The 257,415-nt window shown below is 40.8% G+C and overlaps 3 protein-coding genes across 8 annotated transcripts; 1 reads left to right on the forward strand and 2 right to left on the reverse strand.

The window, feature by feature from the left end:
* Positions 1-3,819: 3,819 nt before the first annotated feature.
* Positions 3,820-31,052, reverse strand: CGA (glycoprotein hormones, alpha polypeptide). Its single transcript, XM_056125321.1, has 4 exons — positions 31,007-31,052; positions 6,012-6,118; positions 4,538-4,722; positions 3,820-4,159 (listed from the first exon to the last, which is right to left on the reverse strand). Coding segments are annotated over exons 1-4 (372 nt in total). The 5' UTR covers positions 31,009-31,052; the 3' UTR covers positions 3,820-4,081.
* Positions 31,053-110,253: 79,201 nt separating this feature from the next.
* On the forward strand, positions 110,254-215,600 carry ZNF292 (zinc finger protein 292). 6 transcript variants are annotated; one of them, XM_056124981.1, is made up of 8 exons: positions 110,254-110,442; positions 166,350-166,504; positions 166,702-166,780; positions 168,906-169,041; positions 189,510-189,712; positions 196,831-196,967; positions 200,326-200,467; positions 207,532-215,600. In XM_056124981.1, the coding sequence occupies exons 1-8, from the start codon at positions 110,275-110,277 to the stop codon at positions 214,681-214,683; spliced, it is 8,172 nt and encodes a 2,723-aa protein (XP_055980956.1). In that variant the 5' UTR covers positions 110,254-110,274; the 3' UTR covers positions 214,684-215,600. The 6 variants fall into 6 exon arrangements, with proteins under 6 accessions (XP_055980956.1, XP_055980957.1, XP_055980960.1 ...); XM_056124982.1 differs by having other exon boundaries at positions 110,309-110,442; positions 166,350-166,409; XM_056124983.1 differs by lacking the exons at positions 110,254-110,442; positions 166,350-166,504; positions 166,702-166,780 and adding an exon at positions 167,587-167,629.
* A 17,406-nt stretch (positions 215,601-233,006) lies between these two features.
* Positions 233,007-233,813, reverse strand: GJB7 (gap junction protein beta 7). Its single transcript, XM_056125427.1, has one exon. The coding sequence runs from the start codon at positions 233,811-233,813 to the stop codon at positions 233,007-233,009; it is 807 nt and encodes a 268-aa protein (XP_055981402.1).
* Between the last annotated feature and the right edge of the window lie 23,602 nt (positions 233,814-257,415).

The following is a 257,415-nucleotide window of genomic DNA, read 5'->3' on the forward strand; positions in this document are numbered from 1 at the left end:
GCTTTTCTCTGCACTGTTTTGTGAGCTCAGACATTCTCTTGCCGTTGCCTGTGGCTTGCGCCAAGCCACGTTGGCAAATGAGCTCGAGAGTTTTCGAAGACAGGCATCTTTTTCTGGCTATCTCTCGGCGTTCTTTGCACAATCATGGAGGTGCCGAACCAGTCGATCGTATTCCTCGTCAATGTTGTCAATGATGACATCTTCCCATGTTGCCACAATAGTGCCAAAGAGCTCCCAGTTGATGGTCATTCTGGGAGTTCTCTTCTTTAGCTTTGCAATCCTTCCTCCACACTCTGTGAAGAAGAATTTTGCACGAAGGAGACAGTGGTCTGATCCCATTTGGAATTTGGGGACAACAGCGACATCGGTAAGTCAAGACCATTGATTGAATATGATATGGTTAATTTTGTTGTGGAACCATCCACTGGGAGGCTCCCATGTCTAACATTTAGATTTTGCCTTCTGGAACTGTGAGTTATCATGTATGGTCTTGGTCGACATGATGAACTCAGACAGTTTCTCACCCTGTTCGTTCCATTTTAGGCCATGGGTCCCGATGTGGAGTTCTTCCTCCTCTGCCTGCTCCCAGCAGCCCGGCAGACCTCCACTACCTCCACTACCCAGCCGCCGCCGTGCTTCAGGACACTTTCCGGACACTTGAGCCAAGACTCACGCACAAGTGAAGCCCCACAGAACCAGGGAAGCAGAACTCTGTGACCTTGGACTTCAGGCTCAACGAACCCGGGAGCAGAGATCCTCTGCCTGCTCCCAACAGCCCAGCAGACATCCATTACCTCCACTACCTCCACTACCCAGCCGCCGCCATGCTCTAGGACCCCCAAAATCAATAAATAAAATTAAAATAAAGTATACAGCTGAGCATCTCTTCCTTTAATGGATGAGTGCCCCTCAGACTCTTGCTTTTTAAATATGTTTCATGTAAGGACTGTGAATGGGGCTATCACGGGACAAGAGAGTAGGAACAAGACGTCCCACATGCATCAGGAAGTTACTTTTCAAGTCATCTTTTCTTTTTTACTTTTAGGGAGAGGACTCCCAAGTGGTGGTAAGAGGGCTCAGAGGTCATTTTCAGTGATTCTCGGGCATCTAGGCTGATATATTCAAGGATGTGGTGCTGCTAGAGCCCAGTGGTGTTTGTCAGACCACCAAGGCTACCCCTAATGCTGCCCAGGAGCCTTCAATAACACTCAGACTGGATGCCTATAGTGAACAGGGACCAGAGCCCCTGTACTATATCCTCAGCCCTTAACGTACTTTTTCTCTTTCAACATATTTTCTCCATCCCTTCTCGTAGTTGTTACTGTGATGACAGGAAGTCATACACTTGACCACAATGCTTGCACCCTGATTTGTGATACCCTAGCCATGTTCACACATATTGAGTTGTGGGTGCACGAGACCACACACATTTTTTGTTGTGGTACCTGGGATCACAAATGGCAATGCCACAGGGATTATGCTCAGCCTGTGCAAAGCTGGGGATCGAACTCACGGCCTAACACTTGAAAAGGAAGCACCCTACCACTGAGTCATCCCCACATTTAATCTCATGGTTATGCTTTTCACTTTTTATTCTATAGTCTACCTGGTTTTGTTTTGAAATTCAAGCGACATTGGTCTTGCATAAAGGTGCATGTTTGTTCTGAAACACTAAGGTCCTAGTTGGAAGGCACATTTATTTGCTTGTTATACAAGAACTTCTTAGCAAATATCTATTTGTTTCTATAGTCTCTGCATTCCTACCACCTCTATTCAGCCTATTCATAATGGCCTTCTTCAATTCTGTCACCATCATATTAATTACATCTCGGTATGTATAGTTACACAACATCTCCAAACTAGAATATAACCAAGCCCATCAATCTTCTATAACCAACCCACATCTATCTCTCTTCTACTTCTCTTCTATATTCTATTCAGTTATCTCCTACTCTGTAAAGTTCCAACAAATTAACTATCCTTTCCTTTAACTACCAAAGTTCACACCCTTTTACATTGTGATTCTTTGTTTATGACTTTCCTCCCAACTTCACCATATAGGTGGACTCAATGCAGCTTGTGTCATATTAATCTTGGCTTTTCTAGAACAAGCACCGTGCTTGGCACATGGTCAGGTATGAAGTTGAATATAGCCATGACATTTCACCTGAGTTTTCATCATGGCTAGTTAAACTGATTTAAATTACCACAGTGACATCCCTTTTCTCTCTTATTACTTCTTACATACCCACTGTCAAATCCCACAAGGACAAGGAAACTTCAGTTAGAAGCTTTCCATTTTTTTCAATTATCCAGAACAATTCTTTTGGCCTGACACATAGTGAATTCTCAATAAATATCTGTCAAATGTTTGAGTGATTCAATAATCAACACCTTTGTTCTTCGATTTAAGGTGTATTATACTTTCTCAATTTTGTCATGCAAAGAATACCATTATCTCTGAATCACCACAATTATTCATTTCTTATAGTCATAAAATAGAAGTATAATAAATATGTAGATGAAAAAAATGAAGTAATATCTGCATGTTTATTCCTTAAAGAGAATACAGACTCATTTTAATGTTTCACCCTGGTATTGGTGTGTCTCCCAACCTGACAGAAATTTTCTCCCAACTTCTCTAAACCTGAATTTCACTTAGAAATGAATCTTGAAGAAAAAAAAAGTGATGATGAAAAAACATGTTATTGAACTTCTGTGACTGATGTGACTTTTTTTTTTTCATTAATTTCAGGCTCCTTTAAGAGTAGAACTTTTGGGTGACTTTGATCTATACCATAGCTAACATCATTTACTACACATAAAACCATGGTCCTCAAAGTAAAAACTATCTCTGCTTTTAAGTGAAAATGCTCAAAAAATGTGATTCTGAGCATGAGACTGCTCTGGAACATTTGAAGTGAAAGCACTTAATACTCCACCTCATTTGTAGTAAGTGCACAGTGATACTAAGTTCATCAAAATTCCCATCCACACCTGAATATGAATTATTAAAGTGCCTGGTTCTAACTGGAACTTTGAAGTAATGACCAACTTTAATTAAGGACAATAATGCTCTTTCCTTGGCCACCATTCACTTAGTTACAACATGACTGCCAAAGACTCATAAAGATGCCACCAAGACTTGTTTTTGTTAGACATAAGCCATGTAAGTATAAACTGTAGACTGGAAAGGAGTTTGCCTTTCTCAGACCCTAGGAAATTATTGTCTAATAATTTCAGTTTATATACTTCTTTAGTAAAAGATTTCAGACCAAACATCTCCAATATATGCACAATTACTTGTTCATAAAATAATGGATCAGAAAGATGATGCAAAGTGTTAGTATGCTTGTTTTGTATGCTGAAAGTGTTTGTTTGATCTATGGCAGAGCATGGTTCCCCAAGCACTATAGGGAATAAGCACCGTGCCATGAATAGTTACTGAGCACTACTGGATATGGCGCTAAAACAAAACCATTTTTTAAAAAGCTGCATACCATAGATATATGATTGAAACATACTAATATATCTGTGCTTTTATAAAACTCTTCCAAATGGAAATTTAAAGGAATGATACAACATGGAAACAGAAACCCACACTTTCTTCTTTCATCCCAATGAACTATCTTATATCTAGTTCACTGGCTAAAAGATTCAGAAGTTGTTCTAAAAGGGTCTCTAGAAACTAGATCACTGAGTGCGTGGAACCCCAGTTCATTCACTGGCTCACTCCTTCAATGAGTTCTATGCAAAACAAAAAACAAAAATAAACACCTGAATATTAATGTTTAAGAAAAAAGTAGAATTCACTGATCGTCATGATTGAAAGACTTTATTTCTAGTGGGACCAGGTTTTTAATGATCATGCTTGAAGCTCATACCAAATTTAAAGAATTTGATCATTGATTATATCATTGGAGAAAGAAAAAGACAATTAAGCTGCAGTATATCCTTGAAGCATGTCGGTAGAGGTATGATAAGGGGAAAGGAGGTTTTATGTCTCAAAGCCATAGCACTGAACAAATTAATTTTCCATCTTGGGAAGCTAGCAATCATCAGCAGGCTCTTTGCAGAGTAGTTAGAATTTGTGGTAATAACAGGTACTACAGTGGCATTCCGTGTGGTTCTCCACTTTAGCATTTCCCATTACAGTGGCCTAAAGAGAATAGGGAAAATATTAGACAAGCAAAAATGAAGTTATGAAATAAAATAGTCTGTGGCTAGCTGAACTAAATAGGTGCTTGCTACATTGGCATACTCCCCTTTCAGCTGTTACTTTTACTCTGAAAGAAGGTCAGGCTTGCATTGAGCAGGCATAGGGTACTCTTTTCCATTCTGCCCCTTGTTCCCTGCATGAACTCTGTTCATTCGGAACAAATCAAGCCTATGCCCACAAGTGACAGTGTAATCCCTCCCTCTTGTAACTTCCAAGAAGGTCATTAGACATCTTCTGCATTTAACCCCCTGTCTGTAATTTAAGGACATTGCACTGATTGGATAGTTAGAAAGTTGCAGGGATCCTTTAAGTTCTCACCTTGGTAAATGCTTTAGCCACACAGCACGTAGCTTCTGAGGTGATGTTTTTGGGGACCAACATTGTCTTCTTAGATCTTGCTGGGGTGGGATATGCTCTGGAGAAGCAACAACCCATGCACTGGTAAACTGGAGCACCCAGCTTGGAGAAATATTTGTTTTCCTTTAGTTTGCATTCTGGGCAACCTACCACACACAAAAAGGCCAAGAGCAAATTAATCCAAAAATTATTCAAAAGGAATATATTTCTTTTTATGGAATGGTAAATCTTCTTTTCTTTCTGGGAAATCAAAGGAAATAAATATTGAGAGTTATATGCTAATCTTCACACATGCTATTCTATTTATATTAATTACAGCTATTTTCATAGCAAAATTTTTTTAGATATGCATGGAAAATCCCAATAGTGGCAGTTTCTCTTTAAGCATGCATTCCCTTTTGCAATGCTAATAGTGTGCCTATAGGGAACAGAAAACTTGACAGATGAAACACCATGTTTATCTGAGAGGAGAATTCTGCTCATAGGCAAAATATTTCCCTTTAGAATCTTCTATTGTTTTATCTCATAGCATTACAGACAGAAAGACAAAGAAAAATATTTCCAAATTAAGAAAGCTCGGTAAGTATAGAGGGCCTGATATTAAATCAGCATATGCAATTGGGAATTGGGATTCAAATATTATCACTCTCTGGAGAAAAAACTATAGCCAATAGTTGCTCACAATTTTATAGCAAATGGAATCATATCAGCTCCTGTCTAAGATTTTTCAAACAAATCAGCAAAGCAAATTGACTGCATAGTTTTATTTTTCTCATTAACTGAAGAAAATTCATCTACAAAGACAATACTAAAATGCCTCAAATATTCCAGTTTAAAGGAAACTGAGACAACTAAGTAAGAGTAAATTTCTACTTGTAAACTTCAAATAAAGATTAATAAAAAAATTGATTTCAGATGATATTTTATGGGTTGCTATTCAAATAACATCATGAATTCAAATAACAACATTCAGATGAAATGTAAGATATTTACACTGTGTTTTCTGAATCTAATTTAGGTTTATACTCTCAATGTATAAATGCTTTATTATGTTACATACCTATCTGCAAAAATGTACACTGTCCTCCCATTGTTCATTGATTTGCTCTAGCAGGCAGCAGTAACATCTCCATTGTAAGACTTGTTACTGTTTTTGGCATATTGTCACGGGTAGCTTGCCAGGCTTTGCCGTGGGGGTGGGATACTGCTCAGCTGTGAGCAAGGCAAACACCCTGCCTGCTATGCTATCGCTCTAGCCCTCCAGCCCCCTCGTTCCCCGCAAAAATGTACCTATCTGCAAAAATTTTTAAAGAAGGTATAAATACATTTAATAGAATTATTGAGAGATATATACATACATATATACATACATATATACATATGTGTGTGTGTATGTGTGTGTCTTATTACTGCAAACCCAACATAGGTCACACACCCTGCATTCCAAATTCACCATCGGGGAAGGAATAGAGAATATGTAGAAACACAGTCAATGTAACGAGAATGACAGCTGCATGTTTTCTGTAGTAATCCATGACTTTCCTGCAAAACAGACATGAAGAAAAGAATTACTCTAAGATTGACTCCCCGTCATAAGAATCAGTAATTTTAACATCATTACTAAGTCATTTGTGCCCTGACCCCTCTACCTACAGCTCCCAACATGCTTTAAAGTTGCATAAAAATGCTTTAAATTTATCTTTAGGTAATAGGTAATTAATCGAGTCTTCCCTTTTTCCATATAAATCAATGAAATAAGACTTATTGATAACTGTTATCAAATGATCTTTTTAAAATTTATAAGCCTAATAAGGAGCTTTAGCATTTTATTTGAAAAAAAAATTTTAAACAAACTGGATATCTAAGTATATGAAGTGTTTAAAGGTAGATTGATTGATCAATTGATTGATCAATGGATAGATTGATAGATGACAGACTTGAATGTAAAATTTAAATTTTTTAAAAATTTTTTATTAGTGAATCACCGTGAGGTACAGTTACAGACTTAGAAACTTTCATGCTTGCATTTCAGTCATACAACGATCGAGTACCCACCCCTCCACCAGTGCCCATTTTCCACCACCAATGGTCTCAGCATCCCTCCCACCACCCCCACCTTATCCCCTCCACCCTACCCCACCTCTGTGGCAGGGCATTCCCTTTTGCTCTCTCTCTTTTGGGGTGTTGTGGTTTGCAATAAAGGTACTAAGTGGCCATCATGTTCAGTCTACAGTCTGCTTTGAGCCTGCATCTCCCATCCCGAGCGGGCCATCCTAGCACCATTTACTTGGTGATCCCTTCTCTGCCTGAACTGCCTTTTCCCCCAGCATGTGAGGCCGGCTTCCCTGGCTCTGCACTCAGGAGTTAACTCCTGGCGGTGCTCAGGGGACCATATGGGATGCTGGGAATCAAACCCAGGTGGGCCGTGTGCAAGGCAAATGCCCTACCAGCTGTGCTATCTCTCCAGTCCCTGAATATAAAATTTAATACCTCATCCCACATTCGCAGATTGGATCATAGAAAGAAAACTTTCTCTTCTACTTTTAATCACTGGCGGTAGATGAACTCTAAGATTTATTACAAATGTTAAATACTAGGGCTGGAGCAATAGCACAGCAGTATGGTGTTTACCTTGCACACAGCCGACTTGGCCAATCCAGGTTCAATTCCTCCGCCCCTCTTGGAGAGCCCGGCAAGTTACTGAGAGTATCTTGCCTGCACAGCAAAGCCTGGCAAGCTACCCGTGATGCATATTCGATATGCCAAAAACAGTAACAACAAGTCTCACAATGGAGATGTTACTGAGCCCACTCAAGCAAATCGATGAACAACAGGAGGACAGTGCTACAGTGCTACAGTTAAATATTAGAATTTCACATTGTCATTCCACACAATGTTGCAGGAAAAGATGGTAAAAAATCTTAAAACTTTCTTAAATTCACTTATAGATATAGCTTTATATACTTTAAAGGCTAGAGGTCAGATTTTCCAAGCATTTTGAATGCATAAGGTCAGGCAATCCAAGAACAGGTGAGTTATTAATATCAAGGCATTAACCTAACTGCATCTGAAAGTAGAGAAATGGGGAATTGGATTGTATTCCTCCATGTCTTGGAAAAGTTCACATAGGATAAGCAGTCAAGTTTTTAAACCCCACCTTTTAGCTGAAACTGTTAAGGATTGCCTATGCTCAAATTATCTTTTGGAAATTTAAATTTATCTGTAGGAAATAGGTAATAAATTGAGTCTTCCCTTTTTCCATATAAATCAATGGAATAGAACTCATTGATAACTGTTATCAAATGACCTTTTTAAAATATATTAGCCTATGAAGAAGCTTTAGCTTTTTTATTTGGATATCCAAGAATATATAGAGGGAAAGAGAGTATTTATCATTAAAAACAAAGAGCATACAAAGAATAAATAGCAGCTTTTCAGAACCTCTTTTAGAGGTTTCAGAACAAGAAAGAATAGTTCCCAATTCACTTTATGAGATCTTAATTGCTCTGACACCAAAGTCCAAGATTGTGCAAACAAAGAAAACTAGAGATAAATGCATCTCATGAAATTAGATGCAAATATACTTTTAAAAATTAATATATCTGAGGAAGACCAACAAGCACCTAAAATATGCTTACCATCACTTATTATTACAGAAATCCAAATCAAGATGACATTTCACACCAGTGCGAATGGCACAATGAAAAATACTGGGACCACTGCTGGTGAGAATGTTTCAAACGTTATGGAAAACAGTATAGAGATATCTCAGTAAACTAAGAATTGAGTTGTCACATGACCCAGCAATTCAATTTGTGGATATCTATATCCAGGACACAAAAGCATTCATTCAAAAAGACATATGCACACCATTACTTATTGCAGCACTTAGTACAATAGCTATATGGAACTAACTTTGGTGTCCAAAGATAGATAAGAAGAGGATCATGAAGATTTAGTATACATACTCAGTAGAAAACTACTACACAGCTATAAGGATAATATGAAATGATGTAATTTGTTGCAACATGGATGGAAATGGAAGATAGCATGATAAATGAAGTAAGTCAGAAAAAGGAGGACAAACACAGAATAGTCTCACTTATATGTGGTAGCACTGTAACACTGTCCTCCCATTGTTCATCAATTTGCTCGAGCAGGCACCAGTAACATCTCCCGTGAGACTTGTTGTTACTGTTTTTGGCATATTGAATATGCCACGGGGAACTTGCCAGGCTCTGCTGTGTGGGCTAGATACTCTTGGTAGCTTGTCAGGCTCTCTGAGAGGTACGGAAGAATCGAACCCGGGTCAGCCACATGCAAGGCAAACACCCTACCCGTTGTGCTATCACTCCAGTTAGAAAAATTGGGCAAAGGAATGCATTGTTTGAAAGGAGGGGATGCCTAGATCACCCAAGACCTTAGCGTATAAGAGGAAGAAAGGCAAAGAAGGAAAATCAAGGTGGGTAGAGAGATAGATAGGAAGCAATGGGGAGCAGGGGTCAAGAGGATCTGAATACATAGGTAGAGTAATGGTATGGTATAGCTAAATATCCAAGCCACAGAGTCAACAACACTGAAAACAAAAGATCCAAATTTCAATAATCAGACTTTACAATATGCCTGTCAAGGTGGCAGGCTCAGGATGAGAGGAGAGTGTGGGTAGGAGGGAACATGGTACTCCTGGTGGAGGGAAGAAGGCCCACACTGGTGGTGGAGTTGGTGCTGGAGCGTGAACTTTGTAAATCATGGTACTTTCATTTTTTAAACTTTTTAAATAAAAAAAGAAGGAAAAAAAAGGAAAAGAAAATTGAACCCAAAATGTGTAAGAAGTATGATCAAATGAGAATAATTAATGGTATGCAAGACTGGCTCAGTATTTGAAATTCTTGTAGATTAATTCATTATATCTTTAGGCTAAATGAAAAAAATCATATGATTAAATAAATTAATGAAGAAAAGCTGACAGCACCCAATTCTTTTTCATGGTTAAAAATTCTCAGCAAAGGGGCTGGAGTGATAATACAGAGGGTAGGGAGTTTGTCTTGCACACAGCTGACTTGAGTTCAATTCCCAGCATCCCATATGGTCCCCTGAACACCCCAGGAGTAATTCCTGAGTACAAAACCAGGAGTAATCCCTATGCATTGCTGGGTGTGACCCAAAAACAAAATAAAACAACAACAACAAATTCTCAGCAAAAGAAGAATCCTAAGTATTTCCTCAACCTGATAAAAAATTGCAAAACCTATTTATTGGTAAAAAACCAAATATCTCTCCCTAAGATCAGGAACATGGTTATAAGGTCTACTCTCTCTTCTCTTCCTGAGTATATTACTGGAAAATATCACCAGCTAAATATAAAGAATAAAAACTGTTTAAAGTTAAGAAAGACTATAAATTCAGCCGAAGAGAAGGACAACATGGAGGGCAGGATCCACAGATCCCGAAGGGAAAAAAAAAAAAAACAGGTTCCAAAAAGAGCCGAGATCATCGGGAAGTCCCAGATGGGGTAGGTACCACATCCCGCCTCCCCCAGATGGAATCCCGGTGACCAGAAGCCTCTACAAGCACAGCTCGAGTATGCGGGAACTAGGACTTTTCCTCAAAACCGTGCAGATGCTTACGTGGCTGCGCGACATCTCTCTATATACAGAGTGATCCATGGGAAGTAAACCACCCAACGTTTCTCTCTGAAAATCATAGTTAAGTTTGGAGCATGGCCACAGCCCCAGAAACACAAGGACTTAATGCATAACCCAGCAGCTTGGAGCAGAAAAGTAAACAGGCTATGCGTTAATCCAGGCCATCATGTCTGTCCGGAGGGGAAAGGGTGTTGCCCCATTTGCCCTCTCCTCTATGGAAAGAAAGATGGCGGCCACATGGGAGCCTTGTGGACAGCAGGCATGAGCCGGGGGAATGGGGGCGATTAAAACCTCATGGGAAGGGGGGCGTTCTGGTCCGTCCTTCACACCCTACCGAGGTCACCAGTTGCCCCCCACGAGTGGCTCTCCAGCACGGCCACAGCCCCAGAAGCACAAGGACTTAATGCAGAACCCAGCAGCTTGGAGCAGAAAAGTGAAAGGACTATGCATTAATCCAGGCCATCATGTCTGCCCGGAGGGGAAAGGGTGTTGGTCCCTTCCGCCCTCCTCCCTCTGGAAAGAAAGATGGCGGCCACATGGGAGCATTGTGGACAGCAGGTATGAGCCGGGGGTGTGGGGGCGACTAAAGCCTCATGGGAAGGGGGGCATTCCAGTCCGTCCTTCACGCCCTACCGAGGTCACCAGTTGCCCCCCACGAGCGGCTCTCCAGCACGGCCACGGCCCCAGAAGCACAAGGACTTAATGCAGAACCCGACAGCTTGGAGCAGAAAAGTGAACGGACTATGCGTTAATCCAGGCCATCAGGTCTGTCCGGAGGGGAAAGGGTGTGGCCCCAGTCGCCTTCTCCTCTCTGGAAAGAAAGATGGCGGCTGCATGGGAGCCTTGTGGACAGCAGGTATGAGCCGGGGGAGTGGGGGCGACTAAAACCTCATGGGAAGGGGGGCGTTCCAGTCCGTCCTTCACGCCCTACCCAGGTCACCAGTTGCCCCCCACGAGCGGTTCTACAGCACGGCCACGGCCCCAGAAGCACAAGGACTTAATGCAGAACCCGACAGCTTGGAGCAGAAAAGTGAACGGACTATGCGTTAATCCAGGCCATCAGGTCTGTCCGGAGGGGAAAGGGTGTTGCCCCAGTCGCCTTCTCCTCTCTGGAAAGAAAGATGGCAGCCGCATGGGAGCCTTGTGGACAGCAGGTATGAGCCGGGGGACTGGGGGCGACTAAAACCTCATGGGAAGGGGGACGTTTTGGTCCGCCCTTCACGCCCTACCGAGGCCACCAGTTGCCCCCCACTAGCGGCTCTCCAGCACGGCCACGACTCCAGAGCACAGAAACCAATTTCTTAACTATCTGACTTTCAGTAGAAATACTTCCAGGGTCAATAAGTAAAATAGCAGAAATCCAAAACCAATATTTAATTCTTGAACCCAGCTGTAGAAAGCAAATCACTTCACAATGCTTTTTCAGCATGTCTGATTTGGGGGGGGTGGTAAACTCTAAATAATAGTGGTGAATCTGTTATAGAAACAATGAATCTAATCAAAGCAGATAGAGTGTTAACTAGAATTCATCTGCCCCACAGGGACTGGGAGGGGTGTGGGGTGGGGTTTTATTGGGGTTCTTCATGGTAAAAAATAAGTATTGGTAAAGGGAAATGTGTTTGATATTTGCATGACTGAGACCTAAACCTGAAAGCTTTGTAACCTTTCCCACGGTGATTCAATAAATAAATAAATACATAAATAAATTTAAAAAAGACTATAAAACCCAGAGACTATAAAACCCAGCTCCCGGAAGAGAACAGCGCAGAGTCTCCTGCCCCCATGCCTTGCTATCCCACCGGGGCTGGTTGGAGGGGGGCGGGTTGAGTTTCCCTCCCCACCCCAAGTAGAGCCCTGGCAGCTGAAGACCTCTGGAACCAGCCACAGCCATGCTTAAGACCACTCTCCATACATTCAGACGAGCCTCAAGAATGAAGGAAAGATAGAGGAATCCAGGCATGTGGGACCCAGGGCTGAGATTGCCAAGCCTGCTCAAATCGGGACTGGGCCTCCTCCACCCAGATCCCCCATCTTCCAGGAGCTAGGCGTTACACCCACCAACTGCCCCGGCCCTGTGTTATCCCATCAACAGCCAAGACCCAGAGACTACAGGAAGCATGCAGCTGCATTCCCGGCCATGCGACTTCTTAATATCTAGTTCTTACTACTGGAGAACCCAGCAGGCTACCAAGAGTATCCTGACCCCATGGCAGAGTCTGGCAAACTCCCCGTTGCGTATTCGATATGCCAAAACCCAGTAACAATGATGGGTCTCATTCCCCTGACCCTGATAGAGCCTCGAATGTGGCACTTTCTAAAATCTCAGGCTAGGATGAAGGAGACGTTACTGGTGCCTGCTCGAGGAATCGATGAACAACAGTATGACAATGATACAGTGGTACAGTGAAAGTTAAGAAGATTGAGCGGGCTGATCACGCAAAGCAGCCTGACTGGTTCATGTGTGGATTTCTGTCCCCAAAGGGGGTGATTTTTTGAACTTGGCTGATATGGACACACACAATGAGTAGCAGCTCCAGAGTCTGAGTTGGATGGACCAACCTTCTAGAAGGTTCCCTCACTTCTCCAGGCTGTGGGCCAACTTTGAGGCATAGCACCCACCCCTGAGATATGCTGGTATTCCCGAGTCGCTGGTTGGCCCCTGTGCATGCAGTTGTGCCAACTGCCCCGTGTGGCCCGCCAATGCAGACCCCGGGGGCAGTGGCGGAGACCCCTGGCAGACAGGCCGTGCCCCTCCAGCACCGCACGTAGTGTGACACAGAGTCTGGCATCGCCACAGCCGATCCCACCCCCAGCGGGGCTGTCCACGGTTGGGAGGCCGGACCAGGAAGCTGCTGTCTGGGCCTTTCACCCGCTCTTCCTTTTTCTCTTTAAAAACGCCCAGAAATGCATCGACTTTCTGATCGAGAAGGAGTATCTGGACCGCGTGGATGGCGAGGACACCTATAGTTACTTGGCTTAGCGCTGGCGGAGGCACTGACCGTACCCGTTAGCTCCTGCAGAGACTGGCCTAGCGGGCCCGTGTCTGGCTGTCCAGGCCACCCCGCGCAGCCCTCAGGCCGGCCTGGCCCCTGGGGCTGCATGTGGCAGCATTCCAACCCAGCCACGTGCTCCGGGCCACGGTCTGCGGCGGCTACAAGCCGGGAGCGCGCCAGAGCGGACCCACCCGTAATCTGCTATGAGAAACCGTTTGTATAGAGTGTTTCATTTTTTAATGTGTGAAAATAAAGAAAATTAAAGGATTTCTGTAAAAAAAAAATAAAATAAAGTTAAGAAGATTGAAAAGAAAAAATAAAATTAAGTATGTGGCTTCATTGTGTTTTAGAAAGGTTGGGGAGTGAGGGCTGAAGAGGTAACACAGGGATTGAAACACTTGTCATTCATGAGAATGACTCTGGTTTTATCGCGATTACAACATATGTTACCTCAAGGACTGCCAGGAGTGATCCCAGAGCACAGAGTCAGGAAGAAACCCTGTTGTGGCCCCCAAAACAAAAACCAAACAAACAAGTAACAACTAGGAACCTACATAAAAGAATCTGAAACTAGTGAGTTCAGTAAGACTATATGACACAAAATGAAATGACTACATGACACAATAAACAAAAGTCTATTGCGTCTCTAGTATTAAATTTCTTTCTTTTTATTTTATTTATTTCTGAAGTACTTGGTATCAAACTGAGGGTTTAACACTTGTAAAGCAAATGTTCTACAACTGAGCTACATTCTCAACCCTTAGAAACAAAGTTAAAATAAAATACAATTTAAAATTATTTCTAAGAAAATTAAATATATTGGTATAAATACATCAAAATACATACAGTTTTTATTTATGTTGAAAATCATAAAATGCTGATTGAATAAATCAAAAACTTTAAATAAATCAAGAATTATACAATGTTTATAGATTAAAATACCCAACATAGTTAAGATATCAAAGGTTCTCTCTAAATTGGTCTCTATGTCTAATGAAATGCCTACAAAATCTCAGCACAGCTTTTGTAGACATATAAAAGATTATTATTATTGAAATTCAAAGGATCTAGAATAGCTAAAACAATTTTAGAAACAGAGTGGGAGGAATTACTCTTCCTAGTGTTAAGTTTTATTACATAGCTACAATAATCAAAACAGTGTGATATTGGCAGAGGGATAGATATATAGACAATTGGTACAGAATAAATTACCCAGAAATAGATCTACACAAGTGTGTCCAGCCAGCTTTTGACAAAGATGCCAAACAATTTGACAAAGGAATTCAACCATTTCAACAACACCTGCTAGGGCATTAACAAAGACATAATGTAAGCTTTGTACCTTATATGAAAATTAACTCATCAGAGCAACACTATTCACAGTAGCCAAAACATGGAAACAACCAGAGTGTCCAAGAACAGATGACTTGATAAACCATGGTACATATAAATAATGGAATACTACTCTGCAATAAACAGATGAAACTGTGCAATTGCCTCTACATGGATGAAGCTAAAGGGTGTCATGTGAATGAAGTCAGCCGAAAGGGGAGGGAGATACAGAATGATCTAATACCTGGGATATAAAGAAACATAGTATGTGAATAATAGATGGTCAAAGACAATAAAACCTAATAACTGCTTTATAGAATTGGACTTACCCAGGGAGTTGAATCACCTGAATCAATGGTGGAAGAAAGCATACATTCTGGTGGAAGGTGTGGTATGGAACATTGTATGCACGAAAGCCTATCATTAATAGTATTGTAAATCACAGTGCTTCAAACTGGAAAAAAAACTGAGAATGGATCATAAATGTAAAAATCTAAACCTATAAATTCTCAAGGGAAAAACCTGGAAAAAAAAAACTCAAAACTTGAGACCAAGTGAAAAAAAAATTTTTTTTTTTTTTACTTTTTGGGTCACACCCAGCGATGCTCAGGGGTTATTCCTGGCTCTGTACTCAGGAATTACTCCTGGCAGTGCTTGGGGGACCATATGGGATGCCAGGGATTGAACCCAGGTTGGCCGCGTGCAAGGCAAACACCCTACCCGCTGTGCTATCACTCTGGCCTGTGAAAAAGTTTTTAGGGGCTGGAGCAATAGTAGAGCAGGTTGGCAGGTTGGGCGTCTACCTTGCATGCAACTTCCTCAGGTCCAATCCCCAGCATCCCATATGGTCTCCTGAGCACTGCCAGTAGTAATTCCTGAGTGCAAAGCTAGAAGTAACCCCTGCTGGGTGTGACCCAAAGGAAAAAAAAAGTTTTTAGGATTAACAATAAAAGCATGATTTGTGATAAATTGGGCTTCATTCGGATTATGAAGTAATTGTATTTTAGCAAGATAAAATGCAAGATAGTAATACAAAATATTTGCAAGCCATTTATCTAATGAAGAAGCAGTATCAAGAATAAAGAACTCTTAAATATCAACAGAATAATCCCATTATAAAATGAGTATTTAACTGGATAGAGTGTACAGATCCAAAATAAATACATAAGAAGAAGCCAACCTTAGAGCCAGACAAATAGTTCAAAGGTCTGGAGATGAGCACACACCTTGCATGCAGTAGACCCTGGTATGGATCTGACACCATAGGCCTCCAACCCCAGGCCAATGGATGTGGCCCTGGTGACCCAGAGACCCACAGGCTAAGCACTGTCAGGCCTGGATTGCTGAGCTGAATATCACTGACAGTGACCCCCAGATGCCCTGAGTAGTGGATGGAAGACCCTCAAAATTGTTTTCATATTAATACTCGGGTAATACTTGCTTTTTCCACTGTCTAAAGAAACTTTTAGAGGCTCTATGGCATGGGAGACTGCAACTGCTTAAGGAAAAACAGAGTGTAGTTATGTTCTACACTCTAAACAAAACAGGCATATTTTAAACATTGAAAAAAGGCAAAATAATTTCACACAACTGATAGTGTTTTGGAATTTTTCACTTTTCATAAAAATGTGCTGATTGCCATGGTAGAGGAACAAAGGCTGAGCTGTAGAACAATGGAACAGGGTTGAATATACTGACACCTCCCCCCAAGCATATGATCATCTAATCTTCGATAAGGGGGCAAAAAAAGTGAAGCGGAGCAGGGAAAGCCTCTTTAACAAATTGTGCTGGCAAAACTGGAGGGCTACATGCAAAAAAAGTGGGCTCAGATCTCTGCCTAACGCCATGTACAAAAGTAAGATCAAAATGGATTAAAGACCTCAACATCAGACCAGAATCCATAAGATACATTGAAGACAAAGTTAGCAAACCCTCCGTGACATTGAAGCTAATGGTATCTTCAAAGATGTCATGCCACTGGCCAAGCAAGTGAAGACAGAGATAGACAAATGGGACTATGTTAAACTAAGAAGCTTCTGCACCTCAAAAGAAGCAGTGATCAAAATACAAAGACAGTCTACAGAATGGGAAAGGATATTCGCTGAATACACATTTGACAAGGGGTTGATATCAAGGATATACAAAGTACTGGTTGAACTCCACAAGAAGAAAACATCTAACCCCATCAAAAAATGGGGCAACAAAATGAACAGAAAATTTCTCAAAGAAGAAATTCGACTGGCTAAAAGGCACATGAGAAAATGCTCTACATCATTAAACATCAGGGAGATGCAGATCAAAACAACAATAAGATATCATCTCACACCCACAGAGACTGGCCCACATCCAAAGAACAAAGAACGGTGCTGGCGTGGATGTGGCGAAAAAGGGACCCTCTTCACTGCTGGTGGGAATGTCGACTGGTTCAGCCCTTCTGGAAAACAGTAGGGACGATTCTCAAAAAATTAGAAATTGAGCTCCCATTTGACCCAGCAATACCACTCCTGGGAATATATCCCAGAGAGGCAAAAATGTATAGTTGAAGTGACATCTGCACTTGTTTGTTCATTGCAGCACTCTTTACAATAGCCAGAATCTGGAAAAAACCTGAGTGCCCAAGAACAGATGACTGGTTAAAGAAACTTTGGTACATCTACACAATGGAGTACTATGTAGCTGTTAGAAAAGATGAAGTCATGAAATTTACATACAAGTGGTACTACTTGGAAAGTATCATGTTAAGCAAAATGAGCCAGAAAGAGAGGGATAGACATAGAAAGATTGCATTCACCTGGGGAACATAAAGTAACAAAATAGGAGACTAACACCCAATAGTGGCCGAGATTAGTACCAGGAGGTTTGCTCCATAGCTTGGAGGCCAGCCACACATTCTAGGGGGAAAGGGAGCTCAAATAGAGAAAGGAGCACCAAATAAAGGATGTTGGGAGGATCCTCCCAGGATGGGAGAAGCAAGCTGAAAGTAGACTATAGACCGAATATGATTGCCACTCAATGCCTCTTTTGCAAACCACAACACCCAAAAGGAGAGAGAGAACAAAAGGGAATGCCCTGCCACAGAGGCAGAGTGGGGTGGGGGGGATGGGAGGTGGAAGGGATACTGGGACCCATGTTGGTGGAGGGTGGGCACTGGTGGAGGGATGGGTGTTTGATTATTGTATGATTGAAACCCAAGCACAAAGATTTGTAAGTCTACAACTGTATCTCATGGTGTTTCACTAATAAAAATTTTTTAAAAAATGTGGAATTCCAAAATCGTGTGGCCACTACTGCTGCTGCATGACATCATATATTATTCATAATCAGCAATTGAAAACAAATTGTCTATGGTTGCCTTTTCAGCAGATCTGAGTGTTGGGGTAAAATCCCAAATAATAATGGTGGGTCTGGTGTCGAAATATTGAATGTAATCAAAGTAGAGAGAAAATAATGTGGAAATCATCTGCTCCACAGGTAGGGGGTGGGTGTGGGTATACTGGGGTTTTTGGTGGTGGAAAATGGGCACTGGTGAAGGGACAGATGTTTCATCATTGTATGACTAAAACTTAAACCCGAAAGCTTTGTAACTGCTCTCATGGTGATTCAATAATAAAAAGGAAAAAAAAGTAAAAAAAAAATGTGCTAATTGTGCTAACATGTTAAGGACTTAGCATCATTTTTAAATAAACAAACTTAATATAACTTCTGAATCAGTAAATATTCATACTTGAAAAAATACTCTTCAGTAATTTTCAAGAGTGTAAAAAGATTTTGAGGCCAAAAAGTTTGAGAACTTTTTGTCTCAGTGATCTACAAAACACTAAGGAAATTAACAGAACTGAAACTGTTTTCCTTTTTAAACTAGCATTCTACTTATGCATTGCAGCTCATATATTATAAAAATTCATCATTATGCAGCGAACAATTATACCAGAATTAATTCAGAGAGAAACATTTATAACAAGATTGCAGAATGTGAGAGCACAGAGTCAATGCACATTTTAGAGTTTGCTTTATGATAAAGAACACTGAGAAGCAAAACCAAAGTCATCATTGTTTCAGCTTTCAATAACTGAAATGACTTTGTCTTCATTTTTAAATGAAATGAGATTAACCCAGCAGAAAGGGATTGACCCTCACTTTTGAGGTATTTTTAAAAACACTTTCATAACTCTTTTATCAGCCATTTTCATAAATCTTTCTCTCATCCTAATGATCTCTTAGACATTTCTGCTTTAGAATTAAGAAGACAAAAAAATCATTAAGAATCAAGGCAAGAAAAAAAGATTACATTTGCTGAGATTTATGCTATTTTTCAAAATAGACTTGATTCTTAGTATTCCAAGAGAGAGGTTTACATACATCATGTGTGCTATTGGGTGGGAGGGTGAGCTGGGGGTGGGGAATGGTGGCGTGACCCATACCAGGTTCTGTACTCAAGGATTGACTGCAGCACTGCTGTAGGATCCTGTGGTGCTGGAAACCAGCCTCGTGCTGTCTCCCAAGCCCCAAACATCACATACTCTAAGCATGGCTGCTCATCATAGGCCTCCTGCTGATCTCTGCTTCACAGTTATATGATTCCAAGTAGGTGTTTGTTTTCTCAAACTGGCCTTTAATACCTTCCTTTGCCCCTTTCTCAGCCAACCACCTCCAAGGCTTGTAAGGAGTTGCCCAGATGTCAGTTTCTCTGTGAAGTTTTCACCCATCTCCAAAGTCACACTAATAATTCTCTTCACTGCATCCACCTGTCATTCTGCATATAAGTCATAGATAAATGTGCAGTCTGTTCTGAATCTGTCTTCCCATCCACATGCAAGCTTCTTACAGATAGAAACTGCATCTCTCTTACTTACCTGCATCCTAGCCATGAGCAAACGAAAGGCAATTGTGTGGTTCTAGCTTACAGAACAGGAATAATAAACTCAATCATAATTTGCTAGTGTGAGCCTTCACTCACCCCAAGAAACAAACTAGCTCTTAAATGACAACTTAGAATAAATGTTTAGCAAAACAAAATATTTTCAGATAATAAATTTCCTAGAGGGCCAGAGAGATAGTACAAGGACCAGGGTACATGTATGCCTTGCATACAGCTAGGTCCCCTGAGACCCCCAAGTACTACTAGTGCTTTTACTAAGATAGTCCTCGGCACAGTGGGGTCTGGGCAACATCTCATTCAATGGTGCCAGGATTCAACTGTTGGTAGAGCTCTTGTTGGCTGAGAATTGCTGAAAGTGGTCCCTGGGGCCCATTGAGTACACTTGGGAGATTGCTCGAGTAAAAGTAAAGGCCCTCCCGTTGATCATTGATTTGCTCGAGCGGGCCCAGTAACGTCTCCATTGGAGACTTTGTTGTTACTGTGTCTGGCATATCGAATACTCTCGGTAGCTTGCCGGGCTCTCCAAGAGAGGCGGAGGAATCGAACTCGGGTCGGCCATGTTGGCTGCGTGCAAGGCAGACGCCCTACCAGCTGTGCTATCGCTCCAACCCACTTGGGAGATTATAAATAAATAAATAAATCCCTACTGCTGTGCTATCGCTCCAGCCCAAATAAATAAATAAATAAATAGATTGACTGGAGAGAGGCTATTCTCACTTAGCTATGTGATTTGTAGCTGACTAATATGTGACCACAAGAGTTGAACTTGCCATGAATAGGAACCACTTTATAAAAACTATCAAAACTCAAAAGAAAACATTAGTATTCAAAGCCTACTCAATTGTGTATGTTTAAATTTATATCCAAGTCTATATGTTTAAGAACTTAAATTATTGATACAATATGATTCTATTAGGAAAAGATCATTTTCTTGAAAGTACAAAAGTATATTATTATTGGGCCAGAGAAATAGTACAGTGAGTAAGGTGCTTGCCTTGCACACTGCAGACCCAGGTTAAATCCCTGGCACCACACATGGTCCCCTGAGCACTGACAGGAGTAATCCCTGAGCACAGAGTCAGGAATAGGTCCTGATCATAGCTAGGTGTACTCCCCCCAAAAAACACTGTTATTACCTTTTATTATTACAATTTAACCGTCTTGCATATTATTTATTATAATTATATATAGTCAATATATTTAATGACTAATTAAACAGAGAAGCATTTTATCAGAGTACTTTACAAGCATCTATATGCAACCAACATACACACAAATACATGTTCCATGTACATGTTAAGGACTGCTCCAGTATGGTGAACACCCATACCCACCCCAGATGCCAAAAAGGGTACAAAGATAGAGGAACCACTCTATGATGTGGGCGTGGCAAAGACCTCTCTGTGGAAAGAGTAGAAACTGGAGAGATATACTGGGTCATCCTTAGAAAGTAAAACCCACCAGAGTACTAAGGGGATGCAATGAACAACAAAGGGGCTTCTTTTTTCACCTTCTCTGCTCTATGTCACACACCCAAAAATCTTGATGAAGTAAGGAACCCACGAGAGAAGTCACTCAGTGGTAGGGCATTTGCCTTGCCTATGTGAGGCCCTTGATTTGATCCTAGACTTTAAAAAAAGAAAACCAGCAATCCATAAAAACATCAGAACTGAGAATTCTATAGCCCTGGATTATCTCTCCTACTACTAAAAGACTCAAAGGCAAGTGCATATTTACTATATCATAAACATGAGTCCTTAATGTTTAATAAGCATGTGCATTGAACATAAATATATATGTAGGTATAAGTAAAAGTTTGTCCCAGAGAGATTGCAGATGTTTGGTGATATGAGGCATTCTGCTCTTTATTTGCAAAGATACTGCCGTTTGTTCTCCCTGACTTCCCCAATGCCAGAGATGTGAAGTTTGCAGTTTTTCTAGTGTTAGTTATAGATGGGGTGACTCACCCAGATTTTCCACACAAGGAAGTTCAGCTGACTCATAACACATTTTTGAGATGACTGTCTAGGATTAGAAGTATAAACCTTCGTTAACAAAACAAATGAAAGCTAACTGACTTTTTGAGAGTTTACCCAGGCTTCATCTCATTAGTTCCATCTCACAGAGGAGAGAAAAAGCGACTCCCTTCAGTGAATGACCACTGAGGCAAAGGTACCTTGTAAGGGAGGTCTTTAGTCTCCAGTACGTTGCCTGACATGAGAAAGGAACTTATCATTGTTGGTTAAACAGAAGCTGGACCTATTTGTTTTAGCATTGCATGGGGTCCAGAGAAGAGAGCCACATGTAAGCCTTGATGAGATTTGAAAGTCACAAGAGAAAAAGCAAATGGACTATGTGTTAAACCGCCACCAGCATGCCTGCCCGGAGGGGAAAGGGTGTTGCCCCATTCGCCCAATCCTCTCTGGAAAGAAAGATGGAGCCTTGTGGACAGCAGGTCTGAGCCTGGGGTGGGGGCGGCAGGGACCTCATGGGAAGGGGGGCGTTCCGGTCCGTCCTTCACGCCCGACCGAGGTCACCAGCTGCCCCCCACGAGCGGCTCTCCGGCATGGCCAGGACTCCAGAGCACAGAAACCAATCTCTTAACTATCTAACTTTAAATAGAAATACTTCCAGGGTTAATAAGTAAAATAGCAGAAATCCAAAACCGCGCGGCCGCAACATCATTTTATTCTTAAACCCAGCTGTAGAAAGCAAATCATTTCACAACGCTGTTTCAGCATGTCTGATGGGGGGGGAGGGGGTTGTCGTAAACTCTAAACAATAATGGTGCATCTTCTATCAAAACAATGTATCTAGTCAAAGTAGATAGAGTATTAACTAGAACTCATCTGCCTCACAGGAATTGGGAGGGGTGGGAGGTGGGGTTCTATTGGGGTTCGAGGTTAAATATAAGTATTGGTAAAGGGAAATGTGTTTGATATTTACATGACTGAGACCTAAACCCGAAAGCTCGGTAACTTTTCCCACAGTGATTCAATAAAGAAATAAATTATAAAAAAAAAAAAAAGAAAGAAAGTCACAAGAGAAAGTTTATTTGAGATCCTGTATCTCACTTCCTCCTGCTATCAGGATCTAAGCAGGTTCATCTCTATTTTCAGTCAAAGTGCCTTCCTCTGCCTCCAGTTAGACAAAATCAGAGTCTGGGGCCAGAAGTCAGAAAACTTTACCTTTACTTAGAGAGGCCTTGGACACTAGTTTTCTTTCCTCATGGGCACTAGTTGCAGTAAGGTGCCTCTACCTTCTTCCTGAAGCCTATTTGGAAACCTATGTCTAAGAGTGAACTTCCTATGCTTCTACCTGCAATCTCAGCCATCCTGCAGATTGCACTTCCTCATTCCTCAAGTCTAGAATGACCTTGAGACCTGTGAATGCATTTACCAAAAGTTTTCTCCAAAGGTGGTGACAATAAGGAATGGTTGAGATTTTGGGGTGTGGTTGACAAGAAGAGAGCTGTTAAAATACTCGCACTATTGCCTCAGCGGTCATTCTTTGATGTAGATAATTAATGTTGTCTTAATCCTAGGAAAAGATTGAGTCTTGGACAGGAGTTCAACCTTGTTTTTGCTTGTGGAGTTTTGTGGGGTTTTCTGGGGACATACCTGGTGCTGCTCAGGGCTCACTCCTGGTTCTTTGATCAGAGATCAGTCTTGGTGGGCTCAGGGGACCATATAGGGTGCCAGGGATCAACCCAGTCAACCACATACAAGGCAAGCACCCCACCCACTGTACTAACCCCTTAGACCTCAAGGAGTTCAACATTGGTAAGTGCAAATTTCAAAACCCAAAAGGAACACTTGAAAATTGGGTGACACAAACATGAATGTTTGCTGCTACCCAATCCAGAAACAAAGGCAAGTGCCTACAAAATAGAGATGAACGCGGCCATGAAAGCATGTGTAGATATTGTGACATTTGGTAGGCTGAGAACATTAAAACTGAGACACAAAAAGCTAAATTGAATAAAGAACGTGCACTTTATGGGAAAAGAAACACAACAGTTGTAAAGATATATTTATTTTTTTAGCATTTGTGCAGAAACTTCATGCATTCAGTCATCATTATAAGTTCTCTCACAGGGGGAGATGGCAAATAGTATAAACACGAAGTGGCTCAGAGCTCAAAGCAAATAAATTCAAATGACGTCACACTGTCTGGTGGCGGTATCGGGGGTTAGATTTCTGTTCACTGATAATACTGTCTTGTGGTTCCACAAAACTTGAAAAGGAACAAAATTTTTTTGTTTTATTTTTTACATTTTTTTATTGAATCACTGTGACATGGACCCTAACAAAGCTGAAGGAACAAATTTTTTTCCAAATAAAATGTAGAAAAAGAAAGAGGAAATAAAGAGATAGTTTAGACAGTTACTTTATGTACAAGGGTGCTTAGAAAGAATAGGTAAATGGTTACCTTAAATTATTAATATTAAAAAGAATGAAAAAAGGGCCAGAGCAATAATACTACAGGTAGATTTGCACGTGGCTGACCTCGGTTTAATTCCTAGTATTCCATATGGTTTCCCAAGCCCACCAGAAGTGATCGTTGAGTACAGAGCCAGGAGCTCTGAGCACAGCCAGATGTGGCCCCCAAACACCAAAAAACAAAAAGAAAAAAGAAACGAAAAGAACAGAAAAAGAGAGCAGACAGTACTTGGAAGAAAACTGAAGTACTCATGGAATTATAAAAATGATCCCAATTTCTTTGCAGCCATTTTGTAACAGTTCTATTTTTAGAAGTTTCTTTGACCAAATTTAATAGGCTTATAAAATGCATAATTTCTACTCCAGTTGGTACTAGAAGATAATTTACAGTGTTAACGTAAGTCTGTAATTAAAATATTGGTTATCTTTCCATTACCCAGCTAGATTATTTTAGCACATTGTCATTTTTATAGGATATTAAATAATATGCAATTTTAACAGAATAAACTATATAGCATGAGATATTCTTTTAAATAAGAAATTAAAATGTTAATTGTTTTTAAAATCTCCCATTTTAAAAAATTAAGGTACTATTGGTTCGCATCACTGCATATGTTTTTGAAGTAAAGGTTCTTGCCTCTTCAAATGCCTGGTGTCATTCCACACTCCCCAGCAAAGTACCAATATCCCTCCATCACAATCCACTGGACGTCTCCAGCCTTTCTCCCATCCTGGTCCCACTCTGGTAAATCAGTTCTGCATTAAGTATCCAAAGGCATGTTTTGCCTTTCCTTTTTTAAGCTTTTTATGTTCTATTATGAATAAAATCACCTGGTAAAATACCTAATTTTAAAAATTACTGCTCTTGCTCCTGAAAATAAAATGTTGGATGGTGTAAATTTATCACTCAGAAAAGTAAAACATTCAAAGGACAGACAATTTTTATGTGGACCTTTATAGCAGTAATATCAGAATCTTTCTTGTCACTTTAAAATGTATACATTATATTTTGCAGTGCTTATTCAAGCCATACTCCTGCAATCTTTTTACACAGCAATTATCATTTCCATTTAAAAGCACTAAGTAATAAAATCATATTTAATTTGAGCCAGAAAGATAACTCAAAGGATTAGAGAGCTCATGCCTTACATTCACTAAGCCCAAGTCCATGCTCCCTCAAAAGCACCCCTGGATGTGGCCCTATAGCCCCCAAACCTGCTGGGCCTCCAGCCATTCAACTTCACTGGTCAAGCGCTGAACCATCTGGCTGCACGGCTGGGTTGAATATCCTTAGGAAATATCCCCTAGTCTTTCCAAAAAAGAAATTTAATTTGCCTTGAAGTCTTTCAATAATAGCAAGGACAGGCCAGGATTTTGAATTTCGTTATCATGACACTTTATTTTATTTTGTTTTATTATTTTATTTTATTTTATATGACACTTTTTCCCCCCATCCCTCTTGGAGAGCCTGGCAAGCTATGGAGAGTATTCTGCCCACATGGCAGAGCCTAGCAAGCTCCCCGTGGCGTATTGGATATTCCAAAAACAGTAACAATAACGGGTCGCATTCCCCTGACCCTGAAAGAGCCTCCAACATGGCAGAGTTGGGAAGGACGAGAGGAGAGGCAGTTAAAATCTCAGGGCTGGGACGAATGGAGATATTACTGGCACCTGCTCAAGCAAGTCTATGAACAACAGGATGACACTGCTACAGTGCTACAGTGACACTTTATTTTATAAGAATTTTTTTTCTGTGATAGAAACAGAGCAGAGGAGCAGCCAGGATGAGCCTCCATTCATTACCTCTTAGTATTTATAGACATTGAAGGTTGTAAAAATAATCATAATAATACCATTCAGTCTACATTCCTACTGTGGTATAACTTGCTGCTCCAGCAACAAAAAAATGTGTGTTTATCTTAGCATCACATATGATCCAGGAGGTTCCTATGACTACTTATGCCAAGAGAATGAGAGGCTCATTGCTTCCTGCTGGTGAATCCATGATCCCTTCATGGATCAGACAATGCTTGTTTCTTCTAGAAGTCAGCTTCCATGTAAAGAATATTACTATTCTGAGACTAAGAAGTCAAGTCACATGGAGAATAAGACACTTGAGAATAAGACATCACATCAAGGAAGCAGAAAAGACCAAGAAGTAATGAGTGAAGAAACCATTCTGAGTGACCCAGTTTAGTTGGGCTTCCAGACTGAGTACAAGTGCATGAAAGATTTTTTTTTTGTCGGGGGAGGATGCGTAAAAGAGGGAGGGGATCTTTGGGCACATCCAGGGGTGCTCAGGACTCACTCCTGGCTGTGCTCCGGGATCACACCTACTGGAATTTTGGGACTACATGGGTTGCCGGGAATCAAACCTGAATCAGCCAGCCAGGTGCAGGGCAAAAACTCTACCTGCTGTACTATAGCTCTGGCCCTGAGAAGATCAAGTGTCAAACTGCGCAACCAGAATATTACTCAGTGGTGGAGCATTTGCCTTGCATGTGTGTTGCCCCGGGTTTGATCCCCAGCACCACAAAATGAATAAATTAAATTAAAGCTGTCCAACTGAGCCCAGTACATCTCCTACAAAACTTTGGGAGATAAAAATAATTTAAGATCTATCCACTAAGTTTTTGGGGGGTGGGTGGCTTGATGAAGCAATAGATAACTAGAACAGCCATGTTTGCTCTTGCTCTCTCTCTCTCTCTCTCTCTCTCTCTCTGTCTTCCTCTGTCTCTCTTTTATTCTCTCTCTCTCTCTCTCTCTCTCTCTCTCTCTCTCTCTCATTGTTGTCAGGCATCAGACAGTGCACAGGACTTACTCCTAGCTCTGAGTTAAAGGATCACTCTTGGCAATGCTTGAGGAATCATACGGAACGACAGAGATGGGAACCTGGTTGGCCACATGCAAGGCAAGGGGAGCCCTATCTGCTACACTATCTACCTCTCCCACAACTGCTGTCTCTTGTCACAAACGTTTCTCCTCCCATCTGAGATAAGGGACCCCAATTCTGTCTTCTGATACTTTTATGTTGTGTTTGCTGAATGAATAAATTTAAAATTATGTAACATATTTGGTTAATCTATGAATAAAATATAAATAATTGTGAAATTTTGAGGAGCTAGTATTCATTGTTGCATGCATTATCTGCAACAATATATGGCATTAATAATAATAAAGATAACACACTTTAGAGCCAGAGAGATAGTAGGTAAGGTGCTTCTTTTACATGTGACCAACTGCAATTCAGTCACCACGACCCCTGATCAGAGTCAGGAGTAGCCTCTGAGCACCACCAGATGTGGCCTAATTCACTTACCCCAACATTAAAACAGTGTTTATCATTAATTGAGCACTTATGTATATTAATACTCATGACAACCTTGTGAGATATTATTCTCATGTTGGCAGATTAAAAAACATTTAAAGGTGAAAAATGCACTCACAAAATCTGTCACTGGGCTGACCAGCCAAGATATTTTAAAGTCTCTTTGCCATTTCAAACTCCTAATGCTGAACCATACTTCAGTCTAGTGCCTTCATATATTTATACTTTACAATGAACTTCTTAAGTGATTTTTTTCAGATGGTGTATTCTTAAATAAGATGCTGACATCTTTTTTAGAGCAACATTATGTTTTGCCAGGTTAAATATAACTTACTCATGTAAATTTTTATTTTACATAATTATCTGACTTCACCTTCTACAGAACAGCATGAAGAAAATCATTTCATGGACAAGCGAGTTAGTACAATGGAATCAGAACTTGCCTTGAACGCATCCAACCCAGGATCTTTCCCCTGCTCTGCTTATGGTACCCTGAATTTTGCCAACAGTGATCCTTGAGGTGTTGGGAAGATCCGTCCAGGATGGGAAATGCATGCTGAAAGTAGACTATAGACCGAACATGATTGCCACTCAATTCCTCTTTTGCAAACCACAGCACCCAAGAGGAGAGAGAGAACAAAAGGGAATGCCCTGCCACATAGGCAGGGTGGGATGAGGGAAGGGGGATTGGAGGGATACTGGGATTAGTGGTGGTGGAGAATGGGCACTGGTGGAGGGATGGGTACTCAATCATTGTATAACTGAAACCCAATCACAAAAATTTGTAAGTCTACAACTGTACCTCATGGTGTTTCACTAATAAAATATTAAAAAAAAAAAAAGAACTAATATATTTGGAAAAAAAAAAGAGTGATCCTTAAGTTTAGGACCAGGGGTAAGCCCTGAGCACAGTCAGGTGTGGCCCAAACAGTACCCCCACCCCTTTCTACGCATACACACACACACACACACACACACACACACTCTCACAAACTTTTTTTAAAGGAAGACATTTTATTTGTTTAAGGAGATGTTTTCTAATCGATCTAGTATGAGGATTAGTGTCTGATTGTTGGAAGATAGAAAAAAGATACATTGAGTTTCATTTATGTTTCTCTGATTCTCTTCATACTTACAGAGGAAAACATTATTATTTCCAAGTGAGAAAACTACTGTCACTGTCACTGTCCTCCTGTTGTTCATCGATTTGCTTGAGCGGGCCCAGTAACGTCTCCACTGGAGACTTTGTTGTTACTGTGTTTGGCATATCGAATACGTTATGGGTAGCTTGCCAGGCTTTGCCGTGCGGCAAGATACTCTCGGTACTTGCCGGGCTCTCCGAGAGGGGCGGAGGAATCGAACTCGGGTCGGCCATGTTGGCTGCATGCAAGGCAAATGCCCTATTTAAAAGTTTGCAAAAATCATCGGGACCTGATCTTCACAGTACCCTTCTCCCTATGCTACTCAGCCTTTCTGGAAGAACTTTGTTAATACTTATTCTTTATCATGACTTTGATTCATGTGTTTGTTACAATTGTCTTCTCTAAATTATTTCCTAATACTCCCTTGAGCCACTTACTAATTCTAAATTCCCCTCTCTTTAATACCCCCATGTAAATGATAGGGTATATCTATAATATTTTTCTAAAAAGTTGTCCCTGGAGCATTTCAATAATGTTTCTATAATGTTAGCCTAATAAATCGAGGATTTATCAGTTTGCTTTGTGCAACATTTCAACAGATATTGCTGAAAAGTTACACACCAAAACCAAGATTTGCAAATATTATAAACAGATACCAAATTTTTCTAGGAATCATAATCTGTAAAAATGGAAGTTTATATAATGAAGCATATATTCTCAATGAAAATATCAGTTGGTTACTATATGTTTTCTCTTTGTGTAAAATATTATGCTAATCTACTTTTGAACAAGACATATGTCACCTTTTTTTTTCCCATCACGAAGTTGTTGGGTTTTTTTTATGATTTATTTATTTCTTTTCTTTTCTGGGTCACACCCGGCGATGCACAGGGGCCATTCCTGGCTCTGTACTCAGGAATTACTCCTCATGGTGCTCAGGGGACCATATGGGAAGCTGACATTCGAACCCAGGTCAGCTGCATGCAAGGCAAACACCCTACCCGCTGCGCTATCGCTCCAGCCCCCATATGTCACCTTCTAATTTTGATATTTTTATCTTCCTGAACTTATTTTCAGTTTTTAGGTGAATTGGAATCCCATGTTTAAAAAAAAAAGAAGTGTACAAGAAAACAGAATCTATTCTAGAATACAATCAATTGATTGTATGATATTTTTTCAGATGGCACCCTTTTCAGCAGAAAATACTAAGAAATATGACTCAAAATTAAAAGTAAACTATTATTGTAATGAATTTAAAAGAAAACCTTTAAAAAAGCAAAATAAAATGAAAACTTTTATACAAATCATGATGTCTTAACTTTTTAAAAATACAATTACACAATTCATCTCTGTTTCAATTTACATGGTCAATATTTTGATTGAATTCTTACTAAATAATTATTTTATCTTACTTTGGTATGAAGTCATGTGCTTGAGGACTACTCCCAGCACAGTTTGGTGCTCCAGGGTTGGTCCCAGAAGTTTTCTGGGTAATGTGGTACTAATGGTCAAACCTGGAGCTACTACTTGCAAAGCCAGTGCTCCAATCCTTTCAGTCATAAGTAATTTCCCCAGTCTTAAGACATCTTCAGGGCATAAAAAGACTCTTTTGTTCTCACATAAAATATCTTTGGGAGAGTGTAGTAGGCAGTGTTTAGGGCTACTCCTGCTCTGTGCTCAGAAATCACTTCAAGAACCAAGAGGTGCTAGGAATCAGCCCAGTTCACCAGCGTACAAAGCATGCACTCAGCCCACTGAACTCTCTCTCTGTGCCTCTCTATGTCTGTCTCTGACTCTCTGTCTCCATCTCTGTCTATGTGTGTGTGTGTGTGTGTGTGTCTGTATGTCTGTCTGTCTCTCCACACACACACACTCAAGTCCTTACTTACTTTTGAGTGTTGAAAGGACTTAATCATACAGAATGAAAGTAAAAAAATTATTAAAGGAGGAGAGATCAACAAATAAAGTGAAATCCCCAAGAGGATCAGAGGAGAGAATGGACTGTCGAACTTATGAAACAGAATTTCCTACAAAAATAAAATAGATCTCCTGCATTTTTAAGAAAACCATAAAATATTATTCCATGATTCTTTCTAATTTGTCCTTATCCTGTTCCTCAACACAAATAAGGAGACAAAAGTGCACTGCTATTTTTCAATCCAGATCTCCCAACCAGTTGCCATTTTAACTAGTGCTGAGGCAGATATAATTAAAGTTAGCAAAGGTTTCCCAAAAGACTTATTGTAACAAGCCAATTAGACTTAAACAAATGACTTAGAACTCCAAGTTCTTCAGTAATAGTTGGAGATGAACCACTAATGCTTACTTTAGTAGCAATTTATTGGGGAAAAAAAGAAAATGGGGGATCAGAGATGGCAGAGATGTGGCTCCTTGGTAAAGCACATGTATGAGACCTGGGGTTCAATTCCCTGTATTACAAAAAAAGAAGTAAATAAAATGAAGGAGGGGAGAGAAAAGAAATGAAAGAAAAGGTTCTAATAAAGACGAAAGTAGAAACAGTGCTGTTCAGGAAAGTTTTGTGTTTCTATTCAATTCTGCACTAGAAGATCTAGTTAAAAGATATCAAGAGTCACTTTATCATGGGCCCAGCTTGAAGATACAGTTATGCATCATTTCAAAACTATAATAAAATAATACCAGCAACTTACATAATGCCTACTCAGCCTCAACCTGACCCCTGGAAGTCACTCAAAAGAATACCAGTCAAGCAATATCAAATATTGGTGAGAAAAAATGTAGGTACTGACGGACATTCAACTGAAGACATTTGCTTCCTGGCTTCTGCTAGACAATATTTTAGCCTGAGATCACAAACCACAATTTTACCAACTTCCTCTCAATTTAATCATGAGCGCTGAGAATAGAATGTTTAAATGCCTAATTCTTTTACTAAGATTCATGCAAGCCTTCTTTAATCATCAAATTTTTAGTCCTCACTCTATAAAACCCCCCAAATTATTTCATGCATATTACCTTCAACTGGATTTTTTTTTGCAAGATGTGTTTAGGGCAGCTGATGGTGGATGTGAAGACGATTCTTAGCTTTGTCTTGTGATTTTTCAGTAACTGCAGTTAATAAAGTCCTCACCTGTCTTTTTATACTAGAAGGCTAATAAAAATTGCATGTTCCCACCTGCATCTAAGCCCAGGGATCAACAGTAAATCCCATCCAGTGATTGAATATTACTTTGTAAAATTACCATGACATCAGTTTGATCTTATCTTGTTCTAACCCTTGGATTATTTGTCAGTTTGTGCCAGTTTCAGGCAGTGGCAACCACAAGGTCAGCCTATGAAAGAGAGTACACTGTCATTTTCTAAGTAATTTTATCAGGACTTGCACACAACATCCTGAAAGAGGACACTTTCTTATAAACAAGTCCTATGAGTTTCACATTTAATTAGCTAAGTACCTGATGTTTACTTAAAATGGGAGAAGAGCTGTAAATTTCAGATAATAAATATATTTCCAAGCCCATAGCATTATTCTAATAGGAAATAGAAAAATAAAATGGATGCCTATTTAGATGTTCCATAATTAAATGTGCACATGGGTTTAATAAGGAGTCGAGGAGAAAGTATAAAGTAGTTCTGAAGAGAACTGCTTGGTTTTCAGGATATGTGTCTTTTCTTTTTCTCATTTTATTTTTGTAAAACTCAGTTTTGTTTTGTTTTGTTTTGTTTTGTTAAACAGAAATTGCATGTTACCAGCTATTAGAAACTTAACTCCAAGATTTTGAATACAACGTTTCCCTAATACCTACCCAGTTCGTCAGGCTGTAGCTACGGTCTTTATTCAAAAGATTATGAGTCTTCAACAGTGTCCTATTTCTGTCTACACTAAGGTAAAGGTAAAGGTAAAGGCCCTCCCGTTGATCGTCGATTTGCTCGAGCGGGCCCAGTAACATCTCCATTGGAGACTTTGTTGTTACTGTGTCTGGCATATCGAATACTCTCGGTAGCTTGCCGGGCTCTCCGAGAGGGGCGGAGGAATCGAACTCGGGTTGGCCATGTTGGCCGCTTGTAAGGCGAATGCCCTACCCGCTGTGCTATCGCTCCAGCCCTGACTACACTGATCATTGCCAACTCTCTAAGAACTGGCTTAGAAACAATGGGTCTCTTCAGGGAGACCTTAGAAGATCTACGTAATAAGAATACCAGTCATGCAATATCAAATATTGGTGAGAAATATTTTTTTTCCAAAAATCAGCATTTAATATAAAGAAATTGACCGGGAGCTAGAAAGACCAAGGTAGGGTTTAAGGTATTTCCCTTGCATACTGCCAACCCTGGTTCAATCTCCCTGCACCATATGGTTCCTTGAGCCCTTTTGGAAGAGATCCAAACCACCACATCCACCATCAGCATCCACAGGAAAAAAAAAAAAAGAGAGCGATAGTGACCCAAAGAGCAAAGTTTTTCTGTGATTTATTATACATAATAAGTTGCTTTGTTTCAGTGCTCGTGCCTTCTGATTCCAGTATTACCTTCTTATCATTTCTTCTAATATCTACTACATTCATTTATCTTTTCCTGGTGACATTTGATGTTACCACTTTTTTCTTCTTTCCAGAATTTCTGTCATTGAAAACACAAAATATTATATATTTTCAAAGTCTGTGACTTATTTTGAAAATTGGAAAGCTATATAGTTTGAGAGAAGAAAAGCAATTCAAGTCTTAATGAACAGAATCCTTTCTCACCTCAATTCTATTCAAGCATTTTGCCCTATTTGAATACCTCTCCTCCTTTGATCCTTCTTTCATTTTCATTCTGTATGTTTAAGAAAAAATATATTATTTTTGTGTGGTCATATTAGATGGTTTTCTTTTGGTTTAATATTTAGTAAGGGCTGGAGCGATAGCACAGCAGCAGGGCGTTTGCCTTGCACGCAGCCAACATGGCCGACCCGAGTTCGATTCCTCCGCCCCTCTCGGAGAGCCCGGCAAGCTACCGAGAGTATCTCGCCCACACGGCAGAGCCTGGCAAGCTCCCCGTGACGTATTCGATATGCCAAACACAGTAACAACAAAGTCTCCAATGGAGACGTTACTGGGCCCGCTCGAGCAAATCGATGATCAACGGGAGGGCCTTTACCTTTACTAATATTTAGTAATAGGTTTTACTTTTCTTTCATATGTTTACATATAAATATCAGAACTGTTGGGGGAATTCATATGAATGTTTTCATGCTGCTTTCAAAATTTATAGTGTTTTTGTATTTCATGAAAAACATGATGTGCCAAATTAAATCCATTATACAAAACAGTTGTCATAAGAGTTTTCACACCTATTCTCCTCCCAGCCCCTTGGTCCCCAATTTCCCAATTAAGAATAGTCTTTTTCCGTTTATTTCTGGAGCCCCAGATTGAATCCCTCAGCACTACATGGTCCCCCAAGCACTGCCAGGAGTGACCCCAAGAATTGAGCCAAGTGTAGCCAAAAGCAAAACAACAACAAAATCTGCTTATCTTGCAAGTGCTTACCTTGGTTTGATCCCTGCACAGAGACAGGAATGATTCCTGAGCAGGATTTAGGAGTAAATCCAAAGCATAGCCAGGTGTGGTTCAAAAACAAAAACAAACAAACAAACAAAAAGAAATGAACAGGGTCTGAGAGTCAGTACAGTGGATAATTACTTGCCTCACACGGGGCAGACACCAGTTCTATCCTCACTGCATATTGATGCAGGCAGGATAGGGAAGACCCTTTCCCAAGGCAATGGCTAAAGCCAACCTTGCAGAAAACAAGTAAAAACAGGAACTAAGACCTAACAAGACTCTCACCTATCTATAGCAACAGACCCAGAGAAGCTCCTGCAGAAACAAAGGCCAAGAAAGGAATTTCAAAGAAGACCATCACCACTCCCAAACCCCCTGGTAACCTTCTCAGCAACGAACTTTTACCTAGGTAGAAGCCCCACAACAGGGCAGGCTGGAGAAACCCTATAAAGGCCACCTTAGACAAAGGAAGAAAGCATATTTGTTGCCTGAGCCATGTGCTGCTTGCGCCCTTGTGGCCAAGCACATGCGGTGCCTGAGCTCATGTGTCACCCGTATCACCCCTCTTGAGATGTGGACTTTCATGCTTTCATGTCTAACTCTAGGATGTGTGTCGGAGCTCTCTCTGCCCTTGGAGAAGCCCAGGTTCTCTCTTGAGCACGTTACTCTCCACTCTCTCTTTCCTACTTTCTCTCCCTCCTTCCCTTCAAAGCCTCCAAATAAAAACTGTAATTTTGATGTAGGCAGGTAGACATGGAAAGGTCCTTTGAAATGAAACAAAGTTTCATGGAAGAAGTCTAGGACTGACCCACCTTGTGGATACAGAAAACAAAGACCTGATAAGACCATCTGCAGACCTTGAGGATATAGGACTCTTCCCACTGAAGTTCCTCTTTTTGGACCTCCCTTTTAATTCTATTAATTTTAGTGATTCAGCCCAAAGAAGACCATCACTGCTCCCAACCACCCTGGTATCTTCCTTAGCAATGGACTTTTACCTGGGAAGAAGCTTCACGTGGGGGCAGGCTGGAGAAACCCTATAAAGGCCACCTTGAACAAAGGAAGGGCACACATATGCTGCCCAAGCCCAAGTGTGCTTGCACCCATGTGGCCGAGCACATGTGGTGCCCGAGCATGTGTGTCACCCACATCTCCCCTCTTGAGATGTGTACTTTCATGCTTTCGTGTCTAATGCTAGGATGTGTGTAGGGGTGCTCTCTCCATCCTTGGAGAAGCCTGTGTTCTCTCTCTCTCTCTCTCTCTCTCTCTCTCTCTCTCTCTCTCTCTCTCTCCACACACACACACACACCTTAAAAATCCTCCGAATAAAATCTTTGTTTCGCTGCTTGTCTACTCCTGAAATTCCTTTCTGAGAGGCGAGACAAGAACCCAGTAACCCTGAGTCCCGGGTGGCAGAGGTGGTTGGGGAGAAAGCGACCCGTTTTTCTTCTCCCCACTTCACATAAGTCACCCGTGGGGCCCACCAGCATCAATTTCACTGCTCATCTAGTCCTGAAATTCCTTTCTGAGAGGCCAGAGGAGAACCCAGAAATGTTGGGTCCCAGGTGGCAAAGGTGAATCGGGAGAAAGTGACGGTTTTTCTTCTCCCCACTTCACATGAACAACCCGTGAGGCCCTCTGACATCAATATAACTCCCCGCCCGCCCCCCACACACACACCACCACCAGAAGAGAGACCCACACATAATCACCAGGAGTGATACCCCTGTGCACAATACCAGGAGTAAACCTTGAGAACCACCAGGTGGAGACCAATAACAACAAAAATTTTTAAAAATTAGAGAAATTGAAGAAAACATTGTGCTCATACTTATAGTGTAGAGAAATTTCCTTCTCTCTGTGCTGTATAAATCTTCTTTATACTTTCTTAAATGGGCACATTATAATTTAAAAATTAATTTTCTTTAGAAAAAGAAAATTAAGACTCAGAGACTATAAAAACCAGCTCCCGGAAGAAGAACAGTACAGTCTCCTGCCCCCGCGCCTGACTGTCCTCGCCGCCAGGGGCCCTTGGAGGGGAGCGGGTTGAGCTTTCCTCCCTGCCCCGACCAGGGCTCTGGCAGTCAAAGACCTCCAGGACCAGCCACCACCATGCTGAGACCACTCTCCGCACACATGAAGGTACTGGCAGAGGGACAAAGTCACGTGGGTTCCGGGACCGAGATCTCCAAGCCTACTCGGATTTGGGTCGAGCATCCTCCACCCAGATCCTCCAAATTCCAGTAGGATGGGGTCACACCCACCAACTGGCCCCCTGGCGCCGTGTAATCCCATCAGTGGCCAAGACTTAGAGACTATAAAAACCAGCTCCCGGAACCAGCGGAACCAGTGGCCGCGCGACATCTTATTATGACAACTTATTATCTCATTCCTACTTTGGACAAACTGGCAGGCTACCGAATATAACCTGCCCACATGGCAGAGTCTGGCAAACTCCCTGTGGCGTACCCAATATGCCAAATACCAGTAACAATGATGGGTCTCATTCTGCTAAAGAGCCTTGAATATAATCTCAGGGCTAGGTTGAAGGAGACGTTACTGGGGCCTGCTCGAGGCAATCGACAATTAACAGGATGATTTGTGGTTTTGTGATTTTGTGTGAATTTTCTTTTGCAGTACTAGGAAATGAGTCCAGAACCTTATGCATGTGAGGCAAGCATTTTAACTCTGGGCCATATCTTCAGTCCATAATTTTGATTAACTTGAAAACTTAATTATTTTCATTGTAACTGGTCTAAGCTTTTTTTGTTTTGGTTTGGTTTTTTATTTTCTTTTTTATTTCTGGGTCACACCCAGCAATGCTCAGGGGTTACTCCTGGCGGTGCTCAGGGGGCCATATGGGACACCAGGGATCGAACCTGTGTCTGCCACATGCAAGGCAGACGCCCTCCTATCCACGGTACTATCGCTCTGGCCCCTTGCTTGTTTGTTTGTTTTTTTAATCATGTTTTGGGACCAGAGAGATGGTACAGCGTGCTAGGATACTTGCCTTGCATGTGGTCAACCAGGTTCAATATCTGGCACCCTGTACCCCACCAGGTGTGATCCCTGGTCTCAGAGCCAGGACTATGCCCTGAACACCACCAGATGTGGGCCAAAAAACAAAACAAACAAACCAAAACACCATGCTCTGTTTCATTATCAGGAAAAAAGTTCTATCCCAATCCTGACAGCTCTATTTCATCACCTCTTCTTGGATAACTGGTGGGACAGGCAGGTGAGAGAAATAAACCACTTCTCATTCATTAACAGTTGCTTCCTGGATGTTAAAATTTGGAGACCGTAAGACCAAGAAGGTAGATCTTCTGAAGGCAGGCATGATAGATTAATTAGTCACCCGTCCTAACCACATCTTGAAAGCAGAAAAGGCCACAGAGAGCCTGGGCGAGACAGCCTTGCCTGGCGGTAGGGCAGCAGGGTGAACACACGGGCTCTGTTAAATGCAGGAACTTTTCTAATGAAGTTTTGTCATTTACGCATTGAAAATTTTAAATAACCATCTTTGTAAATGTTTCCTACACGTACTTGATTTGTTTTAATAAACATAATTTGATCTTTCTAATAGCAAGGTATGATTATTCCAAACATTATGCTATAATCAGAGGAACGGCTTGTTTTTTTTAACTAGCTTTTTCAGTAATTTTGATAGATGCATAGAACAGTTTTAAATGTTTCCTGCAATGAGAAGACAATACGCAACAAAGAGTAAATGGACAGGGAATATGGCTCAAAGAAGTGGAGTACATGCTTTGCCTGAGCAAAAAAAAAAAAAAAGTGAAGAGGAATCACTGAATACCCCATAAACAAAAATAGGGGTGGGAAGGATGTTCCCAAACCCAGAGTATCCGTTTTAAGCCATATCTTAATGTCTTTCCTTTGTATGTATATGGAGACATTTCCTTGGGGGCTTACTGCATACAAATAGAAACAATATACATATTAACTATTGCTCTACCTTTTTCTCCTTTTTATTTTATTTTATTTATTTATTTACTTATTTATTTGCTTTTTGGGTCATACCCAGGGATACTCAGGGGTTACTCCTGGCTCTTTACTCAGGAATTACTACTGGGGGTGCTCCAGCCAACACAGGTTGGCTGTGCTTTGGCTCCAGTCTTCTTCCTCCTTTTTAAACCTCACAATGTATCTTGCTAGGCTTTTTCCCCGTATTTAAATATTCCCTATAATCAAACTTTTTAAATTGTACAAAATTATTTAACCAGTCTTCTATCAATCATTAGTTGCATCATTTTAAAACTAGATTATTTGTACTGCTACAGTAATATCCGTGCAACTATATTAGAGCATACACTTTGACGAGTGAAATGCTACATAAAATAATATGAGTATTTTTATATGTATTGCATTTGTTGTGGTGTTCATATGATCCTGCCAATGTTTGGGCGCCACCATCACCTCTCTTAGTGGTGTTGGGGGATTGAATGTTGTGATTCTGGGGTTCAATCCCAGTACCTCACATATGTTAAATGTTGCATGTTTCACTTCCTATAAACTATCATTACCAAGCTATTTGTTAAAAGTCCAGATACCTGGGCCAAGAAGATAGTTCAAAAGACTAAAACACAATACTCAACTCAGAATATCAACTGTTTACAGCGGTAGGGCGTTTGCCTTGCACGCAGCCAACATGGCTGACCCGAGTTTGATTCCTCCGCCCCTCTTGGAGAGCCTGGCAAGCTACTGAGAGTATCTCGTCTGCACGGCAAAGCCTGGCAAGCTACCCATGATGTATTCGATATGCCAAACACAGTAACAACAAAGTCTCCAATGGAGACGTTACTGGGCCCGCTCGAGCAAATCGATGAACAACGGGAGGACAGTGACAGATACAGATTTTTCAGAGTGGAAATATTTTAGGGTTTTTCTTAATTTGTCTTGATTTGGGTCTCAGGAGTTATACTCAGAAATTACTCCTGGCAGTGCTCAGGAAAACTTATGTGATGCCAGGAATTGAACCCTAGTCAGTCACATGCAAAACAAGTGTGCTGCCTGCTGTACTATTTCTCTAGCTCCAGAATACAAATATTAAAAACCTGTATAGAGAAATACTCTTCATTACCCCTCTTGATGAGACCCATCATTGTTACTTGTATTTGGCATATTGAGTACGCCACGGGGAGTTTGCCAGAAAGACTTTTTTAAGTAGGCAGCCCATTTGTTAAAAATCCAGATAGTTTGCCTTGAATATGGCACTTTTTAAAATCTCAGGGCTAGGACAAAGGAGATGTTACTGGTGCCTGCTCAAGGCAATCGACGAACAACAGGATGATCATGATTGTGACCCCTTTTAAAAGATGATGCCATGAGATATGCTTATTTTTGTGAAATAGATGAAAAATACTACCTTGTTTTCATTCCTATGATATTGAACAGGATCAAACATTTTGCAATTTACAGGTTTTTTTCTGTGGGCTGCCTATTTAAAAAAGTCTTTCTCAAGTTGTTTAACTTGGCTTTTGACTCTATCATATATTTAGCATACAGTACTCTTATATAGCCAGACACGTCTTTTACTTATAGGTATGTAAGATTTATGCATTGTCAAGGTGTTAAATATAAGTATTAGTGTTTTATTATAGAAAACATAAAGCTTTGTTTCTTTTCAATTCCGACTTTCCCCCCCTTTTCCCTTTGTTACAGTTGTGATATACTAGGGAGTCATACATCTGTAGGGAACAGGGCAGGATGAGAGAGCAAACACAGCTGTGTAGACACCAAGAATTATGCCAGCAGAACCAGGGTCACACTATGGTCAAGTGGGGCAATGGTAAGGATCAGACCAAAGGCCTCATGCATGGAAGGTGGGCACTCTACTGAGTCACATCCCAGAGTTCACTGTAGATCTATAATTCATTCTTCATTCACTTGGGAATAAGGAGTGAATATTTTGTGAGTAAAGCTTCTTTATAAATTTAAACGTTAAATCAGGGCCAGAAAGATAGTATAGCACTCAAAAAGCTTGCCTTGTGTACAACAGATGTTGGTTTGATTCTCAGCACCACATGCAGTCCCCCAAGCTCCACCAGAGGTCACTCCTGAGCACAGAACCAGGAATAGCCCCAAAGTATCACTTGGTGTGACCTAAAAATAGGAGATAAATAAATAAGCAAAATACTAGAACTATATAGGAAATAATCCATCCTTTTTTTCCCCTTTATTTTATTTTATTTTTTTTAAAGTTGTAGATTTACAATTTTTTGTGCTTTGGTTTCAATTATACAATGATCAGATACCCATCCCTCCACCAGTGCCCATTTTCCACCACCATGGATAATATCCCTCCCACCCCCATCCCCCCATCCCCCCTGTCTCTGTGGCAGGGCAATCCCCTGTGTTCTCTCTCTCCTTTTGGGTGTTGTGGTCTGCAAAAGAGGCATTGAGTGGCAAACATGTTCAGTCCATAGTCTACTTTCGACGTGCATCTCCCCTCCTGGGAGGATCCTCCAAACATCCTTTATTTGGTGCTCCCTTCTCTATCTGAACTGCCCTTTCCTCTAGGATACCCGGCTGGCCTCTAAGTTATGGAGTAATCCTCCTGGTGCTGATCTCAGCTATTCTTGGGTATTAATCTCATACTTTGTTACTTTATATCCCCCAGATGAATGCAATCTTTCTATGTCTATCCCTCTCTTTCTGACTCATTTCGCTTAGCATGATACTTTCCATATTGTACCACTTGTATGTAAATTTCATGACTTCATCTTTTCTAACAGCTACATAGTACTCCATTGTGTAGATGTACCAAAGTTTCTTTAACCAGTCATCTGTTCTTGGGCATTCAGGTTTCTTCCAGTTTCTGGCTATTGTAAAGAGTGCTGCAATGAACAAACAAGTGCAGATGTCACTTCGACTATACATTTTTGCCTCTCTGGGATATATTCCCAGGAGTGGTATTGCTGGGTCAAATGGGAGCTCAATTTCTAATTTTTTGAGAATCGTCCATACTGTTTTCCAGAAGGGCTGAACCAGTGGACATTCCCACCAACAGTGAAGGAGTGAATCCATCCTTTTTATGTTCTTGTCTAATTTGAAATGATACTAAATTCCCAAATATTGGAGGTTAATTTAGGAGCTCCATATCATGTAAAATGTTCAACAAGTGACATTGATACTTATAAATTTGGGAGGATTATCAAATGTTAAATTTAATTATTTAGTGTCTAACTATCAACTGAACCAACGAAAATGAATTATCACAAGGGAATTAGGTTTTCTTAGACAGAAATCATATCATTAACTTGTGAATAATCTGGGAGAAGTATTAGAATTTTCCCTCAGATTTCTCTTTGACTTGTCACACAATTACTGAGACAGAACTCTAATGTCCTAACTTTCATTTTACTCTTTCATGTTGTATAGCCATATTTCGCAAAGTATGTCTGCAAATTTTACACCATATGAAGTATCATTATAAAGCTATTTGTTAAAAAAAAAAATCCAGATTCGTGAGCCAAGACGATAGCTCAAAAGGCCAGAACACAAGCTTTGGGAAGCTCTGAGTTTGATCCCCAGCACTATATGGTGCCTTGAGAACCACCAAAGGTGAACTCCAAAGCAGCAAGTCCAGAATTGCCCCAGAGCACTATGAGGTGAGGCCCCAAACAAAGGGGCCTCACCCAGAACATAACTCAGAGGTAGAGCACCTGCTATGCATATGTGAAGTCCTGGGTTCCCCAGGACTGCAAAGAAATAAAAAACAATATAAAATACAGACTCCTAGGTTCCATCTGGGATCTACTATATCAAAGTGTCTGTCAAGTGTAGCGAAAGATTTACATTTTTACATATAGAAAGACTTTTTGTGCTCATTTTGTGCAGTTAAAGTTGCTTAGCATTGTTTAGTAAGATAGAAATGTGCCCAAGGAACAATGTGGTTTGCTTCATTTCCAGCTGTACCTGTAGCAAAGTAAATTGAAAATGGTCATTATTTGTTCAGTTCTATGAGCTTCCATCCCTCACAAACAGGCCAGCAAAAAAGAATCAACAATAACGATAGCCCAAAGCACTTAACAATTACTCCATAGTCACAGACAAAAAGGAACAGCAGACAATTTTTCAGTTGAGATCAGGTTTTTAATAAGCAGCAGCAAGAAAGGTGACTGACAGTCTGAAGGAACAACCTCAGACGTCATGTCGAACACATGCAGCGGAAACAAAATCTCCCCAGAATTGATGGACAAGGAGCAGGCTGGCTTGACACATGCAAAGAAGCCAAGAATATTTGCTCCTATTTTTGTCAAAATAGCATAGCCTAATCAATAATGCAAACATCCTGTTTCTCCAACTAACAATCTCTGTCACTTGAACTCTAAGAGAAATAAAGAAACTGCTAGTACAATTATGCATACTCTTCTTCTAGTCTGAAATGTCAATAGACTTGGCAAATAAATCTACAAAGAAAGGGAGGAAAATCTCACAGGTGAAAAGTAATTTGTTTAACATTTTCCCATTTCTTTTCTGCTTTGCACATATTCCCTCCCATTTTAATTTCAGAAAGCTTTGGGTAATGGGCTATCAATGAAAGCACGGAAAAAAATGCATTTTGTGCAAGAACCAAAAACGAAGCTCATATATTGATGAGGTAGTTCAGTAAACACTGTCACTGTCCTCCCATTGTTCATTGATTTGCTCGAGCGGGCCCAGTATATAACAGGGGGGATGAGTCCAGAAGGATTTGCTACCCTTATTTTTCAGGAGGCGTTTTAGAAGATATTAGGTGCCACTGGGGTCTGCCTAAAGCCTCTCTATCCCTAGGGACTTGGCTATATTGCCACAAAAGGTGGCATATATATGCTGCATTCAGAAAACACTATTTTCCCCCTCTGTGTGTGTATGTGTGTGTGTATAAATGGCAATGTGCAGCTTGAGAGACAGTGAGGAGCTCCAAGAGATGGAATGAGAGCCTCAGTTCAATAAGGAGATTTCCTTTGGATGGTGCTTTACATCTGGGTAAGGGGAATCCAGGCTTACTTCAAGGAGAGTGCAGCAGTGCTAGTTGTCGTGACCTAACATAATGGAAAATATGTTTCAGCAGAAAGAGGAGCACGTGTCACAAACATGCTCTGATACTCCACCCCCACATTCCCAACCCCCGCCGCCCCACCCCACCCCCCCCACCACCGCCACCCACCAAGCTCTAGCTGAATTGGAAAGTGGAAAGGTTCTGTTCACTCCCAGACCTCACAGGGACTGACTGAGACTCAGCCATTATTCAGACAATGGGTACCTCAACCTTCCACAAAGGTGCCTCCTTACTGTTCTGCAGCCAAGAACTCATTTAACTCATTTGTTCTTTCCTTCCTTCCTTCCTTCCTTCCTTCCTTCCTTCCTTCCTTCCTTCCCTCCCTCCCTCCCTCCCTCCCTCCCTCCTTCCTTCCTTCCTTCCTTCCTTCCTTCTTTCTCTTTTTCTTTCTTTCTTTCTTTCTTTTCTTGTTTTTTTTTCGTGGTAGTTCAGAGGGGTGGGGTGGGGGGGGGCGGTGTTGGACCACACCAGAAAGTGCTCAGGGGTTCCTCCTGGCTCTACACTTAAGAATCACTCCTGGCAAGCTCAAGAAATCATATGGGATGCCAGAAATCAAACCCAGGTCAATAACATGCAAGACAAGCACCCTACCCTCTGTCCTATTGTTCCAGTCCTAAGAACTTATTCTTACCGTGACTTCTCCATACCCAAGCATGTCTTACTCTCACAGGTCCAGGATAATTGCACCAAGTGGGAATCAGGGTCACCTCATCCTTCCCTGTACTGATCAGATTCCATGGGAATGATTTTAACTTTTGACCACTCTGTGAAACGTTTAGTCTGGATTCTAGGGAAAAGGAGGAGAATCAAGAGTAGGAGGGGAAAAAAGAGAGAGAGATGTAAATACATTAAAATTGTTAAAAGGCTAGAATGCCATAGAATAGACTAGGATAGTTGTTTATAGATATGGAAGGAAATATTCATATCTATAGATATTGAATAACAGCATTTAGGAAATCAACACAACACTTTGTATATGGCTTCTTCTCCTCCTCAAAGTAACAGTTTTAAAAATCAATCTGTTTTGAAAATTGTTTATATCCTTTGTGACAGAAACATTCTGGATATGACTCCAAGAATAGAGTTGGAGGTTTTTATTACAACACACTGTCCACTGTCACTGTCCTCTTGTTGTTCATCTATTTGCTCAAGCGGGCGCCAGTAACGTCTCCACTGTGAGACTTCTTGTTACTGTTTTTGGCATATCGAATACATCATGGAGAGCTTGCCAGATTTTGCCGTGCGGGTGGGATAGCTTGCCGGGCTCTCCAAGAGAAGTGGAGGAATCGAACCCAGGTCAGTCGTGTGCAAGGCAAACACCCTACCAGCTGTGCTATCGTTCCAGCCCATTTCAAACACAAAACACATAAAACTCATTTTCTCTTCATACTTTCACCTGAAATCTCTGTTCCAGGCCTGACACCTCTATTGTGCTTTATGCCAGAGTCTTAGCTCAAACTTTTAACTCTCCACTGCTGCATAACCAATTCCCCAAACCTTCGCATCTTAAAACAGCAAACATCTATCTTCTTCCTTGGTTTTTAGGGTCAGAAGTCTGCAAAAGTTTTCACTGAGAAAATCAATATCTCAGAGCTTGGCAGCTAGATGAGGTTGCAGTTCTATCAAGATTCAACTGAGCTGGAGAATCCACTTTTCAGTTCACTTGTGTGTCTATTGGAAACCTGAGTTCTTCACTGACAATTGGGATGAGACAGGGTGGTTCTCTGTGAACCTCTCTGGGGCAGCTCTATATATGTTTGAGGAAAGCTGGGACAAGACAGGAGAACCTGAGGGTATGATGTCACCAGCAGGTCAACCTATATCTGTGGGGTGAGTGCATCAGCAGCCTGATGATGCCTTCAGGCTTCCTGATACCCCAAAATTGCCGCTGTGCCTTTGGTCACACCCCAACAACTTGGGGCCAAGTTTACCAAGAAATTAAATGGTCAAAAGTTAGGTATATGGGAGTCACACCCACAAACCTCCTGAAGATTTCAGCATAACTATACGAGCTCATTTTTTGGCCTTATTTCAGAGACCCATAAATCTCAAAAGAGATCAAAAGCTACAGTTAGTGCCAGCAGTATGGTGCACTGCAAGTGAGCAGGCACACCCTGCAGGGCATATGCCAATAGTTTATTTTTCTGGAAAAGATGGAAACAAGACAGGAGAACCCTGGAACTCTTCTATATTGTTGGTGGAAATGGAAACTTCAGGAAACAGTTTGGTAGCTTCTTGTAATGTTAGATATATATTTACATTACAATCCAGCAAGCTCTCTCCTAGGTATTTATCCAAGAGAAATAAAGGCCTATGTTTATGCAAAGAACCGAATGCAAAAGTTTATAGGAGTGTTAAGCACAATTGCCAAGTCCAGACTGTGAGCTGAGTTTCTGACCAACTGGATACAAATTGGAAGTTCCCTTGAGTCCCACTCTTGGTTCTATTAGCTCACTAGAATGACTCACAGAACACAGAAAACCCATTTATACACCAGATTGCTAGATTAGTACAAAGAATATTAGAGGATACAAATCCACAGCAAGATGAAGAGATACATGAGATTCCAAACAAAGGAACCTCTGTCCTTATGGTTTTTATAGCATTAAAAAGTTTTCTGGTTCCACTCAATACCTATATTGCAAACCACAACACCCAAAAGGAGAGAGTGAGCAAAAGGAAATGCCCTGCCACAGAGGTGGGGTGGGGTGGGGGGGATGGAGCGGGATTGTTGCTGGGTGGGAGGGATACTGGGAACATTGGTGGTAGAGAATGGGCACTGGTGGACAGATGGGTGCTGAATCATTGTATGACTGAAACATAAACACGGAAGTTTGTAAGTCTGTAACAGTACCTCATGGTGATTCATTAAAAAAAATTTTTAAAAAAATAAATCATTCCCCCCGCCCCCCCTCAGAAAAGTTTGAAAAAGTTTGCTAGTGAAAAAAAAAACAGTTTTCTGGTTCCTCAACCTGAATCCTATCTTGGGGGCAGGGGAGGGGAGTGGTTATGGAGGCTTTATTGTACATTACATAGAGTAAATCATTGGGCATTGGTGATTGATTTAATCACCAAATTCTCTGTCTTCATTAAAGGCAAGGGTGGAGAGAACTGAAACAATTTGGGTTCAATCCCTGCACTAAATGGCTCCTTGGTGTTGCCTGGGGCCCCTAAGCAGCTCTAGGGTGGCCCTGGTGAACCCCAGCAGTGTCTGGCCTGGTCAGCACTGCATCCTCCAGCCCTAGTACTGAACTCTGGCCCAGCTGGCTATCACCAGAAATGGTCCCCAAGTCCCTGGATCTCTGTTGAGGAACGCCCCCCCCCCAATCCCATCCCCACACAGGACCATCCCAACCCCATGACCTCTTTAGCATAAAAAAAGATACATTTCCAGGAGTTCTGGGAGGTGAGGGCCAGGAATCAAAGATAGAGATCAAACAACATGAGAAGTATATCTTGTTCATCTGAATAACCAATTAGATATTTTTCTTATAAATGTCAACATCATTATCTGTCCACTGTTATTTGAACACAGCTAATAGAAAAACTATCATAACACTTAAAATATACTGGCATAAGGCCAGAATCTCAATCATTAGCAACCATGTAGTCCAGCGCATCATTGAAAATGCCTTCAAGGTGAGTCCACTCAGATTTGCAGGCTTCCAGTTATCTTGTCAGGTGCCAAGGCAAGAATGGTCTCAGTAATCTATAGCACACTCCTCTCATCATCTGCTGTCAGTAACAGCAAAAAAATTTTTTTTTGCTCTGAACCTCTTTCAAGGTATAAACGTAATATTGAATTTCCCTCAATGCATAACCCATTTTTCCACTCTTTTAATTAGGGCCAGTTACTGTGCTGCTCCAGATTGCTGGCAGCAATGCCGAACTAGCAAATGCTGCCCCTCCGTCCACTCACGTTTATACAGAGTAGGGTTAAAGAGCTACAGAATTAGTGTTTGTCCTAACTACTAGGCAACACAGCAGCTCTCACTGTTAACCTCAACTTTGTCAGGGGGGTGAAATCACAATCTACTCTATCAGAGCCTTATTAATTCTGACATTGAACATTTTAGACATGGAGCTGGGAGAAGGTATAGTGATTGGAACATATATCTAGCATGACCCAACTGTGGTTTAATTCCCAACACCATAAGCACTGATGAGGGCGCCCAGCACCAGGTTTGCCCCAGTGTTCCTGACACTTCAGGGCCTGTGTAGCATCACATCCTCAGACCCTTGTGCTAAACCAACTGCCCAATTGGTCAAGAATCATCAGTGGGACACCCCACACCCCACTGTCGCTAGACATCCTAAGCACCACTTGACAGGCCAAAAGCAAAATTTAGGATCAGTTAGGTATCAGATTTGCTTCTGCCACCCTCTGCTGCATCTCTGGTCCTGGGAACACTGCCTCGGGTAGGAAAAAGGAAATAGAGGTCACGTGGGGGAGTGACTTGCATCAGTATCCTCAGCTGCTGCTTCTTTCTTCTGCTCCAGATCCTGAGAAAAGCAGAGCAATCTGTCCAGTGATGCCACAATCATAGCCCTTTCTCATGTTGAATGTGAACAACACTCATGAGAGCATTTAAGCCCATTTGTACCTTTATCTTTCATTTTAGATTGAAGATGTTTCAACCTTCCATCCCAAATCTCTATTAAGCCATTATTCTGTGGAACATATAAAACATGTTTCAACCTGTACATGATAGTACAGCAGGTGGGGCGTTTTCTTTATATCTGGTCAACCTGGGATCAATCCCCAAGTATTTCATATGGTCCCCGAAGCACCTTCAGGAGTCATTCCTGAGTTCATGGCCAGGAGCAACCCCTGAGCAATGCCAGGTGTGACCCAAAAAATAAAAAAACAAACCAAAAAAAAAGTGTCAATCTGATATGCTATCTTTTGGCACACTTTTGGGCACTATCGGCTGCAGATGTGTCTTTAGTCCAAAGAAGTTTAATTCAGTGGCCCAGATTAGCAGAGCATGCTCTATTCCAGTTTTTGGATATTGCTTTGAGCATTTGCATCTACTACCAGATTTGCAGACTGGTAGAATGAATATTTTCTCAGGACCCAATTGTAGCCTCCCCTGTGCTACTGGCATTGTTCCTATGCAGTCTATTTGCCATTTAGTTGTGGGCTCATCCCCCACAGGAAATTTTCTCCAAAGACATCTGAATCTCTGTCACTTCTCTTGATAGAATAGCCCTTGAGGGTGTTATGCACCTCACTGGGTGTGCAGAGAGATACTATATTAGATTTAGCACATCTCTGCATTGCTGCAGACCCTCTCCTCCAGTAATTTCACAATTCCACATGACCTCAAGGCTGAAGGCTCACTGTGTTCCTCCAATCATATATCAGACTTATAAGAGGTTTATTTGTACGGATACTGACTTCATTGTATCCCTTTAATTCCTGGGATGGCCTCTATAGGATAATACCCCCAAGCAACCGCCCCTTTTAAAGACCCATTTTCTGTTGCCCAGCTACCTGACCAGATAGTCTGGCCATTGGTTATTATCTTTGAGTCTGAAAAAAACATAGATTTTTTTTTAATCACTGTTCAAGTCTTCTAAACTACTAGAGGAAAAAAAACATGGGATTCAACTCCTGAATCACTTTATCATCACCTTCTTTAATTTTCCCCATGTTGGTCTTCATGCAGCAGCTTCCCAAATGGGATGATGTTCGTTCATCTTGAAAAGATCTTACATAAAGATCTCTTCTGTTCATTTGTTCATTTGGCAATTGGTTCTGTCAGTTCCTTAGGTAACTCCAAAGTTGGTAGCACTGTTGCACTGTCCTCCCATTGTTCATCAATTTGCTCGAGTGAGCACCAGTAACGTCTCCATTGTGAGACTTGTTGTTACTGTTTTTGGCATATCTAATGCGCCATGGGGAGCCTGCCAGGCTCTGCCGTGTGAGTGGGATACTCTCGGTAGCTTGCCAGGCTCTCCGAGAGGGACAGAGGAATCGAACCCAGGTCGGCCACATGCAAGGCAAACGTCCTACCCGCTGTGCTATTGCTCCAGCCCAAAGTTAGTACTAGAAGAAAAGAGGCTACAGGTTCATGGATATGGTAGGTGCTTCCTGAGTTATCCTTGTAGGGTGCTCATTTGAAGGTTGAACTATTCAGATATAAACCATTTTCCAATTTACTGTGAAACTTTTCTGAGCACTTCCTCCATTATTCTTTATTAGAGTTTCTCTGACATTAATCAATACAGTAAGAGTATCTCAAGTTCCTTAATCAATACAGTAAGGGTATCGCAGGTTCCCTGATTATTTTATGTCCTTCAGCCATTGTATTGTTTCCATTAATGCCCAATATTAAGCTACCTATTATCTCTCAAAAGTGTGTCATACATGGCAGCTTCTGAAAACCATCTATTGAAAAATCCCAATGGTCACTTCTGGAAGGTGTTCTTAGCCTTTTGCCCCAAGTTCTATTCTGTAAGACTAACAACAGTATCAGACACTTCCACAGTTATGTTTGAGTTTTGATATAAAGGCCTAACAATGTTGAGAGCTAGTGCCTTTATCATTCAGATATGGCCTCCTTCCTTTTAAGTGGTATTTTTAGATGGGATCCAGAAATATTTCCCTCTATGCAATATACATTATCCTAAATCCATATAAACCTTTAATGCTGATGTAGTTAATTAAACGTTAGGGATGAGCAGCAAGAGCAGTTCATTTTAGTTCAATTATGCTATCTACTACTTTTACTATGCTATCTCCAAAGACTCCTGGCCAAAGACTTTTGAATAGAATTGTTAACAGATACAGCGGTCATTCAACTTTATTCTAGTCACTTAATCACTTAATCACTTAACTTCCCGTTAGTCGTCGATTTGCTCGAGCGGGCGCCAGTAACGTCTCCATTTGTCCCTGTCGCGTGCTAGTGTAGCCCAATGGCATCTCTTCGCTCCGGGAACATGGAGGGCCTCAAACCGATCGTTCATGACCTTGACAAAGAAGTCTGACCATCTGGTAGGTGGGCGGCCACGCGGTCTCTTGACATCCCGTGGAATCCAATCAGTAACAGCTCTAGCCCAACGGTCGTCTTTAAATCTCATTACGTGACCAGCCCATCTGATTTTCGACACCTTGGCAAATGAGACAGCGTCCCTGATCCTTGATCGTCGACGGATGTCAGAACTCCGGATTCGTTCTCTCATTTGAGTGAAACGTGATATTCCAAGCATAGCTCTTTCTATTCTTCTTTGGGAGACCTGAATGGCGTTCTCATCTTGTTTGCGTAGGGCCCAGGTCTCTGAGGCATATGTTAATGCAGGAAGAAGAGTGGAATCAAAGAGATGTGCCCGGAGCCGGAGGTTCTTCGTCCTCTTAGCTATTTCTTCGACGTTCTTGAAGGCGTTCCAAGCCGCTCTCTTCCTCCTGCGCAGCTCGGGTGCCAGGTCATTTGTCATGTTGACCTCTTGACCTAGGTACACATAGCTGTTGCATTCGGAGATGGTCGTTCCATTGAGAGCGAATGGGGCTTCAGGAACAAGGCTGTTTCTCATAAACATTGTCTTCATAAGATTCAGCTGTAGTCCTACCTTTCCACACTCACGGTCAAAGTCGGCCAGCATTTGTGCCGCTTGGCTGATGTTTGGTGTTATTAAAACAATGTCATCAGCAAAGCGGAGGTGGTGTAGTTGCCGACCATCTATCTTCACTCCCATTCCTTCCCATTCCAGTCGTCGCATGATGTTCTCGAGGGTGGCACTGAAGAGTTTTGGTGAAATGGTATCACCCTGCCGCACCCCTCTCTTGACATCAACGATCACTTCTTTGTAGAATGGTGAGATCCTGGTAGTGAATCCGCAATACAGCTCACGGAGGATCCTGATGTATTGGGCTTGAATGCCCTGATTGGCTAGGGCTTCAATGACCGCTTCCGTCTCAACAGAATCAAAGGCCTTCTTTAAATCAATGAACGTTAAGCAGAGCGGCATCTTGAACTCCCGAGAAACCTCAATGAGTTTGGTTATCGTGTGGATATGGTCGATGGTGCTGAATCCTTTGCGGAACCCTGCTTGCTCACATGGTTGTCCTTCATCTAGTGTTCTGCCAATCCTATTCAGGATGACTCGAGTGAACAACTTGTAGATGACAGACAATAGGCAGATCGGGCGATAGTTGCCAATGTCATGGATGTCTCCCTTCTTGAACAGTAGTACGGTCCTGCTGGTTTTCCATTGAGATGGAACCTTGCATTCAGACAGGTAGCGAGTGAAGAGCCGAGCCAGTGTATTGATGAGTACTGACGGCAGGTTCTTCAAGTGTTCAGGTCTGACCTTGTCTGGGCCGGGTGCTGTTTGCTTCTTTACTGACGAAATGGCGTGTCGGATTTCGGAAGGGAGAACGTTGGGAACGACATACCCATCCTGTGGAATTTGGTATGTTGGCAAGTGGACATGGCTATCGAAGAGATTTGAGTATTCGATATGCCAAACCAGTAACTACAACTGGTCTCATTCACCTGACCCTGAAGGCTTCACCGACATGGCAGCACTGAGAAGGATGAGAAAGGAGAGGCCGACAAAATCTCAAGGCCGACCTAGGCTGCCACAACGAAGGAAGACAAAAATGATCGTCTGTACTTTCAATGCACGTACGCTAGCATCAGATGCATCCATCGAGGACCTGATGGTACAAGCACGAATGATCAAGTACGACATCATTGGTCTGACCGAGACAAGAAGACACGAATCTCACCATGCCGTTTTCGACACTGGAGAAGAATTGTTCCTCGGAACATGCGATAAAAGAGGTGTTGGAGGCGTCGGTGTCCTTGTCAACACAAACTTAGCCAAGAGCATTGATTCATTTGAATGCCTAACAACCCGAATCGGACGTTTACATTTGAATAGATGTGGCTCACTGCCTGCAGTTTCTATCTTCGTTGTCTACACACCAACATCTCATTATGATGAAAGAGAAATCGAGAAGTTCTACATGGAGCTAGAGAAGTTCTATAAAGAAGACCACACCTTCTACAAGATCATTGTGGGTGATTTTAATGCCAAGATAGGACCGAGAAGATCAGCTGAAGAACTTCACATCGGAACCCATGGCCTAGAATGGAACGAACAGGGTGAGAGACTGTCTGAGTTCATCATGTCGACCAAGACCATTCATGGTAACTCACAGTTCCAGAAGGCAGAATCTAAACGATGGACATGGGAGTCTCCCGGTGGACGATTCCACAACGAAATAGACCACATCATATTCAATCGACGGTTTTGCCTGACTGATGTCGCTGTTGTCCCAAAATTTCGAACGGGATCGGACCACCGTCTCCTTCGTGCAAAATTCTACTTCACAGAGCCGGGAGAAAGGGCTGCAAAGTTCAAAAAGAGAACTCCCAGAATGACCACCAACTGGGAACTCTTTGGTACTATTGCGGCAACATGGGAAGATGCCATTGTTGACAACATTGACGAGGAATACGATCGACTGGTTCAGCACCTCCATGAATGTGCGAGGAACGCCAAGAGAGAGATAGCCACAAAAAGTCGCCTATCTTCGAAAACTCTTGAGCTAATTCGCCAGCGTGGTTTGGCGCATGCCTCAGGCAACCGCAAGCTAACGTCCGAGCTCGCAAAGCAGTGCAGAGATGCGATCAAGGAAGACCTCAAAGAGAGAAGAGCAGAAGTACTGGTAGATGCGGCAGAAGCCGGGAAAAGTATTCGTAAGGCCCGCCTGTCCTTCGCCAACTATAAGACCAAGATGACTGCCCTCCGACGTCCTGATGGATCCATCACATCCTCCAGAACAGCAATGGAGAAGATTATCCATGACTTCTACTCAAATCTCTTATTCTAGTCAGTTCTTTAAATTCTGATATTATCATCATGTTATTTATATATAGTGTATTCTTAGATTTGAGACCTGCATCAAGTCCAAATCTCTTCTGACCAAATTATGACAATATGCTGATAAATTCAGATAACCCTGAGGCACACAGGAAAAGTAACTTAGGATCCTTCTTACATGAAAGCAAACTGAAGTCAACTTTTTTCCAAGATCAAGATAATTAGTTACCAAATCAATCACAGAGTAGCAACCTCCTTTAATCTAAAATGGCTTTTGTATGGTTGAAGCCATGTCTGTAATGAATAAGGTGGTGACTGTCCTTCCGTTGTTCATCGATTTGCTCGAGTGGGCCCAATAACGTCTCCATTGGAGACTTTGTTGTTCCTGTGTTTGGCATATCGAATACATCACGGGTAGCTTGCCAGGCTCTGCCGTGCGGGCGAGATAGTCTCGGTAGCTTGCTGGGCTCTCTGAGAGGGGCGGAGGAATCGAAGTTGGGTCGGCCATGTTGGCTGTATGCAAGGCAAACGCCCTATCGCTGTGCTATCGCTCCAGCCCAAGGTGGTGACTAGCATTTTATATAGGTGTCAAGAGTCTACAGTAAGTCTCTGTGGGAATTAAGAAGACATGACCCTTGAATTAAACTGACCCTTATGGATTCCTCAGAACTACATGGTTCCCTAAGCATTGCCAGGGTATCCCTGGAGACCTCTATATACCACTGTGATGCTCTAGAAACCTGCACCACCAGGTCCAGAGAAGAATCTTATTCTCGGGACCTAGAATTAACTCTCTGGCCTGATTGCACTGTAGCACTGTCCTCCCGTTGTTCATCGATTTGCTCGAGCGGGCCCAGTAACGTCTCCATCGTGAGACTTGTTGTTACTGTGTTTGGCATATCGAATACATCATGGGTAGCTTGCCAGGCTCTGCTGTGCAGGCGAGATACTCTCAAAAGTCTGGCCTGATTGACCAAAGAGAAAAAGAGAAGGGTCCTCAGAACACTTAAACAGCAAATCAGAACAAAAAGACTGAGTCTGAATTGACCCTGACATAGTCATACACTTTCAACATTCAAAACTAAAAGTATAGACCCCAAAGTGGTTACACTAATAATCATTTCAGTAAACATTTCCTTTAGGAAGTTGATGATACTCATTTACAAAAGAAACAGCTGCCTAGTGACCTTATGGGGAGCTGGGCATCAAATTTGGGCCAGCTGTATGCTAGGTTTTTTGTTTTGTTTTGTTTTATTTCTTTTGGGGTCACACCCGGCCATGCACAGGGGTTACTCCTGGCTCTACTCTCCTCCTGGTGGTGCTCAGGGGACCATATGGAATGCTGGGAATCGAACCCAGGTAGGCTGCAAGCAAGGAAAATGCCCTACCCGCTGTGCTATCACTTCAGCCCCCAACCAGCTATATGCTAGGCAAGTGCCCTATTCACTGTGCCCTCTCTCTTCCCAGTTTCCTGCGTACCTTTCCTTCTGGGAAGATATGACTCTGATATGCTCTCTCTTTTCCTCCTTCACGGTCACTGTCACAGTCCTTCCATTGTTCATCCATTGGTTCGAGCGGGCCCAGTAATGTCTCCATAGTGAGACTTGTTGTTACTGTGTTTGGCATATTGAATATGTCACGGGTAGCTTGCCAGGCTCTGCCGTGCAGGCGAGATACTCTCGGTAGCTTACAGGGCTCTCCGAGAGGGGCAGAGGAATTAAACCCAGCTGTAAAGGACTGGCTCTTTACTTATTTAAATCTTTGCATATTTAAATTTTTCTCTTTACATATTTAAATCTTTCTCTTCTACAGTGACTCAGCACTAGTCTGTCCATTGACCCCCAAACATACAAATACACAAGTGTGCACACACACACACACACACACACACAATTTCTCGCTCTCAATAAGATTCCTCAGGTCCTGAGAGACAGTACAGCAAGTAAGGGTCTTGCCATGCATAAGGCCCATCTAGATTTCTTCCTCAGAATTTCGTATTGTTCCCTGAGCACAGAACCAGGAGTAAGCCCTGAGCAAAGCCAGTGTAGCCCAAAAGCCAGTAAATAATTAGTAAGATTCTTAAAGTCATACATTTTTTCCTACTTTAAACTCTGCTGCATGGATTGTTCCACCCATTTGGGGATTCATAGTGGTCATATTAAAATGGTTATATTAAAATGTATTTAGCAAACTTGAAAGCACTTTCTTATTAATCATCTGGTTTGAAGGTTTTTCACCAAATCTATGAACACATTTCTATTTCAGTCATAAGGGAACTAAGACTCAATAAGGCAAAATGGTTAAGGTCACACAGCTAAACAGGAGATGTACAATATTTTTAGAGAAATAAATAAAATTAAAACCAGAATATTGATTTAACAGTTAAGAGGAAAAGGCAGAGTCATTTTTAATGCAGAAGAAACTATTTAAAGTCAGAAAAAGACTATACAAATTCAGAATTTCACTATGCTTATACTTAAACAGACCACACTGTCTGCTTAGCTTTTATGAGACTGGTAAATTAAAGGGCAGAGTTTTATCTAGAAAATTCAAAAGATGAATTTTTTTAAAAGCTTAAACCTGGGAAACTGTACTCTCACCGGGCATATATTTCTGCTTTTTCAACTATTGAATCTGACTGTGTGGGAGAATTAACTATGTATATTTTTAGAGAATAGAAACAATTAAAATTAAATGTAACTCAAAATCCAGTTAGTAGAGCTGGCATTTAAATTGGCTGTTTAATTAGAAAAAATTCTATATGATTAAAGTAGTTCCTTTAAAATGTCTTTCAAAGTACAGCATTTTAATATGCTCCAGTTCTTAGATGAGCCATTAAATTTGATCTTTGTGTTTCCCTGTGGAACGAACTTATTCTGCAGTTGATCTAGCTCCTGGACTAATGTTTTAGAAAGGAACTAATCAGAATAAAAGCGAAAAGTGAATTTTATATGGCAATAAAATATATTAGGCTTTGAAAGATTGTTAGCTTTCTTCAGTGTATAAAGTGCTAGAGAGAGAAATCTTATTCATAATGAGGTCTTAGACCTCTATCTTACATTCCATCTGAGTCATGGAGTGACTATGTTTGAGGGTGTTGTTCAGTCTGAGAACTCTTAAGGTTATGATTTTGACCTAAAACATTTTAAACAAAGGACACTAAAAAAAAAAAACTTCTTATACATAACTATAGAAAAGTCTTTGAGAAAAGATATCTAGTTTAATCCTTTCTTTTCATTGAGAGCTATGCCAAAACCATAACCAAAAGGTAAGAATCAAGTTTGCTTGTTTTTGGTTATGTGGGTGGTTCTGAGGAACCATATGCAGGGCCAGGGGTCAGTCCAGGGTCAGATCCTTGCAAGGCAAGTACCCTGTATTTTCTCTCTCTGGTCTAAGAACACAGTTCTTGTTGTTATTGCTGTTGTTTAACTCTGCATGGCAGTGACCAAATACATAGACACCAAGTATATTTTTCTCTTCCTCTGCACCCGTATGAACATTTCTGAACTCTCTTACATCTAGGGTAAAAGCATAGGATCTATTCTTGTGAGTGAATGTGAGAGGCAGTGCTTCCTGGAAACAGTCAGTAGGAAGGTGTCTTCCACCTTTGCTCTTTCTTTCGTCTGCTGATACTAGTAACACCAGGGTGCATTTGCTGTACCATGCAAATATTGTAGATCCACACTCTAGAAGAACCAGGATCCTGATCCTCACCAAGCTGCATGCAGCAGGCATTTCCACACACTGAGGCACAGGCTCCACCTTCTGTCAATCAAAACTTTAGGAGGCAATTAAAAAGACCACGCTCTTTGCTTTGAGATTAAAGAATCACTAGTCAGGGGCCATAGAGCTAGTACAACAGGTAAAGCATTTGCTTTGCAAGCAGATCCCCAGTTCTCCGGCACCATGTATGGAACCCAGAGACTGCCAGGAATGATCCCTGAGTGCTGAGCCAGAACTAAGTCCTGAGCATTAGTGGGAGCAGCCCAAAACCAAGCAAACAAACAAAATTTCGACTTAGGATACACAATTTAAGACAGAAAACTTTAAGATGGTGCCCAGGGGCCAGAGATCAAGTAGGGTGCTTGCCTTCTAATGCGTCTGACCTGGGTTCTATTCCCACCATTCTGTATGGTCTTCTGAGTACTGCCAGGAGTAATTCCTGAGTATAGAGCTGCGAATACCCCCTGAGCATATCTGGGTATTGCCCAAAACCAAAAGATGGCACCCAAAGGGACAAAATTGGGAGTAGAAGGAGATGGGCAGGGAGGGGAGGTCCAGACCAAGAAAAGAGAAAGATGAAGATAAGAGCTATAGAAAAGAAAATAATGGTATTAACAAACAAATGATTAGGCCATGACAAGGTTCAACTATTTGGGGCTATACATAACTAGTTAGAAATTTTCTAGAAAGGATAAAAAGGTGAATTGATTATGTCCTTCAATGAAAAATCCATAATTACCAGTTCTATCTGGTTGGCTTCACAAATAATTGCTCAGTGATTCTTTATAACAGTTGCTTTCTGTCCACATCAAAGGTATTTGGTTTACCTCAAGGAGATACATAATGAGATTTCTTTGTAGTGGCTCCTTGGTGCTACCTTTTTTAATGGCATCATAGATACCAACTTTTTTTTTTTTAGTTTTTGTTTTCGTTTTTGGAGTCCCACCCATCAATGCTGGGGGGGGGATAGTCCTGGCTCAGTACTCATGGTTGCTCCCAGCAGGGTTCAGGGGCCATGTGGTCCTAAAACCCAACCCAAATCTTCACATATAGCAGGCAATTGTTCTCCCTCACCCCCCCGTCCCATCTCCCACCCAAGACATCAACTTTTTACACAATTTTGTAGCACTTAATAGGTTTATCATAAATATTATTGAGAAATAAATCCCTATTATGATAAATGATAGGGGAATTGACTACTAGACCATAAGCTGCTGGTCTACTCATTAACCTACATTCTCCCCACCGAAATTCCACTATGGCTATAATTCACAATGCAACATATAAATAAGGTGGCTTCATATGCTTGTTCAAGCTGCCTAGAGAGGTCAATGCAACTTAATCACTTTATTTTATTTTTTTTTCATTTTTTATAATTTTATTTATTGAATCACCATGAGAGCAGTTACAAAGCTTTTGGGTCTAAGTCTCGGTCATACAATGAAACACCCGTACCTTCACCAGTGCCGTTCTCCACCCCCAAAAACCCCAGTATACTCCCATCCCACACCCTCCCCCTACCTGTGGGGCAGATGATTTCCACATTACTCTCTCTCTCTACTTTGATCACATTCAATATTTCGACACCAGACCCACCATTATTATTTGAGATTTTACCCCAAAACTCAGATCTGCTGAAAAGGCAACAGTCGACAATTTGTGTTCTATTGCTGGTTATGAATAACATATGGTGTCGCGTGGCTGCAGTAGGGCCATGTGGTTTTGAAATTCTGAAATTTTAACAATTAAATCTGGAGGGATTTTTGCCAAAAACCACTGGGTTTTGAGATCTGCTCCTGAGTCTCTGGGATCATGGCTGTTGAGCAGCTTGATGAGGAGCCAGAGAGGCCGTTTGTGGGCAATGACTTGGAGTCTCGTTGGGGTAGGGAGGACAGGCCCGGCTCCCCCTCATCCCGTGATGCCCAACAAGTTTCATCACTGCGGGCCCTAGCCTGACTGTCCAATGGCCTCTGGATGACGGCCACCGAGCCACCAGAAGGAAACAGGCGGAAGAACAGCACCCTTTCCCTGCTGGGGTGGCCGGGCGACGGTAACCTACTGTGGGGTCCGGACACATTTCTGCCAAAAGTCGCTGGGTTTCGAGATTTGTTTCTGAGTCTCTGGGATCAAGGCCGTTGAGCAGCTTGATGAGGAGCCAGAGAGACCGTTCATGGGCGATGACTTGGGGTCTCGTTGGGGTGGGGAGGACAGGCCTGGCTCCCCCCATCCCGTGAGGCCCAACAAGTTTCATCATTGCGGGCCCAAGCCTGACTGTCCAATGGCCTCTGGAAGATGATGGCCACCACGCTGCCAAGAGGGAGCAGGCGGAGGGACAACACCCTTTCCTCCCTGGGGTGGCCCGGTGACAGAAACATACTGTGGGGTCCGGATGCATTTCTGCCAAAAGCCACTGGGTTTCGAGATTTGTTTCTGAGTCTCTGGGATCATGGCCATTAAGCAGCTTGATCAGGAGCCAGTGAAGCCATTCGTGGGCAATGACTTGGGGTCTCGTTGGGGTGGGGAGGACAAGCCTGGCTCCACCCCCATCCAATGAGGCCCTGTGTGTCTCATCACTGGGGGCCCAAGTGTGACTATCCAGTGGTCTCAGAAGGATGGCGGCCACTGGGCCGCCAGGGGGAACAGGCCAAGGCACGAAACCTATTCCCACCTGGGTTGGCCCAGCACCGGTAGCCTACTGCAGAGACCGGACGCATTTCTACCTAAAGCCACTGGGTTCCGGAGTTTCGTTTCTGAGTCGCTGGGATCATGGCCATTAAGCAGTTCCATCAGGAACCAAAGAGGCCTTGCCTCCAATTATATAGCTGAGCCGGAGGTGGTTTGTGGGTGTGTTTCCCACATACCTAACTTTTGGCTGTTTACTTTCTTGGTAAACTTTACCCCAAGTTTTTGGGTCTGGCCAAAGGCACAGCAGCAATTTTGGGGTATCTGGAAGTCTGAAGGCGCCATGAGGCTGCTGATGCACTAACCTCACAGGTACAGATTGACCTGCTGGCGGCACCATACCCCCACCTTAATCATTTTAGAGGCAAGATAGTTTTCAAACCAGATAAAAATTTAAAGCCCTTCCCCCCCCCATGAAAAAAGTTTATGTGCTCCTATTTATTCTAGTTTTCCCTTCCCCTTATGTTGCTGCCATTGTTATTGTGATGATAGGGGTTGCAGTTAACTTCGCTTATACTTAACAGGAATTTAAGTACTCAAGTACTTTATTTTATCTTATTTTATTTTATTTTTGCTTTTTTGGGGTCACAACTGGCGATGCTCAGGAGTTACTCCTGGCTTTACTCTCAGGAATTGCTCCTGGCAGTGCTCAGGGGACCATATGGGATGTTGGAAATCGAACCCGGGTTGGCCACGTGCAAGGCAAATGCCCTACCCACTGTACTATCATTCCAGTCCCTACCTAAGAAGCTTTTCAATGAACCCCAAGTTAAGATTCCTACTACCAGTAATCAGTGTATTACTGTTAGTATTTGGAATATAGAATAACTCTGAGTATTATTTCTAATCATTTGTATCTTGTCATTCTCAACTCATCTATTGTTTTTCGTCTTTGAATTTTAGAAGTGTTAAAATTTTTGTTTTTTGACATTGATTTCTCTCTCCCATAGCAGAGATGTCAGTATAACAGTCCTAGTGCCAAACATCAATTCTGTCACTATGTTTTTTTGATTTCTATATTGATTGGGTGCAGTCTCCGCATCAGAATCATCTGCCATGCACAGTGCAATTGCTTTTAGAAGCAGAATTTTAAATCCTTCACATGACCCTTGAGATCTTTTCAATTTTGTCCTTGTCAAGCCCCCAACCTCATTTCTCATCACTCCCCTATGAAAACTTTTTGTTCCTGTAATATCTCATTGCTCATACTGCCCTAAACCGACCAGGCTCTTTCATGCTTCTGTGACTTTGCCTGGAATGTCCTTTCCCTTTACTGCTCTCAAATCCCTATTATCCACTAAACCCCAGTTATCAACCCAGCATCATCTTTTTGGTAATCATCTTTGGCCTGTCCACTTCTGCTGAATGAAGTGTCCTTGTGATTGCACCTGTCATTGCCCTTATATACACACCAAGGAGCTGCTGTTCTGACCCCCACATTAAATTGGAAGCTACTTTGGGGTAAAGATGGGGTAAAAATTATTGCGTATTCTCTAAGTAGAATAGCACCTTTCATAGATTCAAGTATGCTTTGGTCTCAAGGAACTCATCTTTCAAAGCAGGCGGTTAGGGACAGAGGAAAAAAAGGACAACCAAATGTAATATATCATGCTTTAAAGACACCAGTTGAAGACTGTTCCTTAACTACAGTAATATAGAAGTTGAGGCAGATTAATTCTTGGAGAGTGGAAGGTAACAGAGAAGAACGAAAAGAAGATAAAGACAATATCTAGAAAGAATTCACTGAAGAAGGAGCTTTTATTTATTTATTTATTTGTTTTGCAGAGGGTATACCTGGCAGTGCTTGGGACCAGATCTACTCCTGACAGAATTCAGTCCAGCCAGTGGGGGACAGTACTGCTTGGTGCCACCAGGATCACACCCAATTGGGTTTTTCCTTTTTTTTTTTTGCCTTTCTTTGTGGCATTTTCCCCGACTTTATTTAGACACCATGGTTTACAAAGTTGTTCATGATGATTTGTTACAGGCATTCAATATTCCAACTCCAATCCCACCACCACTGTCACCTTCCCTCCACTGTTGTCTCCTAAGTTCCTAACCACCCCGCAAGCCTGTCCCCTTAGCAGGTCCACAAAAATTTATTTTATATTCCTTGTTGCCACTAAATTGCTAATGAAATAATAAAAAAAAATACTTCAGCAAAAGAAAATTTGTGAAAATTGTATCTCACCCCAGGAATATTAAGTCCTTTTCTGAGAATTTACTAAGCTGTTGAAAGTTAAGCCTTCTGTGTTAATGTTTTTGTTAGTCAAAAGTAGTAGACTTTGTCACTACGTTCCCATTCAATCTGGTGTGCTCCTGCTAGGATGTCAATGATGTATTGAGTTTGTAGATATACAGCTCCAGAAAATCCAGAATATTTAATCCAGTTATAGCAGCAGCTATTAGGGCATGGGTGTGGCTGCTGGGGTTTTGGTTGAGCAGGAAAGTGGCCCAACCACCTCTCGAGATCATCCTAGAAGTCTTATCTGGGTTAGGGTATCCGAGAAATTTTTTTAGCTAGTTGGTCTCATTTGCAAGTTTCTGGAGCAGAACCAGCAAATGACTTACAAGGTGGCAGTGGGACATGGTGGTGGCTGCCGGGGTTTCCAGATATATAGGGATGTGGGGGAGGTCACCCATACTGATTCTGAGCAGACCTCGAGTTTTTAGTCAAAAAACCCAATGTACCTGAAATTTTCTGCAGGTTAACATCCCTGGGATCACACCCAGTTTCACTAGAGGTAAGGAAAGGCATGTGGTACCTTATATCCTAGGCATGTGCTCTACCCCTTGAGCTGTTTCCTTTGCTTCCAAAAAGAGCTTTGGAGTTATGCTTTGAGTTCAAGTTTTAGAGTGAGAAATAAAGAAAGATTTGTCCAGGATATCCCATTAGGGCTCATAATAGGGACATTTCTACCTTGTGAGTTATAAGCTGACTAGCTGAAGTCTCACACTATTTCTAGACTATGGTCAAGAGACAGCTACTCACTAATCCCATGTCTTTGTCAATTTTATATTCCCAGGGCTTGATCCTGTGTATCTTTCTGGTTTATCTGAATCACTTATCATCCTGACACAGGAATCTGGTTTGTCCTATCTCTCAAATATGGTTTTTATGACTTTGGTTTAGAACAACTAGAGTGACATGGCTTAACTGAATGCCAAGTGCATGGCTGTGTCTTTACTAGTTGCCAATGTATAAAAGTCATCTCAGCATAAGTATAAGGTGTAGATTTCAGGTGATTGATGTAAAGAAACCTTAAGTGGTTAGAGTCTGTCTGGGCCTCACTCCCTCTAGCTTTCAGTTCTCTTCGAGAAGACTTCCTCTTTTTACCTTCTTTTTTTAAAAAGAAAAATTGCTTTTTGGGTCACACCCGGCATTGTACAGGGGTTGCTCCTGGATCTGCACTCAGGAATTACTCCTGGTGGTGCTGCGCGGACCATATGGGATGCTAGGAATCGAACTCAGGTTGTCCGAGTGCAGGCAAACGTCCTACCGGCTGTGCTATCACTCCATCCAGGTACCTTTTTTCTTTTTTTTTTTTAAACTTTTGTTCGTTCACTTGTTTTTTCTTTGTTTTCTCTCTTTTCTCTTTTTTTCCTTTTTTGCTTTTTGGATCATACCCGATGATGCATAGGGGTTACTCCTGGCTCTGCACTCAGGAATTACTCCTGGCAGAGCTCAGGGGACCATATGGAATGCTGGAATCGAAGCCAGGTCAGCCACGTGCAAGACAAATGCCTACCCTCTGTGCTATCACTCCAGCCCCTCCTCTTTTTTTCCTAATGTTGGGAAGAAACCCAGGACCTCAAGGCATGTGCTCTACCATTGAACTATGTCCCCAGCCCTTTCCTTTTTCTTTATGACAGCCTCTTTCATATCTTTAAAAAATATGAATCCTAAGCTTCATGCATCAAAAAATCTGCCACTGTGTTATTTTTCCCAAATTCCATGACAAAAAAAAAAAAAAAAGAAATACAGACGTATCCTGGCCAACAGGTCAGATTCTTACCAGTGGACCAACAGCAATATGCTGGGTAATATCTCCCCACATCCCTTCCCAAAGATAGCAATGTCCCAATCCTCAGAATTTATAACTATCTGCTTATAGGGTGAAAGTGTTTGCGCTTATAAATAAGCTGAGGATGAGAGATGATTCTGGATTTTATGAGGTGGGTCCAATATAAACAGTCGCAAATATTTTTGCAATTATTTACACATAAGAGGAAACTAAGAAAGAGAGTGAAAGAAAGAGTGGGGTGGGGGGGAGGGAGAGAGGAATAAACAGAGAGCTAGAGAAGGATAGAAGCAGAGGAAGCTAAAAATGCGAGGAAATCTATTCTCCCTCCAAGTCTCCAGAAGGAATGGAGGCCTGTGACACCAATTTTATCCCATTGAAATTGATTCTGTTCTCCTGACCTTCTGGACTGTAAAAAATACATTTGTTTTGCTTTAAGCCAGTAAATTTATGGTATTAAGTTACAGCAGCAATAGAAAACTACTGTTATTGAATATAAAACTATGACAATTAAATATGACCAAGGAACCAGCTAAAATGTGCCAAACGTCAGCAATTTAAAACACGTTGATTGGGCTGGAGCAATAGCACAGCAGGCAGGGCATTTGCCTTGTATGCGGCCAACCTGGGTTCTATTCCCAGCATCCCATATGGTCCCCCAAGCATTGCCAGGAGTAATTCCTGAGTGCAGAGCCAGGAGTAACCCCTGTACATTGCCGAGTGTGATCCAAAAAGACGAACAAACAAACAAACAAACAAATAAATAAAACACATTGATTTCCTATAACCAATAACACTCATAAGTAGTATCTGTGTCCAAAGCAACACTACCTGGTCAACAATTAAAGAGTTTTTAAGCTATTGTTGTAGCTTAAAATTAAACAATTACTGTTTTTAGGCTATTATCCTGAAGGGTTTTAACATTTAAAATTTATTTATTTTTTGATTAGCTCTCTGACAAATAGGTAAATAAGATACAAGTATTCTTGCTTTTTCAGGTAATTTTTATATGTATTATAAGTAGAAGCAAATTTTATATAACTGTCACATTCACTGAATGTCTCCAATGTGCCAGATACTGTTGACCCAGAGACTGATAATGGATAAGAAAAATGAATACGTGAACACAATATATACATATATTATCTCTGGCATCTGCGTGTAGTAGAGGAGATAAGTAAACAGAGCATTATAACTTATAGTTACGTTCTGAAGGAAAAGAAACAAAAATTTAAAAACTTATAGGAAACATAGATTTTTTTCCAAATTTTCCAAATTTTTATCACTTCCAATTTCAGAGAAAATAAATTAATCAGACATAAAAGCAAATTAGCCACCTGAAAGTGGCTAATTTCATGCTCTGGAAATTAAATACTTAAATTTCCCTGACATAAGTCCACTTAAAAATTTGGTCATAGAGCTTCTCTTTTATGTTCTTCTATCTTTATTTCATTGCAAATATTCTATGAAGGATTGGCTGTGACTTTCTGTAAGGGCTGCTCTTAAACATTCTGGTGAGACAGTCTTAAGAGAGTATATATTTATTTAAAAGGAGATACTGTCTCTAGAAGCATTGAAGCACTGAATATGGGTGTGCTAAAAGATAACAAATAGGTTTTTTTAAGACTTCAAAAAGCTTTGTATTTCCATCTTGGATAGAGGTACAGATATCATGTTTATTCCCTCCATGCTTTCTCTCAAGTTTAAAATTATATTTGGACTGAGATAGTTATTGTTTCCTCTTTTTTTTCATTCCTTTACATTATTCACCCAGAACTAATTTACACTTGAGATTGGGTGGTAAATATTGAGGTCCAAGAAAAATATCAAGGAATTAGGAAGAGTCCATTTGCTTCTTATTCTCCAATAATTTCTAAAATTCAGCATTGCTGCTTCAAAGCTGAGGTTCTCGCACTTTCTTTCATTTGACTGTCGATTACATACATGCTTCTCTTTCTCAACACACTGACCTAAAGTATGCAGTTTAATAAAGTTTGACAGAGTTTAAAAAGCCACAATTTGGAATAAAATAGCCAGTGGAGATACCAAAAGCAGACAGAGATACCACAAAGAAAGAGAATTATAGACCAATATCCCTGATGAACACAGATGCAAAGATCCTCAACAAACTACTAGCAAATAGAATCCAACTACTCATCAAAAAGATCATACACCATGACCAAGTAGGATTCATCCCAGGGATGCAAGGATGCTTTAACATTCGGAAATCAATCAACATAATCCATCATATCAACAAAAGAAAAGATAAAAAGCATATGATTATATCAATAGATGCAGAGAAAGCATTTGACAAGATCCAGCACCCCTTTATGTTGAAAACCCTAGCCAAAATGGGTATAGAGGGGACCTTCCTCAACATAATTAAAGCCATCTACCACAAGCCTACAGCAAGCATCATCCTCAATGGGGAAAAACTGAGAGCCTTCCCTCTAAGATCAGGGACGAGACAAGGATGCCCACTATCTCCACTGCTGTTCAATATAGTACTGGAAGTACTTGCAATAGCGATTAGGCAAGAAAAAGATATTAAGGGCATTCAGGTAGGAAAGGAAGAAATCAAGCTCTCACTATTCGCAGATGATATGATACTATACTTAGAGAACCCAATAACCTCCACCAAAAAAACTCCTAGAAACTATAGACTCGTATAGTAAAGTTGCAGGCTATAAAATCAATACCCAAAAGTCCATGGCTTTCCTATACGCAAACAGTGAGAGAGAAGAAAGCAACATGACAAAAACAATCCCGTTCACAATTGTGCCCCAGAAAATCAAGTACCTAGGAATCAGCTTAACTAAGGAAGTAAAGGACCTGTACAAAGAAAACTACAAAACGCTACTTCAGGAAATAAACGAGGACAAGAGGAAATGGAAAGATATCCCCTGCTCATGGGTCGGGAGACTTAACATTGTCAAAATGGCAATACTACCGAAAGCATTGTATAAATTCAATGCAATCCCTATAAGGATACCCATGACATTCTTCAAAGAAATGGAGCAAACACTCCTGAAATTTATATGGAACAATAAGCCCCCACGAATAGCTAAAGCAATTCTTGGGGAAAAGAAAATGGGAGGAATCAACCTCCCGAACCTCAAACTGTACTACAAAGCAGTAATAATTAAAACAGCATGGTACTGGAACAAAGGCAGAACTGCAAACCAATGGAACAGGGTTGAATACACTGACATCTCCCCTCAATCATATGATCATCTTATCTTTGATAAAGGTGCAAGTAATGTGAAGTGGAGTAAGGAAAGCCTCTTTAACAAATTGTGCTGGCATCACTGGACGGCTACATGCAAAAAAATGGGCTCAGAACTCTGCCTAACACCATGTACAAAAGTAAGATCAAAATGGATTAAAGACCTCAACATCAGACCAGAAACCATAAGGAACATTGAAGACAAAGTTGGCAAAACCCTCCATGACATTGAAGCTAATGGTATCTTCAAAGATGCCACGCCACTGACCGAGCAAGTGAAAACAGAGATAGATAAATGGGACTATCTTAAACTAAGAAGCTTCTGCACCTCCAAAGAAACAGTGACCAAAATACAAAGACAGTCTACAGAATGGGAAAGGATATTCGCTGAATACACATCTGACAAGGGGTTGATATCCAGGATATACAAAATACTGGTTAAACTCCACAAGAAGAAAACATCCAACCCCATCCAAAAATGGGGCAATGAAATGAACAGAAACTTTCTCAAAGAAGAAATCCGAATGGCAAAAAAGCACATGAGAAAATGCTCTACATCATTAATCATCAGGGAGATGCAGATCAAAACCACAATGAGATACCATCTCACACCTCAGAGATTGGCCCACATTCAAAAGAAAAAAAGCAACCGATGCTGGCGTGGATGTGGCGAGAAAGGGACACTCCTTCACTGTTGGTGGGAATGTCCACTGGTTCAGCCCTTCTGGAAAACAGTATGGACGATTCTCAAAAATTAGAAATTGAGCTCCCATTTGACCCAGCAATACCACTCCTGGGAATATATCCCAGAGAGGCAAAAATGTATAGTCGAAGTGACATCTGCACTTGTTTGTTCATTGCAGCACTCTTTACAATAACCAGAAACTGGAAGAAACCTTAATGCCCAAGAACAGATGACTAGTTAAAGAAACTTTGGTACATCTACACAATGGAGTACTATGTAGCTGTTAGAAAAGATGAAGTCATGAAATTTACATACAAGTGGTACAACATGGAAAGTATCATGCTAAGTGAAATGAGTCAGAAAGAGAGGGATAGACATAGAAAGATTGCATTCATCTGGGGGATATAAAGTAACAAAATATGAGATTAATACCCAAGAATAGCTGAGATCAGCACCAGGAGGATTACTCCATAGCTTAGTGGCCAGCCGGGCATTCTAGAGGAAAGGGCAGCTCAGATAGAGAAGGGAGCACCAAATAAAGGGTGTTTGGAGGATCCTCCCAGGAGGGGAGATGCATGTCGAAAGTAGACTATGAACTGAACATGTTTGCCACTCAATGCCTCTTTTGCAGACCACAACACCCAAAAGGAGAGAGAGAACACAGGGGATTGCCCTGCCGCAGAGGCAGGGGGGGATGGGGGATGGGGGTGGGGGGATATTATCCATGGTGGTGGAAAATGGGCACTGGTGGAGGGATGGGTATCTGATCATTGTATAATTGAAACCCAAGCACAAAAAATTGTAAACCTACAACTGTACCTCATGGTGTTTCACTAAAAAAAAAAAAAAAAAGCCAGTGGCTAGGGATCTGGTTTAGCAGCAGAGCACTTACCTTACATGTGTGAGGTCCAGGATTTGACTCCTAGCACATAAAAAAAAAAGTAACAATAGCATCCACATAAAAACGTAAGCTGCTGTTGGTTTATTAATTCCTATAAATGGTTGAATCTCCTTAATTCTCTTCCCTTTTTCTAAAGGAAAAAATAAACACAACATACACACACACACACACACTCTGGATAACAACAGAAACAGATTTTATCAATTAAATCTGATCCTATAATAAAGGGTAAGTGGCAGGGCCAAGATATTCAAGATACATATTTGTAATTTAAGCTATGTAATCTCAGCTCTTTGTTAATGAAAATATCCTTGTATAATCATGCAATTATAAGTGATTTTGAGGGCTAGAAGCCAGACTAGACAGTTGATAAACATATCATCAACATAATTAGTTCCCATAATAACCCTCAAAAGATAAAATTTTTTCTGCCTGTTTTATAAATGCGTATTTCTATTTTCAAAGACATTTTATATAATATGAAGCAGGGCTGGAGAGATAATAGTACAAGAAGCTGGAGCATGTGCTTTGTTTGCCAGAGACTCAGGGTTCTATCCCCAGGACCATATGGTCCACTGAGCACTGAGAGGGTAAACCCTGGAGCATTGAACCAGTGATAGTTTCTGAACACCACCACTACTGGATGGATCCAAAAACAAGAAAACAAAAACCTTCAAGTATTCTTGCAATGGAAAGTGTGAGGAATAAGTCTGATCTCCAGGGCTAGTGCAAGGGCTAATGCCCTTAGAGCAGTCCCACCTTTTAGAGGGGCCAGTCTAGTGAAATGAAACACTGCAGGGAAAGCAAGTGAGCACAGCAGCAGTAGTGTGAGCATCACACCTATGGCATCACAGGAACTCCCAGAAAGCAAAACACCCAGACGGTGTGCAAGCAAAAGAAATGGGGAGTGACACTGGCAAGCACCACAAACCAACTTCTGAGATTCCAGTCATCACCACAGCAACCAAAGGAAGTCATGTGCTACGAGGCAGTAGAACCTTTATATTCCTTTATATTCCAGCGATAACTTTCCACACTCCAAAACACTCGATCAGTAGGTTTCAGTATTGATTTTATCTGTTGGATATTGACTATTTTGGGAATGGGGGCACCTCCTACCCAGTGGTGCTCAGAAGTTACTCCTGACTCTGTGCTCAGGGATCACTGCTGGAGGGTCTCAGAGGATCACATAGGGTGCCGGGATAGAACCCAGGTTGACCTCATGCAAAGCCTGTACTAACTGTCTGGCCTTGGATATTGAGTTTACAAAAACGTGGCTTTTGGGGGCCACCATACATCCTCGCGGCAACTGACCCAGGTTCTATACTATGCATCCCATATGGTCCCTTTAGCAATGCCAGGAGTGAAGACCTCCAGAACCAGCCACCACCATGCTGAGACCACTCTCCACACGCATGAAGGTACCGGCAGAGGAACAAAGGCATGTGGGTCCCGGGGCTGAGATCTCCAAGACTGCTCGGATCGGGGCTGTGCATCCTTCACCCAGATCCTCCAAATTCCAGTGGGCAGGGGTCACGCCCACCAACTGGCCCCCTGGCGCCGTGTAATCCCGACAATGGCCAAGACTTAGAGACTATAAAACCCAGCTCCTGGAAGAGAACAGCACAGTCTCCTGCCCCTGCGCCTGGCTGTCCTCGCCAGGGCCCCTTGGAGGGGAGCGGGTTGAGTTTCCCTCCCCGCCCCGACCAGGGCTCCAAGAGCCGAAAACCTCCAGAACCAGCCAAAACCATGCTGAGGCCACTCTCCACACGCATGAAGGCAGAGGAACAAAGGTATGCGGGTCCCGGGGCTGAGATCTCCAAGCCTGCTCGGGTCAGGGCTGAGCATCCTCCACCCAGATCCTCCAAATTCCAGTAGGCAGGGGTCACGCCCACCAACTGGCCCTGTGGCGCCGTGTAATCCCATCAACGGCCAAGACTCAGAGACTATGGAACTCAGCTCCCGGAAGCTGACATCTTATTATCTCATTCCTACTTTGACAAACTGGCAGGCTACCAAATGTAACCTGCCCACACAGCAGAGTATGGCAAACCCCCCGTGGTGTACCCAATATGCCAAATACCAGTAACAATGATGGGTCTCATTCTCCTAACCCTGAAAGAGCCTTGAATATGGCACTTTTTAAAAAAATCTCAAGGCTAGGACGAAGGAGATGTTACTGGGGCCTGCTCGAGGCAATTGAGGAACAACAGGGTGGTGGTGATCGTGATCGTGATCGTGATTTCTAAGTGCAGAAACAGGAGTAACCTCTGAGCACCACTGGGTGTGGCTCAGAAATGCACCCCACTCCAAAAAAAAGCAAAACAAAACATATGATTCCTCAAGTATCACTGAAAGCCACATCTAAGCACAGTCAGGAGTAATCCTGAACACTGCAGGGTGTAGCACCCCGCCCCCCAAAAGAATAACAAAAGATTGTCTCAATCTAAAATTATTCAGCTTAAAGCACTGTTCTAAATGTGTGCTAAGGTTTACCTTCATTAACTCTACACATCCAAGCCTGTCACTTTAGATCACAACATTCTTTAATCTCATTTTTCAAATGACAGTCTTCTGCCCTTTTAATTTATTACACTCTTCCATCATTCATATGTGCCCAATCTTCACCAGAAAGAGCAGTCATCCTTTAGAAATAAGCTCTTTTCTGATTTGCACCATTATACTGGCCTAATGTCTTGTGAAGAAATCTATTTTTAAATGTATTAGCTAATACATAGTTAAAATATTAGGAGCCAGAATGCTAGCTCAGGCAGTTACTAAAGCCTTGCATGCAGCAGACCCATGTTGATGGCCTGGACTGCATACAGTTCCCCAAGCACTCTTGTGCCCAAGGCTAGGATTTACCACTGATGTGGCCCCCAAAATAAAGAAATAAACAAACAAAATCAAGAGACCAGGAGATTGCTCAAATGAGCACACGTCTAGAGTACATGTTCAGCATGTTCAAAGTCCTGAGTTTGATTCCTATCACTATGTGGGTCCCCAAACACCACTGAGGAGTTCCTGATGGGCCCCTCTGAGCACTGCCAGGCTCTATCCCCTGTCAGACCTATACCCCTAGGCCTAACATCACCACAACAGATCCCAGGCCTCCTAAGTACCTGTGGGGTCTGCTGTAAAAATTTTTTTTTTTAAAAAGTATTTCTTAATGTGTCTGCTAACTGTTTTCACTAAGGCAAAAGAATATGCAGGACATCTCTCCTTCTTATCTCTTGCTTGTTTATTTGTTTGTTTGTTTGTTTGTTTTGGGGAGGCCACTCTGGCAGTAAGGGATTACTCCTGGCTCTGTTCTCAGGGATTGCTCCTGGCCGTGTTCACGGGGCTATATGGGATGCCGGGGATAGAAACCAGGTCAACTGCATGCAAAGTAAGCACCTACCCACTGTACTATCGCTCAGTCCCTCTCCTTTTATACTCTTATCATCTCAACTTGAGGTCACTTTCCCATGATCTGGATGGATGAGCCCAACATGAAGAAAAGAAAGAAACACTGTCTTCTATGTTGATCATTTATCTCATTCAAATACTCCATGTCTGGTTTTAAGAGCAATTTAAATTTTCTCACATTACTTCCCCAAATAGGGGCTTAGACACCAAGTTTTCTAGGACTAATTCATTATTAAGTATCACCCCACATTAAATTGATTAATAATTTAAAACCCCATAAACCCATTTAGCAGTACTTTATTATCAGTTTTACTTACAATGTTTACCAGGAAATTGATCACTTGATACCCCATTGATCATCGATTTGCTCAAGCGGGTACCAGTAATGTCTCCATTCATCCCTGTTGCATGCTAGCATAGCCCAATGGCATCTGCTCATTCTAGGAACATGAAGAGCTTCAAACTGATAATTCAGGGTCTTGACAAAGAAGTCTGACCATCTCGTAGGTGGGCATCCACGCAATCTTTTGACATCCGGTGGAATCCAGTCTGTAATAGCTCTAGTCCAGCAATCATCTCTAAATCTCATTACTTGTCCAGCCCACCTGATTTTCGATGCCTTGGCAAATGAGACAGCGTCCCTGATTCTTGAGCTTGACGGAGGTTGGAACTCCGGAATCTATCTCTCATTTGAGTGAAGCGTAATACTCTAAGCATAGCTCTTTCAATTCCTCTTTGGGAGACCCGAATAGTGTTCTCATCCTGTTTGCCCTTGCTAAAGATGCCATCATAGACATCTCTGTGCAGGAGGTTGGGGGTGATCTTGGTAGAGTTAGCTCTGTTTTGTGTTTTATTTATGTACTTGTTCATTTATGGGGGAAGACTGCATTACCATCATCAGATTTTTAAAAATATTTTTGGTTCAAACTCAGTCACAGTAAGGCCTCTATCTAAAATATTTCAGTTTCAGGAGGCCTGGTTCAATCCCCAGCACCATGTGGTCCCTTGAATCATTCCCTATCACCAAGCACCAAGTTTAGGTATGGACCCCAAAATAACAAACAGAAAAGTGCTTGTTTGGCCAACTGTTTACATGTTACACTGTTAGACCTTTCCCCCTTAGATTTAATAATCTAAAACACCCAAGGCTTTAAAATTACAATAGTAAATAATACATAAAATAAAGCCTTATTTTGTATGTAAAGGTCAATTAACATAATCTATTTTAAATTTTTCAACCTTTTCTGAGTATATTGTAATGCCTCAAAGTGAGCAAATGAAAGTAACAAGTATTCATTTAATAACTCTTTGTGAAGTATCTTTGGGAAATTTCCCAGAAATGAAAGGACTCTAATGACTGGGTAACAAATACTTTGCAAGTTAGGTGGTTTCTAATTCTGAGCTTTCAACAAAATTGAAGGAACAGCTAATTGAGTTGTCAGTTACAATATTTTTAGCACATTACTTGAAAGAAGTTATAAAAATTGAGCAATATTGCCACAATGAAACTTCTTCTATCATTATTATTACTTATGGGAATAAAGATTTTCGAGAGCAAATATCATTAAAACAAAGGAATACCATAAAATTGATGATGAAAATCCCATCTGCTTCTAGTAAGAAGTAATGATAAACAATGTCATCCATAGATGTGTGTAAAAAGTGACTGATAAGTCACTATATCATAGGATGCTGTAAAAGTAAACCAACAGTAAAGAACTTAAATGATTGTGCTATGAGTGTTGATACATATGAACAATTATTGTTATTATAATTATTACTGTTATCATATTACCCCTGCACTTACATTTAAGTGACAATCTTATGAGTCACATCTCTCTCTACATCCATTTTCAAAACATTTCACATCAATAATTATCAGATTATAATATGTGTATGTTGGTTTTGGTTATTGGTACTGAAACAATTGTAATGATACCTTAAGTAGAAAAAAAATTATTTTCTTTGCTTTTTTGAGCACATCCAGTGGTGCTCAGAGCTTACTCCTGGCTCTACACTCAGAGATCATTCCTGGCAGGGTTCAGTGAACCATATTTGGTGCCAGGGACTGAACCCAGGTCTGCCAAAAAATATTTTTAATATAAAGTCCTGAAATCTTAGATAATAAAAATACTTTTATTTCACTTCTTTAAGAAATTGGTCTTTAGTTTTCGGGTCACACCTGGCAATACTCAGTGGTTACTTCAGGTTCTGCACTCAGGACTTCTTATGCTGCTCAGGGGACCAAATGGGATGTCAGTATATCAGGATGTCAGGCCAACTGCATTCAAGAAAAGTGTCCTACTTAATGTATTATTTCTCTGGTCCCTGTAAGTTCACTTTTTAATATGTTTCTGTAGCAGAGAAGTGTGCTAAAATTATCTAATAATTTTTTTCAGATATTAATATACATCACAGTGTATAAAATTATGCAGGGGAAATTAAGGAGAAATAAGTTAAAGAAGAAAGTTTACAATTTAAAATTTTGTATATTAAAGAAGAGTTAGTGTGTATTTTTTTTTAAAAGCTTATGATAGATACCAGATTGGAACAGCATTTGAGTTCCGTGTGTTATATTTAAAAGAGTAGTGCAACCATTTTATTTTTAAAATTTAAATAGGATGACTGCATTCATTTGTGGGACATAAAAAAGGATAAAACTAATATCCAAGGCCAGGTAAAACGGGCCAGGAGGACTGGTCAATGGTGGATCAGTTGCGTGGTAGATGGAGGGCAGTTAAGATAGAGGAGGGTCCATTATGACAATGTTAGTTGGAAATGATCACTTTGTTTTTTGTTTTTATTTTTTAATTTTTATTAGTGAAACACCATGAGGTACAGTTGTAGACTTACAAATTTTTGTGCTTGGGTTTCAGTTATACAATGATCACTTTGAACAAGAACTGAGTGTTGAAAGCAGGTAAAGGGATATAGATGATAACCCTTCAGCATCTGTATCACAAACCATAAAGCCTAAAATGAGAAAGAGAAAGAGAGAGAGAAGAAGAGAGGTGCCTGCCATAGAGGCAGGCTAGGGTGGGGGGTGGCTTGAAGGGGTGGGAGGGAACCTTGGAACATTGGTGCTGGGAAATTCAACTGGTGGAGGGATGGGTGTTGGAACATTGTATGACTGAAACACAATCACGAACAATCTTAAAATGCTCTATCTCATAGTGATTTGATGAAATAAATAAATAAATTTAGGGTCAGAAATATGACTCAATGGTTAAAAACACGTCTTGCATAAATAAAACCTAGGTCTGCAAAAAAGAACATGAAAACTTGAAAGCACAAAATAACATAGTTTACAGCTACTTAAACTACATAATGAAAAAAATGTAAGGATCAGAGCAATACTAAAGCAGCTAAGATACTCATCTTGCACATGGCCAACGTGGGTTTAATCCCAGGCACCACATCCAAAGAACAAAACAAAAAGGCATTGATTTGGCATAAATATTGTAAAATATGACTATCTAGTCAGATTCATAATCCTGTATCTGCAATTCTTTGAAACAATTATGTTTCAGAATTCCAACATATTTTAAAGATATTAAATTTAGAAAAATAATACTATGTATGTGTCATGTATGTGTATATGTATACTGTATAGAAGGATATTATATATATGATCTCTTTATATGTGTATTTAGATCTCTATATTTCTATTTTTTATCTCTCTATAGATAATCTAGCCCACCGCAGATTTCAGAAAGTAACTCATAATAAAGCACACCAATGTTTCTGAACTCAACCCGCCCTGAGCAGAGCCCCAGCAGCTGACGACCTCCAGAACCAGCCACAACCATGCTGAGGCCACTCTCCACACGCATGAAAGTACCGGCAGAGGAACAAAGGCATGTGGGTCCCGGGGCTGAGATCTCCAAGCCTTCTCGGATAGGGGCTGAGCATCCTCCATCCAGATCCTCCTAATTCCAGTAGGCAGAGATCACACCCACCAACTGGCCCCAGGCGCCGGTAATCCCATCAACGGCCAAGACCCAGAGACTATAAAACTATAAAACTCCCGGAAGCTGACATCTTATTATCTCATTCCTACTTTGGACAAACTGGCAGGCTACCGAATATAACCTGCCCACACGGCAGAGTCTGGCAAACTCCCCGTGGTGTACCCAATATGCCAAATACTAGTAACAATGATGGGTCTCATTCTCCTAACCCTGAAAGAGCCTTGAATATGGCACTTTTTAAAATCTCAGGGCTAGGACGAAGGAGACGTTACTGGTGCCTGCTCAAGGCAATCGACGAACAACAGATTGATCGTGATCATAAAGGTAAGGTAAAGGTAAAGGCCCTCCCGTTGATCATCGATTTGCTCAAGTGGGCCCAGTAACGTCTCCATTGGAGACTTTGTTGTTACTGTGTTTGGCATATTGAATACTCTTGGTAGCTTGCCGGGCTCTCCGAGAGGGGCGGAGGAATCGAACCTGGGTCGGCCATGTTGGCCGCTTGTAAGGCAAACGCCCTACCGCTGTGCTTAAATAAATAAATATCCACACAAAGTTGTCAAGCTGGTACAGCTTGGCCAGACATAAAATGAACAATGAACAAAATTTTTTAGATTTCAGATAAAGAACAGCAGAATTATAAACCTATATTACTTTTTTAATCCAAATCTCAGTTTTCACTAAGAATCATAGATTATGCCAATTTATGCTTTTCCCATAATTGAGTTCAAAGATTCTGGATTGTGCAAAGTACAGGCTTCAGGTGGGTAGATCTGGCATTCCGTGGGGTATGCAACTTTCTTCTGACTGACCTGTATAGAATCCCTGGGAAGTAACTAACTTTGAGGAGCTTAGTTAAGGATGTAAACAATTTTCATTTTTTTTGGAGGGGGGGCCACACCCAGCAACGCTCAATACCTCCTGCTCCCAGCTTGGGGTAGATCTCAGTGTACTGGGAATTCAGTCCTGGCCCCTTAACTTGGACTCTTCTTATCTAGAACTCCTTAATAATGCCCAAAGACTCACTCTTGGCTTTTAGGAGAATCCCTGGCACACCTTTCTTATAAAGGCATCTCACTGTTCTTTATTTTGACGGGAAAGCAGACTGGTTCCAAGGTTTGGATGTTTTTTCACCATTGTTTTTCTAGTTCAAGATTTCTAAGGGCTGGAGAGATAGCACAGCAGGCAGGGTGTTTGCCTTGCACGCGGCCGACCCGGGTTCGATTCCCAGCATCCCATATGGTCCCCTGAGCACCACGAGGAGTAACTCCTGAGTGCAGAGCCAGGAGTAACCCCTGTGCATCGCCAGCTGTGACCCAAAAAAAAAAAAAAAGATTTCTAAAATCTTACTTCCTTAACCTTCCATCAATCCTTTCATCTTTTTTCCTCTGTTTCTGTTTCCTTTTATCTCTCTTTTTGTGTCCTCCTAAGAAAACATTTACCCATTTTAGAAATAAAAACTTTCTGCTTACTAACAGGAGTAAAATTAAATACACACGAATTTCGCATAAAATCAACTTGTGTATAAGAAAGGAGTGCTGACCATCCAGTCGTCAAACCAACTTCCAGCCACTACTTTCATGCAGACAGCCTCTGATAGAGATGCTGCACAGCCACAATAGTTTATGGGATAATGTGACTTTCCCCAAAAGCTGAGACCAATACTGTGTGTTTCTGGTGTTTGAATGACTTAAATGTCTCAAGCAGCTTCTTTTCTATGAACGTTTTCACTTCTAACTCAAGTCATTGACCAATTTGAAATTAGATTGATCTTTCAGCCTGCTCATCCTGAAGGTTTTCTACATCACACTTTTCGAGAAGGCATTGCTACAGACTCAGGCATCAGCTGTGGTAGATGCCTCAGATCCTAAGCATGGGACTCTGTATTTTTATTTATTTATTTGGTTTGCAACTGATCAGCTAGACAGACACATTGAACAAAAATATCCATCTCTGGAAGCTGAAAGATAGTACAGTGAGTAAGGCACTTGCATTGCATGCAGCGGATCTCTGACACCCCATATGGTTTACCAAGCCCTGCCAGGAGTGATCCCTGAGCACAGAGCATTGGCAGGTGTGTCCCTAAAATAAAAATAAAACCAAAAAGATGAAAATCTTCATCTGCCTATGTGGCAATAATTAGAACTATAAGATTACTTTTGCAGAAACTCACAGAAAACTTATGATCTATGCACATGATAAAAACTTGGCCCTGAATGAGAGAGAAAATTCTGGGATCAGGGGTACTTAACTTGTCTCTCCAAGTACACAAGTTTGATCCATTGCACCTCTCCCCACCACCACCACCCCTCCATTGCCAGATAAGGTACTGGTGGCCCCTAGCATCACCGAGCAGCCCTAGGCCAATGAACCACCAGAACAGGTTGGCCAAGAATTATTGTGAGTAGTCCCATGCCCCCAAGCACTACTTGGAAACACCCCCTCATTAAAAAAAATAATGTAGCCCTAACAAAGAAAGAAATGAGCTTCCTAATCCCAGCGATGAGAGAATGGGCATCTCTGTCATTTGTATAGTTTCTGTTCTCTAAATCAGTGTATTTCTCAGCCTTTTCCAGCTTCTCCCCCATGCACACACACAATTCCACAATATGGTATCTGAAAAATTCCACTAAATTGTTGCATTTAATTCTTAACATAAGCAGCAATGCACTTTCCAACTTACTGGTTCTATTAAGGAAATACACTTTTCAGAACAATTTTTGTGTTCTTGACAAGTCTCTCCGGTCCTAGTGAGAGAAATAAAAACAAGGAGCAGTTTTTCTCCCTGAGTCTTTCTGCCTGCTGAAGGAAATCGGCCTCATAGTCTTGCCTCCTGAACTGAGCCTTCAAAAACAGCATTTTCTTGCTCATTACTGAATTAATCTAGTTAAGAGGGAGAGGAATTGTCATGTATTATTAGTTTTTAATTCTTTTGAGTTTCTCTATATCCATGCTTCAATGGTTGGGTTTAGTCTAGAGAGACTGCAGAATTAAAAGGCTTTTCCTTTTGAAGATCAATACAGGATTTTCCTTTATTGACTGTTTTTTGTGGTGTATTTTTTTATTTCCTTTTTGGTGTTTTTGGGGAGCAGAAGCTTCCAACTGGTACTCAGGTAATCCAGGGGTCAGCCTGGTGACACTTAGTCAGCCAGGCAGGGGTGCTTTAGCCTTCAGTGCTCAGACGTCTCCAGGGCTATGATGCTCTGGGGCACATGTGGTACCAGTCACTGAACCAGAGTTGACATGAGCCCTAATTGCTGTTCTAACTCATTGGCCCTGCTTCTTGTGTTTTCAGTATGTTTTATTTATAACCAATATGTCTCCACCTCCCATGGCTACCTACTCCATGACTCTTATTTCATTCCAGCCCTGACATTTTCCTTACTTGGCTCTTTAAAATATTGATTATATATCCTGAAAAATTATTTCTCAAGAGCGAATGCATACATAGCATTCAATAAGTATTTGATTGATTCTTTGATACTCTTTATAAGTAACTCTAATCCATTAAATATTTATATGTTAAGTAGTTTTAATAACTTTCCTTTTTAATTTTATGTTTTTTATTTTAATATAGACAAAAGCTAGAAAATGTTGATGCAATTCAAGACTTGACATTGATTACATAATAAAGCTCCAATATTGAAATCAATAGATATAAGAAAAAATCAATTTTCATGTGAAAACCTTTATATTTGATTATAGGGCTGTTTAGTGCTTGTCTAAGAATTTATTAAGCTATTTATTGATGGTTGAGCCTTCTGTGTTATTGTTTTTGTTTATTAAGTTTAGTTGTTTCCTCTATTACTTTCCCATCTAATTTGGTGTGCTCCTTATTTCAGTTTCCAGTATTGAAGAATCAGCATAGAAAACTGAGCAGTCCAGACTGAGGATCTATGGTCTGGGCCAATGAGTTCACACAGCAGCGGCTGTGGGAGGTGGGTGTGGCTTCTGGGGGGGGGGGGAAACCAAGGTATCTGAATTTATTCGCTGTTTGGCATCTCTGCTGAATATTGCTGAAGCGCTTAGTTGTGGCTGCAGTGGTGGGGTATGGGTATAGTCCCTGGAGCTTTGCATACTGAATATCTGCCCATCTCCTGAGGGCAGAACCCTTGTTTCCATAAATGTTTACTGCTTGCTGTGCATCTCCTGAGAGATTTAGCCAGGAATCAGTAGAGTAGGGCTAGTGGGTGAGTCAAGAACAGTTTTTGAAAAGAGAACAAGTTTTTAAAAAGAGGTAAGTTGTGCACAATTCAGTTTCTTTCCGGAAGTCTCTTTAGTATTAATGTCACCCCAAACATCTCTTCTGACCATTAAACCACCTAGCAGAAAGTAGGACAGAGCCACACCCACTCAAGATTCCCACACTTGTCTGGAGAGACTCCCAACATCTCCCTCTCCAACCATGAGTTTTGTTTGCAGAAGTGCAGACTTTCTTGCAGGGTACCAGTCTCCACATTCTAACTGTTGTTTCTTTCCAAGTTCTCTTCCCCTGCCACCCCAAGATGAGAAAATTAGGTAATGTGTTTGGTTTGGTTTGGTATGGTCGGGAGGAAGGGTACACCTAGAATGCTCAGGAATTACTCCTGGCTCTGTGCTTAAGGATCATGCCTGTTGGTACTCAGGAACCATCTGGGGTGACAGGGAATCAAACCTGGGTCAGCAGCAACAAGTCAAGTGCTTTAACACTACTTTGATATCTGACTCCAAGCATAGTTTGTTTTTAGTTTGCTAGCTGGTAAGGCGTTTGCCTTGCATGTGGCCAACATGGCCAACCCTGGTTCGATTCCTCCGCCCCTCTCGGAGAGCCCCGCAAGCCACTGAGAGTATCTTGCCCACACAGCAAAGCCTGGCAAGCTCCCCAAGACGTATTCAATATGCCAAAAACAGTAACAACAAGTATCACAATTTGTTGTGAGACGTTACCGGTGCCTGCTCGAGCAAATCGATGAACAACAGGAGGACAGTGCTACACTGCTCTTAGGTAGGAATAAAGGGAGTTATGAGCAGAATAGAATCCACTTGACAAATATTCTTTCCAGATTTTCTAGAGATTTGAGTCCTGGAGTTTTGAACTTTAAAAACAATCAAATAGGTGGGCTGGGTTGGGGAAGCGAGGGCTGTGGCTGGTGAAGAGATAGTATAGTGGGCAGAGTTCTTGACTTTCTTGCATTTTGCCAGGGTTTAATTCCCCAAACCATATTTGGTTCCTCAAGCCCCACCAGGAGTTATCCCTCAGTGGAGAGACAGGAGTAAGCCCTGAGTTAGGTGTGGCTCCTACCAAAAAAAAAATGGGTTAAAGAGATAGTACAGGAGCTAATGCACCTTTTAAACAGTCGACCATGGTTAGATCCTGCCATTCATGGTCTTCCAAGCCCTGCTGAGCATAAAGCAATACTTGATCACTTGATCACTTGACATCCCATTAATCATCAATTTGTTCATGTGGACGCCAGTAACGTCTCCATTCATCCCTGTTGCATGCTAATGTAACTCAATGGCATCTGCTTATTCTAGGAACACGAACAGCCTTAAACCGATCATTCAAGGTCTTGATGAAGAAGTCTGCGGAGCCAGAAGTTTTTCATCCTCTTAGCCATTTCTTCGATGCTCTTGAAGGCGTTCCATGCCACTCTTCCTCCTGCACAACTCAGGTGCCAGGTCATTCGTCATGTTGACTTCTCGACCTAGGTACAGATAACTGTTGCATTCGGAGATGTTCATCCCTTTGAGAGGGAATGGAATGTCAGGAACGAGACCGTTTCTCATAAACATTGTCTTTGTGAGATTCAACTGTAGTCCGACCTTTCCACACTCACAGTCGAAGTTGGCCAGCATTTGTGCCACTTGGCTGATGTTTGGTGTTAAAAGAACGATGTCATCAGCAAAGAGGAAGTGGTGTAGTTGCCGACCTTCTATCTTCACTCCCGTTCCTTCCCATTCCAGTCATTGCACAACGTTCTCGAGGGTGGCACTGAAGAGTTTCGGTGAAATGGTATCACCCTGCCACACCCCTCTCTTGACATCAATGATCACCTCCCTATAGAATGGTGAGATCCTGGTAGTGAATGCGCAATATTGAGGATCCTGATATATTGACTTGAATGCCCTGTTTGGCTAGGGTCTTGATGACTGCTTCCATCTCAACAGAATCAAAGGCCTTCTTTAAAACAATGAACGTTAGACAGAGCAGCATTTTTTTTCTTTTTGGGTCACACCGGTGATGCTCAGGGGTTACTCCTGGCTCGTGCCCTCAGGAATTACTCCTGGCGATGCTCAGGGGACCATATGGAATGCTGGGAATTGAACCTGGGTCGGCCATGTCGGCTGCGTGCAAGGCAAAAGCCCTACCCACTGTGCTATAGCTCCACCCCCTGTGCGGCATCTTGAACTCCTGAGAAACCTCAATGAGCTTGGTTATCATGTGGATATGGTCGATTGTGCTAAATCCTTTTCGGAAACTGGCTTGCTCACATGGTTGTCTTTCATCTAGTGTTCTGCCAATCCTATTCAGGATGACTCGAGTGACCAGCTTTTAGACGATAGACAAGAGGCAGATCGGGCAATAGTTGCCAAAGTCGTGGATGTCTCCCTTCTTGTAAAGTAGTACAGTCTTGCTGGTTTTTCACTGGGACAGAACCTTGCATGCAGACAGGTAGCATATGAAGAGCCAAGCCAGTACATTGATGAGTACTGATGGCAGGTTTTTCAGGTGTTTGGGTCTGACCTTGTCTGGGCCGGGTGCTGTTCGTTTCTTTACGAATGAAATGGTGTGTCAGATTTCGGAAGGGAGAACTTTAGGTATGACATATCCATCCTGAAGAATTTGGTATGTGGGCAGGTGGACATGGCTATCAAAGAGATCTGAGTAGAAGTCATGGATAATCTTCTCCATTGCCCTTCTGGAAAATGTGATAGATCGATCAGAACGTCGGAGGGTAGTCATCTTGGTCTTGTAGTTGTCGAAGGACAGGCATGTATTGCAAATGCTTTTCCCATCTTCTGCCGCATCCATCAGCACTGCTGCTCTTCTCTCTTTGAGGTCTTCCTTTATCACTTCTCTGCACTCCTTTGAGAGCTTGGACGTTCACTTGCGGTTGCCTGAGGCTTGCGCCAAGCCACGTTGGCGAATGAGCTCAAGAGTTTTTGAAGACAGTCGTCTTTTTGTGGCTATCTCTTTCTCGGCATTCTTCACACAATAATGGAGGTGCTGAACCAGTCGATCGTATTCCTCATCAATGTTGTCAAGGGCAGCATCTTCCCATGTTGCCACAATAGTGCCAAAGAGCTCCCAGTTGGTGGTCATTCTGAGAGTTCTCTTCTTAAACTTTGCAGCCCTTCCTCCCCGCTCTGTGAAGTAGAATTTTACATGAAGGAGACGGTGTTCCGATCCCATTTGGAATGTTGGGACAACAGCGACATCAGTCAGGCAAGACCGTTGATTGAATATGATGTGGTCACTTTCATCGTGGAACCGTCCACCAGGAGACTCCCATGTCCAACGTTTAAGATTCGCCCTTCTGGAATTGTGAGTTACCATGGATGCTCTTGGTCGACATGATAAACTCAGACAGTCTCTCACTCTGTTCGTTCCATTCTAGGCCATGGGTCCCAATGTGGAGTTCTTTGGCAGATCTTCTTGGTCCTATCTTGGCATTAAAATCATCGACAATAATCTTGTAGAAGGTATGATCTTCTTTATAGAACTTCTCTAGCTCCATGTAGAACTTCTCAATTTCTCCTTCATCATAATTGGATATTGGTGCGTAAACAACAAAGATAGAAACTGCTGGCAGTGAAACACATCTATTCAAGTGTAATCATCCTATTTGGGTTGTTAGGCATTCGAATGAATCAATGTTTATGGCCAAGTTTGTGTTGACAAGGACACTGACACCACTGATGCCTCTTTTGTTGCATGTTTAGAACAGTTCTTCCCCAGCGTCGAAAACGGCGTGATGTGATTGACACCTTCTCATCTCGGTCAGACCAATGATCATACTTGATCTTTTGCGCTTGCACTATCAGGTCCTCGATGGATGCATCCGATGCCAGCATACATGCATTGAAAGTACAGTCATTTTTGTCCTTCTTCGTTTTGGCAGCCTAGGTCGGCCCTGAGATTTTATCAGCCTCTCCTTCCTCATCCTTCTTAACGCTGCCATATTGGTGGCTCTTTCAGGGTCAGGGGAATGAGACCCATTGTATTTTCTGGTTTTGGGATATTGAATACACCACAGATAGCTTGCCAGGCTCTACCACATGGGCGGAACACTCTCGGTAGCTTGCCAGGCTCTCCAAGAGGGATAGAGGCTTTTAGGGTGGCCTTGCAGGTGTTCCCATGGTTCAAACAATATTTCAATGCAATCAAATATGGTGTGGTAATCTTGTATAAGTATTTTATGATGTGTTGCGTTGCGGCCGTGCAGTCCAGAAAGCGTCCTGGAGTGTGTCTGCGGCTGGGTAGTGGAGGTAGTGGAGGTAATGGAGGTCTGCCGGGCTGCTGGGAGCAGGCAGAGGATCTCTGTTCCCAGGTCCTTTGAGCCTGGAGTCCCAGGTCACAGAGTTCTGCTTACCTCGCTCTGTAAAACATAAAGCAATAAGAGCAATGAAACAAAACAAAAATAGAAAGTTGCATCCCTTGTTCATTGATCCTATTGGGGCAGCAATGACTGGGCACCACATCCATGAATATTTGAAACATCATGTGGTACAAAGTAAAAAAAATTGGTTCAGAGTCAGAGCCATAATACAGCAAGTGGAATGTTTGCCTTGAATCAACCCAGGTCCCTCAAGCACCACCAGGAGTGATTCCTGAGTGCAGAAACAGGAATAACCTCTCAGCACTGCCAGGTGCAGCTCAAAAACCAGAAAAAAACAGTTTGGTTCAATATTAAAGGTTCAATCCTAATAATTATTGAAAGAGACACCAAAATAATGCTTTTGAAATAAAGGATATATCAAAGCCTTTGCTCTGGCCAGTTCAGCTGTCTCCCTGGCTCCTACTAAGCTTATCTTAGTCTCAACCACATACTTCCCTTTCTGAACTGGAGTGATAGCACAGTGGGTAGGGCATTTGCCTCGCACTTGGCAGACCTGGGTTCGATCCCTCTGTCCCTCCTGGAGAGCCCGGTAAGCTACCGAGAGTATCCTGCCTACAAGGCAGAGCCTGGCAAGCTCCTCATGGCATATTTGATATGCCAAAAACAGTAACAAGTTGGGATAGACATAGAAAGATTGCATTCATCTGGGGGATATAAAGTAACAAATTATGAGATTAATACCCAAGAATAGCTGAGATCAGCACCAGGAGGATTACTCCATAACTTAGAGGCCAGCCGGGTATCCTAGAGGAAAGGGCAGTTCAGATAGAGAAGGGAGCACCAAATAAAGGATGTTTGGAGGATCCTCCCAGGAGGGGAGATGCATGTCAAAAGTAGACTATGGACTGAACATGTTTGCCACTCAATGCCTCTTTTGCAGACCACAACACCCAAAAGGAGAGAGAGAACACAGGGGATTTCCCTGCCACAGAGACAGGGGGGATGGGGGGATGGGGGTGGGAGGGATATTATCCATGGTGGTGGAAAATGGGCACTGGTGGAGGGATGGGTATCTGATCATTGTATAATTGAAACCAAAGCACAAAAAATTGTAAATCTACAACTTTAAAAAAAATAAAATAAAATAAAGGGGAAAAAAAATAACTTTGAATAAATTTTATGTACAAATTTTAAAAAAAACAAAAAAAAATAAATAAAATAAAGGGAAAACAAACAAACAAACAAAAAAAAACAGTAACAAGTCTCACAATGGAGATGTTACTGGTGCCCAATCGAGCAGATCTATGAATGACGGGAGGACAGTGCTACAGTGCTACTTCCCTTTCTACTCTCAATAATGATTAGCATCATATTCTAATTTAGATGCTTTAATTAAAATCAATAATTTGATCCTTAAACTTTTTCTCATCTTAGTTTCTTTTTGTTGTTGCTTTGTCTTTCTACTTTTCACTGGGAGGCATATTTAGCAGATATTTAGCAGTACTCAGAGGAACGGTGCCTGTGGGTCAGTCCAGGCAGTGCTTGGGACTATGTGGTACCGAGGTATGGAATGCAGGGCTCACGCATGCTATGCCTGTGCTCCAGTCCCTTGAAATATTTCTCTAGCTCCTTGTTTTAGTTTCTTGGGAACACTTGCATAATCAGATAACCAACGCAACTTCCTATTTCATAAGATATTAATTTGGGGCCATAGAGATAGCTCAACGGGCTAGAGCATAAACTTTGCATGCGGGACAGTCAGGCTCATTCCCTGGCACTGTGTGGTCCCTGAGGACCACCAGGAGGGATCTCCTAGCTCCAAGGTAGGAGTAACTCCTGAGCACCACTCAGTATTTCCCAAAAACAATGAAAAAGATAGTTTGGCTTTGCCTTCTTAGAGAAAAAGCATTCTACCTTCAAACTTTCTTTTCAATCTTTCAATTTGTTGTTGTTGTTAAGGTACTGTCATTTACAAAGTTGTTCATAATAGTTTTAAGCATACAACATTCCAACAACAGTCCTATCACTAGTGTCAACTTCCTTCTGCTTCCCCAGATTCCTTCCCAAACTATCAAACTCAGGTCAGCCACATGCAAGGCAAATGCCGCATTCCCACCAATACAGATTGTTCTCAGTTCAGTTGCTTATTTGTTTATTAATGTGTGCCATTCTCACTTGTATTAGATAATATCTAACAGTCAACTTGATCTGAATTTCCCCAATATGCTTGCCTTGCACACAGCTGACCCAGGTTCAATCCCCAGCATCCCAGGGATGAACCCTGAGTATAGAACCAGAAGTAGGCCCTGAGCACAGCTGGTGTGGTCCAAAAACTAGTAAATAAGTAAAGGCCCTCCCGTTGATCGTCGATTTGCTCGAGCGGGCCCAGTAACGTCTCCATTGGAGACTTTGTTGTTACTGTGTCTGGCATATCGAATACTCTCGGTAGCTTGCCGGGCTCTCAGAGAGGGGCGGAGGAATCGAACTCGGGTCGGCCATGTTGGCTGCTTGTAAGGCGAACGCCCTACCCGCTGTGCTATCGCTCCAGCCCAGTAAATAAGTAAATAAAAGGATTTACCTGGAAAATAAGTGATGGTGAGTGCTTTTTCGTGTGCCTATTAGCCATCTATCTGTCTTCTGAGAAAGGTGTGTTCATTTGATCTCCCTATTTTTATAGTGTTTTTTAAAATTTTTTGTTATTGTTGTTGATCTTTGTGAGTTCCTTATGTATGTTGGATATCAAACCTTTATCAAAAACTTTTTTTTGGTAAGAAAAGATAAAATCATGACATTTTCATATAAGTGGATCAACATGGAGAGTATCATGCTAAGGGAAATGAGTCAGAGAGAAAGGGGCAGACATAGAATGACTGCACTCATTTGTGGAATATAAAGCAACAGAATGAGATAAGGGCCAGGAGGATTGTTCCATGGCTTGCAAGCCAGCCTCCCATGCTGAGGGAAAAGGCAGCGGGGTTAGAGAAGGGACCACTAAGTGAATGGTACTTGGAGAGCTTGCTCGGGATGGGAGATGCATGCTGAAAGTAGACTATAGACAAAACATTATGGCCACTTACTACCTGTATTGCAAACCATAACACCCAAAAGGAAAGAAAGAGTAAAAAGGAATGTACCTGCCACAGAGGAGAGATGGGGGGTTGGGGGTTGGGGGATGGCATGAAGGATATTGGGAACAGTAAGTCTGTCACTGTATCTCATGGTGATTCATAAAAAAAAAAAAAAAAAACCTAAAACAAAACAAAACTCTTTGTTGTTGTTTTGGGGTTGTACCTGAAAGCCTGGGCTTATTTGATAGTGCTTTGGGTTTACTCCTGTACCTGCACTTAGAGATCATACCTGACAGGCTTAGGGGACCACATGATGTGCTGGGTATCAAACCATCAAACTTAAGTCAGTCACATACAAGACAAATGCCCTACCTACTGTACTATCAGTAAAGATTTTCTGTGTAAAATTACACAGCATCATAGTAATCTCAAAATATTTTGTTATATTACCAGAGGTAGGGTAGTTGTAGAAGAGAAGAGTTGCAAATTTTTAAATTATAGCTATGGGTAGTAAATAAAATTATGATTATATATTCCTCAAATATTTTGTCAATACTGAAACCTGCATTTATTCTCTTTGTTTGTTTGTTTGTTTGGGGGCCACACCTAGGGGAAGTCAGAGACTTGTTTCTGCATTAGGTGTTACTTCTAATAATGCTCCGGGGATGGTGTGAGAAAAAGGATTGAACCTGGGCCTCCTATACAGAAAGCATGTGCCTCAGTTCGGCATCTTACACATGTTATTAGTTAAAAAAAACAAAAACAAAAGTCTTTGTTTATTTATTTGGGGGGGTTCACACCCAGTGATGCTCAGGGGTTACTCCTGGCTTTGCACTCAGGAATCACTCCTGGCAGTGCTCAGGGGACCCTATGGGATGCTGGGAATCAAACCCAGGTCGGCTGCATGCAAGGCAAACGCCCTACCCGCTGTGCTATCACTCCAGCCCCAAGAAAACAAAAGTCTTTAAAAGAAGCTTCACATATATAATGACAAGAATGAAATCTAAGGTGCAGAGATAAAGACCTGCCTTCAATGTGAGACGCCACAAATTTTATCTTCAGCACCACCCCACTTGCCAAGTGTGGAAAAAGGCCACACTGCCATTCACGATACCCATCTCCACAACAAAGTGTGCAATCAACCTTTAGTGCACCACACCAAATATGTATGTGAGGGGGAGCATGACAACTAAAGCATGCAGGCTTCACTCATCAGAGCAGCAAAGGGAAGGGGGAGCATAAATTCTAATTCAATTTTAGTAAGCGCTGTGTTAGGTCCTTGGGAATTTTGATTGATGATAAACCTATGTATATTACTTGTTAAATGTCTATTGATTTCAGCCTTATGGTAAAATAATTGCTTAGTGAAAAAACAGTAGCTATGAGATAATAAAATGAAAAGCAATAAAACATTTATTCCTGAAACGATTAATGGGAATACAGTGGATGAAATAAATTTTTCTTGTAACATGGTTGACTAGCAATAACAGAAAGGTTGGAAATACTGGGAGAAGAATGTAATATTAACACTGATGATTAAAAAGTCTTGTAACAAACGCCTTAAAAAGCAGATAAATGTACTTTCCTGGAGACCTTTGTATGTAGAAAATTTTCTCTCAAACAAACCCCTGCATTATTTACCATCAATTCATAGAATTATAGCAATAGAGAATTTAACAAGGAAATATTAGCTTCACAAATCTCCCCTGAGATCAATGACTTGCAAATCTGTTCTTTGTCAGGGACACACAGCCTCCATTTTTAACACTGAGATAGCAGTTCCTTACACAGCGATTCTCTTACTTGATTAGGGGCAGAATGTCACCTTCACTGCAAGCAAACCATAGCTTTCACAGCAATCAAATAATCAAAATTTTAATTTACACTTATAAATTGTTAAGTGGATTTTTGTAGAAAAAATTTTTCATAGGATGAACTGTTGTGCAAGCTAAGAATGGGGGGAATTGAAGAGTTCTAGGACAATGTTATGATTTATTTTTAAAAAATAATTATTTAGAGACCAAAAAAATGGCACAAAGGGCTAAAATGCATACATTGAATGCTGAGGCTCCAGATTTTATTTCTAATACCCCGTTGGCCCCTAAAGAAATGTCTGAAGGGACCCCAAGCTTTGGGCTAGGTAGGAGTAGCCCTGAGCATGCCAGGTGTGGTATCCAACCCCCACCCAAAAAGTTTTAAAGTTAAATAAATGACTATATATGGACTCACATTGAAAGAATCCGATGAGTAATTAGAATGTCTGTTATTAATTCCAGACAACACTAGCACAGAACATACAGAGATGATAGAAATGAGCTTTTCCTATGACAGAGCCTCAAACTTTTCTGATGCCAGTCTCCATGTGTGTCTGGAAATTCCTGCATCTGTGGTCCAATATTCCTCAATGTGGGTGTCCATTCCTTGTCACAGCCCATTATCCTCTAACTGACACCGCTTTTGTGGGTTTTGGAAGCCAACAGGTCCCTCCCACTCCCTCCCAAAATTACATGGTTGAATGTTTAGCAAAATTGCAATTCTCACTTATATTAACATAGCAATAGTGCTGGAAGTGATGGGGGTGGGGGGAGGGAACAGCAGCTGAGCCACGCCCAGCAGCAATGTTCAGGGACTAGCTATAGCACAGCGGTAGGGCGTTTGCCTTGCACGCAGCCAACATGGCCGACCCGAGTTCGATTCCTCCGACCCTCTCGGAGAGCCCGGCAAGCTACCGAGAGTATCTCGCCCGCTCGGCAGAGCCTAGCAAGCTCCTCGTGATGTATTCGATATGCCAAACACAGTAACAACAAATTCTCCAATGGAGACGTTACTGGGCCCGCTCGAGCAAATTGATGAATAACGGGAGGGCCTTTACCTTTACCTTTTTACCTTATTTCTGTCTCTGTATTCAGAAGTGACCTCTGGCAGAGCTGGGGGACCACACGCAGTTTAGGGAGTCAGGTGCATGCAAGGCAAGACCTCCACCCCCATATTATCTCTCCTGTCCCTTGTGAAATTATTTGGTAATAAATAAAAGGAAAAGAAAGGAAGGGAGCAAACACTTTGTGTAGGGTGAAACTTAACAATTAGAATAAATACGTGCAGAAATTGGGAATTCGATAAGACTGACCATAGACTGGGGCCCAGAAGGTGGTTCAGTGGGTAAAGTGCTTGCCTGACCATCACAAAGCGATAGTTTCAAACCGCAGTGTCTAATGTCCACATATGTACAGGCAACCCTGGCAGTTCTTTTGTTTGGGATTCCTGGAAAGAAGGGACCTGAAAAGATTGCTCAGTGGCTTTAAAAAAAAATCCTCTTAGGATAAGTGTGATGCCATGAGCTTAAATCCTTTCACTTGTGTAGAAGGGAATCCCAGGAGGGGAAGGTGGAAAAAGAGGTTATCTGTAAGTTGTGTAGATTCACACATCCTTCTGAGTCATTCTGACTTCTCCCTAACAACTCTTAGAAAGCTAGTTTCCCCTTTCTTCCACCTTCTGGTTTATACATTAGAGTGAAAGAGAATTTGTTGGGAGGAGTCAACAAACCACAAGAAGACAAGGTCCTTTTCAAATGTGTAGCTTATGACCTGGCATGTAGCTCTTTGGGGGAGTAGCGGGTCTTGCCTGTCTGACTCCCTAGTTTCAATGTTTGACACCAGAATTAATTAAATAAAACCAAACTTGGCACTTTTGACCAGTTAGTGTCCCTAGACAAAATAAAAAACCTCTTTGTTTCTCGAAGGCTAATGTAATCTTTATATAATATGATACAACTCAAACATATGGTGAACTATAAAATGTTAGAAGCAAAATTGGAGCAAGGCTCCAATTTTTAGTTCACTTCAAGTTTTAGTTCACATCCATACCTACAGAATAGGGTGATTTTTCAGAATTTTAAATGCTTACGACTGAAAACAGTTTTTATGAATAAGAATAAGGTAGATCCTTACCAGATCAATACCTTGTTTGCAAGGGGCCAGATTCTCTTCCTATGTGATTATGGAAATCAGATCACACAGAAAGGCAATCTTCCCACAGCGAGCTTGTGACAGGTGAACTTTCTGATACTGCTAGTGAAATTGAAATTCTAAATGTAACTGTGTCAGGAGAATTTGAAGTGTGGAGTCAGTGGCCCCCCTTGGAAATGAGCTTCAGGAAGCAATAAAACCAAGATATGATCTGAAAGCAGTTCCTCTGTCACCAACACTTTTCTAGCTCAGAAACATGAAGGCTGGACCCCTGTGGAGATGATTCCATAGCAAGTAAGGTCTTATAAGATTCTGAAATGTGCCTGCTCAAATGGAGAAGGCTGGCCCCCTCAAAAGAGGAGAACCTTCCACAGCAACACAGGCAATGATACAATTAGAGATGCTAACCAAAAGTTCAGGGTCTTTTTTTCTGGACAGTGTCTTAGCCTTCAAAATTCTCCAGTCCCGGTCTACATATTCTTTTAGAGCATTTTAATTTAGCAAAGAGAAACTAAGTACAAATAATATTATTGAAAGCTTTGCTTGCTTCTAAGAATATGCCACTGAACAATTGTGGCAATGTTTTCTGTATGAAGAATCACTCATCTGCTTAATGTAGCATCTTTTAACTATAGCAGTTAATAACCTTGGAAAAATTACTGTTATTTTTCCTAACTTCTACCTTAAATATGTCTAGTTTAAAGTAGGTACTTGTTCCTGATAATACTGAAATTAGTCCATGTAAAGATTTTTTTTCCCTTGGTAATTAGGATAGAGGAGGATCCATTATGACAATACTAGTCAGAAATGATCACTCTGGTCAAGAACTGAGTGTTGAAAGCAGATAAAGGGATACACATGATAACCTTTCAACATCTGTATCACACACCATAATGCCTAAAGTGAGAGAGAGAGAGAGAGAGAGAGAGAGAGAGAGAAGAGAAGAGATATGCTTATCATAGAGGCAGGCTGGGGTAGGGGTGACTCTAAGGGGTGGGAGGGAAACTGGGAACAGTGGTACTGAGAAATTATACTGGTAGAGGGATGGATGTTGGAACATTGTATGACTGAAACACAATCATGAACAATTTTGTAGTGCCCTATCTCATGGTGATTAAAAAAAAAAGATTAACTTCCCTTGATGGCATGTTAGCACTTGTAGTTTGCTCTAAGTCACTATCACTATCACTATCACCCCATTGTTCATTGATTTGCTGAAGCGGGCACCAGTAATGTCTCCATTCATCCCTGTCACGTGCTAGTGTAGCCCGATGGCATATTGGGGGCTCTTTCAGGATCAGGGGAATGAGGACCATCATTGTTACTGTTTTTTGCATATTGAGTTCGCCAGGCATAGCTTGCCAGGCTCTGCCATGTGGGCGGGATACTCTCAGTAGCTTGCCGGGCTCTTCGAGAAGGATGGAGGCTTTTGGGGCAGCCTCTAATCACCTCTACAGGTGTTCCCAATCAGGCATATATGTGGGAAGGATACAGGTAGCTTGCCGGGTTCTCTGAGAGTGAGAACTAGACAATAAGAGGTCTAAGTAGAATAGTAAATTATTGCAAAATTAATAACAGTTTTCAATTGGCTTTTAAAATCCTAAAATTTGTTATTTTTCAGTTCTGAAATTCCTATAGAAATCTTGCTTTATTAAAAGCAAGGTTTGAGGAAGCCCACACTTTTTCTGGAGGTTCAAGGAATGACCCTCCACTTTCTTACCTTTTTTTAGTTTCTAGAGGCTGTTACATTCTTTGACTATCTCCCCTTTTCTTCAAAGTCAGCAATGCTCACATCAAACCATTCTGACCTCCATTACTGTGATCAGACTAGATCCGAGAACAGTCACCTTACATTAAAGGCAGGTGAGCAATTGCAATTCCACATGCAACCTTAAATCTTTCTTGCTGTGTGCTCTAGGTTCTGGGGAGTTCTGGGGGAGTTTTACATAGACTTCTATAAGGCAAATAGTTGGTGTTATTCTTCTTACCACTGTATTTCACTGTTAGTTTCATTTATCACATTGTCACAGACTTATATTTGGACTAAACTATACTTTAACATATCTTTGTAGCTTATAACTCTGATATGAACTGGCCTATGCCACCTGCAAATATGCTGAACTCCCAACCTCTGGTATCTGTGCCTGTTGACCTTACTTGGAAATTTGTTCATTAATTTTAAAGATGTAATGGTGTTAAGATAAACTCATTAGAGTTGACCCTAACCCAATTCTAACGGTGTTCTTAAAAGAAGAGGGAAGGGTCCAGAACACTGTCCTCCCGTTGTTCATCGATTTGCTCTAGCGGGCACCAGTAACGTCTCACAACAAATTGTGAGACTTGCTGTTACTGTTTTTTTTTTTGCCATATCAAACATGTTACGGGTAGCCTGCCAGGCTTTGCCATGTGGGCAAGATACTCTCGGTAGCTTGCCGTGATCTCCGAGAGGGGCAGAGAAATCGAACCCAGGTTGGCAGTGTGCAAGGCAAATGCCCTACCAGCTGTGCTATAACTCCAGCCCACTAGAACAATAGTGCTGTGGGTAAAGGTGCATGCTTTGTATGTGGCTAACCTGGGCTCCATTTTTGTCATTCTATATGGTCTCCTGAGCACTTACAGGAGTGGTTTCTGAGTGCAGAACTAGGAATAACCCCTGAGTACCACCTTTTGTGGCCCCCAAACAAGAGAAGAGGAAGAAGGAGGAGGAGGAGGTGGGGGACAGGGAGGAGAAGAACACCATGCTAACATAGATACATAGACAAAGCAGCACATATTGGTGCGTGTAGAATATCATGTAAGAAAGATAAAGAAATCTGAGTGATGCGGTAGGCAAATCAAGACGTGTATATATCTCCACCACTCAGTAGTTAGGAAGACACAAAGGAAGATTCTTCCTTACAGGTTTTATTGTGAGTATCTAGCCTCCAGAAGTGTGAAATGATAAAGTTTTAAGTCTTTCCATTTGTGCTACTTTGTTGCAGCAACACTAGGAAATGGAAACACACTTTCAAGTTTATTTTTCCAGTGAGCCTGTCTGGCTGCTTGATTCTCTGTATGTTCCATCATAGCAATCACTATGATTCTCTGTATGTTCTGTTGTTTTTGTTTTGGCATCACACCTGGCTGTGCTCAGGGCTTGCTTTTGGCTCTGTGCTCAGGGATCACTGCTGGCGGGACTTGGTGATCATGTGCAATATCGGGGATCACACATGGGTGGGTTGCCTGCAAGGCACACACCCTGCCCACCACGCTCCCTCTACAGTCCCACCATCTTTCCTATGCCGGGCTCCAAAGCACATAACTCTTAAACTGGGGCAGAGGAGATGGTGTGGCTTTGCTGTAGAGCACTGCCTTGAACATGTGTGGTTGCAATGGCTTGGACACCACTCTGATTTTCTTTCTAAGATATTTGTAATTGGGATACAGGTTCATTTGATCTATGTATTGAACCAAGTGGATGGAAATAAGGAGACATAAATCTAAGCAATAGATTTGTGTACAAGAGGAGCAGAGAAAATTGCTGTACAGAAAAATGTAGAGCCCGTGTCACACCCAAATTAGAATGTCTGTGGTGTTTTCCATAGTTCTTGCAGTTTACTAATCCAGGACTAACCCAAGCATGTGAGTTAATAATGTCCTTCCATTTTGACTTGATTACAAGCAGAGGTCAGCTATAACTAACACAGTGTTGACTAAAACAGAAAAAATGAAATACAGAGCTAAGACAAACAAGACAAACTAGAACGAAATATCTTCAGGGGACCCAGAGGTAGCTCGCAGGGCTGAAGCTCATGTTGAGCATGTGGGAGCCCCAAGCTCAATCCCTGGTACCACATGACCCCAGAACACAACAGCAAAGTAAACCCCAAGCACACCAGATGTGCACCCCATGAAAGTAAAAAGAAACATCTCAGGGGCTGGAGCAATAGCCAGTAGGGCGTTTGCCTTGCACGCAGCCAACCCGGGTTCGATTCCCAGCATCCCATATGGTCCCCTGAGCACCACCAGGGGTAATTCCTGAGTTCAGAGCCAGTAGTAACCCCTGTGTATCACCGGGTGTGACCCAAAAAGCAATAAATAAATAAATAAATAAATCCATATAAATAAATAAATTTGCTCGAGCGGGCCCAGTAACCTCTCCATTGGAGACTTTGTTGTTACTGTGTTTGGCATGCAATAAAAGAGGAACATGCGATAAAAGAGGTGTTGGAGGCGTCGGTGTCCTTGTCAACACAAACTTGGCCAAGAGCATTGATTCATTCGAATGCCTAACAACCCGAATCGGACGTTTACATTTGAATAGATGTGGCTCACTGCCTGCAGTTTCTATCTTCGCTGTCTACGCACCAACATCTCATTATGATGAAAGAGAAATCGAGAAGTTCTACATGGAGCTAGAGAAGTTCTATAAAGAAGACCACACCTTCTACAAGATCATTGTGGGTGATTTTAATGCCAAGATAGGACCGAGAAGATCAGCTGAAGAACTTCACATCGGGACCCATGGCCTAGAATGGAACGAACAGGGTGAGAGACTGTCTGAGTTCATCATGTCGACCAAGACCATTCATGGTAACTCACAGTTCCAGAAGGCAGAATCTAAACGATGGACATGGGAGTCTCCTGGTGGACGATTCCACAACGAAATAGACCACATCATATTCAATCGACGGTTTTGCCTGACTGATGTCGCTGTTGTCCCAAAATTTCGAATGGGATCGGACCACCGTCTCCTTCGTGCAAAATTCTACTTCACAGAGTGGGGAGAAAGGGCTGCAAAGTTCAAAAAGAGAACTCCCAGAATGACCACCAACTGGGAACTCTTTGGTACTATTGCGGCAACATGGGAAGATGCCATTGTTGACAACATTGACGAGGAATACGATCGACTGGTTCAACACCTCCATGAATGTGCGAGGAACACCAAGAGAGAGATAGCCACAAAAAAATCGCCTGTCTTCGAAAACTCTTGAGCTAATTCGCCAGCGTGGTTTGGCGCATGCCTCAGGCAACCGCAAGCTAACGTCCGAGCTCGCAAAGCAGTGCAGAGATGCGATCAAGGAAGACCTCAAAGAGAGAAGAGCAGAAGTACTGGTAGATGCGGCAGAAGCTGGGAAAAGTATTCGTAACACCCGCCTGTCCTTCGCCAACTACAAGACCAAGATGACTGCCCTCCGACGTCCTGATGGATCCATCACATCCTCCAGAACGGCAATGGAGAAGATTATCCATGACTTCTATTCAAATCTCTTCGATAGCCATGTCCACTTGCCAACATACCAAATTCCACAGGATGGATATGTCGTTCCCAACGTTCTCCCTTCCGAAATCCGACACGCCATTTCGTCAGGACCTAAAACTTGAAAGGAGAGAAATTTTCTGAATAAAAACAACAACAACAACAACAAAGAGTCAGGATGAAAAAGAGAGTGGAAGAGTACCTTGATAAATTCATAGTGAGTGGTCCCTGGGGATGGTACATAGAACTATAGAACAGCTTTGCACATGGGAGACCCAGGTGTGGTCCCTTGGACTTCACAGTTCCCTGAACACTGCTGGGAACTGCCCCCAAGTGCCACAGGATGTGGCCTAGAAATAAGTTAACCCAAAGCATCCATATAGAATTAAAATTCCAGAAAATATTACAGGTGGAGTTACCAACAGGCAGGTAGATTTGGGGTGTTAAAATGCAAAAAACAAAAAACAAAACAAAACAAAAAACAATTAGATCAGAGCTATTGATTCAGGTGTCATGTTTACACAAATGAAAATTTAAGCCATAAAAATAAATTAGATTGCCAAAGTAGATGATATCATGAGAAAGTGAAGGTAGAAACTTAGAAAAACAAAACATTCAGCAACCTCAAGGGTACTAGTGAGATTCAAGTTCTATTATAATAGAATCACTTTGAATCCCCAAAAACAAATCTAATAATTGTTCACTATCAAGAAGCTACTAAGACACACATTTGGATCTTAAGGACCCTAGAAGTCATGTATCACTGTATCACTGTCACTGTCATCTCATTGTTCATTGATTTACTTGAGTGGGCACCAGTAATGTCTCCATTTGTCCCAGCCCTGATATTTTAGCAGCCTCTCCTTACTCGTCTTTCCCAATGCTGCCATATTGGAGGCTCTTTCAGGGCCAGGGGAATGAGAACTGTAATTGCTATTGGTATACCAATATATACTGGTATATATTGTTTTTGGTATATCGCATATGCCACAGGTAGCTTGCCAGGCTCTGCAGTGGGGGTGAGGTACTCTTGGTAGCTTGCCGGACTCTTGGTAGCTTGCCAGGCTCTCCAAGATATATATATATATATATATATATATATATATATATCCTTCTATGATTTGTTGCCTACTGTCATGTATATGTTCTCAAAATATAAAATTAAGAATGATAAGTAGGGGATTGGAGAGATAGCACAGCGTGTAGGGTATTTGCCTTGCACATGGATGACCCAGGTTCAATTCCCAGCATCCCATATGGTCTCTGGAACACCACCAGGAGAAACTCCTGATTGCAGAGCCAGTAGTGGCCCCTGTGCATCACCGGGTGTGAACCAAAAAGCAAATAAATAAATAATAAAAATAAAAGAATGATAAATAAATGTGTCATGAAAAACTTGCTTTTCAACATAATTACACAGAAGATGGCTTTTGGGTTCAGAGAGGGAAGTAAGAAGCTTTAGCTTTAATTCACAAAGTCTTTACTGCAGATTCCAAGCATCCTGCACTATTCCCTAAAATGCACATGTGTTATCCTATAGTTATCTTTACAGATCAAAGGTATTCACTTTTACTATGCTTTGAAGGGAAGCATTTGAGTTACTGTGAAAATTCTCAGTGCAAAAAAAGTTTACAAGATAAACAGTGATCTGTTAGCATTTACAAACAATATTTTGTTTTCCATATAAACAACTCGAGTATATGAGAAATGCAAAAGATTGAATTTGCCATAAAAACGCTATGTCAAAGTTTTATAATCTCAGAGAAGAGGGTAAGGGAGTATTTCTAATAGTTTGTAAAGAGCATTGAGTTAAAAATTATGTTTTGACTTTCATCTTGTAAGCTTGCATGAAGTACATATACTTCATTTTTCAGTCCTGGGTTTATGCAATTGACAGGAAAAGAAAACATAAATTTCTCAAGGTTAGTCCTTTTAGCTTTACTCCCCTGCTGTGTTGTGCCAGTCAGATCTCTATAAGAAATGATTCTTGCTTTCTAAATGATGTACCAAAGCTGCAGTTAAGTGCTTGTAAGTATTACTTTCAACAGTTGGAATTGGGGGCTGGAGCAAAGACTACAGTGAATAGGGTGCTTGCCTTGCCTGGCTTGTGGAATCAATCCTTTTACCCTTTGTCACTAATTCAGAAACAAAACTCTATACCAGAATGCTACTCTATTGGCAGAAATGATAAACAAGAAACAAATTTGAGTTTTATCTTAATGTTCTCTCAACTTGAGAAAACAAGTTACCTTCCTGGGTGTATTTTAACATCTAATTTAACAGACAACTTTAAGCATGGTGTACTACGGGAACTTCATGTTGATATTAAAGAGTTAACAACTATTTACAATTATGTCTAATTTTTTATGTAGGAGTACTACTATTTATTCAGCCACTGATTAGATGATTGAATTGTGCATGAACTCCACCTTACTTTTTAAAATTTTTTTATAATTTTATTTATTGAATCACCATGAGAGCAGTTACAAAGCTTACGGGTCTAAGTCTTGGTCATACAATGAAACACCCACACCTACACCAGTGCCCATTCTCCACCACCAAAAACCCCAGTATATCCCCATCCCACACCCTCCCCCTACCTGTGGGGCAGATGATTTCCACATTACTCTCTTTCTACTTTGATCACATTCAATATTTCGACACCAGACCCACCATTATTATTTGAGATTTTACCCCAACACTCAGATCTGCTGAAAAGGCAACAGTCGACAATTTGTGTTCTATTGCTGGTTATGAATAACATATGATGTCGCGTGGCTGTAGTAGGGCCATGTGATTTTGAAATTCCAAGATTTTAACACTTAAATCTGGAGGGATTTCTGCCAAAAGCCACTGGGTTTCGAGATTTGCTCCTGAGTTTCTGGGATCATGGCCATTGAGCAGCTTGATGAGGAGCCAGAGAGGCCGTTTGTGGGCGATGACTTGGGGTCTCGTTGGACTGGGGAGGACAAGCCCGGCTCCACCCCCATCCTATGAGGCCCAACAAGTTTCATCACTGTTGGCCCAAGCCTGACTGTCCAATGGCCTCTGGAGGATGATGGCCACCAAGCCGCCAAGGGGAAGCAGGTGGAGGGACAGCACCCTTTCCTCCCTCGGGTGGCCCGGCAACAATAATGTACTGTGGGTTCCAGACGCATTTCTGCCAAAAGCCGCTGGGTTTCGAGATTTGTTTCTGAATCATGGCCATTAAGCAGTTCAATCAGGAACCAGAGAGGCCATGCCTCCAATTATATAGCTGAGCCGGAGTTGGTTTGTGGGTGTGTTTCCCACATACCTAACTTTTGGCCGTTTACTTTCTTGGTAAATTTTGCCCCAAGTTTTTGGGATCTGGCCAAAGACACAGCAGCAATTTGGGGGTATCTGAAAGTTTGAAAGTGCCATCAGGCTGCTGATGCACTCGCCTCACAGGTACAGATTGACCTGCTGGCGGCACCATACACCCGTATGTCTAATTTTAATGTATTACTAAATTTAATGTTTTGCAATTTAAAAATTGGGGCTGGATAGCACGGCAGGTAGAGCATTTGCATTGCACACGGTCGACCCGGGTTCAATTCCTCCGCCCCTCTCGGAGAGCCCGGCAAGCTACCGAGAGTATCCCGCCTGCAAGGCAGAGCCTGGCAAGCTGCCCGTGGCATATTCAGTAACAACAAGTCTCACAATGGAGAGTTATTGGTGCCCGCTGGAGCAAATTAACAAACAACAGGAGGGCAGTACTACAGTGCCACAGTGTTACACTTTAAAAATTAATAGAGCAGCAAGTTAGTAAAATAAGTCATTCCTGACAGGGCTTGGAGGAACCCAAGTCCGTCACTTACAAGGCAAAAACACCTGATCTATTCTCCAGCCTCCTGACAAGCATTTCTGGGTCAAATTAAGTTTTTCTGTCTGTGTGGTAACGGCAATGAAGACATGAGCACGGGGAAATTGTGAAGCAATGCTCCTCCTCCTCCTCTCCCTCCTCCTCAACCTTCTCTCTCTGTCTCTCTCTGTCTCTCTGTCTCTCTCTCTCTCTCTCTCACACACACACACACACACACACACACACTTCTTGATTTACAGAAACTTACATCAATTTGGGAGTTGGTTTGGGCCACACCTGGCAGTACTCAGGGGCCATTCTTGACTCTGCATTGAGGAATGACCCCTGGCAGTGCTCAAGAACCACATGAGGTGCAGGGGGTAAGCTGCATGCAAGGCAAAGCCCTACCCACTGCACTACCCCCAAAAGAAAATTACGGTTAAACTGTAACTGAGTCATTGAATGAAGTGTAGACCTAGCAAAAAATTGGAGGAACTTTTTAATGTGTTTGTTTACTGTTCAAGTATCTTTATTTGAATATGAATTATGTTTATCAATTTCACTATATTTTATGTGGCGGTTCTCCCAAGCAAGGAACCCAGGACATACCTGGCCAATGTCCTTGCAGCTATGGCCCTGCAGGCAGTCACCAGGGCAACATGGCCACTGTTCAGGGCCTCCAGAGATACCCCTAGCGATGTTCAGGAGGCCACATGGTGATAGAATCAAACCTGCATATCCTGCATGTGACCAAAGTAGTACACAGAGGACTGCAATACTCCTGGTGATTCTCTGGCATTTTGCCTAGTGGCTCAGTGCTTGGGTCAGAGGATGTGGTGTTGCTCAGGCTTTGTGTTGCTGTGCTGCTGGTACTGGTAATGATAGTGATGCCAATGAAGCTGATGATACAGCTAGGTCTAGTGATGCTGGGGCCTGGAGGTGAGCATGTGGTATTCAGGAGCTGTACTACTCACTCTTCCCCTAATGTTTTAAAAACTGGCTTATGCCATTTAGTAGATGTAGCAAACCTTGTTATTAGGACCAAAGGAGAATAGAATTAGATAACCATAGTTCTAAAAACTCTGAAGTAGTACCTCTATTGCAAACCACGATGCCAGAGAGAGAGAGAGAGAGAGAGAGAGAGAGAGAGAGAGAGAGAAGGAAAGTGTCTGCCATAGAGGCAGAGGCAGGCTGGAAGTGGGGTGAGAGGGAAACTGGGAACATTGGTGGTGGGAAACGTACACTGGTGACAAGACAGGTGTTGGAACATTGTATGACTGAAATACAATCATGAACAACTTTGCAATTGTGTATCTCACAGTGATTCAATTAAAAACAATTTTTAAGGAAATGAAACCTGTCTTTTGAGGATCCAAAAAACAAAATAAAAAAATAAAATAAAATAAAATAAAAACTTTGAAGTGATTGTTAGAAATGAGTCTTGCCTGGGCCATACTTTACTGAAATAGAGGTGACCTCTGAGATGTGGCCTGAGAAAAGCCATGAAAGTCATATTGTCTACATGATCATCACTTACACTAAACTTTAAGAAACTGCACTGGGGCTGGAGTGATAGAACAGCAGATAGGGGACTTGCCTTGCATGCTGTCAATCTGGGTTCAATCCTTGGTATCCCATATGGTCACCTGAGCACTGCCAGGAGTAATTCCTGAGTGCAGAGCCAGGAATAAACCATGATCATCATTGAGTATGATCCCCTTCCTCAAAGACACTCTACATAAAATAATATAAATCCTAAAGAATAATTCTGACTTGGAATCAGAATTATTCTTTAGGATTTACAGTTTTCTCTTTAGATTTCCTGAAATGTAGTAAGAGCTCATGATATGTATCTAGGATCCCTGTGAACCACATCCCTACGTGACAATTGATTTATTTAGTGGAAAAGCTGAAAACATATCTTGTCTTCTTTTGATACTATGTTGATTATCAACAGTAACATTGACCAAGTAGAAGTTCTCCAAATACTTTTATTTTTGTTTTGGGGACATACCTGGTGATACTCAGGGGTTACTCCTGGTTCAGTGCTCAGGAATTACTCTTACTCCTAGAAATGCTCGAAAGACCAATTTAGATGCTGAAGATTGAACTCAGGTCAGCTACATGCAAAGAAAATGCCCTACCTGCTGTACTATCGCTCTGGCCCTCCAAATATTTTTATTTTTAAATTTTATTATTATTATTTTGCTTTTTGGGTCATACCCAGCGATGCACAGGAGTTACTCCTGGCTTTGCACTAAGGAATTACTCCTGGCGGTGCTCAGGAGACCATATGGGATGCTGGGAATCGAACCTGGGTCAGCCATGTGCAAGGCAAATGTACACTATCTGCTGACTATCGCTCCAGTCTCCCAAATACTTATTTTTTTTTTAACTTTTATTAGTGAGACACCCTGAGATACAGTTGTAGACTTACAAATTTTGTGCTTGGGTTTCAATTATACAATGATTAAATACCCATCCCTCCACCAATGCCCATTTCCCACCACCACAGATCCCAGTATCCCTCCTACCCCCATGTCCCCCATCCCACCCTGCCTCTGTGGCAGGGCATTCCCTTTTGTTCTCTCTCTCCTCTTGGGTATTATGGTTTGCAAAAGAGGCATTGAGTGGCAATCATGTTTGGTTTATAGTCTACTTGCAGCATGCGTCTCCCATCCTGGGAGGATCCTCCCAACACCCTTCATTCTCCCAAAAACTTTTAATGCATTGCAAATAAGTGTTTGGAGAGCCTCTGATTTCTACAAAGTTATTTTAAATAATAATGATAGAATATAAACCTATATCTGTGATTTGCAAATATAAACAGAATTGAATTTATTTCAGTGGGCATTGATTACTTTTTATTATCTTGCAATATGTCAAAGACCTTAAGACAATGAATATTTGGCATAATATGACAAAAATCTTGACTCAAGGAGCAACATAAGCTTTATAATATCTATTCATAGACTAATAAAAGGCAAAATGACAGTTTCCAAACAAAAATGCAGGAAGTGGGGCGGGAGCAATATTACAGTGGGTAAGACACGTTTGCCTCGAACGCAACTGACCGGGTTTCAATTCTGGCATCCCATATGGTCCCCCAAGCACTGCCAGGAGTAATTCCTGAGCAGAGAGCAAGGAGTAATCCCTGAGCATCGCTGGGTGTGACCCAAAAAGCAAAAAGCAAAAAAAAAAAAAAAAAAAAGTGCAGGAAGTAGTAAATCAAAACTTGGAGAGCTTTGAAGAGCAGTTAATTTCTCTACAGGAGGGGGAAGGGAAAAAAGCAAATGAGTCAAATCTACTCTAGTGACAGATGCCCTGCAGACTTCTCTAACCAAAGAGGAGTTCTAGTTATAGAGAAACTCAGACGATGAAGATGTGGGGAGAATATCACGTTTTATGCGAGGGATTCAACCCAGTGCCTCACACATGCAAAGCACACAGTTCTGCCCTTGAGCGGACCTCCAAACTCCAGGGTCCTAATTTTTAAAACTGCAGATGCCACAGTAGTTATATCCTCTCTTCATTTTCTTGTTGGTTTTGCATATTTTGAGGTCACACCCACCAGGCTGGTTGCCTATGCTCCAGTACTTATCCTGCTAAGCTCTCTCTCCCGCCTCTGAGCAATTTCTAATAAGGTAAATGAGATAGTGATTAATACCTAGACATTCAGGGCGGGGCGAGGGGCGTGTGTGGAATAATAAAGACTTTTCTCCTTAGTGGAAAGATGCTGTGAGCAAACTCAAAAAATTCTCCATAGAAGCAATGCACACCATATTTATGTTCCTAAGATATTACTTGGTTTTATTTTACCATTATTTTTATCTTGGTAAATTTTAAGTCTTAATAATTGGCAGTCTATTAAAAACATTTTCTTAAACTATTATTAAGCCTCCCTATTTGCACTTGGTTTTTCCTTATAAAAGGGGGAAAAAATCCAAATAGGCAATATAAATATCCTTCCTCATTTAATTATTCATTCATGTAAATATATACATGCTATCTTCTTTCTGGGAGGAATTCAAGGCCCAAAATCCTCTTAAATGCGCCTCCACTGTTTCTGGCGCTTTGGGAATCATTTCAATATATGGGACAGCACCTGGCTTGTGCTTGCAGGATTTTTATCGGCTTCCCCTCGCTCTTCCTCTTAAGGGGAAAAAAATGTCTTCATGGGAGAACTGGGTGTGTTTCTAACCAATTCCAATGGCACTTCAGTGCACGCTCCCTCTTTGTGTCTGTCGGCAGAGCGGTTTTTCCCAGACTCCGGTGGGGTTCTCCGCTGGGCCGACCCCTTGAGACACTCTGGCTCCAGCTCTGAGGTCCCGGGAGGCCGCGCGCTCCCTCGGAGAAGAGGCGCGCACCGCGCCGTGGGACTCGGCAGCCGCGCCGGGCTCCGGCGGGGCGGTCCCCAGTGGCACCCGCGCCCGTTCGGCCCCCAGCGAGTCCCGCACGGGCTCCGGCGACTGGGGGCGCGGCCGGCCACAAACAGCAGGCGGCGGGTCCGCGGGCCTCGGCTGGGCGGCCCGGGGGATCGGGAACCCCCAGCGCGCCCGGGGACGCCGCGGCCTAGGGTTGGGCGCGGGCCGAGCGGGGTCCAGCGCGCGCGGAGGGCAGAGCCGGCCGGGCAGGCCCCAGCCCGGAGCCCGGGAGGGCCTTTCCCGGCGGCCAGGCCCGGGAGGGAGCCGGGAAAGTCCGCCGCTGGCCGCCTTCCGGCTGGCGCCCCAGCCCCGAGCGTCGGTTCTCGGGCCCGGAAGGAAGTGCGGGGCCTCCGCCCGCCTGCAGCTATCCAGCACCCGCCGCCCGCGCCCGAGCTTCGGGCGCGACCTGGCCCCGTCCCTGCCCCCTAGGCCAGGCTTTCCAGAATACTGGAGGAGGGGAAACAAAGCCGCACCAAACGTGCATCCCGCATCGCCCAGAAACTCATGAACCTGCAGGCGGGCCCGGCTGGAGGCCTCGTTTCTCCTTTATTAATTTTTTAAAAGGATTCTTTACTTTTACTTTTTTTTTTATTGAATCACTGTGAGATAGACCCTGACAAAGCTGTTCATGATTAGATTTTAGTCATACAGTATTCCAGCACCCATCTTTCTCCATTAGTGTATATTTCCAACATTTCCAGCACCAGTGTCCCCAGGTTCCCTCCCATCACCTTCTCCTTCCCCGCCCCCCTCTCCCCCCACCTCCCCTGCCCCCATGGCAGGCGCTTTTCTTTTCTCTCTGTCTCAGTCTCTGTCTCTGGGATATTCTCGATTACCTTTCAGTATCAATTTTGCAAACCACAATGCCCAAAAGGAGACACACACACACACACACACACACACACACACACACACACACACACACACAGAGAGAGAGAGAGAGAGAGAGAGAGAGAGAGATCTGTCCTTTAAGGATCTCCTAGCTTTAGGCTTTATGCTTTGCAAGGTGGACCTCTCTCATGTGTCCCAGACTTCCTCTAAAATCTGATCTGTGGGTGTCAGAGTTGATAGTATCCTATTGCCCCACCGCTCCAATTGAGCATGTGCACTCCTGTGCGGGTATTCAGTTCCCCATACAGGCAGTGGAGGCCTTTAGCCTTTGGGTTTATATATTCTCTGCCCTAAGACACAGGTCTCTGAATTCATTCCCCCAGAAAATATCTCTGTAAGTAGTATGTGTGTATAAGGATTCTGATGGACTGAAAATTTGGTATCTGAAGAACAAATGGGGGGCTGGCTTGCACGCGGCTGACCTGGGTTTAATCCTTGGCATCCAATGGTCCCCTGAGCACTACCAGGAGTAATTCCTTAGTGCTGAGCCAGAAGTAACCCCTGAGTATCACTGTTGTGACCCAAAATGCCAGAAAGAGAGAGAGACAGAGAGAGAGAGAGACAGAGAGATACAAATGCACTTGCCTAAAAATAAGGCATGTACTTGTTCCTGCACCTTTCCTATGAATAAACATGAGATTTCTGAGATCTCCAAGAGAGCCAACATGTCCTGGAAGAGTATCACCAATCCTTCTTATTTATTTTGAACCTACATTTCTGGAGAGAGTCAGTGGACTTTCACGTTTGAGCCTTAGTGAGAATACCTGTGTATTTTGAGTAGACTTTCGCTTGCATAATAGAATCTTGTTTGTTGTAGGCTTTGCTGTCACTTAGACAAAACCGCTTGATTCCAGGAGCCTTAGAGTTAGCTCAAAGGGCAAACCACATTGCATGCAGGAGACCAGGGTTAGTTCCCACGGTATGGAGTGGGGGTGGAGGTCTGGGCCGGTTCACCTGTGCTGTGCATAGCCCTAGAGCACCTCAAGGTGTGGTCCCCAAGCCAAAACATCCTGCATGCTTCTTTATTTATTAATTTAATTTAATTTTTTTTGTGTGTCACACCCAGCGATGCATGGGGGTTACTCCTGGCTCTCAGGAATTACTCCTGGCAGTGCAGAGGGACCATATGGGATGCTGGGAATCAAACCCAGGTTGGCCGTGTGCAAGGCAAACGCCCTACCCGCTGTGCTATCGCTCCAGTCTCCCCCCCCCCTTTTTTTTCCTGCATGCTTCTTTAAAGCAGTTTTGTTTAAAGATAAAAAGGATCTGGTTGCCACAAATCTTCTTTAATCCAGTTCTGATTTTCCCAAACAATTGATTATTAAATCCTACCACTTACTCTTAGTTCTTATATTTATTTCCCATAGGCACCATACATTTCTGTACCTATGTAAAGGGGAGTAACCAGAGGAACAGAAAGATGAGGTTCAAAGACACCAAGGACAGGTTAGGAGAGTCAAAGGCAGAATGAGGGATATTTTCAAGACACTAATAGAACTCACAATTCAATTTGTTAATCAAATCTCCTTGATATTAGGTCTCAGGAGGACAGGCCTTGGTAATGACTTAATTTCCAAGCTATTTACTTAATTTATTCACTTTTTTGTTTTGGGGGCCATATCTGTGATACGGTAAGTGATACAATTCTAGGGGTATGCTGGGAACCATTTGGTGCCAGGGACTCCCGCATGCAAAACGTGTGCTTAGCCCTGGGACCTATTTTCCTGGTCTTCAGGTTATTGTTTAAAAATCATATATTGAGGGCCAGTAGGACTGGCCCATGGATGGAAGCTTGTCACAATTTGGGGGAAGGGGCAGAGGGCAGTTAGGACAGAGAAGGGACCACTATGACAATGGTAGTTGGAAATGATCACTCTGGACAAGAATTGAGTGTGAAAAGTAGGGGTTACATTACCTGTACCTTAAACCATAATGACAGAGGGAGAGAGTGATAGAGATAGATAGATTAGACAGATAGATAGATAGAGAGAGAGAGAGAGAGAGGTGTCTGTAAGACAGAGAGAGAGAGGTATCTGTAAATGTAGACTAGAGGGGAGGGGGTTGGAAAGAAGAAAATCGGGGATATTTGTGGTGGGAAATTACACTGGTGAAGGGACAGTTGTTGGAACATTGTATGACTGAAACCCAATCATGAGCAAATTTTAATTGTTTCTTTCATGGTGAATTAATAATTTTTTTAAATTATATTTTGTGAGACTTTTCTAGATATATTTTGCTCACCCCCATTTTGTTCTTCTTTAGATTGTAAGTATAACCCATCATACTTGAAGGGAAAATGCACTTTGCAAATCTTTGATATCTTTATGGTCCGTGGATTTATTGGAATATTTGTTTAATCTTATATTTGTTATATTTTATATTTTTAGTGTTAACTTGAGATAATGTCAATTGTGGAAACTTTACTTGGACCCAAATCACAAGTAAAATCCATTAGCCAGTTGCTCCTTTAACTTTCAGTGAGATTATTATATCCTTACTTCAAATATTTACTCATGGAAGAGGCTAGGGAGTACATTCAAAGACTACAGAACTAGATTTAAGAATGATTTAAGTAAGAACCTATCTTGTTAATACGGAATATTATAATATTGCACATATATATTGCACTGTTAATGATAGTTTTCTTTCCATAAGGGCTTCGGTTGTGTCTTCTTGTCTTATATAATGACATTTTATAAGGAGCGATAGCACAGTGGGTAGGGCGTTTGCCTTGCACACGGCCAACCTGGGTTCAATTCCTCTGTCCCTCTCAAAGAGCCCAGCAAGCTACCCAGAGTATCCCTCCTGCGTAGAGAGCCTGGCAAGCTCCCTGTGGCGTATTTGATATGCCCCAAACAGTAACAATAAATCTCACAATGGAGACGTTACTGGTACTCACTCAAGCAAATGGATGAACAATGGGAGGACAGACAGTGCTTATAAGGACACAGCTACCGATGGGGAATTACAAAACTCTCACTCTGGACAACAAACTAATTAGAATATTTCCTTCTGTTCTTTTGGTCACACCCCAGGTGCTCAGGGGACCATTTAGTGCCTGGGATGGAAGAGGGCTGCCACATTATCCAGCCCTTTGAGCTCTCTCGCTCCCTTAGAACCATATTTTTTTTTTGTCTTTTAGGCCACACCCAGCGATGCTGAGGGAGAGTATGGTACTTCTTGGCTCTACACTTAAGCAGCACGTGGGAGAGGGGTCGACATAGGGGATACCGGGGATTGAACCCCGGTGGAACACTAGCAAAGCAAATGCCTCACCTGCTCTACTTTCTCTTCAGCTCCGCCCTAGAACCATTTCTATCAATGCCAATTAAATTCTATTTAATTATTAATTTCTTTTCTTGGGTGTGTGTGCGGGGGGGGGGGCACATCCGGCTATGCTGGGCCGTGGAGATTGTTACTTCTGCTTCTGCATTCAGGAATTACTCCTTTCAGTGCTCGGGGTACCAGACCGGATGCAGGGGATCAATCCCGGGATACTCGCGTGCAAGGCAAACGCCCTACCCGCTGAACTGACTCCTGCCCCAATACTAGATATCTTTTGAAATTGACTCTACAGACAATAGGAATAATTTTAAATGCTTGTACTTTAATAATTGGAATGTTCAAAAAGATTATGTGCCTCATTAACATCACTGGTTTTGAAATTCTGTCGCCATTCAGTTGTTACGGGAGATAATAAAATTCGCTCCCTCCCCCAACTTTAGGTTTGAGCTCTTGGATTTTGGTGGTGCCTCTTTCTACTGTTTAGTTCAAGTGTCAAGTATACGTTCCAAGTTATAAATAAAATCTGGTTCAGAATGTCATCTAATTGCAGCACCACGAAAAAAAGGGGTATTGATATTTATAATTCCTTTATTTATAATTCCTTTATTTTAGCATCAGCTTCCTATCCTTGGTTGAACATTTTAATGGAATACTTTTTTCTTTTTCATTTTTCCTGACCTACTTTTTCGAGCGCCTTCACAGTATAGTAGCGTGATTTCAGCGATGGTGATAGCGTATGTAAGGGAGTCTTAAATCACGGTGAAAGAGGTGCGTTAGCTATCCCTTATTCCAGATGTGTTCCCGTGGCTTAGAAAGCTTGCTTGTTTCCAAAGCGTTCGCTTTCGTTGTTTTGAAATATTTCAAGCTCTGCCTTTCTCTTGTGCGCTCGCTCTGCGCACTGACAACTTGGACCCTCATGCTGCTCGGATTCCAAACGTTATTTTCTCTTTGTTGCCTCCGCCCCTCGGGCTTCTGGCTCTAGGGTGGAAAAGCCGTTCTCGGGGCTAGCACAGGCAGCGAGTAGAACGGGAAGCGATCGGGTACCGCCGGAGTCCCTACAACGTCCCTCCCGCCCGGGCCGGTGAGCCGTCCAGACCAATCTTGACAGCTCCAGTCCCGTTCTGGGGGCCCTAGGGTGGGTTCACTCGCCCGCCTCTTGGGCCCGTCTTTCAGGTCTTTCAAGGGCAAATGCAACCGCGGCACCCACGGCCTCCGGCGCTCCCCTTCTCCCGCGCTCCTGCTGAGCCGGGGTCCATGGCCTTGGACGACTCGGGGGCTCCAGGGAAGCCGCGCCGGGAGCTGGACGCCCGGGGAGGACGACCCCTCCCGGGCTTTCTCGCCGGTGGCGGCACCCACGTGACCGAGAACCAGGGCCGCGCCGGCCCGCCCCCTTCCCGGCCGCCGAAGCCCGCTTCCCGCCCGGGGTAAGTCCAGCGCGGGGGCGCGCGCCGCCCCGACCCCGCCCTCCTGCCTCCCCGGGCCCGCACCTCCGGGGCTCCCGGGCGCTCCCCGCGCCCCGCCCCCCGCCCCCACCCCCGCGCGTCCGCCGCGGGCCCCTTTGTACGTGCTCGGCGGCGTGCGGGCGCGCGGCACGTGACCGCGCCGAACGTGGCATTGTGTTATCACGTGACCCAGGTGCGTACGCGACGGAGCGGGGTGTGAAGATGGCGGACGAGGAGGCCGAGCGGGAGAGGGTGAGCCGCGGCCGAGGCGGCTGCGTGGCGGAGTTGCAGCGCCTGGGCGAGCGGCTCCAGGAGCTGGAGCGGCAGCTGCGGGAGAGCCGGGTGCCGGCCGTGGAGGCGGCCACGGAGTACTGTCAGCAGCTGTGCCAGGTGAGGGCGCCCCGAGGGTCCCCTCCCCCTTTCCCCGGCGACCGGGGAGGAGAGTCGGACGGGCTCGCGCCCGGCTGCCGCGCGGCGGTGCTCGCGGCTGCCCCGCGCCGTCGGCCGCCGCGTCGCGGAAGGCGCCTTTGTGTGGCGACGGCTGCGGCGGCGGCGGCGGGGCTCTCCGGGCTGGGGGCGGGGGCGGGGGGCGGGAGGGGAGAAGGGAGCTGCGGCCGGGGCGGAGAATCCCCCCTCCCCGGGGCCGTGCCGGACCCCCCCACACTCTCTCCAAAGCCCGAGGCGCCGCGAGCGAAAGCTCTGGGGGCGGGGAGCCTCGGGTCTTAGTCGGCCGCCTCTTATTGTGCCGGGCGGAGGGCGGCGCGCGCCCCCTCGCCGACCCCCGCGCGCTGTCCCCCCCGCGCGCCCCGCGCTGCCAGCCCCGGGCCTCCCTCGGCTCCCCGCCGCCCGGCCCCGCGCGCGCTCTCCGCTGTCTCCGGGCCTTTGTTGCAGGACTTTCGCCGCGGGACTGAAGGGGCCTTTGTTGGTGTTTTTTTTTTTTTTCCGAGGCGCCCCCCTCTTCCCTGCACACTCCTGAGCGCGCGCCCGCGAGGGAGCGCGCTCACGGACCCCCTCCGGTGGGGCGCGGACCGGCTCCCCTGGGCTACCCGCGCCGGCCCGACGCGCCGTTTCCTTCCTCGGCCCAGGGGGCTGTCCTGGTCCGGGAGGGGCAGCTGTCCCTCGGGGGCGGCGGCGTCCCCCCCTCCACCCGGGAGCCCGCTCCTTCCCGGGTCCCCCCCCCCACCCCCTGGCTGAGTCCCGCCTCGGAGCCTGCCCTGTTCGCCGCTCTGGGACCGGCGGCCAGGGCAGGGGACAGACCTCTCCTCCCCATTGTACCCGGACGCGGCTCTCCCCGCCAACTGCGCTGGTACCCCCGCCCCCCCCTTCCGCTCCCACTCCCCCCTGCATTTGGCGTGCGAACGGCGGGCACCTTTAGCCCCCTGGAAATTGGGGGTGTGGTGGGAGTTGAATCCATGTTTGCATGCAAATCTCATCAGATAGCCTTTGAAAGATGTCAAGGGGCTCCTTTGCCGGCGGGCTAGTTAGTGAAAGTAGTGGTTGCCTGGTTTTCTGGAGGAAGACAACATTGTACCCATCACGTTTAGAGTTCACTTGCAAGTGTATCGTCTAGACCAGCTGTTCCGCAAAGATACTCAACCCAAGGATCGATCCTCTTAGTATTTCAGAGCAGGTTATATTTTCACTTCTATTTTGAATAAAAGCATCCGAGTTCTGAATTCTTTTCTTTAAGATCAAGGGTACTTGAGCCCATACAAAAAAAAAAGTCTATTGTTCTATGCACATTATTGTCGTTATTTGACGGTGGTTCATTTTTTTTTAAATTGGAGCCATTATAGGCTGACCATGATCATGGACTTACATAGGCCCGGTGAAACCTACTCACTTAGGTCTTGGTGAATGACCTAATGGCAAAATGAGAGTGATTCTATCATTGTTTTGAATTTTAATTTTCAAGAGTTGTTGAAATTTACCAGTTTCGTTAGCCTGGCAGTCCAGCTCATTCTCTCCCCTGCCCCTTCTTTTAGATATAAAACAAGGCACCTGTGAATAGAGTTCCTTTAATCAGTGACAAATAATAAAATCTAGCTTTGCTGAAAGATGTCTTAAATAATAGTGTCCACTGTGGGGTTAAGGCAGAATATTCTTGACCTACACTATTGGCAGAATTAATTTAGGAAACTGAAATCTCAAGCAAGCTCCATTTTTCTGAAAGTATATAACATAAAGGTATTTTTTAGAAAATATTTTAAATATATGGAACAATTTTTTTGTCATTATGGTTAATTTTCTGATAGCCATATTGTGATTTCTCTTACTATACACAAAATATATTACCCTACATGACATAGCAATACACAATAGGTTTACAAATTTAAATGGAATATTTAATATACAATGAGCTATATTTTATCCCACAGTGATTTAAAAGCATATGAAAGCATTCTCCGTTATTTGAATAGGTCCAGGTATATTTGATGTTTGATCTCCTTGAACATTTCATATGTGTTTGCGAACATATTCTGTGTGTGTGTTTAAATTGATGTTTTACTGATCTTATCAAATGGGAGTTGACTTGAAACAATTGTTCTTTTCAAATTGTGTCTTGATTAGTATTACTATTTTGATAGGTTGAATAAGGCAATAGAATTTATTAAATTTATTGATTTATTTGTTAAATAATTATTTTATTAAAGCAGTCTGAGAACAATGCTAGAAATATAGAGCCAGGCATAATGTCTTATTTTCCAACCTTGAGATTATTATAATTTCATATATTATTATTAAATGAAATATTTACATGATTGAAAAGGCAAATATGAAGAAATATTTGCGAGTGTGCTTCCAAGTTATATGTGTTGATGCTCAGTGTTTGTGTAATCTATGTTTTGTTTTTAAATTTTAGTTTATATTCTGAATTCTTACCTCAGTGAAAGGTCAGGTTAGAGAATATAGTGAAGCACCCCCCCAAAAAATAGAAGTTACATAGATTATAGATTTTTCTCTTCTAAATGAGGTCGGAATTATCCTACCTATTTTGAGAAATTGAAAAGGAATGAAAGACAGGTTCATTTTTCTCTTGATTATTTTATTTTAATTTATTTTTTAATACTGGGATGATTCCTGGAAGCTTGCCCCACTTTTGCTTATTTACATGAACATTTGCTTAAAGCTTAAGTGGGAGGAAGATAAGGTGATAGAGGATGGGCATATGGGGATGCCTGTCAAAAATCTTACATTTAAAAAACCCTTTACATGTTAACTTTAATCTGGGTAGTGTTGTGGATGTTTCTCAATTTTCTTAAAATCATTTTAGAATAAAAATATAGAAATGCCAAAAAGCTGTTTCTTGCATTGATTTATTTTAGATCTCACATTAGCATAAGGAAAATTCACTGTGATTGGAACTCCTTTGACTAGTTACTGTGTTCCTTTGAGCTAGTGTTCTCCCGAGGGTAGGCACCCCTGATTATAGTCTCTGGTTCAAGGATCCTGGCTAGTAATCGAGTGTACCTTGTGCAGATGTGAAATTTTTATTAAATGGTCATTCATGTCTTTTAACGCACATAGCGATAGCACAGCGGTAGGGCGTTTGCCTTACAAGCGGCCAACATGGCCGACCCGAGTTCGATTCCTCCGCCCCTCTCGGAGAGCCCGGCAAGCTACCGAGAGTATTCGATATGCCAGACACAGTAACAACAAAGTCTCCAATGGAGACGTTACTGGGCCCGCTCGAGCAAATCGACGATCAACGGGAGGGCCTTTACCTTTACCTTTACCATGTCTTTTATTTCTGAGATGAATGTAGTAAAATGGAAAGTAATCTGTGGAGTTAAAAGCATTCCAACAGAATCATCCTAAAAGAATTAAAAAGGTTAAAAATGATTTGTTTTGGCATGAGTGATAGTACAGCCTGTTTGCCTTGCATATGACTGACTCGGATTTGATCCCCAGCACCCTCTAATGGTCACCCAGATACCACTAGGAGTGAGTCCTAACTAATTACATAGACAGAGAAGTAAGCACCATAGGGTTTGCCCTCTTCCAAAAGAGAAAAGAAAGATTGATGTTTGTTTAATTTTTGTCTTGATGTTTGTTGACAGCTTTATGTAATGAAGTGCAATGACTTGATAATCCATGAGTTGTGACTGCTAGCAGTCATTTATCTGCTTGTGATTACAACTGTTTTTGTTTCAGGACCACACCCAGCAGTACCCAGGGCTTACTCCTGGTTCAGGGATCACAACTGGTGGTGCGTGGGGGACCATATGGGGGTGCCTGGTATCGAATTTGGGTTTGCCACATGCAAGGCATACACTCGACCCACTGAACTATTGCTCTTGCCCTCATGATTACAAGTGTGTAACATATACTCAATAATTTTGTCTACTTTTCATATTAAGCCATGTTTCCCAAAGTGGGCATTACCCACTGGAATGATGTTGAGACAGGTAGCTTTAGGGAGCAATTGGGGGTCACTACTTGTTCACTTACAGTAGATTTCCAATAGCGCCTCCCCTACCCCAAAAAAAAGGAAGTGGTGGGCCTCCTTTTATAAACTAATGTGGAAACAGCTGAAATGAGCAGAACTTCTTAGCTGGGTGTTATATTTCTCCCACTTGAGGATCTTTCTTTTTGGTCATTTTGGACCAGGGCTTAGTAGTTTAGTCATTACAGTGATTTGGTTTTGATACTGACATGGGCATGATATTGACATGCCCATGGGTTATGAATGCTAATTTTTTTAGTGATCAGGGTAATTCTAGCACATTGAAATTTATCCCTTTAACCAAACAATAGTACCTTTTGAGAAAAACTGGTCAGATAGAAAAACACTACAACAATCTAATCATTTTGGTATGCCTTTTTATGTTAATATAGTGTATGAAGGTATAGTTTATCTAGAGTAAGTAGGGCTGAATGCCTTTAAACTATTTGCTAATTCATACCGACCGAACTTGAGAGTTCAAGGAAATATGTACTTTCTTAGACTGGGCTGAGTGCATGCAGTGCATATGGGATGTCTGGGTTCTTCCTCATGGTAACCCAGTACCTTCAGGAGAAAACCCCAAGCACAGCCAGGTGTGGCCCCAAAGCTAAGAGTTCTGCTTTCTTACCAGAAATCATCAGCAGTTACAGTGGGGACCCGTAATTGGGGTTTCCCTTTCCTTGATTTACTCTTACCCATTATCTGTCAACCATGGTATGAAACTATGTATAATTAGAAATACCGTACAGCTAACATTTTTTTTTGTTGTTGTTTTTGGGTCACACCCAGCAATGCTCAGGGGTTACTCCTGGCTCTGCACTCAGGAATTACTCCTGAGTAATTGGGGGGACCATATGGGATGCCAGGGATTGAACCCGGACCGTCCGAGTGCAAGGCAAACACTGTACCCTCTGTGCTATTGCTCCAGCCCCTACATGGGTAACTTTCATCGTAGAACATTGCTGTATTGTATTACTGTTAAATTCTTACTGTGCTTGATTTATAAATCAAACGTTACCATTAAGGTTTAGTTATGATGCATCATCTCACATCCTGGGATTCTTAAAACGAACCTTAGGAGGAGGGTGGGGACCATGTGGGTGGGGCTACTGTTCACCTTGACTGAGTTTAAAATGCTAGGAAACTCAGCATACTTAATTGTCCTAATTAAAACTGAGGTTTGAGGACTGGGGAGATAGCTCAGGGAGCTGGAGTGCAGGTTTTGCTTGCAGGAGCCCCAGTACTTCTGTGTGTGTGTATATGCTCCCCCCTCACCCCCAGCACTCCTCCCCAAAAGAAAAAAGCAAAAGCAGATATTTGATCTTTTGACATAATTAAAATCCTGTTCTTACCGAAGATAGCATTTAATGCTAATACTAGGTTCAGATGGTGGCAGGACATGGAACATACATGTACTGTACATTCCCTGCTACCATCTAAACCTAGTCTTTTATTAAATCCTATCTTCAATGGCAGGGGATGTAAGATAGAGGAGATTTAATAGAGTGTACATTAATAAGGTAATGAATAACATAAGATTTAAGTATTCAAGACAGATTTAAAATTTAAGTGTCCAAGACAGTTGAAGAGACCTCAAAAGGCAACATATCATTTATAACTAACACATTTGCTATATTTTTTGTTCTCTTTTAATTGAAAATGTAGTAAATTGAATTGGCTTTTAAACATTCAAGCACCAAGCCAACAGGGCACAAGAAAACAGCTTGATCTCCTTACCATCCCAGGAACACTGTTCTTCAAAAATTCGATGAGACCCTACTGTATACTGCATATTAATTTTTCTCCCAACGTGTATCTGGACTTTTCCTTGCTCATATGCTAGAAGTTCCAAATCGTATGCTATAGCTGTTTTTATTTGTTTACTTTTGGTTTGGTGCCTATACCTGTGGGTTCTCAGGGGCCACTACCTGCTCATAAGGAGGGATTTGCTCAAGTGGTGCTTAGGGAAGTCTGTGGGATCAAATGTGTGACTGCTTGCATGGAAAACTTTAAGTTCAATAAGATAACTTTATTTTTCAGTTATGGGCATCAGACCTAGAACCTTAATTTTATTTTTATTTATTTATTTTTTATTTTTTATTATATATTTTTTTTCATTTTTTCATTCGCGGCTGCACCACATTTTATTATCTCATTCCTACTTTGGACAAACTGGCAGGCTACCGAATGTAACCTGCTCACACGGCAGAGTCTGGCAAACTCCCCATGGCATACCCAATATGCCAAATACCAGTAACAATGATGGGTCTCATTCTCCTAAAGAGTCTTGAATATGGCACTTTCTTAAAAATCTCAGGGCTAGGACGAAGGAGACGTTACTGGGGCCTGCTCGAAGCAATCGACAAATAACAGGATGATCGTGATCATTTTTTATAATTTTATTTATTGAATCACCGTGAGAGCAGTTACAAAACTTTTGGGTCTAAGTCTCGGTCATACAATGAAACACCCGTACCTTCACAAGTGCCCAGTCTCCATCCCCAACAACCCCAGTATACCCCCATCCCACACCCTCCCCCTACCTGTGGGACAGATGATTTCCACATTACTCTCTCTCTGCTTTGATCACATTCAGCACTTTTACACCAGACCCACCATTATTATTTGAGATTTTATCCCAACACTCAGATCACAGTAGACAATTTGTTTTCTATTGCTGGTTATGAATAACATATGATGTTGCATGGCTGCAGTAGTGGCTGCGCGATTTTGAAATTCCGAGATTTTAACACTTAAATCTGGAGGGATTTCTGCCAAAACCTGCTGGGTTCCGAGATTTGCTCCTGAATCTCTGGGATCATGGCCGTTAAGCAGCTTGATCAGGAGCCAGAGAGGCCGTTCGTGGGTGATGACTTGGGGTCTTGTTGGGGTGGGGAGGACAGGACCGGCTCCGCCCCCATCCTGTGAGGCCCAACAAGTTTCGACACTGCGGGCCCAAACAAGACTGTCCAGTGGCCTCTGGAGGATGGCAGCCACTGGGCCGCCAGGGGGAACAGGCCAAGGCACAAAACCTATTCCCACCTGGGTTGGCCCAGCATTGGTAACCTACTGCAGGGACCGGACGCATTTCTGCTAAAAGCCGCTGGGTTTCGAGATTTGTTTCTGAGTCTCTGGGATCACGGCCATGAAGCAGTTCAATCAGGAACCAGAGAGGCTATGCCTCCAGTTATATAGCTGAGTCGGAGGTGGTTTGTGGGTGTGTTTCCCACATACCTAACTTTTGGCCGTTTACTTTCTTGGTAAACTTTGCCCCAAGTTTTTGGGGTCTGACCAAAGGCACAGCAGCAATTTTGGGGTATCTGCAAGGCTGAAGGCGCCATCAGGCTGCTGATGCACTTGCCTCATAGGTACAGATTGACCTGCTGGCGGCACCAGACCCCCAGGATCTTAATTTTATATTTAGCAATTTCAATGAAGAGTTCAAAGTAGGAGTAAACACTTTAGGCTTATTAGTAGTCATTATGGAAGAGGTAGGATTTGAACTGGAACTTGGTACTTAGTATTAACTATTAGTGATTCATTGGCACAAGAAAAAAAACTGCTGTGTAAATTATATATATATATTTTGCTTTTTGGGGCACACCTGGCAATGCTCAGGGGTTACTTCTGGCTCTGCACTCAGGGATCACTCCTGGTAGTGCTCAGGGGACCATATGGGATGCAACCCGGTTGGCCGTGTGCAAGGCAAATGCCCTACCCTCTGTGCTATTGCTCCAGCCCCCTGTATATTTAATTTTTAAAATTTTATTTGATCTATTTGATATTGAGATTACAAATCACGAATCACGATCATCCTGTTATTCGTCGATTGCCTCGAGCAGGCCCCAGTAACGTCTCCTTCATCCTAGCCCTGAGATTTTTAAGAAAGTGCTATATTCAAGACTCTTTAGGAGAATGAGACCCATCATTGTTACTGGTATTTGGTATATTGGGTACGCCATGGGGAGTTTGCCAGACTCTGCCGTGTGGGCAGGTTACATTCGGTAGCCTGCCAGTTTGTCCAAAGTAGGAATGAGATAATAAGATGTCATAATAAAATGTATAATAAGATGGTTCTGGGAGCTGGGTTTTATGGTCTCTGAGTCTTGGCCGTTGATGGGATTACACGGCGCCAGGGGGCCAGTTGGTGGGTGTGACCCCCGCCTATTGGAATTCGGAGGATCTCCGTGGAGGATGCTCAGCCCCAATCCGAGTAGGCTTGGAGATCTCAGCCCCGGGCGGGAACCGCTTGCCTTTGTTCCTCTGCCGGCACCTTCAGGTGTGCGGAGAGTGGTCTCAGCATGGTGGTGACTGGTTCCTGGAGGTCTTCAGCTGCCAGAGCCCTGGTTGGGGCAGGGAGGAAAGCTCAACCTGCTCCCCTCCAAGGGGCCCCGGCGAGGACAGCCAGGCGCAGGGACAGGAGACTGCACTGTTCTCTTCCGGGAGCTGGTTTTTATAGTCTCTGAGTCTTGGCCGTTGATGAGATTACACGGCGCCAGATATACACACACACACACACACACACACACACACACACATATATATACATATATGTAATCTCAATATGTAATTTTTTTGATGATCAATAAATATTTATGGGTTTATTAAAATAATATGTTTTTTTGAAAAAACAAACCAAAAAGGCAAAACTATAAGAATTTCTTTTACCTGATTGGCTGGACCAAGGTGGACCAATAAGTGAGTGAATCTACAAATTAAATATGAACTTCAGTTTGATCACAGAGAAAAAGTAATTGTTAAGAACTTTGCAAAAAAGCATCGCCACAGTAGCATTAGCACTTAACAGTGCATCAAAGATTTGATGTCTCCACTATTGTATGAAGTTGTTACTAAACCCGTAAGGTACCAGAGTGTAATCCAGTCATTCAAACAGAAATTACATATGTAATTGAGATTACATATATATGTATATACACATATATCTGGTTTTGGGGCCACACCTGGTAGTGCTCAGGGGGTCTTCTGGCTCTACACTCAGGTATCTCAGGTATTACTCCTGGTGGTGCATGGGAGACCATATTGGATGCCAGTGTTGGACCCCATTGTTGGCTGCGTTGCATGCAAGCACCCTTTCAACCTACTGTCTCTCCAGCCCCCAGAGCTTTAGCATTAATTATAATGACAGCTTTGAAAATGTTTAAAGCTTTTTTTCCTCAAGAACTGGGGGTGGGGAGAGAGAGAGAGAGAGAGAGAGAGAGAGAGAGAGAGAGAGTGTGAGTCTGTGTGTGTGTGTGTGTGTGTGGTAGGACGTGGCAATGATGGGGCATGACTGTCACAGTGCTCAGGAGACTTTGAAGTGCTGGAGCTAGAACCTGGGGCTGCAGCATGTGCCTTAGCCCTTTGAGCTGTCTTGGCCTTGACTTTTCCCCCTTTTTCCCTAATTTTTAAAAATAGAAGCCAGCACAATGTTGCAGGGCCTTGAGCGTTATCCCAGACCCCTACCCGCTGTGCTATTGCACCACTTGAGCTTTATCCCAGGCCCCTTAAAAACTAGACTTTTCTTTTGAATATTAGAGGATGTCGTAAGTTAATTTGTAGGACACTTCAAAAGAAAAGATGACTTGCTTGTTAATTAGTGATAATTACTTTAGGTATTGAGGGAGTAATAAGTCATTTAAATTTTAAAAGTTTAGATAATGCTCAGGGGAAATAACTTTTTAAATGTTCATAATTAGTATGATCGTGTGCTGGAGATATTAAATCTTACTTTTCAGAAGACGCGTATATCAATTTTTTTGAAGAAACTACCAAATTTTGATTGCCTTCTTGATATCTCTTGGTCCTAATTCAAAATGGGGAAGTAGGAAATGTATTCTGTAATTGCCCTTTGGAATATTTTACACATCTAGTCTCAAAGGATACTTTGAAAGTATATATTCTGGGCCAGGGAAATAGCTCAACGGTTGATCTTATGCTTTGCTTTTGGAGACCCAGTTTCAATATCTCATACCACATGGTCCTTGAAGTATCATTCGAGCACTGAACTGGGAGAAGCCTTTGAGCACTTCATGCTGAGCTCCAAACCCTTTTCTCATCCTCCAAAACAAGAAAATACACATGAGCTATATGAATATAGCTTGAGATTCTCTCTAAATTGAGAAATGCTTACAATAACTAAGACACTTGCCTTGCTTGCAGCTGACCGGGGTTCAATCCCTGACATCACATATGGTCCCCAAGCGTCACTGAAAGTGATTCCTGAGCACAGAGCCAGAATTAATCCCAGAGCTCTGCATGGTATGGCCTCAACAACAAAAACAGCATTTTTTATTTAGTAATGTAAGACAAAATCTTTGATTTTTCTTTAGGTATTTGTTCTGTATCAGTTATTACCAGGTAACAAAGTAGTAAAAAATGTGACAACTTTAAAACAGTAGCTGTTTTTATTACTATTTTCAAGTGCTAATATTTAATTCTTCCTGAAAACTTTTGGAACAGATATAGATTATCTAATTTCATCTTACTTTTTCCCCCGAATCACCTTCATGGCAGATATTCTTTGAACTTTTGATTTTCTACTGTTAAGAAGTGACTGTTTCCTTTGCAAAGTGGATCTTTCTCCCTCCCCCTTCATTTGTTTGGGGGCCACATTTGACAGTGCCATGGAGTTACTTCTGACTGCACTCAGGGATTAATCCAGGAGGTGCTTGGGGGACTACCTTGTTTGCCAGGGGTCGATTGTGTGAAAGGGAAATGCCCTATCTGCTTTGCTATCATCTGGCCCAATAAAGTGGGTCTTTTTATTTGTGCACTCAATTCCCTGACTTTCAGAGAATCTTTACACTTCTCTGTGTTTTTATCTCTTTTTCATTATTTTAACGTATAATCCTATTATATATTTTGCTTTGTTGGTTGTCAACAGATTTTTCTTCTCCCCACATGAGAGATTTCTCAAAAGTTTGATCCTTTACACTGCATGATTTCTGCAGCATCATTGTGAATGAGCACTGAGCTGGGATTAGCTCCCCGCACCAAAGGGTGTGGCCCCCAAACCAGAAACAAATTTTCCTTTATTGTTTTGTAATCTTCATTGTTAGACTTCTTGGAAAGGAGCCATGTTGAATATAGATGCTGCCTCTCACTACAGTGGAAGATGTAATACATGGACTGTAGACCCGAAGAGTAATGTAGCAGTTGATCATAGTACTTCATGCGTACTTCATAGTACTTCAAACTGAAAATTCAGTTTTCAGCATTTAAAAAAAAATCATGAACTTTTATGTCTAACTAAGCAAATCGATGAACAACAGGAGGACAGTGCTACAGTGCTACTTAACTCTTTACTGAACTCAATAGTAGACTCATTGTGGTTATAGGCTGATGCAACAGCCTGCTAACCTTGTCATTTTGAAGTGTTTGTGACCCCGTCTTCCTTCAGTTTATACTAATCTTCCTTCACTTTATACTAATCACCTATCTTTGTGACTGCTCCTCAGTTGTCTTTATTTTTATTTGGGGACAACTCCCACTTTCTCCTGACTCTGTGCTAAGGAATACCAACTCCTGGTGTGCTTGGGATACCAATTGCAGTGGTGGGGATCAAACCTGAGTAAGCCTCTTGCAACACAACTAACTGCCTTACCCGTGTATTATCGCTCTGGTCCCCTTAGCTGTCTTTACTGATAGATTTTTTACCTGCTGGAAGTGCACAGGAATTATTAGCTAAAATTAACAATTGAGATAACTAGATTATAATTTCTGAATTTTTGCTGTTTGCATTGTGTCTTTTATTCTTGATTAGTCACATGAGTAGCTGTTAACCATTTTCCATACCTTTTCATCACATCTGAGCTAGAACTCTCATTAGGCAATGTTCATGATACCCTTGTTGATAAATCAAGTCTTACAATCAGAATTTATTCGATCTGACAGCATTGTCTGTCAGCCACTCACTTTGGATGAGATTTCTGGATGTCTTTTCTTCCAAATCTTGCTCTTAGCTCTTCACTCCTATTTCCATCTGTGAATAAGAGCTTCCTCATTGAATGTTTTGGTAGGTACTTCCAATAAATCAGATTAGGTATTGAACCTTATTTCTCCTTTCTACACTTCTTATGCCTCACCTAAAACCCTATAGGTATAGGTGATATTTCTCTCTATCCCCACAAAGTCACTTTTGAAGCTTTGAATCATTCTTAGTTTATCTTTCTCTGACCTCCCGTGTCCAGTCATCAGTCTCTGTCCATTTTATTCCTGTCCTGTCTTCCATATCCTCTTTTGGTCAGATCTGATGTCAGTGTGACTTAGTTTCTTTCCACAGGAAAATCCACCGATTTTGTTCTTTTTCTCCTCATGAAGCTTTCTTTTTGTCTTTCATTCTCTTCTCCAGTTTTAGGTATCATCATTAGACTATTAATTACTGTTTCAAAGCACAGATAGCTGTCTCACTGTTTCAGAGCACAGCTTCCCCCCCCCCCCCCCCCCCCTTTAAAGACTGGGAAAGATGGTACATTGTTGAATTCAGATTCTGGTTTGAACACCACAGGTTCAAATTCCAGCTCCACTATATTCTATTTATGACTTCAGTTTAATTGATGATAGTATCTCATAGAGTTGTGAGGATTAAATAAGACCCTGGATGGAGCTACAAAGATTACAGCAGTAGGGGGAGGAGGAATGTTTGGCGCTTGCCTTGCATGCAGCCAACCCAGGTTCAGTCTCTGGCATTTCATATGGTCCCCTGAATACTGCCAGGAGTAATACCTGAGCCCATCAGGAGTAACTCCTGAGCATTGCCAGGTATACCCCCTACCAGAACAGAGCCAAACCAAATAAGACTTTGACATGGTGCCAATCATAATACTAAGCAAATGTAAAATGCCCATTCCATGAAGAATAAAATTCAAGCTAAGGTTTTCATGAGATGGGTCCTAATCTATAATCTGATTCATTGGCAGTCATATCTCATTTCTTTGTAGCCTTGGGACTTCATAATATGTTCTGATGTGTGTGTGTGTGCGTGTGTGTGTGTGTGTGTAAGTAACTTGCTTAGGAAGACGAGAGGAGAGAAGCGGCAGAATGGTGCTCAAGGGAGAACACCAGATTCTCCAGAGTGGAGATAAGCAAAGATACATTGACACAAGCAGTCAAGATGCAGTTCTTGAAGAGCAAGCCTATAGTCTGTTTTTATAGTTTATCTTCCCTGAGTGTTGTGCTTTTGCTTCAGTTTTCTCTTTTCACTTTTCTTTCTTTTTAGCTTGAATGCCCAGGGCCTATTCCCAGCAGTGCTCAGAGGGGCCATGTGGTTCTGGGGATTGAGCTCCGGTTTTTAACACATGCTAGGCACCCCAGCTCCTGTGTTCCTTCATATAAAACTATTTCTTTGTTTCTGTTTCCTGTATGTTAGAATGTATCGAATGACAACATTTTTGATGAGGCTTTTCTATAATATGTGAATTTAATGATATAGCCCTCTTTTTTTAATTAAACTGTCTATTCTTTATCATAGTTTCTCTGTATTATAATTGTGTGTGTTTGTACTTCTTCTCCCAAATTGGAATCTTTAAAGCAGGGGCCGTGCTTTATTTTACTGAATCTTTAAAATATTTAAATCTTATTGGAATGATTATTTTTTTTTTCTTGAGAAGATGGTTTTAGTTGTTGGGGGCAGAGATGTTTAATTTTCTGTTCTTGGACTGAAGATACAGTCGAATGATTAAGCATATGTGTCAGGTGTGGAATTTTCAAGTTTAATCCCCAGCATTTTATGTCCCTCAGTTGCCAACAGAAGTGACTCCAAGCACTGCACTTAGAGTAGATCCTGAACACTACCAGGTGTAATCTAAGAACTGAAAAAATTTTTTAATAAAATAAAAGTTGTGGTCTGAGAAGACCATTGCTACTGAAACTAAGTTTCTTCTTCCTGACTATCTTAAGCTCCCACTTTTGTTTCATCTCAGTTTTGTTTTTGTTTTTTCAGGCCAGGGAACAAACCCAACAATACTTAGATGACCATGTGATGTTGGCGATTGAACTCCTGGATTGCGTGGCCCTCAAAGTCTTTTGAGCCTTTCCTCTGGCCCCTTGTCCTAGTTCTGACATTGGGAATCTATATTCAGCAGAATCATTGTGTTTTATCAAATATGTATAGTCCTGATAAAGCAAGTCTGGCTATTTTAAGTAACTTCTCATAATAGCTTATGTTAACGCGGCAGCAACTGTTGGGGGCAGGGAGAGGAAAGGCAAGAAATACTGAGAATTGAAATTTATTTAATTGTCAGTTATTTTCTGAAGTAGATAGAATTTCTGTCCCTGTATACATGAGACAGCTGAGGCACAAAGAAGTAAAATGATTTATCAGTCAAATAACTGGAATATTTTTAAGCAAGAAAAAAAAAGCTTACGTTAAGTAAAACTTATCTTTTCTGGTTTTGGGGTCACAGCATTGCCCAGGATTTAGTCTGGTTCAGCACTCAGGGATTACTCCTGGTGGTGCACAGGGGAGACCATGTAGGTGTGAGGAGCTGAACTAAGTCGACTGTCTGCAAGGCCAGCCTTAACTACTATACTATCTCCTAGCCTTACTTAGTAAAACATTTTCTTATATTTTGGTTGGAATATGTAGATGTTACTGAAATTTATTTTCGTGACCAAGGGAAAGATTGAATTCTTTAAAACAAAAGTGCAAGTAGAACACTGAATACACAAATATTTTACTATTGTAGTAGAGTTTGAGTAACAGCCTTATTTAGTAATGTGTTCTTTATTTAGCAGTAGGAATTTCATTCATCTTTAATTTTATTTGGGTAATATGTAGAATTTTTAAACATCAATATATATTTGTACACTATAATGAAAGTTTGTTCAGGAAATTATTTGATCTCCAGATTGTTCCAAGATCTCTTCTTTTGGGGGTGAGGCTGCTCCCAGCTATATTTGGCCAACCTGGCTGGCCGTTAAGTGCTAAGTAACCTGAGCCTTGCTGTGCCGGGGACTGGGAGGCCCATCCCACTAATGCTCTGGGGCGTCCTGAGCCACAGCCCAACTGCCACAACCCAACTCACTTGGGGGTGGAGACTACGTCCAGCAGTGCTTATGGTAGGAACGGTTCTTTATCAGATTGAGGAAAATCATCTGCATTTGTGGCATGCTTGTCTTCTTCAATGAACATTGTCTCTATCAGTGACCTTTATGTATGCTATTTTTAATTTTTTTCACCAGTAAGCTTTTGAATATGAAGCCACATGGTATTTCTAATTATAATCACATGTGTGCCTATATACATGCACATATACCATTTCAGCATATGTATATAATTTTTGTCTAATTGTTAAGTTTGTGTTCAGATAAATTTAATAGAAAAAGGGCCCCTTTCCTCTTTATGTATTTTATCATGAACTCTGAAAACTACTGTTTATGTTGGTTTATAGCTGAAAATTCCTGACGTATATCACTAAATAACTTTTTGATAAGTTTACCCAATTTTTAGAGTATTATATAAGTGACAGTAATAGTCTAATTAGATATATATGGCCCTTTAGTCAAATTTATTGTGACATATTTCCAGTTAATTTTTTTTGTTTATGTTTTTGCCATTTATGAAGATTGCAGAGCACTGAGTGGCATTTATCAGATTTCTCTCTCAGGCCTGTATCAACTTTATATTACTTCTCCGATAATGGAGCTTGATCCGTTAAGTATTTTTCCTTTTCTTGTCAAGCTTTGTCAGTCCAGGTTGCTAAAGGGAATTACTGGAAGGTTCCCTCCCACTCCCCAATTTGCCTCTCTGACAGGCACATTTAATTTGGTTGTTTTACTTTGGGTCTCATGCTTACGTGCTGTTGGCTCCTCTGTGATTTAGTTACATACCTCTATTTGAGAGTCCTGGCCTTTCTGCCAAGTGACACCCCTTTGCGTTGTCATACTTCACTCCCTCCATTTATTTCCTTCCTTTGCCCTTCTCATTTCTGTATTTGAGTTCTTAACGTCTTGTTCAGTGACTGTTGTGGTACTGATTTCTTGGTTGGGCTCTTCTGATGTAGTATGCTAAAAAGAGTTAAGCCACATACTGTTCTTATGTATTAAGAACTGGAGATTAGTTAGTACCTGCACTTTTTCTCTCATGCTCATGGCATTTGGGCCATCTGCTAGTTCATAGAAACTAAATTCAGTTCCGAAAGCAAACCAAAACAAAAAGACCATGATTGGAAATGCAGTTGATTTACTCTGGTGTAATTGTAATGGTTCTTAAAAATCTTTGATTCCCAAAATGATTTAAAGGAGGGAATGGAATTATTTATGTGTGTTTTCATAGTGAAATGATCTATTATACTTCAAGCAATTGGGAAACTAAGAATTTTTCAATCTTGTTAATTAGCAGTATTTGGTAGCTTAGATTCCCATATGGAATTTCTTTTGGAAAAAAATTAGTAATGAACATCTATGTAAATTATTTCTTAAAAATTTTCCACGGGGGGCTGGAGCTATAGCACAGTGGGTAGGGCATTTGCCTTGCACGTGGCCGACCCGGGTTCGATTCCCAGCATCCCATATGGCCCCCTGAGCAACGCCAGGAGTGATTCCTGAGTGCATGAGCCAGGAGGAACCTCTGTGCATCGCCAGGTGTGACCCAAAAAGAAAAAACAAAAAATTTTCTACAGATAGGAAGTTCGGTTAAAAGATGCATTACACTCCTAGAGGTTTGGGACTGATGAGGAGTGGAGTCGCAGAAGTGCTGGTGTGACTAATTTTACCCTCTCATTTGCTGTGATGTTGTTGCAGTCACTAGGGCTCGCACACAGGCCTGCTGTGAAAGGTGCACGTTATTAATTGCCGAGCTTACAGCTTTCTTCAGGTTGTGGTGCTTGCAGACTTAACCGTGGTGCTCGCTGAGGCTGAACTCATATTGTGGGACTTTCCAGGGGCTGCTGGGATCAGTTAATCTACTCCTTAGTTGTGGGGTGTATATACAAACTGTTTGCGGTACTCAGTATACTGCTAGGGGTCTTACACTGTTATGATACTGGGGTCTCAAATGGCAGTGACACCTGTGCGGGGGATCAAGCTTCAGGCATGTAAGACAGGTACTCTGCTACTGAGCTATCTGGAGGTTTTTGTTTTCTTTAAGTTTTGTATCTTTTGTGTGTGTACAAGGGAGCCATCCTGGGACATCACATATGCATATTTGCTGAGCCACAGCTGCTGCCCTCCAGTTTATGTTTTAAGTAAATAAAAAGTAATTATGTTTGCGGAGTAGCCTTTTATTTTTTAAAATGTATTTTTCCCTTAATATGTACATGCCCAGTGTTTTTGTGAAGGGAAAAAAAAAGTCTTTGAAAAAGTAACAAGTAGGACCCACCCCCACCCCCATCCCGCCCCCTGCAGTGGAAAGAATGATACTTTGTTTAAGTTTCAGAAGTAGTGAGAGTGGTAGGGTGAAATGTGCAAGAATCTGAGTTTAATCCTTGTAAAGGAAGTTATGACTCTTTGTAATGGTAAAAGTAATGAGGGGGGAGGAAAGAAGAGATAGCACAGGGAGCAAGGCATTGCCTTGCATGTGTCTGACCCTCAATTTGATCCCTAGGATCACATGGTCCCCCAAACACAGAACCAGGAATAACCTTATAAAAACAGCTGGGTGTGGCCTCGTTGGACCATATCCAGTAATACTTGGGTCTTACTCCTGGCTCTTTGCTTAGGGGTCAACTCCTGGCAGTGCACAGGAGACCATATGCAATGCAGGGGATGGAATTGAGGTCGACCACAGGCAAGGCCAAGTGCCTCAACCATCTATGCTATTACGTGTCACCCCCAATATAAATTTTCTTTAAATGCATTACTTTTTCCTCTGCAAGGTGATCTCTGCTAGAAAATATGAAATTATGAAAGCCATGTGGTCCTGATTTTATTGTTTTTGGGCTACACCTGGCAATGTCCAGGGGTAACTCCTGGTTCTACGCTTAGGAATCACTTCCTGCAGTGCTCGGGGTACCATATGAGATGCTGGGGATCAAATCCCACTAGGCCTCATACAAGGCATGTACCTGCTGTACTATCTTTCCAGTCCCTGTATATCATGATTCTGTCTTACTGTTTTTTTTTTAAGGCCCCTACAATGGCAGTGTGATACCTGGATTAACACTAATGCTTTCAGTTTTGTTGATATACTATTTGTATTCTTTCAGCAGGTCAAGCATACTTTTCTGTTACACTAGTAAAATTTTCAGGCTAATCACAAATACCTTTTTACACTACAGAGTAAACTTTAATGTTATTGTGTAGTCTAATTTTTTTTTTCTTTTTGGGTCACACCCGGCAGTGCACAGGGATTACTCCTGGTTCTACACTCAAGAATTACTCCTGGCGGAGCTCAGGGGGGCCATATGGGATGCAGGGAATCAAACTCGGGTTGACAAATGCCCTACCCACTGTGCTATCGCTCCAGCCCCAGTCTAAGACATTTTTAAATGCCTTTTTACACTCTAAATGTGTACCGTATGTGTACTATATTGTTAGTTTGTATTCGAAGAACAGGTTGCCATGCAGGAAAAAAAGGGTTTTCTAATAGTTTTCTTAGTATTTGGCAGGTCTACTGTCTATGGCTCCCTTCTTCTGGAAGGGAGCATAAAATGAGGCCCCCATAACCATGCCACTGAACTCTGCGCCAGGCTGTTTTCACTTTGGGTGCCCCAGAGGGGGGTGGGTGAAAGCTCTCCTTGCCCCAAGCAGCCCCAGCAGCTGAACACTGCCCAACTGCCATGCTCCAGGCCGCTTTCCACATGCTTGGACTAGGCCTCATGCATGAGTGAACATATTCCTCACACATCATAAGATACTCCCTACCCATTTTCCATAATTGCCACACCATATTTGATGGCGGTCAAACCATAGGCAACAAATCAAAGAGGGAAATATATATATATATATATATATGTATATATACACACATACACCTCTCAGAGAGCCCTGCAAGCTACTGAGAGTATCCCACTCGCATGGCAGAGCCTGGCAAGCTACCCATGGTGTATTTGATATGCCAAAAACAGTAACAGTAATGGGTCTCATTCCCCTGACTCTCAAAGAGCCTCCAATACCAAGATGAGTTAGGAGAGGGTGCTAAAATCTCAGGGCTGGGATGAATGGAGACATTACTGACTCCTGCTAGAGTAAATTGATGAACAATGGGATGACAGTGATACAGTGATACTGTCTAGTTTAGAAATAATTGTTGTAGTGTTTATTCTTATTTTTTTCTTTTGCATTTTTCTTTTTGCTCTTTTTGTTATTTCCAGTTAAGAAGTGTTTGTACATTTGTATTCTCAGTAAGTGTGGGTAAATTCTTCTAGCTGTTTAATATAGCTAGTTGAATCTAGACTAAATTATAATCTAGATTATAATGTGTGTATATAACTAAGGGCTGGAGCGATAGCACAGTGGTAGGGTGTTTGCCTTGCACGCAGCCAACATGGCCGACCCGAGTTCGATTCCTCTGCCCCTCTCGGAGAGCCCCGCAAGCTACCGAGAGTATCTCGCCCGCGTGGCAGAGCCTGGCAAGCTCCCCGTGACGTATTCGATATGCCAAACACAGTAACAAAGTCTCCAATGGAGACGTTACTGGGCCCGCTCAAGCAAATCAATGATCAACGGGAGGGCCTTTACTTTACTATAACTAAGTTGTTAGGCTTTCAGATTAATAATAAAGAATTAATTTGGGAACTCTAATTTGGAATAGCAGGCAGTCTACCTGGTTGCAGCTTTCTGAATCCCTTTTTTAAAATTGCTCTTCTATTTCTGTTAGGAAGCTTCTTTCAGAGTTTGAATTCAGCTTTTTTTCTTTTTTCTTAATTTATATTAGTGAAACACCATGAGGTACAGTTGTAGACTTACAAATCTTTGTGCTTGGGTTTCAATCATACAACAATTAAGTACCCATCCCTCCATCAGTGCACATTTCCCACCACCACGGATCTCAGTATCCCTCCCCCCTCATTCTCCCCCCAACCCACCCTGTCTCTGTGGCAGGGCATTCCCTTTTGTTCTCTCTCTCCCTTTGGGTGCTGTGGTTTGCGAAAGAGGCATTGAGTGGCAATCATGTTCGGTCTATAGTCTACTTTCAGCTTGCTTCTCCCATCCTGGGCTGATCTTCCCAATACCCTTTATTTGGTGCTCCCTTCTCTATCTGAGCTGCCTTTTCCCCTAGCATGTGTGACTGGCCTCCAAGCCATGGAGTAAACCTCCTGGTACTTAGCTATTCTTGGGTGTTAGTCTCCTATTTTGTTACTTTATGTTCCCCAGATGAATGCAATCTTTCTATGTCTATCCCTCTCTTTCTGACTCATTTCGCTTAGCATGATACTTTCCATGTAGTACCGCTTGTATGTAAATTTCATGACTTCCTCTTTTCTAACTGCTACATAGTACTCCATTGTGTAGATGTACCAAAGTTTGTTTAACCAGTCATCTGTTTTTGGGCACTCAGGTTTTTTTCTAGATTCTGGCTATTGTAAACAGTGGAATTCAGCTTTTTTTCTAACCACTGTGATTACTTTAGCAGCAAGCACTTCTAGGGTGAATAAATAGGGAAGGACTTTGGTACATAAGGTTTTTATTATATTTTGTCCCCTCAAGTCTTCCAATTACATGTGAAAAGATAACATACTCTTTACATAAGTGACAATGTACTGAATTTATAGCTAAAATGATAGTTACATTTTTAGGAAAAATCTACATAAAAATAAGTTGTCAGTCCTCTGAGACTTATTACAAAAATAAGTGTTTGTTAATTGTAGATCCAGGTCAATCATGGTAAATACAGTGAACTTTAAGCATCTCTGATTTAAAGGCCTTACCACTTAGTATTTGAAAATATGCATGTCCCTAGCCAGATAAGATAAGTTGGAAAGCTGTTGGATGCACCCTGTTTGCAGATGTGTTTCAATATTTTAGACTTAATGTAGTTTGGTGCACCTTATATAAAAGCTGCTTTTACTTAACAGTTTGTCTTTTCTGCAGATATAACATTAAATGCTCCAGGATTATAATTATAAGCTCCAGGAATATGAAATAAATGATTGACATAGGTAGGGAAAAAAACCTTTGAGGAACAGTAAAGCTCTCACCCTGATTAACCAGTCCTACCTGCCTGAATATTTGGTTCTATGTGGGAATGTTGGCCCACTGTTGTTAGGTCTTGCTTTTTACAAGAACTTAAATCCAGATTCTCATGAATAAGGTCCCAGTTTTGAAATATTTGGAGCTAAAACAAACTGTCGGGGAGGAGGAATCAGACAGTATGTGCCAGGCAAACTTATCTGGGGGATTTATCCTGTGTATTTGGAGCCCACCAGAAACAGAGAAACAATCCCTTCCTGAAGTAAGTTTTTGTTCTGCATGATCCTGTCACCTTTTGTGTGCTTATCTCTTTCATCTGTGTTCCTTGAATTTTTTGAGTTTTCTGAGTTCACCTGGAAAGAGGAATATGCAGTAGTCAGTAATGTGCAATGAAGGAGTTAACAACCCAGGTTGCTTTGGTACTTCTTTAGAAAAGAAAGATCTGTAAAGTCAAGATTGATCTATACATTGTATTAAAAAGTGGTTTCTGTGGGACAGGGGAGAGCAAATTATTTAAAGAAACTGCAGAAAAATTCCTTCAAAGGAGTACTTATATAGCTAGTAAACACCTTTGAAAAGTGTCTTTTGATGAACTTTAGTATTTTTTGATGTTATAAAGCACAGTTTTAGAGACTGGACTCATATCTCTCTACAGGGTTTGATTTACTCAGAGCCATTGAAGTAATTTGCTGTGAAGGGGTCACTGCTGTTAATAAACTTACAGAAATGTCAGTTTTTTGGTAATGGTAGCATTCTTTAAAATCAGAAATAACACTTATTAATGTGATAAGTTTTTCTTAACTTTTCTCTAGTAAATTATAACAGTTGTTTCCAGTTTATTTTCTTTTTAGATGTCTGGGATTGGATTGTGCTCAGGGACTACTGGTACTCTCAGGAGACCATATGCTGTGTCACAATTACAGTCAGGGTTGTGATGACAGCCTCATGCTTGATAACTGTGTAACCTTTAACCATTGTACTATTTCATTGACTCGTATTTTCTTTTTTTTAAGGTATAAAACCAGTATTCTTTAAAAAAATTTTTTTTTAATTAGTGAAACACCATGAGGTACAGTTGTGGACTTACATATTTTTTGTGTTTGGGTTTCAGTTACACAATGATCAAGTACCCATCCCTCCACCAGTGCCCATTCTCCACCATCAATGAACCCAGTAGCCCTCCCACCCTCCAACCCCCTCACCCCTCCCTACCTCTATGGCAGGGCATTCCCTTTTGCTCCCTCTTTCCTTTAGGGTGTTGCGAAACCAATATTCTTAATTAAAAATCCAGGGAGTACAATGGTGTTATCCTTCCCATTCATTGTTTCACTCTACCCCAGAAGTAACTAGCTTAATAATTACATATTTTCTAGCTATTTTCCTGTGTTGCATAAATATATTTCATTTATAATTATGTTTATTTTATTTTTATTTCTTTTTGCTTTTTGGGTCACACCCGGTGATGCACAGGGGTTACTTCTGGCTTATGCACTCAGGAATTACTCCTGGTGATGCTTGGGGGACCATATGGGATGCTGGGAATCGAACCGGGGTCGGCCCTACAAGGCAAAAGCCCTACCCGCTATACTGTTGCTCCGGCCCCTAATTATGTTTAAAGTGTGGGGTCATATATATATTGTTCTGTCACACATTTTTTCACCTATTTTGTCCTAGATAATTTTTTTTAAATTGAATCATCTTGAGGTATAGTACAAAGTTATTCATGATAGAGTCTCAGGTGTACAATGTTCCAACACCCATCCATTTACCAATGTGCATTTCTGGCCACCAACATCCTCAGTTTCCTTCCTTCACCACCCCCTCTCTCCCCATGGCTACCACTTCTATCCCCACAGCCTGCCTCTATGACTGATACTTTTTTCTCTCTCCCTCCTTCCTTCTTTCTCTTCCCTCTCCCCCTCCCCCCTCATTTTCCTTTTAGGCACTGTGAGTTCCAATGCTGAAAGCGTATCATGTATATCACTTTGCCTCCTTTAAGCACTTGGTTTGTGTCCAGAGTGGTCATTTCCAACTGTCATTGTGGTCCCTTTTCTGTCTTAACTGTACCCCTCTCCCCTTTGGTGGCAAGCTTCCTATAATGGACCAATCTTCCCGGTCTTGTTCCTGCTATCTTTGGATATTATTCACATACCATGTTAGTAATGTGGGCTGGAGCGATAGCACAGCGGTAGGGCGTTCGCCTTACAAGCGGCCAACATGGCCGACCCGAGTTCGATTCCTCCGCCCCTCTCGGAGAGCCCGGCAAGCTACCGAGAGTATTGGATATGCCAGACACAGTAACAACAAAGTCTCCAATGGAGACGTTACTGGGCCCGCTCGAGCAAATCGACGATCAACGGGAGGGCCTTTACTTTACTTTATTTTATGTTAGTAATGTATGTGTGTGTGTGTATCCCGCAAATGAGTACAATTATTCTATGAGTGTCCCTCTCCCTTTGGCTGATTACACTCAGCATAATAATCTCCATGGCCTTCTATGTATAAGCAAACTTCATGATCTCATTTTTCCTAACAGCCATGTAGTGTTCCATTTTGTAGATGTACCATACTTTTTTTATCCACTCATCTGTTCTCGGGCACTTGGGTTGTTTCCAGATTATGACTATTGTGAATAGTACTACAATAATGTAGGAGTGCAGATGGCTTTTCTGCATTGTGTTTTTGGGTCACTAGGGCATATTCCCAGGAGTCTTATTTGCTGGGTCATTTGGAAGTTTAATTTCTAGTTCTTTGAAAAATGTCCATGTTGTTTTCCAGAAAGGCCAGACCAATAAGCATTCCCACCAGCAGCTAATGAGAGCCCCTTTCTCTCGGCATCATGCCAGCACTGGTTGTTTTTTGATGTGTGCCAGACTCTGGTATGAGATGATATCTCATTGTTGTTTTGATTTGCATCTCCCTTAGTCATGTAAGTACTTTTTTCATGTGCCTTTTGACCATTTGTATTTTTTGAAGCTAAACTTATCTTTATTATTATTTTTTAATTAATTTATATATTATATCACCGTGAGAAAAGTTACAAAGCCTTCAGGTTTAAGTCTCAGTCATACAATGATCAAACACCCATCCCTTCACCAGTGCTTATTTTCCACCACCAAGAACCCCAATATACCCCCCATCCCACCTCTCCCACTGCCTGTGAGGCAGATGATTTCCGCTTAATGCTCTCTCTACTTTGATTACATTCATTATTTCAACAAAAGATGCACCATTATTATTTGGAAGTTTCCCCCAACAATCAGACCTGCTGAAAAGGCATTGTGAAATAATTTGTTTTCTGTTGCTGGTTATGAAGACCATATGATGTCCCACAGCCACAGTGACTGAGTGACTTTGGGTTTCTGATATTTTACTACTTAAGTCTGGAGGGATTTCTACCAAAAAATGCATAGTTTCGAGATTGGTTTGTGTGCCTCTGAGGCAATGGCTGTGCCGGAGAGCTGCTTGTGGGGGTCAACTCTCAGCCTTGGCTGGGTGGATAGGTCGTGCCGGTTCCGACCCCCATCCCATGAGGCTGCAGTTGCCCCGTCACTGCCGGCTCATACCTGGCTGTCCAGTAAGCTCTGAGGTGGCGGCCACCATGCTGCTGTGGGGCGGGGGTGGGTTGTGCGGAAGAGACAGACACCCTTTGTGGGGGGGAGCACGATGCCATAATTCAATGCAGAATCCATTCACATTTCTGCTGAAAGCTGCTGGGCTCCGAATTAGATCTAATACGTCATGGGTAGCTTGCCAGGCTTTGCCGTATAGGCGAGATATTCTCGGGATATTCTCGATAGCTTGCCAGGTTCTGTAAGAGGGGCAGAGGAATCGAACTCGGGTCGGTCGTGTTGGCTGCATGCAAGGCAAATGCCCTACCAGCTGTGCTATTGCTCCAGCCCCTGTATTTCTTATTTGAGGAAGTTTCTGTTCATCTCTTCTCTCCAATTTTTTATATGGTTGTATGTTTTCCTCTTGTTCTACTAGTACCTTATATATCTTGGATATTATATTAATCTTTTATCAGATGAGTGTCAGGTAAATAGTTTTTCCCATTCTATGGACTTTTTTTTGTATTCTGGTCATTTCCTTTGAAGTGCAGAAGCTTCTTAGTTTAATACAGTCCCATTTGCTTATCTTTGCGTCCACTTGCTTGGTCAGTAGTGTTTCATCCTTAAAGATACCTTTAACTTCAATGTCGTAAGAGTCCTGTCGACATTTTCCTCTATGAACCTTCCAGATTCAGGTCTGATATCAAGGTCTTTAATCCATTTTGATTTGATTTTTGTGCATGGCATTAGAAAAAGATCTGAGTTTATTATTTATTTATTTTGCATGTGTAGTTGACCAGTTTTCTTAGTACCAGTTTTTGAAGAGACTTTCCTTTCTCTGCTTCATACTTTTTGCTCCTTTATCTAAGATTAGTTGATCGTATACCTAAGATTCTGTCTCAGGATATTCAAGTCGATTCCATGAATTTTGTGACCTGTATTTATTCCAGTCCCATGCTGTTTAAGTTACTTTTGCTTTCATTTATAGTTATATGTTTAAAGTGTGGGATCATATACATATTGTTCTGTTATACATTTTTTTCACTTGTTTTATCCTAGATTTACCAATGCTTTACAGTACATTTGAAACTATTGGTTTTAAATAAAGCGTTTCTTAACAGTAGTTCTTATGGGAGTGGGGAGGACCACTCCCCAGGTTATGCGCTGAGGGCCTCAGGGGGACACAGGTGGTGCTAAAGATTCATGCCACGAAGGGCTCACATTTAGGGCCTCACACAAGCCAGCCATGTACTCTACCAGTTGGACATATTCCCAGCTCATATCATGTTTTATTAAACAATGTTTTAATAGTAACTTTTAGGTTGCATCCAGTAATTTGAGTTATGGGAAGTGTCATGATAATTCTTATATCATTATTCCTGAAGGTATGCAGCAATGTTTAGGATTCTTTTGTAGAATAGTAATTTTCTGTGCTGTAGAAATGTAAGATATTTCTATTGTTACCATTTTCAAAAGATTTTACAGGTTTACCCTCTGCATCAGGTTGTTCTTAAAAAACTCTACATCAGGTTGTTCTTGGGCTGGAGCGATAGCACAGTGGGTAGGGTGTTTGCCTTGCACGCAGCCAACATGGCCGACCTGAGTTCGATTCCTCCACCCCTCTCGGAGAGCCTGGCAAGCTACCGAGAGTATCTCGTCCGCGTGGCAAAGCCTGGCAAGCTCCCCGTGACGTATTCGATATGCCAAACACAGTAACAAGTCTCACAATGTTACTGGGCCTGCTCGAGCAAATTGATGAACAACGGGAGGACCGTGACCGTGACCAGATTGTTCTTGAAAACTCCCAATTCTTGCCATTTTGTTTTGTGAAATGGTGCTTCCCTGTTACTTTTAATCTTTATTACTGGTAGCTGAGACACGAGTTTGATAATGTTTTTTTGCTGGAGCGATAGCATAGAGGGTAGGACATTTGCCCTGCACTCAGCCAAACCAGGTTTGATTTCTCCATCCCAGTTACCAAGAGTATCCTGCCCACATGGCAGAGCCTGGCAAGCTCCCTGTGGTTTATTCAATATGTCAAAAACAGTAACAACAAGTCTCACAATGGAGACATTACTGGTGCCCACTAGAGCAAATGGATGAACAATGGGAGGACAGTGCTGCAGTGCTTGTTTTTTGTAGACAAGATGCCAGAGGAAAGTCTCACAGAGGGTATTTTTTCCATTTCTGATTTTGAGTTATGAGAGTGCTACTGTTTAAGTGGTTTTCAGATAATTTATTTTAGGAGTATTTTTTTAAAAACCTCTCATAGTTAATATATTGCAAAATCCCTAAAGACTCTAGAGAAAAGCTGTTAGAAACAAAAGATTTGTACAGTAAAGTTACAGTTTAACAAAATTAACATGCAAAAGTATGTGACTTTCTGATTTGCAAATAATGAAACTTTAAAAAAAAATCCCATTCATAATTGTGCCTCAGAAAATCAAGTACCTAGGAATTGGCTTATCTAAAGAGTGAAAGATGGGGATTGGAGCGAAAGCACAGCAAGTAGGGCATTTGCCTTGCATATGGCCAACTCGGGTTCGATTCCTAGCATCCCATATGGTCCCCCAAGCACTGCCAGGAGTAATTCCTGAGTGCAGAGCCAGGAGTAACCCCTGTGCATCACTGAGTGTGACCCAAAGAGGAAAAAATAAGAGTGAAATACCTATACAAAGGAAGCTATAAAACACTGCTTCAAGAAATGAAAGAGTAAACAAAGAAACGGAAATGCAGCCCCTGCTCTTTGGGAGAACTAACATTGTCAAAAATGACAACTTGTCCCAAAGTATTATTGAGATTCTGGCAAGCTACCGGGAGTATTCGATATGCCAGACACAATAACAACAAAGTCTCCAATGGAGACGTTACTGGGCCCGCTCGAGCAAATCGACGATCAATGGGAGGGCCTTTACCTTTACCTTTACCTTTACCAATGCATTCTCTATAAGGATATCCATAACATTTTTCAAAGAAATGGTTCAAACATTCCTGAAATTTAGATGGAACAATAAACATTACCCCCCTTGACCTTTAACTAAAGAAATACTTAGGAAAAAGATGATGGGAGACATCACGTTCCCCAACTTCAAAACTTTAGTATAAAGTGATAGTAATTAAAACAGTATAGTACAGTAAGGACAGACTTTCACATCAGTGGAATAGAATAAAAACCTAGAAACAGACCTTCAGGTGTGTGGTATGTTAATCTTTGATAAAGGAGTCTCCTGCCTCCACACCTGACTGTCCTCACCTGGGCCCCTTGGAAGAGGGTGGGTTGAGTTTCCCTCCCCACCTGGAGCAGCAGAGCCCCGGCAGCTGAAGACTTCCAGTTCCAGCCACAGCCATGCTTAAGACCACTCTCCACATGTTCGGACGAGCCTCACGCATGAAGGAACCAGGAGAGCAACCCAGGTGTGCAGGACCTGGGGCATAGATCTCTAAGCCTGCTTGTATTGGGACTGGGCCTCCTCCACCCAGATCCCCCATCTTCCAGTATGTGGGCGTTACACCCACCAACTGCCCCTGGCGGTGCCGCACAATCCCATCAATGGCCAAGACCCAGAGATTATAAAACCCAGCCCCCGGAAGCTGACATCTTATTATCTAGTTCTTAATCTGGAGAACCTGGCAGGCTACCAAAAGTATCCTGTCCACATGGCAGAGTCTGGCAAACTCCCCATGACGTATTCAGTATGCCAAAAACCAGTCTCATTCTCCTGACCCTGAAAGAGCCTTGAGTGTGGCACTTTCTAAAATCTCAGGGCTAGGATGAAGGAGACGTTATTGGTGCCTCCTTGAGGAAATCGATGAACAACAGGATGACAGTGATACAGTGAAAGGAGCAAAAACTATGAAGTGGAACAAGGAAAGCCTCTTAAACAAGCAGTGCTGGGAAAACAAGAAGGCCATATGACGGCCTGAAAGGGTCAGACCTCTTTTTCATGCAATGCACAAAAGTCAAATCAAAATGAAGTAAATACTAGACCCAATACTAGACCTGAATCCTTACGTTATATAGAGGAAAACATAGGCAGAACTCTCCTTGAAAAGGAAGGTAGATGCATCTTTAAGGATGAAATGCCACTGACGAGCTAGTAGAAGCAAAGACAAACAAATGCAACTACATTAAACTAAGAAGTTTCTTAAAGGAAGTGTTGGTCAGAATACAAAGTCAGCCCACAGTTTGGGAGAAATTATTTGCCTACCACTCACCTGACATAGAGTTAATATCCAAGTTGTATAAAGCACTGTTAAAACTTTCCAAGAAAAAAAAAATCATACCCTATCAAATAATGGGCAGAACAAATGAATAAGAACTTCTCCAAAGAAGAAATATGGATGGCCCAAAAGCATAGGCAAACATGCTAATGTTCAGGGAAATGCAAATAAAAACAATGAGCTATCGCCTTAAACCACAGAGAACAGCACTAATCAAAGAGAACAACAGTATTAGTAAGGATGTGGAAAAGGGGCCCTTACTGCAGGTGGTAATGCTGACTGGCCCAATCATTATGGAAGACAATATGGACATTCCTCAGAAAACTAGGGATTGAGCTACTATATGACCTAGCAATTTCACTCCTGGAAATATATCCTAAGGGCCCCAAAGCGCAATGCAGAAAAGACATCTGCACTCCTTTGTTCATTATAGCACTACATGCCATAGCCAAAATAAAGTCCACAGATGACTGGATAAAGAAGCAGTGGTTACAGAGTGCTCCTCAGCAGTTAGAAAGGATAAAGTCAGGTAGTTGTTTACAATGGGGATGGATCGAAGAGTATCATGTTGAGTGAAATCAGAGGGAAAGGAGCAGACTCTGAATGATCTCTATCAGATGAGGGATATAAAGTGACTTTGTGGGAGAATATCAAATGCCTATTGGCAATCGAAACAAAGAGCCCAGGAACTGTCTTCAGTAGGAAAATTGGTATTGTACAGGGGTGGGGTCACTTGGGAGAATGAACACTACGACAATGGGGGAAGAGAAAGGTGTCTGCCACCAGAGCAAACTGGGGATGGGAGGGAAACTGGGATGTTAGTGGAGGATAGTGGGCATTGGTGAAGGGATGGGTGTCAGAACAATTTGCGCCTGAAACTGGGTCATATCTTTAGAAGTATTTTGCTTGTTTTCTTGGGGGGGGGGTTTGAGCCACACCAGGCAATGCTCAGGGGTCACTCCTGGCTCCGTGCTCAGGAATTATTCCTCGTGGTGCTCTGGGGCCATATTGGATTTCAGGGATCGAACCCGTTTGGCCATGTGCAAGGGAAACACTTTACCTGCTATACTTTCTCTTCAGCCCCAGTAAATATCTTTGTAACTTTGTAATTCTTGATGATTCAATTACATATAATCACAAAAATATCTTCCAGAAATTAGTATGATTTTGAATCATTGCTCCTACAATTGCTTTTGTTTGGGGGGTATGTGTATGTGTGTGTGTGTATAAAGCTTCTTTGGGGGCTGGAGAGATAGCACAGCGGGTAGGGCGCTTGCCATGCATGCGATGCATGTGCATCGCCAGGTGTGACCAAAAAGCAAAAAAAAAACCTTCTTTGGGAAAATGTATCACGTGATCATTTGACATCTCGTTACTCATCAATTTGCTCAAGTGGGCGGCAGTAACGTCTCCATTCGCCCCGTCGCGTGCTAGTGTAGTCCAATGGCGTCTGCTTGTTCTAGGAACACGAAGCGCCTCAAACCAATTGTTCAGGGTCTTGACAAAGAAGTCTGACCATCTCGTAGGTGGGCGACAATGTGGTCTTTTGACGTCCCGTGGAATCCAGTCGGTAATGACTCTAGTCCAGCAGTCGTCTCCAAATCTCATTACGTGTCCAGCCCATCTGATTTTCAATGCCTTGGCAAATGAGACAGCATCCCTGATTCTTGACCACCAAATTTTGAATTCTTTCTCTCATTTGAGTGAAACGTGATACTCCAAGCATAGCTCTTTTGATTCCTGTTTGGGAGACCGGCATAGCGTTCTCATCCTGTTTTTGTAGGGCCCAGGTCTCTGAGGCGTATGTTAATGCAGGAAGAACAGTGGAATCGACGAGATGTGCCCGGAGCCGGAGATTCTTCGTCCTCTTAGCTATTTCTTCGACCTTGAAGGTGTTTCAAGCTGCTCTCTTCCTCCTGCGCAACTCAGGTGCCAGGTCATCCGTCATGTTGACTTCTCGACCTAGGTACACATAACTGTTGCATTCGGAGATGGTCGTTCAGTTGAGAGTGAATGGAATGTTAGGAACGAAACTGTTTCTCATAAACATTGTCTTGGTGAGATTCAGCTGGAGTCTGACCTTTCCACACTCACAGTTGAAGTCGGCCAGCATTTGTGCCGCTTCGCTGATGTTTGGTGTTATTAGAACAGTGTCATCAGCAAAGCGGAGGTGGTGTAGTTGCCGACCATCTATCTTCAGTCCCATTCCTTCCCATTCCAGTTGTCGCATGACGTTCTTGAGGGTGGCACTGAAGAGTTTTGGTGAAATGGTATCACCCTGCCGAACCCCTCTCTTGACATGGATGATCACTTCTTTGTAGAATGGTGAGATGCTGGTAGTGAATTTGTAATACAGCTCACAGAGGATCCTGATGTATTGAGTTTGAACGCCCTGATTAGCTAGGGCTTTGATGATAGCTTCTGTCTCAACAGAATCAAAGGGGAAGTGTATAGCTAGCTTTTTTGCCCCTTTTTCCCCCACTGTTGGTTTTTAGCAACAGGGTCAGGGATTGAACCCAGTACCTTAAGTGCCCTACTGCTGAGCTACATCCTCTTTTTTTTTTCCTTTTTTTTTTTTTTTTTTTTTTTTTTGGTCACTACCAGCAGTACTTAGGGGTCTGTTCCTGTCTTCTATCATTTTGTGATTATTTCCTTTGCCATACAGAAGACTTTCAGTTTGATATAGTTCCACCTTTTTTGTGGCTATTGTCTTCATTCCATTTCAGGGTGATTTTTGTAAGTAGTGTAAGAGAAAATTTCTGTTTCTTTTCATGTGGCTATCCATTTTCCCCAACACTTTATTAAAGAGACTACCTTTGTGAATATTGTGTTTTTTCCCTCTTGCTGACAATTAGTTGGCTATATGTCCATGTTTATTTCTGGGCTTATTATGTTTCATTAGGGTGTGTGTGTAGTTTTTTTAAGTATGAGAGTGGCATGCTATTTAGATTGCTTTTAGCTTTATCATATAGTTTGCAATTGGAAGCTTAATGCCTTTACTTTGTTCTATACATTGTTTTGGTTATTAGAATTGTTTTTGTGGTTCCATATGAGTTTTAGAATTATGCCTTTCTATAAAAATAGCACTGGATTTTATTAGGACTACATTGAATCTGTAGATTATTTTGAGTTGTATCGATGTTTTAATGGTATTTATTTCAGTTCATTAACATGCACTGTCTTTCCACTTTGTCTATTTTTTTGGTTTGGTTTGGTTTTGATTGTTTAGGGGGCCACAGTTGGTGGTGTTCATGGTTTGCTTCCAGAGTCCCTTGAGTAACCATATAGTGCTAGGAATCAAATTTAGGCCTTCTGCAAAAAAAAAAAAAAAACATGCATTCAGTCTTTTTCAAAAAAATTTTTTTAATTGAATATCCATGAGATAGACTATTGCAAAGCTGTTCGTGATTGTGTTTCAGTCATACAATGATTCAACGCCCATCTCTCCACTGGTATCCACTTCCCACCACCAACGTCCCCCATTTCCCTCCCACCATCACCCCCACCCCACCCTCACCCCCAACCCCAAACCTCCCTCTATGGCTGGCACTTTTCTTCTTTCTCTCTCCCTTTCTTTTTGTGTATTATGGTTTGCAATACAGGTATACTAAGAGGTCATCGTGTTTGTTCAGTGCATTCAGTATTTTTATCAGGACAGTAAGCTGGAATAGCTTTTTTAAGTGGGTGGCAGCTTTGAGGTGAGGACATGATTGCCAGGACTTTCAGAAAGGAGTTGGCTAGAGGTATCCCATCCTGACCTAAAGAAATCCTGGAGATTTCAGTCACAAAACCCACTTACCTGAATTTTCAGCAAATTATAAATCTGTGAGGCCTGTCCTGAGATGGTGGAGTCAGGCCAGGGCCACGGCAGTGATTTTGGATTGTGGGAGCAAGCGGCTGCCAGGGGCTCTTAGGCAAGCACCAGGCTGACCTGCTCCCCTCCAGTTTACCCTATAGTCTGTTCAGCCTCACAGGGATCCGAGATTAACTGCTACTTTTGATCTCTTTTGAGATTTATTTATGGGTCTCTGAAGCAAGGCCCGTAGAAGAGCTTACATGGTGACTCTGGAGTTGGTTCGTAGAAGTGACTGCCAGTGCTTCCAGGAGTATAGGGAAGTGAGGGGAGGTAGTCCCATCCTGACCCAGAGAAAGCCTGGAGGTTTCAGTCACAAAACTCACCTGAATTTTCAGCAGATTATTTCTCCATGAGGTCCATTCTGAAACGATGGAGTCAGACCTGGGGCATGGCGGCATTTTCGGATTGTGGAAGCAAGCAACTGCCTGGGGCTCTGCTTGGGCAGGCACCAGACTGATCCGCCCCCCTCCAGCTTATCCCCATGGAGTGTCCAGCCTTGCAGGGATCCAGGATTAATTATGGCTTTTGATTTCTTCTGAAAGTTATTTATGGGGTCTCTGAAGCAAGACTGCTAAATGAGCTTGTATAGCTGTACTGGAGGAGGTTTGTTGGGGTGGCTCTCACATACATAACTTGGACATTTAATTTCTCAGGAAACTTGGTCCTGAGTTGACGGGGCACAGCAGCAATTATGGGGTATCAGGAAGCCTGAAGGCACTGTCAGGCTGCTGATGCACTTGCCCCATAGCTACGGGTTGCTGGAGGCACCATATCCCGTCCCCCCACCTGTAGTTTGTGTTTTTTTTTTAAGTTTTAAATTAAAAACTTGGTTAAATGATCTGTTGGATCAGTGAGTCTGATATAACTAAGGTAACAGTGTTTTTCTTTCAGTTTTTTATCATCTCAGAGTTATTTGAGCACCTTTTAAGCTAGATGCCCTCCCTTGTTGTTTTCCCTTGTTATGAAATAGATGTCTTTGGAGTAAAGGTAAAGGTAAAGGCCCTCCCGTTGATCGTTGATTTGCTCGAGCGGGCCCAGTAACGTCTTTGGAGTGCTTTAATAAAAATATCATAAAAGGGGTGGCATATAAACAATAGAAATTTCATGCAGTTCTGTAGACTCTGCTGAGGTCTCACTTTCTGGATCCAAGGTCGTGTCATCTTACAGTGCCTTACATGGTGGAAGAGACAAGAAAGGTCTCTTGGGTGCCTTTTACAGTCCCATTCATGGGGGCTCTAGCCTCATGATATATCCACCTCTGAAAGACTATCTCCCAATACCATCATCTAGGGGTTAGTATTTCAACAGAATGAATTTTGAGAGGGTACACATTCATTTCAGTATAGTAGGAATGTCATAGTGTGGCAGTTTGTCCATGATAAACATATCCTGTTGACTCTACCACTGATTGTGGCAAGTTAAGTCAGAAACGAAATCTGTTATTTGGGGTTTTTGTTTCTTTGTTTTGCTTTGTTTTGGCTTTGTGGGTCACACCTAGTGATGCTCAGGGGTTATTCCTGGCTCTGCTCTCAGGAATTAATCCTGGCGGGACTTGGGGGACCATATGAGATATCTGGGATCGAATCTGGATTGGCTGCATGCAAGACAAATAACCTGCCTGTTGCACTATCTGTTATTTGTGAATAGCCTGAATCTGCTTCTCTGAATATGATTATATGCATATATTGGGTTTATAGGTCCTTGATATTATAGTCATTAGGCAATTAGAGATATAGGGATACATTCTGTATAGAAGATTTCCTCACAGGAATTTGAGTCTTTCATGTGATACTTTTATGTTACAATAAAATCATCACTGTGAACTTGAAGCATGTGTTTACCTTTGTTATGACTGCTTGACTGTAAGTGTTACTTTATCAAGGCACAGGTCAGCTGAACATGTTACCATGATTCTTGAATATAGAGATATTGTAGAGACTAAGTTGAAAGTTCAATGAATGGAATCTAAAAACTTATTCTCAAGGTTATATGTTAGACATATCTTAAAAATCTCCACTGCATTAACATAAGTCTCTTAAGAAATTTGAGCTAACTGTGGACATTGTGATCAGCTTAATGTCAAACACTTTTATTAGTCCAAGGTTGAGTCTTTTTTGCCAAGAAACTGATGTCATTGATTCTGAGAAATTAATGGGAAAGAATAGGAAAGTTGGGTTCATTATATTCATTCTACTGAAATGTTGCTACAAAAGTAAGCATTGGTGTTCATGAAATTCTGCAGATTGAGTGTTTGAAGCTTCCAGATTGGAGATTTAGGATTTAAATTTATCAGAAGCTTCGTTTCTGGATGATCACCTCACATTCTAGAATAAGTGAGTGGGTTATATCAATTTCATAATTTATTTTTTTTGAAAATACCAATAAGTTAATGAAATTATAGTAGCAAGCCACTTACCAAGACAGTATACTAAGATATGAAGAAACGAATCTGAACTAGAAAATTGTGGAAGTAAGATTGTCAAATAATTTGAATTTTATTATAAATAAATCACTCTCCTGAGTTCTCACTGTTGAAGGAAAATATGTAAAAGCAGCACTTGGGCCTGGGAATATGTGCTGCCTAGAGGTATGTTTGATCTCAACAATACATTGTCCCTAAATTCCATTGGCAGTAGTAGCCTTGGCCACCTCCCCCAGCACTGCAGGGTGTGACCCCACAACTAACAACAAATAAGCAGCACTCATAAAAGTTAATATTAATATGGTGTTGAACATGCTCAGCCCAGTTGCTGAGGCCCATTCAGGTCTTGGAAGTGATGAAGATCAGTTCTTTAAAGTTAGACTTAACCACAATGACAGTCTTGGTAGTTGGGAATAACCATCTTCCCCAGATCTAGACAGTTCTTTCAAAATGATTTTTTCATCTTATAGCTATAATAATAGGTATTCTTTGTAAATAAGGTTTGCCAATATAGGTGTAATTTGATTTTTGGTGAGATTTTAGTGAATAGAGGTTTTAAATGCTTACATAGCTGTAGTTGTCATTGTTGTCTTTTATGACTGTTTATTGTTTGTTTGCCTTTGAGGGGCATGGCTATACCCTGTGGTGCTCAGGTTTTATGCCTGGCTCCGCCATCTGGAAGTGATGCTGGCAGGTCTCAGGGGACCATGTAGGGTGCTGGGTATTGAACCTGGGATGGTTGTGTGCAAGGCAAGTGCTCTAGGCGCTGTACTATTGCTCCAGTATGCTATTTTATGTTTTAAATCTTTCATTTTGCCCAGGGGAATACCTTGGGCTTAGGACCGCCTGTCAAGCATATGGCACGAATTTAGACTCTGATGCTGTCACATGCACTGAGTGAGTCCTGGCAGCTTTGCTCTGTGAGCCTGGAAACCCTGTAATCCCTTGAACCACATGTGATTTTCGACCGCACCAAAGATGTGTGTAAGCACCCAGACCCGCGAACTTCAATCAAGCACTGCAGTGAAAAACTGTGAGTGCCCATGGACAGGAAGTGTGATGCCTGGTGAGCACGTACATAGTCACTACCATCTCAAGGAGTGCAAACCGTGGTGAGCACCATAGCCAAGTATGCAAGCACTGCAACCTAGTGTGCCAGCCAGTTTATGATCTCCAGTTGTGGTAGCCGCAGTGAAGGGGGTAGTGGGGAGGGGAGAGAAGTTTTTAGTTTTCAAGCTTTTTCACACACACTTAGGTATTTGAGATATAAATTTTATTAGCATATTGATTGTCTTATTGGTGTGTGTGTGTGTGTGTGTGTGTGTGTGTGTGTGTGTGGTTTTTAGGCCACATGTGGTGGGGCTTAGGGCTGACTGTTCTGGGGTTACTCCTTGTGGGACTTACAGACCATATGTGATGCCAGCATCAAATCCAGGTTGACAGTGTTCAAGGCAAGTGTCCTATTTACTGTACTATTTCTAGGGTCTTAGCGGGTCATTTTAGTTTTATGTTATAGTTATCTTGCCTTGCTGATTTCTATATACCAGACTACTAATTTTATTTTATTTTGTTTATTTATTGCTTTTTGGATCACACTCAGCGATGTTCAGTGGTTACTCAGGAATTACTCCTGGTAGCATGCGGGTGACCAAATGGGATGCTGGGGGTCGAAGTGGGGTTAGCTGCATGCAAGGCATCCTACCACTGTTCTGTTGCTCCAGTCCTCGATTACTAAACACACACACACACACACACACACACACACACACATACACACACAAACACACACACACTTAAGTCTTGCTATTTAATTAGAACAGATAATCCCACCCAGTCCTTCAAAATTGACTTGGCCTTTTAAAATCAACTTATCAAGTTACATGAAAATTCTGTGGGGGAATTTTGTTGGCATTGTTTACCTTTATAGACTAAATTTGAATCAAATTGATCAAATTGCCGTATTCAAATTTTGTCCATGCTCGTAGTATTTTCATTAATGCAGGTTTTCTTTGTATGTCTTTAAATGAATTTATGTAACTTTCTGAAAAGATTTTATATTAAATTTATTCATTGGCACTTCATGGATCTTATTAATGACATTAAAACAGTTTTTCTAATCCCCCATGAATAGAATGATTCATTGTATTAGTTCAGTATCCTGCAGCTGCACTAAACTCTCGGCATTGTTTATAGTGATACTCTTTTGATTTTTTTTCCAGTCTTTTTTTACTTTTTATTTTCTTTTATTCTTTCACCTTTACTTTTATTTTCCCTTAGTACTGTTGCTGTGTGATTGATGGCTAGGTGTTGTGGTTGCTTGCATATATGACCTTGGTGCTTGCAGGTGCTCATAGTCCTCTTTTTGTGGTGCTTGCTGTATGTCATACTTCTAGTTGTGGTGTTAATGTCCATTCTGATTGTTCTTGCCAGAGGTTTCTAGGTGCTCTCAGACACATCTGACTGTCCACTACAGATCACTCTGTTGTGCCTCCTGGGACCCTGGTGAGCAGAGGTGCTAGGACTCAATCTCAGCACTTGTGGGTGTTGTTGAGGATAGAACTCATACAATACACGGTAGGCAGTTTTAGTCCATGCCATTCCTACAGTCCTTATTTCTTTCTCTTACTGCTCTGATTAGCTGTAGAGAGAATAGAAACAGTGATAGCAGGTAGGCTTGTTTGTTTTTGAGTCTAAAGGAAAATGATTAACAAAACTCTGAGATTTTTTTGATGGTTTCACTATATCAAGTTGAGGAACATTCTTTCCAGTAATTTCTGCAAGAGCATTTTGTTTTTATTTTGAATTGGTTGCATTTTATTAAGTTCTCTTTGAGGAATTTTTTGTTCGTGTGTGGATTTGGGGGCTACATCTGGCAGTGCTCAGGCTTACTCCTGGCTCTGTGATAAAGTATCACTCCACACTGTGCTCAGGGGACTGTGTATAGTGCCAGGAATCACACCTGTGTTCACAACAAAGGCCAGTGCCTTACCACTAGAAAAACAAGTAAATGGGGTGGGGGGGGGGGGGAACGAAAGAGAGGGATCTATGAAAAGACGCAGTTGTGAAAGTGCTTTGAAGTGTGAGACTGTGACTTGATCACTGGTATTCCTGTTGATGCACCAACTGCCATCCAAGCAAGCTCTGTTGTCTGTGATCTCTGGCACGGCAAGCTATTTCTGGCCACTCCACAGCCAAATGTTTGTTAGCATTGCAATACGGTGCCTGGCCAAAAATCACAATTGAAAAGAAATATAAGCATTGAGACCAGTGTGCGACTCTCAGAATCTCATGTGTGACCCTTGTTAAGTGTGTAAACACTGCAGCCAAGTGTGCGTGTATGAGACTGTCCCAACCCTAGTACAAAATCATTAGGGGGAAAGGAACTTTCTGCCATTGAGCCACATTCCCAGTCAGAGGTTTTTGTTTTATTGATTCTCCTCTCTATTGTATGGTTAGTTTCTTTGTAATGTATTTTTACTATTTTACTTATTTATTTTTGTGCTGGGGCTTGAGCACATTTATTTTTGTACAGGGGTCATGGTGATGGCTTTGCATGCTGCCCATTCTGTTTTTTATCCCAAGGCACCGTAGATGTTCCCCAGTGCACCATCAGGAGTGGCTCCTGAGCACAGATCAGGAATTGCCTCCAGCACTGGAGGGTGTAGCCAAAAGTATTTTTGTACTGTTTGTTCTATATACCCTTTTCCCCATTATTTAACCGCTTAATTCAGTTGCTTTTATAAAGTTCTGCATAAGCCGCAGAAGCTGTTATGATGTAAGAATAAGCATGTTACTTATTCATCTGTAGTCTGGGGACAGTTGCTTAGGCATTTGTTGTTCTTGGCTAGGACCAGGTAGGATCAGGTCTTGGCTAGGACACAGGACCAGGACTGAGATTGTCCTGGTGTTCAGGTTGGTCTGTTAGTGGACTGAGAATGGCTTTGCTCCTCCTGGGAACAAGTCGGCCATGTCTCTTTATATAGATGCATGAGACAGCAAGAACCTTAAATTTAAAGTTGTCCCATCACTTCTACCTGATAATTTTGATCAAAAGTTTCATGGCATAGTGAAAATCTTTTAACTGTTAGGGACAGTACTGTCAAATCTTGAGAAAATATATGACTGCAAAGATGTGAAGAGTCTTATCTCTCACGCTTGCTATTCCCAATGTTTTGCTTTTCCAAGCTTTTAAAGTTCATACGACGAGTATAATAACAACCCATATATCTTTCATAAGATTCACCTGGTGTATTTTTATCTCAGTCTTCTCCCCACTCCCATCATTTAGGAAGCATCATCCCTTGCCCTCTTGATTTTATCTCCTCGAGCATAAGAGACAATCATCATAATGAGGAAATTTAACATTGACAGAATGATCCTAATTCATATATATTCATTTATTTTTCCCAGTAATGTCTTTTGTGGCTATTTAACAGAACCAGCTTTGCTTTATACAACATCTATTTCTTTTTTTTTTCTTTTTTTTTCTTTTTTTTTGTTCACACCCGGTGATGCACAGGGGTTACTCCTGGCTCATGCACTCAGGAATTAACTCATGGCGGTTCTTGGGGGACCATATGGGATGCTGGGAATCGAACCCGGATCGGCCACGTGCAAGGCAAATGCCCTACCCGCTGTGCTATCACTCCAACCCCCAACATGTAGTTCTAATAATCACTTGGTATATTAAATAACACAATAAAAAGGAGTCAAACAACACCAGTTAAACACAGAGACCATCTTATAAGAACTGTATATTTAATATACCCATTTAGTAATGAAATTAATATGGTGCTTTGTCTTGAGATGGATGAGGTTTTCTTGTAGAAGCGGGTATTAGAAATGATACATTTTATAAGTTATTGTAATTTATGTATATAAACATACATGTATATATGTGTGCTGGAGCGATAGCACAGCGGGTAGGGCGCTCGCCTTACAAGCAGCCAACATGGCCGACCCGAGTTCGATTCCTCCGCCCCTCTCGGAGAGCCCGGCAAGCTACCGAGAGTATTCGATATGCCAGACACAGTAACAACAAAGTCTCCAATGGAGACGTTACTGGGCCCGCTCGAGCAAATCGACGATCAACGGGAGGGCCTTTACCTTTACCTTTACATATATATATATATATATATATATATATATATATATATATATGGGCTGGAGCGATAGCACAGTGGTAGGGCGTTTGCCTTGTACACAGCCAACATGGCTGACCCGAGTTCGATTCCTCCGCCCCTCTTGGAGATCCCAGCAAGCTACCGAGAGTATCTCGCCCGCACGGCAAAGCCTGGCAAGCTCCCCGTGACGTATTCGATATGCCAAACACAGTAACAAGTGTCATAATGGAGACGTTGCTGGGCCCGCTTGAGCAAATCGATGAACAACGGGAGGACCGTGACCGATATAGTGAGATATATATATATATATATATATATATATATATATCTTTTTGGGTCACACCTAGTGATGATTCTCAGATTCCTGACTATGTACGCAAGAATTACTCCTGGTGGTGCTAGGGATAGGGGTGGGGGAAGGGCAACATATGGGATTCCAGAGATCCAACCTAGGTCAGCTGTGTGCAAGGCCAATACCCTGCACTCTGTACTATTGTTCTGGCCCCTCCCCTGTATTTTTTTGTGTTTTGTATTTGGGCCACACTTGACTGTGCTCAGGGTTCACTTTCATTTGGTGCTTAGAGATAGCTTCCAGTGGTATTCAGGGGGACTGTGTAGTACCAGGGATTGAAACCAGGGCTCATATTCTTGTATTTCTGCATTCTAGTGTTCAAGTCTTGTGTTCTAGTCTTTTGAGCCATCTTCCCAGCATTCTGCGTTCTTTTCTATGTTCTTTTTTAGTTCATAGATCTAATATGATTTTCTGTGGATTGTAACTAGAGTTTCTTGTAGTCTGATTTTTATTCCCTGTATTCTCTCTGCTCTCTACAGTCGTTTGTTTATGCCTCCACTTCTTTCACCTTAAGGGGACCTGTTTTGATTTGTTTCCGGAGGAAATCCTGTTGTCAGAAATCCTTGGATCTTGTTTCTCGCCTTTCCAGAGAAGTTCAGTTATTGATTCTGGCTATAACTTAGGAAAAGGACATGAGGGAGATGTTTCTGTAGTCAGTATGCAAAATTGACTTAAGAGTATAAAGTGACCATAGAGATAATACAGTGATAGTGTTTGCCTTGCATGCAGCCGACGTGGGTTCGATCCCCAGCATCCCATATGATCCCCTGAGTACTCCCAGGAGTAATTCCTGAGACCCGAGCCAGGAGTAACTCTTGAGCATCACTGGGTATGGCTCCTTCCCCCCAAAATTAAACTTTTCTACAGAATAAGGTTTTGGGGATAGAAAAGTACTTAGCTTCGACCACTTACTAAGGAACTGGGTTGAGGCCATCAGGGAGGTTAAATGCTTTAAAGAGACTTTCAGTCAGTCCTTTCATTCTTTGCCAGCATCTACACCCCATTTCTAGTAGTGCAGGTTCCCAGTAGTGCTTCAGTTTCCAAACTCACTAGTGACCCTGTAAACTTGGTACCTTTATGTAATCTCTGGGGCTAAGGAAAGCCCCAGCAGCTCTTCCTCTTGCTGCCCGGGTTCAGCGGACTTGGGCTACTCGCCCAACCTGGGGAGGCCCATGCCTTGGGCAGATAAAGGAGGAAACAAGGCCACCAGGCTGGTTGATGATCAGTTGCCATTTATTCCATTCTCCCCATGTGCCTTTTCCAGTCTCTCTAAGACCCTCATTCTAGGCCCACGTTGCCCTCATTCCCGTCTCCTCCTGTCTCTCCAGCTTATCTATCTGCCTCCTCTCTCAACCTGGTCTCTCGTCTCTCCATGCACCTGCTCCTGCATTCTTCCCCTATGTTCTTCTCCCTCTGTCCCCCTTGCTAGTCTCTCTCGCGATCCATCCTGCTGCCCTGGTCTCTCTCTCCTCTCTCCTGCTCCTCCACATTGAGGGTAGACACCACACCCTGTCTGGTAGCAAAATCAACATAAGAAAGCCCTTCCTTTGCTCACAGGCAAATACCATTTGAGGTGATTTTCTCCTTTCCTTAGTCCAATAATTAACATATTAATTAACATCTTAATTCTACTTCTTAATATTAGTTATTTTGTATGGACACAGTAAGAGATACATTGGGCTTGTAGGGTGACTTTCCTGACTTTTATATCTTGCCATAAACTCAGACTACAGTGCTTAGGCCAGATTAATCTTTCCGTGTAATCCCATCAGCGGCCAAGACTCAGAGACTATAAAATCCAGATCCCGGACGAGAGCAGTGCAGTCTCTGCCCCCGCGCCTCGGTGTTCCTTCCCGGAGTCCCTTGGAGGGGAGCGGGTTGAGCTTTCCTCCCCGCCCCGGCCAGGGCTACGGCAGCCGGAGACCTCCAGGACCAGCCACCACCATGCTGAGACCACTCTCCGCACACCTGAAGGTACTGGCAGAGGGACAAAGCCACGCGGGTTCCGGGGCCGAGACCTCCAAGCCTACTCGAATTGGAGTCGAGCATCTTCCACCCAGATCCTCCAAATTCCAGTAGGCGGGGGTCACACCCACCACCTGGCCCCCTGGCGCCGTGTAATCCCATCAGCAGCCAAGACTCAGAGACTATAAAATCCAGATCCCGGACGAGAGCAGTGCAGTCTCTGCCCCCGCGCCTCGGTGTTCCTTCCCGGAGTCCCTTGGAGGGGAGCGGGTTGAGCTTTCCTCCCCGCCCCGGCCAGGGCTACGGCAGCCGGAGACCTCCAGGACCAGCCACCACCATGCTGAGACCACTCTCCGCACACCTGAAGGTACTGGCAGAGGGACAAAGCCACGCGGGTTCCGGGGCCGAGACCTCCAAGCCTACTCGAATTGGAGTCGAGCATCTTCCACCCAGATCCTCCAAATTCCAGTAGGCGGGGGTCACACCCACCACCTGGCCCCCTGGCGCCGTGTAATCCCATCAGCAGCCAAGACTCAGAGACTATAAAATCCAGATCCCGGACGAGAGCAGTGCAGTCTCTGCCCCCGCGCCTCGGTGTTCCTTCCCGGAGTCCCTTGGAGGGGAGCGGGTTGAGCTTTCCTCCCCGCCCCGGCCAGGGCTACGGCAGCCGGAGACCTCCAGGACCAGCCACCACCATGCTGAGACCACTCTCCGCACACCTGAAGGTACTGGCAGAGGGACAAAGCCACGCGGGTTCCGGGGCCGAGACCTCCAAGCCTACTCGAATTGGAGTCGAGCATCTTCCACCCAGATCCTCCAAATTCCAGTAGGCGGGGGTCACACCCACCACCTGGCCCCCTGGCGCCGTGTAATCCCATCAGCGGCCAAGACTCAGAGACTATAAAATCCAAATCCCGGAACCGCGCGGCCGCAAATGCGGCCACGCGACATCTTATCAAAACTTTTTTTTATGACATCTTATTATCTCATTCCTACTTTGGACAAACTTGCAGGCTGTCGAATGTAGCCTGCCCACAGGGCAGAGTCTGGCAAACTCCCCGTGGCCTACCAAATATGCCAAATACCAGTAACAATGATGGGTCTCATTCTCCTAAAGAGCCCTGAATATAATCTCAGGGCTTGGATGAAAGAGACGTTACTGGGGCCTGCTCGAGGCAATCGACGATTAACAGGATGATGAAATGAAAAATGAAATGAAAAAACCTAGCAGGGTCCAAATCTAGTTATTATACTTTCAGGATTATGACAGAATTTGTCCTTGACCATGCTCTTAACATATAGGTAAGCATTAGGGCACTTTGGCCAGGCCCATCTCGATGCGAGAATAGCACATAGCTCACAGCTTGCCCTGTGTCCATCCAGTCCCTTGTTGGGACCCTGCTTTTGGGATTCTAGGAAGTAAGGGCAACTGAGGCTTAGGTCAAGAGAACAGATGTCCAGGAGGTGAATTATCACTTGGAGTCAATTAACTCTCAAGTTACAAAAGCATAGCATTAACTGTCTTCCTGCATCTAAAAAGGACATTGCTCAGAATCAACTATGCAAAGGACTTAAGGAGAAGAGAAAAACAGTATTTACAAGTTAACAGCACAAAGAAAGAGGTTACAAATAAGAGGAATAGGAGCACTGTGATGGGAGTAACCCAATAAACCTAAGCTCCCTGTGGCAAGGTGGAAAGGACAAATCGATGTTATCCTACAGTGGAAGTCACTTTTCCTACAGTGCAATTTTTTTATGTGCTTTCCAGCACTTAAAATATTCTTTTCTCTACTACTTTTTCCTAGTTCTAGAAGTTGATGCCATTTAAAGCATTTTCTTCTGTGTGTTGTGTGTGTGTGTGTGTGTGTGTGTGTGTGTGTGTGTGTGTGGCCACACCTGTCAGTGTGCAGGGCTTATAACTCTGGGCTCTGTGCTCAGGGATCACTCCTAGCAGACTTAGGGGACTACATGGGGTACCAAGGACCAAACACAGGTTGACTGTGTGCAAGGCAGACATCCTACCCACTGTACAATTATTACTTCAACCCCTACTTCTCTTTTAGTGAGGTTTGGAGACAGTCAGGTGCAAAGTGCATTATATATCCAATCCACTATTTTTACAAAAATAACGTAAATGAATTTTACCTTGAAATTTTAAAAAAAATCACACTCAACCAGACTCATGGAACCAAAAGGTCAAAAGTGTAGGGACCGGAGCTATAGCACAGCAGGTAGGGCGTTTGCCTTACATGCAGCCAAACAGGGTTCAATCCCTGGCATCCCATATGGTCCCCCAAGCACCACCAGGAGGAATTCCTGAGTGCAAAGCCAGGAATAACCCCTGATCGTTGCTGGGTGTTACCTAAAAAGCAAATAAATAAATAAATGAAGTGTAAGATGTGATTTGTATTTTTGTATAGAGTTTAAATAATTTGTGATACAGCAATTGATTAAATACAGAAGTGGTTGTGATAATCATGGCCTTTTCTAGTACATCAAATACTGACAAACTTAAATTATAAAGCATTGAGACTAGTTCTGATTTGTTTTTTTCCAGTTAAAATTTTACTGTAAATGCTTTACAGTAATTGTTATCTAAAGTCTATCCATAAATATATGATTTAAATTTTTTATTTCTAGCATGGTAAATATCAGGTATACTCCACATAAACAAAAGCTCTGGATTACTCATATTTTAAAAGAATAATGGATCATGTTCAAAACACTTGAGTCTGCTCTAGAGAATGCAAGATATAAATAGTAACTAGAACAGTGTAAAAATAGGCAACACTCCTTTAGTCTTCTTTATGTAGAATAATAGTGTAATTTAATCCTCAACTTCATTATATTTAACACCTTTGTGATTTTATTTCTCTTTTGTTTTCTCTCCTAATAATTCTTAGAGGAACTAAAGGAAGCCTTTGTAAGTTTATCTATACTGTCTTCTTCCCACGTGTATATATGTTCTTGTTTCTACTCATTTAGATAATGAGAAATTGACTTAAGAGCCAAACTACTAGTGTGCATTTCTTTTCCCAAGAGGGTGGGAATTGGTTCTTGGGAAACAGAAAATTATAGATATTACATGGTTCATATATCTCATAGCTCATAAGCAGATATATGGTCCATCTGTGGTATTATCTTTATTGAGAATGGGAGTGGTTAGAAAAAGATACTAAAAGATCTTTTGAAAATGAAAAGGAGATTGAGATTCATGTGAGAGATTCTATTGAAGCATGACTCTTTAACCTTTGGTTTGCTATATGTATTTTCTCCCAACAAGCTTATTTTGTAATAAGCTCTATGGAGACTGATCACAGATGCTTTATTTGGAGTCTTTTAGATCTTAGTTTCTGTTGAATGTAGATGCTGCATAAAATTGGGCACCAGTAAAGGATTTCTGAATGTGTAAGTATTAATTGCAAATCAACTGTGTGATGAGTTTGAGTTGCCTCTGGCAGTTCTCACCTGCATGGTAATTCCGCTGTGAACTGGATCATGAATAGGAATATTCTGAAAAGGTTACTACTCTATATCCCTTGAAGAGGGCAGCAGCATCAGGACTCACCCAATACCCATGCTGCTCTCAGTCGATGGCCTGACTCATCGTTCAACTCCAGCCAATCATTGCCTTGATGCTATCAGGTCCCAGTTAATTTGCGTTTGTTTTTGTTTTTATTTATTTATATTTATTTATTTTTTGCTTTTTGGGTCACACCCAGCGATGCACAGGGGTTACTCCTGGTTCTGCACTCAGGAATTACTCCTGGCATGTGGGATGCTGGGAATCGAGCCCGGGTTGGCCGCGTGCAAGGCAAACACCCTCCCCGCTGTGCTATCACTCCAGCCCCTGTTTTTGTTTTTAATAGGTCTGAAAGCCAATTTTTATGTTTTGCTTATGACTTAAATATTAGAGAGAAATCAGTATTTATCAGGCAGTATGCACACTAATACAAATCTCTACAAGCAACACTCAGAACTGAAGCCCCTACCCCCTGTCATTTCCAAGTATACACTAGGATTTATTCTCTTTGTTAGATGAAATGTATCTCTCAATTCTGCTGTAGGCTTCTTGCTGCATACTGAACACGCACTGAACATCTTACTCCTGCTCAGATAACTTGAAAGACAGGGCCTTTGGACCTATTTTTAACTATTTGCTATGTGGTTCTGCCTAAAACAGAAATGCTTATTCTTCACACTTCAACCTTCTGGTGCTGGTTTCTTGTTTGACAACACTAGATGACACCAACTTTTATGTGACTAGTCTTCAAATTCAAATAAAAAAGTGAATGATTTTTATTTCTACAGAGGTGTAATAGTATTTAAGCTCTCAAACTGAAGTCATACTACTCGGATTTGAAACTTTGCTCTGCCTTTTAATTAACTGTGCTATCATAGGTCTTGTTACATTAACATTTTGTACCTCATTTTGTCTATTTTGAATATAAGCATATTGTAATTTACTGATTGTAGATAGATTTTGTGTGTATACATATATATATATAAAAACTCTCAGAATAGTCCATGACATACAGCACATACCAAATTAAGTACCCTTACAAATTTTATTCGAATTCCTAATTTAATTACTTATTGATGGAAGCAGTCTGATACCTTGAAGGAACTCTTAGGCTTCCCTCACTTATCCTCTGTTACAGTTTTTACCAAAGTGGTTGATACAGTTCTGGAGGGGAAGGGGTGTCCTGGAACTGTTAGAGGCACAGCAGTGGCTGGAGAGGGGACTTTCTGTTTGCTTAAAGGAGGTAGATTTGAGAGGAAGAGTAGTTACTTTTCTAAAGGTGGTGTGTAGAACAGAGAATTATTAGCTCTATACCATTCCCCTACACTTCTTTCTAAACTAGATCACAGTAGCACTCTGTGTGTGTGTGTGTGTGTGTGTGTGTGTGTGTGTATGAGAGAGACAGAGAGAGAGACAGAGAGAGAGAGAGACAGAGGAGAGACAAGAGAAGAGAGTGTCACTTAGCTACACCATCATCCTCCCAAAGTCTTTAACATATATTACTTGTTTGTATTTTTTTTTCTTTTTGGGTCACACCCCGTGATGCACAGGGGTTACTCCTGGCTCTGCACTTAGGAATTACTCCTGGTGGTGCTAGGGGGACTATATGGGAATGCTGGGGATCAAGCCTGGGTCGGCTGTGTGCAAGGCAAATGCCCTGCCCACTGTGCTATCTCTCCAGCCCTATTGTTTGATTTTTTAAAACATAAAAATGCACAGTTACTCATTGTTAAGGAAATGTGGGAATAAAGAAATTGGTGAAAAAACCGAAGAATGAAACTGGCCCTTCCCCTACTTTCCTAATAGAATCGTAATTTCAGTTCCATTTTTGTTTCATGTCTTTCTTTTTTTAATTGGGGAGGATGTTGGGGGTTCACCTAGAGGTTCTTGGGGAGATCATATATGATCTGGAGGTCAATCTATATGCAAGACAAGTGCTTTCTATTCTGTCTCTGGCCCTTCACATTTCTTTTAGAGAAATAGGCCCCGCCACCAATGTTAGAGTTAAGTTCTGATTTAATTAATTAATTTATTTTGTTTTTGTGTCACACCCAAGGGATGCACAGGGGTTACTCCTGACTCTGCACTCAGGAATTACTCCTGGCGGTGCTCAGGGGACCATATGGGATGCTGGGAATCGAACCTGGCTTGGCTTCAAGCAAGGCAAACGCCTTACCCGCTGTGTTAATAGCTCCAGTCCCCTAAGTTCTGACTTTAAAGTCAACCCCGGGTGATATTTGACATGGATGTGCCCCTCAAGAAATTTCATGGTAACTAGATTCTGGGAAAGGTTTCCTTGTACTTATAAGAGATGTGAAGAGATGGTTTTGTCTTCTCTACTGTTATTGCTGAGTATCAGGCTGGGAGTGTTATCTCCAATGCTCTGTACATGGAAGTAGCACTGTAGCACTGTCCTCTCGTTCATCGATTTGCTCTAGCGGGCCCAATAAAGTCTCCATTGTGAGACTTGTTCTTACTGTGTTTGGCATATCGAATATGTCACGGGTACCTTGCCAGGCTTTGCCGTGAGGGCTTGATACTCTCGGCAGCCTGCCAGGCTCTCTGAGAGGGGCGGAGGAATTGAACCCGGGTTGCTTGAGTCGGCTGTGTGCAAGGCAAACGCCCTACCCACTGTGCTATCACCCCAGCCCAAGAACCAGGTCCAATTGCTAATTCTCTGGTTACCCCAGATGGCTACCAAGCTGATGATTAGCCCAACCTTCCACAGTCCCCTAATAAATAAACCTTCTACACTCTCCTGATATCTGGAGATTGGATGTGAGTACTACCTGAGGATGGCAGAGTGAAGGCATAGGCAAATTTTTGAAAACACTGTTAAATTTTCTTTCAGTTAAAATTAACGGATAAAGAATTTATTATTTTTAATCGAATCACCAGGGAGATAAGCCCTTACAAAGCTGTTCATGATTAGGTTTCAGTCATAGGGGGTTCCAACACCCATTCCTCCACTAGTGTACATTTCCTAGCACTAGTGACCCCAGTTTCCTTCCCATCAACCCCCATTTTGGGCTTTGTGGTTTGCAATACCGATACTGAAAGGTTATCAGGTGTATCCCTTTATCTACTTGAAACATTCAGTTTTATTCATCGTGATAATTTCCAGCTACTATTGTTATACTGGTCCCTTCTCTATCTTACCTACCCTCTGCTCCACACACTCTTGCAGTTGATTCTAGCCATTGACCAGTCCTAACCACTGTTTTCCCTGACCATGGATATTTGTTTTCATATATATACACACATATAAACATACACATATGTAATTTTATATACACAAATGAATGCACTTATTGTATATTTATTCCTCTCCTTCTGACTGATTTCATATGATATGATACTCAATAAGTCCATCCATTTATAGGTAGATTTCATGACGTCACATTTTTTTTTTAAATTAGTGAGATCATGAGGTACAGTTGTAGACTTACAAAGTTTTGTGCTTGGGCTTCAATTATACAATGATCAAATACCTATCCCTCCACCAGTGCCCATTTCCCACCACCACGGATCCCAGTGTCCCTCCCACCCCCCTCATGACGTCTTATTATCCTAACAGCTGTGTAGTATTCCATTGTGTAGATGTGCCATAGTTTCATTTTTCATTTGTCTGTTCCTGGGCACCAAGGTTGTTTCCAGATTCTGGCTATTGTGAGTAGTGCTGCAGTGAACATCGGAGTGCAGATGGTGATTTTGCTGTGTGTTTTTGGACCCTCAGGGTATATTCCCAGAAGTGGTATTGCTGGATCATATGGTTGCTCAATTTCTAGTTTTTTGAGTATTGTCCATATTGTTTTCCAAAAGACTGGACCAATAGATATCCCACCGACAATGAAGGTAACTTTCTCCCCACATCTATGCCAGCACTGCTTGTTCTTGTTCTTTTGGTTGTGTGTCTGTCACTGTGGTGAGATGATATCTCATTGTTTTGATTTGCATCTCCCAGATGATTAGTGATGAAGAGCACTTTTTCGTGTACCTTTTGGCCATTTGAATTTAAAGAAGTTATTTAGTACCACTGTGGTCAGCAAATTGTATAAATAATATCACAAGTATGCAGAATAATTTAAAGGATATTAAAAGATACTTTGTATTGATGATGTAGCGCCACAGACTTTCACAGAGGTAGGGCTGCCTGACTTCTGATTATGAATCTCTTTAATATTGTGCATGTCATTGGATTCTTTAATCACTATTCTGTAAAACAAAATTAAATGGTCTTTAAGGTCTCTTCTGTTTACGTTTCAGGAATATAAGTCTGGTTATTTCAGAAGTCCTGCCTGATCGTCCTAATATAGGTTAAGGTAATAGATACAAATAAGTAACTTTTAAAAAATTGTAAAATTTTTTTATTAAGACACTGTGGTTTACTAAGTTGTTCATAGTTGAGGTTTAGGTACGCTATGGTATAGCTTCATCCCACCACCGGTATCAACTTCCTTCCCATCCCTCCAATCCCAGGTAACTTTTAATTGTAAAAAAGTCGGGATGCTTCCAGTTTTATGGCAGTTCTGTTTTTTTTTTTTTCCTCTTTTTGGGTTACACCCGGCAATGCATAGGCTGGCTTTGCACCTCTGCACTCAGGAATTACTCCTGGCAGTGCTCAGGGAACCGTACGGGATGCTGGGAATCAAACCCGGGTTGGTCGCATGCAAGGCAAACGCCCTACCCGCGGTACTATCGTTCCAGCCCTGGTAGTTTTTGACCTAACAAGGGAATTGTTAAAAATATACTTGCTAAATGAATATCAACTTAGTCTTTTACTGATATTTGCTTTTTAATTCACCTTTTAGTTTGTTCCCTATATCTAATCAGTATGATAATTTTAATGGTCTTTCCTTTTTGTATAATTTTATAATCTGAAATTACCTTTTATAGCTTCTTTGTATTATACTATTTCTAGACTATTAAGTAGCCTCGTCTAATTGGTCTTTTAAAAATTTTTTTTACCAAAATTTACTTCTCTTTTGTTACTTGTAAAATGAAATGAAAAAAATTTTTCCTCTAAAATATTTAAAAAATTTTAACCACTGTGATTTCCATGGTTACTGATATGGTTTCATGCATACAGCAGTCCAGCCTCATAGCCTCACTAGAATGTTGGCTTTCCTCCACCATTGTAGGGTTTTCCCAGAAACAACTCCCTTACATTCCATCTCCCTGCCCTAAAATGGTCAGTTCTGTAGACCAGTTGTCAAGTTCTGTTACCCTTGACTATTGTTATTCGCTTATTATGCTATTTTATATTCCACACATGAGTAAGATCATTCTGTGTCTGTTCCTCTGCTGGTTGACTTCACTTATCATGATGTCCCCCTATCCCCCCTCTTTACATCCAGGTACTGGCAAATTGCACAGTTTCGTCTTAATAGCCAAGTAGCATTTCATTGTGTATATGTATCAGAATTCTTTTATCCAGTCATCTGTCATTGGACAGTTTGGCAGTTTCCAGGTTTTGGCTATTGTGAATAGTCCTGCAGTAAACATAGGGGCACCAATGTCTTTGAAAAACAGTTTTGGAGCCTTTGGTATAAGTGCCAAGACGTGGAATTACTACATCATGGTAGCTCAGTTCCCAGTTTTTTTTTGAGAAGTGTTCATATTGTTTTCCCAAGAGGTGGTTCAGTTGATATTCCCACCAGTGGTGGATCAGGTTTCCTTTTTCCCCTTATATGCCAACACTGGTTGTTTTTGTTCTTTGAGATATGTACTAGTCTCATTTGTCTCATTGTTATTTTGATTTGCATTTCTCTTCTGACCAGTGACTTTTATACATATTGGGAGGTCATTTTTTAAAGTGCTATTTGTTCTGATGTTTTGTGACTTACCAGTTATTATTCACTTGGTTACATATTAGAAGTTTAAAAGTTTTCTTTGATGTTAATATTACTGCTTGATATAAATAGTTACTTAATAGCATCCTAAGTAAAATATTTAATTCTATAAAGAGCTTAATATTTTATTTGCAGAACTGACCTGTGTACACATATGACTATATATGACTTTAAGGCTTTTTGGAGAGAATTGCAAGAGAAGAAAGGGAAAAGTCTCTATTTTAATACTGGGAAATTACTGTGATGTATTTTCTATTAAACTAAGGAATTTGAGTCACTAGAATAATTAGTAGGTTAATCTAAATATTTGATCTAATCCTTGTATAAATTGGGCGCATGTTCCAAACTTGAAATTCTGGGACAAACATGATTTTTTTCATAAAGGGGAGTTTTTTTGTTTTTTCTTTTTGAGTCACATCTGGCAATACACAGGGATTACTCCTGGCTCTGTACTCAGGAATTACTCCTGGTGGTGCTCAGGGACCATATGGGATGCTGGGAACCGAACCTGGGTCGGCCACATGCAAGGCAAAAGCCCCACTCCAGCTCCAAGGGGAGGTTTTTTTTTTTTTTTAAATAACTTGTGTAGAAATACAGATGCTAGCTGAAGCAAGAATTGCTTGCTTAGTTGTTATTTTGAAATCCTTAAGATGTGAGTAGGCTATTCTGTGTCCCATTGCCATAAAACACCTGAATCAGCCATGCTGATACTTGGCCCTGTTTTGTTTTAAGACTCAGAATAATATCCTCAGTTTCATTCCTGGATATAGAGGAATAAATTATAAAAGACCCCCTGAATACAGATATTTCCCACTTGCTTGGTAGCTTTATCTAGATTCCTTTACCCTTTTTTCCCCCCCTTAATAGGGGCCTTACTCTTAGTGCTAGGGGCTGGTAGAACCACCAGTCACACACTGCCAGAGAGAGGTGGAGATATGTTGTGCTGATTACTACGTTCAGGACCTCATACGTGCAAGACTTGAGCTCCATCCAACTCATCTCTTTTGTGCTTTCTGATTTCTTTGTTAAGTTCTGTTGAGACATTATCCTTACCATCATCACTGTTATTAGTGCTTTCACCAAATACTATTTTACAATACCACTTCTTCAACAAAGTTATAGTACTGTTTGCTTTGATTTTGACCTACCCTGTCATTGAAATACAGGGCCCAGTCTCACAAGACTGTTCTCACTTAAGATCCGATTTCAGATACCAAGACAATATCCAGGTTGCTGTGGACTAACTTGGAGTGGGTCAAGATCTATGAATATGTCTACTCAGAACACGAGTTAATTAGGTTTAATTTACCAGATTATCTTTTTCTGTTATTTCATCTTCATTCTCTCAGATCACTTACAGTTTCTGCTAGTTAGAAGTTATTAGAGGAAAAGACAGTTTCCTTTTGAATATTTTCTGTTGTGTATCTGATAGTAAAACACAAACCCTACCCCTCCTTCCTTCCTGAAATGTGCAGAGTACCAATTGTGGTAGTCTTATTTGTCATAAAAGCATTTTATTAGTCTTGTTTTTTTTTGTTTTGTTTTGTTTTTGTTTTTATTTGTTGTTTGTCTTTAGGCCACACCCGATGATACTCAGGGGTTCCTCCTGGCTCAGCACTCAGGAATCATTCCTGGCGGTGCTCAGGGGACCATATGGGATGCTGGGAATCCAACCCGGGTCAGGCACATGCAAGGCAAGTGCCTTACCCATTGTACTCTCTCTCTGGTCCTACAGTGTTGTTTTGTTTAGCTCATTGTAGAACCTTTTGTTGTTTTTAGTGACTTAAAGTAGTTGTAGAGTCTTTTCCTGTGGATTGTCTTTTTAACTGCTATTACCACGTTTTTCATCTTTTTTTTTTTAACTGTAGGATTATTTAAAAAGACACAAACATTTCAGATGCCATTGCTTATGCTTAGCCCATGTCCTCTAACACACTTAGTATGTAACTTCATGAAACTTTATTGTTTACCGGGAACATAATACTAACCCATCTGGGACTTCCTGGTCAACTAATCTGATTCCCAAAGGAAGGTAACCTTGCCTGGAAAACCTGCTTTGCTAATGGCACTAATAACTTCTTGTTTCATCCCCTCTGCTTTTATGTTGCTCTTTGGAGCTTCTTCTCTCTACTAGTTGGGATGCTGCTGGAGTCATGAATCATTGTATAGAGCCAGTAAGATCGTAACAATTGCTCAGTTGAATTTTGCCTTTTAAGCAGTATTTAATTTTGGATAAGCAGTATTTTTTCCCTTTCAGTATTTGGTGAATTTGAAATATTTACTTCATTAAGGACTAAGTACTTAAGTATTGTGTTACGATAAGGACTTTATTTAAAAATTACTTTACCTATTAATGTATGTTGAAGATCTTGTGGGTAGTAGTACTCTGTGTGTGTGTGTGTGTGTGTGTGTGTGTTGCATTGTGGGAGTGTTACCAGAGATTGAACACCTGGGTTTTGAATGAAACATGCACTTTACACTGAGCTGCTTCCCTGTCCCTTAAATGATTTTTGGCAACTCTGATTTGCAAAACTGTTAATAATTGTTTCAGGTGTAAACTATTCCATCTTCAGTTCCACCCCTGCCAGCATCAGCGTTCCTTCACCAGGTTTCTTCCCACTTACTTTCAACCTACCCTCCTTATTAGACATATTTTTAGGTTTAATTGTTGTAGTTTGGGTCTTGTCCTTACAGTAGTATTAGGTCGAGTAGTTTACAGATACCCTACCTCTACACTACCATGTCCATTGCCCCCCACTCTGGTTTTCTTCTTCATTGGCATTTTCGTTTCTGTAATCTAGGGCAAGATGTTTGTCCTTTGATGCCTTCATTTACTTACCTAATTATTCAAGGGATAGCATCCAGTATTTGTTGTTCTCCTTCTGATTTACTTAACATGATATCCTCCAGTTCTATCCAATTTGTGTAGTGGATTGCATGATTTTATCATTGTGACTGCATAGTATTTGTGTATGTGTCTGTGTGGTGTTTGCCTCATAACTTTATTTTCCAGGTATCTATTAGACTTGGACAGTTCAGTGCTAAGTGCTGTAGTATTTTCATATATATATATGGACTTTTTTTTTTCCCCCTGTGGCCACACTCAGTGATGCTCAGGGGTTTTCCTGGCTCTGCAATCGGGAACTACTCCTGGCAGTGCTAGGGGAACCAGTTGAGGGGTTTGAACCCGGGTTGGCTGCATGTTAGGCAAATGCCCTACCCGTTGTCCTATTTCCCCAACCCAGGAACATATTGGAATAAATTATTTAATGATAATTATAATGATCATGAAAAATCACCTTCTTGGTAATTTTGTTGTTGTTGTTTGGGGGACCACACTGACAGTGCTCCGGGCTTACTCCTGGCTCTGTGCTCAAGGACCGCTATTGGTGGTACTTGGGGGACCGTATGTGATCCCATGGGATACATACTCAGGTCCTGGTCATCCTGCATGCAAGGCAAACACTTTACCATTGTAGTGTTTCTCATGCACAAAAAGTACATCTTTTTGACAATATGTAATTTATTTATTGTTAGGTATTGAATGTTTTTCCACCTAAATAGAAGATTTAAGTGTTTTTTTAAAAGCCTTTGCTGCATGCCAGTCAAGCATGCCTGGTCAGACACACTTTTTAAGTATTATTGGGGAGATAAGGTGGTGTTTTGGCTAGGAAAGAAAGGCATCAACACACAAAACTAGCTTTCTTAAAATTATGTTATTGTTAAATTAACACTAATATTTTCTCCTACAGAGAACTTTCTGATGCTATGACTATAATATAATACTTTTAATATAAATCAACTTTGTTTTTATGAGTAAAATTGTTATTTTATAAAATATTTCAAGGAGTAAAGAAAAAGTTTATTTATCTGTTGGTTTACATTAAATATTTTTTATTATTCCTTCCAAAACAGACACTCCTTGAGTATGCAGAGAAGTGGAAAACTTCAGAAGATCCCTTACCTTTGTTGGAGGTATACACAGTGGCTATCCAAAGTTATGTTAAAGCCCGGCCTTATCTTACCTCTGAATGTGAAAATGTAGCGTTGGTTCTGGAACGCTTGGCATTGTGAGTAGATTTTTGAGTAAATTAAAAATAGATGTAGCTTATTTTTTCTTTCCTCTTCATAGCATAGATTTTATTGTAATTCAAATTAAAATAGATAAGCTATGCGAAGTTTGCTGATGCTATTAGAATGATTAGCTTTATTTTACCTTGAATTTTAATGTTGATTAATGTGTTTTTATCAATCTTTTGCTTTTTAGAAGCTGTGTTGAACTTTTACTGTGTTTGCCTGTTGAGTTGTCAGATAAACAGTGGGAACAGTTTCAGGCACTGGTACAGGTGAGAATACTTACTATTAGATTTGATAAGGTATATCTTTCATCATATTTTTTAATAATTTGGTTAAACTTTAAAACATCTAAATCATTACAGACCTGCTGTTCTTAGTAATATGGTGGTGTCTTGTATATAGTAGGTACTCAGTGAGTATTTGTGAAATGGGTTTATATTAGAATGAATTTAGGTAGATTGAATATGCATAGTTCTTTAAGCTGAAACAAATTAGGACTTTGCCAAAGAAGTAAGGGGACACAAAAGAAAATGCTACATTTGCATTTAGAAACAACTAAATGCTGAAAATCTGCAGTATATTTTATAAGAATTTTAACATCTCATTTAATCCTTTGTGGTTGTAGATATATCTGTCCCGTATTAAAGGTGAGGAAACTGAGGCTCATACTTAATTCATTTGCCCAAGTTTTACACTTAGTATCACAAAGTAGGTATTTGAACCAGAGTTTCTTTATGCCAAAGTCCATGCTTTTTCTCCTATATCTGAAAACGCATGCTGTTTCTTTTATTATTGTTATTTTAAGTATGTAAGTCCTATAGAATTTAGCACTTAGCTTTCTTTTTAAGAATGTTAACTTTTGTTTCAAGCACTAGATTGTGCTGGATATATTATTTCTTTTAAGTAGATTTTGTTAGTCAAAAGGAATGATCCTAACTAGTTTCAAAAAGTATAGTTGTCTATTTCTCTAGTCAATAGTTCTTAAAACATCTTTTGTCCTTATGTTTTTCTATAGGAGATATATTGAAGAGGGTTAGTCTCAAATAAAGTATAGTTAGAGAAATCAACTTTCCTATTATTAAACATTAAGATCTACATCAAGTGCAAAATTCTTGAAGGTAGGAATCGTAATAGCTTAATATCATAGGATTCCACATGGTGTCGTCTTACACATGATAGATATTTAATAACTGTTTGTTGAAATGAAGATGTCTTGTCCTATTTGTTACATTGCAACTAACTTTTTGATCATGCAGTTGCCTGCTTCAGCATATCAGTAACTTATGTCTTAGTTTTTTTTTCCCCCCCAGCAAACTTTATTTTTAAAGGTAAATCTTTCAGAGTTCTTTACATTATTTGGCATTTAAATTTGTTCTGTTATAGAATTAAGTTGTTGGTATAAAAATATAACAGGTTCCTCATGCTACTTATTTTTTCAATGTAAGAAAAACTTCTAAATTTTCCAGTTTAAAAATATAGCAGTAATTGATGCTTTTTCATAGGGCTAGTAAGAGGGAAAATAACTTTTAAATTCCACTTATGGGAGCTTTCATAAACTTCTTAAAGAAAGTTATTTATAGCACATGAACTAGTTGCGGTGGAAAGATTTATCACTTGAACAGTTTTCTAAAGCACAGAACACAGCGTTAAGAATTTGCATGGCACTCTGCTCTCATTTAGAGCTTTTTCCAGGTTAGTTTATACCTGCTTAATAGTGTTTGCTTCATTCTGTGTGGGTTTTAAGCATTTAGACATTCCTGACTCCACTAGAGGATAATTTCCATAAGTACAAGAACTGGTTGCTTCCTTCCCTAGAAATTTGCCCATAGAAAGTTTCAGTAAAGTCTTTTTAAATTTAATGACTCTTGCTGGTTTTTGGTGTCCCGAAGAATGTCACATGTATGAATACATATATACAACTTGTAATCAAGGTTCAGTGTTAGTTATATAATGAGAAAATTAAAAAGCACACATTTGGTGGTTTTTAATAATAGTTTTCTTTCTTAAAATTTGTGTATTGTCACTTAGTCCCCTATAAAAGGCCTAAGAGACAGTAGTTTTTTGGAAATCCTTTTACTCAGTATTAAAAATGTATAAGAGCTTTAATACTATAGATACTCTTTAACAGTTTCCTTGTGGAGTAACAGCTCATGGTTTAGATTGGGGGGATTATATGGACTTCTTTAAGTACACTGTTGATTTAAAGCTTACAATTTATTTATTTCTTATCTTTGACATCTTTTAAAATTAGAGGTAAAAGAGTTCGGCATTTTGTAATGTGACATGAAAATTTTAAGATAAAATCTTTTCAAAATTTAGTGTATATTTAAAGCTTGATAAGCTTGCTTTTAAAAATCTGTTGTAATTCTTTGGATGTTTATTTAATATTTATAGGTAGCTCATGAAAAGCTGATGGAGAATGGCAGCTGTGAATTGCATTTTTTAGCTACTCTAGCTCAAGAGACTGGGGTGTGGAAAAACCCGGTACTGTGCACTATTCTTTCCCAGGAACCATTGGATAAGGATAAAGGTAAATTTTCTAGAGAGAAAAAGAGAGGGAGAGAGAGAGAGAGAGAGAGGGAGAGCATTATTAGACTAGAAAAAAAAAAGTGCTTTAAAATTGTTTTGATATCATTTGTCTCCAGATATCCCAAAGAAGGACCATTTTGTTCAATTTTATCTGAGTTGTCTGAGGCCCTTCACCTCTATTTTATTTGGGGGACAATATATTAAAAGGATTATATAATTTTTAAGTAATAGGAAAACTAATTTTCCCCAAGCGCTTTACAATAGAGGGAATTCCTCTACACTGTCCTGGCAGATGGCAATCTGTATTATATTTGATAACTTATTTTACAAATGGAGAAGACTAAATAGGATAAGTAATTCTTCAAAATAAAGAAATCAATGCAAAATTAGTATGTTTTCTTAATCAGCTTCTTGCTTAATCAGATTTGGTCCAGCTATGTTAGTATATGAGTTTCGGCAGTGAACATCCCAGTTGAATTTATATTGATGAAATCCCCAGTAGAAAGATATAGCTAAATCACTAGTGTGTGTAACACTGTTCAGAGTTCAAAATTGTATATACCATCAAGACACACAAGTTGGTCTTGGTACTTTTCTTGAGATTATTTAGGAAAGTGCCCAGACTTCAATGTAATCTTTCCCAAGGCATTTAACTAGAGAAGTGAATATGCTTTTGTTGTTTATTTTATTGTTAACTTTTTCTTCATAAGTGATGGTAAACTCTAGATATTTTACAGTGTGGTAGCACGTTGTGAAGAAAGGATTATTAGATCTGTTGTTGCAAATTCTCATACTTTGACCAAAAGCTTCCTAGCCAGTCCCCCCTCCAGTTTATCTTTATGCTACTTATTTCTCTCTCCCTTTTTCACTGAATCTCTATGCTTTTTTGATTGTTAGCTGTTACCTGCCCTGTGTTACTAGTTTCCACAAGTTTTTTAATTAAAAAACTTAATTTTTTATTTTCTTTTTGGGTCACACCCGGAGACTCATAGGGGTTACTCCTGGCTCATGCACTCGGGAATTACTTCTGGCAGTGCTCGGAGTACCATATGGGATGCTGGGAATCGAGCCCAGGTCGGCTGCATGCCAGGCAAACTCCCTACCTGCTGTGCTATTGCTCCAGCCCCTTTTTAAAAAATTTTTTTAACAAATTATTTATTAAAGAGCCATGATTTACAATGTTACTGACAGTTGAACGAGTCCCTCTACCAGTGAAGAGGTTGTTTTTAACCCTTTTCCTTGAGGACAAGTAAATTTTAAGACCTTTGAGAAATGTAGAGTAATACCTCATTATTTAAAATAATAACATTTATAAGTTGAAATTTTGAAATTTTTTTACCTGTAACAGATTTTATTCCCAATAATATATTAATACCATTAAGCTTTATGTTTAGTATAAGTTATACTTTGTAATCTTTCTTGGCTTTTGGATATATTGTTAATATGTTAATATCGGTTACATTGTATAGTTACTGACAATTTAAAAAGTGCTTTTCCATACATGGTTTTACTTAACCTTCACATAAATAAATACTATAAATATTACTATAAACAGGGTAGGGATCTTATATTGCCCCTATTTTGTTCTTATCGTACAAGAAAATGAAGGTTTAGAAAGATTAGTTTTCTATATCACCTTGTGAGTGATAATGTGGCAGGAATTGAAGTGAGATTTTTCAGCCTCTCTCTTTTTTAGGAAACTTTAGTAGGGTACCTCCTGGTGATTCTCAAAGACCAGCGGATTCTTGGTCAATGATGTAAGGTTCAGGGTGAGGACTTGAGATCATCAGGCCACATCTTGGTGATGCTCAGTGACCATAGTGCCTGGGTTCAAATGAGGTCTGCTTCCTATGCTGTTTCTCTGACCCCTCAATTTTTCTCTGTGGCACCTAATTTAATAAAAATTGAATCATACCAAGCATACTAATGACATAAGTCTCTTTTTTCTGTTTTGTTTCTGAAGAGTTTTTGCAGAATTCACACATTATGTTAAAGTATTAAAATTCAGTCTTTATTCCAGAGATCTAAATTCAGTTTGAAAGAAAGTATACCCAATGCCATTACTGTTTGAATATGCTTAGCCTTGTTTTTGTTAGTAAATACCTCTGCCCATCTTTGTGCTGCTGTACTTTTATTTTTTCTAATCTTTAGCTGATATAGTCTCCTCTATAATAGCATATGGGTTGTAGGTTGTCAGACTGTAATAAAGCTCCTGAAGCAATAGGAGAGAAGATACGCAGTTCATTTTACAGGATTAATCATTCCTTGGTTTTCTGTTACTTAAAATGCTGCTTCAATGGTAGGGTATTGTTTGTTTTTAATAAGAATTCCCATGAGCTAGGAATGAATACTTATTTATTCATTTGAAGTAAGTGGATGAATTAACACTTCAGACATACATACTAATTCATTTGCATTTTCAAATTCAGTGGTTCAAAAAATAGAAAACATTTTGGTTTTATATATATATACCTCTGTGTACACACACGTGTACTTATGTATGTTGGTATCACATTCGTTGGTATGTCGGGGTTACTCCTTGTTGTGTCAGGTGTCACTCCTAGCAGTACTCAGGGAACTATACACCACCTTAGATTAAACCAGGGTCAGCCACTCTTGCAGTGCGTGAATTTTTTTTTTTCTTAAAGACATGAAAAACTCAGCTAAACGAAGAAATGCTCTTTGACTTGGTTAAGGCTGAGTAGAATTTTTTTTTTTCTTTTTTGGGTCACACCTGGCGATGCACAGGGGTTACTCCTGGTTCATGCACTCAGGTATTACTCCTGGTGGTGCTCAGGGGACCATATGGGATGCTGGGAATTGAACCTGGGTTGGCCGTGTGCAGGGCAAAAGTCCTACCCACTGTGTTATCACTCCAGCCCTGAGTAGAATTCTTTTGATTTATTTTTTTTTTTGTGCCACTCCTGGCTCTGTGCTCCTGGGATTGCTCCTACCAGTGATCAGGGTACCAAATAGGATGCCAGGGAACGAACCAACTTCTGCCTAGTGCAAGATCTCTACTTGCTGTGCTATTGCTCTAGCCTCACAAATTACTTTTTTTTTTTCTCTTTTTGGATCACACCTGGTGATGCACAGGGGTTACTCATGGCTCATGCACTCAGGAATTATTCCTGGTGGTGCTTCGGGGGCCATATAGGATGCTGGGAATTGAACTGGGGTCAATGGCATGCAAGGCAAACGCCCTACCTGCTGTGCTGTTGCTCCAGCCCCCAGAAATTACTTTTAAATGTTATCTTAGCTCAGGTTTTGGCATCCTCATGAAAAATACATAATTAAAACAGTCAGTGGCTGGCCTTTGAAATATCGTAGGAATTTAATTTTTGCTTATATATTGTACTTTAGTACTTTAGTAATTTCTGGATTGCTTATTATTTTTGCATTATTTTAACTTCTAAAATATCACTGAGAAATGCTTTATTCTTTGAGTCTAGAGTACAGTAATGATGTTCATTATGTTCTTAGAAAACCTTTCCATGAAAATCATTTAAGTTAAATTCTTGGGGTTTTCTTTCTGTCTTGTGCTTCTAGTATAGCTAGCTGTTCATAAAGCTATATCTAAGTATAAATCTATCATATATTAAAAGCACTTGAGATCATCGTATCAGTATTTAGTCTTATTCTGTAGATTCAAAAGACTTCCTGATAATTACATGATTTTTAAATATATCATGATTACAGATATTTTGGTGCATATTGTACAAAGTTCTTTTGGTGGGGAAAATGGGATTTGATTCTTGGCCAGACCTAGGGATTCTTAGGGTACCATGTACTGCAATGGACCGAATCCAAGATTTCTGGATGTAATGCTTCTGTGATATAATAGTTGTTCTTTTTAATGCATTATTCTCAGATATATTGTGTGCCCTAAGTATGGTTTGCTCAGTTTGTTTAAATTTTTCAACTTAATTGGTTAAGACTATTCTGAAGTTAGTATATTACTTATTTTAATAGTTCTCATATTTGCACACCCAGGTTACTATTATATGCAGATTTTTTCTTTGTTCATTTTTGGATTTTGGATTGCACCCAGCTGTGTGCAGTTCTTACTCCTGATCTGTACTCAGTAATTACCCCTCTGACCATGCTCTGAGGGCCATATGGGATGCCTGAAATGAACCCAGGTCACCTGTGGGCAAGGAAGTGCCTTATCTACTATCCTATCAGGGGGCCCAGCTCATGCAAGTTTTAAAAAATAACGACTCATGCTTTATGTTTTGGTACATAAGTTTTACTTTTTTTTTTTTCTGGCCTTTTGGGTCACACCCGGCAATGCATAGGGGTTACTCCTGGTTCTGCACTCAGGAATCACCCCTGGCGTTGCTCAGGGGACCATATGGGATGCTGGGAATCGAACCCGGGTTGGCTGCGTGCAAGGCAAACGCCCTACCCGCTGTGCTATTGCTCCAGCCCTAAGTTTTGCTTTTTTTCTTGTGTTATTTTTCACTGTATTAGATCATTCTGTTAATCAAGTTCCCAGTAGTCTTCTTATTCCTAATTTTGTAGTTCAGCGTTTCTGTTCAGCCCATATTTCCCTCATTAGCAGACCTTAGCATACAAGGCATCCAGGTCCTTGATAATAACCATTTTAAAGATTATATCCAGGAACTTAGCATTCTTTGGGTTGGAGGAATTTGGGCCAAACCTTGTGTTGCTCAAGGCTTATTCTTGGACTTGTGTTAGTGGGGGAGGGGGGTTTAAATCACCATTGACCGCATACAAGTGCCTCTCCAAGTCAGCATCTAGAATTCTCACGAAAGTCTTCCTCCTTGCTCTCAAGCCGTAAATCGGTAGCCTTTGATTATGATTGTTAAATCAAATAAACATCTTTTCCCTTGTCTACGCCACGATTCTCCTATTTGTCTGCAAGGATTTGATGAAAGACCAACAAATATTTGGTTATAATTCTATTAACATTATTTTATATTGTGGCCAGAAAGGTCAAGGGGATAGAGAATAGACTTTGCATATAGGAAGCCTGGGTTTGACCCCAGCATTGCATGGATGACCTTTTAAAACTGAGCCAGCACAGCCGGGTAGGGCATTTGCCTTGCACAGGGCCAACCTAGGTTTGATTCCCAGCATTCCATATGGTCCCCCGAGCACCACCAGGATTGATTCCTGAGTGCAGAGCCAGGAGTAGCCCTTGAGCACTGCCAAGTCAGCGCCCCTCCCCCACCCTTACAAAAGTAGTTTTATGTTGTAGTTTGTTTGATTTGATTTATTATTTTTAACAGAGAACTTTATTTTATTTATTTATTTATTTATTTATTTTTGCTTTTTGGGGTCACACCTGGCAATGCACAGGGGTTACTCCTGGCTCATGCACTCAGGTATTGCTCCTAGCGGTGCTCAGGGAACCATATGGGATGCTGGGAATCGAACCTGGGTCGACTGCGTACAAGGCAAACACCCTACCTGCTGTGCTATTGCTCTAGCCCCGCAAAAAATTTTAATCCAGTGTAATCCTTTTTGCTTATTTTATAATTAATCTATTAATATCTTTTTTCATTATTCGTTGGCTAGTATTGATAATTTGTTACTAGCTTAATTTCACGCTTTATTCAGATTTCTTTAGTTTTTACCTGATGTCCTTTTTTTTTTATTCCAAGATTTCATCTAGATACTATGTTACATTTATTCATATGTCTTCCTAGGGTCCTTTTGACTTTGATAGCTTTTCAGGCTTTCTTTGTGTTTGGTGACCTTGACAGTTGAGGAGTATTCTCAGGTATTTTGTAGAGTGTCCCACAATTGGGATTTGTTTCTTGTTACTGTGATTAAAACAGAAATTATGGGTTTCCTGGAGGAGGACCACAGAGATCAAATACCAGTCATTATTCTGACAGTGGGCTGGAGCGATAGCACAGTGGGTAGGGCGTTCGCCTTGCATGCAGCCAACATGTCCGACCCGAGTTCGATTCCTCTGCCCCTCTCGGAGAGCCCGGCAAGCTACCGAGAGTATCTCGCTTGCACTGCAAACCCTGGCAAGCTACCCGTGACATATTCGATATGCCAAACACAGTAACAACAAAGCCTCACGATGGAGATGTTACTGGGCCCGCTCGAGAAAATCGATGAACAACGGGAGGACAGTGACAGTGATTCTGACAGTCCATAATCTTGACATGGCTTCTCACTGTTGACGTTAACCTTGATTATCAGAGTATGTTTGTCCTCTTTGTCCCTTTTAGTTGCTCGTTCCGCCTCTTTTCCATCCTGTCTTCTTTGAAAAGAAATAACACAGCCCTTCTTTGAAAGGTGGTGAGCTAAGGTCTGCATCCTGGAAGGGCCAGAATCTACATAATTTGTAATTCTACTTCGATTTGTCTTTCTGTGAACTCATTGGTATATTTTGCTTTGGTAATAAACCATGCTGCTTCCTTTTTTTGAGCTCAGTTTTCCAGTTACCGCCACTGAAAAGTCTTTGAGGTAGCTTCTATGTGTTTATTCAGTGTTCTCCCATCATTGTCCACTTTGGACTGCTTCCTTGTTTTGGGGCTATAGAATTCACTCTAGGCTTATCTGAATCTGTTCTATTCCAATTTTGGGATCAACCATTTCTCCAAGGTTTCCTTCGTTCCTTTTATTGGAAATAGTATTAGAAACACAGACCTGGCGAGAGGATGGGCTTGTTTTTTTTTCTTGGCTTTTTTAGGTCAGTCATATCCAATGATGCTCAGGGGTAACTCCTGGCTCCACGCTCAGGAACTACTCCTGGCAGTTCTAGGGGACTCTGGGATGCCAGGAATCGATCTTGGGTCAGTTCCATGCAAGACAAAAGCCCTCCCTGCTGTACTATCACTTGGGCCCCCATGCATGCGCTTATTGTTAATGAGTTATTGTTTACAGGAGGTCTTGGTGGACAAAACAAGAAAATATGTGTTTAATTAAGCTAGTCTAACTAGAAGTTGTCTACAACTCTGTTGTTCTAATATCCTTTCTATCACCCCAATATAATGTCATGTCGTTGGAGTCATAATGTGTGTAGCCTATTTATACAGGTTTGTCTTTCCACTGACCATCCATTTTTCAAATCTATATTGGTATATTTGAATATATAAGTTAAATTTTTGTTGTTGTTATATGCCAAGAGGTGGAATTGCTGTCTCACCTAGAAGTTCTATATATTTTTTTTAATTTTTTTTATTTTTTGCTTTTTGGATCACACCTGGTGATGCACAGGGGTTACTCCTGGCTCTGCACTCAGGAGTTACTCCTGGCGATGCTCAGGGGACTATATGGGATGCTGGGAATCGAACCCGGGTTGGCCACGTGCAAGGCAAACGCCCTACCCGCTGTGCTATCTCTCCAGCCCCGAAGTTCTATATTTTTTGTGCAGTCTCCATACTGTTTTCCACCAGAGGCTGATGAGATAAACAATCCCACCAGTAATAATGTTTCCTTTTTCATTGCACCCTCATCAACACTTGATTGTTTCTAGACTTTTTGATGCAGGCTCATTTAAGTAATGAGATGGTTATCTAATTTTAATTTTGATTTACATTGGGCATCTGTCACCTGTGAGGAAGTGTCTGATATCTCTCATTTTTTTAAGGGGATTGGTTTTGTTGTTGAGTTTTGTAAGTTCTTGAATATTAGCCCTTAATTAATTGTATGTTGTACATATATTTTCTCAAAATCAGCTCAGTTTTTAGGTTTTAGGGTTATACCTGACAGTGTTCAAGGTCTTTGTAGTGCTGGAGACATGAATCAGCATGTGGTTCATGACTGCCATATGCAAGCATCTTACTTCGTTTATTATCTCTAGCCCTGAGTGTCTTTATTTTTGCCATAGTTTCTTTCATATTGCAGAATCTTTAAATAATTTGAGCTAGGCCCATTCATTTATTTTTGCTTTGTTTCCTTTTCCCATATATCAAGTTATTAAAGATACTCTGAAGTTTGTATTTTGGAGAATTCTGCCTGTGTTTTTCTAATGTATTTTATGATAATCTGCCTTAATTTTTAATAGTTACATTTCTTTTTCTGAATAAATGCATGCCGTGGATAGTTAGTTTGAGGCTTCCTCTCAGATACGTATATTTCTATAGGGTTCTGTTTTGAAAAATATATTTGCAGCATTATTTGAAAATTACTTCTTCCTCTCTTTCTATTTGCTGTTTGTTTCACCCCTTTTATCCTAAAACTTATTATCAGAACATAAGAATTCTTCAATTCTTGGGGCCAAAGAAATAATGGTTCAGTGGTAAGACTCTTGCCTTGAACTTGGCCATTCTGGGTTTCCTCCCTGGCACTGTTTATGGTCTCCTGAGCATCACTTTAATGACCCATGAGCATAGTATCAGTAATGTGGTCTAAAAAAAAATGAAGATTTCTTGAGTCTGTGTTGTGTCTGTTAATAAAATAGCAAGTATAAGAAACAAGCCTCCTTCAAGAACTAATTGCTCATCTCTCCCCACTTGACTATTTTTGGTGGTTTTCTTTTTTTTTTTTTTTGAGTCCTATGGATCATCCTGGGATTTGGTGATAATACTATGTTGCATAGATTAGTATTAAGTCTTTGACACTCATGGAGCAGCCTTCCTTCTGAGTTTTTTCTGTGTATGTCATCATCATAAGCTATAAACTCAAAAAACTTGATGTTAGAGATATACTGATTTATTTTGGCATCTTTTCTCTGTTGGGATAACTTACTTTGAATGAGCTGCTAGTTCTTTGAATCTTAAATGCTGCAGTTATTTTTTTTCTCTCTTGAGCTTTTTCTTTTTTCTTTTCCTTTTTGGGTCACACCTAGCAATGCACAGGGTTTACTCCTGGCTCATGTACTCAGGAATTACTCCTGGCGGTGCTCGGGGGACCATATGGAATGCTGGGTATCGAACCCCGGCTGCAAGGCAAACGCCCTACCCACTGTGCTATCACTCCAGCCCCCTCTTGAGCTAAATTTTTAGGATTACTTAATACCCCATAGTCTGTTACAGGTCCTACAGTATTTAATGTGAAAATAATGTATACTTCAGTAATAACAACACTTTTTTTTTTTTTTTTTTTTTGCTTTCTGGGTCACACCTGGCGATGCACAGGGGTTACTCCTGGCTCTACACTCAGGAGTTACTCCTGGCGGTGCTCAGGGGACCATATGGATACTGGGAATCGAACCTGGGTCGGCTGCGTGCAAGGCAAACGCCCTACCCGCTCTGCTATTTCTCCAGCCCCATAACTTAACACTTTTAAAATTGGAAAATTTCCCCCAAATGGGAAAATTTACTAGTTGATTTACCAAATATTAGCATCCATAAAATGCAATATCTTAAAATTTTATCTTGATATTAGATAATTAAAAATTATGCATTATAAGTTTTGGTTTTCTTTGTATGTGGGATACTCTTCTGAGAGAACCATATAGTGCTGGGACTACTGAATGCAAAAGCATGTGCTTTATTGCTTTGAGTTATCATTCTGGCCCCTGGATAATATTTTTTTTAAGGGATTAAAAAAATGGTAGAAGTAATGAGTCTAATAACATACTTTCTTGGTAAATTGGGTGGGATCAGATCTGCTGCATTTGGATAGTAAATGTCCAGTTTGTCCACTCTAATTTGTGTTTTTCACACACATTCTTGTATGTGTTTTATTTTTGTAGAGCAGGGATAGTGAACTTTTTCTTTGCCATGGACCATTTGGATATTATAACATTGTTCATGTGCCATACAGTGCAAGTAGTACAATAAGTACATTATAGACAACAGACATGACCAGCCAACAGGATGCATATTTGTCTATCCAGTTACATACCCAGTTACATAGCAGACCACATGATATTGCAAGCCAAATGTTCCCCATCACCCTCAGAGTTCCATAAAAGGATTGTTACTGACTTTTTTTTTTTCTGTCTTTGGAACATTTGTGATAACCACTAAAAATACAACTAATAATTATGCCTGTGCTTAGGAATAGTTTTTTTATTTACTTTTCTTTACTTTTTGATTTTTTTCACCTGTTTCCCTTTCTCGGTTTTATCTTTAACTGAATCGTTCTGATATTAAAAATAAGAGGCCAGTATGAGAGTACTGAGGTTTTTTTTCATACAGCCAACCAGGTTCAATCTGCCAGTGTGCCCAAAAAACTTTTTTAATGCATAATTGGAGCATTTTAGGTATTTAAAATTTTATTGTTTTTAGTGGTCCACTCTTGATGTTTGCTCAGGAGCCACCAGAGTCATATTTGGCAGTGCCCAGAAGCCGTGAGATGATGGGCATTTAACCTAGAGCATTGCATTCAAGGTTTGTGCTCTTATCAGTTGAGCAGTATTCTTTGCTACTTCAATTTTATTTATTTTTTTATTATCTATTTATTTATTTTATGTAGGAGTCCTGCTACTTATTCGGCCGCTGATTAGGCTGATTGAATTTTGCATGAACTCCACCTTACTTTTTTTTCCCTCATTTTTTATAATTTTATTTATTGAATCACCATGAGAGCAGTTACAAAGCTTTTGGGTTTAAGTCTTGATCAGTTATACAATGAAACACCCGTACCTTCACTAGTGCCCATTCTCCACCACCAAAAACCCCAGTATATCCCCATCCCACACCCTCCTCCTACCAGTGGGGCAGATGATTTCCAAATTACTCTCTATACTTTGATTACATTCAACATTTTGACACCACACCCACCATTATTATTTGGTATTTTACCCCAACACTCAGATCTGCAGAAAAGGCAACAGTAGACACTTTGTTTTCTATTGCTGGTCATGAATAACATATGATTTCACGTGGCTGCAGTAGTGGCTGCGCAATTTTGAAATTCCGTAATTTTAACAATTAAGTCTGGAGGGATTTCTTGCCAAAACCTGCTAGGTTCCGAGATTTGTTCCTGAGTCTCTGGGATCATGGCCATTAAGCAGCTTGATCAGGAGCCAGAGAGGCCATTCGTTGGGACGGGAAGGAAAGGGCCGGCTCCACCCCCATCCCGTTAGGCCCCGCGTGTCTCGTCACTGTGGGCCCAAACCTCACTGTCCAATGGCCTCTGGAAGATGGTGGCCCCCGAGCCACATACAGGGAGTAGGTGGTGGGACAACACCCTTTCCCCTCTACGGTGACCCGGCAACAGTAACCTACTGCGTGGCCCACACGCATTTCTGCCAAAAGCCACTGGGTTTCGAGATTTGTTTCTGAGACTCTGGGATCATGGCTGTTAAGTAGCTTGATCAGGAGCCAGAGAGGCCGTTTGTGGGCGGCGACTCAGGGTCTCGTTGGGGTGGGGAGGAAAGGGCCGGCTCCACCACCATCCTGTGAGGCCCCGTGTGCCTCAGTCACTGAGGGCCCAAACCTGACTGTCCAGAGGCCTCTGGAGGATGACGGCTACCGGGCCGCCAGGGGGAACAGACCAAGGCACAAAATGTATTCCCACCTGGGTTGGCATAGTACCGGTAGCCTACTGCAGGCAGCCTAATGCGTGGCAGACGCATTTCTGCCAAAAGCTGTTGGGTTTCGAGATTTGTTTCTGAGTCTCTGGGCTCATGGTCATTAAGCAGTTTGATCAGGAACCAGAGAGGTCTTGCCTCCAAGTCTGTATCTGAGCCAGAGGTGGTTTGTGGGTGTGTCTCCCACATACCTAACTTTTGGCCCTTTACTTTCTTGGTAAACTTTGCCCCAAGTTTTTGGTGTCTGGCCAGAGGCACAGCAGCAATTTTGGGGTATCTGGAAGGCTGAAGGCACCATCAGGCTGCTGATGCACTTGCCTCATAGGTACAGATTGACCTGCTGGCGGCACCATACCCCCTTTCCGTTCTATTTTAAAAAGTACTAAATTTTATCTCCTTTTATGTGCAACTCTTAGATTCTTTTGGATAAGTTAATCAAATTATGCTAACAGAACCAAACTGTAATAAAGTTATACAAATGTTTACTCTCCTTTTTTAAGTTGATAACATATTTTGTATATGTTGTTATAGTCTTATAGTTAAAAATCTGCTGACTTGAAATTTTTAATTTACAAAAAGATGATTTTAAAACACACTCATTGATATCTTGAAATGTACTAGGAAAGTACATTTTAAAAATTATAATACATGAATAGAGCTATCTGATTTAATTAAATGTAATACTAGTTATTTAATTTTGAAAATTCTGTTTACTACCAGTTTGACAGTCAGACATGATTATAAAGTTTCACAATCCAGAGAGACAAATTAAAAAACAATATAATTTAAGAAATTTTAAAATCTTTAAAAGTTTAATTTCTTCTTTTTTGTTATTTTTTTATCTTTTTTTTTTATTATTATTAATGAAACACCATGAGATACAGTTGTAGATTTACAATTTTTTGTGCTTGGGTTTCGATTATACAATGATCAAATACCCATCCCTCCACCAGTGCCTATTTTCCACCACCATGGATAATACCCCCCCCACCCCCATGCCCCCCATCCCACCCTGCCTCTGTGGCAGGGCAATCCCTTGTGTTCTCTCTCTTCTTTTGGGTGTTGTGGTCTGCAAAAGAGGCATTGAGTGGCAAACATATTCAGTCCATAGTCTACTTTCGACATGCATCTCCCCTCCTGGGAGGATCCTCCAAACACTCTAAAAGTTTAATTTCTTCTTAATAGAACATTTTCTCTCAGAAAAGTGAGGAATAAGCCAACTAACCTACAGCAGTGTTTCTAATTTTCTTATTCTGACTGACATTGCTTAACTTGCCTAGAGAATTTTTAGAAATACCAGTGCAAGAAGCCTACCTCAGATCAGATTTGTACAATCAAGATAGTCATACAACCAAATTTCCACTGAACTAAATTTGAAGTATTGCTTTTTATTTCTAAATTTGGAGGGTTTTTTTTGGGGGGGGGGTCACACCCAGCAGTGCCCACAACTTTTGACTGTGCTAAGGAATCATTCATGGCAGACTTTGAGACCATACACGGCTCAAACCTGGGTCAACTGCGTTTAAGGGAAGAGTCCTATCCACTGTACTATCATTTCAGCCCCCTGAATTTGGAATTTTGGTTGTTTTTAAAACAGTGCTAAATTCATTTTTTAGAATGCATTTGTATTTGGTTAAAAATAAAAACATGAATAATACCCAACGAGAGAGAGAGAGAGAGACAGACAGACAAAAGTGCCTGCCAGAGAGGCATTTGGAGGTGCGGGGGAGAGGGGCTGGTTGGCAGGAGGGATACAGGGTATATTGATGGTGGGAAATGTACATGGTGGAGGGATGATGTTGGAACATTATATGACTGAAATTTAATCATGAAAGCTTTGTAACTCTCATGAAGATTCAAGACTGGAGTGATGGTACATTGGTTGGTGCACTTGTTTTACACATAGTCAACCCATATTTGATCCCCATCAACCCACTTGGTCTCTCAAGTCTGCCAGGAGTGATTTCTGAGTTTAGAGCAAGGTGTAAGCCTTGAGCATTGTTGGGTGTGACCTCCAAAAAACAAAAAGAACCAATAAAGTTGTCAGGAATCACATTGCAAAGAGAGGAAAATTTCTAAATGAGCCCCAAATTCCACTATTTTTTAATAGATAACTAAGTTTATTCTTATCAGAGTAAAGGAAAAAAAAACAATCATACTATAAGAAACTCTAGGCATTGGTCTAGAATTTATATTTGAAATACACAGGCAATGAGAACAATATTCTGATAATATAGTCAATTTGCTGCTATGTTTGTTGTTAATCTTAGACTAATCATTATAACAGCAATGCAAGTAGTATTTGGGATACTTTTTACATGTTATGGCACTAGCCACAGTGCTTCACTTCTTCTCGTCTGGTATTTATTTGTATACCTCGTTTTCCTCCTCTTCTGTAAAGTTATTTATATTGTATGTCTTGGTAATCTCTTTAGGTGAATCAAGGAAACTCTAATCATATTGGCAAGAGTCTTGCGTGTAACATCTAGCATTCTTTTAATGATGATAAGTAGTTTGCAACCAAAATAAGTTTAAGAAGAATTCTTGTTTCCAAAAAAAGATATCATGAGATACAACTTTTATTTGAAATATGGAACAATTCACAAATTTGTGTTTCATTCTTTAAGTCGGGGTTATACTAAGCTATCACCCCAATTTTAGTGTATTTGCTGCCAAAGTGAGCATGTGTATTTGCTTTTCTTTGTCCTCCTCCTCTTCAAGAGAAAATCATTCTTGTGGGTGGACCTCTGAATTACCTTTTTAAACATTGCTGAATTGACATTTGGGAGAGGCTCTCGGCTACCATCTCCTCATCTTCCATTCCCAAATGTTCCAACTTGGTCTTGATAATTTGACTGTTTAGCAATTACCACATCTCTGCATCAGAACTCTGCAACTTAATTGAAGGTCTGTGTTTGGTCTCAAGAAGATTGTGGCCTGTTGGGTTCTCCCTGACACAGCCCCTTGAGCGCTAGAGATTGCTGGGCCTGGTGGAACGCTCCAGGTTCTGTCATCTCTGGGAACTAGTCTGTTGCTGGGGAAACCTGACATTTTCAGAAAATAATATAGATTAAGTGGTCTTGTTATTGCCAGTGGCCAATAGTTTGGGATCTTTGAGTGTTGGCAATATTTAACCTTGCCTCTGCGTTAGAGCCTCAAAGACAGTGTTTTAGCAGCTTTGTCCTAGCTAACAGTCCTCTTTTTCCTCTTCCACCCGTGTACATAGGCACATTCCTTCATCCTTTATTCAACCATTGCTTGTCTTAATAAACTTTGTCATAGGACTGCGAGTCTATGGCCGCTGTGGGTAGCTTTGTCTCAACCATGCTGCGTGCTCAGCTCTAGAAAGCATCTGTTGCCCTAGATCAAGAAAAGTCTTCACATTCCCAGGGTTCTAGTAGCTGCTGGATGGCAACAGTGTACAGCAGCTAATGAGAGCAGGTCCAAGTCAGTAGCAAGAGGAAAAAGACAGAGAATCTGGCCACTAAGGATTTACTTTTGTTTTTAACAATGATTATATTCTGTTGCACATACATACCACATTCCATTTATGGTATGTATGTTCAAGTAGACGTTTGGATTGTTTTCACCTCTTAAATGTTGTGAGGAAACATGTGCTAGTAGAAACCATCTCTTTTGAGACCCTTCTTTCAGTATTTTTGCGTACCTACCCCCAAATGGAGTAACCATACAGTAGTCTATAAGGTGGCATTTGCAGACTTGTTTCATTATAGATTGCAGCATTTTATAGTATCATTAATAGTGCACAAAGTTTCCATTTTCTTCACATCTTCCACTATTTAGATTGTTTTGATAGTAATCATTCTGATGGGTGTGAAAATCTCATTGTGGTTTTGTGTCTAATATTTCATGGTGTTGGCAGTCTTTTCGTATCCCTGTTGCTCACTTGTTTGTCATCTTTGGAAAAATACTGGTTAAGTTCTTTGCCTTCTTTTGTTTTTGTATTTTGGGCCACACCTTACACAACCCAGGACTTGCTTTTGGATTTACACTCAGGAATCATTTCTGATGGACTTGTGGGACCAAATGGGAATCGAACCTGGGTTGGCCACAAGCAAGGCAATTTCTCTACCTGCTGTAGTATCTTTCCTTTTGCCTACTTTTTTTTTTTTTTTGCTTTTTTTGGGGGGGTTGGTGGTCACACCTAGCAGTGCACAGGAGTTACTCCTGGCTCTGTACTCAGGAATTACTCTTGGTAGTGCTCGGGACTATATGGGATGCTGGGAATCGAACCCAGGTCAGCTGCGTGCAAGACAAACGCCCTATCTACTGTGCTATTGCTCCAGCCCTATCGCCTACTGTTTTTAGTAGCCCTTTTTCCTACTTTTAAATAGGATTGTTTGTTGTATAATATTTTATGTTCTGGATATTAATTGCTCATCAAATTATGATTGTAGATATTTTATCCTGTTTTCTAGGTTTTTTTCCTCAGCTTGTTCTGTCCTACAGTACATAAAAGTTAAGTTTGATATAGTTTTTTTTTTAATGGCATTCATTTGGGTATCATATCCAGTGAATTATTCTAATTCCAGTGTCTTGAAGTTTTGCTCTTTTGTTTTCTTCTAGGGTATTTAAAGTTGTGGGTCTTATGTTCATTTTGACATGCATCTTGAATCCATTTTGTGCTTATTTTTTATGTAGTGTAATGTAAAGATTTGTTCTTTTTCATCATTTGTTGAAAGGTTTATCTTTTCCCCTTCCATCTTGGTATTCTTTTTAAAGATCATCTGATCATCTATGTGGTAATTTATTCATTGCCTCATATTGCATTCATCTGTTTGTCTTTATGACAGTTCCACACTATTTTGGTTGCAAAATTGTATAAAATATTTTGAAGTGAATGACTCTGTGATCTTCACTTTGTTCCTTTTTCGAAATTGTTTTGACTATTTCGGTTCTTAGAATCCATATCAGTTTTAGGTTGAATATTTTTTGTCTTTGAAAAACAAAAAAAAGAAAAACCATTGTTGGGGGCTGGGAAGATAGATAGTACAACAGGCACGGTGCTTGCCTTGCAAGTAGCAAACTTAGGTTCTATCCCTAGCACCGCATAAGGTCCTCTGAGCCTCGCCAGGAACGAATCCTGAATGCAGGTTCAGGAGTGAGCCCAGAGCATTGCCGGGTATGGCCCAACAACCACAGAAGGGGGGGATAGATTGCAATTTGATAAGAATTATACGGAATCTGTAGATTTAGTTATATTGAATCTGGGTAATTAGACATTCTAACAATATTAGAGTCTTAAATAATAATATTATTATTAATAATATTATTTTGGCAAATCACTGTTTTAAAAGAGAAATGTTGCAGATTCATGTGGGCCATAATGCAGATTTTGGGCTTTACCCTCTGAAGACAAAAGGAAATAAACTGGAGGAAAACAGGTGTGTGAAGTTACAAAATATTTATATACACAAAACACACTGGATCCTAATGATAATATGATGGGGGCTAAGAAGGGATCCAGAAGACAAGCAAAATATTATAAATTAGTCTGGTACATGATTTGGACTGGGAGGATAGGGGAGAATGGTGTGAGTAGAGATGGAGAATAGTGAATGAGTATTAGATTGAGACAGAAGCGACAGATTTAGGTGGTGGTTTGGATGTATTGATGAGATAAAAGTATTTTTAAAGCCACCTCTCGGGGTTGAGCAAGATAGGTGATGATATGCTTATAAAACAGCTAGTTGGAGACGCTGCTGAGGAAAGCGTATGTTTCTGGGTATGGAAAAATGCACCTAGACAACTAAGTTGATTCTATTTTGGGGAGAAATACATCTAGTCTTCTGTTTGGGTACATAGTAAACTGACAATATTTGTGTAATGACGTAGTACAAAAATTGAGCTTAGATATTGTGTGCTGTTTATTGAAATTTAATTACCTTTAGTGTAGTAAATTCTTACTAGTATTATCAAAGTTGTGTTCTATGTGAAACAAGCTATTGCTTTTGGTTTGGGGTCATATGGGGCAATGTTCAGGAGTTACTCCTGGCTCTGCCCTCAGGAATTACTTCTGGCAGTGTTTTGGGGACCATATGGGATGCCAGGGATCAAACTTGGGTGGACCACAAGTAATGCATGCTATATCTGCTATACTATCTCTCCATCCCCTGAAACAAGTTATTTTTAATTGCAGTAGCTGAATAGTATTCACTTACATTTACATTTGCATTTACCTAGCCCCTTCTATAGGAACAAATGTAGTAGTAAAACCTGCTTTTCCTTTGAAGTCCATAAATACAGAGAAAGTAGGTAAAAGCTACATATAAGTAAAATTAAGATGATTTTTACTTTGAGAGATGGGAATTAGAAAAGCAGTGTAGGGAGTAAAATTTGATATGAACAACTTAAGAATAAGATCATAATCATTTTTTATGTCTGGGAAACACTAAAGCAGTAATCTTAAAATTCAGTATTATAAGGAAAACATTTTCTAGATTAGAAATTGAGAAAGATGCAAAATAATATGAGAAAGGAAAGCAGTGAAAGAAATAGAGGGAGATGAGAGCGAGAGAAGCAAGCTTCAGCAGATTCTAAATTGAGTGTTAGAATGTATGTTAGAACATAATTTACCTTTGATTAATTTGAATCATAAATTACACACACACGCACACTGTTACACACTTTGTGCTCTTTGCTGCTAATAGGCAAAGTTATCAAATGAGAATTATTTTTTCTTGTTCTATTACTGTGTAAAGATGAAAGTCAGAAGATCCCATTATTATGGTTCTCATTCTATTATTAACTGACTTTATGATCCTAAAAAGTCATGCCTTCTGTGAGCCTCAGTTTATTCATCTACCAAATGATGGAGTTAAAGACAGTCTAAAATCTCTCCTGTTCTAATAATCTATGTTCCTTTGAATTTATTTTTACATTAAGAGGAGCGACAGTTTTCTATTCCTGTATTTAAAAGAAAGAACACATCTACATTTTTAAAAATTTAGTGTACATATTCCTATACATTAAGTTAGCACAGAAATTACTTTGCGCATTTTGCTGTCCTAATGTACTTGGAGCGATAGCACAGCATGTGGGGCATTTTTGCCTTGCACGCGGCTGACACGGCAGATCCGAGTTTGATTTCTCCCCCGCTCTTGGAGAGCCCGGCAAGCTACCAAGAGTATCTCGCCCGCATGGCAAAGCCTGGGCAAGCTACCCGTGACGTATTCGATATGCCAAACACAGTAACAAATCTCACAATGTTACTGGGCCCGCTCGAACAAATTGATGAACAGCAGGAGAACAGGGATAGTGAGAGTGACAATGTACTTGTTATCTATAATTTTTGGTATTATTTGAGATTGTCATCATTTTTTTCCCCCCAATGGTTCCACCTTTTGTGTCCTGCCACCACATGTCCTCCTGAGCATGAATGGATACTTCCCTAAAGGTCCGCAAGCACTCCAGTGTGACATGATGGTACAGGACCCCTAGCATTGAATTGCCAGCTGCTTGGCCAAGAATCACTCCAGTGGCCCCTCCTCCCCACCTCCACCACTTGAGAGATTTCCATAATTAATACATATTTTTATTTTGCTGTGTTCTTTCTGAATTCATTGTGTGTGACTTTTAGTGGGAGCAGTTGAAATAATTTCTGGACTGTGGCTATCATAGTTTCTTTTGAGAGAAACTAAAACTTTTTCTGCTTTTTACTTTTAAGTATTTTTATTTGTCTTTATAGGAATTTTGACCATTTTTTAAAAACATTAACTTAAAATCTTCATATATTTACTTGGTAGTGAACTGAACTGTGGACAAGTATTTGCAGTATGATTGTCCTAACAGGATTATGTGATACCAAGGGGAAAAAAAAAACCAAAACCAGAAAGAAAAGGCAGTGCCATGTATCTCAGTAAGATACATACTTAGAAGCACCAGAATGTTTCATAGTTAGTTTTAATCTGTGTTCAGACTTTATACATTTTGTTTAGTTCAAACATACTCTGAGTATAGTTTCTCATTCTACTCTTCAGAAAATGGGTGAAATTAGGATCCATGTGTTGAAATTCTATATGTGCATATAAAATGCTTATATGTACATTTAATGATTAAGATGGTATGATTATCCAACTTCTCCAAGAGTTTTTATAGTGGGATATAATTAGCGATTTAAAAAAAAAGCAATACTAAAAGTAGTAAGGACTATTTAGAGAAGGAAGAACAGCTTGGTTTTTTTCCTAACAGTGATTTATTAGATCTATCCTAATAAGATGATAAAGTTTTTAAATTGCTTTTTTGGTAAGCACTAAGAACTTCAGTGGTTTGACAAGAATAGGAATATATTAAGTTTAAGTGGATCTTAAGCAAATTAGTATCTATATTTTTAGATGACATTACAAACCCACAAAAAATAAATATTTAATTAGCAGACTCTTCCCTTTTTTATTTCTGCAGATGTTTAATTTGTTCTGCAGTTTCAGTTAATGCAAAATGGACTTGATCTTTGTAAAACAAAAAGTATATCATCAGTATTGAATATAATTATTAGTTGAGTATCATATTCTAGAATGGTGGTCTTCAACCTCCAGTCTGCAGGTATACAAAGTTTGAAAACCACTAGTCCACCACCTTGGTTACAACTGCCAGCCCAGACACCTACATGCAGGACAGCTGCCAGTATACACATGTAAAATTTGAAGAGTACTGTTCAATATCCAAATATCTTTTTTGTGGTCGCTCTTTTAAGTTGTAATGCTCTTGCGCTGCAGAATTCTAGGAATGCTAATCCTTGGTATGAAAGGATAATGCTGTGGTGAGGGTCAGGGGAAGAATTTAGTATAATCCTCATAATATCAGCTGTTAGAGTTTAATGCAAAATTATTTTTATCAAGATTAATTCTCTTCTAATGCAAGTTTTAAAAGTAGCAGTAGAATCTTTTACTTATAAGGTTAAATATTTTGTGGTAGCCTGGCAATAATAGAAAATGAAGAAGTTTATTCTGTACTTTCAAAGAAATATTCCTTGTTTAGTGTTTGTATTGCAAATGAATTATTACAAAATGTTAATAATCTGTTATGTCTTGTTTTTAAAGTGAATGAATTTTTAGCTTTTGAGGGTCCCATCTTGTTGGATATGAGAATTAAGCATCTAATCAAAACAAATCAATTAAGTCAAGCAACTGCTCTAGCCAAGCTGTGTTCTGATCATCCTGAGATTGATACAAAAGGTAGTTTTAAGCAAACTTACCTTGTCTGTCTCTGTACATCATCACCAAATGAAAAGTTAATCGAAGAGGTGAGTATGGTGCCTTTGATTAGTAAATACTCTTAAAAGTAAAGAAATTAAAATTTTAACTAGATTAGAATGTTTTTGATTTCACCCTTTCTCTTAATAGAGAACTACTGATACTTTTAAATTTTGGCATAATGACAGAGTTGGTTATAACAGCTTTTTTGGATAGTGACAACTTGGTTGGCAGCAGTTTTCAGATAGAATTGTAAAATAATTTTCCTTTTTATTTTAAATAATTGGATCTTTAAACACTGCTCACTAAATTATGGAAGATATAGTGGCAGTTTACCAATTTAGTATGATTATACATTTCAGTATTAGAACCTTAACTTTAGTTTTTCACTTCAAAGTACGTGCACAAATTTTTAACTGGGTAATTTAATTTTGTAGAGTTCAAGACTTCCTCCAGGCATGCTTTATTTGGTTTTTGATATGTGTATATACATAAAATTCATGGATTTTTTTTCTAAAAATCAAATATTCTAGGGAGATGTCAGAATGATAACATCAAAGTTTTTATTTGCATATTTAATATAAAACTTCCTTTGTGTGAAAAATTTGATTTGTTTTTAACTTCTAGTTTGGTGTAAAGATAAAAGTGTATATATGTATTTATATGCTTTATACTATAGACTTCTGAATGTAGAATCCTCGTCCACATAGAGAATTTGCATTTGGAGAACTCAATTCCAAAATGAAGTTAGGGGACAAGGTAATAGGACATGAGGTAGAACACTTGCCTTACATGCAGCTGACCCAGGTTCAATCCCCATACTGTCTGTGGTCCCCTAAGCCCCACCAGTAGTACAGAGATAGGAGTAAGTCCTGACTACTGCAGGGTCTGGCCTACCCGCTCCCAGAAGGAAATTGATGGCAGGGTAGGAGAATTTAAAGTTGTTTATTGAGGAACAGGAAATAGGATAAGTGTCTTGTATTTTTATATGAATGTTCTTTAACACTGGAGTAGTAGAGAGAGGAGAATGAAGAGATTGTTAAACATTTAAATATATCTTCATGTTGGGAAAAGTTGACATTAAATAGGACAGTGAGCAGTGGGTGCATGTTTTCTTGAGTAGTCAGAGAAAATTGTAAACATTATTAATACTCTGGACCACACAGGGATTACTCCTGGCTCTGCACTCAGGAGTTAACTCCTGGCGTTTCTCAGGGGATCATATGGGATGCTGGGAATCGAACCCAGTTAGGCCGCGTGCAAGGCAAACACCCTACCCACTGTGCTATCTCTCCAGACCCTCAGTAAATTTTTAAAGGAATAAAATTATAACCAGAATCCAGAAGGAAAGCTTCAGACAGCTGTGTACCTGCATGAAGTTAGTTGTTATATGATGTAATGATGTAATGGTGACTTCTCATGAGAATAAAAAGTGAGGAGGAAAGATATTAAGATGTGGACCAAGTTTCAAAGTAATCCTGTTGCTATGGTGGGGACAGAGAGGAGTCTTTGCTGTGGTATTAAACAATTTCTAGACAGACTGTTTCAACATGGAAAATTCTATGATCAATTTGGATATTAGGTAATACGTATTTTTTCTTTTGCTATTATATTGTCATTTTAATTACCATCGGAATAAATTAAAAATTGAAGTTTAGAATTGTTTAAACTAGTTACTTAACAGCACAGGGGTAGAGCATTTTCCTTGCATGCGGCTGACCCGGGTTTGATTCTTCTGTCCTTCTCGGAGAGCCCAGTAAGCTATCGAGAGTATCCTGCCCGCACGGCAGAGCCTGGCAAGTTCCACGTGGCGTATTTGATATGCCAAAAACAGTAACAAGTCTCAGAATGGAGATGTTACTGGTGCCTGCTCGAGCAAATTGATGAACAGCGGGAAGACATGCTACAGTCCTACTTGAGATGTCTTGTAACATCTAGTTGTTTTTTTTTTTTTTACATAAATTTGCTTTATGCTTCTATCTTTTTGGCATCAAAAAAAGCTTTTATTTTCAGTACAGTTCCTGTTCTAAAGTTTGTCTCTTCTTCCATTGTTCTTTAGCAGATTTTTATCAAGTGATCCTTGTGTAGCACTGGCTGGACATGGGTCTTAAGGAAGCCTAACTTCTATTAGGAAGCTATCCAGACATATGGTTATTAAATTAACTTTGAGGCTGAAATTTTGAGTGAAAATTCAAGAGGATTTTGTATTTCCAGATCTCTTGAATAGTCATACTAAACCAAAATTCATTCTTGATTTAATTATCTAGAGTAATAAGCTTAACCTGCTCTGAGAATTCCTCAGGGAAATTCTTGATGAGGACTCTGGAACTCTGATATATGAAATTATTTTTTACCCTTATTAAATAGGTAGAACTAGATATTCCATGTTTCTAATCAGGGCTCAGTTTGACACTACCCATTAAACAAAGCTAGATCTCACAGGGCAGAACAGTTACTGGTTTCTTGTTACAAATTTTTTAAGTGACTAGAGTGATAGTCCAGTAGATAGGGCACTTGCCTTGCACACAGCTAACCCAAGTTAGATCCTCGGCATCACATACAGTCCCCGCGCATTGCCAGGACTAAGTCCTGAGCTGGATGTAGATGTCTCTCCTTGTGTCCCCTGCCGCACCCCCGCCCACACACACCAGAAAATCCCTACTTAGAGATTATTAAATTACATAGTTTTTCATTGTATCATACTAAGTAGGTCAGTTAAGAATGGCTTTCACCAAGGCCTGCCTGAAGTAAGGAAAGGAATTTTCTCAGTGCTTCCTTCCGGAAAGGTATTCTTATTTATTCTCTCCCCTTTTCCCCCTTTGCCCCCCTCCCTCCCTCTCTCCCTCCTTGCCATTCCGCCCTCTTTCCATCCCTGGCTCTCTTTCCTCCCCTTGTCATCACTCTTCTTTCCTTCCTCCCTCCATTCATTTACTTTCATTTAATCTAGATTTGTAAGTATTTGAGATTTTTATTTTTCTTGTCTTTTAAAAACTGTTCTTTAGGGCTGGAGTGATAGTACAGCGGGTAAGGTGTTTGTCTTACATGCGGCTGTTCAGTCCCTGGCATTTCATATGGTCCCCTGAGCATCACTGGGTATGTCCCGAAAAGCAAAATAAATAAAAACAAAATTTTTTAAAAAGAGACCATTCTTTAGAATATAGTGGGGAATTGAGTCTGAGAAAACTGTGTTTTGCATGGAGCTAACTCAGGTTTAATTCCCCATACCACATGAGCACTCGATGAGCGTCTTCAGGTGCAGCCCTGGAGGTCCATGAGAATACAGAACTGCACTGAACCACCGACAATTGCTGGGAATGGCCCCCATGCCTCCTGAGTACTACTTGGGAGACCCATTGAGTCACTAATATATAATATTTTAAATCTACTCTTGCCAAGAGGCAAGAATCAGCCATGGCCTAGATCAGTGGTCCTTTTGAAGAAATTTGTGTTGGAGCGGCCCAGTAAACATAGGATTGACTTGTCCTAGAACCTTTAATGTGTGCTACTAGTAGCAATCACTTAGTTGGCAGGGGAGTGGACCTATGAGAGTTGGTATAGCATCTCAGGGAGGAGTAAACTTTGGCTTGAGTTCATGGTATCAATATCAAAATGAAATTAACAGTCTTTTAGTTCTGATACTCCTTTGTTGCAATAAGCAGTAATATTAAAGGTAGAATTTTTTTTATCTTGTCTCTCTTTGTAACTGTCATTTCCCCATTTGATTCCTCTAGTTGTTAAGTTTATTTTTTGTTTATTTTTTATTATTTTTTTTCTTTTGGAGTCACGCCCAGCAATGCATGGAGGTTCCTCCTGGCTCATCCACTCAGAATTACTCCTGATGGTGCTCAGGGGACCATATGGGATGCTGGGAATTGAACCCTGTTGGCCCTGAGGCAAGGCAAACACCCTACCTGCTGTGCTATTGTGCTATCTCTCTGGCCCTAGTTGTTAAGTTTAAAATTTGATACTAATCTGTTATATTTTTATGCTGGAGCGATAGCACAGCGGGTAGGGCGTTCGCCTTACAAGCGGCCAACATGGCCGACCTGAGTTCGATTCCTCCGCCCCTCTCGGAGAGCCCGGCAAGCTGCCGAGAGTATTCAATATGCCAAACACAGTAACAACAAAGTCTCCAATGGAGACGTTACTGGGCCCGCTCGAGCAAATCGACGATCAACGGGAGGGCCTTTACCCTTTACCTTTATTTTTCACTATGCTTAAACCACATGCTTAAACCATGCCCTGGAGGCTGCTTATTTTCTCTCTCTCATTATGGGTATCATTCCATTTCATTCCTTGTAACTGTAACTTATTTAAGGTGATATAATTCCTAGTGTGTATTAGCTAGAGTAGGATACATTTAAGATGTTGCCTTGACATATATAAGGATAGTTTCTAAAAGTGGAATTGCTAGATTTTAAAGTAGTTGAAATAAACTAGAATCATAAAATTTATACAAACACTATGAAAATTTTTTTCACCTAATACTAAAGATAGTCTTTAAATCTTTGCTATAGTTTGAGAATTAATGAAATAGTTCAGAGATAGGCAGTAGACTAGAGAATATGCTTCTTATGACCCCATTTGAACCTACCACCTACATAGTCCCCTGAGCACTGAGTGACCCTACAAACCCCCTCCTCACAGACAGTTTTGTTTTCCAGTATTTGTGCACGATACAAGAGGAAGGAGACTTTTGGGGTGTTTTTTTTATAAGACCACTAATTGCATTCATGGAGACTATCTGGCAAATAGTAGGTCATTATTTAATGTATTATTTTCAATTTAACTTTACCTTTGAATGGTATTCTAATTCTTAACAGCCGAGAAAAGTTTTATTTTGATAAGTAAACTATTTTTAAAATTTAATGTACAGGCTTTGCTGATACTTTATTTTTTAAATAATAGAGAACTAATATCCATAATATATAAGTTTGTACTGCTTTGGGTTTTTAAAGTAATTTTTGTTCATTAATGACTATATTTTTGTTCATAATTTACCTATATTTTGCTTTTTACAAATTCAGTTCAGCTTTCATTAATTTAAATATGATTGCATTTCCTTTCTTTTTTGTGTTATTTTTAAAGAGGGCCATCTAGAGGCAAAATAGGGAAATGTCAGTAAACCTGTAGAGTTCTATATTGTGGTTAAGTTGCTTTGCACAGAGCTGACTCCAGATTAACCTCTGGCACCACATGTCGTCCCCTCAGTTGTGCCAGGAATGATCCCTGGGAAAAAGTCCAGGAGTTAGGCCTGAATGCCACCAGTCCAAACCTATCTCCACTCTTCAGTACAAGTTTAAAATGTAGCTTAAGTCAGGTAGTATAGTGGGTAGGGCATTTGACTTGAATGTGGCTGACCCAGGTTAAGTCTTTGGCATCCTACTTGGTCCCCCTGAGCCCCACCAGGAGTGGTCCCTGAGTACAAAGTCAGGAATAATCCCTGAGCACTGCTGGGTATAGCTCAAACCAAAATACAAATAAAGTGGGACTTCCTAATTCCTAAACATTTGTAGGACTGATGAGATAATACAGTGGGTAGGGCACTGACCTGGTTTGATATGATTCCCTGAGTGCAGGGCCATGAGAAAGTATGGAGCATCAGTGGGTTTGGCCCTAAAACAGAACAAGCAAGTAAGGTTTAGCTTTAAATATGTGCCTGTCAAGGGTGCAGCCTAGGACATGGGAGGGCTCAAACCAGGAGATGTTCCTTGGTGGAGGGAAGTTAACTCTGGTGGTAGGATTCGTGTTGGAACATTATATGCCTGAAACTGTTTTGAACAACTTTGTAAATGAATCAGTGCCATAAATAAATACATAAATTCTGTACTATTTTATTTAATCTAGTATTCTAGTGTATTTTGTAGACATATATATATTTGATTTGGGAGCACACCCAAGAGTGTTCAGGGGACCTTATGGTTTGCTGGGGACTGAATCCAAGCCAGCTATTTGCAATGCAAATGTTCTACCCGCTGTATTCTGGCCCTAACAAGTAGATAATTTTTAAGTTATTGGGTATAAGCTAATGTGATGTTACTTATAGGTCAAGAGTTTTAGAGATAGACAGTAGTGGTGGAAAGACCACTGCACCGTAGGAATTCTGTGACTTAGGCTGCAATATTTTCATTTCACATTTTCTTTAAGAAATGATTGCTATGAGGCCAGAGTAATGGTACAGTGGATGAGGCACTTGCCTTGCACGTGGCTTGCCTGGATTTGATCCCTAGTAAACCATATGACTCCCTGAACTCTCTTTGGTATGGCCCAAAGCATCCGCCCAAGAACAAGAAACAATTGCTATTAAACACTGTAACCTCAGTATTTATTCTTAGTATTTTCTAGCCCAATTTAATCTGCTAAATAAGACCTATATCTGTTATCATTGAGCCTCATTATGAAAGGTCCATTTCAAGGTTATTATCATAGATCATTTAGACAACGCATTCACACATGTGAATGCCTCCCTTTTTTTCTTGCATCCCTTTCTCCCCCGCCCCCACTTCCAAAATATATTCATTGTTTGGATGAGAGGCAGAAGCCAACAAAGAGTGGGCATACATACCTTAGTGGTACATGGGTCCTATGTTCTTTAGTTCTTTTTGCCATTTGACAATTAATAACTTTTCAGTTTTGCAGTGATTTGTGATTGTATGCTATACATCACATTTTTGATTTACAGTTTATAGGAGTCATAGAAATTCAGTTTCACATAGCACATCTTTGTAATAAGCTGGCACATTTTAATTTTAAGGAAATTGAGTGGACATAGTTTGCATACCTTAACGAAGAAGTTTACTCTATCTTATTAGAACTTTTTAAACTTTTTCCACTTACACTCCCTTTTTGCCCAAGTGATCTTTTTGTGACCCTGTGTATATAGGTGAAAAAAAGAGAACAACAAAAAATAGGTATAGTAAAGGGTTTTAGGCACTTGAACTGGACCTACTGACCTGGATGTTGCAAAGTTATTAAAACATTCGGTTCTTTGGCCATGAAAAAAGTATTTCTTGAAACTGCAGCCCAGAATTTCCCAGGTATGAAAATTATGAATTGATTGAATGAGTTCATTAAGTTTTTCTGATGAAAATAATCTGTATAGTAGATAATAAAAATTTAAAGTATAATTATGTGCTGATACCATTTTATGACTGTTCTTTTTCTGTAGATTTCAGAAGTTGACTGCAAGGATGCCCTAGAGATGATTTGTAACTTGGAATCAGAGGGTGATGAAAAAAGTGCTCTTGACTTATGTACTGCATTTTTGTCACGGCAACTTCAACAAGGAGATATGTACTGTGCTTGGTGAGTTGATTTTCTTTTAAAAAGAGAAGATTACTAAGCACATGAAGATTAGTTGTGAAAATTAGATAATTTTTAAAATGTTTTCAAAAGGCTCAGCACTTATTTTTAGAAGTTAAAAATATGCAGACTGATTATTAAGATCTTAATGTTACACATTAAACTTTTTGTATTTGAAGCGACCAAATTCCTAGTGTACCAATAATGATTAGTAGTTTAAATGTTGGAAGATGTAAATTTCTTTTTTTCTAATGCCACTGTAGCACTGTCCTCCCATTGTTCATCGATTTGCTTGAGCGGGCACCAGTAATGTCTTCATTGTGAGACTTGTTACTGTTTTTGGCGTATTGAATACGCCATGGGGAGGTTGCCAGGCTCTGCTGTATGGATGGGATACTCCTTGGTAGCTTGCTGAGCTCTCCGAAAGGGACGGAGGAATCAAATCTGGGTCGACTGTGTGCAAGGCAAATGCCCTACCCACTGTTCTATCGCTCCAGCCCTCTAGTGCCACTTTGAAACATTTTTTTCAGTTATTAACAATCTAACATTGAATATGTTTTGTTTCTCTTCATATTATACTCTTAGTTGCCTAACTGGTATTTATCTGAAAAAGCAGCTTGTTTTCCAGATAGAAGAATTCATGCTTCACTAACTTCTACAGTGCACATTTTATGCTACCTTTTTTTTATTGAGCAGAGCTTGTTCTATACAATCATTTGGGAGTATATAGCTAACAGATATTAATGTTAGATTTAGTTCAAAATATTTAAAATCAGTAGTTTTAAAATTAGTGTTAGCTAAAAGCAACAAAATCGTCCCTCAACAGTGTTGATAGTCTTCTGTGTCTTATTTTGATACCATGAAAATAGAGAAATTTGATTTGTTACATAAAGAATATTTATTATTTACTGAGCAGTTGTACAATGGGTGGGGTGCTTGCCTTGCATGCAATCTCCCAGGTTCAATCCTTGAGACCCCAAGATGGTCCCCTGAGCACTGCCAGGTGTTGGGTGTGACCCAGCTCCCCAAAAACCTTTCTACCACAACCACCAAAAACCAAAATATGGGAATATTAGAGCTTAAGAGATAGTGCACAGGGTAATAACAAGTATTGGGAGAACTGATCCACACAACTGAGTTGGAGGTGGTGGAGTTGAGGGAAAGCGGTACTGGGGTCCTTGGGAGAAGAAGGTGGGTACATAGATGAAGAGTGTAGTGTTGGGATTATGTACATGAAAAAACATTATTAAGAGTATTTAAATTGTAGAATCTAAATTTAAAAAAAAATTTTTTGTTGAATCACTGTGAGATAGCCCTTTACAAAACTGTTCTTGATTAGGTTTTAGTCATGCAGTGTTCCGACACCCAACCCTTCACCATTGTACATTTCCCAGCACCATTGTCATCAATTTCCCTCCCACACCCAGTCTGCCTCTGTGACGGGCACTCTCTTCTTTCTCTTTCTCTCTCTCTCTCTCTCACTCTCTCTCTCCCCCCCCCCTCCCTTTGCTCCCTTTCCTCCTTCCCACCCTCCCTCCCTTCCCTCTCTCTCTCCCTTCCTTTTGGGCATTGTGTTTTGCAATACAAATACTGGAATGTTGTCTTGTATGTCCCTTTACCTACTTTCAACACTCTTGTCCAGCGTGATCTTGGAGAGCCCGGCAAGCTACTGAGAGTATCTCGCCTGCACGGCAAAGCCTGGCAAGCTACCTGTGATGTATTCGATATGCCAAACACAGTAACAACAAATCTCACAATGTTACTGGGCCCACTTGAGCAAATCGATGAACAATGGGAGGACAGTACTGTTTGCTAATCTAATAAACCCTTTCTTGATTAGCTTTAAAAAATGTATATTTTGAGGACAGTAAATTTTCCATGTGATGATAGTAATAAAGGTAGACTAGAAATTTTATATTAGACACATTTAAGATAAGTGATAAAGACTGTGTTAGGGGCTGAATGTTGAAAACTGAGTGGGGAGTGTGGCAAAATAGTTTGAGACAGTAAAGTTAATTAGGAAGCAGTACAGCTGGGAAGTTACTAAAGCTTCCTTGTGGATATGGGGTGGGGTAAAAGACATGTCAATGAACAGTTATGGGGGAAGTTTTAAGCAGAGACTAGGGGACCATTAAAAGTGATGCATTAAATTAGATGGTGAACTGGAAATGTGTTAATCATCTTTTTCATGTATTAAGTTTCAGGTTTCAGAAGAGATCTAAGCGGAGAGAAATCTTTTAAAGAACTAGAGAGGATAAAGTAGTCACAACTGGAGAGACAGATTTTGAAGTCCTCAATATTTAGGTTAAAGTACAGTTAATGAGCAAGTTATTCAGGAAGGTAGTGAAGAGGGCAGATTTTTTTTAATTGTAAAGATTGAGTATATGGTTATAGAGATTGAAAAGGCCTGTGTTGAGAAGACTGCTTTGGTGAAGCAAGAAAGTTTTGTGGAAGTTAACCTTGGAGGACAGAAGAGGAATAGATGATACATAAAAGGGAGGAAAAGTCATCACATCAGTGGAATTTTCTTTCTTTCATTTTGTTTTTGGATCACGCCCAGCAGTGCCTAAGGACTATTCCATGCAGAGTGCTCAGGTGCCTCTCCTGGTGGTGCTGGGGACTGAACCAGAGGGTCCTGTATGTACAAGAGTCTCACCCTTTCAGCTATATACTTTACCCAGTCAAATTATTTTCAATTTAGAAAATTGTGATTGGGGCCAGAGCAATAGTACAGCAGGTAGGGCATTCTTGCACACAGCCAACCTGGGTTCAGTCCCCAGTACCCCATATGGTCCCCAAGCCCTCCTGCAGTAATCCTGAGCACTGCAAGGTATGACCCAAGAACCAAAAAGATAAAGACAAATCTAAAAATTGTAATTATATTAGAAATAAATATTAGCTTATTCCTTACCTCCTCCTATTTTACTGCTACTGCACATATTATGTTGTTCTGGGTTCTTTGTCATCTCTGATTTAGTCCACTTTAAAATTACATTAGAAGATGTAAATTTAAAGTTTTTGAAAAAAAATTATGCCATTTATGCATTTTATATATACACATTTGTACTTATTACATAAAATTCATGTAATTCAACATTATAGTTATATAACTTATTTAAACATCAGGTGCCTTCCTACTAAAAGGTGATGTCTCCCTGTTTTAAAAATACATTAACAATGAAAAATTCTGAATGTATTTAGTGTTCAGAAAATTGAGATCTAATTTTATTTTAACTTATTGAACATTAGAATTAGATCTAAAAGCAGTTTAGTTTCAAATGTCATAATTTGAGTGGTGTAGTTCATGATTATTAATATTTCTGTTCCAGCTTTTAAATTAAATTTTTTTTCTCTTTTTTAGGGAACTCACTCTCTTTTGGAGTAAATTACAACAAAGAGTAGAACCATCTATACAAGTATACCTAGAAAGGTGTCGTCAGCTTTCTCTATTAACCAAGACGGTTTATCACATTTTCTTCCTGATTAAAGTCATTAATTCAGAGGTAAGAATGATTAAGATGTTTTTTTCTTAAGTTAAAATACATACATTTCAACACATGAAAATTTAGAAAGGCTTTCTTTATTTGAACCTCTTGGTGATTCCTGTTTATTTCTCTTAGTGTTTTTTTTTGGGGGGGGGGGTGTCACACCTGACGATCCTGACGATGCACAGGGGTTACTGGCTCTGCACTCAGGAACTACTCCTGGCAGTGCTCAGGGGACCATATGGGATGCTGAGAATTGAACCCAGGTCGGCCGCATGCAAGGCAAACGTCCTCCCTGCTGTGCTGTCTCTCCAGCCCCTCTCAGTGCTTTGAGCATTGATTTTCTTACCAGTCTTTCAAGGAGGAGAGTCAGAGGTTTGCTCTGAGCCTAATGCATAGTATTTGTATTTTGTCTGTTTTTACTCTCTGCTATCAAAATTATTTTGATGACATAGCACTTGAGAAATTTAAGATGTCACATAGAAATAGAGATAGCCTTCATTGCAAGCAGTCTTACAGATTAGCACTGTAGCACTGTCCTCCTGTTTTTCATTGATTTGCTCGAGTGGGCACCAGTAACGTCTCCATTGTGAGACTTGTTACTGTGTTTGGCATATCGAATACGTCACGGGGAGCTTGCCAGGCTCTGCTGTGCGGGCGGGATACTCTCGGTACCTTGCCAGGCTCTACAAGGAGGACAGAGGAATCGAACCTGGGTCAGCCGCATGCAAGGCAAACATCCTACCCATGTGCTATCACTCCAGCTAACACTAAAACTAAAACTAATAAAAACTAAAATTTTTTTCTACAAAATACCCCAAATTATGTAGTAAAATAAAAATGTCTCTTTACATGTAAAGCAGCTTACATCACAAGAATATTAGGGAATCCCAAGTTCAGGCAGGATAAAGAGGTGTATTAAAACTAAAACATGGGAGAAGAGTGGTAGGTACACTGGCCCTATGTGTGATGTTGGGATTATGTGCATAACAACCCATTTGTAATAGTATTTTATACCACAAAATCTCAATTAAAAAATACAAGAGCCAAGAGCAGACTGAATACCACTTGGTGTGACCCAAAAGCAAAAATCTAAATACTGGCCTTTCTAAGGCTGGCAGGATTGGGATATGTTAATGCTTGCAATAATGATAACGAAGGAGTTTCCATATCTGCACTGGGACATAGGATAGTTAACTGAGAATAGAAAGTTAGCTATCCTGCAAGTTGGATGTATAAAACTTCATGAGGTATAGATCTTCATCTCCACCCCCATGAAGTACTATGATTGAAAATATGAGAACATTTTTTAGAACAAACTCACATGGGTTATAGGGAAGGATTTCTGTGCATATCCAAATAATTGAATTTCCAAAAGTAAGAAATTGTCAGCCGTGAAAGAATTGTAGAGGAAAGAAATAATAAGGAGTCATAGCACAAATATAGCGGGTATTGTCTTGCATGCAGCTGACCTGGATTCATTCTCTGGCATTTCATGTTGTCTCCTGAGCACCACTAGGAGTTATTCCTGAGTATGGAATAAATCCTGAGCATGACTGGGCGGGGGATCTAAAAACAGTAGGATAAAATGTCCAAGATAGAAGGGAAGGCAGTCTCCTGCCCCTGCACCTGGCTGTTCCTCGCTGGGGTCCCTTGGAGGGGAGCGGGTTGAGCTTTCCTCCCCGCCCCGACCAGGGCTCTGGCAGCCGAAGACCTCCAGGACCAGCCACCACCATGCTGAGACCACTCTCCGCACACATGAAGGTACTGGCAGAGGGACAAAGCCACGCGGGTTCCGGGGCCGAGATCTCCAAGCCTACTCGGATTGGAGTTGAGCATTCTCCACCCAGATCCTCCAAATTCCAGTAGGCGGGGGTCACACCCACCACCTGGCCCCCTGGCGCCGTGTAATCCCATCAACGGCCAAGACTCAGAGACTATAAAATCCAGCTCCCGGGCGAGACCAGTGCAGTCTCCTGCCCCTGCGCCTGGCTGTTCCTCGCCGGGGTCCCTTGGAGGGGAGCGGGTTGAGCTTTCCTCCCCGCCCTGACCAGGGCTCCGACAGCCGAAGACATCTTCGCGGCCGCGCAACATCTTATCAGGACATCTTTTTATGACATCTTATTATCTCATTCCTACTTTGAACAAACTTGCAGGCTATCGAATGTAGCCTGCCCACAGGGCAGAGTCTGGCAAACTCCCCATGGCGTACCAAATATGCCAAATACCAGTAACAATGATGGGTCTCATTCACCTAAAGAGCCTTGAATATAATCTCAGGGCTAGGATGAAAGAGACGTTACTGGGGCCTGCTTGAGGCAGTCGACGAATAACAGGATGATGAATGAATGAATGAATGAATGAATAGAAGGGAACATAATAATATGAAGAAAAAACAAAAAAACTTAGGTGAGTGAATTTCAGTAAATAAAAAGAATGTTTGTCTTAAACTTCAAGTATTACTATTGTGGATAAATAAATCTTTAAAATGAATTAAAGCATAAGAAAGATGCTACCAAAATGCCAAAACTAATTTTAAAGTGTTAAAGAATTTTTAGAAAATTTAAATAGTATAGTAACTTAAAATGAAAGTACTTAACAAATAGATTAAATAGTAAATTACACTAAGGTAGGAAATGAGGATAGATTCCATATGTAGTTCTATTTATTAAGTAAACCAGAGTCCAAGTTTTGAGTCTTTTAAAACTGGTATGTAGCATAAAAGGTAATTTCTAATTAATATGTAATTGTCTTGAAAGGAAATAAAAAAGAACATTTGCCTATCCCCTTTTAAAAGTACTGATTAAAGTCTGTAGTTGGTCATTAAATCTTAATGTATTTTTACTTTTTCAAGTTTTCCCCCCCTCTATATCAGTCTGCTTTTTCATTTTATTGTGCTGCAGGTAAAAGTAAACTTGAAGAATTTGTAAATTTCTTAGGCAATTATTGTAAATATAAATATAGATTGTTATGAATTTCATTTCTTTGGGGGGGCAATACCTGATGGTGCTTAGGGGACATATATTGTACAAGGATTGAAGGGGGGTGGCAGTCAGCCCTGGGCAAGCAAGCACCTTAACTCCTTTTTCCATCTTAACTCTCCAGCCTTGGATTTCATTTCTTAATCAGATGAATCAACATAGTTAGGTAACGGTATCTTAGCTTTATTTCCCATTCAGGAGGCCCTGTTGGAGAGGATAAATACTTGTACAAGAACTACACTGCAGGCCTGGAGCAATAGTACAGCGGGTAGGGTGTTTGCCTTGCACATGGCTGACCCAGATTCGATTCCCAGCATCTCATATGGTCCCCTGAGCATTGACCACCAGGAGTAATTCCTGAGTGCAGAGTCACAGTAAACCCCTGTGAATCGCCGGGTGTGACCCAAAAAATGGAAAGGGGGCGGGGGGAAGAACTAGGCTGCTCATTATGATACCCTTGGATCATTTTAGCTCTGTAGTAGAATGAAAGGTTTCAATGAGAAGAGCTCTCCTTTGTATTCTCAGTTACCTGATGTGGCTAATGAATCACGTAGACATTTCCACTGTGGCATACAGTTGTGTTGAGTAGCTTTTTTCCTGGAGATTTTGTGATCACAGACGTAAGGAAACTTAAAAATGCTGTTGAAAAAGTATGAATACCTGGGAGAAGTTTGTTTCTGTTTCTGTGGCCAGTGAACAGAGTTACCAAAATGAGGTAAAACATTGTCATTTTTCTGTTCTAAAAACTCTATCATTACACAACAGTTTTTCATTTTCTAAAATCTGATCAAATACAAGTTAAAAATAAGAATCGTAATACTACTTTTTTCAGTACTGAAGGAGACTTTACAGGTACTTAGTTGTGACCAAGTTGCAGTGTAGCTTTTTTTTTTTCTTTTTTAATTCATTGTGAAATTTCACTTTAAGGTTACAGTTGGGTGAACTGGTCATGACCCTATACTTCTTTTTTCCTTGTCAAAGCTCCAGAAGTTGTTGAGACTGTTGACCAGCTACTCACATTTTAACTTAAAATAATTGTTTTCTTAAACTCGGGTCTATGAAAGAAATGCAACAGATAGCTTGGTGCCTCTTTTTAGATTCACTTTTTACTTTTCCTGGACTCTTAAAGATTATAAAATTATAGCCCCACTTATTTTATAGTCTGTGACATGCAAAGGACTTACAGTTTACTGTGGATCTTTTTTTAAATCCTATTTTGATTTTTTTTTAACAATTTTATTATTGAACCACTGTGAGATAGACCCTTACATGGCTCTTAGTAATTACATTTCAGTTATCAGTCATACAGTGTTCCAACACCCATCCCTCCACCAGTGTATGTTTCCCAGCACCAGTGTCCCCAGATTCTCTCCCATCACCCTCTCCACTTTTCTTCATCTCCCCCTTCCTCCCTACCCTTCTCTCTTTTGGCATTATGGTTTGCAGTACAGATACTGAAAGGTTATCCAGTATATTCTGTTAACTACTTTGGATACTCAGTTCTTGTCCAGCGTGATCATTTCCAGCTATTATTGTGATCCTGGCCCGTCTCTATCTTACCTACACTATACTATGTCCCACACACATTTATAACATTTATAGTTGATTCCAACCAGTCCTTCTAGTCCCTGTTTTCCCTGGCTGTGGATATTAATTTTCTACTATATATGTTTATATATATATATTTTTTAATTGGGTCATTCTTTCGTAGTGGAATGTTGCTCATCACAGCACCTGATAAAAAGTAGGTGCTACATGAATAAAAGAAGTTGGCTGTTTGACCCACTTTTCTGTTTTGTTTCTCCAGCAATGATTGTAGGACAGAGTGGGGGTGGGGTGGGGTAGGAAATAGAAACAAAGTATAAGATTGAGATAAAATAAAATTCTTTTTTTGTGTACTACTCAATAAATACTTCTGGTAACCAAGTTAGGTGGGGAGTTCATGTCAAGTCATTCTTTGACACTAACTAAAATACCAATTAGGTATTCTGCGAAATAACTCGGTTCTCACACTGTCTGCCTGGCCACAGCAGAGTTCACACATTAAAAACACAATTCCTTTGGGCCAAGGAGAGAACTCAAGAGAGTACCCCACTGACCTTGCACACCAGAGACCTGGGTTTGATCCCTAGAAGTTCTGGGTATGCCTCAGAAAATACACGCAACCCCTCTCCCTTTTAATTCAGGTCCCCAACATTCCTTCCTCACAGTGGGGTCATTAAAGTCATTGTCTAAGGGTTTGCTGAGCTGTTTGTCACTATTGGAGCCTTCTATATTACTGTTTTCATTTTATTTTTTTTAAATTGAGCTTAGTGTTCTTTTATGCTCCTTCCCATCTAATTTGATGCTGTCAGTGCATCATCGCCACCACAGCGCACTTCATGATCTGTAGAACTGTACTGGAGTTTCAGTGGTTTGGCTTGGCTTGGCTTACGTCTCTTCCAAGGTTTGTGGTGAAGCTGTGAAACTGGGCTGTTGTTTACATGGTGGTGGGATGCAGGTGTGGCTTCCGAGGCTTTTGACAGTACAGGGAGTCGGGGGAGGTTGCCTGCCCCTACTCCAAGAAGACCCCAGATTTCTCAGCCCACAGATGTACATGGAATTTTTGTTGGATTGGCATCTTGGCAGATATTAGACATGAAGCAGTGAAGTTGGGCCATTGATATGGCAGGGAATGTGGGATGCGAATACAGCTGTCTGGGCTTCAGCAGGGCAGGGACTCCCCCCACCTCCCTTCAGAGGTCACCAGAGTTTTCATCCCAAAGACCAGTGTAACTGTGAGTCAAACTCAGTTTTCAAAACATACTAGCTATAGAGCTTTTCATTTTGCTATGTGACATATATCTCAGTTTATGGTCTGAATATTAGCCTGTAAACTAAATTTGAATCGTGTGTGTGTGTGTGTGTGTGTGTGTGTGTGTGTGTATAAAGTGATGAAGGCTCAAAAGAATGTAAAATTTGATACTGTGATTTGTTATTTTTTAATTGTTATGCTGTTCCAGCAATAGAAATGTGAGACAGCATTAGAGCGTATCCTAGAACTAGATTCTCAAATTATAGGTAAAATAACTTTGTAAAAAGTGAAAATATTTTATTGCTAATAAATTATGGAACATGGAGATAATTTTTAGCTGACCTGGTTAAGAGAATTTTGTTTCACAAAGATTACAGATACAAACTTTGGAATTGACAGTTGTGATAAAGATAATGGCATCGCTTGATCACTCAGTGTGTGCCAGATATACTAAACTATACCAGTTACTTTGTTTTAGCTGTTTTCAAATTTATTTTTTATTTCAGTTTTTTATTTCGGATTTACATCTGGTGCCCACTGTTCCATGAGGTGTCAGGGATTAAACCTGGGCTTCCCACATGCAAAGTATGTTTTCATTCCACAGAGGAATATTTTTGGCTCCTAACTCTCCAGGTACTCTAGGTCGACAATATCCATTCATGCTCACTACAGTTATATGAAGTTTAAGTGCTGTTTTGATCTTTGTTTTATAAATAAGATAGAAAAGGTTGGAAAAGTAAAGAACTAACAAGTTTGCCTGACTTTTAGATTTTTCCCCCCCTCAGGCTTTAGCTCCTATTAGCTTATGCTTATGCTTTTATGCTGTTCTATACAAGTTGAACTCTAGCACCAGTACCAGTGTATTTACTTACACACACACACACACACACACACACACACACACACACACACAGCAGCAGCAGCAGCAGCAGCAGCAGCATATGCTCTAGGAGAGACATTTCATGTTTTGTATTAAGTCATTGTCACTGTCACCCCATTGTTCATCAATTTGCTTGAGAGGACCCAGTAACATTGTGACACTTGTTACTGTGTTTGGCATATCGAATATGTCACGGGGAGCTTGCCAGGCTTCACCATGCGGGCAAGATACTCTCGGTAGCTTGCTGGGCTCTCTGAGAGGGGCGGAGGAATCGAACTCGGGTCGACCATGTTGGCTGTGTGCAAGGCAAATGCCCTACCCGCTGTGCTATCGTTCCAGCCCTTTGTACTAAGTAATAATTTAAATGTCACTAAGTTAAAAATGTTTTATTAATATAAATTAAAATTTCCTATTTTCTTTTTCACAGACTGAAGGGGCTGGACTTGCCACCTGTATAGAACTGTGTGTTAAAGCACTTCGCTTGGAATCTACAGAAAATACTGAAGTGAAAATATCCATTTGCAAGACCATTTCATGCTTGTTGCCTGATGATCTGGAAGTTAAGCGTGCTTGTCAACTAAGTGAATTTCTTATTGAGCCAACAGTAGATGCATACTATGCTGTGGAAATGTTATATAATCAACCAGACCAGAAATATGATGAAGAGAATCTTCCAATACCAAATTCTCTACGCTGTGAGCTCTTGCTTGTGTTGAAAACTCAGTGGCCCTTTGATCCAGAATTCTGGGACTGGAAAACCTTAAAACGACAGTGTCTTGCATTAATGGGGGAAGAAGCATCCATTGTGTCTTCAATAGATGAACTAAATGACAGTGAAGTTTATGAGAAAGGAGTAGACTACCAGGAAGAGATTAAAGAAACTTCAGTAAATGGACTTTCTGGTGAAATTGGTGTTAATTCCGGCCTCCTCAAAGACATTTGTGATGAAAAGCAAAAGAAGAAAGAAATCAAACAATTAAGAGAGAGAGGCTTTATTTCTGCTAGGTTTAGGAATTGGCAGGCCTACATGCAGTATTGTGTACTATGTGACAAAGAATTCCTTGGTCATAGAATCGTGCGACATGCTCAAAAACATTACAAAGATGGGATTTACAGTTGCCCCATTTGTGCTAAGAACTTTAATTCTAAAGAAACTTTTGTTCCTCATGTCACATTGCATGTTAAACAATCTAGTAAAGAGAGACTAGCAGCTATGAAACCATTAAGAAGATTGGGAAGGCCTCCGAAGATCACCACTACAAATGAGAATCAGAAAACTAATACTGTGGCCAAACAGGAGCAGCGGCCTATTAAAAAAAATAGTCTCTATTCAACAGACTTCATAGTATTTAATGACAATGATGGTTCAGATGATGAGAATGATGACAAAGATAAATCTTACGAACCAGAAGTAATCCCAGTGCAGAAACCAGTACCTGTTAATGAATTTAATTGCCCTGTATCTTTTTGTAAAAAGGGCTTTAAGTACTTTAAAAATTTAATTGCTCATGTAAAGGGGCATAAAGATAATGAAGATGCCAAGCGCTTTCTTGAGATGCAAAGCAAGAAAGTTATTTGCCAGTACTGTAGAAGGCATTTTGTAAGTGTCACTCATCTCAATGATCATTTACAAATGCACTGTGGCAGTAAACCATATATCTGTATACAGATGAAATGTAAAGCCGGTTTTAATAGTTATGCAGAGCTCTTAACACACCGAAAGGAACACCAAGTCTTTAGAGCAAAGTGTATGTTTCCTAAATGTGGTAGAATTTTTTCAGAAGCTTATTTACTATATGATCATGAAGCACAACATTATAATACCTACACTTGTAAGTTCACAGGTTGTGGTAAAGTTTATCGGTCTCAGAGTGAACTAGAAAAACATCTGGAAGATCACAATAATCCTGAGAAAGTGCTGCCTCCTGAAGACCAGCTTAATTCATCTGGAGAGCCTCTGCAGCCTTCTAAAGTAAATCAGAGCACAGAAGGGAACACTGAGAAAGAAAAAGAGACATCCGGGCTGGCTTTAGAAAATAATACTCAAAATGCCATGTCTGCAGATAGAAGTAATTCTTGCAAAAGCAAGGCAGAATCAGCTATAACCAAACAAGACCAAATTTCTGCTTCTGAATTTAGCCAGTCTGATGGACCTTTGTCAAATGGCTTAGAAAATCCTGTTACTACTCCTCTCCTTCAGGCTAGTGAAGTTGCTGTGTCCATTAAGGTGTCACTCAATCAAGGGATTGAGGACAACTTTGGAAAGCAAGAAGGCTCAGCTGTGGAAGATTCTGGTGAATCATTGGTGACAAACTTACATACTCCAGTTGAAAATACTTGTAATGATTTGTGTCATCCAGGTTTGCAAGAGAGGAAAGAACAGGATTGCTTTAATGAAACTCAGATTCCTCAGAACTCTTTAGTAAATTCAGAAACACTCAAAATAGGTGACCTTTCCTCACAAAATTTGGAAAGACAAGGGAACAACATGGTGACCTTTTCTGTGCAAAATCAAGCAGGGTTTCAGAATTTACCAGCTTCCAAGTTTGAATGTGGAGGTAATGTTAAAACACCATCCAGTCTTTATAATTTACCTCTTAAGACTTTAGAAACTATTGCTTTTGTTCCTCCTCAACCCAACCCAACCTTGGGAACTCCATCAGTGCCTCCAAAAGCGCCAGTTCAGAAATTTAGTTGCCAGGTTGAGGGTTGTACTCGAACATATAATTCTTCACAAAGTATTGGGAAACACATGAAGACAGCACACCCTGACCAATATGCTGCATTTAAAATGCAGCGCAAAGGTAAAAAAGGTCAGAAATCTAACAACTTAAATGCACCAAATAATGGAAAGTTTGTTTATTTTTTGCCGTCACAGGTGAGCAGCTCTAACAATGCATTTTTTACACCACAAACCAAAGCCAGTGGGAATCCTACATGTTCAACTCAATTGCAGCATATCGCCCCTTCCATTTTCCCAGCTCATTTAGCAAGTGTGCCCACCCCACTGTTGCCCTCAGTAGAAAGTGTCATTAATCCAAATATACCTTCTCAGGACAAAAATGAACAAGGGGGTAGTATGTTACGTTCCCAGATGGAAAATTTATCTAATACCACCTTGCCAGCACAAATGGAAGATCTAACCAAAACAGTTTTGCCTTTGAATATTGATAGTGGCTCCGATCCTTTCCTTCCTTTACCTGCAGAAAGTAGTTCCATGTCTCTCTTCCCTTCACCAGCTGATACTGGGACTAACTCTGTTTTTTCCCAACTGGAAAATAGTACGAATCATTTTTCCTCACAGATTGAAGGAAACGCCAATTCCTCCTTCCTAAAAGGGGGTAATGGTGAAAATACAGTTTTTCCTTCTCAAGTGAATGTTGCAAATGATTTCAGTAGCACAGGTGCCCAGCAGTCTGCACCTGAAAAATCCAAGAAAGACCGTGGACGGGGCCCAAATGGTAAAGAAAGAAAACCCAAGCACAACAAAAGGGCTAAATGGCCTGCAATTATCAGAGATGGGAAATTTATATGTAGCAGGTGTTACAGGGCTTTTACTAATCCCAGATCTCTGGGTGGACACTTGTCTAAGCGATCTTACTGTAAACCACTGGACGGGACAGAAATTGCTCAAGAACTTCTACAGAATAATGGGCAACCTTCTCTTCTTGCCAGCATGATTCTCTCCACTAATACAGTAAATTTGCAGCAGCCACAACAATCTACCTTTAATCCAGAAACATGTTTTAAAGACCCGTCATTTCTTCAACTTCTTGCTGCTGAAAATCGCTCTACATTTTTACCAAATACATTTCCTCGGACAGGTGTGACGAACTTCAGTACAAGTGTTAGTCAAGAAGGAAGTGAAATTATTAAACAGGCTTTGGAAACTGCAGGTATCCCCAGTTCATTTGAGAGTGCCGAAATGCTTTCTCACGTTCCAACAGGTACTTGTGTTTCAGATGCAGCACAAGTAAATGCACCAGTTATGCCAAATCCAGCTGTGCTGCCCCTGGTGCAGACTGTGTGTCCCTCAAATCCCCTGCACCAGAGTCGGACACCAAACTCTAAAACTTCCTCCAGTGAGGAGTGCAGCAGTTTGCCTGTTTTTCCAGCAAATAACATGCTATTGAAGACTGTTGAAAATGGTTTGTGTTCTAATTCGTTCCCTAATTCTAGCGGGCCAGCACAAAATTTTACAAATAATAGTTCCCGCGTCTCAGTTATAAGTGGTCCTCAGAATACAAGGGCCAGTCATATGAATAAAAAAGGAAACAGTGCTTCTAAGAGAAGAAAGAAAGTTGCCCCTCCACTGATTGCACCCAGTGCTTCCCAAAACTTGGTAACAAGTGACATAACAGCAATGGGACTTATAACAAAGAGTATTGAGATACCAACTACTAACCTTCCTTCAAATGTACTTCCAAATTGTGAATCTCAGGGTCTGGTGGAAAATCTAACACAGAAGTTAAATAATGTTGACAATCAGTTGTTTGTGACTGATGTAAAAGAAAACTTTAAAACCGGTGTCGATTCCCACACAGTGTTAGCTCCTTCTTTAACATTAAAAGCTGAAAATGGTGATTCCCAAATGATGGCGTTGAATTCATGTACAACTTCAATAAATTCTGACTTGCAGATTTCTGAAGATAATGTTATGCAAAACTTTGAAAAGACTCTTGAAATTATTAAAAACGCTATGAATTCTCAAATACTTGAGGTTAAAAGTGGATCTCAGGGTATTGGTCAAACATCACAGAACACTCAGATAAATTATAATGTTCAACTTCCTTCAGTTAACACTGTACAAAATAACAAACTACCTGATTCTTCTCAGTTTTCCTCCTTCATGGGTGTCTTGCCAACAAAAAGTAACATTTCTCAATCAGAAACAGTACCTAAAGAGGATCAAATACAAGAAATTTTAGAAGGCTTACAGAGATTAAAATTAGAAAATGACCTTTCCACTCCAGCATCCCAGTGTGTGCTGGTAAATACATCAGTGACACTTACTCCTCCTCCTGCCAAATTAATTCCAAATGCCACTGTTGTTCAGCCAGTTTCCGAGATGATAAACAATGTTCAGTGTAATGAAAGAGTTAATAAACCTTTTGTATGTCAAAATCAAGGCTGTAATTATAGTGCTATGACAAAAGATGCACTATTTAAGCACTATGGTAAAATTCACCAGTACACTCCAGAGATGATTCTTGAAATTAAGAAAAATCAATTGAAATTTGCTCCATTTAAATGTGTAGTGCCTACATGTACAAAAACATTTACGAGAAATTCTAATCTTCGGGCACACTGTCAGTTGGTACACCATTTTACAACTGAAGAAATGGTAAAGTTAAAAATAAAAAGACCTTATGGAAGAAAATCTCAGAATGAAAATTCGTCAACCCCACGAATTACACAAGTAAAAAGACAGCAAGCTATGACTATGACGGAGGAAAATAAAAGGGAATTTCAGCCTCCTTTAGAACTGGGAGCAGTGAAGGAAAATGTGCTCAGTAATGTAGCTGTGGTCCCAGAAAAGGAACTTACAGAAAAAAAAAGTCCTGAAAAAACAGAAAGTTCTTCACAGCTAGTTGCAGTTACTTCAGAACAATGCAATACAAATTCTCTCACAAACATACAAACCAAAGGACGGAAAATTAGGAGATATAAAAAAGAAAAGGAGGAGAAAAAACGCAAGAAGCCAGTTTCCCAGTCCCTTGAATCTCCAACAAGGTACAGCCCCTATCGACCTTATCGATGTGTTCACCAGGGTTGTTTTGCTGCCTTTACAATACAGCAGAATTTAATTCTGCATTACCAGGCTGTACACAAATCAGATCTACCTGCCTTTTCTGCGGAAGTTGAAGAGGAAAGTGAAGCTGGTAAAGAAAGTGAAGAAATTGAAGCTAAACAAACTGTGAAAGAATTTAGATGTCAAGTGAGTGACTGTTCTAGGATTTTCCAAGCAATTACTGGCCTAATACAACACTACATGAAACTTCATGAAATGACTCCTGAGGAAATTGAAAGTATGACTGCTTCAGTGGATGTTGGGAAATTTCCATGTGATCAGGTAGAGTGCAAATCTTCATTTACTACGTATTTGAACTATGTTATTCATCTTGAGGCAGACCATGGGATCGGGGCAAAGGGAAATAAAACAGAAGAAGATGGCATATACAAGTGTGATTGCGAGGGCTGTGACCGTATATATGCCACACGGTCTAATCTCCTCCGACACATATTTAATAAGCATAATGACAAACACAAAGCTCATTTGATTCGGCCCAGAAGATTAACACCTGGCCAGGAAAATATATCAAGCAAAGCAAACCAAGAAAAGACAAAATCTAAATATCGTGGGACAAAGTATAACAGGTCTGGAAAGGAAGGAATCAAAATGCCTAAGACCAAACGAAAGAAAAGAAATAATTTAGAAAACAAGAATGCAAAGATTGTGCAGATTGAAGAAAATAAACCTTATTCTCTGAAACGTGGAAAACATGTGTATTCAATTAAGGCTAGAAATGATGCTTTATCTGAGTGTACGAGCAGGTTTGTAACCCAGTATCCATGTATGATAAAGGGGTGTACATCAGTTGTTACTAGTGAAAGCAATATAATTAGACATTATAAATGCCACAAATTATCTAAGGCATTTACTGCACAAAACCGCAATCTTCTAATCGTCTCCAAACAGTGTTGTAGTTCACAAGTAAAGGAAACTTCTGAGCCAGAAGTTGATAAGAGTGATGTGAAAAATTCTGACACATGTTTATCTGAGAACAGTGATAATGCAGCAACAACTGCAGTTCCACAGAAGGACTCTGAAAAAAAGGAGAAGGATGAAATGGATGAACTAACAGAATTATTTATTACAAAATTAATAAATGAGGACAACACAAATGTTGAGACTCAAACTCAAACCTCTTCCAGTATAAACAGTGATTTTCAGGAAAATGTCTCTAGCCAGTCAGAAAAGCAAAAACCAGTTAATTTGAAGAGAGTTAATAAAGAAAAAAATGTTTCCCAAAACAAGAGGAGAAAAGTTGAAAAATCTGAACCGGCATCCACAGTTGCATCAAGTAGTTTACACAAAGAAGAAGAAACTGCTGTTGCAATTCAAACCACTGAGGACCATCCTTCATCGTTTGACTGGAGCTCATTCAAACCGATGGGGTTTGAAGTATCTTTTCTGAAATTCCTCGAGGAGTCTGCAGTGAAGCAGAAGAAAAATACTGATAAAGACCACACAAATAGTGGAAATAAAAAAGGGTCCCATTCAAATTCAAGAAAAAATATTGACAAAACTGGTATGACTAGTGGAAATCATGTATGTTGTAAAGAGAATGAAATCTTTGTACAGTTTGCAAATCCATCACAGCTTCAGTGCAGTAATAATGTAAAAATTGTCATAGACAAGACTCTTAAAGATTGCACTGAGCTTGTCTTAAAGCAACTTCAGGAAATGAGACCTACTGTCAGTCTGAAAAAACTTGAAGTACGTTCATATAATCCAGATGTATCTGTTATGAAAGAAATCAGTGTGGGTAAAGCCACAGGGAGAGGGCAGTACTGATAAGTAATGTATTATAAATACATCATTTACAATTTAATTTTTAATTGGAAGCCATCACGCATGCTAGATTTGTGAAACTTTTTTTGTTGACATGAATTAACCTAGACAGACATACAAAAAGAAAAAAAAATATGACACGTGTTGTCATGTAAAGCTTTTTTTAATCCCTATGGGACCTGAGGAATAGAATCAATACTTTAGTTATTGTAAATAGTATATAGATAGACCTCAGTTTCTATCAAACAGTTGCCCTTTCTGTGAACTAAACTGAATTATCTGTGTGATTGATGTTTCACCAGGACACTGCTCATGTATACCAGTACTTTTTGTTTGTAGATAATCTTTTTTTGTATATATTTATTATTGTAAATCATTTACTGCCACCAGCAGTCTGTAAGTCTAAACTATTAAATGACACATTTATATTTGGAACTTTAATTTTTAACTAAGTGATCAACTTTTTAAAACTTATTGTTTTAAATTAAGAATTTTTTAAATTAAATTAGAAACTCTGCTATAGTTCACCAATTTTTACATAAACATTTACAGGATGATCTCAGCATTTTCACAAAGTTAGACACATATCAGCATTTTGCTCTGCTTTGTAAATTTACCATCCAGGATTTTATGGTGGTATTCATGTGAAATTAAAGCAGATTCTTTGGCAGTTTCCTATAGCTATAGTTTTTTTTTTTTTAGTGCTTCTGATTGGAAATAGTTACTATAATTCCATGAAATATAATGGAAATGTGAATAATGAATTTATTACATTGAAGATTTTAAACATTTGTTATAAAAAAATCCTTTGTGAATGTGATAGAAACTAGTAGTGTGGAGCAAGTGTAAATATTGAGGTGGTGATTTGTGAAGTAGCCCAGTATTGCCTTAAATAAAATCACATTTCATTTCTTGTTTTATACATGTGATCTTATAAAGATTGGGGGGGAGGGGGGCGTTGTTGTTTTTGTTTGGGGTTTTGGGTTTTTTTTTTTTTTGGTCCATTTTCTGAGATTTATAGATTGGTGTATAGCTTTAAACTGTATAAACTTTTGTGGAAAGATTTTTTTAAACATTTTTATAAATCTTAAAATTGGTATCATCAAAGTGAGCCCATCTTGTGTTTATAAAATGCAAGAGTCCTTAACATTTATAATTACATAGATAAAACACTTTCTATAAGGAAGTCGGATGTTTTGATTTTACTGTTTATAGATGTTAGATTGTACAGATTTGTCTGTATTTTCTCACCATATCTAATGATACTTTTTTTCATTAGATTGGTCTTCCAGAGCAGTATTAGTTGTTAATAATGGTTTATTTTGATTATTCAATATACAGTTAACTCATAGTTTAGCTTTATTCACCATATTTATACCGTGGAGTCATGGCCAGAGATAGAAGCTACTTCAGGAGAATTTTTTGACCTCCATTTAAAGTTCAACTAAAATCAGTATTGGAAACAAAAGAAAACATCCTTTAAATATTTAGTTTCTGTTTGCCATTAATAGTAACATTGATTTTTTTACTTTGTTATAAACTAATTTTTCATTCATAATATTAATCTGAACTATTGACTACATTGTGATTATATGAAAATATGTATATTTCCCATGCAACATCAGAACTGCAGGAAAAAAATTGAAGCACTTAAAAATTAATTGAAATTGCTGGTACTCTGAATAAATAAGCATGGTCAAGGAGTGAATTATTTTCTTTGGAAGATGTTTTTTTTTAAGTTTTATTAAGTGCAGTTTTTTAGAGCTTAATGGGTTATTTTGAAAAGTTGGTTTCACCGTAAGGTATGCATAAAACTTACCAATATGCATAAAACATTATAAGCCTGAGTCTCTGGTAAGCCCACTGTTATTTATAAAAATAAAAGTTGTTCTATCGGTAATTAATAAATGTTTTTTCCTAAATTAACTTTAATCATTTTAATATTAAATTTTTGTTAACAACTGGATGCTTCCGTCCAATTTTCTCAGAAGTTGACCACGCTCTTAAAGATATTTGGCAAAACTGCCCTATATAGTGCAGTAGGTAATAAGGTTATTTTTGTTGATTGTAGTAATGAGCTACTATTAACTGAAAATGTCAATGTATTGGAGCTTTTATTTTCTTCATTAGCTTAAGGAAATTGACCACTAGCGATCTCTGTAATTTTGCTCCTACTTATCAGGAGAAAGACTTTGCCAATATTGAGTTAATTTTTAATATTCCAGGTACTGTATGCTAAAGTTAATTATGGGAGAGTGGGCTTTTTAGCATGGAACAGAAAAATCTAATCATGGTATAAAGTAAATATGAATTTATAGAACAGCATGTTGGTAAATTTGATATGGAATGTAATGCCTAAGTATTAAAAATAATCATAAAGTATTTATTTTTTTCATGGTATACTTTTCCTCAATCTCTTGTCTTGAGATATTTCCTTCCCACAGCCTAAATTTTTCTGAGATTTCATCATTTAAAAAATGGAATTTCTCCCTCTTCTAAACTTTAATAATAGGATTATTCCAGATCAGAACATGTTACTCACAATACATCTTTGTATTAGTGACAGTATTGTTAACTAAGCATTAAGCATAGAGCATAGTGAAGCATAGTTGAAAGATTGGTTTTTAGGTCTCAGATGTCAATAAGGGAGAAGGGAAATCTGGGTGTGAGGTAGGAACATTACAGTGCATTCTCAGGATTGCTGGTGGTTCATGTGGAAAGAAAGGAGAGCTGGGGAAGCTGTAATCTAAAAGACAAATGGACCAAGTCCTGAAGGTTCTTGTAGATCAGGTTTAATCATGGTGGTGTTTTGGTCTGGTTGGGTGGTTGCGTTTTTTCTCCTATCAATTTTGGATAAGCATATCAGGTATCAGTTATAGAAAATTAATTAGTATGGTATAGAGAGATGGGCTGGATATATTGGAGGTTAAAACAGGATGACTAGAAATAATGCAGGGGGAAAAAATGATGGAAGCCAGAAGAAAATATTACACATAAGACTGAGAAATTTACAGATGTTAAAAAGTTGAACAGTGGGGCAGGTTTTTCCAAAATGTTGACTGTAATAATACACCAGGAGATTGGTGCGTTCTTAAAGTTTTCTAAAGCCAGCTCCTTCCAGAATGAATCTCTCTTAAATCACATCAGTACACTGGAAAGTTCTGCTTCACAGAAAATAGACTCACTCTTAAAAGTGGGAATTTTCCAGATTTAAATGACAGTGAATAGGCACAGTGAAAACTTTTAAATGTTACTTTATAGGTACATTCTACTGGCTTGGAGCTAAGGAAAAAATAAGAAAATTCTAATCTAGCATGACATTTATTTAGGCAGTGCTAAAAGTTAGCAGTTTGTATGCCAGTGCAGTAGTGTGGGCCGTTTACAAATGATGATCTCATTGGTCTGTTCATGGATCCAACTGATTGGACCTCCTGTTTCTGTTTAAATGTTTTTAATTGAGATTTAAGAGCACTAAAGAGCAGAATTGTATAAAACTTTAAAACATGCATTTTACACGATCCTACATTTTAATTGTATTGAGTCATCAGAAGAATGCACTTTGAAAATACATCTTCCTGAATGGAGAGATGGTGCGGTGGGTTGGGAGCTTGCTTTGCACATGGTTGACCCCCATTCAATTCTTGGTATCTCATAAGATCCCCTAAGAGTAACCTCTAAGCATCGCTAGTGGGGTGCATCCACCCCCCAAAAAGTATATTTCCTTACTCAAGAGGCCCTGCCAACAGCCAGACATTCTTAACCCTGGTTCCCATTTCCAGTGTTTCCATTTCCTTAATACACATACCAAGGTTCATTCCCTGCCCACCACCACTTTTAGGGTATTTGATATATATTGTCTCCTAGAATACTTATATTCTCCCTGACTCCTTATACATTAATTCAAGGTTTAGATTTTGTCTAATCAGAAACCCACATGACTCCAAAATTTCACATGCTCATTCTCTGTAATAGTCTTAAAAATTTCATTGCTGGTTTTAACATTTGTGCCTCCTAACACTACCACACAATGAATACACCTCTTCATTCCCAGCCATCTTGCAAATCCTTGCCTCCTGTTTTTTATGGTGTCCCTATAAGCAGAAGTCTTACTTTTTGCCGTAATCAAAACTTCAGATAAATTGATCCCTATCTCCAGCCACAAACTTCTAGTTCACCAATTTAAATTACCTTGGCTAAAAGAACTTCATCACAATAAACTAGCACTGTAGCACTGTCCTGCCGTTCATTGATTTGCTCGTATAGGCCCAGTAACGTTTCCATTGTGTGACTTATTTTTACTGTGTTTGGCATATTGAATACGTCACGGGTAGCTTGCCAGGCTTTGCCATGCGGGTGAGATACTCTCAGTAGCTTGCCAGGCTCTCCAAGTGAGGCGCAGGAATCAAACCTGCACCAGCCTGGTCGGCCGCATGCAAGGCAAATGCCCTATGCGCTGAGCTATTGCTCCAGCCAGTTAATAAACTAGCCTACAATTTGAGAAAAGTTTCAATCAACCTCTTCTCCATTTCTCTGACTTAGAGACTAGATTCCATTCTTAAGTGCATACCTTTGCATAATAACCTTATACCAATGGTGCTGTATCTCCAGCCCCTCATCTGATCTTATAATTTAATTTTTTTTAGAAAATAGAAAAATTTACAAGACCATTTTAAAGTTTGCCACCAAATCCCTGTGCTCCTCAAACGCCAGCTCCTCAGTCAGGCTTCCATCCCATTCACCTCTAAAACCTAACTTCTCTTTAATCTACCTTTCTTTTACTGACAGTTAATGACTACTATGTCCTGGTTGTTACTATTCTGGTTGCACAGAAAGTCTATGCAAGTATAGTTCCATTTATGTAGTCTATCGTAGCTAGTCTGAGTTACCTTCCAAAATACTGTTTCTGTTTTTCCTTCCTATGTGTTCCTATAGTCTCCTGGAACTGCTTGTGTCAAGATCAGAGGTTTGTAGATTACTTTTCTGCCTCAGAAATGGGGGTTGATGACTTCCTCTTAATTTTTTTCTAGTTTCTTGACTTGAATTTTTACTTGATTTTGTTTTTTAACCTTGGCTTCTCCATCAGGGATTTCATCCCTCATTCCATTTCCAGTATCTAATCTGATCCTTTGTTTCTGTACACTATCTAGATAGTACATTCAGTGAAGTATAATGTTACCAATTTTACTGTCACCTCTAAGACCAAACTTATCCATTCAACTGCCTTTTTCATGTTTAAGCATATCAGATCTAAAACATTGGTTCCTTCATTCCCTATCTTTAGTGTACTCATTTTCTGATACTCCTAATCTGGATAAGTAAAGTAGCTACTTGAGTTTTTCAAGATAGTTCTTATCAGTGTCTCATAGTAAACAATGTCTTCTTTACCTGTTTAACCACAGTTAAAATTTTTATCATTTTATCATAAATTTTATCATTATAAAATTTATATCAGTTTATCATTTCTTGCCCTTTCCTCCATTAGTCTCTTAGCCTTTTGGAATATTTCCCAAAACAGCTAGATGTTTTTAATTTTTTTAAGTAATTTGGGGTAGGTAGAATGTTGGTGGTGGGGTGGTTATTTTCTTCACATGGGTTAATGCCCTTTGATTAAAATAATGTTTTGACTAGGTTTTGCTGTGATTCCTGAATATTTCTAAGCACAACTTATTTGACCACTGTCTGTTCTCACCATACTTCATTTGATTTCCTCAAACTGTCTAAGCACTTTCACAAATCTGAGGACCCTTGCTTTCTGATTAAAAGACTGTCTTAACTGTGCTAGTATTTTCACATCTCAGGCCTCTGTTCCCATGCTTAAACATTTCAGTTCCTTCATAGTGGCACAAGTAGTAGCTTTTTTTCACTTTAATTTCTTTTCTTACCATCAATACTTATTTCTCACTAGTCTAACCTATGAGTTGCCCAAGGGCAGAGTGCTTTCAGTTTAGATCATCTACCACTCTGACTTAGCACATTGAACATAGTAAGTAGTACTATAAGCTTGTTGAATGCTTGGATGGGAGATGAAGAGCATCTATGGTCCTAATTTACAGAACTCAGTAATACACAATTAGAAATACTAGGGAGGTGAAAGAATAATAGTGTGAAAGCATGATACATAGAGTCTTTGGTGTGGGAAAGCATAAATACTTTTCTAAAGGAAAGTAGGGTTAGAGGTGTTGGGAGAGGGGGGCGGGGAACCTCCAGGCTAATTAAAAAGCATCAAGAGTTTATGGGAACAAGTTTTAAAGAAATGCTTAAGGGCTGCTTTAGAAAGTAAAGTAAGCAAGGAGAGTAAAGCAAGAACCAGCTCACACAGTATCTTAGAAAAACCTAATTGTGGTTAACTTTGTCCTGTGGAATGGATTCACATTTAAGTTTCAAGCAAAAGGATTGGTCTAAACACTTGACGTTTTAAATATTATCTGTGGGGACCAGAGACTAGTACAGTGAGCAGGACTCTTGCCTAGAAACCAACCCAGGTTCTATACCTACCACCATACATGGCCCCGCAAGCATACTATGAGTGATCTCTGCAGCAGAGCCAAGAGTAAGCCCTCAGGGCAACTTCGACCCCAAAACAGAGCATCACAATGGGAAAGTTAAAATGAATTAATGATTCTCAGGCACCACTTTGGATTCAACACCCCACCTATCCTACCCCCTCCCCCATTATGTAGAGAATAACTTGGTGTAAAAGGTAAAGGTAAAGGCCATCCTGTTGATCATCGATTTGCTCGAGCGGGCCCAATAATGTCTCCATTGGAGAATTTGTTGTTACTGTGTCTGGCATATCGAATACTCTCGGTGGCTTGCCGGGCTCTCCGAGAGGGGCGGAGGAATCGAACTCGGGTCGGCCATGTTGGCTGAGCGCAAGGCAAACGCCCTACCGCTGTGCTATCGCTCCAGCCCCAACTTGGTGTAGACTGAGTTAAAGAGATCTGTAATAAGGAATTGCTTGTTATGGATTGGGGAATAGGGAAGAAATTGAGAAAATTCCAGCTGGAGTAAATGACTGAAGAAATGCCATTTGTTCAGGTAAGGCAGAAAGTATGTTGGTCTTGTGAATGTAGGTCTGCCCAGAGAAAGTGTAGAAAAGGAGCATAGACTTTACTTTTTGTTTTGTTTATTGAATCACCATGAGATAGAGCATTACAAAGCTGCTCACAATTGAGTTTCAGTTGTACAATGTTCCAACACCCTTCCTCCACCAGTGTAATTTCCCAGCAGTTTCCCTCCCACACCACTCCAAATACCCAGTTTCCCTCCCCCGCCAGCCTGCCTCTATAATAGATTTACCTTCGAAGAACACAATATTTAAAAGTAGATAAAAGGGAAAATATAGGATGAAGTAAGTTGGATGGGGCACGTACAATTCTGTCACATCTATTTTGGTAAATTAGATATGATAGAATGGGATCTGGGGATCATGGAGTCCAAAGTCTTAACACTACAGGAAATTGTGTAGACGTGGGACACTGAAAAGCTTTCCGTTGAGAGGGAATGACATAATACTTGGTTTTGGTTATTGAGCCATACCTGGAATATGGGATGGGCTGCTCCTGGCTCTCTCGGGTTGCTTCGGGCAGTAATCGGTGAACCACGCAGTGCCAGTTACTAACTAAACTCAGCCTTCCATATGCAAAACACATACTCAGCCCATTGAGTCTGGCTTGTGTCATTGTAAATGTTGATTTCATTTTAAAATAAGATGGAAAAAATAGGAAGTGAAGGTTATCAATTAAGTTCAAAGTTCTTAGAGATTGTCAAGTCAGAGCAATCAAGGGTCCTAGACTTAGGTTCTTGACTTTAAATCCTGTGAGGGCAAATATCACACCTTTTTCTGTCTCCTGAGCTTTTTTCAGAATCTCAGGTATAAGATGCCTCATATATATAAGATGAAAGGAAGAGGCAAGCATGTAGGAAAAGATAGATCAAGGAGAGAACCCTGATAAATACCATCTTGATGTGGGGGGAGGCGAGTAAGATGATTTGGACTTGAAAGGTTAGCTGAGATCTAGAAGAAAGGGGGATAAGGTGATGAAAAGATAATCTACTTGGGGGGGGTCAATCTGATAAGCCTTTGTTTGAAAGACAACAGCTGCATCTGCCAAAAAGGGAAAGACCAGAAATACCCACAGCATTTTACCTGATTACTAGAATTTTTTTTTTAATTTTTGTTAGCGAAACACCATGAGGTACAGTTGTAGACTTATAAATTTTTGTGCTTGGGTTTCAGTTATACAATGATCTAATACCCATCCCTCCACCAGTGCCCATTCACCACCACCAGTCCCAGTATCCCTCCCATCCCCCCATGCCCCCATCCCACCCTGCCTCTGTGGCAGGGCATTCCCCTCCATTATCTCTCTCCTTTTGTGTGCTGTGGTTTGCAAAAGAGACATTGAGTGGCAATCTTGTTTGGACTATAGTCTACTCTCATCATGCATTTCCCATCCCGAGAGGAACCTCCCAACATCCTTTATTTGGTGCTCCCTTCCTAGAGTTATTTTCTAAGTGGCAGTTGCTCATAGTCATTGAGATTTTCGTTTGACGTGCTCTCACCCCAACCCCAACTCATCTCCTACTGTTGTCACATCTGACACAGCCCTCACCAGTATTCCTGAAAGTAGAGAAAATCTGAATTTGCACGGGACTCAGTTTCTTGTGTCTTGGCTGTGTATGTTTGTGTAACCCCACTGTAGGCAGCTCTCAGATGTATAGTGTTAAAGGAAGGGCAAACAGGTTGCATCCAGCAGCGCCTATGCAGAATCACTATGGTGCAATGGTGCCCTCTGGTGCAGTGGTCACAAAGTACTCAGTTCAGAGATCCCAAAAGAAAGGCTCAGAAAGCCCAAAATACAAGTATTGCTCTAGTAGAGACTGTAGGTAATGTTTAATAAAACAATCATGAGCACTCTGAGTTTTAGTTTTTTATGTGTCAACTCATTTAGTCACAACTGTAGGAAGAAAGCTTACACTGAAAGTGACTGTCACTGTTGGGTGTCACCACCTGATCAGTTCATGAAACTCATTTGTTCTTACTTTGGAGCAAGTTAACACTCCAAAGTTTGAAGAAAAATCTAAAAAGCAGTTGGAATTGTGTCTAAAAATCTAAAAGGCAGTTGGGAACGTGTCTTTCCCTGTGTTCAGCAAAGAAGGAAGATGACAGTAGATTTCATAATAGTTTTAGAGTAAGAAAAATGTTACTGTTTGGAGTGGCTAAAATCTGCATTTAATACTTGTTACTTTGTTTTCCCCTTTCTATTAGAAGTCGTGTACAGAGGAGGCTTGGCCCCCAAAATTACCCATGCATTTTTTTTAACAAGCTGTTCACATGTGCTGCTCAGTGAGCAGGTAAGGTAAGGTTTGGAAGTATACAGTTGCCACATCCTGTAGTGACCAGGGCTTACTCCAGCCTCTACTTAGGGATCACTCCTGGTGGGGCTGTGCAACTTATGCTGTGCCTGGTATCAAACCTTAACCTGTACTCTCTGGTCTTAAGGTGGCTCGTGCTATCCCAGCCTAATTTTTAAATATTTTTTTAATTTATTGAATCGCTGTGGGAAAAGTTACAAAGCTTTCAGGTTTAGGTCTCGGTCATGCAAATATAAATCACATTTCCCTTTACCAATATTTATTTTTCACCACGAAGAACCCCAATAAACCACCCCCCAATATCTGTGGGGTAGATGAATTCTAGTTAACACTCTGTCTACTTTGACTAGCTTCATTGTTTTGATAAAAGTTGCACCATTATTATTTAGACTTTACCCCCCCCCCCAATTCAGCCATGCTGAAAAAGCATTGTGAAATGATTTGCTTTCTACAGCTGGGTTCAAGAATTAAATGATGTCGCGCGGTTTGGGATTTCTGCTATTTTATTTATTAACCCTGGAAGTATTTCTACTGAGAGTCAGACAATTAAGAGATTGGTCTCTGTGCTTCTGGGGGGCCGTGGCCGTGCTGGAGAGCCGCTCGTGGGGGGCAACTGGTGACCTTGGTAGGGCGTGAAGGATGGGCCGGAACGCCCTGCCCCCCCTCCCCCCCCCCCGTCCCATGAGGTATCCATCACACCCCCACCCCCGGCTCAGACCTGCTCTCCACAAGGCTCCCATGCGGCCACCATCTTTCTTTCCAGATAGGAGAGGGCGAATGGGGCAATACCCTTTCCCCTCCGGGCAGGCAAGATGGCGCAGATTAATGCGTACTCTGTTCGCTTTTCTGCTCCAAGCTGCTGGTTTTCTGTATTAAGTCCTTGTGCTTCTGGGGCCGTGGCTGTGCTGGAGAGCCGCTCGTGGGGGGCAACTGGTGACCTCGGTAGGGCGTAAAGGACAGGCCGGAATGCCCCCCCCCCCCCCGTCCCATGAGGTATCCATCGCACCCCAACCCCCGCCAGCCTAATTTTTAATGAGATCATTTGCTTCTCTGGTAACTGACAGTATCTGCTGAAAGTTTGTTAGTCTGTGGAAATGAATTTGGTATGGGAGTGAAACTGAAGTTACACTAACATGATATATGTTTAAAAGTGGATATTTTTGGGACTGAATACACAGTACAACAGGTAGGGCATTTGCCTTGCACATCTACCTGGGTTCAATCCCCAGCATCCCAAATGGTCCCCTGAGCACTGCTAGCAATAATTCCTGAGTGCAGAGATAGGAGTAACCCCTGGGCATTGCCGGGTTTGATCCAAAAAGTCAGAAAAAATAAAACTGGGCTTCACAAAAAAGATGTTTGGTAGGGCCACTTTCAAAAATCTTGTATGTGGTGGTCAGATAAGTTGCAGGGGAGTATGAGGCCACAAGATGGCAAGCTAATACTGGAAATGTATGAGTATGCCTAAGGCTGGAAATTGAATAAAAAGTTAGCTTTCCATTGTTTCTTATTTATACTTTTTAAAAGACTGTAGATTAATATGTGACAGTCATTTTTAAAAAAATTTTTATTAGTGAGACATCATGAGGTACAGTTGTAGACTTACAATTTTTTGTGCTTGGGTTTCAGCTATACGATGATCAAATACCCATCCCTCCACCAGTGCCCATTTCCCACCACCACAGATCCCAGTATCCCTCCCAGCCCCCCCACCATCCCACCATTTTTAATTGGGCAGGGTGAGGAGAGTTGGACCACACGTGGTTCAGGGATAATTCCTGATTCTGCACAGGACTAAACTTGCTAGTACTCAGGGAACCATGAATGGCGCTGTATCAAACCTGGTCAGCCACGTGCAGTTGACATTCCTTACCCCTGTACTATCTCTCTAACTCTGTTACTTTAATTCTTATGGCACATCAAACAGGTATGAGGTGCCATTGGTCATTTTAGGATAAACTTTGGGGCCACACCCGTTGTGCTTAGGGCTTGCTTCTGGATTTGCTCTCTGGGATCGCTCCTGAAACAGCTCGATGGAACCATATGGGGATTTGGGAATTGAACCTGGGTCAAGCACATGCAAGGCAAAAACCCATCTCATAGTACTATCTCCAACCCCAAAGGAGACTTTTATGGGAAAGGGCTTTGGGCCACACCTGGTGGTTCTCAGGGATCACTCCTGGCTCTCTGCTTAGGGATCACCCGTGGCAGGTCTCAGGAGACATACATTACCCCAGGTTAAACCCAGGTCAGTCATATGCTAGGCAGCATCCTATCACTCTGCCCTCCCTAGGATATACCATTTCAGTATACCCTTTGAATCATGGAAACAGATTAGAGCCACCTTGCATGGATTTTATATTCAGGCTTAGTTGTCTAAAATTATTTTTTTTAATTCAGGCTTAGTTGTCTAAAAAGTTTTTTTTTTAATGGCTGTAATATAGTACATAGATATAACATTGTTTCAAAGATCTTTAATTTGAACAGAAAATGTCTGGAAACTAGTTGGCCTTTTTAAAAGCTTTATTCTGTCACTTCATACAGCATACAGCAAGTCACTATGATTTTAGGTTTTGTCTTGTTTGCAATTCCAGAATACTGTGATCAAAAATGTTAGATTATACAGAGTAGTTATACTGCAATTTTCATAAATTGCTACGAACTGTGGATTTACTTCTTGGAGGTATGATGAAACATCTTGCTTTTAAAACAATAATACAAGGGCTGGAATCATAGTACAGTGAATAGGGCATTTGCCTTGCATGTGGCCAACTCAGGTTTGATCTCCGGCATTCCATATGGTCCCTCAAACCTTGACTGGATTAATTTCTGAGTGTCGAGCCAGAAGTACCCTTGAGCACTGCTGGGTGTGGCCCCCAAACTAATACAGGTACAAGTTAAATAGTAAAGCCATGTGCTAATTGCAATATCTAATAGATTAAAATGACTTAAGTGTGCCAATGCTTTGAATAACGTTAATCTATTCAGCAACCCTATTAGACAGGTATTATTACCATTCTTAAAATTTCTCTCCAGAAGCTGTAGAGATTGTACAAGGGTTAAGGTGCTTGCCTTGCATGCAGCTGGCCCAGATTCCAATCCCAGCATGGCCCCCTGTGAGTACCTCCAGGGGTCCTCCTGAGCATCATAGGCTGTATCCCTAAAGCCCTATAAAATTGCTTTCTGATGAAATCTCTAGTTCAAGCCTTAGAATAAAATGAGAATTTCTCAGCGTGGAAAAAATAAAATATTGAGTACTTCAGGTGCACCATAATGCCATGATTTATACAAATTTATATTTTACTATAATAGGTTTTGTTGTTTATATTGTTTATTACATTGAGGTGTGTCGTACCTGAGATTTGAGCTAATGGTGGTTCTCTTAATTAGTGCTATTATATCAGGTTGATATAGTCATATAACCGGTGCAAATCTTTTATCATTACTTGATTAGTTATGTGTTCTAGAAATGTAATTTGTTGATACTATGTGTAATGTATTGAAGAGTTTAAAATCAGTGATATCCCTGGATTGCAGAGGTGTAGATATCCTGCAATCCAGGGATATCATTGATTGTCTCTTTCAGTATTGATGATGTGGGGAGTTTCGTTGAGCAAACATTTTATAGTAAGTTCAATTTAAGGAAAATTTATTATATAAAAACATTTATGTCTTTAATTTTCATCCATTAGTTCTGGTTGTACAACCCTGGGACAGAAAGTAGGCATTGGGAAAACCATTCCCTACACCCTGGACAAAACCTTCTGCTATAGCAGGATTATTTTCCCCCAATAGTTTCATACTGTACTTATTCATTTTAAGGTGGTGAACAGCTAAAATACCAAGTATTTTAAGTTTTGAACTAATATTAATCCTAGTTTTATAGAAAATTTTATATCTTGGGACTAAGGATGGAACTAAATGGGAGATTAACATGCTTCGATTATATGAGGCTCTATATTCAATCTCCAGCACAACCAAAAGGAAAACAAATAATACTGTCATAGAGATAGTTTCATTTTACCTGACTTAATCTGACAGTCTACTGAGATTTTAGTCCTGTTTAATTTCTGTGTTTTAACATACTGACCGTTTCTTTTGTCTGTAGTAGTTAATAAGCATGTCTTGTTCCTTTATCATAACAAAGCAATAAAACAAATCACAGAAGAGCTCAATTTTCTCCCACAACAACCAACTAAAGAAAACAGATGGGCAGTTTATGGCTAACAGAATGATTTCATAAAGGCATCAATATTTCAGAACCTGTCTGCTCCTTTTGTAAGTGGGAGAGAGATCTAGTTCATTGCAGCTCTGATATTTTAGGAAGGAGTGGGGAACGTGGAGGGGAGGCAGCAAAAAGATGCATGGGTCTTCTCTACTTCTAAAGGAACTTTCCCCTAAGAACCTGTCAGAAATTTTAGACATGAAGATGGTCACTCGCTGCTTATATGCAAGAGACTTGGAAGCATGCATTTGTAGCTGGACAAATTGCTACTACCAACAGAAATATTTTAGGTGCAGAGGAGTTGGTTGATGTTGGGTGAATTAAAGATGGAAAAGTAAAGAGGAGCTTTGTTTATTTCCAACATTGACTCTTATGCACCGGGGACCTAAGCTGGAGATACAAGGAGATGAGTCAGAGAAGATCCTTGACCTTAGCTACAATGAGTAATTTTTAATATTGTATTGATTATTATCTAATTTCATAAGAAGATTGATTTGTCAAGGTTGTTATTCTTTAAAAGCCAAATCTCAAATTACTGCACTTTGAGATAAAAAAAACTGACCTTGTGATTAATACTTCTTTCAGTAACAAGGGATTGAAGATCACTTTAGCTAATGATGGCTTGATAGCAAAATGGAAATTGTATTGCTTAGTAATTTTTGACCTACAGTCTCATTCTGTACAGTTTTAATAGTAACCTTTTCCTGAAAAAGCAATCTGGAGTTCAACTTTTGTTCTGTGCAGACAAGTAAATTCAACCCTATTTCCATCTTATATCCATTCTTCCCATCTCTTACAGAAGATGTTCATGTCTAACAGAATTCATACTTTGACATTTTCCCCCTCTTTAGTAGGAAATTAGATTTTCATAACTAAATCTAATTCACCTTTGAAGACATGGGAATGTTGGTCCGTTTGTGTAAACTCCAGAACTCATTTTACTTTGCTCTCAAACAGTATTTGAGGATATGTTAGTATTGTACGAAAGAATATCTGGCAGAAGTAGTAGTACACGGTGTTTGCCTTGCTTGCATGATCAGCAACCCTGGTTCTATCCCTGGCACCACAATCAGTGATCCCTAAGCACAGAGCTAGGATTAAGCCTTTAGCAATGCTGGGTGTGTCCCCCACCTCAATATAATTCTAAAAGTAGGAAAGTTCTTTTTTACACTTTTGACACAGTAGAACTGAGATATATGGAAGAACCTTCAGGTCTTCCTACAATCACTACAGTCCTACAATTGCATAGCTAAACGAAGTTTTGCTTCATGAGCAAAGATCCAATTTTATATTAAAGAGCTTCTGGCAGGTTTTTTGTTTGTTTTCTTTTTGGGTCACACCGGCGATGCACAGGGGTTGCTCCTGGCTGGCTTTGCTCTCAGGAATTACTTCTGGTGGTGCTGGGGGGGGGGGGACCATATGGGATGCTGGAAATCGAATCCAGGCCGGCCGCGTGCAAGGCAAATGCCCTACCTGCTGTTACAGCCCCTCTGGCAGGTTTCTTCCAGAGCACCTATCTAGGGTTGGTTTGGTTTCTTTGTTTCTGTTTTTCATAAGTCAAAATTGTTGACATGCATCTCTTTTTACATGCACCATCTTTTCTGTTTTCTTTGCTCACCAATTTACAAAGATCTATGAATACCCTCTCTGGATATTCTATGCTGAAATAAACATACAAACAAAATATGAGCTAGATATAGGTGGCAAAATTTAAGAGTGTTATATTCACAGCACATATATTAGCTAAAAATGGCATACTTTAGACTTCTTAATTGTGCTGTATTATTAAAACAAAAGGGGTTGAGAGGTAGTACAGCAGATGGGGTGCTTGCATTACAAGTAGCAAACCTAGGTTCGATTCCCAGCTCCCAGGATGGTGGTGCGAGCCCCAACAGAAGTAATCCTTGAGCACTGGGTGTGACCATAAATCAAAATAATAGAACTAACATGTGAAACAAAGTATTTGTAAGTAAAAGGTATGTCACTCTCATTGTAACAAGACTTTTTCCCCGTCTAAGAGTTTCCCCCATCTACAGAAACATTCTGCAAGTGTACCTACCTGTGAAAATTAAGATGCCTAAGACAAAAAGGCCATGTTAGCTGCATGCAAGGCAAACGATAGCACGGCGGTAGGGCGTTTGCCTTGCACGCAGCCAACATGGCCGACCCGAGTTCGATTCCTCCGCCCCTCTCGGAGAGCCCGGCAAGCCACCGAGAGTATCTCGCCCGCACGGCAGAGCCTGGCAAGCTCCCCATGACGTATTCGATATGCCAGACACAGTAACAACAAAGTCTCCAATGGAGACGTTACTGGGCCCGCTCGAGCAAATCGATGAACAACGGGAGGGCCTTTACCTTTACCTTTTAAGACAAAAAGGACAATGGGTGTTTAAGGAGTCTTCCCTCTTTTATAGAAAAGAAATTTGTGAAGAACATGGCTTCATTAATACTGTTTCAGGACCCAAAAACCCAATTTAAACAAGCATAAGTGAAAATGGGTGGTGGTGGGGGGGGGGGTGTTATCATCCAGGTAACTAAACTGCAGAAAATGTGGGAGTAGAGGCAGTCCTGAATTTGAACAACTTTGGGTCCTTATATTCTGTTTCTCTCCTGTCTTTGTAGTCTAAAGGAAATTAGCTGAATTTCCTGGGGTTATTGAAAGCAGCATTGTCTGCAGCTCATGTGTGTGTGTGTGTGCGCGTGTGTGTGTCTGCGTGTGTGTGTCTGCGTGTGTCTGTGTCTGTGCAAGCATTTGAGAAAAAAGAAATGCCCTCCAACTTCAGTTAGGAAAAACACTGACTACAGGTAAGGCCTGTAACCAGGAAGCATCCAAGGGCAAGTCAAAATAACTGCCTCAGAATGGCTTGATGAGATTAGGGTGGCCATCTGCTCAGTGACCTGGAAAGTCTGCTAAGCTTAGAAAGTCATTTAAGGAACATGTTTATGATTTGACATGAAGTGGTTTAAGGAAGACATTAAGTGCTACCAGTTTACTTTGATACAATAATTTTAATGAGATGGCTGTCCCTTGTGCCATAGGGAGATCCTTTGAGATAACTCATTTTGTAAAATTAGTTAAAAGAGAAAAACTTACCCAGTTTTCTTTCTGAACAGTTAAACTACCCATCACTGCCCCTCTCCCCAAAATAACATGGTCCACTGGGGCCTTCCACTGCCCTTTCGTGCTCACCTATATTTGTGAAGACTAAATGTTTCTATGTCAAATGGTCTAGTATCTGCGTATGCCATCCAGTAGTTATCTGATCTGTGATTTTAAAAAAAGTGGGAACTGCAAGTTCACACTCATCTGGTTATGAGCAAAGTTTTAAAGACAGATTGTGACCTCCATTGTTGACATGGTGTATAGCTACAAAAAGAATGAACCATTGTATAAAAAAACTGATATTAAGGGAATCAAAAGACATCTAAAATTACATCTATATGTACTGAATTTTAACTTTAAAAATTCTCAGCAATGCATGTTTTCTAAGCTATATTTAGTAAGCATAGTTGCAAATCCTTTCTGAAGATTTTCAGAATGATATCAATGATGACACAATAAAATAATTTCATTTTTATTCTGGAGTAATGCACGTTAGAATATGAAATCTGAGGACTGGGTTTTTTTTTAATGAGAATTGTTTTTAATGGAAAAGCAAAAGCCACAATCTTCAAGTGATAAAAATATTTTTAAAAACATTTTTGCATCAATGTAATAGCAATAGTCTACATTTCATTTTTTGTCCTAGGAAAAAAAGCCATATTAGAGATATAGACAAATCATGACATAATACATACATTGTGAATTCCTAACAGAAAAACTGTTGAAGTTTGCAGAGTAAATGTTTTGTGGCAAAAGGAGTGTTAAGTCATTATCAAGTGGGTACTTTCGAGTTCTATCCTGCTTGTGATCAATGGGCTGCTCTCTGGCACCTGCCTTGTCTCTGGAATGACCCTTTCAGATACTTACTAGTTGAGGCGTTTGTGGCATATCCTCCAGTAATATTTGTACTTATCTCCAAGACTACTAAAACAATGACTTTTCTCCCTCTTGCCCTTTTGTCACTTGCAGAGATTGTGAAATAGAGTCTGGGCTTGGTTGTCTTTCCCCAGACCAAGCCATTCTGTCCAGAGTTAGTTGCTACCCCTCTACACACAACGTGTGTTGCTGTATTTGTCTACAGAAATCAACTAAGATTCAAAGGGTGGTGGGGGTGGTGGGAACTTGGTTTGGCTAACACTTTGGAAAGATTTGCGTTGCCTCCATTGCAGCTGGGAAGCCAGATTTCTCATTTTTTTGGAGGAGGGGTCACACCTGGCAATGCACAGGGGTTACTCCTGGCTCATGCACTCAGGAATTACTCCTGGTGGTGCTTGGGGGACCCTACGGGAAGATGGGAATCAAACCCGGGTCGGTCGTGTGTAGAGCAAAGGACCTACCCACTGTGCTATGGCTCCAGCCCCGATTTTTCAGCGTTTTACTTTCCCAGCTGACGGACCTAAGCACTTAAAAAGAATGCTGCTGAGTTTCTTAAGATAGTTTTGCAATGCACTGTTCAACCACAGTGCAAGTATCCTTACGAACCTGGTATCTGACAAAACAGTGAGATCTCTGTCTAATATACACAGTGAGCATAATTGAAAAAGTAATTGAAAACTTTAATTTCCTCCCTTTGTTTTGCAGTCCAGACTAGGTTATTGTTTTTTTATGTTTTTTTTTTTTTTAGGCCTCTTGTGTCTCACAGAATGGCTTTGTCTCACAACGCTGGGGTGTGTTTGTGGCTGGGTGTGAATGATGATTCTGGAGTGGGGGAGAGACCCCCAACTCTCCCCATTCTGCAGGTCTCAGGTGGTGGCACTCACATACTGAGGACTTGAACCTTCTAGAATACCTTTGGAGACAGCACTTAATAAAGCATTTCAGAAACAAAAAACTCAGTTCAATCAGATTCAGTAAAATGCACAGGCATGAGGCAACGACTAGGAAGAAGATGAAGATGGTTTTCTCCGTAGGTTTGGAGACAAAACAGTCCACAACATTGGGGCAAGGCTTCAGGTCACACTTTAACAGGCAGGGAACTGTGAAACCATCATAGAGCTTGTAAAATAAAACCAGGAAACCGATTTCAAAGCCAGTCTTCACGATGAGACTGATGAGGTAAGTATACCACAGGCCCCCATCCATCATGCCCGTGCTGACGTAGAGTTTCTTTCTGTGCTTTTTCTCTCTGCCCTCACGATAGGCCACATGCAGGACCACCAGAAGTGAAGGTGTGGAGACCATGATCAGTTGTAAGGCCCAAAGTCTGACTTGGGACACGGGGAAGAAGTAGTCAAAGCACACATTTTCACAACCAGGCTGTCTAGTGTTGCACTCAAATTCTTTCTGTTCATCTTTCCACACATGCTCAGCTGCCACCATGTAGACCAGCAAACGGAAAATGAACACGACAGCCAGCCAGATCCGCCCGATCCCAGTTGAGTATTTATTGACTCCACTTAGGAGATCTCTCAGGAACATCCAACTCATGGCTTGGACTCAAAAGGCAAGACTACAAGAAAAAAAAATTATTTTCTATTCTGTTGACAATGTTCTCTTAATTCAGCATGAGATTATAAAAGATAAACTAGTTTCTGAGGGGTTTATTTTGGGGGGTGGCACTTGGCGGGAGAACTACTGGCTGTGGTCTCAGGGATCGTCAATGCATGCGAGGCAAGCACCCTCCCAGCTGTACTATTCAGCTGTACTATTGCTCCAGCCCCCTCAGTTCTTTTGTAGAAGGAGCACACCAGTAGCCCTTGGGGTTCAGTGCCAAGAACTGAACTGAGGACTTTGCACATGTTAGCCATATGCTTTACCACTTGAGCTCCATCTCAGGCCCCAGTTTCTGCAACTTGGGCATTAAGTGCTATCTAAGAATCCCATAGGACATGCTTCTCCCTTTCACATGTCTTAGTATGTCTGGGTTGCCCATCCTCAGATTAACTCAGAACTGGTTAGTCATCTCACACACCCTGTCCCACTTTCATGATTTGCAAAATTCTTATATCTCCACTATGAATGGCCCTGCAACTTCTACCCCCTCACCCCTCCGGACTTAACCTATTTTCATGCCCAATTTTGCAGTGAGAGGTAGCTTTGCCTTAAAATGATCATCCCATTTGTTTTCCCTTTCGATAGCTTCAGTCTCTGCTTTCTTCCCTTCCTCTCAGCATACCATTTATAGTGGAGGAAATCTTCATAGTTAATTTCTCTGACAACTTCTCTTTCTTCCTCTAATCCTAATTTATTGTACTTTGACCATTCTTTTCTTCACAACTCAGTCTAGTTTTTCTGTCTGCCCTTCTTGTGCTTAACTTTTAATGCTCAAATTGGCATTATCACTTAGCTATCAAATCTTGAGAGTTCGGCCACTTATGTTTAGTTTTCTGTAATAAAACTAAACTAATATTGTTGCTTACATGTGAAACGCAATTAGACTTACGTATCATTCTACCTTATTTTTCTGTTCTGTTCTTCTTCACGACTATGTGACTTGCATTTTCTTTGAGTTTTGAAGCTCTATACCCCTTTCTCATACACTCTAGAAAATCTTACTCATTTCTGTAGGTTCAACTTCAGCTCTCCAATCTTTAAATCTCTTCCCCAGACTACTCTTCATTCTTATTTAAATATGTCCATGGCTATAAAATGACATATCTATAACTGAATTTATTATCTACCCTGTCCTTTAATTTCCTTATATTTACTAATCACCAATACCCAGATATTCATGTTGGGAATCCTGTACTAGTCCTGGATGCTTCCCTCAAATCCCTCCCACTAGCTCAACAGGTTCTTGAGATTCCTCCTGAATATCTTTTGGATTGGTCACCTAGTCCCTGCTGAAATTCCTTCCATAATCCTGCCACTACATTTATTTTCAAACTCATCACAGTGGACCCTGATTTTTGTTGAGTTTGTTGTGGGCTCATCACTTTCTTTTTTTTTTTTTTTTTGCTTTTTGGGTTACACCCAACAACGTTCAAGGGTTACTCCTGACTCTGCACTCAGGAATTACTCCTGGCAATGCTTGGGGGATCATATGGGATGCCAGGGATCGAACCCAGGTCAGTGCATGCAAGGCAAACGCCCTACCCGATGTGCTAACACTCCGGCTCCCAACTCATCACTTTCTATACAGCGTTCTTGAGATGGTCCCACACAACCCACCCTGAAAAATGTGGGGGCTTGTTTTTTGCAGGATAGTCTTCATACCTAACTGCTCAGGGGCTCCTCTGGCCTCAGTGCTCAGGGTCACTGTAGTCATACTCGGGACACCAACATGTGAATCCAGTGCTCCAGCCTTTTGAGTTAACATCCCACTGAGAAACAAAAGCCCACTGAGAAAAAGTGGGGTTTTGTGTCTGTTTTGGTTGCTCTGATTTTGGTTGTTTTGTTTTCTCAGCTAAGAAAATAGACTTGAAAAAAGAAGCCATTTTCAAAGGTCACAAAATAAGAGTTGAAATCCAATAGCCATTAATCTAAAACATTTTTTGAGCAGGTAAGTGCCTCTGACATTTGAGGCTGTATAATTCTTTGTTGTAGCGACTGTCCTGAGCATTACAGGATGTTTAGCAGTATCCTTGTCCCCTACCAGCTACATGAGAGCCACACTACACTACACTCTCTTGTGACAAGTTCTAATGTCTCCAGATACTTCCAAATGTACCCAGATGAGGGAAAGTCTCCCCAGCTGAGAAACACTGGGGCTTTATGTGGGTTAGAATTCTCTGATTCAAAACAAACAAAACAAAAAAATCCATGTTTGTTTCAGATCTTGTTTCCCATTTAAAAAGTTACTGCTTGCTTGATCTATAGACTCATTCAAAATATTAACAGTGTGAAGGGAACCTGGGGGTTATGGAAAATGCTACGTTGCTCCAACAGTGCACCTGTGAGAGCAGGTTCCATTATTTCACAGAACAAACAACAGTGAGCCTGCAGGTCTGGAGAGCCCGAGGAGCTCTAAGAGGGTACAATGTACTTTGAGAGAAGACAAAGGTACATGTACACAGTGCTCTGTTCAGCAGGAAGTAAAAGCTTCAGTGTCCGTGGTTTTCAGAACACAAACAAAATTGTATTAAATAGAAAGGGTTCTCAAATCCATCTGATAGGTTATTGCTCCCATGAATTATCAAAGTCTCAAAGATTAAATAGAAAGGTATTGTGTTTCCCTATGACATGTGTCATTGGACATCTGTTCATATTTCTTAAGGGGTATTTATGTAATGTTACAAAACATTTGCATGTACTCTGTTGAGCATTTTGAAGAAGAGAGAAAGGTATGGGTGGATCCAGACAGTTAAGAACAGCAGACTTTAATCTTTGAATACAGTCATAAGACTGATGTTATCAAATGTCAGATTAAGTATTTCATTTGATAAGTATTCAATTAATTCTAAATTTTTTTTTTGCTAACTTCACAAACATACTGTGAAAGGATTGTTAGGTTGGGTTGGCTATTTTGGTTTTTTGTTTTTTTGTTTTTGATACCTGGGGGAATTTTCAAGCAGAGTCAAGGAATTCTGGCAAGACTCGGCTAACTGTGCTGGTGATTAAATGCTAGGGCCTGAGGATGAGGTGCTTATAGGGCCCAGGGATGCTGGCCACCCTGAAAGTGCTCCAGGGCTACACACAGGGGTACATGGGGGTGGGAGTATCTACCACTTGGATTTTAATTGTATCCCAGAACTTTGCATGTGACCTTGACTAAGTTATCTTCCAGCATTGCATATGATCCCCCACAATCCCCCAGTACCATCAGAGGTAATTTTTAAGCACCCAGCCAGAAATAGCCCCGGGTGTGACCCAAGCCCCAAAATCCCCCAAAGAGGTCAAAATTATCTGAAAACTTATTTATATAGGGAGCAGAAGAGAAGAATAGCAAAATAATACTGCTCATCAGCATCATTCTATAAATTTTTTTCATAGTTTTTTTTATTGACCATATCTATGAGAATGTACAAAATGCTGAAAAAAACTAAGGAATTAAAGCACTATAACTGATATGTGTATGTTTTTATAATAAAGATTTTCAAGGTCATAAATATGTACTACCATGTATGAAAATCCTTTTTGGTATTTCTTATCTCTATGTTAATGGATCACTAAATTCTCAATCTTCAGACCAGCTATGTTATCTCTAAGCTCCAGCTGATCTCCTTGTCCTTACCACTAGCAAGTTCTCACAAAATTTAAAAATCTGAAGTGGTACTAGAGTGATAACACAATGGGTAAGGAAGGCATTTGCTTTGCATGCAGCCAACCCTGGTTTGATCTCCAGCACCTCACATGGTCCCCTGCATCCCACTAGAGATGACCCCTGAGTGCAGAGCCAGGAGTAAGCCCTGGGCACTGCCGGGTATACACCCCCACCCCCAAGCCACTCCCTTCCCTACCCCCCAAAAAATCAAAGTCCAAAGTAAAATCTTGTTATAACTGACTCCCTCTCCACTCAGAAGTACTCCTAGTCCCTCGATGCTCTCTACTTCAGTAAATGGTACCACCATCCACCCATATTTTGAAACTATAAACCTGGTCATTTCCTTCATCTTCTCTCTGTTCAAAACCCTTCTCCGGTCTGTATCCAAGGTCCAAATTCTTTTATTTTTCTTTTTGGGTCACACCTGGTGATGCACAGGGGTTACTCCTGGCTCTGCACTCAGGAGTTACTCCTGGTGGTGCTCAGGGGACCATATGGGATGCTGGGAATTGAACCCGGTTGGCCACATGCAAGGCAAATGCCCTACCCGCTGTGCTATATCTACAGCCCCGCAAGGTCCAAATCCTTACCTGTGAAATATATACTAATTTTTTTAACTCTTGAACTGCCAACACTCTAGGCTATTATCATCTGTGTGTATTGCTCCATTTTTCTCCTGATCTGCTTTATGTCATTTCATTCCATAACCATGTTAACATTTAAAATCTCATTTCTCAAATCCATAGCATGATTTCCTATTGCGGTTAGGATGAAAATAAAAGTAAAAAACTGCTTGGTTTGGTGCCCACCTCTCCAACATCATTTTGCACCTTGCCATGATACACTGAACTCCAGCACTCATTGATCCTCCTCTTTAGTTGCTGCTTTAGACACAGTATTTATTTTGTTTCTATCAACTTCAATGCTCTCATCCTCTTCACCTGAATCAGAGAAGCTTTAGCCAACTGTCCTCCCCCAAATAAGATACTTTTGAGCTTTTATTCCCCATCCCTCCCCCCTTTTTTTTCCTCTTTACATTTTTTTTGGCAACATCCAGAGGTGCTCAGGGCTTATTCCTGTCTCTGTGCTCAGAGAATCATTCCTGGAGGGACTCAGGGGAGCAGATGGGGTATTGGGAATTAAACCTGGGTCCTCTTGCCCACTGTACTATCTCTCCCACCCATTTTGAGTATTCATTAAATTGGCTTTTACTCCTTGCTGTTTTATAGCATAATCATGTATTTATATTCTCTCTATATAGATCTTATCAATATAGATGATGTATTCTGTAAGAGTTGGGGCTGGAACTGGCAGTCTGACCAAATAATATTGTAGGATATCCAGTTTGAATTTCAGATAAACATTTTTAGTATACTTACGCCGTCTGGTATTTGGAGTTCTTATACTAAACATTTTTTCCTTTATCTAAAATCTAAATTTAATGGAAATAGTTGTGCTTTATCTGGCAATTCAAGTAGTATCTAGACAGATCACCATTGCACAACTAGTCTAAACATTGCAAAATTCAGTAACTAGTAAGACATAGCCTCTCATTCAGAAACTTTCCCAGAAATATAGAGCAATCCCAGTCTATGTCCAGCTTCCTGCCCTCCTTTCATCTGGTTAGTGGTGCACTGTTATCCATTTAACTCCCACATCTGATGTGCTCGCTTCATCCAGTTCCTGGCTGGACCTAAGAACCAGACCATCCTGTTTCATCTCTTGAAAAAACAAGCGTGAGATGTCCCAGGAATCCACTCTTGAAACCCCATCCTTTAGTTAACCACTACATTTAAATATTTAGTTCTGTTATTCTTTTGCTTAATACACAATGGTTGCAGCTGATCCTGGTTTGATACCTGGCACTGCATATGGTCCTTCTAGTAAGGTCAGGGTTCACACCTGACACAAATCCAGGAGTAACCTCTAAGCACTACTGGGAACCCCATCCTCTCCTCCACAATAATACACTTCCATAATACTTTCAGAATAAATGTTCAGTAGGGCCCTCAGGACTGATCACATCCCACCTGTTGTCCTGGTTTTGTCAGGTGAGCTTTCTCCAGGCATCAGCAGCTCCTTCACAGGAGACTCCAGCTGTGTGGTCGAGATCGCAATGAACAAGCTACTCTCCTCTACCCACTGTTCTCTGAACGGACACAGGCATGACCTCCAAGGCTGTGGCAGAGCCAGAAGCTGGGGACTTGTATTATAATCACACCCAATTTCCAGTTTCCTCGTATAGCACCAGTGACATGCCTGAAAAAAAGACATTGTGCTGGGGAGATCACTCAAGTAGTGGAACATGTGCCTAGTCGGTAAGAAACCCTGATCTGGATGTCCAGCATGATACGGCCTCCCGAGCGTGGTCTCCAGGATCACTTGGGACCTGAGCTGCACCATTGGCTCCGAACAGCACTTCATCGAGTCCTTACATCAAATGAATAGCGTGGTGGCCCTCAGGAACCTGGAGCACCTATTGGAGGCCTCCAGAAATAAGGGCATTATCCTCCAAACCCAGCTACTTTTAATTTGGTGGGCATATGGGGGTTGGGGAAGCACACCCAGCAGGGCTCAGGGCTTACTCCTGGCTCTGTGTTCAGGGATCATTCTTGGTGGAGTTTGGAAAACCAAATGTGGATGGAACTGGTGTGGGCCACATGAAAGCCAGCACCTTACCTGCAGAATCTCTAGCCCCTTTTTTTCATTTCTTAGTAGTAACAATGGTCATTCCTAAAGCATTTCACAGCACAAAAATTAACCTTCACCTCCTATCTCTGCAGCAGGCAGTATGTGTGGTGGAACCCTCAGTTTAGAGATGAGAAACCAAACTCAAGGAGGTTCATCGATGACTCTGAATAAGCAGTAGGAAATGCAGCAGCAGAACCCAGGTCCTGCAAGCTTGGACTCCAGCTCTCCCAAGAATACTGCATTTTCTGGTTCATTAATAACTGTTCTAGCCAGCACACAAATCATTTAAATCCTGAAAGTAAAGAACTTCCTCTCCAAGGCCTCTTTCCACCTTCCAGGCATACTATGCCTACTGATGCTTGTAGATAGTCTGCCCTCTTGTTTGAATGCAGGGTATTTTAGTTTTAGTGCTGGCTGGTTTGGAAAATTTCCAGTGCAAAATGTTTTTCAACCAGCAATTTTTATTTTATTTATTTATTTATGTTTGCTTTTTGGGTCACACTTGGCGATGCACAGGGGTTACTCCTGGCTCTGCACTCAGGAGTTACTCCTGGCGGTGTTCAACTGACCGTATAGGATGCTGGGAATCAAACCCGGGTTGGCTGCGTGCAAGGTAAATGCCCTACCCGCTGTGATATCTCTCCAGCCCCACAACCAGCAATTTTTAGCTCCTGAGAGTCTGTTGTTTTGTTCTCCAGGATCGATGGGAGGTTTATGTGGTATGGTGTGTGTGTGTTTTGAAAACAACACTGGCTGATGAGCTCATAATAAAGGTCAGAGACAAGAATTCAGCACTAATATTTTCAGAGTTTGGCAACTTCCTAACCAAATCCATCCACCACCTGTTTTGTAAAATAGCTTTTGAGGGACAGAGCCATGCCAGTTTGCTTCCTATTGCCTGTGACTGCTGTCAGATCTGCTGAGTGAAGCAGTTGCAACAAAGATGGTCTGACCTTCCAACCCTAAAGCATTTGCCATCTGGTCTCTAAGGAAAGGGTTTGCTGATCTCTAGATCGATGTATTTAACCTCCAGTTGGAGCCAAGCTGAAGGTCTTTAATGACCTGAGCCCCTCGGAAAAGTACATGTGATGAGTGTGCTAAGGAGAAAACCAGGAGAAGTGGTAGTGAGGGGGCAGTGTGGACAAGCCCTGCTAATAGACTGGGTGAGATCAATGGTGGGAAAACCCCTCCTGATCACTGGCAGGCCTAACTCCAAAGGTTCCAGCCTGCTGCATCAGTATCTTCTCCCAATGAGTCAAGATTCAATTCCAGCAAAACAGTATCATCCACTAAACTTCATTAATTTAGTAATGTTTACTTCTGTGAACAAGCAAGCTTGCACAAGAGGCATGAGCCTAAACTCTAGTGTATAGATATAAATTTTATTTCTAATATTTTAAGTGTGAAACATAAATAACAATCTGCTACCAAAAAATCGTACTGATGGACCAGGAAAGGTGCTGCATAGGACAGCAGCCACACCTTGAACACTTGCTTGGTGCTATCTTTTCCTGTCTCAGTCAAGGTAAAGGAATCCCTCTTAGGAACAGGGGTGAGCTGATCCACACACATACAGCAAGGGCCCTGCTAAACTCGAGGCTGCCTTCATTGTCCTGTTCATTCTCACCAACCCACACTTGCTCAGACCCAGCAATCTGACTTGCCACAGTCTCCCAAAGCCCTCGTTAGTGCCACATTTCAAGTTGGTAATTTTATTGAGAGGAAACTCCTCCAGAGAAAGCATCTGTGGTATAATATAACACTGAACAGCTGTATATCAGGGATTTTAATAATTAGAATTTTTTCTCTCACGGAAACTTTCTGTAAAGAGAATAACTGGATACTCTGCTACTGTAATATCACTAAATAAACAAATCCTATCATAAGAGAAATAAGTTAAACTTACCTCTAGATTCAGATGTGGAGATAAAGAAGAGATCCAGCCAGTTGCTCATTCAATTAAAACAATCATGAGCTGATTATGTTCTTTCCCTGTAAGGGAACCAGTATTTTAAGCTCAGGAAAATGGAGTCAGTGGTTTCCAAGGTAGTATAAGCCAAACAGGTGTAACCTGATCGTTTGTTTTGGCTTTGAACTTAGATGAGAATTCTTGTGTCTGTTCTGTTACAATGTACATTAAAAGAGAACCAAAACTGGAAAAGAAAACTCAAAGCCTATCACAGTTCATTGAATATGCCTTTTTATAGAACCTTGTCATTACCTACACAAAGAAGCCGGAACAAGGAGAGAGCATTTTATTTCTTTAAATGGTTTTCCAAGGTTATGTATCAAGAGCTAGCTAGCTACAAGGGGAAAAACAATAGGCAAAGAACAATTTATGTCAGACTGTGGTTGGTGAGCTTATTTTAATCTCACTTATGCCCTATTCTTAGAAATTCAGAAAGTGAAAAAACATAGTAAGAATCACTTTCCAAGCCCCGGAAGGATTGTTAAGAGATATATTTTGTGTGTAGGATAAACAGGTGAAAGAGAGAGATTTAAAGTTGTTCATTTATTTTAATGAACCCATATTGGATAAATCTATCTAATTTGGTAAAAGATTTGTAAAAGAAAAAAATGAAATAAAGGGATAAAATTAAAAAAAGGGAAATGAAATATCTCTTGGAATAAGAATATTTTAGAAAAAGAAGCTCACATTGGAAACGATAGTAGGAGTTGAGTCATTTAGCTCCTTCACCTTAGGAAGCAGAAAGCAGAGCTATGGTGGGTGAGTAACTCCTCAGATCCCACGGCCAGTGGAGCAGCGTGCCAATGAACCAGCCACAAAAGCCCAGTGTCTGCTCTTTGTTTCACACTGATAGCCACATCCACAGATATGTGAACCTCAGTGCAGGTTCTCTCTGTTCTTAACAATTATGACCTTTAAAATTGTTCCATAAACTGACATATTTCATGCAAAAACTTAAGGGAAGCTTAGTTTACAAAGCACAAATCTACATTCATAATTAAATTATGAGATAAACCACCTCTATCCAACAAAGTAAATCTTGTTTACTTATTCTTTTTTCCATTTTATTTATTTTTTAAAATTAAATCACTGTGGATTACAAAGTTACAAAGATATTTATGATTGAGTTTTAGGCGTACAATGATCCAACACCAATTCCTTCACCAGTGTCCACTACTTTCCACCAAAGTCTCCAGTTTCCCTCCAACTACCCAGCTTGCCTCCAGATTTTCCTTCCACCATCATCCTAGTGTTCTCTTCATTTATTATTCTTCCATCCCCAACACACAGATGCCCTGCCCCAGTGCCAAGTTCTCCTGCTCTTCGTTTCTAGTGCCTTTGGACATTTTTTATTCCCCTGCGAAGTTTCTTTATATCCCATATATGAGAGAAATCATTCTGAGTCTGTTACTGTCCCTCTGACTTGTTTCACTCAACAGATCCATCCATGTAGCAGCAAATTTCATGACTTCATCTTTTCTTAGGACTAAATAGTATTCCATTTTGTATATGTACTATACTTTATTCAGTAACCTGTCCTCGGACATTTGGGTTAATTCCAGATTCTGGCTGTTGTGAATAGTGCTGCAATGAATATAGGAGTGCAGATGTCTTTTCTGCATTGTACTTTTGGGTCCTGGAATCCATTCCCAAGAGTGGAATTACTGGGGATATATATATATATATATATATATATATATATATATATATATTAAATCTCAACTCCTAGTTTTTTGAAAAATGGCCATATTGTCTTCCAAAAGTGCTGAACAAGTCAACATTCCCATCAGCTGTGAATGAAGGATTCTTTTTTTCCCTGCACCCATGCCAACACTAGCTGTGTTGTTATTTTATTTATTTATTTATTTAATTATTTTTATTTGCTTTTTGGGTCAGACCTGGCGGTGCTCAGGGGTTAATCCTGGCTCTGCACTTAGGAATTACTCCTGGCAGCACTCAGGGGACCATATGGGATGCCAGGGATCGAAGCGAGGTCAGCCGCGTGCAAGGCAAATGCCCTACCCGCTGTGCTATTGCTTCGGCCCCTGTGTTGTTATTTTTGATGTGTGCCAGTCTCTGTGGTGTGAAGTAATATATCATTGTTGTTTAGATTTGCATTTCACTGATGATTAGAAATATAGAGCATGTTTTTATATGCCCTTTGGCCATTTGTATTTCTTTTTCAAGGAAGTTTCTGTTTATATCTTCTCCCCATTTTCTGATGGGGTTGGATTTTAAAATATTTTTTTATAAAATATTTCATAATATTTGATTATATTTAATATTCAAGCACCAATCTCATCACCTTTATACCTTCCCACCACCATATTTCGGGTGTTTTCATCTCGAACTCCAACCCCTGCCCCAAAGCAGAAACCAAATAATATATTTCCCTTTAAGGTCGATTACCTCCTACTTTGAATCCCATCAAATGTGGTGTAGTACTTTGGAGTATGGGTGGGGTGTGTCCTATGAAGTGTCACACGGCTGCATTTGTGCAAATGCGGCCACACGGTCCAGGCAGGTTCACTCATGTGTAAGGCTCAGCCCGAACATGTGGAGAGTGGCCATGAGCATGGCAGTGGTTGAGTTCTGGAGGTTTTTGGCTGCCAAAGCTGGGTCCCTTGGGACGGTGAGGGGTCTTACCCGCCCCAATTTGGGGCTCCCTGAGTGAAACAGCCTGGCATCAGGTCCGGCGGCATGGTTAATGGCAAGCATCATGTTGTGCTACCTTCCGGGAGAGAAAGACATGTGATCTCTGGGGTTGGATTTTTGTTCTACCAGTGCTTTATATATCTTGGATATTAACCCTTTATTGGATAAGGAGCGGCCAAATAATTTCTCCCAGTGTGGGGGGCTGTCATTGTATTCTCGTCATCACTTCCTTTGAGGTGCAGAAGCTTCTTAATTTAATGTCCATTTGTTTATCTCTGTTTCCAATTGCCTGGTCAGTGGTTTTTCATTCTTAAAGATGCCTCTAGATGCATTGTCATGGAGAGTTCTGCCTATGTTTCTTCTATTTCCAGACATTATGTATTCAAGAGTGGCATTGAGTCTTGAATCCATTTTGATTTGACTTTTGTGCATGGTATTAGAAAGAGGTCTGAATTCATTTGGTTTTGGGGGGGTGTGGGGTGTGGGGGTGGTATATGGCTGACCAGTTTTCCCAATACCTCTTACTAAAGAGACTTTCCTTCCTCCACTTCATAATTTTTTGCTACTTTCTCAAAAATTAACAGTCCATAGACATGAGGGTCTGTCTTTGTATTTTCAATTCTATTTCATTGATATGTGCTATAGGTCTGTATTTATTCCATTGCCAAGTTGTTTTAATTACTGCCTCTTTATAGTACAGTTTGAAGTTGGGGAATCTTCTTTTTTCCCTAGGATTGCTTTGGGTATTCAGATTGTGACTTGTGTGTGTGTGTGGGGGGGGGGGTATTGTTCTATGTGAATTTCAGGAGTGTTTGATCTATTTCTTTGAAAAACATCATGGTATTCTTACAGGGACTGCAGAGATAAATGCTACTTGCTCATGAAGTAAGATCTTTTTGATGAGTTGTGGGTTGCTAGTAGTTTATTTTAGGACTTTTGCATCTTTATTCATCAGAGATATTGGTCTATTCTCCTTTTTTGGTGCGTGTCTCTATATGCTTTTGGCACCAGGTAATATTTGCTTTATAGAAACTGGGAGTGTTTCTGTTTCTTCTATTTCTTGAAAGAGCTTGAAAAGGACTGGCAGTTGGTCTTCTTTAAAGATTTGAAAGAACTCAATAAATCTATCTGGGCCTTGCCTTTTATTTGTAGAGATGTTTGATTACCATTTCAATTTTCTTGATAATAAGTCTGTTAAGGTATTCCATATCATCTTGGTTCAACCTTGGGAGGTCATAGAAATCCAAGAATTTATCTATTTCTTCTAGGTTCTCTAGTTTTGTGTATACAAATTTTTCAAGTAATTTCTAATGAATCTTTGAATTTGTGTGACATCCCCCCTCATTTCTAATTTGGTTAATTAGGGTTCTCTCTTTCTTTCTGAGTCTTGCTAGTGGTTTTTCTATCTCTTTTATATTTTTAAAAACATGCTTTTAAGTTTTAAAGAAACAGCTCTTAGTTCTGTTAATCTTTTGCATTTCAATTTATTAATTTATGTTCTAAGTTTATTATCTTTCTCCTGCCTGCTTTGGGCTCCTTTTATTGACTGTTTTCCAGTTTCTTAAACTGTGCAGTTAGGTTATGTGTCTAAATCAAGTCCAGAAATAAGATAAAAGAACTTAGTAACAATTGGCATCTGTAATTTTAAGGGATCTCTGGATCTTATATTTTGTTATATAGGATTAAAGTACTGTCTTGAGTTGATGCCTCTTGTTCTGGTGCCATAGATGCTGTTCTAGCTGAGGTAGAGAATGACGGAATGCTGTGGGTGCACAATATCTCAGAATGGGAAAGTTCATATTTTGACACCGTTTCTACTTTTTAAATGTGTTTTCAACAGTTTTCTACTCAAAAATATGAAAAACAGAAGATATAGAACAGAGTTAAGTTGCTTGCTTTGTATCTCTCCAACCCCAGTTCCCCAGTTCACTGCCAGAGGTCACTTCTGACCAGAGCCAGAAATGCCTTCTTGAGCACTACTAAGTGTGGTCCCCCAAACAAGAAAATGATTCTAAGAAAAAGATCTGCTTGATCTGGTGAGTCTCTAAGTTGACCTTCTTGGACTCTGCTGCATGGCAGCTTTGCCCACACTGGTGACACCTGCTGGTGCAGTGCAGTCAATGTCTCCTCCCTGGGTCACTGACAGAGCTCTCATTAATATTTGCACTTAAAAATCAAGTAGTTTGTGGTTTTTGTTTGTTTCTTTTTTTTTTTTTTTTGCTTTTTGGGTCACACCCGGCAATGAAAATGGGTTATTCCTGGCTCTGCATTCAGGAATTACTCCCAGCAGTGCCCAGGGGAACCATATGGGATGCTGGGAATCGAACCCGGGTCGGCCATGTGCAAACGCCCTACCCACTGTGCTATTGCTCCAGCCCCAAAAGATCAAGTAGTTTTTAAGAATGTTTCCATGCCAACTTTGGTACATCTACACAGTGGAATACTACGCAACTGTTAGGAGAGATAAAGTAATGAAATTTGCTTATAAGTGGATAGACATGGAGAGTATCATGCTAAGTGAAGTGAGTCAGAAAGAGATGGACAGATATAGAAGGACTGCACGTATTTGTGCAGTATAAAATAACATAAACATGAGACTGACACCCAAGAACAGTAGATACAAGGGCCAGGAAGATTGCTCCATAGTTGGAAGCCTGCCTCATGAGCTGGGGAGAGAAGGCAGCTGGAATAGAGAAGGGATCACTAAGAAAATGATGGTTGGAGGAATTGGTCGGGATGGGAGATGTGTGCTGAAAGTAGATAAAGGACAAAACATGATAACCTCTCAGTAGATGTATTACAAACCATAATTCCCAAAAGTAGAAAGAGAGTATGGGGAATATTGTCTGCCATGGAGGCAGTGGGAGGGTGGGAAAGGGGGGGGTATACTGGGGTGATTGGTGGTGAGGAATGTGCACTGGTGGAGAGATGGGTGTTTGATCATTGTGTGATTGTAGCTCAAACATAAAAGCTTTTAACTATATCTCATGGTGATTCAATTTTTTTTAAAAAAGGAATATTTCCATGCCTAAGACATGTTTGAGATAGTCTTTCTAATGAAAAGAGCTCATCTACTGCTCAGCATCAGTTAACCATCATATTCCCCACCTGTGGGTCTGACTAGTCTCTCAGCTAATAAATGTGAGTGTCCTTAATTCTAGTTGTGGGTGTTGGGGAGAATTGGGGTTTTCTGGGCCACACACAGCTGTGCTTAGGGCTACTCCTGGCTCTGTGCTCAAGTGCTGGAGGTTGGAAGACCATATGTAGTGCCAGGAGCCAGCCCAGGTCGGCCACATATAAGACAAGTACTACTCCTCTTGGCCACTAGATTTTCTTGTTGAATCAACAAAAGAACATATTTTACTCACCATCATTTTCACAGGCTAAGAAAAATGTACAGTATTATACAACATTAGATACAATGCGTACATTCATATATAAACATGACTGCTACAGTTCATCAGTGACACTGTGGGACAGATAAGCCTGAATTTTTATTTCTCTCCCATTATTATTTGAAAATATATGCTGAAAATAATATGAATATAATTGTGTACACATCAATGTGAAAGCAGATGTTAGAGAACAACTTTACCTTTTCTCCAACTTTAACCAGTTTTTAACTTAATTATTTGCATATTCTCTCCTTTCTTTTAGTTTTTGTTTGGGGACCACACCCAGCAGGCTCAGGGCTTACTCCTGGTTCTTCACTCAGAGGTCACCCTGGCTGGAGTTGGGGGCCATATGAGATGTTGGGGATCAAATCCAAGTCAGCCCCATGCAAGGTAAGCACACTACCCACTGTAATATTGCTCTGGCTTGAAAGCAGATTTTATTTCAATGTTTGCATTTTAGATATAGGCATAAACATGGGCAACATAATCCTATTCCTTACAGAAAAATCCCTTATAAAATCTTATAAATTCTTTATTTATAAATTTTATAAAATCCCTTATAAAATCTTATAAATCCTTATAAAATCCCTTATAAAAATCTGTATTCCTTACAGAAAAATATATACTTATATTCTTAAGTATAACCAGGAAATTAATAATATGAAATGAAAATAAAACAAGAATGAGTGAAGCTGTCTTCAGCATAGCTGGGATAAACCTATGGCAACTCTAACTTCATTAAGTGCTCGGGAGTCAGTAGTTCTGATCATCTGGCAATAATGGGAAAGTTTCAGGTAGCAGAGCCTAGCTTATATTCAACACTTAATAAATGTTAACTCACTTTGAAGTTGAAATGAATAATCATTAATAAAACAATTTTCTATTCCTATATGAAATGGGATCTCAATGAGTTAAAAGTTGTAGCATTGTTTCTTCAGGTTATTGGTAATTCCAATGGGATAGATGGGTAAAATATTAATACATACTTACAGAAGAAATATTATATCAAATACTTCATTCAGTGGTTGACTAAACTAAAAAAAAAACAAAGCAAGCTCCTAGTTTTTTGTTTGTTTGTTTGTTTGCTTTTTGGGTCACACCTGGTGATGCACAGGAGTTACTCCTGGCTCTGCATTCAGGAATTACCCCTGGCGGTGCTTGGGGGACCATATGGGATGCCGGGAATTGAACCCGGGTCGGCCGCGTGCAAGGCAAAAGCCCTACCCTCTGTGCTATTGCTTCAGCCCCAAGCTCCTAGATTTTTAAAAGCATCTTAATCATCTTTGTGTGTGTGTGTGTGTGAATGAAATTTTGATGAGAAGGACAAACTTCAGTCCCATTCAGAGCTAAAGATCTGTGGTTCAGACCATTCTCCCTGTTGCCATAACAGCTTAGCAGATGGTGTTCTGTAAAGAAAACATGGCCACATAAAACCCTCTCCACTCTTCTAAGCTTTGATGCCTAAATATGCTTATGTTTTGTTTTGGTGGGGTACTAAACACAATTAATTTGGCACCCAGCCTGCATGCGACTGTACAGATGCTATATTTACTATAGATTTGCTATTTACTATAGATTTATATCCCAAGAAACCCATCGTTTAATTGAAAATGTGCTTAACACATGTAACCTACCAAACAGGATCTTCTCAGAACACTCCCATTACTGTATAGTTGAATAATTAACTTGAGTTTCATCTCAAGGCCGTTGGCCTCCTCTTCTGATCAGAAGCAGGAGACAGTTGGGGAATTTTTTAAGTATGATGGGATACATAAAACGATATCCAAGAAAAACTGCTGCAATAGTAGGTCCTCTGTGACATTCCCTTCCATAGTTGAGTGGACATGGGCATTTTCAGGATCTAGCTAAGGAGATTAGACTTTAGCTTTACTTTAGTGAGATCTATTTGTGTGTTTCATTCTCACTTTTGTTTAGAGTTATCAAAAGGTGTTGTGTACAGATGGCTTTCAAGAATCCACTTGCCCATTGTGCCAGCTTGCCAATTGCCATAACCGAAGCTCAAAGATTGAGGTCTCAGAGCAATTTTCATGTATTCCATGGAATCAAATCATGGAAGAAAAGTGAGATTTGCAACAGACCAAAGTGAATAGTAATCAGGAAAGTTTTTCAAACATGATGAAACTTCATGGGGGTTTTCCCCAAACTGACCAGCTCTAGTTTATATGCAATTTGAACAGTCATACTAAAGAAATTATTGAATTGTCCTTATTATTCTCTGAAAAATTTTAACAGAATTTTCACTGAGATAAATGAGGACTAAGAAAGGCAAGCTTGGGTGTCTGTGTTCAGTCAGTGAAGGAAGCAGGTTTATCAAGGATTCTAAGACCTGTGCGTCAAACCTGTGGCGGCATTATTTCCATAACCCCAAGTGCTATTGGAGGCAGTTCCAGGATTAGCTGAGACTTGAACTAAGGCTGCAGACCCATTGTAGCAGCTCCACCTTTCTCCACCATGGCCCCTTAACTAAATCTCATCACTCCCACTCCTATTCTTGGAAAGTGCCCCCTCAGACTTGATAGGCCCAGAGTAGTCCACTGATTGAATTCACCTGCTCATGGGGTAGCTTCTTCCCGCAACATTTCTCTACTCCATTCAATATTCCTTCCATGAATATTGGGAATGGGGCTGTGATTACAGCAATGAGCCAAACATAGGGCCCACATGAGCCTCTGTGGAAACCTCACAAATATGCCTAAAAGGTGAAGAAACCAAGAAGGTGTTACATCTTGTGATGGCAGGTGTTGACAAGTTGTTTCTGAGTCCTCTGTACAGAGCACTGACTCCCTTCTTTGGTGCCCTCATGTTATTCTGAGTCATGGTTGGTAGAGACATCTCTTCACCTTGGCGTGAGAGCAGTGTGCCAGCAGTGAGGTGGGAAAGGGCTGCTCTGTGATCCCTGTTGGCTCCTGGTTCTAGAAACAATCTTCTCCTCCCAGACTCTGAAACCTGGATGGGAAAGCAGAGGGACATGAGGTGTGCACACCTGCCAATTTTGGCTTCCTGCTGCCCCAGAATCTCAGGAAACTGTGGCTCTACCAATATAACATAATGTTGATCCAGCCTGCCCAGTGATAGTAGCACTGTCACTGTCCACACTGTTTTGTCCTAAAAAAAAAAGATAAGAGCCAAAGATCTTAAAAGACAGTCCTGAAACCAGAGAGATGGGTCAGCGGGATAGAATCACTTATCTTGCATGCAGAGGACTCAGATTCAGTTCCCGGCACCCCATATGGTCCCTGAGCCCACAAGGAGTCATCTCTGAGCACAGAGCCAGGACTAAGCTCTAAGCACAGCTTGGTGTAGTCCAGAAATAAAAAACAAAAACAGACAAAAGATAATAAATTCTTCTGTGAGATTTGATATATGAATTATTGGGAAATCTCTTATTAAAAGAAAACAAAACAAAACAAAAGCCTGTGTGTACTTTAAACTAATAGAAGCCTGAAACTGCCTGTGGGGGTGTTATGGATTATAGAATGAGAGCAGTTAAGAAGCAGATTAGAGAGATGAAACCAGGGAGCCCTCTTGCCATATTTGGATGTCCCCGTAGCTCACTGTCCCCCAAACTATACCCCTCCTTGTGCTTATAAAAACTTTTGTATTGCACTTGTAAGACTTTCCTTTCACTTATTTTGCAACTGAAATAACAGTTGTATTATGAGTCTCTCAAGATTCCACATCTAAAAAAAAATCTCTTTCTTGCTGCTGTCTGTTCATTGTCTCTGTAGAGTTAGTTCTTGTTTCTTAGTTGGCCAACAAACAAAAAAACCTGTTTCTCTCCATTCCTTCTGTGTCCATTAAATGATGCATAAAAATCTCAATTTAAGCAAGAGAGCAGTTCCTTCTCTGGCAACTTCTGTAAATGACACAAAAGTTTTGGGATGTTGTAGGTAAAATTTGTTGGTTCCAAGTGTAGAGGCTCATGGTTATACTGCTACATTCTCCTTTTCAGAGAACAGCAGTAACTTCTTTGCCTACCTCAGGATCCCCAAAGGAGAACCTTATTCCTGTATAGCTGTAATTCTCCAGGAGTTAGTGGCCAAGGAATATAATTTCTAAAAGCCAATGAGAACAGAGCTGTGGGTATGATGTCTTTCCTGATTATTGTTATGAATGATAAGTATATGTGAGGCAAAGAGCAGAGCAGAAAATTGTGCCATCAGAAAATGTTCAACAGAACAGTGACTTGATATGATTTGTGTTTTAGAAAGAAGAACAATAATTTAGAGTGGAGGTTAGTTGGTAGCCTGCATTGTGTGTGTGTGTGTGTGTGTGTGTGTACACGCACACACAAAGGATTAAAACTGGGACCTCAAACATGCAAGACATGTGCTCAGATCACTAAGCAACATTCCCAGCACTACAGTGGTTTTCAAATTAGTAAGTATAATGCCCTTTAGCCCATCCTATTCTGTTAAATACAAACTTGGCCATGTCACTCTGGGTTTAAATCATCTTAGTCACTGTTTATGGCCTTCATGATGGGGTACACATCTCTGGTTGGAGATATGAGTGCTCTAGACTGCCCTTGTCATTTCTTTCCTTTGTTCATTTTTTCATTCACTCCCAGGTGAGTATTAAACTATATCAGACTACATGGTTTCACACTGAAAGAACTATTTGTATTGTTTCATTTCCCCTAAAATTCCCTTTTTCCCTGATGTTCTTGCCCTGATAAGTGCCTTCTGAATCTGGGACCTCAGTCTTCAGTGTTTCAAGAATACAACCTTCCAGATAAAACTCACACCAACTTTTGTGCTTCCATAAACCCTGCACAAGTCATTGTATTCTTACCACAGCCGAAATGATCTGGGCCAAAGAGATTTTCTGGCCTCTGCTTGCCATTTGCTAGTATGCTGGACAGTTTAAGTCACAAGGCCACTCCAAGAGTTGGAAGGGGAGGGCTTGGAGAAGTGTGTGGACAAGTGTGTAGGGCTGGCCAATGATGAAGAATTGGCATAATTTTTCAGTCTAACACAATATGATTTTGTTTTTGGTACTTAGCCAGTAATCCCTTTAATGGAGTTAGCCCCAAAGCCTGTATTAGACATATTACCTAATTTGGCTCAGCTTAATACTCGGGGAAAAGGGCAGGCTTGTATTTATAAAGTCAACATTAGTAGGGTGAAGAAGATGGCACAAAGAGCTGGAGCACAAGTTTTGCAGGAGGAAGACCTGGGTTCAATTCCCAGCATCACATGGTCCCCCATACCAAACTTGCAGTAGTCACTAAGCATTGCCAGGTGCAGGCACAGATCCAAAAGAAGGCAAAAAAAAAGCAACAAAACACCAACGAATTAATGTATATTTTAAATGAAATGTTATGAATTATTAATTCCTCACTTTAAAAAGCACCAACATATCAGAGATTTCTCCCCAGAAATCTCACCAGTGTTGTTCCATCTGTACAGTTTAAGAACTCCTGATTAAAATAGATATATTTTGTAAATTTGAATGCATATTCACATAAATGAAATCTGCTTAGTGCAACTTATCCTCATCAAATAATAAACTCCCCTAATCCTAGCAAATAGCAAACCTCCTGTTAAATACTATTAAATATTGATGGTGCTGTTTAAAATTCAGACCGGTGTCTATTGTTAATGTAATTTCTTAAAAGCATTGGAAAGAGCTGTTACTTATTCATAGCATTTCCATTGTAATCATATCCATGAAATTGGTCAGATATCTGGACTTTTCTCTGATGTCATTACCTCTGTTTATGCTTGTTTCATACATGTTCTTGTGTGTCATTTATTCTTTTGCCTGATCATTTAAAAATCAATCATGATAGTGAAAGTGCTTTTGTTTCCATAGTGATATATGTAATTTTACTTATTTGTAAGGAGAACTCTGAAGTATAAGCAGAAAATACAGTTTATGTTCATGATACAATGAAATAATGTTGTATAGCCCCCAGTTGTTCTGTGGCCATTGCACTAACAGCCCGTTTGTTTGGAGTGATATTTGCAAATAATCTGAAAGTTGGTATATACTTGACAAACTTCCAAGTTGATATTGAGGGCAACATTCCTCTATACTAACTTTAGTGAGATTAATTGGCACAACATCATGCAAGTTCAAGATCTAAAACAAAATGCACACATATTACAAAGTGGGGAGTATTCAATATGCCAAAAACCAGTAACAATGATGGGTCTCATTCTCCTGACCCTGACAGTGCCTCGAATGTGGCACTTTCTAAAATCTCAGGGCTAGGATGAAGGAGACGTTACTGGTGCCTGCTCGAGGAAATCGATGAACAACAGGATGACAGTGATATTACAAAGTGATCCTCATCATAGTATTAGCTAACACCCACATCATAACACATAATTTATCTTTTGTAGTGAGAACACTTTACTTTCATCAATGGTCAAGTATGCCATATTGTATTAATAACTATCATGACTATTCTGTACATTAGATTCCCTCAAAACTTATTGATCTCATAATTGAAAGTTTGTTCTATTAAAAGATAAACTGAAGGGCTGGAGAGATAGTACAGTGGGTAAGCACTTGCCTTGCACAAGGCAGACCCAGGTTCAATGCCCAGTAGCCCATATGGTTCCCTAAGTCTTCCAGGAGTGATTCCAGAGCACAGAGCCAGAAGTAAACCCTGAGCACTTCCAGATGTGACCACAAAACCCAAAAGAAAAAAAAAGATAATAGGGTCCAAAGACAGTGCAAAAGTTAAGGCACTTTCCTTGCATGTGGATGCAGAGATACTGGTATGAATCCCAGAATGGCATCTGGCCCTCAGTCACCAACCAGGTGTGGCCCTTGAGTATTGCCCATCATGCCCCAACAGTCCCCCCAAAAAAGAGAAACTGAAGCATATTAAAATAACTAAGAGTTTATTTGAGCAAAAATTGGTTTGAATAGGCAGCACCAAATAGAAGAAGTGCTCCTGGAACAGAAGCTGGGAATTACTTAATCAAGAAAATGTGGGGACAGTATTTGACTGACTGTAGCATGAAGCCTCATTGTATGTTTGTGATTGGTCACCCTTGGATTTTACTTTTTAAATATTGAGACATTTAGAAGTTTTGGTTTTGACTTTCTTACACAGGTAACCAAAGCAGTATAATCACTTCTGCTTAATAGCCACCAGGTTTAATGAATTTAACAGTACCCTTTACCAAATCTTCCCATTTCCCCACTCCTCAGAAACTCATATTCTAGGTTCTGTTTCTGTGAATACGGCTTTTCAGGATTCCACATATAAGTGATCTACAGTATCTGTTTCTATCTGCCATTGAAAATTTTAAAAAAAGACTAGTATTATGACTATAAGTTCCATCTTTCCTTCTATGTTGTTGCAAATGGTGAGATGATTTTTTTCTCATGGTTGAATAAATATTTAGAGAGAGAGCAAGAGTGTGTGTGTGTGTGTGTGTGTGTGAGAGAGAGAGAGAGAGAGAGAGAGAGAGAGAGAGAGAGAGAGAGAGAGAGAGAGCTATGCAATCCTTGCCTACCTTATCAATCGATTTTTTTGGTGGAAATTTAGTTTGTTTCCATATATTGATTGTGAATAACTGAAAAAAAACATGGGAGTACAGATATCACTTGGAGATTCAGCCCAGCAAGCTACCGAGAGTATTCCATATGCCAGACACAGTAACAACAAAGTCTCCAATGGAGACGTTACTGGGCCCGCTCGAGCAAATCGACGATCAACGGGAGGGCCTTTACCTTTACCTTTACCTTTACCTTTACCTTTTTTCCTATATACCCAGAAATGATGTTGCTAGATCATAAGGTTGTCAGTTTGAACTTTTTAAGGAAATCTCTACACTACTTTCCATAGTGGGTGGCCATGTCCTATTCCCAAGAGTTGTCACAGGCCCTTTTCCTACATTTCCTTGCTAACACTTTTTTCTATATTTTTAATGATAACCATTCTAAGAGGAATGATGTAATATTCCCCGTGGTTTGGATTTGTATTTCCCTGATGATTAGTGATACAGAGCACCTTTCATTTCATTATAAAGCATCTTTTAAATTAAATTTTAGCATGGTCACGGTCCTCCCGTTGTTCATCGATTTGCTCCAGCGGGCCCAGTAACGTCTCCATCGTGAGACTTGTTACTGTGTTTGGCATATTGACTACATCATGGGTAGCTTGCCAGGCTTTGCCATGCGGGCAAGATACTCTGGGTAGCTTGCCGGGCTCTCCGAGAGGGGCGGAGGAATTGAACCCGGCTCAGCCGGGGTGGCTGTGCGCAAGGCAAACGCCCTTCCGCTGTGCTATAGCTCCAGTCCCAGCTACTCCGGAGGCTGAGGCCGGAGGATCGCTTGAGTCCAGGAGTTCTGGGCTCTAGTGCGCTATGCCGATTGGGTGTCCGCACTAAGTTCGGCATCAATATGGTGACCCTCCGGGAGCGGAGGACCACCAGGTTGCCTAAGGAGGGGTGAACCGGCCCAGGTCGGAAACGGAGCAGGTCAATTTTAGCATACTTTGTCAAAAGATTGCCTAGTAATATTAGGTGTCAATCAACTAAGTATTAAATATCAAATAACATAAAGTTAATATAATTTGAGAGGACAGTTTTATGTATTTATTTTTGGTTTGGTTTATGAGCTACTCCAGATTGTGCTTAGGGATCATTCCTGGAGGAGTTCAAAGGACCATACATACCCCTTGGGATCGAACCTGGGTCAGGCACGTGCAAAGCAAATGCCTTGCCCACTCTGCTATCTCTCAAACCGATTGGACAAGTTTTAAATTCAAAATCCATTTACCGAAGCTTTACATAATTCCATGGAAAAATCTAGAACGTGCAATTCTATTTTATTTAGCATAGTTTGCCTAGCAACAAATTTATCAGCAAACTATGAATGGAGCAAAACAACATTCATGGCTATTGTTACCCCTCAGCCTGTGTTATCTTCCTTCTTGAAATCTTAAGATGCTAACAGAGCAGCAAAGTATTAGCTATATCTTTATTCCTTTCCGTTTCCTTTGGGAGTGGGGGTGAGGTGTGGAGGGGAGGGGACACTGACATGCAGACAGTGGGGCTTGGGGGGGGGGGTGACTCCTGGGTAGGTGCTCAGGGGTCTCTCTGGGTGGTTCCAAGGTCTGAGCCCGGGCTCCTGCGTGCAAAGCATGTGTGCAGCCCTTTGCGTCCTGACCATGGCCCCAAGTGTACTTTT

The sequence above is a fragment of the Sorex fumeus genome, unplaced genomic scaffold (assembly GCF_029834395.1).
Source record: "Sorex fumeus unplaced genomic scaffold, SorFum_2.1 ptg000054l, whole genome shotgun sequence".
Taxonomy (NCBI): Eukaryota; Metazoa; Chordata; class Mammalia; order Eulipotyphla; family Soricidae; genus Sorex; species Sorex fumeus.

Coding starts and splice junctions, on each gene's coding strand:
- CGA (XM_056125321.1), bottom strand. Junction 4,723..6,011: donor TGGTGAATTTGGAATGCAGG/GTGTGTGACCTA, acceptor TGTGTGTGGTAG/GTTGCCCAGAATGCAAACTA. Junction 4,160..4,537: donor TGGCTAAAGCATTTACCAAG/GTGAGAACTTAA, acceptor TATTCTCTTTAG/GCCACTGTAATGGGAAATGC.
- ZNF292 (XM_056124981.1), top strand. CDS start 110,275: ATGGCGGACGAGGAGGCCGAGCGGGAGAGGGTGAGCCGCGGCCGAGGC. Junction 166,781..168,905: donor AGTTTCAGGCACTGGTACAG/GTGAGAATACTT, acceptor TAATATTTATAG/GTAGCTCATGAAAAGCTGAT. Junction 200,468..207,531: donor TTAAAGTCATTAATTCAGAG/GTAAGAATGATT, acceptor TCTTTTTCACAG/ACTGAAGGGGCTGGACTTGC.
- GJB7 (XM_056125427.1), bottom strand. CDS start 233,813: ATGAGTTGGATGTTCCTGAGAGATCTCCTAAGTGGAGTCAATAAATAC.